This window comes from Cupressus sempervirens, chromosome 9 (genome assembly GCF_028749045.1).
Source record: "Cupressus sempervirens isolate cs-2001-9-10 chromosome 9, ASM2874904v1, whole genome shotgun sequence".
Lineage (NCBI taxonomy): Eukaryota > Viridiplantae > Streptophyta > Pinopsida > Cupressales > Cupressaceae > Cupressus > Cupressus sempervirens.
The window spans coordinates 327,535,314-327,823,671 of NC_143126.1; the positions used below are offsets into that span (position 1 = coordinate 327,535,314).

General features: G+C 34.8%; 1 protein-coding gene and 1 pseudogene across 1 annotated transcript; both read left to right on the forward strand.

The window, feature by feature from the left end:
* The first annotated feature begins 26,513 nt into the window (after positions 1-26,513).
* On the forward strand, positions 26,514-27,826 carry LOC149538681 (protein CLP1 homolog pseudogene; annotated as a pseudogene).
* An 11,266-nt stretch (positions 27,827-39,092) lies between these two features.
* On the forward strand, positions 39,093-220,179 carry EMB1789 (CCCH-type zinc finger family protein). The gene is made up of 7 exons (XM_089800015.1): positions 39,093-40,103; positions 90,780-90,869; positions 92,586-92,654; positions 128,196-128,324; positions 163,049-163,099; positions 218,902-219,042; positions 219,301-220,179. Exons 1-7 carry the CDS (start codon positions 39,288-39,290, stop codon positions 220,093-220,095), a joined length of 2,091 nt encoding a protein of 696 aa, XP_089656141.1. The 5' UTR covers positions 39,093-39,287; the 3' UTR covers positions 220,096-220,179.
* The last annotated feature ends 68,179 nt before the right edge of the window (positions 220,180-288,358 follow it).

Consider the following 288,358-nt stretch of genomic DNA (forward strand, 5'->3'; position numbering starts at 1 on the left):
GCTCACATGGTTTTCCATTTCTTCTAGAGTATGTTCCATGTGCTTTATGTTATTTCATTTCTCAGAGATAGTTTGTTTATGCTCATGTATGTTATTGCAATGTTATTTTTTCACATTGTTACTAGATGTTATTGATTGGGTGATTAGAAGGTAGATTCATCACTTATAGCATGCTAAGTTTTTTTACATTCATTTAAGTGTTTGAGCCTTGATTCTCATTGATCTGGTACTCCCCAATGCAGAGGAAATTATCCCATTTTGTACTCTACATGTTGTTTTTACTTGTTTTTCTACCTAACCTCATGCCAAAGAGGACATTCCTCACATGAGAAATGTATTCTCTCGCACGATAAAACCTTCTCTCACGCAAAGTGTGTTGAAAGCTTGCATGACAGGGTATTTCCTCTCGCACGGCTAGCAAATGCTTGTGCAAGCATCTTCCTTACTAGCAAGGTTTTTGATGACCCTTCTTTGTGTTCTCTCATGTGAGAGGGCATTCTCTCACACATAGTGGGGTACCTCCTCTCGCGAGGAGGTATTTCCTCATGCAGGACTATAGGCTAGTGTTTTCTCACATGGGAAATAGGGGGTGTTTTTGCCTATATCTGAAAAGCATGATTGGGTGTTTTGAGTACCCTTTGGGATTCCACGCCTTCCTAGACTTTGACAGATAAGATATTTTAGGTTTTGTAACTTTCCTACTTTTTATAGTTGATTAATCGTGTTGGTAAGTAGTGATGCTTGGAGATTGCTAGATTTATGGATCATTTGGTTAAGTCTTCTATTATGATCTATTGATCAATTGCATGTTGATGTGTTTGATTCCATGCTTATTCTTTTTAAAAATAATTATAGGATTTTATTTATCCTTGTTCCAAGGATCTCCAAGTGGGCCATTACATGTATCATGTGTTTTTTATAGTGTATTGTGTGGATTGAATTAGAGAAATAATATCATATAGATGGGCCATGTTTCAAAAGAAGAACCAACACTGGAGAATACACATGCATATAACATGATGTCCCATATAGCCTCACATTTTATATTCTATGAAGCAACTAAAATAGTAAGTAAGTTGATGAGAGATGTGTAGAAAAGGGTGGATAAGTTGGACAACAAGGTCATAGGAATTGAGAACACTTCAAAAAATATTGTTGAACAGAGTTGCTCAATTTTGAAGGCTACTGTTGAAAATCTTAAGATCATTTTAGAGAACCTGGAACAGGGGAGAAAGGACCATGGCAATAAGGAGTTAAGGGATGATCAAGGACCTAGTAAATAGACTAGGGCAAGTTCAAAGAAACCTAAGGCCATGGATGATGAAGAGATTGATGAGCTAAGGGCTTTTATAGTTAAAATGAACATTCTAGCTTATCAAGCAGTGGACTTGTTGATGACTTTCTAGTTGTTCCTCTACTATCTTTTTTGTGTGTTTTTATTGTCTCTGTTGTATGACCCTTTTTTGGGGGGTTCTCTATTTCTGATTGCTTTTATTTCTAGTTGATGTTGCATAGTTTCATTCACACTTTTTTTGCTTATTTGCTCTGCTCTTTGTAAAAGGTTTTGGGTTCTATCAAAACCTATTTTTACTTAATCAAAATAGTAAGTAAACCAAGTTTATATAAAATAGAGGGGGACAATTATTCATAGGTGCAAGGAGCATTTTTCTAAAGTGAATGATCAAATCAATCTTATGAACAACAAACAAAGATCTCAAAGAGGAGTACATGAAAAGGATTTTGAGGGGTTAATATAAAGAGAAAAAAGAAAAAGTGATGATTTCAATTGATGCAAGAGTGCTTGCATGCTAAAAATGTAGGTATGTAAGCATTCAACAACAAATAGCATGGCCAAAATAATGAAACTACAATCTAGGGAAAAATAGTGTAGCCAACAAATAAAGAGGGTAAAAAGAAATAACAACTGCAAAACAATACCAACATATAAAGAGAGTCATGTCTTATGGACTTGTAAAAGACATGTCAATATGATGAATAAATTTGAAGACTCTAATAATAAACAAAACCATTTGACTTTAATAAGGTAGAGCACGATTTCGACAAAGTGTAAGTACAGGAATGGCAACATTTTTAAATAGTGAAGTTCTTATAAAATATCCTTAGAACTTAACATTTTTAAAGGAATTGAACTCTCCTCTACTAGTATAATCTGATCAGAGACCATAAGTGAATTAAGCATTCACAATCTCAACTACTATAACTAAGAGTAAACAACAAATAGTCAAAATTGTTTACCATCATCAAGCTCTTTATCTAACAACATATATAACTAAAGTTGTATTATATTTGTAGATAATTCACAAGGATACAAAGGAATTAGAGGCATACATAGGGTATAAAAAGATAACAACTTTTTTCCCCTTCCATATTTCATGGAGCGATGGAAGTACAAATGTGGACAAAGGAACTTATAGCTGAATAAGTGGGTAATGCAAATCTAAAGCATGGCCAAAAAAGAAACCCCAAAAAGTGGATATTGTCACTTTTCACTTGTAAATCATGTAGATTTTAATTATAGGTTAAAAATTTTTTGGGCCTACTTTTCATTAGGCAAACATGAGAGCAATTTGTAATCTAATATTGCAAAATTGGAACTCATCAATCATTAATAGAAGTAAAGATGATGGAATTCTATTAGGTGGATAGGTGGTTGTCATTTCATATTGTCAGCTCATCTTTTTTCTTTACCATGGACCATAAAATAATCACAAATTCCTTAAGTACTAATACGCCCTTTAGTTAAGTAATTTTTCATTAGAAACCTTCATGGACTTCTAAGGAGAATTTGATGACTAAACTTGAATTACAAAAGTTTTAAAAAAAAGATGCACTCCAGTTGCATAATTTCTACCAACATACCAATTAATGATTCCTAAAGACTTAGAGGCAATGGAGAGGATTTCCAACACTAAGACAACATGCCACCTAATGTAATTGCAAACAAACAAAAACAAAAACCTCAATTCAAGTTCTTATGCATTAGTTACTAGTCTCAAAAGTTGAAAGCAAAAAAAAAAACAAAAAGTGGTGGTTGTAGAAGTACCCCTTCTAAAAAGCAATAAATTCATCTCAATAGAAAAATATGGGAGTTTCCATGCTTCTCTTATGCCTAATATAGAGTTTATCACTCATAAAGATGGAGATGGGGATGGGAAAGATGTGTAGCCTCTCACTGCTAGGACCTAACTAAATCTCCAACTAATCTTATAGTACGTAATATGAGCCAACTAAGATATATAGGGTCATCCCTATCTATATAAGAAAGCAGTACGAGTGAGTGTTTTGCAGTTTCTAGTTGATTGTATCAAGGATTCAAAAAGTAAAATATGCAAAGGCCCCTATATTGAATCGGGGCATCTCCAATTTTTGCTCTTCCATGTGATTCTTCTCCACCTCCAACTACTAGTGATGGATTGACTCTCTATTTGTAGTTGTTAGAAGATGAGGAATAAAGTCAAGTCCCTTTTCTAGATGGTTTCATAGACCCCAACTATCATCCAAACTAGGGGAAAAGTTAGATTTATTGGGGTAAAGAATTGGGTTAGAGATAGGAGACATAGACTTAGCTCTAGACTAGGGTGGAAATGAGAAGTGGCAGAAAATATACACTCTTGATGAAATAAAAGATACTAAAAGATAGGTCTAAAGCATAAGGTTATTTGAGTGGATCTTGAGAGTGATCTAATTTGAGAAGTTCCAAGAGTATTATTACAAAATAAATGGTGGAAAGAAGTGTCTCTTACGGATTTCACTTTGGGTCCACTACCACTCAGCATCACTTACTACCTTGTTGACAATATAATCTCAAAGAATAGTTAAAAAATAATAATCCATGAAATAAAAATGCACTAGTAAATGTAATTTCTTTCATTAAATATACTAATATAAAAGAAATGTATATTTCTTATGATTTATTGATACATTGATGCTCATCATTTTTCATAGTTCGTATTTATGTGGTGAAACCAGGTTTGTTCTTTTAATACAAGCTGAAATTATTCTTGAGCTCGATGAGTCACTTGCTCCAATTTCATCTTCCCAAGTAAATACAAGGGACATAAAATATTAGCTTTTACCAGATGGTGAAAAATTTGATGTCTAGACCAATTTTATGAGCAATGAAGAAAACTTCAAAACATAATTTTTATGGATAATATCTCATGTTGTAACCTTATAATGCAAATGAATAGTAACTGAAAGGTAGGATAGGGTACAAGAAGCAATTTTTTTTTTTTTTTTTAATTACAATAAGAATAGACAAGGTTTAAGATTTGAATATATATATATATATATATATATATATATATATATATATATATATATATATATATATATATATATATATATATATATATATATATAATTTATTTATTTATATATTTATATATTTATTTATTTATTTATTTATATTTATTTATTTATTTATTTATTTATTTATTTATTTATTTATTTATTTATTTATTTATTTATTTATATTTATTTATTTATTTATTTATTTATTTTTGTTTCCATATTATATACCTGTCCCTTTGAAAATATTGGTTATTAAAATTCATGAAGTTATGTACACCTTAAGATGATACATTTATACAAACCATTAAACAATATTGCATTGTCCTCCATAGTTTAAAGTAAAATCTATCTTTTTAGTACTTGAAAGGTTGTTGCAATCTCCAGTGCCACCTTAGGAATGACAAACTTCTCCTTTTTTAGGAATTGTGAACATCGTTCAAAGCTTGTCATCCAAATCTAAGAACAATAGAATTGAAATGAAGTAATTGTGAACCAAAAAGGTCAAGTCTTGATAACATTAAAATATAAAGATAGTAAAGAAAGAAATGGTATATAATATATATCTAAGAAAACTTGCAAAAGAAACAACATTTCCAACCATTTCTAGGTCTTTGCATTTTCAAAATCTTAGGCATGTGTGGATGACTTATATCTTTGTCAATAATAATGCCTGAACTAGCTCTATACCCTCCAACCTTTGACCAACTTTTCCTTTAACTTTAATCAAATCCAAGTTAATATCTTTTCTTTCCAAATCTCCAACAAAAAGAATTGCTTTGACAACAATCTTTTCTAACATGTCTTTGCGTCTATTAACATTGCATCAAAGGGAGAGAGAAAAATTAAATACCAAAAAATTATCACTCAGAAGAATCGGTTGTTAACATGGTTGTAGGTAGGATATAAATTATTCCTTGTGAAATGAGCATATAAATGATAAGACATCAATATCTCCAAATGCCAAAATAATTATATTTAAAATCAGAATCACATCCAATGTGTAGTTAAAGTTTCTCCAGGCTTTGATAAAAGCAAATTTGCAAACAACATTTGTGTAATTAAAATATTTACAATTGACTTGTACCATTTTTTTCCCCTTCAAATTAACACTTCTCTAAGCTATTGCAAACTACTATAGAAATAGGAGATAGGCTATTCTTCTTAAAAGGGTGTATGTACTCAATTATTGTCAAAACTAGATTGTTTTTTATAGTCTTACTTATTAAGTGTATCACTATATAGGTTGTATATCACATAAGGTCACCCTATATGTTCATTTGTGCAACTGCTATTAATTATTTGAAACTAATGTTAAAAAAGGTGGATCCCTATCTTGTTATCTTTAGGATTTCATTTAACTTGCTTAATTAGATGGGTGTGAAAAGGCCTAAGATGGAAAATCTAGAAAGGAGCAGTTAGAGTCAAGAAGATGAAATAGAAGAGTCAAAAAAATCCCAACACACTTTAACTAGATGTTAATAGGGGCAACTGGAATCCTTCAATGACTGGTGATCAACAATGATTTACATTATGATTGCAAAGAGTTAAATATTTGGGCAAACTAAAATTATCACTATCCTTTGACTACTATCACTTTCACAAACTAAACAGAAAAAAGGGTAACACCCACAATGCAAATAGACAAGTTCCAAGAGGCCCATATTTGTACAATTCAAACAAACTTACATCTTTGAAGAAAGTGTGGTCATGCATGTCTTCACAAGAGGCTCCACGTTGTTCAAACTAAACTCAAAATGTTGAGCAATATGATCTAAATGTTCCACTACAATCTTTGAGGCCATTTCATAGCCCTTAGCAATTCTTATGGGATGAATTCCCCGTTCTAAAAGTTGATATTCCTTCTCTAATAGTGTCTGTAACAACCACACCTATTGTTCCATTGCCAATTTCATAGTCATGACTCTGAGATAGTTCTACCATAAATTTTCCAATTTGATTTTCTACATCCATCTACTCCAAAATTCTTGCACCATGATTTGTTGTAATGGAGATATACACATTAGTTATAATATATAGAGAACAACAAGAGCATTATCGCACATACATCTAATAAATGAATAGCCCTATCTCTCCAAATCAAAGGAGCACCACTTAAAATACATCTTAATACAGTTTAAAGCTAGCTAAATGTTCCATAATAACAAATAATTAATAGGAAAAAAAAGTGATGAAACAAGGATAATCATAGAAGAAAGAAAAAGATGGAGTACCCTACTATTCATTTTCCCTTTAACTCAATATCAACAAAAATACCAATGATAATAATTGAGAACTTTCTTAACATGTTGACATGAACAAGTTACAAGTTCATCCATCTTGTTGAGAAAAGGAATAGGAACGCCAAGAGGTAGGACTGGGAGATCAATGAGTTTTCTATGGCATTTTATTGTTTGTGTATATTTCATTATAGCATTATTTGGTTCAAATCTCGCTAAAGATCCATATGAGTTCTTTACATGGATAGTTACATGTGGTACCATTGGCCTCTTGGTGTTCCTCAATACGTGATTTTTCTTTTCTTAAGTAAAAAATCAAATCTACTTGTAATCCATTCCATATGAAAATCAATTTTTTACATGTCTATGAGATCTCTATTGTTGTTCTTGTAGGGTATTCTTATAAATGGCCACTTTCTTGGACCTCAAATTGACAATGTGAAAAATGATAACATTATTGTTAATGTATTCAAATAGTTAAATCAATATTTCCTTTAATCATGGTGAGTTAAATCTCCCTTTTTTGTATATTGGTATGCTACATCTTATATTTTCAAGTCACTTTTGTTGGAGTATGCATTGTGTTATCATAAATGCTCATATAATAGGAATGGGATAAAATATAGAAGAACCTATTGACAAGATGGAGTTTTTGGAACTAATTGACCATTCCTCCTTGAAATAACTTTAAATACAAGTTCAGGGTCAAGGATCAGATAGGTTGTTATTTCTATTTCCCATCTTTCTACTTCCACAAGGCAGGAGGAGAGTTTAGAGGCCTTAATGTTATTAGTAGGCCTAGAGTTCCTATTCCACTCCCTTCCCTAATGATGACATCACTTTGTAGGTAGATGACTGGTACAGAGCCAACCATGATGTATGCTATCAAAGTTGAGAAACAAATTTTAAGATAAAATCATGAAATTTTTATAGCTCATAATGATTTGTTTGTATTCTTTTGGATTTGATTGTGTATATTTTATTGTTATTAAATGGGATCAAAATCCATGATCCTTAATTTTCTTTTGTTGTTGTCACTCTTGCTCTCATGTCCATGGGATCAAACTTCATGATCCTATCTTTTCTTCTCTTAATGTCACTCTTGCTCTCATGCCCTGATGATTGCTCATGGCATTTATTGATGATCAAATCTTGAAGAATAGAAATGAATTTTAAGTTTTTATAATTACATGAACTCTTGTTGAATTGTTGAGGAGATAACTCTTTTGATTGTACTCTTCCTGAGAAGCCAACTCTTTTAAATGTTATTAAGAACTTCTTAAGTTGCAACTTCAAGTTGTGCATATTGTTTTGGTTATTATTCTTATAGTACCATTATATCTAAACATTTGAAACCTATTTGTAGACCCTTGGGAGAATGCTTGACCATGGTAGAGCTCTTAAATTTTATTGATAGTTAATCAAGGTACAATCTTCTTGTTATTATTGAATATAATTGTATATCACTATATCACAACTCTTAAATTTGTGAGAAATCCGGTTACTTTGCATCCAATCTCTTATGAGGCATGTCTAACAAAGATGGTTACATCAAGAACAAATATAAAATGGGTGGGTTTTCACAATTTTCATTGCTTCATTGACTTGTAATGTAAAATTTTGGCTTCCAAGTAGACAATTGATAGGCAGGCATGCTAATGTACCATGTACCTTGCTAGTGTGGTCTGACATGGTGTGATATAGAATAAAGGTCCAATGTGAAAGTCATATGGATAATGTTAGAGTTCTTTCTCCAACTCTCTTGTGATGTGCTACATAGTTGTAATTTGCTTAGAAGATGGTGCTGAGGTGAGAAGTCACTGGGAATAGCACAATGCCCATTAGTGCATTTAGCACATGGAATGTTGAACAATGCCAAAGTAAGGACATGACTTGGCATTACTTATAATATCTTGGGCAACCCTAAACAAGTATTTATAGATTTCTTTGATGTATTTCTTGTCTACAAGTTTTTATTTCACTGTGTCTACAATTAAATTAGAATTGCTTTCTTTAGTTGAATTTAGCTATGCCAGGGTTCATCACATTTAAGTGTAGTTTGAGCACCTTACCATAGTAATTGTGATTTATATGACTGTGTTGATTCTAGCAAACAATTGCAATTCTATTTTAGAATCAGTTATGGGCCTCTTCTTTAAAATTAGTCTGTATGATTCTCTGTAAATTGTTGAAACACATAAACAAATTATTAGTATAGAAACTTGGAGTTGAAATTCCCAATTCAAAGAAATTGTGTGTTTTTTCACATCTTTTTACGAAGAATATATGAACTTTTTTGGTTCCTACTATATTCTTGTTAATTCTTTTTGCTTGTGGAATAACTTTTTTCCTCACTTTCTAGCAATTTAGTCTTTTAGTTCCCCAATGCTTTTGAATAAACACTATAGAAAGTATTTTATGTTATTTTCATATGTCAATCTGTTTAAGAATTTCAATTAGTTTTCACTGAAGGATTTATCTTTAAAGAAATGAAACTGGTGTACATAAGTTATTTTTAATCTTTGGCTTACAAATGGCATATTGTTATTCCCTTTACAGTTTATTTGTTGTTGTCATTGTGCTTATGCATCTTAATTTTAAAAAACAATTTATCTTTGGTAGTTCTCTAACTTCCATCTATATTTCAATTTCTTTTCTTTTACTTGATAGCATTTCCTTCTATTCACAGTTGAATATAATGGAGGAGTAAAGGATGAAAACTCAAACATGGAGCAAGTTGATCTAGATATGACATCTACAGTTGTTGTGGAGCTTCAAATCTAAGAAAAGTGTACATAACTAGGAAATGGTGGGAATTCTAGTCATTTGACAATATGATAGGTTATCAAACTAAGAGAGTCCACAAGGAAGTTAAAGCTGTAAACTAGGTGTCAGCTTGAAATTCTACGAGGTGAATGTGTTGCCATTGTAATAAGGGCTTTTTGGTTTACTTGGATTTTTTATTTTTATTTTTTTAAAATAAAATGCCTACAACAATCTTGATTTTTGATGGTAAACTAATAGAAAATATGTAGAAAATTGGCATGTTTCAATTTCCCTTTAAAGGCAAGAGTAATTTCTCTTTAAGGTTTATTTTCTTCGGAACGTGCAAAATCAAAAACTCTTTTACTATTTCTTATCAAGGAGACCTTAGGCATGGTAGATATTTCTTATAAATTTCTATGATTTTCAAAGAAACTAGTTAATGTTGTATTTTAAACTGAACTAGTCAATTCTGTTACTTTTATTGTTTATTCTGTAACCTAGATATTTGGTCGTAATTGGAAAACTAAAACATTCAAGCATTGACTACTGATTCCAATGCTTACTGACTTGTGGAATCCTCTAGTAGTTTTTAAGGTTAATGCTTAAGATTTTGTGTTTTCCAAGCATGTTAAGAAAGATGCTAGGTCACTAGTTATTAATGTTTCTTAAGGATTAGTATATACCACAAGCAGGAGATCTTGGGATATGGCTATCAATTTATTGTAAGTTGAATATATTGTGTACTTAGTGGCATTCAATATTGTATATTTATCTTACTACTATGATGAAAATATAATGTATGGATGTAATGGATATGGGTGTATAAATTTATTTGGTATCACCTAAGTTACCAAATTCACCCCAGACACCTTTAAGTTGGGTTTGACTCTGCACAATTTTGGTGACCTATCAAATTCATTACTCTTTCTGCCATAGTCACCAAAATTCATTGCACATTCTGATAAAAACTTGGGAGGAATTTGGAAGGATTTGCAAACCAGAATAGTCAAAAGAATAAGAATGGCTTGTGGGTGTATGTTTTACAAACTAGAGGCTAGCCAAAACCAATGGATAGTGATAATGTGTCTGAAACTAGTTGCAGACATTAAATTTGAGATGTTACATTGAAAGGATTGAATTTATATCAAAATTCTACATTAAATATAGGATAATCAATTTGTACTATGGAGTTGTTCCAAGCATCGAGAGGGTTCTATTTGACATTTTTTTTTAACATATTCCACTTATGTGTCAAATACTCAAGGAAAATTCATTTGAGACAGTGCTTGAGGGAATTGATTGTTAAGAATGAAAAGGCTAAAGAGTTTTTGAAATATCCCAAACTGGATATTTGCTCAATTTTTCCCCAAAATATATTCAGAAGTAAACATATGTAGAAGCATTATAAAATACAATAAAAACTAGCATAATCTCCAACATATATTAAACTATTCTTTCTCAAAATGATACTCACAATTCAAGCATATAAAAATGCATTACAGACCCATAATATAAAACCAAAAAATTATCATAAAACTCCTTAAAACAATGTTATTGCATTATACAACAACAATACAATAACCAGTACTTGAAATCCAATCTTAAACACAAAATTTACAGTCATATTAGAACACTTAGAGAAGAACTTATAAGTGCATATGAGACACTTAAAATGACATCTCTACAGACAATGGGTTTGCATCCACTATTAGCAGCATAAGGGGCTACATCCTCACACTAGTTGAAAGCTAAAGCCTTTTTATTAATCTCCCTAGAAAGAAACTAAAATCTAAATAATAAATCAAGCATCTCCAGGATATTATCCAAACTCTATATTTTCCCAAATTACCAAAATGGATACTCTTTCAAAATTTAGGAAACTGATGCACAAATATTTCTATCAATGTTGCTCAAACTATTGCACACATAGCTCAATCCATTTATTTGTGGTTGTGTGATCAAAAAGTTCTTCTAATTAGTACCCAACTTCCACCAATAATTTTTAGGAATGCCTCACTGTCTAGAGTACAAATGAAGAATTTATTCTGCAGCTTCCAGCATATCATTCAAGTATAATGTGGAATTTTTTATTTTTTTTAAATTGTGTTATCTATATTGCTTCCAAATAATCCCTTCAATGTTGTGTCATTGCTCCACCCCTCTATGTTATAATGACCACTCATTCAGTTACACTCCTTCCCTATGCTGCTCCAACTTTGGATGAAAGAATATGGAGTATTAAAAAATGCATTACATATGTTGTTGTTGTTTGTTCCTATTATTTTATAATGATGAGTAACATTTCATGCACTCAAGAGCTTTGTTAATCCTCTAAACACAATGATATTTTCTTGGTGTAATAATTATGGTCCAAATTAGCCTAAACCTTTCGACATCCAAATTAATTCAAATGTTGCAATACAAGTACTGACATGCATTTAATCAAATATTTGAGTGAATTTACCATTCAATGCATGCTACTCTTTTTCCCATGGTAATTCTGTCAAACACTTTGCATAGATCCAAGAAATCATTTAGACTTCATTCACCATGAATAACATACATAAATCTTATTGCCTAGAAAGGTTGTAAAGCTAATGTGCATAACCATTCACCATGAAGTCCTTTTTCGAGCACAATAAGTCAACTTCAACCCATGATAACACCCATCATGGAATATAATGGAGAGGAAACCAAAGATACACCAAGCCTCTATTGACATTGAGGAAAATATTTTCTTTAGCCTTGCTTTGGAAACCTTGATGTGTCATTTCACAGTCTACACTCCCTCTGTAAAGGAAAGAATATAAGGGCTTGTTCTGCTGCCTAACACTCAACTATCAAAATCCCATGTTTTTACACCACCTTCTACTTCCTCAAAGAAGATTTCTCTAGTTGAATCTTAGGATATATAGAAATCAAACCTATTGGATAAAGCAAATTCAAGTGGACTATCTGAAAGTTTCTTAATTATTTCACGGGAACTACTTACAATCTCTTATTTATCAAACACTTGCTAAGGAGTATCATGTTTGGTTGGAACCATGATGGCAAAAAAATTATCGCTTAACTTACTTAGACAAACTTTCTCAACTATCGACAAAGTTATAAGATGTTTAAGATTACCCCCTATGCCTCCAAAAGGTAAGTAGTAACATCAATTACCAATATGACTTGCCGCTCAATCTTACTAGACCCAATACCCTTCAAAAATTATCTACAAACCTATAAAAATTATTAATGTCAATAACTATATTCCTATTATCCACTCCTAACAATGGCCATAATTGGTTTCTATATTTACCTTTGATGTGTTAGATCCATAGACTTACATCCAATTTTGGAAGGTTGCAGAATTTTGACACTGTGTAGAAGTCAGATATAATGCTAACAACGTTCCAATAGCAACCTTTCAAGTTTCAATTTCCCATAGCACTGCTTCCACCAGTGTATTTATGACCACAAATCAAACTAGGAGGTTCACTTGCAACACGAACCCAAACTCTACCCCATGGACTTGCATAAAATGGGTTATTTTCCAACACCTGGAATATGCATTCACTTCAAGAAAAACCTATAACCTTCCTTCTATTAAATCTTACAATGAACTCAATTCCTTCCAAGTTCAACTATACACTCAAACTAGTAACTATCTTCTAGCACCCCTCCATCTATTGTTCGAAGCTACTCAAAGTAATTGCAACATGTGGTAGTTCATAATTATGGAAAAATGAAGAGATGTGGTTCCAAAAAATTGATTAGATTCTTGACCCTCACCACAATTTGGTAACTAATAGAATGCTACATTACTTTAGGATATTTTGTCACCTCTGTCATCCCTTTGCATAGACTATATTCATAGCAAAAAAAAATGCCACTCCTTAACTAGTTAATCCCTGATAAAAATCATCCTTATATATTGTTATTCAATTCATATGTGTGTATGAAACATTCAACCTGATAACATTATTTGCAAGAAATATATATAATAATCCTCCCACGGCCAGTACTCCTTATGCCAAGGTACAATATAATAAATTACTGTAGCTTTTGAAGTATTATAGAATGAAGAGAAGAGTCACTCCTACAATGACTTACTTTGTAACTACTCTGAGATTCTTGGATGCTCACTATTTTAATAAAATTCCACAAAGCTGTAAATCTTCCTTCATATGCGGTATTTTGAGTTGTTGTACAACTAGTATTTTTCTATTTCAACTATAACTAGAATATGAGATTTTTGTCATGTGAAGCTCAAAAAAATATTCATACATTTATGTTTCAATACAATATTTGGTTATCTTTCAATTCACATTCAACAGTCTGCTTTTGCTAGCCACTTTCCAAAAAATTAAAAGTAACTTCAAAATAAAAATGCACCCAAGAAAAAACCAATTTCTGTGTCCTTCCTCTAAGCCAATACACCATACATGAGGCTATTTATACAATATTTATCGACCATAAAATATCAAAATTTGATGGTTCTTCAAGTGCAATTAGAATTCCACCATTTATATGCACTACAATAATATATGATGTCTCCAGTATTAATAAGGCCTATGATAATAATAGTTGAGATAAATTATAATTTTTTGTATTTCCCCAACTAGTTTTGGAACAATCCTTCAAAACTATTTTCAAAATTATAATTTTTTCACTAATAAAGCCCTCCTGATTAAATCTTTTGCGAAAATGTTTAGGAAAAGCTTCACAAGCTAGTAGGAGAAAATAGCTTTGATACCACTGAAATATCCCAAACTAGATATTTGCTCAATTTTTTCCCCAAAATATATTCAAAACTAAACATATGTAGAAGCATTACAAAATACAATAAAAACTAGTGAAATCTCCAACAAATATTAAACCATTCTTTCTCAAAATGATACTTAGGATTCAAGCATATAAAAATGCATTATAGACCCATAATATAAAACCAAAAAACTCTCACAAAACTCACTAAACCAATGTTATTGCATTATACAACAATAATATAATAACCAATACTCAAAATCAAATCTTAAACATAGAATTTACAATCAGATTAGAACACTTAGAGAAGAACCTGTAAGTGCATACAAGACACCTAAAATGATGTCCCCATAGACAATGGGTTTGCATCCACTGTCTGCTGGCATGAGGGACTACGTCCTCACACTAGCTGAAAGTTGAAGCTTTCTAATTACTCTCCCAAGAGAGAAATTGAAATCTGAATAATAAATCAAACATCTTTAGGAATGAGCCTCTTTCCCTTTTTAATACATAAACTGAGACTCTTCGACTCCCCTCTGGCTTTCATATTATTCCCTTGTGACTCTTCAACTTCCCTCTGGCTTTTCATCTTATTCCTCCTTAACCTTTAGCCCCCTCCCCCATAATATTAAATTGCTCCATTTTATTCCAGCTCTCATAGATAAATTTTAATATTATAAGGGTATATCTGAAAATCCTCTAATGTCCCAAAAAGGGACATTATAGTTTTTCACTTTGCACAAATCATTTCAAACAGTGATCATTTTAGATAATTTCTAGCATCAAAAGTACTAATGCAAGCTCATAAGGCTTAGTTGGAATCTTAGTTGCATTAATGAATGGGATAAAGGGATTTATACTAAATCATATTCCACCTAGCTTAGTTGGTGATCTTTTTATAAGTAAGATACAAAAATATAGCATGTATAAGTGATCTTCCCATGGATGACTATGAATGTAAAATTTGTTCCTAGAGGAATGGCTTTTGCATGTGACTTGTTTGATTGAAGTTTGATTTTGCTAACAAAAACAACCTAGATGGTCTTCTTAGTTAGCAACTAGGCAATTCATACTCTATGGTGCAAGGGTTTCCAACATGTTTGAATTATGATATTAACAAGACCTATGGAGAATCTTATAGGAAATTCAAGAGGCTGTTGATTTCAAGAATAGAACCTTAATGTACCCATCTTCCTAATCGAGTACATTTGAATTTAATAGTGGATGCAAAAATAAATCATTACAAAAGAAATTTGGGCATAAGTATTTGATACATACCTGCCAATATGATCTTCCCTTTTCTTGCGACACTCATCTAATATCCTTGCAAAATCAATTTCCCATTCTTCTCGTTCTTCCTTTTTGGAAGTCTAGCTAGGCATCACTTCTCTGGAAACATTGAAAAAACAATTTTATTCTATTCACCATGAAACATAGCACTTCATCCTAATTATCAATTCATACCTAATTAACACCTTTAAAATGATCATAATTCATACTCTATTGTGTAAGGGTTTCTAATATGTTTGAATGCTTATATTCACAAGCCCTATCAAGTATCTTAAAAGAAAGTCAAGAGACAAATAGGGTATTGATTTCAAGAATAAATCCTTAATGTAGTGAATTTTTTTATTAAATCCATCTTCCCAAGTACAATTTGATTTAATAGTGGATGCAAGAAGTAAAACATTGCAAAAGCAATGTTAGGCATAAGTATTCAATAGATACCTGCTAATATGAGTCTTTCTTGCAATACTCATCCAATTCTCATAAGTAGTTATGATGCTCATTCCCACCATTTTATGTAGCTTATTTAGATTGTTTCCCATACCTTGTGATGTTATTCTAACAATAAAACTTGAAGAACATACCAGATTTTGGGGGGTTGGTCCTGCAATATAAAGGTGAAAAAGTAGCATTGTTAATAGTTACTGCAAAGGCTAAAACCCCATGGAAAGTAGAGAGAAGAAAGAGTATGATGACATTAATGAGATAGAGGAGGCCTATTCAAGGATGAAATCCCACATTTATGGACTCAACTAGAGAAAAATGTTGAATATGTCACCATTGATGTAAAAAGTTGATAACCACGGTCATATAAATTTAAAAGGTTTTCTCAAAGTATTTAAGACTTGGATTTTGTTGCTTGAGTGACCTTCTTGATTTTTTTTACCCACTTGTATTTCTTACTTGTGTCTCATGTCATATTTTATGTCATATCATCAAGTATTTTCATAATTGAAGAAAATGATTCTTGATTTGTCCGGGCTACATACTAGGGATCTTCATTTTCAATACTACATTTATTATGAAGTAGATATAGTTATATTTTGTCATAGGGTACTTGACCACATTCAACATATATTCTACTTGATTATATAAGTAAGGCTTCAGAATTTTGTTTTTTCATTACTTGCATTTGACAACATGTACTCAGGAAAGAAGACTTAGTCTCTTAGTTTGAAATTGAAACAAATAGAATGAGCTAGGCATGCATATCCCTATTCTTTTGGAAGACTGAAAATAATAGAATCAAAGATGATAATGTCGATTTGAAACTTCAAAAAAGTGATATCTCTCTCTCTCTCTCTCTCTCTCTCTCTCTCTCTCTCTCTCTCTCTCTCTCTCTCTCTCTCTCTCTCACGCACATTTTATTAAAACCAGTGGCAATTCCATTTACTCTTAATATTATTCAACTGGCAATGACTTATTTTCTTCACACAATAACTTCTTTCTTTCTAGAAATATACATTTCTAATTGTTGCAGCATATTTTCCCTCTTTCCTTCCACTATTTTTAGTAGCTTGAAACTTCTGATTCCTCCAATCTTTAGCAGCTTGTTATCTTGCAGAAAAAATTTAAAAATACTACTACATCTTTGTCTTATATAAAGTTTTGGATCTGCATACAAGACTGTGAACTAGCCATTTTTAAATAGACAATCGATAACTTCTTTCTGCAACTATCTTGACTTTTCAATAATTGACACCTCATATCTCCTTGAACTATCATGCTCTAGCACCTAGTTGAATAAGTATGATGAGGATCAAGATAAAACAAAATAAGGATTAGATAAATCTCATGTAATAGTTATCCATAATAGGATAAGATAAACTCATATCAGAGGTGGTTGTCTAGCTAGTGGAGAATGTTGGCGAATAGAGACAACTTAGTGAGTTGGTGCAGGTCATTTTCATGGTTCTTGGAAGAAGTTAATTCTAACAGAATATTATTTAAAATCATGCCTTGAATCAATTGACAGTCACTGAAAAAGGTACACTATTTTGGTAAAAAAAAAATATAGGCCTCTATAATGATGATGGATCATGGGGTGTGATCTGAAATGTTGATACAAAACCTCAAACACAATCTAATCTAGGAACAAAATCTATTTAAGTTAAGGCTAGTGGATGTATTAGTGAGGGATTGCATAAATGTCTTTATGATGGGGTGAGCTTCTAACCAATCATTGCTTCTCCAGGCCAACTAGGCATAAGAGGGTGTTATCCTCAATGGATGCATGACTAATTTTCACATTGTCAATAGTGCTCATCCAAATACCCTAGAGGGCACAATCTAAATGAACATCTCCAATATAACTTAACACTTCCAATTTAGGCCTAGACTAAGCCTACACCTTCACTTACAATCAACAAGTAACAAAAAGGTATGAACATACACCATTGATCACCATTCTCAAGAAATTTATATCCTTGTAGTGGTGCAATGAATAATATAAGAAATTGTTGGAAATGATTGAAAAGCTCATGAATGAAGAGTAATGGAACTGGTAAAGAATGTTTTCAATCATTGTTTTGTCATTGATGTCAAACTTGCTACTTGCAGGAATGACAATTGCTTTAGTGATCCAAATACTATCAATTAGTTGATTGACAAGGAGGTGGCAATCAAAAAGATGTAACTAGAGTACCTAGAGAAAGGTTGAAGTTATGATGTTGTAATGAAGAATAAGGAACAAATAAGCCATTGATGAAATAGTGTATTGATGACATACTCTAAGACACAGAGGATGGACACACCAAGACATATCAAAGATACAAGAGCCGAGCAAGCTAGTTAGTGCCAAATAGATTCTCAGTTGAAGCCGAGAAAAGTTCAACTTAGTGTATGCCGAGTGATCTTTAGGTGCCAAGCAATCTTCAAGTGTGGAGTGAAGATCAGGTGCTGAGTAGCAGAAAAGAAATAGGTGTTGATTAAGTTTTCAAGTGTCGAGCAAGATATAAGTGCCGAGTGATATTGAAGTGCCGAGTGAATTTCAAGAGTCGAGTTTCACAGAATTTCTTCAGGTGTCGAGCATCAGTAAATCAATAATGCCAAGTTGCTGCATTATTTTGAAAATTGAAGATTTGCCAGATCTGAGCCAACATGGTTGTTATATAAAATTCTATGAATTAGATAGAAGATAAGAATGATGAGCTGGTGGCACAGAACACTATGTAAAACATCTTTGGGGAATACAATTGGATTCTAGATGAAGTTTCTAGATAAGAGCAAAATATGGGATAGATACATTGTATCTTACCTAACCTATTGAAACCCTAAAATTGGAGAGGGAGAATTGAGTGAATAAAGGTATTCCAAATTTCTATTTAAGGAGTCATAAGGTCACGAAGCAAAGTGAGGTGGTCGAGCATGAAATCTTGAAGTGTTGAAGAAGGTGCTAAGGTGGAAGAGAGCACTGATACTCTGCTTCGATAGGTGACCATAGATATGATTGCATTAGTATGATGAGTAAGAAGACTCAAGGTGACGAAGCTTGAGATGACAAGCTTACAGAGTTGCAGTGATTAAAGCCAAGCAAAGGATTGAACTAAAGTGTGATCTGTAATCTGCAAGATACATTGTAAGTTGTATCAAATCAAAAGTCATTATTATTACTCTCTAGCAATTGTAACAGTTAAAATAAATCCTATGGACTTAGGTTGGTTTAATAGCCATGTTGTAAATCCTTTAATAGGGTGACATTCCAAGTGAATGTTCCAAAGTCCTTTAACTAGGCCCATTCTTAACAGTATGGTGAAATCCTCTAATAAGGTCACATTTAACAATGTGTTGTAGCCTTTAATAGGGTAGACCATCAGAAATGGTTGAGATCAATTACATAGTTATTTTGTGGGTATCATCCCCACTCTAGTTTTACCTTCTTATTCTTGGAGGGTTTCTGGGTTATCAAATTCTTAGTGTTATGGTGTGATGCATGTTTATTTTTCATAGTTGTTTAAATGTTCAAATTGCATGCATGATAGTTTCAGTTATGTGCTATTAAGGATTTGGAGAAGAAGTGGCATTAGACCTTAGATAACTGATTCACCCCCACCCCCCCCCCCCCCCTCTCAGTTATTCTAAAGAATTATAACAATTGGTATCAAAGCATAGTTGCTGCTGACTTAGTTTAAAGGGACTAGAAGCAGAAAAGATCAAAATGCCCAAGAGAGAAGTTCCCAAGCTCAACAAAGACAACTTTGTTGCATGGAAAAATTTGATGAAGTTACATCTTGGATCCATAGGAGATAATTCCCAAAATTCAATTGTTACTGAACATGTTGATCCAACTGGTACTCTTACTGCAGAAGATTTGAAAAACAAACAGGAACACAATTAGACAATGCTGGAAATTGCTTCTGCACTCAACTATGTTGAATTCGATGATATCAAAGGATGTGACACTGCATTCAAGATGTTGAAAGCCCTATCAGACATTTATGGAGGAGATCAGAATGTCCAAAGAGAAAAAAGAGAAAGCCTTAGAGGAAAGTTCGATGATATGAAAATGGAAGAAAGTGAAAATGTTGCTTAGTATGTTGCTAGAATAAAAGAAGTGGTTAGTGCAATAAGATGTTTGAGTGGTCAATTAGATGATGATACTGTTAATAGTAAGTTCTTAAGAACCTTACTCCCTATCTATGCTATTATACTATCAGCTATACAAGAGCTAAGATGTGTGCCAGGAAACAATCTCAGTTTTGAAGGTATAGTGGGTAGACTCACTGTATTTGAGTTATCTAACATTGACAACTACAGACCAGAGAATGTTGAAGCTGCTTTCAAGGCCAAGCTATCACTAAAAGATGTTGATCAGGTGAAATCAAAGAAGGGAAGAAAGATGAAATATGTATCCAGTGACAATAGCATTGATGAGGAAGATGTGGAACAATTGGAAGCTTTACTAGCTAGAAGATTTCACAAAGGCAAAGGAAAATTCAAAGGTAAGCTGCCTATCATTTGTTTTAATTGTAATGCAGTAGGACATATTGCTACAAGGTGTACATATAAAAAGGAATACAAGGAAGGCAACAAGTACAAAAATAGAAGAGAAGATGATAAGAGAGATTACAAAGACAAAGGCAAGAAGTGCTATATTGTTGAAGAAGATTTTGATGATAATGATGATGAAGTTGTTTATGTGGCCATGAAGGACCAATCTGATGAAGAAGAACCTACAGAACTAGTAACATGTATGAACAAGAATGACAAATAGATCATAGACAACGAATGCTCACATCACATGATAGGAGACAAAAGTAAGTTTGTTAACTTTACTCAGTATGATGGAAATAGTGTTAGATTTGGTAATGATGCTCCATGTCAAATCAAAGGAAAAGGTTCCATTAAGCTTACAGAGCAAATCTCATGTGATAATGCATACTATGTTGAAGGACTAAACTACAATTTGCTAAGTGTCTCACAATTAGGCAATGTACATTGCAAAGTAGAAATTGGAAATAAAATTGCAAAAATCTATGATACTGATGGTAAATTGATAGGAAAAGGAGATCAAACAAGAAGTAATCTATTTTATCTTGATATGGAAAATACTTTTTGTCTTGTTGCAAAATTTGATGATGTGTGGTTATGGCATAAAAGGCTATGTCATGTCAACTTTGATAATCTGGTCAATATCGGTAAAATGAAGAAAGTCAAAGGTTTACCTAAACTGAAGAAGCCTGACAATATCATGTGCAAACAATGTCAGCTAGGAAAGATGACCAAGTCAAGTTTCAAGGGTAAAAACTATACATCTAAAGAAGTACTTGAGTTAGTCCATACTAACTTATGTGGTCCAATAGAAGTACAGAGCTACAAAGGAGATAAATATATAATGTTGTTTGTTGATGACTATTCCAGGATGATGACTGCTATGTTCTTAAAGAAAAAATCTAATGCTTTTCAAATGTTTAAGTGGTATGTGGCTAGAGTTGAAAAAGAAATAGGAAAGAGTTTGAAATGCCTGAGATCAGACAGAGGTGGTGAATTCACATCAAATGAATTTGAGATATTTTGCAAAGACAAAGGAATCAAGAGACAAACATCAGCTCCACAAAATGGAATTGCTGAGAGAAGAAATAGATCTGTGATTGACTGCGCTAGAACATTAATGATGGAAAAGACTGTTGCTCTAAAATATTGGAGAGAAGCTATAAGTGTGGTTGTTCATACACTGAACTGAGTACAAGTCAAAAAAGGTACTAGTGCAACACCTTTTGAATTATGGTATGGTCACTCACCCAATGTAAAGCATTTCAAAGTATTTGGTTGCAATTTTTTTATCCTTAAAGATGCGATAAATGGAAAATTTGATGCAAAAAGTGATGAGGGCATATTCCTTGGTTACTCCACTAGAAGTAAAGCATATAAGTGTTTAAATACTAACACTGACAAAATTGTGGAAAGTGCAAATGTAAACTTTGATGAGCATGCAGATGTCCAAGTTGAAAAACAAAAGAGAATGGATGACTACAGAACCTTTGTGTATTATTATGAAGGAATGCCTGTTGATGAGGATACTATCAATTAAATTGGGATTCAACAGCAAGTTTCAATCTCAGCCAAGTCACAACCAATGAATGTCGAGCTACATTCAAAAGCTGAGTTGCAGAATGAAGGAAATGCTCATTCTGACTTTGAAGTTAGTACACATGACAAAGATGTAGAACTACCTGACAACGAAGTGCATAGTGATCCTGAATCTGGAAGATCAAACATGGAAACAAGGGCAAAACCAAGATTGTCCAAATATGTGAAGAGGCATCACCCTGCTGAACAGATAATTGGTGACAAAGATGCAAAGCCAATGACAAGGAATAGACTAAGAAATGAATCATGTCAGTTAAGAAAATTTGAACCTAAAATAGTGTATGATGCATTACAAGATGGTGATTGGTATAAAGCTATGGAAGAAGAGATTGATCAAATAAAGAAGAACAAAACCTAGAGTTTGGTTCCCAGACCAGTTCACAAGAATGTGATTGGCACCAAGTGGGTATTTAGAAACAAGCTAGATGAGGATGGTGAGATTACTAGAAACAAAGCCAGACTAGTATGTAAGGGATATGCTCAAGAAGAAGGATTAGACTATGGGGAAACATTTGCCCCTGTTGGAAGAATGGAAGGACTAAGAACTTTACTTGCATATGCTGCATATAAAGGTTTTAAAGTCTATCAGATGGATGTAAAGTCTACTTTTCTGAATGGTATATTGGAAGATGAAGTCTATATTAAACAACCAGAGGGATTTGTTGATGAAAACAATAAGGATATGGTTTGTAAACTACATAAAGCACTCTATGGTTTGAAACAAGCACCTAGAGCATGGTATGAGAGACTTCACAAGTATCTAGTACAAATAGGATTTGAAAGAACTGATGATAACAACAACATGTAAATCAAATCAGAAGAAGGTAAGGATATTATTGTATCTAAAATATTTGTGGATGACATAGTGTTTAGAGGAAAGGAAGTGCTTTGCAAAAGTTTTTCTGACAAAATGAAACATAAGTTTGAAATGTCTATGTTTGGAGAAATCAATTTTTTTGTTGGTTTGCAAGTGCATCAACAAAAACATGGTATATTTATGACACAATCAAAGTACATCAAAGAGATACTTAAAATGTTTGGATTAGAAGACTCCAAACCAATTAGCATACCAATGGCAACAGGACATAAGCTATCCAAAAATGATGTATCAGCTAAAGTTAATCAAAAAATATATAGATCCATGATTGGAAAACTACAATATGTTGTACATAGCAGACCAGACATAGCATTAGCAGTTGGAATAGTGGCTAAATTCTCTGTTAATCCTAAAGAGAATCATCTCATAGCAGTAAAAAGAATAATGAGGTATGTCAAAGGAACTGATGACTTTGGCCTATATTATAAAAAGAATGAAAAGTTTGAGCTCCATGCATACACAGATGCAGATTAGGGAGGCAACATTGATGACAAGAAAAGCACAAGTGGAGGAGCATTATTTTTAGGTAAAAGACTAGTTACTTGGACTAGCAAGAAGCAAACATGCACATCTCAGTCCACTGCAGAATTAGAATATGTAGCAGCAGTAGTCAATTGCACAAACATTGTGTGGCTCACACATCTATTGAAAGGAATGAAAGAAGAGGTAACCAAACTTGTGATATTGTATTGTGATAATACAAGTGCTATAAACGTATCCAAGAATCTAGTAATGCATGCAAAAACCAAGCATATTGCAATCAAGTATCACTATGTCAGAGAATTAGTAGAAGATAAACAAGTGAAGATGGAGTACATTCACACAAAGGAACAAACTACAGATATCTTCACCAAACCATTGCCCAAGGATGCTTATGAATATCTTAGAGGCAAGTTGGGGGTAATGCCCCTAACTCAAGCAGTTTAAAAGCAAAGAAGCTGCCCTGCATCAACAGGAACAAATCAATGAAATATCAGAAGAATGATGTAGAGGATGACAGCAGGAGAAAAAACTCCAAAATAGTCACTAGCATGGTGACAGAGGGAGAAAACACGAGATGCAAAGCTTATATTTTGCATGTTAAAGATGTTACATCTTTGGCATTTATGCCAAAGAGGGAGATATATGCAGAAAACTAATCAGTACAAAGTAAGAGGGCGATATATATGAAAGAGGGAGATTTATGCGAAACTGAAAGGTAAAGATATGGAGATAAATGAGATCAGTAGTAAAGGATGCAGTAGTGAAGAAGGATACAGAATGTAGCAGAAAATTTTGGTGGTAACTAAGTTGATCAAGTGATTAGTTTGGTTTGCCATCAATGCCAAAGAGGGAGATTGTTGGAAATGATTGAAAAGCTCATGAATGAAGAGTAATGGAACTGGCAAAGAATGTTTTCAATCATTGTTTTGTCATTGATGTCAAACTTGCTACTTGTAGGAATGACAATTGCTTTAGTGATCCAAATACTATCAATTAGTTGATTGACAAGGTGGCAATCAAAAAGATGTAACTAGAGTACCTAGAGAGAGGTTGAAGTTATGATGTTGTAATGAAGAATAAGGAAGATCTGAGCTGACATGGTTGTTATCTAGAATTCTGTGAATCAGATAGAAGATAAGAATGATGAGCTGGTGGCACAGAACACTATGTAAAACATTTTTGGGGAATACAATTGAATTCTAGACGAAGTTTCTAGATAAGAGCAAAATATGGGATAGATACATTGTATCTTATCTAACCTATTGAAACCCTAAAGTTGGAGAGGGAGAATCGAGTGGGAAAGGTATTCCAAATTTCTATTTAAGGAGTCATAAGGTCATGAAGCAAAGTGAGGTGGTCGAGCATGAAATCTTGAAGTGCTGAAGAAGGTGCTAAGGTGGAAGAGAGCACAGATACTCTGCTTCGATAGGTGACCATATATATGATTGCATTAGTATGATGAGTAAGAAGACTCAAGGTGAAAAAGCTTGAGATGACAAGCTTACAGAGCTACAGTGATTAAAGCCAAGCAAAGGATTGAACTAAAGTGTGATCTGTAATCTGCAAGATATGTTGTAAGTTGTATCAGATCAAAAGTCATTATTGTTACTCTCTAGCAATTGTAACAGTTAAAATAAATACTATGGACTTAGGTTGGTTTAATAGCCATGTTGTAAATCCTTTAACATGGTGATATTCCAAGTGAATGTTCCAAAGTCCTTTAACTAGGCCCATTCCTAACAGTATGGTGAAATCCTCTAACAAGGTCACATTTAACAATATGTTGTAGCCTTTAACAGGGCAGGCCTTTAATAAGGCAGACCATCAGAAGTGGTTGAGATTAATTGTGCAGTTATTTTGTGGGTATCATCCCCACTCCAGTTTTACCTTCTTATTCTTGGAGGGTTTCTGGGTTATCAAATTCTTAGTGTTATGGTGTGATGCATGTTTACTTTTCATAGTTGTTTAAATGTTCAAATTGCATGCATGATAGTTTCAGTTATGTGCTATTAAGGATTTGGAGAAGAAGTGGCATTGGACCTTGGATAACTGATTCACAACACCCCCCCCTCCTCTCAATTATTCTAAAGAATTATGACATTCTCCCAAAACTAATTCCTAGGTAAACTTTTTATTGCCATGTAAGCAAAATAGCCCCAAAATACTGATGTATGGATCTTTTAAGACATTGTATGATTAAGCTCAAGAAACGTGCTATTTTTGTCTGTTAGGGCTTCCAAGTACTAATTTTAGATAAACCCATTCATTTAAAAAGAAATTACATATTAAATCCCATTGAATCTATTAACAAATTGAAAAAATAAAATAAAAATTCAACAGTTAAAACTCAAGATTTTACCATTGTGTTTGTCTCTATTACTAAGAGTTTAAAGATAAGTTTTATGAAAAATTATTCATTTTTTCTTCTAAGTCCATAGGTAAACCTCACGGTTGGCTTAAAATAAAGCTAACTCAATATACAACATGCTCCAATCAATTTAGCCAATTATTCCATCTAATTGCCAACAAAGAAATGCTTAGAAATAATAAAAGCTCATACTATTACACAACACAATCAATGAAAATGAACATAATATGAATGTTTACTTACTAACTATTCTATTTCTTGATGCATTACATTACCCAAAACATCATCTGTGCTCTTAAAAATATCATTTTTCTGCCTTAACTAGAATTATCATATCACCTGTACAAAATTAAACAAAAAAAAATTATGGTCCTATGCAAATTACTCTTGAGAATCATCTTCCAAGTGATCTATATCCCCTCAAATATGAGTAGAAATTGATTATTGTACAAATTTTAGGACAGGGGAGAAATACTTTTGGTCTAATAAAAAGGATGGGACATTTTGGAATAGAGATCAATCCAACACGGAATTCTCAATTTAAGGGTCATTGGTATCCTTGATAGTTATTATGTAAAATTACATTGAAGAAATATTGTAAAAAATTTATTCTAGTACTTAATTATATAAAAAATAAATTGTAAAGATCCTTGCTTCACTTTGTTGTCCCTATCTTTCTTTCTATTGGTGGAACTTTGTACTTAAAGTAACCTTGGCCCACTATCAGAACATGGATCTCATCAATGGCATAATTGTACACATTCCATATTCTTATCAATCCCAACTTTGAAGTCAGTAGTCACCATATAAGCACATGCATAAACTTAAATCATAGGTAGAAAGCATGTCAACTTTGTTAGGTCCTCCCACCATTATAACATTTTCTCTATCCAAAGAAAGTGAGCTAAGGATTGAAGCAAGATTTGATTAACCCTTGTGCCTATAGTTTACTACTAATACAACTGAAATATTCAACACTAATAATCCCCCATAGAATTGGGTCACTTTTCCTCCTACACACAAACTTGTAATAATTACATGGAATGGTGCTACTCTATAAGAAATATATGGTACTACAAAAGTCGCATATATTGCAAATGAGAGACCTAAGGTGGGCTATATTAATGTTCATGATGTGTTGGACTATACTAGAGCTCAAGTTATAGAAAAAATGATGTCTAATTCTTCAGACTCGCAGGGACCAAGAGTTATTTGTGGTTGGTCCCACTGGTTCTGGAAAAAGCTCTTTGTTAAAGATGTTAATTAGTTGGGCAATAAGGTTGGGTTGGAAAAGTACATTTGTTGATCTTAATATTGGGCAAGGATCAATTACCATTCCCAAAACCTTTTCTACAACCCCCATTGAAATGCCAATTGATCTAGTGGAAGGAATACCTTTGGAGATGCATATTGTCTACTTTTATGGGCATAATCAACTAGGTGTGAACCCATCATTATTCAAAGTACTAGTGAAGGAACTTGCTTGAAATTTGGATTTATGGTTTTCTACTAATATAGCTACTAGAGCGACAAGTATGGTGATGAATACGATGGGTTGGGTGGAAGGCCTTGGTTATAAGTTGGTTGTGCATGCTATTGATACACTTAAAGCAGATGTAGTACTAGTTCTTGAACAAGCAAAAAATTATAGCATGTTGAAAGATATGATGAATGGAAAACCCAATACAGACATTGTAAATCTCTACCAATTAGGGGGTAGTTTCAAGGAGTCCTAAGTATCATAGTCAAATGCAGGAGTTTAGGATACTAGAGTACTTATATTGACCCAATAAGGATTTTTTCCCTCATTCCAGTGTTGCAAGTTTTAGTGATTTACATATATATCAAAGTGTTGGAGGTCCTTAAACATCACAGTTCTCCTTCCTAATTGATGCATAACCATTAGCAAACCCTAATTATTACTTAGATTATAATAAATAGTGATCTTCTACATGTTTTAATTTTTATTTCTTATGCCATGGAGCCTGATACGCTACTCACTCAAAATTTTGTTGAGTTTATCCATATTACAAATGTTGATGTACAGAGTATGAAGATTACTTAAATTGCTCCTTGTCTTGGGATCTTCTTAGGAGACTGCTTTTGATAGAGTCACTAACTTAGATGGATGAAGTTGCATATCATGTTGGGTCATAGATTGTTTGGATTGATGTTTTTACATCATATATCTTTCAAGGGGAAATATCTCTAAATATATCTTCAAATTAACATGGTATGCACAACAAACGTCATTTGATTATTTTCCATTTCTGAGGTGCATAATATTTAGTGGATATTAATTTTTGTGGAAACTACTTTGAGCAAGGATATGCTAAAAATGACATGGATGGTGACTTAATAGTTTACTAACTCTAAAGAACACCTTAGATGAAAATTTGTATTTTTAGGAATAATTAAAGTGATAATATTTCATAATAGAAACCATTAACTCAATGCTTACAATCAATGGATCAACACAACTAAATAGAATGTTCCAATACTCCATACCAAAAAGTATGCCCTACAAATCTATGTAATATTGGAGTGTAAGGTTGGTACGAGGATACATGTGTCTTCTCTACGTAGCTAGGCACTCACAAAAAAGATTGTAACTGCAACATGAAAAGAGATGAAGAATTCAAATTAAATGTGTTGGGCACTCTCAAAGAAGATTGTTGCTACAACATAAGAAGAGCTAGAGATTTCAAATAACATGTAGAGTACCAAAAGAAACTAAAATTTTCTCTGTAAGGGATAAGATAAAAAATACTTACCAATGAGTACATATATCCTATAATAAATCTCAAGCATAGTGAATAGTATCAAAACTAGAGTCTCCGAACCCTAGCTTGTTGGCCATGGAGAGAAGGAAAAATAGAAAATAATTTTGGTGTTGATTTTGTTATTGGAGTTTTTCTGGACGCAAAAGATTGTAGCTTTAACATGACATGCCCACCAAAGGAGAATGCTTCTACCTTCATTATTTTTATTTTATTTTAATGTATTTAATTAATTAATTAATATATTTTAACAAACTAATATATTTATATTTATTATAATTTATGTATTAAAATAATAAAACTAAATTTTATTAAAATATAATAAATAATATTTTTATTTAAAAAAAGTATAATGATATTTTTTTATATCACATAAATATTGGTTGCTAAGAGGGAGAGGATATGTTTCATGTGCATTTCTTAAGTTTGTACTATTTTTATTGTTAATTTTTGTAATAATAATAAATAACTTAAAATATTTTTTATGTAAGTTGTCTTAGGAAGATATTTGCATAATTTCTAAATATAAAATGGTTATTAAATATTCAATTGTGAAACACTAAATATGTGTGAAATAATGAACTAGCTTTATTTTGAACCTATATTGGGCATAGACTGTGAGATCACTTAGGTATTGAATAAATTTCTTTTAAACCCTCATTGACATAAATCTTTGTAAGGGTTTGATGATAACTTGTTTTGTAATAGTTGGAAAATTATAAACATTTGGGATTTGATAGAGCATTGGAGTTTCTTTAATATGTAAATGGTTTCATGTCAAAAGGTTTAGTCATTTGAAAACTAAATGATACCCTAACAAATATATTCAGTTATTTCCTTTTATTTTGACATTACAACATATTTGTTCTATTTGAAATGAATGTTTGAAGGGTCAATGATGGAAATGAATGGTGGACTAAGCATAAGAAAAATCCATAACTCCCCTAACATGAGAAGGAAATAGATTTGCACAAAGTTGGAAATATGATTTATAGTACACAGTAAATATTGTTAATGACATATCACAATCAAAGGGAACTCACTTTCGATTTGATCTTTGGAAAAGGGTTACAAATGAAAAGGTAGATGAAGCTTGATTGAACATCACCTCTTCAATAAAAACTACAAACAAACTTGATGGAAGTTTAACATCTAATAAAATAACCTAATCCATTAATAAATAAACCTTAGAGAAAGTGAAGAGAGGAAGTATAAATGACTAATTATTACTAACTAATTATCTAGTCACTTATTTAGTCATTTATTTGGTAGTTTATTTAGTTGTTTGTGTTTAGGTGACTAATTATTAGTGACTACTTATCCAGTCACTTGTCTAGTCATTTATTTAATAGTCTATTTAGTCATTTATATTTGATTGATCTTGTGATTTTACATGGTGACCAAATCAGTCACTTATTTAGTAACCTATAGTTGAAAATTGAAAAGAAATAGTGAAATGTGATCAATCTCAGTCACATGACTAAACCTTTTAGTGGTGTGACTAAAAGTTTTAGTCACATATTTGCCAAAATGTACTAGTGGACCATGACCTTGTGGTCATCTTGCACCCAAGCAATGTGGTATGGACACGGGTGTTTTTGCCTCTTGAACTTTAACTTTGTGACCATATCTTCTTACACCAATTTATCTAAGCTTTTACCATCAATAATTACAACAAAACACTTATCTTCACACTTGCACCAGGTGCAAAACAAGGTCCTCCTATGATCAGGTTCATTCTCACCACTCAACATGACTCTTCTATTATCCAAGACTTCTCTTTCAACATCTTTAGAATGTGATCATTTGGCATCTTTATCCACATGTATAACTCAGTTCTCCTATCCATCCTTCCTTGGAACTGAGGACATCCAAATGCTTTATGACCGTCTTGTCCATAGTGAAAACATGTTCGATGAAAGCCTCCTTTTCCTGATTCTTTCCTTCTACCTCTTCCTTTGAGATCTCTATTATTTTGATCATGGAAATGATTGAAATTAGTTCCTCTCTAATTTTGAGTACCTCCCTCCTTCTGATCTTCATTTCAGCATCCATAAGACCATCTGTTCAATCTTTCAACATGACCTCTTCCAATCTGTTTGTTCTCAAACTTCTTGTTTAGCTTTTCCTCAACTTTTAGGGAAAACTAGTATGCCTCTTTAATACCATTCATTCGAACTAGACTCAATTTCTTCTAAATGCTTGGCCTCAACCCATTAAGGTGAAAGACAACTTTCTCCTTGTCAGCTTTTGCATGACCTATTTTGATGAAAACTTAGTAGAATTCTTTGGTATACTCATAATAAGATCTTCTTGCTTGCTTCAACCCTTGCATTTTCTTCAATAGATCAAGTTCATAATCAATGAGAATAAATTATCACTTCAATTTAGCTATCATTTGCTCTCATCTCATGATTTTCTCCTTCCATCTTCTATTTCACTCTAATTGAATCTCCTACTACCAAATCTTCACATGACACTTTAGTTTGGCATTCAAAAACTTGACCCTATTATGATCCTCAATATCCTCATACTCAAAATATTCTTCTAATTCATTGATCCAATCGATCAATTCCTCTAGGTTAAGATTTCCTAAAAAATATGGGAACCTCAAACTTAGGTCTTTTTCCAATCTTGGAGATGACCCTAGAAAGCCTTTCTTTTTCTAGTTTGAGAATTCCCTCTTCTTCTTCCTAATCAACATTTCCTCTTCTTCTCTTTCATCCTTACTTTCATATGTTATGACAAGATTCATCCCTCTGTGCACTTGTTCTTGCAATGCTTGTAGTTGTTTCTAGAGGACTTTAAAACCCTCAAGTGTAACACCTTTGACTCTTCTACTACATTCCCTTTATGGAGGCATTTTTCATGCTTTTGTTGATATCCTAGTGTAAACTACCTCACGATTGATAATCTGTCTACACGCTCAACCCAAACCACAATCCTAGTGCAACCTACCTCACAGTCAGTGATCTATCTGCACACTTAGGAACTCCTACTTTGATACCACTTAATGGAGGATGCTCCCCTTAATACCACAAACACATAGCATAATACATAAACAAAAACAATTTATAAGAATGAAATATGGGCTTCTTTGTATCTCCATAACTGCATAATTACATAAATCTAAAGTACAATAATCTACAAGGTAGAGTTGCAAACTATCACCCTAAATTGTCAAGAAAACCTACGAGCCTTCCTTATATAGACAATTTTTCACTACCTAGGAAGGTTGTAGATGTTAGGATTAACCTTAAACAGAAATAAAAATTACATGCAAATATAAACAATATCATAAAATAATATATCACACAGAAGAGAACACAAGACACCAAGATTTAATGTGGTTCACCCAAACCCTGGGCTATGTCCACCTAACAGTAAGTCCAATATTATTATGATCAAGTGATTACAACCTGATTACAATTCGTAATACCTTACAGCTCAATACCCCCACAAGAAGCAATTTTTGCATCACACATTATGAAAATCCCTAACCTTAAGCTCTTTTATACTAGTATTTTTACTGCTTTAGGGTTATAACTAATTGTTACATGTTGGCCCACAATTCTAATAAAATAGGGCCCAAATTCTTTTTTTTTTGGGGGGGGGGGGAGGGGGGGGGGGCAATGCCCTGAGCCCCAAAGGATTATGAAGTATGTATAGTACTTCCCTAATCAATCACCACAAACTAACAATATCCCACTTGGGGATTGATCATGCTCCACACTAGACAACAATCTCCCACTTGGAGACTGATCCTGTAGCAAGACCGCTACCATATAGGGCTCCCACTGGATCAAACCACCCTGGAATTTGTTGTTCTTTTATTCTATTAAGTCTAGAAGACCAACTGAAGCTGAAGAGGAGTTCAACTTCTCCCTTTTCACTACCTTTGTAAACATATCCATTGGATTGCCATCTGTATGTATCTTGTCCAAATTTAATTGTCCATCATCTAAAATTGACTAAATGAAATGGTACCGCAACTGAATGTGTTTTTTCTTTCAATGTAGAGTTGAATTCTTTGCAAGATGAATGACAGTCGAACTATTTGTAAACAAATAATTATCCTTCTGAGGGTGTCCCAATTCTTCCAAGAAGAATTAAAGTCATATCATCTCCTTGGTTACCTTTGTGGCAGCAACATACTCCGCCTTTGTAGTGGATAGCACATTAATCTTTTGTAACCTAGAAACGCAGCTCACTGTTGCCCCAACAATACTAAATGCATAACCTGTAGTACTCCACCTAGTATTAATATCCCCTACCAAATCTGAGCCAACATATCCCTGTAAATCAGTAGTAAACCAACCAAAATGTAAACACTTACTGGATGTTCCTCTAAAATATTTGAGAATCCATTTAATCACATTCCAATGCTCAATTCCTAGATGATTCATATACCTACTAATGACTCCCACTGCATGTACAATATCTAGCCTTCTACATACCATAGCATACATCAAGCTCCTACAACCAAAGCATAAGGTACCTTAGACATGTTATCCTCCTCTTCTTGTGTCTTGGAACACATCTCCTTAGTCAACTTCAAATGACTAGGTAAAGGTGTGCTGACAACTTTAGCATTCTCCATAGAGAAATGTTGCAACTCCTTCGTAATATAATCAACCTAAGATAATGTCAATTTCTTGTTTCTTTTATCTCTATAAATCTTCATACCAAGGATTTGTTCTGCTCCCAAATCTTTCATAGCAAATGCATGTGCTAACTGGCCTTTCAGCCCCTTAATGTGATCTATGTTAGACCTAGCTACAAGCATACCATCAACATATAAACATAAAATAATGTAGTTTTCATCATCTAACCTCTTAAAATAAACACAATGATCTGAATGACACCTATTATATTTATGCTCATGTATAAAGTTGTCAAATTTTAGATACCATTGCTAAGGTGCTTGCTTCAAGCCATACACACTTTTCTTCAATTTGCACACTAAGTTCTCCTTACCTTTGACCTAAAATCCATGTGGTTGATCTATATATATCTCTTCATTCAAATCACCATGAAGGAAGGTTGTTTTAATATCAAGCTACTCCAACTGCAAATCTTTAGTAGCCACAATGCTTAAAACAATACAAATAGAAGTCATTTTAACAAAGGAGAGAATATCTCATCAAAATCAATGCCATTTTCTGTGCAAATCCTTTTACAACTAACCTAGCTTTAAATATTTTCTTGCCTCCATCCTCTTCTTTCAACTTAAAAACCCATTTATTTTGTAAAGCCCTTTCACCTACAGGTAACTTGCATAAATTCCATGTCTTATTTTTCAGCAAAGAGTCCATTTCATCTTTCATTGTAGATTCTCCTAAATCTTAGTATCCATCTAAACCACTTCATCATAACATTCAGGTTCACCAACATCAGTAAGTAAAATAGAATACAAAGAAGGAGAAAATCTTTCTGGAGGTCTACTTAGCCTTGTTGACCGTCTAACATTCATTGGTGTGTGGTATTTGTTGTTGTGGTTGTTGCACATCATGAGGAATTTTTGGAACATCATCTTTTGGAGTATCATCTAACACTACATAATCATCTTCTTTCTTCTCATGTTGCTGCAACAAATTTTTGTACAACACTTTCTCATTGAATATGACATCCTTTTTTCTTACAATTTTATGATTTTCAAAATCCCAAAGCCTATAACCAAATTCATCAATGCCATATCCAACAAATACACATTTCTTTGACTTAACTTCTAGCTTGGTTCTATTTTCAGAATCTATATGAGCAAATGCTTCACAATCGAAGGTCTTGAGAAAAGAATAACTCACCTTCTTACAAGTCCATGCTTCCTTTGGAATACCACAACCCAAAGGAGTAGAGGGACCTCTATTAATCAAATATAAAATAGTATTGACAGTCTCTGCCCATATGTTTAGGGGCAACCCAACATGTAACCTCATGCTCCTTGTATGCTCCATTCTTGTCCTGTTCATGCATTCAACCACTCCATTTTCCTATGGAGTCCTTGCAATAGTTTTCTATCTATGAATACCATTAGTGGAGCAATAATCTTCAAATTCATAACTGTAATATTCATCACCATTAACAAATTTGAGACATTTTAATTTCTTACTAGTCTCATTTTCAACCAAGCATTTCCATTTCTTAAAAGTTTGAAATACATTAGATTTCTTTCTAAGGAAATAAACCCATACTTTTCTAGTTGCATCATCAATAAATGTGACATAATAACGAGAGCCACCAAGGGAAGATACCTGAGCTGGTCCCCACACATCTGTATGCACAAGCTCTAATCTCTCACTTTTTTTTTCCTTCTCAATTTTCACAAAACTCACTCTTTTGTTTTCCATACATACAACTTTCATAGAAATCCATATTGACACATTTCAGACCTGGTAAAACTTTCTTTGAATGAAGTACTTTCATACCCTTCACACTCATGTGCCCAAGTCTGTTGTGCCACAACACTGCATCAAAATCTATAACAGTTATTTGTTCTCCCTACTCAACTACAACAACTGTTCCTAAACATTCATTTTTCTCTGAAATAACCAAAGTAGAAGGAACAATATGACCTATATAAAGATATAAGGTTCCTACTTTCACACCTTTTGCTACTACAAAGGAACCTTTTGAAACCTTCCAATTTTTATCATTAAAAGTAATTATACAACCCTCATCACTGAGTTGCTCTACTGAAATTAAATTTCTACTCAGCCTTGGAACGTGTCTTACCTCATGTAGTAGCCAATGATTCTCATTCTGTAACTTAATCTTAACTTTTTCCTTTCCAACAATCTGACAAGGTTCATTATCCCCCCAACAAACAAGTCCAAAATCCCCTTGGACATAATTAATGAAATAACCTCTATGAGGTGTAGCATGAAATGAAGCACTAGAATTTAAAACTCGTGAATCATCAACACTTTCTAAAGATAGAAGCAAATCATCCTCTTCGGATTTGTTACTTACCACATTTTCCTCCTTGTTATCTTCTGGTTTATCTCCTTCATTTTTCTTTTGAGTCCATCAATCTTTATTCTTATGCCCTAGTTTCCCACAATACCAACAATCTCTAGGTCCTCTAGATTGAGACCTCTTCCCCTTTGACTTTCCTCTTGATTTCCCACAATTTTTGAAATTATTTCCTCTCTCAATTGTTCTACCTCTACTTTGTATGTTCAAAGCACTTCCTGATGTAGATCCACCTAAGGTTTTCCTTCGATTTTCCTCACTCAAAATAACACCAATCACATCATCATATTTTAGGGTATTAGATCCAAAAATAGAATTACTCACAACCATTACCAAGCCATTCCAACTTTCAAGAAAATAACACAAAATCAAGAGAGCCCTAATTTCTTTGAATCAAAATTAATACCCATAGAAGATAACTGACTAGTAATAGTATTAAACTCATTTAAACGATTTGCAACAAATCTACCTTTTGCCATTTTCATGTTAAATAAATGCTTCATGAGAAATACCTTATTTGAAGCAAAGGGCTTTTCATACAATTTCGCTAAGGTTTCCATTAACTCTTCCATCATTTTTTCTTTTGTAATGTTAAATGTCATTGATGGTGCCAAATATAGTTGAATGTTTCCAAGTGCCTTTTTGTCTAGAATATCCTACTCCTCATTTGTCATAGTTCCCTAGTTCTTAGTTTTTCCTTCCAACAACTTCCATAAATCCTTCTGATAGAGATAGTCCTCCATTTGTATCTTTCATAACTAAAAATTTTGCCCATTAAACTTGTCAACCCTCAGCTTACCCTTGTCTGCCATTGCTCCCACTCAACCATGAGACTTTCCTATAAACGATAACTAAAAAAAAACCTCACTTTAATACCACTTGTTAGGATTAACCTCAAATAGAAATAACAATTACATGCAAATATAAACAATATCAAAAAATAATAAGTCACATAGAAGAGAACACAAGATACCAAGATTTAACGTGGTTCACCCAAACCCTAGGCTATGTCCACCTAACAACAAGTCCAATATTATTATGATCCAATGATTACAATCTGTAAGCCCTTATAGCTCAATACTGCTACAAGAAGCAATTTTTGCATCACACATTATGAAAATCCCTAACCCTAAGCTCTTTTATGCTAATATTTTTACCACTTTAGGGTTATAATTAATTATTACATGTCAACCCAAAATCCCAATAAAATAGGGCCCAATTTTTTTTTTGGGTAATGCCCGAGCCCCAAAGAATTATGAAGTATGTATAGTACTTCCCTGATCAGTTACCACAAACTAACAATAGACACTTAACTCTAAAGCTTGAGAGTGACCAACCCTAAAATTATGTATAGAGTTAGCTCAAACCAATTATGAGTTTTATTTTGGGATTTTCAAGTGGCCCAACTTCAAAAGACTACAACTTGTGAACTGTTGAGTTGATTAGCTATTATGACCCCATTTTGGAATCCTTAGCTCCTTATCTACAATGCCCAACTTGCTAATGCTCTAGTCAGTTGAGTTCTAGACACCATTCGTAGCCTCTAAGGCCTTCAAAACTAAGCCTAAAGTTTTTATACCAAAATTTCACACCAAAAATCCGCAATAACTTCACAAATACTCATGATATGTCAATTAACCTCAACCGACAGGTTTACATATCCAAGAAGAACCTTCAACCCTAAAATTAGAACATTTCGAGCTCGTATGACTAACTTACTAAATAGCAAGCTTCTATAACTAGCAAATCTGCACTAAAACAACCCTTATTCAAGAGACATAAATGAAATATTTTTGGGTGATGTGTGCAAGATTGTTCTTACACCTAAGATGTTTATGCATCACAAGAGCCTCTTAATTTTTCAAGGGAAAGTTGTTGTCTATTCTTGGTCCTATGTTTAGGACGAGGAGTTTGGGTTTCAAGACCAAAGTTGAGGGAAGCGATATTTGGTAGGTCATGCATTACGAGAAGGTGATCATTATTATGGAATACAAGGGTTTCTACTTTCTTAGAGAAGGCATTCTTAAGCTAGTCCAATTTTTCCCATGTATCTTTTGGAATAGGGGGAGAGAGGGATAAAAAGGTGGTAAGAGTAGAACAAAAGGTTCACTAGTAAGGTGTTTGGATTGAGATGGGCTCTGCCTATTATTATCACTAATACTCAACTTAATAAGTTTAGGGTTTGCTTGAGGCTTCTTCTTGAGAAAGGGGCATGAGTTTCTCATATGTCCTCTTTCCTACATAAGAAACACACATGAATGCCACCTAGGAAGGTGATAGGACAACCAACAAGGTGGTCTTCAACCTCAAAGAAAATCTCCTTTGATATATCAAGGCTAGGATTCAAAGAGATAAGGACTTTGGTATTAGTATGAGGGAGCAGGTGGTCTTTTTTTATCCACCCTCAATACATTCCAATGGGTTCAAGGGCATGAGGAACCATGTTATAGAGATATGGGGGAAGATTGTTAGTGGCAAGCTACCAAGGGCTAGAAAGGGCTAGAATCTAATCTTGGATGGCTTCAAACAACTGAGAAATCACTCTAAAATTACAAGATCCAACCCTTCAAATTTGCTATTTGATTATCTCCTTCTACCTATTGAGGTTAGATAGAAAAACAGAAAAAAACCTTTTTGAAGCAATCAATTATAAGTAAAATGAAACCTAAATCTACGAGCCCAAACAAAGTGCAACCACTCGTTTAAAAAATTTTGAGATGGAAGTTTTGATATGTCCTAGGTTGCAATAAATATTGCATAGTTATTCAACCTATTTTTCTTTGTGTCTATTGCTAAAACCATTTGCGAATTGGGTTTAAGAATGAGAGCATTAATCGAGGGTTCGTTACCTCTATGTTGTCCTTTGGTTGCTTGGTTGGAGCATGCAAATGTTTGGTAAAACCATTCTCTATTTGGAATCATCTGCAAAATTTTGAGGGCTTCTTAATGATTTGGGTTTTGCTTTTGCTTTTATTGGTCTAGGGTTATGTTTTTGCATATCGAGGGGCTTTTGCTAGGAGATAAGGAGTCCATTTAATACCAAATGTTGTATTAAATGCCAAAAGGATGACTTTTCGCTAGGGAAGACCTCCTCGATTTTTGTATCGAGAGTTGTAGAACTCAATAAAAAGTTTTTCTTCCCCTCTCTTGCCCTTTAAGTTGACCTTGATTAATCCCACATTAACAAATATAATTTTAAAAGATAAAAGAACGATATCAAAAAAAGAAAGTAATGCTACTTTTAACATTATAATACTAAAGAAAAATAAAATAAACATAAAAATATCTCAACACTATTTAGAAAAATCAAATTTGAACTATTTTTAATAGATAACTATTGTATTGATTAAATATATCACTATTTTTTAATAGATAATTCGAGTAGACTTGAACTCAAGACCTTTCAAATAAAAGACACTATTATATTGTAGACTCTTATCTATATACCACCACTTTTTATAATTATTTTATTTTATTTATATTTTAAAATAAATTTAAAGAACTATTTAATTTAAAAAAAAAATCCTTTTACAATTTTTACATAAAATAATAATAATTTTAAAAAAGAAATTCTCAAAAATAAAAATCTCTCTCACTTTATAAAAATAATAGTTTTGAATTTAGATAAATATTAACTGTATTTAAAATTCTCTCATAACAATAATAGTTTTGAATTTTAGATATATATTGACTGTATTTAAAATTCTATATTCAGAAACTATGCCTTCATCCCCAGCTCCCACTGCACAACGCCTCTGACGAGCGAATGGAAACAGTTGCAGTAGACTTGTAGGTTAAGCGAAATCCCAAATACAACATGTGGAATAGTATAAGATGGTTCGAACGCAAGATTGACATTGGGAAGTATGGTGGCTTTCGAACCTGCAATTGCCATGGATGCTTATGGCCCCTCATTAACCGCCAGCAAAACCAACGGTAGTACTTCTTCTTCCTGGCATGCTCAACCTAAATTTCATTTCAACACCCTTCTCGCGCTCCTCAACAACCCTAAATCGGATGATTTCCTTGATAAAAACAATGATAATTGGAACTGGAACTGGAAAGCAATCGACTTCAAAACATCATTCGTAAAGTGCCCGAAGACCCTTAACATATTGCTTGGTAGAAAATTTAGTGCCTGCAATTCTTCTGCCTTTTGCCCCGCTTGCAACGCCTCTGCTTCTGCTGCTTCCTCCTCCCATGAATGCTCTTGTAATGGCGACAAGGATGCCTTGCCAGTGGAAATCGAGCATAATAAAGATAGGAATTCAAGGGAAAATGCCATTGAAGATGACGAGCTTGAAGAGGGCCAAATATCCGGGGAAATGGAAATACCCCTCGAGCAGGAGGAAGAAGATATAAATAGTGGCTGTAAACAGGCGGCGACCGCATCTCAAGTTGAGAGTCATTGCATTGTGCCGCACAATTCAGCATTTTTCTTAAACGAAGCATCGGTCCAGAGGATTCCAGAAACAAAAAGAAGGAAGAAGGCGAATAATCAGCGAAGGAAGAAGCAAAGGCAAAACAAAGCAAAGCGCTCTCCTCAGCCCCAGGAAAAGAAAAAGGAAAGGGAGGAAGACTTTGTAGCAGAATTCAAAGCCTTGGAATTTGCAGATAAAAAAGCAGCACATCAACATCCCAATCAAGAGCAACTGCATGAAGAAAAAGATACACCTAAAAAGGTAATATTTCTCTACTGTTTGGCTGGTTTGTAATAATTTATTTTTCTGCTTCGGCCAATAGTTGTTTGGATTTCATGGGAGACTTTTAGGTTTTAAGATTATCTATTCTGAGAAGATTTAGTATTTTACATTGTCTCACGTAAAATATGCTCAGTTTATGCAATACGACTAATTTTGCAATTTAGGATTGTCTAGTGCATTTAGTTTTAACCTCAACCACAGATGATTAAAAGGTCCCTCTTGTTCATGCTTTTTGAGAAGTATTAAGTTGTGCAATACTTCAAGTTTTCAATGAAGGCATTAATGGACAAAACCGGATGAATAATTTCTTTGGCATTGAAAATGTTATACCTACACACTTGCACGAGATTCTGAGACATAAGACAAATGTATTGGCACTTGAGACATGCAACCATTGAGCACTATATAAGGTGACACCAATGGAACCCTTAATTATGGTGAATGAAAAACATTTTTCATACCCAAACAGTCTGATATGGCAGTCCTGAGTAATGCACAGTGAGTTTGGATGTCTACAGTCAAGATTCTACATCATCATTCGACCCTATTGGGCAGTGTACTTCAGTTTCTAAAGTCCATATAAATCTTCCAACTTCAACCTATGATTTTACGGACTAACTAATGTATATGCAATAGTGTGGTTGATATTTTGAAGAACATTATCAACATGTGCAGGTAGCATTATTGATATCATACTGAATTGTACTTGGTGCATTCCATGCTCATATTACTGTAGCTTTGGATGGCGGTACCACAAAAGAGTCGTGCATTTCATGTTCAAGACATTGTAAAACTGGATTGTGGACTGATCTTCTATGCATTTATTATTGAAGGTCTTGGTTGGTTCATTGCTAGACCCCTCTGCATTTCAAACCCGTTTTGGCATTGATTGGATCTGCATGTAATAAGCCATTTGACTTGGTTAGATTTTGGTGTAATATGCCAGTGGTTTTGCATTCTCTATGTATGCTGCCCTCAAAAAAGTGTTGATTTGGGTTGGCTCTGCCGCTTGTCCCTAATGGTAACAAGAAACTTAAGTGTAAGTCCTAACATAATTGGCTAGTGCAAAGAGGCTCATTGAAGGATTAATATTTTTTTAAAGATAAGATTAACAATCAAATGGAGTAAATGTTACTAGGAGTAAGAAAATTATAACTATTGAAGATTTACAAATTGTTAAGAATGCAATGGAAACAATGGTTTTAGAATATGTACATATGATTAAGGAAAAAGATGTGGCTATCAACTTGGCAGATGAGGCCTTAACTGTGTCCTAAGGAAATGAAGGTAAAGTTTGATGAGCTCACTTTTGAGCTTAAAACGAACCCAAATGGCAATCCTGGAGGTAGACGATCATCTTGATGTTGCAGATTACTTCAGGGAGTGAGACAATGAATCAAGGACTAAGGAAATTAAATAGGTAACTGGGGCCTCACCAAAGTGTTTCTAAATGCTCATATTTCCTATTCTTGCAAGGAGGTTTCAGTTTTGTGGCTACTACTATTCCATTTTCAAGTTCCTGGTCTGATAAAATCAAACTAGAAGTCGTATTTTCCAGACTTGAACAGCTACAAGATTGATTATTTTGAGGTCACTGAATCAGTGGAAAATGTTGATAAAGGATTTCAATTTAAGTGAATGAATTATTCTTCCAACATAGCTCTGATTCAGGAGAATATCAGGTGAGTCATTATTGCCATAACTAATTGGCTGATCTGTGTTTTTTACTTGAAAGAAAGAGATAACAACATTGTTGACGGAGATCATCTTGGGAAGGTATATGTCGTGGATTACACACACGCAATGATCAAATTATGTTCTAATCAGTTAGGGGTCATTGTTGTCAATGAAGTTGAAAGATAAGCTTGTTGGGCCAAATTGTTTAACCTGTCGAACACGAATACTAGACTTGATAGTTGCATGGCATTTTGTAAATCTTAGGAAGACGTCAAACTATCAAAAATGTTTTCTTATGTGGCTAGTTTCAAGTTGGGGAAAGCTCTCACTTGTGGTATGGTGAGATATGCACACTTATTTGCTGTTACCCTATATGAGGACAAATTGTCTTTCCAAAAGGTGAAGAAATTTCAAAGGGTACAAAAGAATACTGCGGATAGAATTCTTCCTAGGATTATTTAGCAAGAGTGATTTCACTTGATAGGAGAAGGATCTTGACTCTATGAGCCTCACATAATGGTTCATCGCTTTGGTACTTAAAAATTGCAGCCTCGAAGCTTGCTCTTGCTTGCGAATTCAAAATGCAGTTTGCAGAAAAGGTTGCTATCTTTGGATCTCTGATGTTTGCAAAGTGAATCAATCAGTTCAAATTGATGAGTTAAAGCAACATTCTAGGAGCTCTCCACACTTCTTGGATAAACCTTCTATTTTTGGAAGGAACCTTATTTCATAAAGTTCTATATTCGAAGAGATTAAGAATATTTTGTTGAGGTTAGAATTCATATTTGGTCTATTTTAATGCTTTTTGTAACTTTTTTAATTATCAATAAATGGCAATTGCCAGCTTTATTTAATATTTTATAAAATTTACATATTGTTTTTTCCCTGTTCATGTTGAAGTTTGTAGCTGCAATAGAGATCTTTATATCTGTCTTGTAAAATATAATTATGTTTGTTATGACCGTTACGGTTACCTTCAGCCGAAAGAGATATTAATGAAGAATATTTAAGTCTATATTATATAAAATTACGTGTCATATGTCATGCGAAGAGGCATGCGTATGACAATATTAAGTGTTGTATATTTGGATTTGAATTGTCTCACACTTTGGATTTGAAGAGGCCATTGTGTGTAATATGAAGAGTCAAATGTAATCTATTTATGTGATTGCTCAGTGTATTGTAATCAATCAAGTGTGGAGAGCCATGTACTTGAATATTTATATTCAATAAAAGTCATATTTTGCTGGTGTGGTTCTGAGGGTTTTCCCAAGGTAAATGATCTGAGTGTTTTGTGTATGGTTTATGCTCTTTTATTGCTATTTATCTCTATTTCTGGGTTAAAACATTAACATGGTATCAGAGTCAGGTTAGATAATAGCAAATAAAAGAGTTTCACTTGTTCGTTATGTTGAGATGGATTTGACTGGAGGGCTGGACAGAAACCACTTGGTTAATCTTCAAGTGGTAGATTTGTGACAAAATCTCAATGGTGCTAAATCTGTAAGTATTCAAAGTTAGGTTTGAAAAGTTAAGTGTTACATTTCTCTTTGGAATTTACGTTAGCTAGTTCTGAATTTTATAAGTTTGGCAGTAGGAATGTATGAGACAAAGATTCAATATCCAGCTGTCCAAGTTTTGACTCTTCATATTTGTGATTGTTTGACATTATTATTCTAATCAAGGATTCAAATATTGGTAGAGGTTATCTCAAATTTAAGTTTCTTACTTGATAAAATAAAATATTCATTGTAAAAATTGAAATTCCTAGGACAGTAAAGATATGTGATTGCCACATGTAAAGATCTGTGTCATGAGTCATTTTATGTGAAGTGCTACCCTGAATATTTATATATTTATTTATATATTTCTTGTCCTCCTTTCGGTGTTGTTACCTTGCATTATTAACTTTCTTCTTCATTACTGCTCTTTTGGAATGAGGTATTTTCGGGGCTTTGTGTAGTTGCAAATTCATCCTTAACCATATTTTGGTGGTATCGTGTATAGCTTGTTCAAGCCGGTCCATTCATTGTATAAGTTGTGGCTTGATCTCACCACTGGCTATCTTTTCGGCTGGATATCAATTTGTTGTGGGAGCTCAATGTTTGTGTTGGTGATATCGTGCAGTTACCTTTGAACGTTTTCAGATTGTTAATTTTATCGTCAGTCTTTGGCATTTCAATTTGTGTATTCCAGATTGTTTGGAGATGTCTATTGGCATTCATTATATGATCGTGTTTTGCTTCCTTTGTTGTTGAATATGTTCTAGATTTGTCTTCTGATTGCATATTCAAGTTATTTGTTTTATTCCTTTTTGGCTCGCTTTCATGGTGTCGTGGCCGTAGGTTTTTATTTTTATTTTCTTTAAAACTTTTGTATTTCTCACAGGCTGCAATATCTGTCGAATCTCTTCACATTTCTTGGAGGCTATGAATTCTAAGTACTGTTTTGATGACCTCCTCTTGGCAGAAGAGATTATGCTTTATTATGTGTCATCTCCATGCAGTTTGTCGGGATTTTTTTCTGGGATGATTATTTTTAATACCTGTGGTGTTTGTATTCAGTCTCAGAATTGTTGTTGCAGAGTCATATATGTTATATGCTATTTAGCTTAGGGTGTGCGATTCTCATGCTATTTTGAGTTTTATGTTTTGTTTGTGTGATTGGCAGAGAGAGAATCATTCTCTTTTATGTTTCACTTGCTGAGGAAGACTTATTTGCTTTTGGTGTTGCTCTTTCTTTCAATCTGTACCCTCTGTGTTGTTCTGCTGTGTGATTTCAAAGGGCAAAATTTTGATCCTCCCATCATGAAAATCAATTTCGTGATCTAGGAAGGAACTTAAGAGTTACACTATCAGTTGTCATCAATATTAGTATCAATTTTAAGGGGGCATGTTTGTCATTGTCTTATGCAGGTGTAAACAATAATGCAAACATTAGAGTTGTAGCTTTAAGGATTGTACGATTGCTGACAAGATTTCTATTGTGATTATGTACTTTGTAAAGAAACAAAGAGTCCCTCTAATAAAATTTCTGTTATACAGAGGTGTTGTGTATAAGCCAACAGGTGAATTTTGAGGAAGATTAAATGATGAGGAGATAAGTATTATTATTTTATATGGCTTGAACATTGGATGTAGAGGCACATGACATAAGACCACAAAGATATAAGTATCAATGATTATATCTCTTGAATATTGATTTATAAATATTGCTTTTGACATTGATAGTCATGAGTTATTAATATCTCTCATGGTGGCAGGATGCAATGGGACAGTGAGAGATTATGCAACGTTGTTTGCAGTTTTGATACTAAACTGATGGCTTCAGTGAGCTTCAGAGGGAGGTTACGTAACAAAGGGAGATGTCCAACCCTTATGCAAATTTATGCAATAGTCAGCCATATTATTGTGTTATTAAAGCTGCGCCTGTTAAGAGGGAGGCTTTGTTATTAAAGCTGTCCCTGCTGAGAGGGAGACTCTATTATTAAAGATGTCCCTGCTGAGAGAGATAATATTATTAAAGCTGTCCCTGTTGGGAGGGAGTTTCTGCTAAGAATCTCAGTTATTAAAGCTATCCCTGCTGAGAGGGAGACTCTGTTATTAAAGATGTCCCTCTTGAGAGGGAGACTCTATTATTAAAGATGTCCCCGCTCAGGGGGAGTTTCTTCTAAGAATCTCGGTTCTTAAAACTGTCCATGCTGAGAGGCAGACTATTATTAAAGATGTCCTTGCTGAGAGGGAGACTCTGTTATTAAAGGAAGTTTCTGCTAATTGTCTTAGTTATTAAAGTTGTCCCTACTGAGAGGGAGGCTTTGTTAAGAGAAAATCTCAGTTATTCACGCACTCTTGTTTGGGAGAAGTTTGAGGTGAAAGCCCTCGTTCCACCCTTTGCAAGTAGGTACGATGGATCACCCTCTGCGAGTAGGCATGGTGGAAATGCAGTCTTCTCTAGGAGAAGTCTGAAGTGAAAGTCCTCATTCCACTCTCTGTGAGTAGGTATGGTGGACCACCCTCTGCGAGTAGGCATGGTGGGAATGTATCCTTCTTTGGGAGAAGTTTTGAGATTGGAGTCTTCATTCTACCCTTTGCAAGTAGGCATGGTAAAATTTATGTGTTGGACCCCATTTTTTTGTGCTTATGAAGTTATCTATGGTGAATCATGTTATGATGAGATAACATGTGTTATGTGATGTGAATTTATAATCTTTGGTTGTGGCTACGAGTGACCACCTTATTAAAGATCTTTACTCTTGCTAAGAGGGAGTGTTAAAGTTTGTAGCTGGGATAGAAATCTTTATCTCTGTTCTTGTAAAATGGAACTATGTTTGTTATGACCGTTATGGTTACCTTCAGCTGAAAGAGATATTTGTGAAGAATAATTAAGTCAATATTATATAAAAAGACATGTGCCATATGTCATGTGAAGAGGCATGCGTATGAAAATATAAGTGTTGTATATTTGGAAATTTGAATTGTCTCACACTTTGGATTTAAGAGGCCATTGTGTGTAAGATGAAGAGTCAAATGCAATCTATTTATGTGGTTGCTCAGTGTATTGTAATCAATCAAGTGTGGAGAGCCATGTACCTAAATATTTATGTTCAATAAAAGTCATATTTTGCTGGTGTGGCTGGGTTTTTCCCTTCCGTGGAAGGGTTCTCTTAGGATAAATGATCTGAGTGTTTTGTGTATGGTTTATGCTCTTTTATTGCTGTTTATCTCTACCTCTAGGTTAAACATTAACAGTTCAAAGTGTGGGCACCGAGGGAAAAAGAATGGAGAAGAAAATCCCCATTGCCGCCTGGAGCACAGACACCCTATATACAATTGGTACATATGCCTCTATTCTATACCAGAGGACTTTGGGAAGGCATTCCTCCCCTTACAATTAGTGATGGATATCATTGATTCTTCTACATTTGCCTCTTATTATTCAGATGACTTTGGAAGGCATACCTTCCTTTACAACAGATTAATACACTCTTGCCCTCATTTGAATAGGATTGGGAAGAGATATCAACTCTTAAAATATCTAACATAAATAGTTTGTATTCTCCTCGCTGTATATTGACAGAATGCAAATACTGTGTATGCCTCCACATTGCCTAAGTTAAGATCACTGTTAGTACTGAATATCTGTAACAATTGGTATCATAAAAGAGAATTTTTGTGCTTTGCATACCTTTGTATCGATGGCTATATTTTTGCTGTTATGAGTGATAGGTAATATCTGAGGAGTACTGTCATATATTACAAATTGAAAAATACTACCTATATTACTAAAGAAAAGAATTTAATGGATCCACAAGACGAAATGTGGAGGTATGCACTTATAAAATATTGGAACTGCACTGGGTAAAAGATTGTGCTCAATTGTCTGCCAAAATAAGCTAAAAATATCTTATTATCCACCAGTCCATCACATATAAGATAACAAATACATATTTTTCATAAAATACCGAACCTAAATATTTAGAAATGAGACTAAAGAATCCATCAGAAAAAAATATGCACGCTGGTTGAGTCCCTCACTATCGGGGAATATTGAAATTCAATATCACAACAATTGTCCTCAAGACAAGAAAGATAAGATAGTATCTATTAACTACAATCCTGAGCAATTAGAGTTTGGTCAAAAATAGAAATAAGCATTATATTTATGATAAATCTTAAGTATACAGAACAAAAATGAACTAAAAATCGCCTTCCTCATCTACCATTACAAACAAGAAGCTAATGAGAAGGAGGATATGTTATGCTTCTACCACATTATTAGCATCACCAGTAAAAATTAATTTCCAAGGGAGGACCGCCATAAATCTCAGAAGCCCATGGGAGATGATAATTATTATTCAAGAAAGTAAAGATAAAAAGATCCATCAGTGAATTCTGTTTAGATTAGGCCGACCTACAAAAGGATCCTCTGGTCAGCAAAGTGAAGCATATCTTCTTACTTGCCACTGATACCATAGATGATCCATATATCAAAGGAGAAGGAAAGAACATGATTGAAGGAACCAATCACTTAGACCAGATATAGCAGGAAACACATTATTAGTTCCAAAGATAAGTCATGCCTGCCAGCTTTGAGAAGCCAATTGAAACCTCACATTCAATTTGAGTAGAATGAGATAATATTCCAACCAAAAAATAATTCCACGGATATCTATGTAATAAATAAGAGATGACTATGATATAATCACCGAAGAAGCAGCAATATAACTCATCTAGACAGTAGGAACATAGAGTCAAACAAGATTAATAACTGTATAAAACTATATATATCTCCTGAAACATGGATACATAGTGATAAAAAGATAATGAAGTGAATAAACAATAGATCAGATAAAAGTCTATCAGAAACAAGAGAATGCAAAGGATATGTGTGTGTATGTGTATATATATATTTATGTATTGATTTTATATATAAAAATAAATAAATAAATAAATATATATATATATATATATATATATATATATATATATATATATATATATATATATATATATATATATATATATATATATATATATATATATATATATATAACACATAAACATACCGATAAAAGAGGCAAACAAATAGGAAGCTGTAAAGTTTATTATCAGATTTAATTGATTGCAGAATTTTGTTGTAGGTACAAACAATAACACCAATGTTTTGAATCGCTTCTAGAATCTGTAAATGTTAGTGCAGCAAGAACAGAAATGAAGTATTATCAAACTCATAATTATCTTCCATCCTTTTAGAGTGCTTGCATTAATAGATTTCAATGCCAAGATTACATCGGGCAGATTGGATAAATACCAATGGAAGGGGTGTGGGGATGAATGGCCATGTCTCCAATTTGAGACATGGACATTCATTCTCACACCCGTTCATTGTTAACTAATACTCATGATTAGTTAATGTCATAAACACAGTGATTAAATGCATAACCAATCATTACATCTACGGCCCAATATAAAGGATAGATCGATCATGATCTAACCATCAAAAGAATCAAAAATAATCTTGATCATGCCTTAATGATCTCGGAACAAATATATATCTCATTGGTTGCAAACTGTGGAAGGTACAACAACATGTACATATGCATATATGCATAACAACATGTGCATCATGCTGTTGTGCGTATATACATACGTATGTGCTTATCACAGTAATGTCAGACCGAAGCTACATGCATTCACACTCCCTCTTAGCTAGGGAAGACAAAGTGCACATATATAAGTTTTTCTTTATATGAAAAGTAATATCCTCAAGATATATATAAGAAAATCAAGTCTCATGATATTCTTTCTAGTTATGGTGTGTATACAGATATCAAGTCACATGATATCCACTATAAAAGATCATGGTACATCCATAGATATTAAGTCACATAATATCCACCATGAATTTGAACATATTGATCTTCAACAGATATCAAATCACATGATATCCATCAACATGCTCTTTTAACTATCATGATTTTTCCTTGAATATCAAGTCACATGATATTCATCATGATAGTAATCTAATAATAGTAAAGTCGTCACCTTATATTATTAGAATCAATATTTCATTATAAAAGATTATCACCTTAAATAATGAACATAGGGTAGGCCCATGAGTCATAGAGTCACACATATGACAAAAGAGTTTACACTCTAAACATCTTTATTTAAATAATACAAATTTACAAAGTTGAGACTCAATCTCATAAACTTACATTTCAATCAAGCCAAGTTTCTTTCTGAAATGATCAACTTTCATTTTAGGGAGAGCCTTGGTGAGAATGTCAGCTATTTGATCACTTGTATTAATATATTCTAATTGAATAGCTCTTCTTTCCACCATGTCTCTTACATAGTGGTAAGGAATTTCTATATGCTTAGATCTATCGTGAAATATCGGGTTCACCGATAACTTGATGCAACTTTGGTTATCACAATGAATAGTGGTAGGTTTCATAGGTTCACCAAACAAGTTAGAAAGCAACTTCCGAATCCACACTGCTTCTCTAGCTCCCATAGTTGCTGCAATAAACTCTGCCTCAGTATAACTTTGAGCAACAAATGTTGGCTTTCTGCAAAAATCATGGCTGGTCCTAAACTGAAGCAGCATCTGGATGTGCTTTTTCGGTCTTTTACACTTTTGACCCAATCGGAATCAGTATATCCATGTAACTCCAAACTGATATTCTCATATTTAAGTTCATAGCCAATAGTACCTTGAAGATACCTCAATATATGCTTCAAAGCAACAAGATGAATCTCACGAGGTTCACACATGAATTGACTTAATGCATTCACTGCATAGTAGATATTACGTCAAGTATTTACAAGATACATCAAGGACTCGATTATCTGTCTGTATAAGGTGGGATCCACTAGTCTGGATTCAACACTTGCTTCCTTTAGCTTGTGAAGGTTGGTTTCCATAGGTGTAGACATAGGTCGATAATCCCACATTCCAAATATTTTCAAAATATCAATTGTAGACTTCTTTTGATGTAGAAAGATATTACCAGACTTTTGACGTACTTCCAAACCAAGAAAGTAATGAAGAATTCCTAAATCCTTCATTTCAAATTCAGAAGCCAAATCTTTCTTACATTGATTAATGAGATGTTCTTCCCGTGTAATAAAAATATCATCAACATAAAGAATTAGATTTAGCATATCACCTTTAGTTACCTTGAAGTAGAGATTTGGATCCGCCACATTCTTGGTGAATCCAAGACTTAAAAGGTATTTGTCAATCCTTTCATACCAGGCCTAGGGAGCCTGTTTAAGTCCATATGGAGCCCTCTTCAATTTACAAACATGAGAAGCAACATCATGAGTTACAAATCCTTCTGGTTGTTCCAGGTATACTTCTTCCTCTATTTTTCCATTAAGAAAAGCAATTTTTACATCCATTTGATGGATTTTCCAACCATTGGCTACTGTGATGGCTATTACAGCTCTACCAGAAGTGTACCTGGCAACTGGTGCAAAGGTTTCTTCAAAGTCAATTCCTTCCTTTTGAGAAAAATCTCTAGCCACAAAACGAGTTTTATGTTTTTCAACGCTGCCATCTGCAACATACTTAACTTTGAAGAGCCATTTTGAAGACACAACATATTTTTCCTTAGGTCTCGGAGTTATGTCCCAAACATCATTTTTTAGTATAGACTGGTATTCTTCCACTATGACGTCTTTCCGAGCTTGACGTTTAAGTGCTTCAAAAGCACTAGAAGGTTTAGGATTTGAGCTCTCACACAGGAAAGCATTATATGTCAATTTTCTAGGTCTCTTGCTTTCTTGGAAGGTTCTTGAAGGGGTTGCGAATCCATCTCCTTCCTATATTATTTTTCTTGCCCAAAGTGGCCTTTTAGAGTGATCAAGACTCTCTTCTTGAGTCTTTAGAAGGATTTCAGTTTCAGTTGAAGTCTCTTCAGGGAACTCCCTTTGAATCTTAGGAGCAGGAGTCTCTTCTGGAGATACATCAAATGTATCCAGTTCATCGGAGATTTTGGCTCTTCTGAAAGCAATGTCTTCCTCAAAGATGACATCTCTGCTTAGTTCTATTTGTTTTTGTCTAGGTATGTAGACTCTGTATCCTTTTACTGTTTCACTAAAACCAATGAGAATACCCTTTCTTCTAGATTGTTCTACATGAACATAGACATGACATTCCAATATCCTGAGGTGACTGATGTCAAGTTTCTTTCCAGAGAATGCTTCTTCAGGAGTCTTATTGTCCAAATGTGAGTGAGGACATCTATTTCGAATATAGATTGCAGTGTTGGATGCTCCAGCCCAGAAGGACATACTCAAATTTTGATCAAAAATCATAGCCCGAGCAGCTTCTACAATAGTTCTATTCTTACTTTCAGCAACCCCATTTTGTTGAGGATTGTAAGGGATTGTGAACTCCCTCTTAATCCCAGCGAGTTTGCAAAATTCTTTAAATATTTCAAAAGTATACTCCTTCCCATTATCTGTTCTCAAAACTTTAATGTTCTTATCGGAGGAGTTCTTAGTAATAGTTTTGAATTTTTTAAATTTAGAGAGAATCTCTTCAGACTCTTTGCATTTAAGGAAGTATCCATTTCTTCCTTGAAAAATCATCAACAAATATCAAATAGTACAAGAATCCTCCTTTAGAAGGTACAGACATGGGCCCACATAGATCATAATGTACTAGTTCCAACCTTTCTTTAGTTTTGCTCAAACTATGAGGAAATGGCTTTTTAGTGTTTTTCCCTAAGGCACAACCTTTATATGATTCATTGTGAATATGGTTTAACTTGGGCATTCCGGTTACTATCTTCTCCATTGATGTTAGAGCATGGAAGTTGATATGACCTAGTCTTCTATGCCATATTTTATTTGAATCTGAGGTGTCATGTACAAGTGCAAGGTTTGTCTTAGCACATAGCTCATATCCTTGTCTTACTCCTATTGTTAGAGCCCTTTTAATGGTTGAATGTTTAGACCATGCTAGTGCTTTCCCTCCCGTGAATGCGATTCTAAAACTATCATCTTCAAGTGCAGATATAGATATTAAATTCCTCTTAATGCTTGGTACATAAAGAACTCTAGAAAGTTGAATAGAATTCCCAGATTTCAATTTTATGGTGCAGGTCCCAATTCCTTTTACGGAGTGTGCAGAATCATCACCAATTGTAACTTCTTCATATGTTTCTATTTGCATGCTTTCTAGGTTATCCTGATATCCAGTGATGTGTCTAGAAGACCCGTTGTCAACTATCCATGTATTCCTTTTGGTTGATATCTGGCTGGATAATGCTGAATAGAAGACATATTTCTCATATTCATTGCCTTCATTTGACTTCTCAGATTTTGCAAAAGATGCTTGAGGTTTAGATCCATGGGACATGTTGGCGCTAAAAAATTGCATGGCAAATTTTGAGCACCATTGAGAAATTTGAGCCCTATAAACGCTTTTTGATGCGTATGTACCCAGTTGTCAGTATGAGGCCTAAAAGGTGTTCAATGTTTCTAAAACCTTCCAGTCAGCCCATCTACCTGTTCTGTGAAGTTAAATCATCGATCCGAGTCATTTGCGAAGTCCCATTTTGAGCTAGTGTCAAAATTTACAATTCTGCCTAAGTGTCAAACAGCGACAGGAGTCTGTGTTTGCATCTGAATATCTTGCACCTAGAAATGTTTTGTGACTTACCACTTTGGGAGTATCTAGTGTCCATACCCGAGAACCTATGTTTGAGATTTTGAGTCAATTTGAGTTCGTTTGATTAGGTTTTGAATCCCTCAAAGTTGGTCAGTTACTGTTTTCATGCTTTTGCAAATTGCACATAATTCTGGGAAGCCCTGTTTGACGAGTAATAACTTTTGACTAGTTGATCCAAATGTCGAAATTCATGTTGCATTACATTGTAGGCATCACAGACTTGTTATGTTTCAAGTTTCATGTCATGATGAATCCATATGCACGCTTTTCCAAGCCATTTCTATTCGCAAAAAATGCTTTCGGTCAGTGTTTCCAGTTTGCAAAATCCAAGTAGCCTACTTTGACCGCTCGCCATTTGCGCCCTGTTATTCGTCATGAATCCAAATCGTAGATCCATAATGTCCTCGTGACAGAGAACCAATGCCCCAGTTTTTGTTTTCCCATGCGCCCGTTTACCTAGTTTTTCGAGCCAAATCCAAACCCAGTTTATGGTTTTCTGACGTGTTTATCTGCAGGTGATTCTGAGAAGGTGACTTTGACGGCAAATATCTTTTGACCCCAATGTCGTCATGTGACGAGATCTGACAGGGCTGTTGAACGTGTCAGAGAGATGATATATCTTGAGTTTCAGAGTTATGTCAGATGTTGGAATTAGTTTTGAAGACCAACCTACAGGCCCTGTCATAAGAAAGTCACAGTTTTCAAAGAGCAAAATAAATGTGTTTTCAACGACCAATTTGTGATCAAATTTGATCCCAATCAATTCGAGAGGGTCCGTGGATTAGTCTACAGATCAGTTGTTTGTAAAAATTTTTTTTTTAGCCGGACCCACTTTGGGGTCCGACTGATTCCATCAGACTGATAGGGATTGTGTGTGACTTGAAGATTTGAGGAAGCATTTGATAATGATCTTAATTAACCATAATATTTCATCCTATGGATTGGCATTATTCAAAGTTCAAGTAAACATGCTGGGTTGAACACTTTGTGAATTGTAAAGCAGTCCAACGGGTGCAAGGGGCCTTTGCGTGAGTGTTCAGTGTTCAAAATGAATGATAGGGTGGATATGAATGGATTTGTTCTGACTTCAGAGGTTAGAGAATGTCAAATATTTTATATACATGAATCCTTCACTGTGGAGACGTATAATGATGTTGACATAAAAATAAATAAAATGCACCCACGTTTTAGAGAAAATGCCCATGTTCTTTTTGAAGACAATGCTAGATCATGCTATTGATAGGGAAGGGGTTGCGACAGTTTAAACAAGTATTAAATAAATGATCAAGCATGAAGGGATAATTCATGCAACGTTAGAGCAGAGGCAGTCTAATGCACGAGGAAGAGTGAAATAAGAAGGAAGTTTTGCGCATTTTACTAGCGCCTATGCCATTAGAAAGAACAATCATGCCAAAACAGGATAGTTTTGAGAGAAGATCCAACATTCATGCGAATAAAGTGAAGTTGCCTGTGACTGGTTTGGAACAGCAGCTAAATAAAAGAAAACGCACAAAGTAGAAGAAGTCACGCCATGAAAAGAACACCCTCCAGCGCATCAAAGACATAGAACCCTTTGGCAATCAAAGGGACATCCATGTCTCACGCAAAAGGAAAGAGGGAAGCCGTCTCAGGGACACCCACGTGAAGCAGCCAACAAAGATGAAAGGAGGAAGAGTAAATCGCAGGTAAAGAAGAAACTGCCAGCCATAGACCAAAGAGCCACAGCTTTTGTTTCAAGAAAGCTGCTAGTCTGCATCTGTAATCAATGCCAAACTAAGAGAAGGAAATGCTAACCAAAGCGCAACATTGAAAGAAAATGCAGCAACTAGAGATCAGATACGTTGGAAAAAATGGCAATGCAAACAATGAATTGCCCAAATCGAAGGAGATGACGCCAAAAAGGACTCCCGTGTAAAGTAGGGGCAGATTTTCAAGTTTGCAGGAGGCTTCATAGTAAATGAAATGATGTTTCAAACAATGAAAGAAAGAAGCTACGGTCGGCGTCACATTGAAAGAGATTTATCCCACATTGTCCGCGATAGGTACTTTTCAAATTTTTAAATACAATACAACACAAGGTTTAGTATGAAGTTGAGATTGGGGTTTTCATAGGCCGCTCCAGCATGTAAGGTAGGCCCGTGGTCCATTAGCTAGCGGGTATGTTGTAAAAACTTTTGAATGAATGCACGCAGAACAAGAGAATGACATCAGCGAGTTGCAGGCGACCGGAAAACTAAGAATCCGACACCTCGCAACCTCGCTAGCCGGAAATGTCAAAAAAATCCGGCTAGCGACATAGCGAGGTCGCCAGAAAATTTCGAAAAATCCGGCAAGGGTCAGAATGCAACGTGGGTCCCATGTGCAATTCCACCAGCAAATCAGTAAGTGACACGTGTCACTCGGTCAAATTTCAGGTTGACCCGGATGGAATGAGATGGAGAAATATGAGATGTTTGAAAAATAATATTTTTACTATTTTTCCCAAAAGGAAGTGACGTGCACATTCTTTTAAATCTGAAGGGGCTTATAAGCTAAAGTTAAAACTTTAGCTTATTTTAAATTTTGAAATTTAAAATCAAAGAGGTGCAGACTTATTTTTTCTGCAAGAAGGGGACTGTTTTTCAAATGAAGATTCTGGGCGATTCCTAAAGGCGAACATATCAGTATTATATATCACCGGAATCGTGGGAATTCAAATTTTCCGATTCTGGGATCAGATTTTGCACAGAATGCCACCTGTTCGAGCTATAGGAGGATTTGTTCCAGGTAACCAAATTATAACTGAATTCAGAAATGGGAATTCAGATCTAATTTCTAACGAAGTAGTGACCTAAACATGGTTAAAAGGTAGTAAAGAATCAGTTTGGGTCGAGTTTGGTTGTGTTCACTCAATAAAAATTGAGATTTCACTCTGGCTTTTCATGGGGCAAATCAGATATGTGAATGACTCAAACAGTTTTCATCATTACTCAGAGAATATTTTCAAATTAGTAATAGGAAATGATGAAATGAGTCAGATCAGGGATAAGGAAAGAAAGAAGTTTTTCAGTTGCCAGAAGATTGATTTTCAAGTGGACACTTGTCATTTTTAGAACAGATCCGGGATTTCTTTCTTGTCTATATCTTCTTTCTCTGATACTTTGTAAGGGTTCCAGTCTTTGGAGAAAAACCAGTCACTACTGAGATACCAAATTTTTGGATCCAGTTTTGATATGTTCCCATACTGTGATACCACATATTTCTTCAGCAATTTCTCTCATGTGAACAGCAGTAGAAATAAGAATATAGATAGTCTGATCTGTTAGGTAGCTTTGCATTTAAATTTCATGCATCTTATTGTAATTTGTTTCAAGGAAATGAATGATAAGGCAGCAGCAAGTCAATCTTCATTCTGATATCTTGTCTCTCATTCATGCTGTTTGTGATCTTTTGTGTTTTGTAAACAAAAAATATGAAACTTAGTTGCAACTTATTGGTTGTATATGTTGATTTATTTTGCTTATGACTCAAAGAGTTATGTAAATGCTTGATTCCTCATCATAGGATTGCAGATTTCATGAAGGGATAAGTCGAGTATGAGGTTCAAAAGGATGCAGATGTCTAGTTCACAAAGTGGTTAGATAGATCAGGAAGTCCTAATGTATGGCACATATCAGTGATTTTCAGGGATGTGTGTTAGGTTTTTGTATGAATTGCCCAATAGATAAGGCACTGGTCACTTATAGGATCACCTTTTATACTGCTGCATATTTGAGGTTTGCTGAGATCAACATCAATAATCAAATGCTTTTCCCCTTTCATGTTGAAGAGCTATAATAGAATGCCCTCATTCAGCTCATGAGATTCCTAGATCTGCATTTAGCTATTGTAGATGGATGTCATTTCATGAGTTATCAGGAGAAATAAGGGTTTTATCTGCTTCATATTAGATTTAGTGTATGCTTTGACAACTGGTACCATATAAAGAATCTGTAGGTCCACCTGCCTAGGTTTTGCAGAGCCTGAAGAAGAAGAAGGGTCATGCCTTATAGTTGGCCTGGTGTCTGAATGGATGTGTTGATAATGGGAGTTAGCTACCCCTAGATGTGTCATATTCTCATCAGGGTAATTGGAAATGGGTAACGTTTTCAAACACCAACAGGACAATTTATTGCATAATGTCCATACAGATCACATCTGAAGCATTAGATTTTGGACAAGTCTTTCTTCTATTTGGATTGTCCTTTTCCATAAACATTTCTTTTCCTTTTGTTGTTTTTCTTCTTTCCTTTCTTATGAGCATTTGTATTAAGAACTTGAACATCTTCATCTAGAGTTTTGTGTTTTCCCTTAAGCATTAATCTCGATTCTTCTTGAAGACACTCTGATCTTAAACGATCTAGTTTAGGGATTTTAGACCTAGTACGTATACCTTGTACAAAGGATTCCCAGGAGTTTGGAAGTCCTCTTAATGCTATTAAGGATAATTCTTGATTTTCAATTTCATAACCAAGTGCAAATAATTGATTTCTCAAATCTATGATTCTCATAAAGAAAGCATTTATAGTTTCTCCTTTATTCATGCTTACATTATTCATCTACCTTTTAAGAGCAAGTTTTCTGCCTGTATTATTGATTATAAATGCATTTTCAAAAGCACGAAATATATGATATGCTGTGGTATGTTTTGCCACAATAGGTACTATGTGGTCTCGAACAACATCCACAATTATTTTTATAGCCTTTTCATTTTTCTCGATCCATTCTGATTTTTCAGGATCATCTTTAGGTTCCTGTTTGTCCACTCTTACAAATGATTCCAATTTGTTTTCTTTTAACAACATCATTAATCGAAGTTTCTAGGATTCAAAGTTATCAGCACTTCCAAGGTGATGTTCGAATCTCATTGTGTTTGTCATCTTTGTAGAGAGCGGGAGGACTGTTATTTGAAGTAAAATTTGATCCTTATAAACTTAGTGTGATCTTTCCTTAGCCAAGCTCTGATACCATGTAAAGTTTATAACCAGATTTAATTGATTCTAGAATTTTGTTGCAGGTATAAACAATAACACCAATGTTTTGAATCGCTTCCAGGATCTGCAAACGTTAGTGCAGCAATAACAGAAATGAAGTATTATCAAACTTAGAATTATCTTTGATCCTTTTAGAGTGCTTGCATTAATAGATTTCGATGCCAAGATTACATCGGGCGGATTAGATAAATACCAACGGAAGGGGTGTGGGGATGAATAGCCATGTCTCCAATTGGAGACATGGACATTCATTCTCACACCCGTTCATTGTTAACTAATACTCATGATTAGTTAATGTCATAAACACAATGATTAAATGTATAATCAATCATTACATCTGCAGCCCAATATAAAGGATAGATCAATCATTGATCTAAACATCAAAGGAACCAAAAATAATCTCGATCATGCCTTAATGATCTCGGGACAAATATATATCTCATTGATTGCAGACTGTGGAAGGTACAACAACATGTATGTATGCATACATGCATAACAGCATGTGCATCATGCTGTTGTGCATATATACATATGTATGTGCTTATCACAGTAATGCCAACCGAAGCTACATGCATTAAGAGAAGCTAACCAACTAATAACCAAAAACATATCCAATAAACCAGACCATAGAAGTAAATATATTAACACCAATCACAGCCTGTCAAAGAGTTGATCTAGACATAAGAGTATCATAGTTATCCATAGCCGAAGCATTACCAAAAAAACCAGTATAACAAAAGTTCAACAAAAACTATAATATCCAAGTTTTCCTGTGAAAACAGAGGACAATGTTAACCTTGATGACGCAAAACTATGAGGTCATCATCGGATTCACTTTCATCTGCAGAATCCACCACCACTATTGGATCTCTTGCTTTCTTTTCTTTAGATCAGCAAGAAGGATCACTCTGTACCGCTCTATGTCTATGCTTTTTATTTCTTTTGGCACCCCATAGCCTTCCACTGTTAGATAGTGAAAGAGCCTCATTGTATCTTGAGAACGAACCAACTTCATCCACCTTAGCGAAAAGTGAATGTTTCACTTCATTTCTCCCTAGTGGAGGTCAAAAACCATCTTATCCTTGAAAGTAATAATGGGTTTCTTGGTTAAGCGCTCCAGTCCTTCCAACATTCCCACATCCGCAACCATGTAGAGTTCCAGTTTGGGAATTTCTTTCTAATGGTTGATTCTATAAACTGCATTCTCCAGACCCCCTAATATGTCTTCTTTGAAAATCATTGTACATAAGCTAATGACCCAATCCTTCCTAAAATCCCCATGGATCATGCAAGCCACAAAATAGCCTATAATATCGCCATTCCAACGCTAAGTATAGCTGTAATAAAAATGGGTTCCGAAATCAGCAATGTTACAAACCTCCTAGTCAAATCATCCACAGGTTTGAGGATGTGATTCCAATGCTCCGGGAGAACTTTCCCTTGAAACCCATTTGCTTATGTTTGAAAGAATGGAAGACACAAACGTTAGTTTCCATAACTAAAACCAGATAGAAAAAGATGAACAGAGAAAGAGGAGCTTGTCTATTTGAAAGTGTCCTAACTTTCTTGAGAGCATTTAATAATGAAAGAAGATGACACATAAGCATAGCACGGAAAATTAGCTCTTGAATTGTAATTATGATAAAACACAGCTGTATAGATTTAGCTCATGTGAAGAAAATTGAGGCATGTATGAACTGCTAGTAATATAAGTAATCATTATTAATACCCTATTGAGTACGATGATATTAATCTCGGTTAAACATTAAATTAAGGGTAGAGTGTCAAAGGGAATTCTAAAACATTAATCCTATCCGCCCCTTTATTAGCTAAAGAATCTGCTAAAGAGTTCCCTTCTCTATATATGCGGGTTACTAAATAATTTTGAAAAATATTTAAGAAATAATAAACTGAAGCAATTTTAGAATTAAGGATCCAATTGGGTGTTTGGCCTTTTCTAACTACAGTAATAATAACTTGTGAGTTTCCTTCTATTACTAAATTCTGAATACCAAGATTGACACATCTCCTTTTAAGCCTTCCAATAAAGCCTCTAACTTTGCTATATTATTAGATGTATTTCCTATTGGTTTTGCAAAACGAAGGACAACCTTAGTATTATGATCATGTAGTATCCCTCCAATTCCTGCTACTCTTGGATTTGCTCTAGAGGCTCCTTTAAAATGAAATTTATTTCCTTGTTTTTGGAGGAGACCATTTACAATATTTTCTTACCTCTTGGCTAGCTTTCCTGCCGTTGCCATAGTAATTTGGGACTACAAGACCATTAAGTTTTTTCCTAACTTCTTCATCCCATAGGCTGAAAGAACCTTCACATTGTTTCTTTTTCTAATACAGTTATTTGCTACCTCAGAAATACTGCCTTCAATTTTGTTTATAATATTTTCTACGCTCATTTTCTTGTCCTAAAAATTCTCCTATTTCTTTCCTTACATATTTCCTAGGCTACAATTGACTAGGAGATATTCCATAATATCCCAAATTATTATTATAGTGGAAAATAGGCTAAGATTTGAGATGGTCTATAAATTTCTTAGCAGAGGCTGATTGCCAACCTAGCGTTCGTGAAAGCCATTTCCAACATTCTTTAGCGAAATGACACTTCCAGAGAAGATGGTTTACATTTTCCTCACTATGTTCACATGATGGGCATCTAGAAGGTCCTTCAAATTCTTCAAATCCTAATCTTTGAAACCAGCTAGTTGTTAAAATCCTTTCTTGCATGGCTGCCCATAGAAACATACCTTCTTTTGGAAGACAATTCTTGTCCCAACTAAGATGTAAGGGGAGATCAAAGCGGGGGACTACAACGGTTTTATCAATAACTTTGTATCCTTCCTTGACAATGTGTTCCCTTGTGTTTTGACTTATTCCAAATTAGTCTATCAAGTATATTCTTGGGATTGAGTACTCTTGCCTCTAGAATTTCTACTATTTCTTATTTTGATACATCCTTGAGTGGTGTATTATTCAAAAAATTTCCATTTCCAACCCAAACCTGGGTTTTCATGTGGGAAACATATATAGTCTTGAAGCTTATCACTCAAAATATTTTTCAAAATTTCTATACTTCTATGGATTAATGATTTTTCAATATTCGGGTATCTACCCCAAGAATCTTCCCAAAAAAGAGTAGAATCCACCAATCCTATATCCCACGTTAGATGGTTTGCTATGGAATCTCTACATTTCAAAATAAAGTTGCAAACTTTAGATCCCTTTGGAGGATTCCTTGTTCAAAAAATACTAGTATTATCATATGTTTTCAAATATTTGTTGAATAAAATCGTAGCCCATTTCCTATCAATTTCCTTGTGTAATCTCCACACAAGTTTGGCTCCAATTGCCAAAATTTGATTAAGCATATTCTTAATACTTACTCCCTCTTGTTCAAATGGCTGACAAATTTGATCCCATTTAATTAGTGTAAACTTCCTCTTGTCAGTTGTACCCTAACAGAAGTCGTCTTTGAGTTTTTTCTCTAAAATCCATTTAGCACCAATGGATAGGGGTAAACATGACATTTGATAAGTAGGTAAAGCTGAGAGGACTGATTTATCATAGTTGATCTGCAAGCATTCATAAGCCATTTTACTTTCCAATTATCCATTTTTCGATCTATCATATCTATGATACGGGTCAAAGATTTAGACACATTTATTCCTTTCTCAATTGGAATGCCTAAATATCGACATGGAAAGTACCCAATCTTGAAGCCTAAAACTTGGCTAATTCTAGATGCTATGTTATTATGGGTATTTAGAATTTTTTTTCTTGATTTTTTAACATTGCCTTTTTGGCTTGAGGCTTTTTGATATTCCGCTAAGATATGGCTGTACCTTTTGGCTTCCCGAATACTACTTTTGCTTGGGAGGATTGTGTCATCTGCAAATTTTTGATATTCTACTCATTCAGTTACTTTATGTTACATCCCAAATTTTGACCCAATTTAAAATGTTCATATAGCTGTTGAGGTGTCATATGAAGTCAATTGACAGTTGAAATTTGTTATAATCATGTGAAATGGTAAGATGGTTAATTGTTATAATTTCATATGAAGATGACATGCTAGTTAATCGTTATGATGCTATTATATTATTATCTTGAAATTTTAGAAAATTGGTTATTCATCATGGGAAGTGGGATGGTGGTTTGTCATTATGGTGGTTTATGAATAATAATTTGTTATGGTAAATTGTTATTATATTGAGGAAAATAATATAATTGTGGAGAATTCCCTTACAGGAGCACGTCAAAGTGGGGAAGCATTGCCAAAAAGGAATTGGGCATGGAGGGGTACTACCATCACTGAGCAAATAGGTACAAGCCCTGAACCACCAGGGCTAAGGATAACGACTAGGCAGGCAAGATTGTATGTTGGACGACCATGAGCTAACTTGTTAAATCACATATCATTTAATATTAAAAGAGATTATTAAGCATGAATGGAAATTGAACAAGTTTATACCTTTGTAATTGTGTTGTTGGTTGGAGCCTTCTAATGTATAATCATGTCTTATCATATCGACATCATGATACCTACATTTCTATACATGTACATACATGTATATGTGTAAATACATAAACCAACTTTATATATATAAGGACATATATGCATACTTAATATATGGTGTATACGTAAGAAATATATGGTTGGGGTTTACACATATACACGTATATGTATACATATATACATAGTTATCTATAGATACCATGATGCTAAATACTAAGACAATATTATTCTTTCACCTTGGTTGTTGCCTAATATTTTATTTCATGTGTGACAACCTTTCATATTCTATTTTATTTTTCTATTGGGCCTTATAATTTGAGATGGCCATTCTAAATATTGGAGCCGATGACTTCTTGTTTTGTAACTCTCACCACCACCATCTTCTTGTAATTAACGTGCATATGACTTTTCTTTATCATTCTCCCCGTTGTCTGGGAAGCGGGTCTATTCCTCTTAAAATTCTCTGAGTTACATTTGTTCTGCAAAGCACAAACCCTCGACATTATGGATTACCTTCTTTTTTTGCATCGTAAATTCTCAGAACTATAGTCGGAGTTCTTACATTTGCTAGATACAAATTCTTCCTACGTTCTGAGTTCATATAGACCCTGAGTTGAGTCATTGGAAAGTGATGCTTGTCGTGCACCTTGGATTGATAGAACACGACAACAAAATTGTATGAATAGACTCCAGGTGGAGCATAGTCCAAGCAGCCACTCGATGGGAGGGTACATCCAAAAGTTTGAATAATGGATTACAATTGTTACTGGAGATTCCCATTTAGAAAATTAATTGCATATTGATATATGATTTTGCTTAGTCAAATTTGTGAAATACACTCAAAATAAGAACATCTACTCTTTAGTCTGTGAGTTGAGGACGACAAGCAAAAGAAGATGCAAGTATAGTATACTTCATAATTCTGTGATAAGTTCGGAAAGGACATAAGAAATTGACTGTGATTATAATTCACAAAAAACACTTTAGCATACACTCAGAAATTCATCCAGGAGGGCCATCTTGGCTGAGATGAAGGGTGAGTTGAAAATCATTGTAACATAAAATTATTTCTTGCATGAAAAGAAATGAACCATTATTAATAATAATTGTAAGCTCAAAAGAAAATAGATATTAATTAACAAGGGTCGGCTCATGGTAGTCCAATATTCAAATCCTTATGCTTAGTTGAGTGCTGGTTAAGTTGTTCCATGTCTACTTCTGGGTAGGGAGGGCCTTTCTCATTAGAGATTGTGTGGGGATAAGTTATGGTCTAAGGTTGGGTGGTTAAGCCCCTGACAATGTTTTCCCTCTCCACAAGATGTTAGGATGTGCATCAGGTAAAGATAAGATGAGCATTCAAACATTTATTTGTAATTGGTATTTTTACTTTTTATGATATTTATACAAGTAGAAAATATGATGGATTAATTTATATCGTTGAATTCAATTATTTCCTTTGATGTAAGCAACTTTTCTCGTCAATGTAATTGGTAACCAATTAGATTGGATGATCTTCCAATTGAATATGGAATATATCTATAGGATTGCTATTTTAGTTTTTCATTTATAAGAATAATGATTATGAGCATATCTTCTAATCTTATGTTATTGCACAGTTAGCAATAGGAAGAAGAGGAATGAAACTGAGATAATCAGCAACTTAAATGATACAGTGGTATCTGATGTTCTAAATGATACAATGGTAATTGATGCCCTAAATGATACAGTGGTATCTGATGCCCCAAATGATACAGGGGTATCTGATGTCCTAAATGATACAGTGGTATTTGAAGCCCTAAATGATATAGTGGTATTGACATCCTAAAAGATACATTGGTATTTGAAGCCCTAGATGATTCAATGGTAATTGATGTCCTAATTAATACAGCGGTATGTGATGCCCTAATTGACATGGTGGTATTTGATGGTAATTGTCATTTGATTTTGATATAGTGGTATTGGATGGTAATCGTCATTTGATCCTTAAATGGTATTTGTGGACTAACTAGGGTGTTTGCAGAAGCATCCCTAGATTGATTTTGGTTTCGAATTCCATGGTATGTAGATTTTAATTTTTATAGTAAATTCATTGATGATATTTTCAATTGTTAGTTATCAAATTTCATTTAACTAATTATAACCGTTAATCTCATTCACATGAACATAACTGGAATGAGAACATAACTGATATAACATTCTTCCTATGAAAATGAAGTAATAACTGTATTTCTTTGATATGTTAGTTGTTCGTTAAGACTCGAGAAAAGTGGATATTACACTTTAACTCTTGTAACTTGCCCTTCCAAATGTGCCTTCTTGATGCTTCTCCCAAATGATTCTACCATTATCACAAACAAGAAAGGGGGCAAGGGATCCCCTTGCCTTAAACCTCTTAAAATTTTGAAGAAACCTTCTGGGGAACCATTAATGAGGACTGAAATCTTGGGTGTTGAAATGCAATTGTAATTAGGTAAATCAATCTTTTTGAGAATCGAAATGCTTTTAAACATTTGCAAAGGAATCTCCAATCAACCTATCATATGCTTTTTGTATATCTAACTTGATGATTAACATACTAGGATCTTTTATTTGTTGGACTGAATGTACTAATTCTTGAATAATTATAATTCCATAAAAAATAGATCTTCTTGGAACAAAATTTGTTTGCTCTTCTGAGATTATTTTACACAACACATATTTCAATTTGTTGGCCAAAGCCTTGGATAAAACTTTGAAGATTGTATTGCATAATTATATGGTTTATAAATTTTCTTGGATCTTTTGATTTGTTCTTCCTTGGAACAAGAGCTAAAAAAGTATTATTGATCTTTGTTAAGAAATGACCTGCCCTTCTAGAGTTTTCAATAGCTTCCCATAGTTCATAGCTAAGAAAATGCCAACATATTTGAAAGAAAATTTATTGAAAACTATCCGATTCTAGGGTTTTATCAGGGTGGACCTCAAAAAGGGCTTTCTTAACCCCTTCTATGGATAAACTTTGATCGAGGAGTCTATTGTCCACATCAATTATAATGTTGGGGATATTGCTAAGCGACCTAGCTTGAGCTAGCAAATCTAATTTGTTAGCTTGGTTGTATGAGGAGTTATAAAAGTCCACGATTTTCCTAATTTCTATAGGGTCCTTTGAAGTCGTACCATTATTATTTTTAATCTTCATGATTCTATCTATGCTTCTTCTAACTTTGGTGCTGGTATGAAAGAATTTTGAATTTCCATCTCCCTCTGAAAGCCAGACTATAGATTTTTATTTTCAAAAGACTTATTCTTTTGATAAAAGGTCTTCATGTTTTTTATTAGTAGTTTTTCTCTGAAATAATTTTCATTTTTTATATAGATAAACGGCCTCAGCCTTGATACAATCATACAAGACATAGATACATCCAAATAATCAACTTTTCAGCCCAAGTTACATTCCTTGTCCTTCCTGTAACATCCACTTTTTTCAAGTCTTAACTACAACTAACATATCTTAGAAAATATAGTTACTAATTTATATTTATGAGAAGGCAGCTATAACAATTATGTTCATGTGAAAAAGATCAACGATTATTACCAAATTAAATGCATATCATAACTAACTATTGAAGACATCATCAATGAATTTAACAAGGAATTTAAAATTACATACTGTAAAACTCAAAACCGAAATCTGTCTAGGGATGCTTTTGCAAAACCCAAGTGAATCCATATATCTACCGCTTAGGGAACAAATAGCTATACCACTTTATCATAGTGACAAATACCATCAAATACCAATATATCATCTAGGGCATCAAATACCACTATATCATTTAGGGCATTAAATACCACTGTATCATCCCTTTTCTTTCTTTTGCTAACTATGACAATAACATACAGTTAGAAGATATGCTCATATAAACCATCCACATAAATGAAAGAATGAAATAACAATCCATCAGATAAACCTATCTCTTGCATATGGATATATTTCATGTTCAGTTGGAAGATCAACCAATCTAACTGGTTACCAATTACATTGACGAGAAAGTTGCTTTTCTTAAAAGAAATAACTGAATCAATGATATAAATCAATTCATCATATCTTCTACATGTAAAAACGTCATAAAAGTCAAATGCCCATTACCAACAAATGTTTGAATACATAACTTATCTTTGTTTAGTGCATGTCCTAGGAATCTGGTGGAGAGGGAAAACATTGTCAAGGGCTTAGCCTCCCAACCGCGGACCCTTAAAAATATCTCCACATAATCTCATCCGAGAAAGGCCCTCCCTACCCAAAATAGACATGGAATACCTTGTCCAGCCACTAAGCATACTGGTACTTAATTCCACCTCTCCACTTGACAACTGAGTATACTTGGACAATTATGAGCTGACTTGGATTTTAACAATTTTTTTTTAAGATGTTCATGTAGTTGAGAATCTGATCATAGTTTGTTTTTCCCTTGTAGGATCCTCTCCTCTTCACCCATTCACATGGCTTCATTAGCCTTGGGTGCATCCCAGGAGACTGTTGTTAATAATGAGACCTTAAACATATGGTTTCTGAATACCTTACTGATTCTTACCACAACTAGTATATAACAAATACTAGTAAGTTAGAATATCATAGAAATGGAATCTGTTTTTATACATAGAATATTTCATGCATAATACATCAATGAACATGTTTAGGAGGACTATGTTTCGTCCCTATGGTTATGAAATCAGTATGCAGAGAGTAGAGAATTGGATATAATCAAAACAATTGAGCTTGGTACTTATCATAGTCATTATTATGCTAAATCATGGTTGCGGTTTATTTGTGTTGTAGAGTACAACATGGCTATCCTCTACTTGATAGCAATAGTTACTTATTTGCATTGTGATGGAACCCTGATTTATAAAATCAGGACTTCCATTTTGAGTATCACTTTTTCATTTTGTTGTTGATCTATGTTGATAAATTTTTGTTGGATAGGGGTTTTCATTTGCACAGGATAATGATCAAATACTACAGTCTGATCAATCAGAATCAGATCTGTATTAATTGAATATGGAAGCCTAGAATACAAGTGGTTTTGGGGAGTTACATTCATATGTAGGATTTGATGGGGCAAAAGAGAATATGATAGTGATTATAAATGGGATCATACAGATGCAATTGTAAGTCCCTATAGTGAAGAGAAGTCATCAGAGGACATATATAGTAGGTTCCAAATCATTGGGACTATGCAATAGGTTAGAAGCAACACTGTCCCCAAATAGGTTTCAGAGGAAAATATTGATTTAAACAAAAATCTTGCACTATGCCAGATTTTGTTGCTCCTTTTCCAAAAGCTCACACACTCAGCCATATATGAATCTCGATTATTGCTCAGAAATATGCCGTCTTGAAACATGAATTTGTGATTTGATTTGCTTTTATGATTGTACATTCAAGGAGAGTGAATGGGATAAACATTTGAGATGCTCCATGATTGTTTCTATATATGGTACTATTGGAAGCAAGTTTCAGTTGGGACATGTAGTCCAGACCAAGTTATTCATGTAATTTTGACATCAATATATATTGAAGCAGCAATGGAGGAGTATGCAAAGCGGTATGGTAGAATGGTACAAAGATTGCTCACTGAGTCAACTATTATGTATCATCACAATATATAAAGCAAGAGAATTCTCCCGTGATGATCGCACAGTCAACAAAAACAAGATTGAGAGTTTGCATCACCATTTTCACCCATGGAAAGTTTTATAGTTGGAAGATGTGAACAGTTATTGGAAAAGCCCGATACAATATCCATGATTATGTCTGGAGCATGTACATAGAAGATGGACCTGATATTACATTGCAAAATTCCTATACATGACCACGTGATTGGGTTTTTATGTTGTGGACAATTACAGTGATCAGGCTCGGGCTGGGTTTGATATAACCATGGACATTATTTTCTTCCTCGGTGATTTTATTGGCATCATTCTAAATCAATCGAGCGATACTAATTGTTCATTTGTGTTTGTTGTAGGCTCTCAAGTAGAAGAAGAAGCGATCGAGAAGAGAGCATATTGAACTCACAAACTGAGTAGAGGAAAAACCCAACATGATAATGGGGCCTGAAGAAATACGTAAGGAAGATTGCGTAATTTCGGAGGAGATCTAGAAGGCATATCGAGAATGATAGCTGGGCTATATATCCATCAATATAAAGGATCAAATACATTTCTATCCATAATCTTCCACCGCTAGAATTGGTAGTACCAACTACCAAGTAATATGCGCTTACCTCAAACCAATGATTGTTGAATAGTCGATGCCTTAGGTTTGTTTTTGAAGCCTAAATAGTGAGCGGTTAGTTTCTTGTTATCAAAAGTCGCGATGGTTGAAAGTGTCTACTCATTGGTTATAAATATGATATGTAAAATCAAACAAGGAGAGAGATACGTATTCATATATAATTTCCAAAAATTTCATACTATACACTTGCCCATTTGATGTATTATATTCTTTCATTGGCGGATAAATGAACTTTTGAACTAAGCCTATGGATTATGGATTATTGAATAAATTCTTATGTGATTCTAGAGTCAGACTATATTGGATAGATCATCCGTAAGTAGTGTCTCCATTGCAATTTCATTTCCGACATGATTAGTAAGAACTATTTATTTTATTTTGCATGAAGCTTTAGAGTTAAAATATTATATAGTTTCGTCCTTTATAATTATTATTTTAATTTTATAAATAATTTATATGATAGATAAGTGGACAAGATCAATTATAGCATTTTAAAATTGAACATCATAGATATTTGAGAAATATTTAATTGTTTTCGAATCTATGTTTGGTTTGTCTCCAAACCACAGGAGTTAAAGTACATTCCAAACTATTTTAAAATTGCGTCTATTTATTTGATCTGTCGCATCTTGATTACTAAATTATTTATAATTAATGTGCATAGAATTTTATAAAGTTGTATGTTTTAAACTTATAATATTGACTCTATCGCCCTTCAACACTGGTCTTTATATTACTCTTGATTCATAATCCATATGTTGGCAACTGTTTCATTTCTTTCCTTTGAGGAATTAATATATTCATTTGTTGCAATCATCTACAATATTTACTTTTATTTAAAACACTCATATTTATATTCTTAATTCATAATTTGCAATATCCAAGCTTTCTATAATTCTTGCCATTTTGAAAGTTTTCATTATATTCACATTCTAATCAATCTGCTATAAGCATCCTAGGCTTAAGTGTTTTGTTTAGGATCAGGTACACCCACCTTGGTTTTGCAAAGCCAGAAGTGCAGGGGATTTGGATCGCATTGATTAATCCTGTCAAGTTGGCCTTAACCGGTTGGATATCCCAGCATCGAGCAGGCAAGGCTCGTAGGATTCCAATCTGCGGTTTTGGGAACCAACAGATTGGGGACTCTGCTTGGGAGAGTTGCAAAACAAACCCTAAGAGTTTCTAATTGTAGACTAGTAAGAGTTAGATTCTATTTGTTAAAACAATTTGATATATTTAAAATTCTAAATTGATAAGTTTTTTACAATTCATTTAATTTCCTTGAAGATTTTGATATCGCGTAATTATTTTATAAATTTTAAATTTCTTTATCAAGATTTGTTCTTTTAGAAGCATCATATGCTTTTCTTTAAGCTTTTCCTGCAGATTCAATCTTTGGTAAAATATACTCTGTTGGAAGGAAGAACTCAGATTCTTGAAGGTTATTCATTTCCTCCATTTGGAGGTGGCGACTCTATTCTATTCTGATTGGTACTTTAACAAAAGAAGTCCCTGAATCATTAGTGACTCTATTGAGGGAGAAGACTCAAAAGGAAGTGCTATACAATTTTTTCAAATGCATTGATCATTTTAGAGAAAGCCTTTTATTCCAAATGGCATCAAGCCATTGGATTTCAGCAAGTTTGATCATGAACCTAGCAAGTTATCTCCAAAGCTTTCACAATTGGTACCAAAGTTCCATGGAGAATGGGATAAATCGGCAATTTGACATTTCGATGCATTCTATACATTTATAGAAGATTATGAGATTTGTGAGGAAGATCAAGTGATGAAGTTGTTTGTCGGAACATTAAAGGACAATGCAAGACAAGTGTATGAATCATTACCCACAAAATGTATCTCATTTTGGAAAGAATTTGAAAGATGGTTCCTATCTGAATTTGATGATGCAAGCCAAGAAGAAGAGACGTGTTATGAACAATATGAAGATCAGAATTGCAGCATAGAAGATCTCAACATGTCCCCACTCGATACTTTTTTTAGTTTGGAAAGATATGGAGGCGAGAATTCAGCACATTTGTTTTTTGAGAATGATGAACATTTATCATGAGATTCCATCAAGCTTTAAGCCTCCTTACAAGGAACTTCTAAATAAAATTCTTGAATTGAGAATCTCGCCAAAGGATCCTCATGTAAAGCTTCTTTTTCCAGATATGGGATCAAGCTATTAAAGATGAAGCAAAAGATACTAAAGGAACGCAAGAATATAATTATGTTTCAAATTCAAATGTAGAAGAAATCGAAGAAGAATCCGATCGTGATGATACCGGTAAGGAATTAGACTGTGAAGATCATGAAAATGATGAAAAGGATTCTCTTAGTGTGGATGAGATTTTAATCTTGTTAGACATGGAATATCAAAAGTATGTTGAAAAAGGTGGTCTGATTTTTCTTCCCATACACAAAGAAAAGAAAATTAATGAAACAATAAATGTGTCCTATGAAAGATTCAATGAACAAGAAAATTCATTCATCTTGTCAAATCCATATTACTTTCATGAGGAGGAAAACAATGAATCAAAAAGGGCATACATTTCTCAGAAGGATGACATATTTGTTGAAGATATGCATTATGGTTTTAATATAGAAAGAGATCTCTTTGGATACAATTTCAAAGAATTTTCAGATCCTATATATGATGGACTGGCAAAAGGGAGTGAAGAATGTAGCTCTTATACATTTCTTGAGGAGAATGTGAACATTTAGGAAGAGAAAGAAAGCGCATCTGAGATAACATATGAATATGAAGAGGTTTCAGATGAAAGTTCTCATAAAGATATTCCTGAGATTTCTATATTCTTAAATTCATTTCTTGGAGAGGATCTTTTATGCAATCAAGCCTATCAGCCCTATGATGAAGCTAGCATACCTAATGACGATTTTGAAGTTGACACAACTTATGACAAGCAATCAGAAGGTGAGATACTTTTCAGCCCATCCTATGATCAGGAATTATACCAGATATATGAAGATGATATGAAATCAGACAAGTACAAAGAGGAGAAAAATCAGCATTTGGAGTATAAAGATCAAGAAGATTGTGTGCAAAAGGAAATCCAAACAAAGGTGACTCGTTCTGATGCAAGTATGACTGATTACATAAAGACGAAGTTTCCATTCAGCAAAGATCACAATACACTTAATGACTCCTTAACAGCAAAACGAAAGTCATATGCTGAGGATTGATTGAGGAAGCACAATCAATAAGTATTCTTCATAAAAAAGATGCATGTGATACAAGTAAGAAGTATGAGCAGCATACTGAGGGAAGTACCCATGAAGACTCTATGATAACATTTGTTAATAATATGCTTGAGGAATTTCTTTCAAATTTTCATCATCCTTCTTTTGAGGATTTTTCTTTTATGTATACTAATCAAATCAATTAAGTAAGAAATCACATGCTTGAATTAAATAATCAAATTTTTTTTTTTTAAAAGATCCTATTGATAAGGCAAACATAAATTCTACTCCTGAACGGGAGATGAAAGGCAAGCACATGTCATGTGATGATTGTTTTATATGTACTAATGGATCAGATTTTAGTAATGGGCTGTCATATTCAAGAAATCCAAAGTTTTTAATGATTAGAATAGGGTCTTCGATAGAGGAAAGAAGTGATGATCATTTTTTGGGGGGCCTGGGGCCACCCAATTTCAGCATGCACCATGTTAAGTATGAATGTTCAGTCTGCTCCTCTAGAGATAGATGGAATTCTCACTATGCCCACAAGGGGCATATGTCCCTATAAGAGCCACTGATGGAACCCTGATTTATAAAATCAGGACTTCCATTTTGAGTATCACTTTTTCATTTTGTTGTTGATCTTTGTTGATAAATTTTTGTTGGATAGGGATTTTCATTTGCACAGGATAATGACCAAATACTACGGTCTGATCAATCATAACCAGATTTGTATTAATTGAAAATGGAAGCCTAGAATACAAGTGGTTTTGGGGAGTTACATTCATATGCAAGATTTGATGGGGCAAAAGAGAATATGATACTGATTATAAATGAGATTATATAGATGCAACTGTAAGTTCCTATAGTGAAGAGAAGTCATCAGAGGACATATATAGCAAGTTCGAAATCATTGGGACTACGCAACAGATTAGAAGCAACATTGTCTCCAGACAAGTTTCAGAGGAAAATATTGATTTAAACAAAAGTCTTGCTTCATGCCAGATTTTGTTGCTCCTTTTCCAAAAGCTCACACACTCAGCCATATATGAATCTTGGTTATTGTGCAGAAATATGCCGTCTTGAAACATGAATTTGTGATTTCATTTGTTTTTATGATTGTACATTCAAGGAGAGTGAATGAGATAAACTTTTGAGATGCTCCATGATTGCTTCTATATATGGTATTATTGGAAGCAAGTTTCAGTTGGGACATGTATTACAGATCAAGTTATTCATGTAATTGTGACATCAATATATATTGAAGTAGCAATGGAGGAGTATGCAGAGTAGTATGGTAGAATGGTGCAAAGATTGCTTATTGAGTCAACTATTATGTATCGTCACAATATATAAAGCGAGATAATTCTCTCGTGATGATCACATACTCAGCAAAAACAAGATTGAGAGTTTGCATCACCATTTTCACCCCTGGAAAGTTTTACCGCCAGAAGATATGAACAATTATTGGAAAAGCTCGATACAATATCCACGATTATGTTTGGAGCATGTACACGGAAGATGGACCTGATATTACATTGCAAAATTCCTATACATGACCATGTGATTGGGTTTTTATGTTGTGGACAATTCCAGTGATCAGGCTCGGGCTGGGTTTGATATAACCATGGAGGTTATTTTCTTCCCCGGTGATTTTATTGGCATTATTCTGAATTAATTGAGCGATACTAATTGTTCATTTGTGTTTGTTGCAGGCTCTCAAGCGGAAGGAGAAGCGATCAAGAAGAGAGCATATTGAATTCACAAACCGAGTAGAGGAAAAACCCAACATGATAAAGGGGCCCGAAGAAATATGTAAGGAGGATCGCATAACTTCAGAGAAGATCCAGAAGGCATATCGAGAATGATGCCTGGGCAATATATCCGTCAATATAAAGGATCGAATACGTTTCTATCCATAATCTTCCACTGCCAGAATTGGTAGTACCAAGTAATATGTGGTGACCTAAAAACGATGACTATTGAATAATCGATGCCTTAGGTTTATTTTTGAAGCCTAAGTAGTGAGCGATTAGTTTCTTGTTATCAAAAGGCACGATGGTTGAAAGTGTCTACTCATTGGTTATAAATATGATATGTAAAATCAAACAAGGAGAGAGATACATTTTAATATATACTTTCCAAAAATTTCATACCATACACTTACCCATTTGATGTATTGTATTCTTTCATTGGCGGATAAATGAACTTTTGAACCAAGCTCATGGATTATGGATTATTGAATAAATTCTTATGTGATTCTGGAGTCAGACTATAGTGGATAGATCATCTGTAAGGAGTGTCTCCACTGCAATTTCATTTCCAGCATGATCAGTAAGAACCATTTATTTTATTTTGCATGAAGCTTTAGAGTTAAAATATTATATAGTTTTGTCCTTTATAATTATTATTTCAATTTTATAAATAATTTATATGATAGATAACTGGACAGGATCAATTATAACATTTTAAAATTGAACATCATAGATATTTGAGAAATATTTAGTTGTTTCCGAATCCATGTTTGGTTTGTCTCCGAACCACAGGAGTTAAAGTACATTCCAGACTATTTTAAAATTGCATCTATTTATTTGATCTGTCGCATCTTGATTACTAAATTGTTTATAATTAATGTGCGTAGAATTTTATAAAGTTGTATGTTTTAAACTTATAATATTGACTCTATCGCCCTCAACACTGGTCTTTATATTACTCTTGATTCATAATCCATATGCTGGCAACTGTTTCATTTCTTTCCTTTGAGGACATCTATAATATTTACTTTTATTTAAAACACTCATATATTTATATTCTTAATTCATAATTTGCAATCTTAAAGCTTTTTATAATTCTTGCCGTTTTGAAAGTTTTCATTATATTCGCATTCTAATCAATTTGCTATAAGCATCCTAGGCTTAAGTGTTTTGTTCAGGATCAAGTATACCCGCCTTGGTTTTTCAGAGCCAGAAGTGCAGGGGGATTTGGATTGCATCGATCAATCCTGTCAAGTTGGCTTTAACCGGTTGGATATCCCAGCATTGAGCAGGCAAGGCTCGTAGGATTCCAATCTGCGGTTTTGGGAACCAACACATTGAAAAGAAACATGGTGTGGAAAAATAAATGAACGTGAATGATCCATGACCTGCAAACAATATCAATCTACTTGAGTAAATAGTTTCTTGAGGTACGCCTTCACCCATGTAGCTTGATACTCAGTCCAAAACGTTGATAAAGAGAAAGATATAAAGGAAATTAGTAAACTCTTGTTCAAGAGATATCGCTCATTATCAAGGTGATTGTGCTATCACATATCTTCAAGGTGAGTGGTGTTTTGCATCCCTCCTATAACTGCGAGGAATATCTCGTGCTCAGTTGCAAAGGAAGACATTGATTACAAGAACAGCTTCATAAACTCAAAATTAAAAGATGGATGCCGATATGGAGGTAGCCACCGCTCATCGATATGAAGTTATAATTAAACATAAAGATTATATTTCTCCATGGTTCAAAAGAAATGTATATATATATATATATATATATATGTATATATGTATATATACATATTATGTCATCATGCTATTTAATTCTACCTATAACTGTACTTATATATACATATATCTATATGTGTGTGTAATTTTGAGAGTACTTATAATTTATTTCTATCATTATATTCTCTCTAGATACGCACACAAATATATATATATATATCTATATATATACATATAAGTACAATGCATTGATATCATTAGAGTATCATGGTGGCATCATATATATATATATTTATATATATGTATATATATGTGAAGTTTCTAATGTTGATCACTTCCATGGTCTCAAAATAAGAGAGGTAATAGTTCTTCATATGATATTAAATGTTCAATATTGTCTCTTGTTATAAAAATTGACCAGGTAGCTCATGGTATTGTCCAACGTACACTCTTGCTTGCCTACTCGTTTACCCTTAGCCATGGTGGTTCAAGATTCATACCTATTTGCTCAATGATGGTGGTGTCCCTGTGCCCAGTTCTTTTCGAACAATGCTTCCACCCCTTGACACACTCCTACAAGGAATTTCTCCACAATTATATCATATTCCTCAATATAATAACAATTACCATAACAAGTTATTAATCATAAGCTATCATAACGGCTAACCGCCTTTTCACTTCCCATGAATTCGTGATGAATAATCAACTTTCCAAAATAACATTAAAATATCATCATAATGGTTAATTAGCATGCCAACTTTATATGAAATTATAACGATTAACCATCTTACTATTCACATGATTGTAACTAATTTTACCTGTCAACTAACTTCACTTGAAACCTCAACGACTATATGAACATTTCAAATGGCTCCAAAATTGGGATGTAACATACCCTCCCCCTTGTGATTCATCATCCTCGATGAGTTTTTGAAATTTTTACGAACACTATAAAGGAGCATTTAAAATTGGGATGTAACACTTCCCTTCTACCTCAAATATGGATCTGTATATAATCTTAGCATTACATCTTGGACTTTTGTTAAGGATAAAGCTCTGAAAAGTCATGAAACATGAATACAAAAATGACATAGAAACAAAATGTAAAGTGATAAAAGCATTTTCTTCAACAAAAATAAAATATACATCTAAATTAGTAGGAAATACATCTAATAGAGTGAAGTAGTCATTCCTAAGCTGAGAAAACATATCTTAAGCAACGCAATTATCAATTTGTTACACTGAAGGGTGTTTTGCTATTTCTAGTTACATAAAAAAACAACAGTAATAAACCTATGTTACTCCATTGGCATAAAATGGGGGGAAAGATGCTCCCTGTCATTTTGAATGTCCATCGAGTTCAAATTGGATGATTCCAGAACCTCCAAATTCACCTCAAACTTATTTTCCCAAGCTCCAACAACATCTTCGACAACGAATCTATATATCCAATCATATTGTCTTGGGACACGAGACGTAGGCAGTTGATAAAAGCTAATGAAAGACCCCTGAATCTTCCTCGGGATAATGAGATGTAAACTATTGTTGAAATTCAAAAATCTAAACCATCCCTAATTCAGATGGAGTCCTTATATTGAAATTCCGAATTCTTATGTCTGACCTTCTTCAATACCAATATAAGCTAATTCATCTGCTCTTTGATTGCCCTCCCAATAAATATGATTGATTGTGATCTTGTCAAAGGTTTGAGACAGTGAGAGGGCTCTAGATAAAATTGAGTCCAGTGTCCAATTAATGAGGGATACTTTCCTTAGGGCATTTATTATAATTGTAGAATCTCCTTTAATCTCTAAATTCTTGCAACCATGAGTTTTACATAGTTCTAGTCGTTCAACTACAACCATTAATTTTGCCCAATTATTAGTTTCTATTCCAGGTATTCCTATATATCTTGCTAACTTTGCTATCTCCATGCCATTTGAGATATGGATACTACAACCAATGCCTACTCAGTCCAGAATCCCTCTTGAAGCTTTGTCAAAATTGAGTTTAAACCATCCCTCCTTGGGTGGTTGCCATGGGCACATCTCTTGTTTTCTTTTTGAAGTTTCTCCTCCTGCTCCTATAAAGGGGGGTAATTTAAGACCTAAAATAATTTTCGTTATTCATTCCTTCATTATTTTTTCTTCTAATTCGTCTTAGTCCATTTCCACTTCTACTTTTTCTTCGATAATGTTTTTGAAGTGAGTTCTATTCCATTCCAATACTTTTTGTTTGACATCCTTAGCTTTGAAACAAAGCAAAGTAGTTTTGAACCTTCAATAGTGTTATCCTTCTGCCACTTTCCAAGGGATGCCATTAACTTTTTGTCTAGAAACCACATCCTTTCAAACTTAAATAGGCACTATACTAGTTTGCTATCATCTGTAATCTTTAATCTTATAGGCAAATGATCTGATCCCCTAAATTTATAATAGAAGCAAAAACAATATAATTAAAGGAGCTTATATCTCCTCTAAAGAGGAACTTGTTCCGCTATTAAATGGGCACCATCCCTCTTATTATTCCAAGTAAAATTGCCATTCTGCAACTATATATCTAATATGTTATTGCTGTTAACTCAATTTTTGAAGTCTTTGAGAGGTTGTGGTTCATATGAGACACCTTCCCTTTTTTTTGATCTATAAAGGTGAGATTAAATCCCCACCTATTACAATATTACAATTGTTCATCTGCTCAAATAAAGGACCAATTTCATTCATGACTAACTTTTTCCCGTTAGTAGATATTGGACCATAGAGATTGATTAAAAAGAATTTAAGTTTACTGGCTATACTTTTAAGCTTAGTTACCCAATTCTTCCTCCAACCCTTCGAACCAGGCAAATTTTGAACTGGTCCTTGGTTCAGGTCCCGGTTCCCTTTTGGTTCCACTTGGGTTCGAACTAAGGCAAGCTGGTTCCTCTAGGCCGAACCTAGGTAAAACCATGGTCGAGTCAGGGCAGACATGGGCAGACCGATTGCGAACCAAGAACAATTCCACTGAGATACGTTCTATAATTTAGTGCAGAAAATGATTTCTACAAAATTTGAAGAAAGATCTTTAACATTACATCAAATTAAACTAGCACTCAATATATATTCTAGTGAATTTTTTATATCCAATTGCTGATAATGACCCCTGTCCGATTAATTTGAAGCTTTGTATATTGATAAATGATATTTTAAACATTAAGCAACATCTTCAATAGGTGAAGGGAGTTGCAAGCTACTTATATAACATTTTTCAAGTAGGATGTTAATTACAAAATAACAAGCTCTCTGCACAATGAAAAAGTAATAAGGATTTGACAACTTAGAAAGCGTAAAGTTATTAGTGCAGCTGATCCCATCGACATTGGTACTATTTTTGAATCAACTAATGCCTTTGGTGATGAGAAGAAGAAGATGAAGATTTAGATAATCCATTAGATGATTCAAACTTAGTATTAAGTTCTAATTGTTGAATTTCAAAACAATGATACTTGGACTCGATACTATTTTAATATTTTTGTGTTGATAAAAGATATGATGTTATGATTACAAGTTTATAGTGTTTTTGTTGTTATTATGATACTCTGTGGCATTCTAATCTTAATTCATTCTTCTTGGCTGCATACATATGTGTATGTATGTATGTATGTTTATGTGTCTGTCTGTCTATAAATATGATTTTTTCATGTTTTTGAAGGAATGAACCCAGACCACATTTCAAAATTTTGTCGTACCAGTGAACCGGTTCTTTGAACCCAAACTTGAACCCGAACTCGAACTGGTAATGTAGCTTTTAAGCCAACCACCCAACCAATTGCTCCTAATATGGATTTCGAAGCTTACTTTCCTAGGATCCCAAAGAGTTAACAAACTGCCCGAAGCTCCTTGTGCCTATATGAATTCTCCTTGCCATAGACCTATTTTGTTTTTAAATTTTTCCACTAATGCTGATGATAGCTTATTTTCCTGAATTAGAACAATCTTTGAGTCCATTGTTTTTAGGTAGCATCTTAGCAAAAATTGTTTGTTAGGGGCATTTAGGCCCCTAACAGTCCTTGATGTTAACTTCATGACTCAGAGGCAAGACACTTCCCCTACCCATTGTTAAAGATTCAAGTGAGCTTTGCCTGATTTTTCAGCCCGCCCATCTTGAAATTTTAATTCAGCTAAAGATTTCGTGCCTCTTTTTTTTAAGGTTTTACCATAATTTGGGCATTCCTTTCCTTCATAAATTTTGGCAATCCCTAAGTTTTCTTCTTGATCTCTCTTTTCCTACTCTTCATCCTCTTTTGGCACTTTTATGATTTCTATTTCTTCCTGTGTGAGAATGTTTTCCGCTATCTGTGTTTGCTTGGCTTGACTGGATTCCACCATTCCTTCTATTATTAACTCTTTGCTAATAGGATTATCAATGTTAAGAACACTGTAAATGGCTTCTAACTCCATTGGAATATTATTAGTTTCTCTATTTGGAGAAGTCTCTGTTACTGTTTTGACCCCTTGGGGCAATTTTCCATTGTATCAAGGATGAGCATTTTCACAGTGTGATTGCTCTTTGTTCTTTTCAGCCCGTTGTTCCTCAATTCTCATTGAATGCCATTTCTTTAAGTCTGTGCTCACTTCCTCTTGTACTTATATCACTTCTTTTATGAGATTGGATAACATACCCATGTTGGCTTCTAATTTCTTCCTTATTTTCTGTGTTAATTACCTCTACTTCTCTGACTATCTGTATTTATTTTTCAATTGCTATTTGCTCAGTCTCCTTGGGAAGCTCTAAATCCCTGCTGGCAGGTAAAGGAAGATCAATCTCTGTCTCTTGAATCTGTAATAATTTCAAAACCTCCTCCTCTATCTGCTAGTTTGATAATAGTGTAATTATTATCCTTCCGTATAGTATTTGGACAGACAAAACCACTCATTTTCAAGATCTTAGATTGTTTAACAAAAGCCTCAGACTGTTTGACTCTGTCATTTTCTTTAGGTCCTAGGTAGGATCTTGGATGGATCTCATAATCACAAAAGCTGGTGGAGAAATTGATCCCATTGTTTTTGCAAAGGGGATTCAAATCTGCTAAAATTTTAACCTCTCCTGTATCATAGCTAGGTCATTCGAAACGTGAGGAAGTTTTTGAATGATTTCTGGAAAACCCATGAAAACCCAAAGGGCTATGCTTGCGACATGATCGCCTCTTTTTAGCAGATTCCTGGTTTAGATGCATGAGGGCCGAAGCTTGGCGTTGCTTCCTCCATTTCTTTTTATTTACAACCAGATTCCAACCTTCCTCAGAAAGATATTGATGATACAAATGCACAGGATTAGGGTCTGTAGCAGGTTTATAAATTCACTTTTTTGTTTGCTTTTATTTCTTAATTTTTTGAAACTTCCTATATTATTCGTTAGTTTCCCCACCATAGTTCATACAAATAATGCTTTTTGTAACTTAGGGTGGATGTGTGGAAAATAATTAAATATATAAAAGTTAAATGTTAAGTTGTTGAAAAAGTGGAAATTGAAATGGAACTTATATATAAATATTTAAAAGGAGTCTAAAGTCACTTTACGGAGGGAAAATAAGAGGACACAAATAATAATATTTTATTATTCCAAAAGGTGCTGACAAATGGGGATATGAAGAAATGAAACTCATTCTACATATTTTATCAAACCTCTTGATTATTTGAGAGATTAAAATTGGATTTATTCTTCAATCAAAGGATGAAAACCCTTTTGGCATTAGTTTTGTGGATGAAATCCACACCAAGTTGATGATCCATATGGAGTTCATCGTTATTTTGATTGTCTGTGCTATTTGATTTCCTAGTGTTTGGTTATGAGATTTGTGGAGTTTAGTGCTAAATATTTAAATAGCATTGAAGATAAATGACTGATTTGGAGTTGATTTTTGGGTTTTTTCTTGGTTCATATTAGCTGGTTGCCCTTGTGTTGCATATCATTGTTGTGTATTTGCTATGGGAAAGAGGTGTGGAAGGAATATTAAAGGTTTTTTAATGACAAATTCTTCTGATTAGCATTGACCTTGCTTCTGATTACAAGGTATGAGGACTGTTTTGGATGAGTTGCTTCATGTTCAAAAGTTGTTTCGCTCTCTAGAACCCCGCTGCTCCATATGGAAGATATTCTATTGCTTGCAAGGTGGAAAGTAGTTGTAGCTGCTAAAGGGGTTTTATAGTGCATGCTTAGCTCAGAACTAAAAACTTGTAGATTTTAGCATTAGACATGATTATTTTCGTATGATCTTTAGTTGCCTAGGTGAAGGAATACATGTTGAAGGTGTGCAAGGTACTGCAGCCTTGAAGACATAACAATATTGGTCATAAATTCAGTGACACAAAGTCAGATTCACAAAATTTCTAGCTCTATTGTAATGAAAATTAATGACAATGGTATGATAATTTCAACAGCAAAATCTGAGTTTATTATTTCAGTTTTTGGTTACAACAACAGTGTCTATCATTGTGCCCACCATGCTTTGACATTCTAACACTGGAAACTTACTTGATGATTGATTGGAAAGAAGTATAACATTGGGCCTTATCAAGTTTCCCTATTTTGGGAGCATTTGAATTGTACATTGTGGAGAATTATGCAAGTCTCTGCTGTTCCCCCTACTGTTTGGTAAAATGTGAATGGATTGTTCAATGTATGGCATCTGTTTGTGAACATGCCTATGATTATCAATATTAGTTGGGGTTGTTCTTCATCATTAAACTCAAAGATATCGAGTGGTCAATGTACCACCAAACTGTTTGACAAAATGTCACTGAGCTAACATTGAGAGATGTGCAATTTATTATTTTTTTTGGTAGGAGTATCATATAAGAAAAACAATTTTGGGAGGGGGGACTGGTAATGTCTCCTTTTCTAATCCATTTCAGGAACCTTGTAAAATCATTTTGGTCGTGGCAAGCTCTTAGACTAAGATGAATACAATATAATGACCCCTTTTTTAGGTTTTCAAGTAGTGCAATTCGCACTGACCTTTTGGTTGCTTGATAGTCTAATGGCTAACATCTCCAACATTTATGAGCCTCAAACATAGTCATAGGCTAAAGGCCTTCCAAAGTGGGATAAGGCTATGTAGGTAGAATATCACACCTTTTTGATGATTAACACTTGGGTCCTTTCCGATCTTCCTCATGGGAAGAAACCTATCAATTGCAAATAGGTTTAATATCATGTAGATGGTACTTAGGATAAATATAAAGCCAAATTAGTAGCTCAAGGATTCACATAGCGGGAGGGCATTGGTTATGAGGATACCTACTGCCAAGATGAGCACAATTTGTCTTCTCAATATTGTAGCCCAGTTTGGGTGGAAACTCCATTAGATAGATGTTAAGAGTGCCTTCCTCAACAATGAGCTGCAAGAAAAAGTCCACAGGACATAAGCCTCTTGGTTTCACAGTTGTTGACAAAGAACATCAAGTATGGAGACTTGTGAAAACACTCTATGGACTGAAATAGGCTCCTCAAGCATGGTACATCAAGATTGATCAATACTTGGTTGATCATGGATTTCAATGCATCCCTTCTGACAATAATCTATATGTCAAATACTTTGGCGATGATGATGTTTTTCTTGTTGTCTATGTTTCATGACTTGATCATTATTGGCAGTTCAACACACTTGATTTCATCAATCAAATAGGATTTAGACCAGGCTTTTGACATGACAAATTTGGGGCTTTTCTATCATTGCTTGGGTATTGAGGTTTGGTAGACAGTTTTTAGTATTTTTTATCTCCCAATCTGACTGTGCTAGACATTTGCCCAACATGTTTCGGATGCAGGATTGCAAACCTACCTCCACACCTATGAAAAAGAGGCTGAATTTGTCAGCCAAATCTGATTCACTTGAAGTGAATGAAACAACATTAGGTAACTAGTGAGTAGCCTCATCTACCTTATTGCTGTTACATCCCAATTTTTGACCTAATTTGAAATATAGCCATTGAGGTTCGCATGAAGTTAGTGGATAGTTAAATTGGTTATAATCTTGTGAAATGATAAAATGGTTAGTCTTTATAATTTCATGTGAAGATAACATGCTAGTTGATATCACGGATTCATGGAATTGAAAAGGCAGCTAGCTGTTATGATTATTTATAACTTGTTATGATTTAATTTTGGAGAATTTCCTTGTAGGAAACACGTCGAAGGCGTGGAAGTATTGTCAAAAAAGAATTAGGCACAGGAGCATCACCATCACTGGGCAGATGGGTTTAGGATCTAGCGACTTGAAACATGATAAATCTGTGGGGCCTGCATGAGCTATTTAAATAAATAATTTGAGAAACATAAAATAATTGAGTTAAAATATAAATCGTGTCTCAAAGGATTTTAATTGATCTTTGAGTAAAATATTATAATAAATATTTATATATGTACATAGAGATATAAAAATGAAATGGCATCATTGTATTATTATAATTTAATAAATTGATGTCACCTCATTAAAATATTTACTTGTACTTATATAAATATAAAATAATAATAATAATATTCGAACTATAATCTTCCAACTCTATTCTTTCCATTTTAATATTCTTTCTTTTAATCGATTAACACTTGGCATGATAAATTGATTTAATACTTGGAAATTCAAATTGATAATAATCTTTCCAATTTTATCTTCCAACCATTTGATTTTTCTTTTCCCCTTCTTTGTTTAATCGAATTAAACATTTTAAAATCGAATGGTTTATAATCTTTTTAACCGATAGAAGCCGAGGAGTCTCGGCTAGCCTTTAAGAAGCCGTGAATCGACCGAGGTAGGATCACCCTCTTCCATGTCTGATACGTTTTCCATTCAAGCCTTGTGAATCATTTCAAGCTGCGAGTTTCATTCCTAGTCGAATCATTCTTCTGTTTGCTCAACTAGTAATTTACTGTTCTCTTGCTTACTCCGCTAGCGTTTGCATTCCACAAACCAAGTCTCAAAGCTAGCAGGTGAAATAAATTGCCAAATAGGAGTTCCGGCCAAGGATGGGAGAAGCCACGCCCAGACAAACTTCAAGTTCAATCTCAGGTCATGATTAAATGCATTCGTATTTCCTTCTTTTCTGATTAGAATATCCAACTATAGTCGGCTATGCATTGATAGATTGAGATTAATTTACAAAACCATGCTGTTGGTCTCTTGCATTACATAGAGTTCATTGAGGATCTTCATAGGATATCTTTGCGATTAAACATCATTTATGAATTCGAATGGTAGCTGTAGAAACTTAAATGATTATATGAACCAACATCAATAACCATGCTGTCATAATTTCCGAACAAAGATCAGAATACTTATAGATTCTCTAACACCTAGGATTCACCGGCAAAGATGCTATGAAATGGTGAAGAGGTGTAAATAATAACAGAATGCTCATAATCTTACAAACACTGAGGAATTCACTGGCAATGAAGCCATGAAATGGTGAAGAGGTGTAAATAAGACAAAATGATCATAATCTTTCAGGCACCTAGGATTCACCGGCAAAGAAGCCATGAAATGGTGAAGAGGTGGAATGAATCCACAAGAATGTAGAAGAGAAATCAAATATGATTAAATTAATTAATAAAACAATAAATTCTACAATCTTTAAGAATATCCTTTTCAAACCACAAATTGTGATAAGGTAGAACATATATGTTATTCATGTATTTGTTAAGAATCATCAGACAGAGCCGATTGCACTGAGATCTGAGCACCTACGATTCACCGACTGTATAGCCATGGAAAGGGTGAAGAGGTGAGATGGAGTTTACAATGACTTAGAAAAATAAGAGTCAGATTTGATACATTAAATCTAGAATAATATCAGGCATAATCCTGTTATTGTAATTCCTGTTGTCAAGTCAAATTGTGTGTTTAAATACCAGGATGCTTAGTAGATGATAGATGTTCCAAGTCCAATTCTGGGTAGGGAGGGTCTTTTTCGTTAGAGATTGTGTGGGGAATAAGTTAAGGTCCGAGGTTGGGTGGTTAAGCCCTTGACAATGTTTCACCTCTCCTCAATTTGTCGGACGTACAATAGACAAGGATAAGCTATACATTCAATTGTTGTCAGAAAATAGTTATTATCACTTTTATGATGTATCTGCAAGACTAAGGTAAGATTAATTGAGTTATCATTATTACAGTTACTTTACACCTAATTGTGAGAGATAGATTTATGGTTTGTTTTACATTTATATGAATATCGAACATGAGCATAGCTTCTAATCTTGAGTTACTGCCACAGTTAAGCAATCGGAAGGAAATGAATGATACAATGGTATTTGAAGCCCTAAATGATACAGTAGTATCTGAAGTCCTAATTGAATTAGTGGTATCTGAAGCCCTAATTGATACAGTGGTATTTGATGCCCTAGATGATCCAGTGGTAATTGAAGCCCTAAGTGATATAGTGGTAATTGAAGCCCTAAATGATACAGTGGTAATTGATGCCCTAATTGATACAGTGGTATTTGATGCCCTAGCTAATCCAGTGGTAATTGAAGCCCTAAGTGATATAGTGGTAATTGAGGCCCTAAATGATCCAATTGTAATCGATGCCCTAATTGATACAGTGATATGTGATGCCTTAATTTAATTTAGTGGTATTTAATAATAATCGACATTTGATTTTGATATAGCAGTTTTGGATGTTAGTTGTCATATGATATTGTTGGACTAACCTAGGTGGTTGCGGAAGGATCCCTAGTTTGATTTTGATCTCAAATTCCATGGTATGTGGATTTTAATTTGCATAGTAAATTCATTGATGGTTTTTTAAGTTCTTAGTTAAGAAATTTTGATTAACTGATTTTAACTGTCAGTATCTTTCATATGAACAAAACTGATTAACTATCTTCCCATGAAAATGAAGTAATAGCTATATTTCTTCCAATATGTTAGTTATTAATTTAGACTTGGGAAAAGTGGTTGTTACAATTGCCACTAGACTTGATTCAGTTCTGCCATGAGTTATATTACTTGGTTTATGACAACCCCGAAAGCTGATCATTGGGTTGTGCCAAAGCGAGTGTTGAGATATGTGAGAGACACTACAGATTATGGCATTCTGTATAGGAGTTGCAAGGATCCAAATCTGATTGATTATATAGAATTAGATTGGACAGGTTCAATGGATGACAAAAATCCACTTTTGGGTATGAATTCAGTTTGAGCACAAGTGCTGTAAAATGGAGCAGCAAGAAGCAACAGGTAGTGGCTATTTTGCTGAATATCAAGGAAAAATCAAGGCGGCATGTGAGGCAGTTTTGCTTCGAAGGATGCTTTTTGACATGCAGATGTCACAAGCAAAACCTCCTTTTACATTGATAACCAAGGGGTCCTCAATTTGGCCAAAAATCCGGCCTTTCATGAATGTACCAAGCACGTTGAGTTTTATTGTCATTACATCCACAATCTGGGAGAAGACAAAACAATTTAGCTATAGTATGTTCTGATAGAGGATTAGACTACAGACATCCTCGCCAAGTCTCTAATCCCGAATAAGTTTGTCAAATTCAGGGGGCAACTTGTTGTAGTTGAAAAATTGATCATTAAGGGAAGGTGTTAGAATAATTATTTAATCTTAATGGTCAACTATGTAATAAACTAGATTACGTCAGTTTGGTTGGTTAGTTTCTATTTATTTTGTTTTCAGTCAGTTTCTGTTAAGGTAGGAGGATCGCTGCAAATGTAACAGCCCAGCCTGTAACTTGTGTTTTCCAAAGGCAGTGGTCTCTCTTGATTTATATTGTGCATGAGACAAGAAGAGACATGTCCCTTCATGGGACATTTCTATTCATTAACACACTGTTTCATTATTTATGAATTTAATATAATAACAATTATTTATATAACTATGTATATAAATATAAATCAATGTGTGTGTGTGTGTGTGTGTATTTGTATATTTGTATATATACATAGTATCTTTTGAATCATTATTATATTAATCTCTCCAAAATTTTATATATATATATATATTCAATAGTTTTTGTCTCATAAGATTTATCCGACTGAAACTACAAAAACATCAACAGTTTCTTATAGAAACTTATTCATTGTAATTTGTTAATATGAGCTTAAACTCATGTTTTTAAATAATTTAATTTACCAATTCTTTTTCAACAAATCAAAGACACACCCTTGGATGAATGCAGTGCATGTGAAGACAATTAATCAGGGTTGATTACAAGCTGTAGACTTGTTTGATAGAGGTTACAATAGTTTCATTACAAATTTGAATGAACCTAGATCATTACGATGCTAACATATCATTACCCAGAGTTGGAAGTTGAAATCTGGGAGTTTGCTGCAATTTCTTCTTCCCACCCCCTTTCCTCATTGAAAACGTGCAAATATGTATTCCAACATCATTAGAACATTTCAGAGTAAGACCATGGTTGTTTGTGTTTTCATATGCAACCCATGTGTGTTTGTAGCACCTTCACATGACCATACCCTTGAAATCATGACCTTTATATCAGCAGCCAAATGCCTTTGTACATCAAGGGGCCCATAGTTTGTAAAGGGCATTTGAGACTCAAGACTCTTCATTTGTCAAATTGTGTTCATTTTGAGACCATTAATGGCATCTTGGGTTGTGCAGGAAATAGGTAGATTTTTTTTGTTTGAATGATAGAGTTTTGATACTTCACATGCCTAAGGGGGAAGAAGGTTAAAACACATCTTTCCTGCACAGTTCAAGATTCCATCATTGAAGGGAAAAGGATGGTTTGGAGGAAAGGCATGTAATAACACCCTGTTTTCTTTCCCAATTTCTTACTTCTTTTGCTCAGGTAATTTCGGCAAACAGTTTGCTTGGTAGTAAAATGTAATTGTTTCAGATTTGCATATAATGGTGCATTGTTTGACAGGAGTTTAACCAGATATCCTTCACTCAGAAATGATGAGAGAAATATATTAATTGAAACATAAGGATGTATGTTTCCAAACCACTGAAAAGAAAAACTCTTATTATTCAATAGCCCAACTTAATGTTATTCTTTAGTGCCTTTTGGTGGACTGTACCGGAAGATCCTTCACCAATACAAATGATTTGTAACCAACATAGTCAGCCATTATGATGATACTCTACACCTCAGAGGTGTAAAGGCTACCACAAACTGTAGGGAAAAGCTCATGCCAAACCAAGCAACATGACTTGACTAAAGAAGCTCACCCTTGGTAATATTGCCCAACAAGGTCCCACACCATTCAGCATCAAGTCATCCAACACAATTGTTATTTTATTTGATCCAATGTAAATCAGTATGTTACTGTTCAAGCTATCTAATGTTACCACAACTTGCTTTAAAAGACAGCGCCTAGTTAACAGGGGTCATCTCTGAAGAATCAAAACCAAAATGGAGTTCACTCCCATATAATATCAGACAGTCAGTAAAAAGCAATATCTCATCCCTTATTTAACAACAGCTCCTGCAAAATAAAAGAAATCGCCTAAACTGATTCCAGCCTGCTCTCACCTTAGCAGGAAGAAAGACCACAATTGTTAACAAAACAACTCCAATAGAAGATTAAATTGATTCTTATTTGCCTCCTCACAATGCCTATTGTCTTTGAACCGGAGATGACAATCTTTGCCCCTTTAAAATTCTTCTTATTTGCATAAATCACCCAATAGTTTCTGCCACACACAACTTCAGATCTAATGAGATACAACTCACCAAATATAAAAACTCCATGGCCCATTTTTCCTTTCTAGTCTTGCACTAAAATGCAAACAAATTTTTGTATTCTTTCTGCACCCTCATATCACCTCTACCAAAATAATTAGATTCAATGCCAAACAAATTAAATATTGCTTTGATATGATATGGCATGGCTTCAATAATAAACCCAGCAGCTTTTGCTCAGACTTTCAATGATCTTCGCAAACAAAACAAATTCACTCACCTGAAATGACTTCCAGTCATGAATATGAAAATACTCAAAAAAGTTCTATTGATTAAAACCAAATTGTAAATCTGAAAACTTCTTATACACCAACGAACAACGAATATTCCTCCCTAAATGCCTTTTCAATCCCTCTGTGGAACCGCTACAGTGAAGCACAGGGGTTTACATTCTCAGCTCCATAGACATAAACCTTTGTTGCTTTTTTTCCACAGGCAAACTTTGGCTCTAAGGTACAAATTTTAGAATCTGTGTAGAGAGAAAAACAAGCTGTCCAATTTCTGTATCTTCCAAATGCAAACATTAACCTTCGTTTACAATGCTCCTAAAAAACTTCCAGAAATAATAAATTTTAATTAATTATCTATATTGCTCCCAAAATGACCAAACATGTTGGCACTTAGTCACTCAAGCTTAATATAAATAAAATTAGTGAATTTTTCTTTTAATGTTTTGTCTCGTACAACTTCAATTTTTATTTATTTTCCTACACAAGCAGTGAGATTATGGAACTAAAATATGATAAAGCTGACATACTCGGGTCCAACAGGAAAACAAATATGGGGACATTACAAGGTGTGTTCAGATGGTGGAATGAGTAAGTCCGAAACCTTGAAATTGAAGGAAAAGTGAGGTCTGGAGGAAAGACATGTTGGGATGATCAAGTCTAAAATCCCAAACTTGATGAGGTTTTGGAGGAAAGCCACGTTGGCATGAGCAAGTCTGAAATTTGAAAATGTTCCCTTATGACATAGCAAAGGGTCATATTAGAAGAAATTGACCATAAGGTACCCCCGAACAAAATTTAGTAAGGATTTTAAGAATAAAATGCTTTAAATGAGCATCCTTGGACGATATAATCACATGGGATGATACTACAGATTTCTCAGATTGATTAAAATTGTGAATAGCGTCAAATACACAAATTGGGAACAAAACAGTGAAAAGAGACATAGAAATGAGGAACCAACACCATCCATTCCAGTCATCTTAAAAATGCATCTCCGGCTGCCTTGCCATCTCTCTGTCTTGTTATTGTGCTTTGTATCAAATTATTCCTTCTGTTGCATTTTGACATATATAGCATAAACCACCAAACAAACAGTTGTGTAGGGATAAACTAGGCAACCCAGGTGTTTCTTTTGCAGCTGTGTACTTCTTTTGTCTAGGATCTATTATATTATCTAATTTGTCCATCATTGCAGAATGGCAAGATTACACCTCTGTTGCACATTGGCTTTATTTTCTAAATTAAAATTCATGACCCAAGTGGTGTTGGCAATCAGTTTGTTTCTTTTGCAGTAATGTATTCTTTTTTTCCAGGACCCATTATCTTATCTAACTTATTCATTTTGCAGAATGGTAATTTTACTCTATCCTCATTTCTTGAAGGTGAAATTGGACTTTGGACAACTCAGACAGTGGATGATGTACTTCGTGATACAAAGGTACTGAACATTTTACGCTTTGAGTAATTTATAATAAATTTTTCTAACATTCTGTGTAACATTTGACACTTTTGCCTTTTGGTGCTAAAATGGGCAAGATTAGAAGTAAATACATCCTATGTAATTTCCTGGAGGCAAATCTATATTCTTTTATGTAAAAGAGGAGTTATTTTCTTATCATATGTTGCTGGTTTAATATTTTCATCTTTAGATAACTTAATAATAATTATTTAACAACTCAATAAATTGAGCAAGTTGTTACAATCATCAAGATAACATAAAAACGGAATTTTGATTATGGTAATATGTCATTGAAGATTTAGGATGATGAAATGAAGCAACTGAACAATTGTCTGAAAACAGTATACTTCTCGAAACTGTTTGGCGAGCTCCCAAAAGGCCAGAAGTCAATTCTGAAAGCGTCAAGAGGCTCTACAAGACCAAGTGAACTTAATACCATGAATAACCTCCGGTAGACTAATCCTATGTTCTCCAAGAATTTTGGAGTTCTCCTTTGATCACCAATTAGCCTATAGGAAAACTCAGAAAACAGGCTAGTTGTCCATGAACTGATCATGCTCCAGTGTACACTACATATATATGCAAAAAAAATACACTATCCATAATTGAAACTACATAAATATTACATCTTAAAATATACACCATAAAGAATTGAAAAGACATTTCGGATATCAAACCCTTGATGAAGCAACTCTTTTTTAATTTGCCAAATCTAGATGTCATATTAATTTTTTGAGTATGTGACTAGTGTTTTCCATGCCTAGTGTTTTCTTTGAGCATGGAACACTCTAATGTGTTACTTGCCTAGTGCTGTATATTTCACTAGCAATTTCATTGTCATCCCAAAGTAGTTTAAATTCTTTCTAGAAAATAAGTTATCCCATGAACATCTGTCCATTGGTAGTATGTTTGTGAGCCTATCAATTACCACTTCCCTATGTGTGTGTGGGAATCATATCAGCCGATGATGGTTATCAGTCTATCGGCGTCCATTAGGTTATTAAATGGTTACACATGTTTTGCAATGACACTGGATCCTCATATCCATTATAGTGAATCTCAACAACTAAAAAGGATTCCTGGAACAGTATAACATAAGAAAGATTTTAGAGTGATTGAATAGATCAGATGCTTTTAAAATATAAAGATAAAACTCAAATGCATCACAAAAACTGATTGAAATGATTATTGTTGAAGATACAAAATCTGTCCATGTAGAAATAAAAACAGCAAGCTGAAAAGCTCTATGCTATATTGCTAGTACTTGCATTCTTAGCACTTCAATATGTTTCACTTGATGATGCAATTATTCTAACTAAATATTTTGTCAAAATTCTTGAGGACTAGTATTGCATTTCTATATTTGTTTTTTTAGCGTAGATGTTCATCTGAAAGCTGAATTATGTGAATTAGTGTGGCTTTTGGAATGGATAACGTAGTACTTTGGACATTTGATATTGTTATTTTTAACTGTGGATATGGACTTACTAATCTAACATGAATAAGTGCTTTATAAATATAATAACAAGCAGCCACCTTTTAGGTATGCTCAGTTTTGCCATGCTTTATTTCCTTTGTAGAATACAATCATTGAGAAAAATCCAGTTCTTGAATTTTTTGATCTTTTCTCTATCCTTGATTAGATACTGCAAGACATTGGGACTAATATTCAGTTATATATCTTTTTATGCCCAGGCAGAGGAAGGTGGCAGTAAGAAGGCTAAGCGAGGTCCTTTGACAGCAGAAAGAAAATTGAAAAAAAAAGTGGGTTGTTTGTTAGAAATATTTGAATTGTCTTTGCAAAACATTACATGTTTGCTTTATACTGGGTGAATATGGATGAGAGATACAAAACTGCCATGGCTTAGATACTTCTTTTCTTGATACTGTTTTTAGTAACCATAGTCTCGTTGATGAGAGTTTTGTGACCACTCCACCACAGAGAATAAAATATTGATATTCTACCCTTTTTGGAACAAGGAAACCTTTTATGCTAAACAATATGATTGTGATCTTTAATGCCCACTTCCGAGATTAGGATTTACTAATAGAATAAAAATAAGTTAATAATAATAAATTATAAAATAATTTATTATTAAATTAACAATTAAAATAATAGTAAAAGTGTTGATGTTTAGTGTCAGGAGAAGCAAAATCTGAATCTTCTATGATGTTATTATTTGCAGTTACATTTCAGAGATATAAGCAATTTGTGTTCTGATCTACATCACAAAGATATAACTATGCACCACTGTCTGATATACATTACAGAGACATATATATATATATATATATATATATATATATATATATATATATATATATACATGTATTCATACTGATTTATGCATACATGTATGTGTACATACATCTCTGTTATGTATATGAAGTTTTGACAGAATAAGTGCATGATGATGGACCAACTTAATTGGTCGTATTACTTGTAATTGATATCATTGCCATTATTAGGTTTCATATTACCCATGTTTGATGCCATTGCCGGGTTTCATAAATCCACAGACTGATGCTATTGTCGGGTTTCATATTTCCACCGACTGATGTTATTGTCGGGTGTTATACTGCTCACAACTGGTGATATTAATATCACCCGAGTCAAGGTTACTTTACTCAAGTCGAGTATTCAACACCCGTGCCTTGGCATTGATTTAATATTGTGTTGTTATCGGGCAGTTTACAAACTCTGTTGGAACCGTTACTTGTTAACTAAACATGCCTCCGAAGAGGCATGTCCCTACGTGGCCTTTAGGCCATGTAGAGACATGACTCTTCGGAGTCATGCCTCTTCCTTTTATATATATATGAGTATATCCGATTGCAGTGAAAGTATCATTACAAGCATACAAGTACCTGTAGAATCAGATCGACATTATATCATTGCTATTGCTATTTACAATATCTATCTTACAGTGATCTAGTAAAGTGTTCATTGCTGAAGAAGGAAGAGTTCAAGAACGTGCTACAAATACAAAGAAGATAAGTAAAGTTATTCTGCTTATTTGATTCTGAATTTATAAGACACATATTTGTAATTGTTTATCTATCAGAGATCCTTTACTTTTAAGATGGTATCAGAGCTGCACTGATAAGAAAACCATTGCAAATATTAAATTCTGAGTCTAATTTAAAAGGAAAATAATTTTTTTAAAAGGCATCAAGATGGTGAATCATGTAAGAATTGAAGATAGATTAGATGGAGCTTCAAATTTTTCATCTTGGAAAACCCGGCTTTTAATAATTCTAAGAGAGATGGAATTAGAAAATCACATTGAAACTAATTTACCTATGCCTGAAAATGAATCTGAGAAAGCAACATGGAAAAGGCACAATAATAAGGCAATGAAAATAATCATAGATTCAGTTAAAGATCATATACTTTCTTCTATAGCAAATATCAAAACTGCATTCGATATGTTCTCTACAATTCAAAGTACATTTGGAATTAATAATACAAGTAGATTGCTCACTTTGAAACAAGATCTACTTTACATAAAAATGAAAAATGGAGAATCCATTACATCTTACTTCCTTAGAATTACTGAATTAAAGGATCAACTGGCTACTATGCAAAATCAAATAGATGATAAGGAATTAAGTATGATTTCCCTTACAGGACTTCCACTATCATGGGAAACTTTCATAAGAGGTTTAAGCTCTCGTCCTGAACTTCTAAAATTTGATCAACTAAAGAATGAATGCACTCAAGAGGAGTCCAGATTAGCATCCAAAGGTTTAATTTCAAATCAAGATAATGACATCCAAGCTTTGTATTCCAAATCAAATAAGAAAAGAAAGTTCAAACACAACAAGAAGGAAAACAATAAAAATCATAAATCTCACAAACATAGAGATTGGTCCAAAGTAAGATGTTTTAAATGCGATAAGCTTGGTCATTCCTACTATGTGTGTCCTGAAAAATAGAAAATTCAAGCAGCGTTGGCAGAAGTTAAAAAAGAGAATAATGAGAATACAGACAAAGAGAATTATGCATTTATAGTAGCTCTCTCAAGTGAGTTAAGCTCTAATCACAACACCTGGATCATAGACAGTGGAGCTTTTCGTCATATTTTCGGATTTAAAGATAAGTTTGAGACTCTCTCAAATCATGAATCAGAAGAAGTTACTATTGGAGACAACTCCTCTAATCCAATTAAAGGCATTGGTACTTGTTCTATTCAACTAAATTCTGATATCACTCTTTAATTAAAGAACGTCCTTTATGTGCCAGGAATCAAAAGAAATCTTGTCTCCATCTTTGCACTTGCTGATCAAGGGTACCACATTGCATTTCAAGGAGATAAAGCTCTATCCTGGACTAAGAACTCATCTATCAAGAAAGCCATAACCATAGGGGTTAGAGATGGAAGCCTTTATAAACTATGTAATTATCAAAACCCAAAGATAAACTTAACTCTTAGTAAAGATAAAACAAACTCCATTGAAATTTGGCATAGAAGATTAGGTCACCTTAATTTTCAAGCCTTAGCATCTATAAGTAAATTTGTAAAAGGTCTTCCAAATCTTAAATCAGATCACTCAAGTATCTGTAAAGGGTGTGCCTTAGGGAAAAACACTAAACACTCTTTTCCCAATAGTGTTCATAAATCTAAAAACATACTTGAGTTGATTCATACAGATCTTTGTGGTCCTATGTCAGTTCCCTCTCTAAATGGATGTCAATTCTATGTAATTTTCATTGATGACTACTCTAGGAGAACTTGGATTTATTTTCTAAAACAAAAGGAGTCTTCTGAAGTCTTATCCAAGTTTAAAGATTTTAAAGCCCTAGTTGAAAATCAATCAGAACATAAGATCAAAATCCTTAGGTCTGATAATGGGGGTGAATTCACTTCTGATATTTTAAAAAACTTTTGTATTTCTGTTGGGATTAAGAGGGAGTATTCTGTACCTTATAATCCTCAATAGAATGGAATAGCTGAAAAAAAAAAAAATCCATTGTTGAGTCAATCAGGGCCATGCTACATGATCAAAACCTTCATTACTCTTTTTGGGCTGAAGCAATACAACTGTCTACATTCAAAATCGTTGTCCTCACTCTATATTGGAAAAAACTACTCCTAAAGAAGCATTTACCAGAGTTAAACCAGATTTAAGTCATCTAAGAATATTTAGATGTCCAGTCTACATTCACATCCCAAAAGAAAAGAGAACCAAATTAGAGCCTTCTGGGAAAAAGGGGATTTTCATTGGTTATGGTGAAACTTCAAAAGGGTACAAAATCTACATTCCTGGACAAAGAACAATTGAGATCAGTAGAGATGTCATATTTGAAGAAGACACTGCCTTCAACATTTTTAGTAATAGTGATGAATCCATCTCAGAAGAAGATCAAGCTACTGAAATTGAGAGGGTGGAAAATTCTAACATCTCTTCCATGTCAAATCATACTGAATCTGAAAACATCAACCATACCAATAAGAAGAGACCTCTTTGGGCCAGAAAGATGTTAGCCAAAAATCAAGTTGAACCAGATGATGTAATTCAGGAAAGCAAAAGAACTAGAAATCAATTCTGTTATGTTGCTCTATTATCTGAACTCATTAAATCTGAACCTAACAATGTTAAGGAAGCACTCTCACATCAATCTTGGAAGGAAGCCATGATTGAGGAATATAATTCAATATTGAAAAATGATGTGTGAGACATTGTACCAAGACCTAAAAACAAATTTGTTGTTTTTTCTAAATGGTTGTTCAAAATTAAACATGCTGTAGATGGAAGTATTGAAAAATACAAAGCAAGATTCGTAGCCCGAGGTTTCTCTCAAAAGGAAGGCATCGATTATGATGAGACTTTTGCCCTTGTTGCCAGATATACTTCAATCAGAACAATCCTAGTTATTGATGCATCTAAAGGATGGAAAATACATCAAATGGATGTCAAAACAATGTTTCTCAGTGGAAATATTGAAGAAGTTTATGTTGAACAGCCAAAAGGGTTCAATATCTTTGATCGCCAAACTCATTTTTGTAAACTAAAGAAGGCACTTTATGGCCTTAAATAGGCTCCTAGAGCATAGTATGAAAGAATAGATAATTATTTACTAAAATTAGGATTTGCCAAGAATGAAGCCGATCCTAATCTATACTTCAAAACAGAAGGTGATGATATGGTTATCTTTGTATTATATGTTGACGATTTACTAATCACAGGTGATGAACACATGATAGAAAAATGTAAACAAGATTTCTCTGCTGAATTTGTAATGAAGGATCTAGGGTTACTTCACTTTTTTTTGGGATTAGAAATCTGGCAGCTAGACAACTGTATTATACTAAATCAAGGAAAATACACAATTGACATATTAACCAAGTTTGGTATGATGGAATGCAAACTAGCTGCTACACCTATGGAGATAAACTTACACAAATTAAAAGATGATATGAATGAATCTGAAAATGTGGATCCTACTTATTACAGACAGATTATTGAATCCTTATTGTACCTGGTTAATACTCGTCCTGACATTTGTTATGCAACTCGAGTCAGTTCATGTGCACACCTAAGAAGATACATTTGCAAGCAGCTAAATACATAATGAGGTATCTAAAAGGTACTATTGGAATAGGAATCAAATATGACAAAGTTAATCTTGAGCTCTCTGGATACTCAGATTCTGATTGGGCTGGAAGTTCTATTGAGCGCAAGAGTACTTCAGGATACTGTTTCAGTCTTGGATCTGGAATGATCTCTTGGACTAGTCGGAAACAAACTTCTGTGGCCTTGAGTTCTACTGAAGCCAAGTACATTACATCTTCCCTATGTGCCAGAGAAGTGGTATGGCTCCAAAGTTGCTCTCTGATCTCTTCAAAAGACCTTTGAAGCCCACCGTGATCTATTGTGATAATCAAAGTTGTATCAAACTTTCTTCTAACCTTGTGTTTCACAATCGCTCTAAACACATTGAAATTCCATTTCATTACATTAGAGATATGGTCAATCGAGGAGTCATTCAATTGGAATATATATGTACAAATGATCAAACGGCTGATATCCTTACCAAACCTCTTGCTAAAGTAAAATTGAAATATTTCAAGGAAAGACTTGGTATGATTATTTGTAATGAAATTTTTTTGAAATAAAAGAGTTGTTCATTTACTTCCTGTAGTTATTATTTCATATGTAATGAAAGGTGACGATCTTTCATGTACATATTCAGTGATGAAAAATTATTTACAAGGTGACGATCTTGTAAATAGTTGATTATTTTTGGGCTTCTCTAGACATTGCTTAAGTGCAAGTAGAGATTTTTTTGGGCTTCTCTAGATATTGCTTAAGTGCAAGTAGAGATTATTTTTGGGCTTCTCTAGACATTGCTTAAGTGCAAGTAGAGATTATTTTTTGGGGCTTCTCTAGACATTGCTTAAGTGCAAGTAGAGATTATTCTTAGCCTTTTTCTCTAGACATTGCTTAAGTGCAAGTAGAGATTATATGTGTTATCTCTAGACATTGCTTAAGTGCAAGTAGAGATCATTTACTGTTCATGCAGTATTGCTTATTAGATGGCTCTGACTAATGTTTTTTCTTCTCCCAGCTAAAGAGGGAGTGTTGATGTTTAGTGTCAGGAGAAGCAAAATCTGAATCTTCTATGATGTTATTATTTGTAGTTACATTTCAGAGATATAAGCAATTTGTGTTCTGATAGCTACATCACAAAGATATAACTATGCACCACTGTCTGATATACATTACAGAGACATATATACACGTACATGTATTCATACTGATTTATGCATACATGTACGTGTACATACATCTCTGTTATGTATATGAAGTTTTGACAGAATAAGTGCATGATGATGGACCAACTTAATTGGTCATATTACTTGTAATTGATATCATTGCCATTATCGGGTTTCATATTACCTGTGTTTGATGCCATTGGCAGGTTTCACAATTCCACCAACTGATGTTATTGTCAGGTGTTATACTGCTCACAACTGGTGATATTAATATCACCCGAGTCAAGGTTACTTTACTTAAGTTGGGTATTCAACACCCGTGCCTTGGCATTGATTTAATATTGTGTTGTTATCGGGCAGTTTACAAACTCTGTTGGAACCGTTTCTTGTTAACTAAACATGCCTCCGAAGAGGCATATCCTTACGTGGCCTTTAGACCACATAGAGACATGACTCTTCAGAGTCATGCCTCTTCCTTTTATATATATATATGAGTATATCCAACTGCAGTGAAAGTATCATTACAAGCATACAAGTACCTGCAGAATCAGATCGACATTATATATTAATAAAATATATACTATACTATACACTAAACATTTAAATATAAATACGAATGGGGCCATCTATATGTTTACATGGCCGAAAAGGTGTGACTTATTCATGTCCAAAGGCTGCCATCTCCTTTAGAAATATTCGTATAAATACTAAATTCAACCAGGATCGAACATCAAAAAGGAAAAAGATCTTTAATAATAGAGAAGTGTGATGTACCCAGTCAACACTTGCACATCTTCAAATCAGCAGATCACAAAGGATGAATGTACACACGGTCAACAGTCAAAAGAGAATAGAAAAATATCAGCATCGAACAATCTGAACGAAAGAAAAGAAGATATAAAGGTATTACAATCTGAATGACACCACATAAAAGAAATAAATAGTAAAGGAGTCGGCTGGTAAGAAAGCCTATGCACATTGAGTACAACTGTGGTAACAGAAAAATAGCAGTGTCCAGGTATGTATAACATATGCTGATTAAGTTAAAGTTCTACTTCTAACAAATTATATACGATTAAAATATATACATTCAGATGAGATAGATGTCTTTGTTAATGTTTTGCCTCGAAAGAAAGATAAACAACAATAAACAAAATGAAGTCTTGTCAGGCACATAGAGACACAACAATGTATCCTAGGAAAACCCTCCAACTTGAGAGAAAAAACCCAGCCACACTCAAAAAAATCTTTTATTAAATAATAGAGATTTTTTGACATGATATAGACATCTTAACATGAAAATCACCATGGCTACTTCCAAAGGGTGAATAAATTGAAAAAGTAAGTCATGGAGTCTCATACATAACCTACTTGCAGAGGGTGGAATGAGAGCTTTCACCTCAGAATTATTCTAGAGAAGAATGCATATTCACCATGCCTACATGTAGAAGGTGGATCCACCATACCTACTCGCAGAGGGTGGAACGAGGGTTTTCATCTCAATCCTCTCTTGTTGAGAAAAACTCATTAACAAGGGATTTCACCTCGAACTTCTCACAAACTCATGTACAAGAGAGCTTACCTCAAACTTCTCTTGCATAGAAGAGCTTATTAATAAGGGATTTCACCTCAAACTTCTCTTGAAGAGAAGAACTCATTAACAACATGTATAAGAATGGCTAAGATTCTCTCTCAACAAAGACTCCCTCTCAGTGGGAGCAACATTCTCACTGCTTTGATTATCACAATAAGAGAGCTGTTTCAAAGTTGACCAAACAAGGAACTTTAGCAATTACCCTGCCACACAAGCATGCAAAGAATTAGGCATTCTCCCTCTGAATCTGATTTCTGCACCTGAATAGTCCCCCCTTGAATATCATTTGTATATAGTCTTTCTCTTTAATGAAAATATGTATCATCAATTCAGTCCCACGAATGCAAGCAGCATTCCCATGTTTATTTCTACAATCTGCATGTAATTTCACATCATCCCATTGCTTTGCTATGCGTCTTGCAATCAAGAGAGATTAATAATTATTCATAGAATCAACTTATCATGAAGAGAAATGTAGAGATCAATGCTAAAAGCATACACTATTCCCTAGTGATATAACAAAAATTTATGATCAATATTCATGAATCATAGAATACTTATCCCTTTGTAATCTAATTTTCCTCGAAAAGAATCTCAACACACATGCAATAATCTTTATTAACAAAATTGAACAATAAACGTAGACCAACCATCATTTATACAATGATCATAGCACTATAGAGAGATGGATATTTTGGATTCGATTGTGTGCCATATCTTTGCATCAACGTTTTGAAGCACACTAAATGATCCATCATTAGAATGTGAACAGCTAGAGGAGATAAATGATAAGTTGCAGACCAGTTAGAGAATATATGTGAGAATGCCAAGGTATGAGAAGAAGAGGGTCACAAAGATCAAGGCAACATAAGGTCAACAAAGATAGTAATGTCAACACAAAGAAAAAGAAAAAGAAAGTCAAAAGTAGGTGGGATCACCATAAATAATAAATCAATAGCAATAAAGATAAAAATAAAAAATAACCATAAAGATGATAATAATGCTAAACAAAAAAATGAAGGTAAAGATGATAGTAGCAATAATAATAATAATAAAGAAGAAGATAACAAAGAATAAAATAAAATAAGAATAATCATAATGATAATAATGATAATAATGGTAATAATTAAAAACTATATATATATATGTATGTATCATCTATATATATATATATATATATATATAAAAGTGTATACGCACATATATATGTCATAGGTGGAGACATAAATAAACATATATGCACATAGATATATATATGTCCACCTTTGTTAATTTTCCTTTTTCATTTTTTGTACAGTATTTTTCGTACTTATCTGGATTCATATATATGTATATATGTATACTCATATATATACTTTTATATACAAATATATGCGTATATATACACACATACATATATATATATATATATATATATATAGATATATATATACATACATACATATATATATATATATATATATATATATATATATATATACTGGTATATATACTATATATAGATGATACATATACTATATATATATATATATATATATATATATATATATATAGATACATATATATGTATATTTATACATACTGGTATATATACTATATATAGATGATACATATACTATATATATATGTATATATTTATTATTATTTTTATTATTACCAATATCATCATTATTATCATTATGATTATGATTATTCTTATTTTATTTTATTCTTTATTATCTTCATTATTATTATTGCTACTACCATCTTTACCTTAATTTTTTCCTCTACCATTATTATTATCTTTATGGTTATTTTAAATTTTTATCTTTATTGCTTTTGATTTATTATTTATGGTGATCCCACCTACTTTTGACATTCTTTTTCTTTTTCTTTTTGTTGACATTTCTCTCTTGGTTGACCTTGTGTTGCCTTGATCTTTGTGACCCTCTTCTTCTCATACCTTGGTATTCTCACATATATTCACTAATTGGTCTACACCTAATCATTTATCTCCTCTAACTCTTCACATCCTGATGATGGATCACTGATTGTGATTCGAAACGTTGATGCAAAAATATGGCACACAATCGAATCTAGAATATGCATCTCTCTACTACGACTGATTGTGGAAATCTGTTCATGTCAATCATAGCACTTGCCAAATTGAATGTGGCCATAACAACCAAATCCCAGGTCCAATCTTACCATAGTCATTGTAGCCATCTGGGTACACTTCTAGATAAGACACCTCCTTAGCTAGGTATATAAATAGCATCCTTGAATAAATGAATAAATTTTTATTTTGACTTTGTTTGCTTCTTGATGTTATTGATGATGTTTCCAAATTTGCTTCTTTTGACTTGAGAAACAAAACTGAGCTTTGACTAAGATCCATTGTTGGTATGTTCGATGAAAAGTAACAATTTTAATGATTTCAATTCTTTCTCAAATCTATTAATAATTCTTTTGTGAGATAAAATATTCGAATCATCTTCTATTTGAAAGAGGAGAACTTAAACTAATGTTATAATGGATAAATAACAAACAAACCTACATTTAGTCCTTTTGAGGATGAATAAGTAGATAGCATGAATGTTTTAACAAATTTCTCAAGCATGTTATATTAATTTCATTAGTAAATTTCCATATCAATCCTAATTCTACAACAAAGAGAATATATTTTCTAAATAATGAATAGATAAACACGTAATCCTTCAATCTATCATTTTCTATGATTTAGTCCTTGAGGTAGGTTGACATGAAAACTTTTCTAACTAATTCTTGTTAAGAGATCTTTCAGACTCTTGTCTACAAATTAATCAATTATAAAATATAGAGAAACATAGGATGCCAATCCTACCTATCCAGACAAAGAAGACAATGTATAACAAATAGCAGCTGAATAGAGGAGAGTAAGGACCTATAAGCGACCAAATCTAATTGGTCTTGGGGCTGGATGAATCCCCTGAGTTATTACATCCTTAATCTTAAAAGTCTCAGGATATAATAACAAAAGGATAATGCATCCATAACCCAAGAAGGACCGGAGGAAAATTGAGAATATACACTGTTTAGAATATGACAAGGTTCAAATTTATAAACTAACCAATTCATATAGCAAGGGGACCATTACAAAAAACACAATTATAACTAGAGGAGAAGCAGGCGGGAGGGGGAAAGGGGGTTGTGGGAAGGAACCTGAGAAAGAGCAGAAAGCACTAAGAGGAAAAGAACAAAATAGAAAATAGGGAGACTATTCTAAACTAGTAAACCACATTCAATGCCAGCCTAAACAAGGAAGAAGCAAAGAACAAGGAAGGGCAAATAAGACAAAAGAATACAAATAGACAGGGTAAGGAGGGTAAGGACCAACAGGGGAGGAGACGAGGAAAGATCGACCTGCAAAGCCTATGAGTGGGTGTCAAGATAATCTCAAATTATATGATTTTAGATTATCCAAAACACACAATCATAGACTAGGGAAGAATAACAAAGCGAAGATGACCAAACATGGCCATCAATAAGAACTGATGCATTAGATAAGAACAATTGGAAACAACATCTAGAGGAAAAGAAAGGGAAATGCAAGATAGAGAATAAGGGGATCTTGTTATGTTTGAGATCATTTATTGCTTCTCAAACATACAACATCTTCTAATTCTACTATCAAACTATAACCTAATGCAAAAAGGAGGATAGTAGGGGAGAATATAAAGATCATGCCCAACTAAGACCAAGGAGGGCTTAGCTATTATACGTCGAAATATGCTTGCTAGGTTGGTGGGAGAGGAGAATATTATAATACTAGGCATTGGCTGCACATGCTTAAGAAATAAATGAAACAACTAAATGCAATAGGCTTAACAAGGACACTAGGGGTAGCATAAACAATAAGATTATGACACTTGAACTTATAAGTTACATTAGGCAATGCTTTATAGTTTACTTAATAGTTTAAAGCTTCTATGAGAATGAAAACTATAATGTTCTACGTCTATATATGCACTGTTTGTGTGTGTTGATGTATAGCATCTGTAGAAGTAATTAGTCATATGCAAATTGGTATCATATTTATCTGATAATTATTATTCGTGTTTCTCTCATACATCTCTCTCTCTCTAAATAAATAAATAAATAAATATATATATATATATATATATATATATATGAGTTGTTAATGATTACCATATACATGCGATTGATATTCTTATCGGCAGATTATATAATCAACAGACTGCTTTATATTGGCATTGTGTTATTGCCGATTGCTAAACAGTATTGGTTTACACTAACTAATGTTTGTTAGTCATGCCACCATAGAGGCATGACTCTTCGTGGCCACAGGACAGGTAGAGTCATGACTCTACGGGGATCATGACCCTTCACCATTGTATATATAGATAGGCAAATTGTTGTGGATATATCAATACACGGCATAATAAGTCCCAACAATCTGCACTATCATTTCAAGATTATTATAAACTCTCTCCTTCACACTTCTTGCTGAAAGGTAAATATCACAAGCACTCTACAATACAAATTATTAGCAGACATCATTGAAGGTCATTGTCATATCAGCAGTCACAGAACAATCACCATTTGAGAATCAAATCAATTCTGCAGTTATAAAAGTAAGAGTATTCATCTATATTTTTGTAATAGTTTTATCTATTAGAGATCTATAAAACTAACATGGTATCAGAGCCATTCTTATAAGAAAAGCTATTTCTCAGAATTAAAATCTAAAAATCTTAGATTTTTCAAAAGCTAAATTATGTTATTAAAATGGTGAATCATGTGAGACCAGAAGATAGGGTTGAGGGTGCATCTAATTTCTCATCATGGAAAATTAGAGGAATATATTGAAACAAACATATCCATACCTGGAACTGTACTAGAGAAAGTAACATGGAAAAGACATAATAATAAAGCAATGAAAATTATAATAGATTTTGTAAAAGATCATATTCTTCCATCCATATCCAGTCTCAAGACTGCATTTGAGATGTTCTCCACTGTTCAAAATACATTTGAAATCAACAATACTAGTAGATTATTAACCCTAAAACAAGATCTACTATATATAAAGATGAAAAATGGAGAATCTATTACTTCATACTTTCTAAGGATTTCTGAATTAAAAGATCAACTTGCAACAATGGAAAATCGGGTTGATGACAAAGAACTCAGCATGATAGGACTAAGAGGTCTTCCTCTATCATGGGAAACATTCATTCAAGGTTTAAGCTCTTGACCTGAACTCCCTAAATTTGATTTATTAAAGAATGAATGCACACAAGAAGAATCTAGATTAGTCTAAAGAGGACTAAGTACAAATCAAGAGGGAGAAATTCAAGCACTTCATGTAAAATCAAACAAGAAAAGAAAATTCAAAAACAACAAAAGGAAATCTAACAAATCATATAAGCAACGTGATTGGTCCAAAGTTAGATGTTTTAAATGTGATAAAATTGGTCACTCCCATAACTTCTGCCCTGAAAAAAAGAAAATTCAAGAATTAAATTCAAACCACAACACTTGGATCATAGACAATGGAGCATCTCGGCACATCACGGTTTTAGAGACAAATTTAAAGCTTTCTCTGAACAAGCCTTAGAAGAAGTTACCATTGGAGATAACTCTACTCATCCTATCAAAGGAATTGGTTCCTGTTCAGTTTATCTAAATTCAAGAATTACTCGACAACTCAAAAATGTTTTATATGTACCAGGAATAAAGATAAACCTAGTCTCTATTTCTGGTCTTGCTGATCAAGGATTCAAAATCACATTCCAAGAGGACAAAGTTCTATCTTGGCCAAAGAACTCTAATATCAAGAAAGCCATTTCCATCGGATTTAGAGATGAAAGTCTATATAAACTTTGTAATAATCAAAACCTATCTCTTAGTCATGAAACTTCAAATTCCATCGAAATTTGGCATAGGAGGCTAGGTCACCTTCACTATCATGCATTATCATCCATAGGAAAAATTGTAAAAGGTTTACCTAGTCTCAAAACTGATCACTTAAGTATTTGCAAAGGATGTGCTTTAGGTAAAAATACTAAACACTCATTTCCTAAAAGTGTTCACAAATCTAAATCTATTCTTGAACTGATCCACACTGACCTTTGCGGTCCTATGTCTGTACCTTATCTTAATGGGTGCTTCTTCTATGTAATTTTTATTGATGATTACTCTAGAAGAACTTGGATATGTTTTCTGCAACAGAAAGAATCAGCTGAAGTTTGATCAAAATTCAAAGAGTTCAAAGCCTTAGTTGAAAATCAGTCAAGATAGAAAATATAAATTCTAAGGTCAGACAATGAAGGTGAATACATCTTTGATATTTTAAAGAATTTTTGCATTGCTATTTGGATTAAAAGGGATTTTTTTTATACCGTATAATCCTCAATAGAATGGAGTTGCTGAATGTAAAAATAGATCAATTGTTGAATCCACTAGAGTAATGATGCACGATCAAAACCTTCATACAACCTTCTGGGCGGAAGCTTCTAACACTGTAGTCTACATTCAAAACATATGTCCACACTCAGTATTAGAGAACAACACTTCGAAAGATTAAACCTGATCTAAGTCATCTAAGAATATTTGGATGTCCTATCTATATACACATTCCTAAAGAGAAAAGAACGAAACTAGAACCTTCCAGAAAGAAAGGGATACTTATTGGATATAGTGAAACAATAAAAGGATATAGGGCCTTCATTCTAGGTCAAAGAACAATTGAGATTGGTAAAGATGTGAAATTTGAAGAAGATATTGCCTTTAATATCTCTAGAAATAGTGATGAATCCAATACTGAATCTAATCCTGAAGTAGATGAAAATGAACAAGCAAAATTGAGAGGGAGAATGATATTGAACCATCCTCTTCCACTATGTCTAATCATGAAGATTTTGAAAATGTCAACAATAAAAAGAGGCCACTTTGGACAAGGATAATGATAGAAGAAAATCAGGTTGAACCTAATGAAGTGATTCAAGAAAGAAAAAGAACAAGAAATCAATCATGTTATGTTGCATTATTAACTGAACTTATAAAAACTGAACCTTTTAATGTTAAAGAAACACTTTCAAATTAGTCTTGGAAAGAAGCAATGACTGAAGAATATAACTCTATACTAAAAAATAATGTATGGGATGTTGTACCAAGACCTAAAAACAAATTAGTTGTTTCTTCCAAATGGCTGTTTAAAATTAAGCATGCATTTGATGACAACCTTTGTAGCACAGGGTTTCTCACAGAAAGAAGGCACTGATTATGAAGAAACATTTGCACTAGTTGCTAGATATAGTTCAGTCAGAACCATCTTGGCTATTGTAGCATCCAAGGGATGGAAGGTTCATCAAATGGATGTCAAAACAAGATTCCTGAATGGCAAAATTGAAGAAGTTTATATCAAGCAACCAAAAGGATTCAACACTCATGATAGCAAAACTCACGTTTGTAAATTAAAGAAAGCTCTTTATGGTCTCAAATAGGCTCCCAGAGCATGTTATGAAAGGATAGACAAGTATCTAATGAAGTTAGGATATTCTAAAAATGAAGCTGATCCTAACTTATACTTCAAGATAGATGGTGATGATATGATTATTTTTGTGTTATATGTTGATGATTTGTTGATAACAGGTGAGGAACATCTCATAAAGAAATGCAAACAAGAACTCACTGCAGAGTTTGAAATAAAAGACTTAGGTCTACTTCACTACTTTCTTGGATTAGAAGTCTGGCAACAGGATAACTACATCCTTCTGAATCAAGGGAAATATACAGTTGACATTTTAACAAAATTTGGAATGACGGAATGTAAACCAGCTGCTGCTCCTATGAAAGTAAATCTACACAAGTTGAAGGATGATATGATCAAATCAGAACGTACAGATTCTACTTAGTACAGGCATATTATTGGATCTTTAATGTGTTTGGTGAATACTTGTCTGAGATATGTTATGCTACTAACACCTTGAGTCAGTTTATGTGTGCATCAAAGAAGATACGTCTACATGCAACTAATTGCATTTTGAGATATCTAAAGGGTACTATTGGAATGGGAATCAAATATGATAAAATCAACATCGAACTTCATGGATATTCTGATTTTGATTGGGCGGGCAGTCCTACTGAATGTAAGACTACTTCTGGATATTGCTTCAGTCTAAGATCTGGTATGGTTTCTTGGTCCAGCAGAAAACAAACTTCAGTTGCATTAAATTCCACCGAAGTAGAATACATTGCATCTTCTTTGGGTGCTAGAGAAGCGGTATGGCTGCGGAAGTTGTTACCAGATTTGTTCAAAAGATCTTTGAAGTCCACTGTGATTCATTGTGATAATCAAAGTTGCATCAAGCTTTCAACCAATTCAATTTTCCACAATCGCTCCAAAAATATTGAAATTCCTTACCACTATATTCGAGATATGGTGAATCAAGGAATCATTTCACTGGAGTACATCAACATTAATGAGCAAACAATTGATATTTTTACCAAGCCTCTTGCTAAAGTGAAGTTGAAATACTTCAGAGAAAAACTTGGTATGATTAATTTGTAATATGGAATATTGAATTAAAAAAAAATTCAATTCATGTGAGTTTATGCTTCTATTGTTGTTTAGTCGCATTAGATATGTAATGAAAGGTGACGATCTTTCATGGACATATTTATTTAGAAGGTAATTGTTTGTAAGGTGACGATCTTGCAAATGATAGGCCTGTTATCATGGACATATCTAGATATTGCTTCGGGCAATTAGAGATCATAGATAACAAACTCATTTGTTACCATCGACATCTCTAGATATTGTTTCGGACAATTAGAGATCATGAGTAACGAATTTTTATGTTATTACTGTGGACATCTCTAGATATTGCTTCGGGCAATTAGAGATCATAGATAACATATTCATTATGATTACTCTAGATATTGTTTCGGACAATTAGAGATCATCATGTATGTTATGATAGTGTTCATAGCTTGGTGATTTTTATTATCTAACTAGTCACTGTTTCAAAGTGTTAAGATCAGATAAAGTAATTAGATATTCTATTATGAAATCTAAGGTATATTACTTCTCCTTTGCTAAGAGGGAGTGTTGATGTATAGCGTCTGTAGAAGTAATCAGTCGTATGCAAACCGGTATCATATTTATCGTATAACTATTATTGGTGTTTCTCTCATAAACATGCAATTGATATTCTTACGGAAGATTATATAATCGACAGACTGCTTTACATTGGCATTGTGTTATTGCCGATGGCAGTTATGTAATATCGATGGCATTGTGTTATTGATGACTGCTAAGCAGTATTGGTTTACACTAACTAATGTTTGTTAGTCATGCCACTGTAGAGGCATGACTCTTCGTGGCCAAAGGCCATGTAGAGTCATGACTCTGTGGGGGTCATGACCCTTCACCATTGTATATATAGATAGGCAGATCACTGTGGATACATATCAACACACGGCATAATAAGTCCCAGCGATCTGCACTATCATTTCAAGATTATTATAAACTCTCTCCTTCACTCTTCTTGCTGAAAGGTAAATATCACAAGCACTCTACAGTACAGATTATTAGCAGACATCATTGAAGATCATTGTCATATCAGCAGCCACAGAACAGTCACCATTTGAGAATCAAATCGATTCTGCAGTTATACAAGTAATAGTATTCATTTATATTTTTGTAATAGTTTTATCTATTAGAGATCTATACAACTAACAGTGTTGTCGCACCATAATTCACGTTCAATTTCGCTTATACTAAAATAAATATGTTTCCCAGAGTATGCAATTCAAGAATTTAAGGGTTCCTTTCCAAATAATGCTCAGACATTGAGTTTCCAGATTGCTATGATATTATTTCTATATTTAACCTTAACATTCCTTGAATACACTAAATATATTAAACCAGCCTTGTTTTGATAGAGTAAAGCAAGGAACATCTACATCATTATAAATAAGCAATTATGGATTACTTAACCCACATATACTAGATTATGAGAATTATAAAGAGAATAAAATTGGTATTTGAAAACAAAATGATCCTCAATTGCACAATCTATGATATTCAGAAATTCATATTGATGGGGATATTTCCCTTTCCTCAAATTCATATTTGTTCAGAGCATCTTCGAACATTTCTAAGCTAACAGAGCTTTTGTTTTCCCAAGCACCCAGTCTGTCTGCCAATATATATCTGTCAATCCAATCAAGAAAAGGGGAGATTCTTCCATGTGAAAATCGAAATAGAAAATCTAGATTTCTTTGCACAATTGGAAGCCATCCAATGAGTCTTTTAGAATTCAGGGTAGACAGAATGGAATAGAGAGGAACGGATTGTCTATTATTTAAAATGGCATCATAATGACAAGACCGAGTTATAGTAAGGTCCTCAGTAATAGTTGCTATTACTTTCTCTAGGTCTTCAGATACTTTAGTTTGAATAATCTTCTGCATGAGTTACTTATGCTAAATTTGTCAGACTTAACCAAAATTGCCATGGCTATAAACATGGACAGGATATCTGTTTACTAGATACTTATCTGAAAAGATTTTGAATTCTTTCTTGAGAAATCTGAGCACAACTCTCACCACCAGAAAGTGGGTGGATAAAAGTACCTCTTTCAATCTTTCTCTCGATATGGGACCCTCAAAAGCAGTTTGGCGAAGGTCCTCTTTGTTTGATTATTTTATCCATTCTGGGGACCTTGTAGTTTAAGCCCTGAAACTAGTAGTGTATATATAAGGGATCAACTGGGAGATGAGGGGTCAACTTTACAATTTATACTATTTAGGGGAATTGAACCGTCAAACTTAAATTCAAAAATGAGGAAAAATGCAACCTATAACTGATGCTGCATCTTGAGGATAAAAAGAGTTTTAAGGAACCTATTTTCCTATTACTAAATAATGTGGTTTCATCCGTGAATATAATTTTCAATGCTTGAAGAAACCTTAATTTGCAATAAGCTAAATACTTATTCTTACTTTAATCCTATAAAATCTCATTCCGACAAATTTAAAAGGAAAGGCAAAAGATGCTGATACACACTAGAAATATATAAACCAGTTTTCAAATATATCCTATATATATATATATATATCACGATTTGTCCATATTCAAATTCTTCTGAATATACATATAATTTGAGAATGTTTAAAACCAAGTTTCCAAAATTCAATCTTTGATAAAAACTCATGAAATTATCTATACTTGTAAACTATATCATTCTTTAATGTCAGTCAGATTAAAGCCTTCGAAATGACTTCTAAATTTATTACTTCAGCTTTAAAGGTGTTGACATAAGAGAGCTTTAAATGAAAATCTGCTTAATGTTGAAACAACTGGGATAAGAAAGCTATAATGGAAAGTGATCTTTAAATTTTTTTTTAAAGAGTATTTAAATGCATAGAAAACTAATTACTTAAGTTATTTGTATTGTCTAAAATTAGTGATCTGCAGAATTCTTAAGAGGAGAATATTTGGCTCACGTGCTACTGCCAATTCAAAAGGTTTGTCTCTACTCATAATTTTATCATACTAGCGAAAGTCAATGACAACATTTAAAGAATTTCCTCAAAGTATTAGGAGAATCCTTCTTGTCTTACCCTTTTTAAAAAAAAAACAGAGATCTAATGGTATAAGTTATAAAATAAAGCAGAACAGCTGAAACCATTATTGAGAAATATATAGCCATCATTCCATGTATTCCTAAATAAGGCAACAGATGTTTCTAATATTCAGCAGGGTTTATCATAAACCCATATTCTGGGCATGAACTATATAGTTGGGCAACTCACTAAGACAATTTCAAGATTAAGAAAGTTCACAGCTAATTTACTCACAGACTTACAACCAGAACCTAACTGGTAACTTCTGGGAGGGACATCTTAAGAAGTATAAACAACCACTTTCTCATTGACATATCCCTTTGTGTCCTTAAAAAGTTTCAAAAGCTTTTTGGATTACCATCTGCAGAAATTGCAAACAACAAAAATTAATCTTAACTTATTCAAAAAGAATAGGAGAGAATCTCCCTGGGATTTCAAGGAAGGACTGGTTAATAACAACATCTTGATGGAGGATTCAATGATCTCATACTAATCGGATTGCATTCATGGCTATAATGTAAAGATCATTCTAAACAAAATTTAACTTATAGAGAACGGACTACAATATCTAGATTATCCTAAAAGAACATAATCCAACTGAGAGATGCTAAAATATATCCAAACCAGATTCCTGTATTCCTATAACAACCATAGTTCTTCAAAATATTTAACCATAATATGATTCTTCAGTACATAGTTCTAAAGGATTTAAACAAAACTTGTTACAAACATCTGATTTTAGACCTATATGTACCTAAGGCTCTATATTACTGATAAAAGAACTTAAGCTGCTATAGACTGTACCAAAAAATGGTTAAACCCTTCGTATGACTATAATCTTGTCGTCAAAGTCATTCGAGCCAATCCTACTGGAACTTTGGACTTGCCTTTATTATCATTCTGCCTTACCAGTTTCTTCATCCTGCTACACTTCAGCAATTTTGGTAGAATGAACCTTATTTGGATCAGATCCTTTAGATCCAAGGTTGGTTGAATGTTTTACCCATATGAGCTGAAGTACTCTTCTAAACATTTGGAGTAGTCTTCTTTTATAATTCCACACCAACGTATTAAGAAATATATATTTTTCTCCATGTCGGACCAATTTGATTCAAAGGCCACAGGATCCCTGATAACCAAGATAGGTCATCTAGGGACATCAATAGTAACCAAACTGCCAATTGGAGCTGTCATGTACTCTTCCAGGAAGGGAATTTCTTCCTTCTTATTGATACTAAAGATAGCATTGTTCAGTCCTTTCAGCCAGGCTTTATCAAAAATTACTTGACATAAGTTCAGAAAGCCCCATTGTTTATCTTAGCTCGAACCAGATAGGCAATAAACGTACCTACTATGTTGTTGTTGGTTCTCCAGGTCTTGAAGTAATTGAAGTGTCTTTCTCCTAGCATTCTTTCCACTGCACATCTTGCAAGGTCATCTAGGTCATTAAAATTTTGATTCCACATTTCAGGTTTAATTTCTTCTAAGAAGGCCATTGTTCTGTTCTTGGATTTGTGATACAAAACAATGTTTGTCTATTTTCAGACTCTACTGATTTATTGCCTGAAATAAAGAAAGCCTACTACACAACTGTGTTTGGTTTTAAATAAGCTGATGGTAGTTATGAATTTAAAGATTAACACCTGTGAATTTCCAGCTCATTAGTTAATGGATATGATTCATTCTAGATGTTGGACAGATTTTTGGTGATTAAGCAATTTTGATTCTTCCTTCTTGTGATTAACCTTATTAAATGTTATATTGTGCTATATCATTGCTCAGAATGAAGATGTCCTGAGCAATTATCAAAAATTACTTGACATATGTTCAGAATGTCCCATTTGTTTATCTTAGCTCGAACCAGACGGGCAATAAATGTACCAAGTTGTTGTTGGTTCTCCAGGTCTTGGAGTAATTGAAGTGTCTTTCTCCTAGCATTCTTTCCACTGCACATCTTGTAAGGTCATCTAGGTCATTTAAAATGTGATTCGATATTTCAGGTTTAATTTCTCTTAAGAAGGCCATTTTCTGTTCTCGGATTTGTGATACAATGCATTGTTTGTCTCCATTTTCAGACTCTACTGATTTATTGCCTGAAATAAAGACAGCCTACTACACAACTGTGTTTGGTTTTAAATAAGCTGACGGTAGTTATGAATTTAAGGATTAACACCTGTGAATTTCCAGCTCATTACTTAATGGATATGATTGATTCAAAATTTTGGACAGATTTTCGGCGATTGAGCAATTATGATTCTTCCTTCCTGTGATTAACCTTATTAAATGATTATATTGTGCTATATCATTGCTCAGAATGAAGATTTTCCGAGCAATTATCTCTATTTCTGTAATTTGAAATTGGGAATTACTCCAATCTTTGATGACTTGATTACCGGATTGGCCGTGAGTACTAATTAGGAGCTGGCCCAATGTTTAATGATTAACTTTCCTTTGGAGTTAGGAATGATTATGATTAGAGTAATCTGGTGACCTTGGATTGTATGTCAGAGTAAATATATCGTATTAATCAGGGAAACTAACATAATGTGTTGTTCTATCTTGATCTTCGCATACTAAATTTTAGGGGTGAATACTTCTTCTAATTGTCCTCTTATATGCCTGGTTTAAAAAGCCTAGTTGAGTCTAGAGCTAATCATAATACTTATGAAACTTGATTTCATATCGTAATCTGTAAAAACTTATTGATTATTAGTAATATTTAGATTGGTTTTAAGCTAAGTTGCCGGTTGGGGTTCGGTTCCAAGTTCGACGTTCAAGAACCGGTTCACAAGTTCGACAAAATTTTGGAAAGGGGTTTGGGTTCATTAGTATAAAAACATGTAAAAATTATTTTTAAAAAAGTATATATATGTATATGTATATGTATACATTTTTATGAAGCATGAGTTAAAATTAGAATGTAGCATAGCAGCATAAGCACATTTAAACAACAAAAACTTAAAAACACCATAAAAGTTAAACTTGTAATCATAGTGATCATACCATCATATAGTAACATAGTTCAATCAACTTCAACATCAAAGATTCAAAACATTTAAATTTTAAAATATCAAATTCAAGTCTCATTGTTTAACTAATGGAATGAAAATCTATTAATATTCAGATTCTTAGTTCTAAGTTCTTCAATCTTCATATTCATCTTCTTCTTCTTCATCTTCTTCTCCGACATTACTGAAATGTCGTTGCTGGATTTGATAAGAAATATTACACTTGAACTAACAGGGATTTTGTCAAATAGTTGTCCAGTAATCAAAACTCTTATGCAAAATCACCACTGTCATGCCACTGTGCTGATTGCTCACATAAATGATATTAAATAGCTATTTTAAACTTATAAAAATCATGTCTTCAATAAGTTTCAAGATGGTTGTTCGGAATCACAATGTTGCAATAATGAATGATAACCAGACTAATAAACCAACAGCAAATATACAATGTGCAATTGACAATTTCTGAATTCATATAAAAAGGGAACATACAGTGATTAGACTGTAGACTGGGTACTTATCATACAGACCTGTTAGCAGTGTGAGTACCAATATGGAGGTCCAAGTGTGTTCTGAATGTTCTCCCAATGCCCGCATCCAGATATCTGTCATTAAATGCCATTTGCCACCCAAAATATGCCAAACCTGACTGCACTTACTCACCTCCGCTCTCACTCCAGGACTCACTGCGGCTTCAGTATCACTGGTATATGATCAGGCAGAATGGTGAGGGTGCCTCTCTATACCAAGTACTGTCCCCGACTCACTGCCTATCTATATTGACGTCCCTGCAGATTTCTCAGGCTTTGTAAGTTATTGATTATCGTCCAGTTCCTCTTATCTGCTAGTTATCCAGTCCTATAATCTGTATGTATTACTTTCTTGAAGGTGTTCAAACACCTGTATCCTCTCTACTGCTGAACCCCCACTTCTTAAAAATCTTCAAAGCATCAATGTGGAAACATAGTTCTGAAGTGCAAATGTGAGATGCTAGGTTTGCATCTAGTCTCACTCTTTTCCTCAAGGGGTTTCATCCTTGGGAAATATCCAGTCACATTTAAGCAACCTTTAGGATTTGTAAAATAACATATATCCGTTCATGACAATCCCAATGTAAAAGCTTTCTTTTATAATCTCGAAGTGTGGGGAGAAACAAGCCTCTTAGCAATGTGGGATAAAAGACTATTTCGTCTTTTAAGCACTTAAGTCATTTGTCTTGAAGTGACTTTAAACAATAAAGACTTTATACTTCAACTCAATAAAATAAAGTGACTTTAACTTTAGGATTTCCCATTTAAAAATCTCCTCAACTAAAACCAATACTCCTGTGATTGGCTGGCATCCTAAATCACATGCAGTTAACCTATCCGAATGGAAAGATAGGCCAACTAGGCACCATTAATGCTAGCGCGGAGAAGGGGACATTACAATTACTTGCGCTTAGGCCAATGGGATTAGCAGCAGAATCAACAATGGTATTGACATCAAAGTCATCAAAATCATCAACTGTAATCTGAGCAGTGGAAGCATCCAAATCTACAATCTCTGCACCTACATCGCACTTCTTTGTTTCCCTTTCTTTGTATTTTGTATTCTTGACTCTTGTGCAAAAGAAGGCACAAGTTGTTATGCACAAATATCAGGTTCCCTTCTTTTTTTGATTGCAACCTATTGTGCTTTGCCAAGTGGATGAAAGAATAGGTGCTCCAATTTCTTTCTGATGTAGAAGAACTAGCAACCTATAAAGACAACATAGGGTAAGCAATTAAAAAGAATTAATTCTATCTTATAAAAAATTTAAAATCATTTTCTACTCATGTTTCTTTTGACAATAAAGTAAGCTAATTTAAAAAAAATAAAACTTACTTGTGATATAACTTTGATTGCAAGGGGCTGCAATGTTTGGAATTTTTGGCCATCGAGGTACCACTAACCATGAGCATCCTTCTTGAACTGATGATGAAGAGCATCATTACTTAGATCTCTAACATTGACAAACTCTATGAACTCATCCATGATTACATCTCGCATATTATCATCAGGAAATATTCTTCTAAATGCTACCTGGTACTTGTCAGACACTTCCATATCTCTATATGGTGGTTACCTTCTTGGTAGATCACAATATTGTGAGCTATAGTAATTGGGGGTCAAGGCATAGGCAAGCAAATGTAATGGAGTGGTCATTTTGTTCCATTTTTCATTAATAATTTTTTGCACTTGTTTGAAAAAGGTCTCTTGCGGATCTTACTTCTCATTTATAACTTGCTTGTTCTTCTCAATCATCGAGTCTATTCCATCATAGATCTCTCCAAGGCAACGCCTATCCACGTTAGTGTACCTCAACATGCTCATAATAGGCTTGGTGATCTTAAGGAGACAATCCACACGTTCCCACCATGACAACCAATAGCCTATCCTTTATTTTGTTTGCCCTTTCAATGTTCTTTTGCTTCCATACACCCCAATTGTGGCTGATTACCATACATTGAAGTGCATCTTTCACTTGCACAAATCGTCTTAAGATGATTAAATGTGATGCAAAACGGGTCTCAACAACCTGTGACATAAATTAGAGCAAAAAACAAAACTAGTAGATACATATTTTAGAAAAGTATACACATTGCACAAGTAAAATATGAAAAATCAGAAATTGTCAAATATTAAAAATTAAATTACTAACTTGAGTTCAAGTTCATTTACCTTCAATAGCTCCAATTTTGAGTAGTTCATTAAAAGAGATTGAGTCATGTGGTGGTTTGTAACAAATATTTGTATGCCCTTAGCCTCTTCATACATTGTTTTGATCCACTCAATTTGGTTCCCAATCTTTTGTAGCATAAGATTGAGTGAATGGACTGCACAAGGTGTCCAAAAGATATGTTGATATCGTGATTCAACCAACAAACCTGCTGCTTTACAATTCTTTGCATTGTCTGTTATGACTTGGACAACGTTTCTTGCACCCACTTGTTCAATGGCCCCAATTAGGATATAAGCAATAAATGACCCATCTTTTAGTTTGCCCTCACAATCCACCACTTTCAGAAACAATACCCCTTTAGGGGACACCACAAGGACATTAATCAATGGAATCCTTCCAGCCATCTAAAACAATTGTCACCCCTGTCTCAACCCATGAGTCCCTTATGGGCTTCAATTGATTTTCAATCCGTTGGACCTCATCATCCAACGAGGTGGTGTGCACTTTCTCATACCCGGGGCCACAATACCCTTTTGGAGCTTCATTGTCACCCCTCAACATGTCCTTCCAAAATGGAGAGTAGACAACATTAAAGGACAACCCATTTGCATACAGGCACTTTCCCACCTTAATGTCAGCGATTTCCCGACCCTTATTTTGAAAAGCAGTTTCTAGTGGCCCCTTTCTTTTATGTACAACGGGGATAGATTCAATGTCAATGTCCACTGCGGTACTAAAGAAGGGGTGGTCTTGTACTATAACATCTGGTGGGGGGGGGCTGCATTTCCTTTGCTCTTTTACTTTTATTGGTATTGCTACCGTGTTCTGCTGCCTTGCGTCCTCTCTCTTCTACTGCCTCATGCTCTTAAATATATTTTAACACAGTTTGATTTGGTATAGGGGCACCTTTTTTGCCAGGGCATTTCTTGACTCCTCTTCCCGTGTAACCACATAAATGACCTACCACACGATAATAAGAACTATTTCTTTCTACATCACATCCCCGACATCTCCAACAAAATGCACCACCTCCTGGAAGGGGTTTTAAAATGTCTACATACTTCCATAGAGCAGAATCAGAGTTGGGTTCCATTCTTTGTTTGATGTTACCTATTGATGAAGAGGTAGATGACATTCCTTTCCCTATGGCAAGAAATTAGATACATGTTCATAATTTATATGCAAGAAAATGACAAATTTTGGAATAATGGAAAAAATTCAAAAGAACATATGAAGATTAAAAGAGAAATGGAAAAATGAAAAAAGTTAAAAACTAGAACAAAAAAAATAGCAAATGGAATAAGATCTTACCTTTTCCAGCATTGCAAGCTTGCAAATGTGTATGAATGATGCACAAACACTTGAAGAACACCAACAAATCAATCTTCAAACTCCTTGCACAATTGGATGCTTGCTCAAAAACTTATGTGCTCTTCCTTAAGACAAAATAACCTCTTTAGAAACATAAAATGATAATGAGAGGGCACAAAACCAATTAATAACACCTTTTAGGTTTTATGAACGCCAAAATAATATTAAGAATTGCTAATGAAACACTTTTCCAGCTGTTTGTCTCTGCGGGTTCAAAAATTTTAAGGTGGTTCGAACCAAATCAAACCAGGAGTGCAAAAATCGCACCCTTGTCGAACCAAGTTCGAACTGGACCTGAACTTCGAACTAGTTCAAACTTTCCTTGGTTAGGGGTGGGGGAGAAGGTACCTGTGCAACTTAGGTTTTAAGTAATAAAATCTATACATTCCAACCCATTTGTTCCTCTATTTACCAATTCATTTGTCGTTTTGTTGCCTTCACGATATATATGTTCAAATTCAGTCTTGAAAGGATTTTAAAAGTTCTAAAGATAACTCAAGAAAGGATTGGAGCTTCCAATTAGGTGTCTTGCCTATTCGTAGTGCATTGATGACAACTTGAGAGTCTCCTTCAATTCCTCATAACTTTATACCCATATTTTTACATAGCTTTAGCCTTTTTGTAAGGGCCATTATTTCTGCTGTATTATTGGTGGATTCACTTAAAGGCTTTGCTAATTTTTCTATCACTTTTCCTTCATGATTATGGACGACACAGCCTATGCCTGCTTTACTTGGATTTCCCCTAGAGGCACCATCGAAGTTGAGTTTGTGCCAACCTAGCTTAGGGGGTTGCCTTTTATAGTTCTTTCATTCGAATATGATTTTCTAAGGACAAATTGGACAAGTCTGAGGACTGGCTATGGATTCAGTCCTAATAACTTGTTAAACTTACCATACATCATGTCCATGGATAGATGTGAACTTACGAGTTGAACTCATTTCATTAAGCACCAAGATTTCATTGTCAGGTCTGAAGACCAACTGCACTTTTGGGTGAATTTAAGATGCAAATTTAGTGATTTAGACGCCAAGGGAACCCATACGGACTCAACAATATCAGACTCATGAATTGGTGGTCTGGAAATTATGGGGAATTCATTAAAAATCACCCTTGCAGCAGCTGTTTGCAGACCTGGGTCTGCAACTTAGGATTTTCATACCTTTAATGGCCCAAGATAAGCCTCAAAACAATGCCAAAAAGGTCTGCAACACATTCATGATCAGATTGCATTTAAAGAACAAACCCAGGTTTAAGTTAAAAACATCAATTTCCAGAGGTAGTCTTCAGGCTTTCATTCATAACCCATTTACCTCAGCCCCCAATGTCTGAAATTGGTTGCAATAACTTGCAAATGATGAGCATTTGACCAAGGAAGACTCAGAAAAACAAGATTCGGTGGATTTGGGCAGCAAATTATTTTTATATGCCTTTTTCCAAAAATCACCCCTGTTTAGGAAGTCTGCAGATTTGGGTCTGCAACACCTTCGTTTCAGTCTTGGGATGCATGCAAAAGGATGGGAACTGGTCTTGAAACAAGCCTTGAAAGCTTAGAGCACCAAACTATTTTCGGTGAATTTTCAAAAAAATTGCTAGGCTGGAAATGTTCAGACTTGGACTTGCATACCTCAGATATGTTAGTGTTATAGCTTCAGCCGGATTGATTAGATCAGAAATAAATTGTGTTTAATCAGTCACCTTGATTACTAATTAACAGTGTTACCCGTTTGCGCACACCCAGGTCAAAAATTCAGCGCAATTGAGTACCCCCACCAAGCAAAAAGCACGGCCGCACTGCAGCCACACCCAGGTGGGACGTGGGGACATGGGTGCATCCGGGGTGTGGGGGTGTGCGCTCGGCGGCTCGGGTGTGCGTGGGGTGCAGCCAACATGTTGGCTAAAAAGTCAAGAAAAAAAAAAAACAAAAACAAACATTTTTTGCAATTTTTTTTTATTGTTTCTTTTAGCAAGTGAACCCTAATTTGGTGTGTGTCCCATGAGGTCTATTTCTTTGTTGATATTCATATTTGAACAATGAATTTTGAATCTTTCATCTTTGTCATTTGATAAACTGATAGTCAATGGTTGACTTATAGGGTACTATGTGTGGTTTATATTTTTCATTTATCATTATCATTATTATCATTATGTTTAAAAGTTTTAGCATTTTACTAAGTTCAATGGTCATTGGTAATGGTTATGAAGTTTCAATTTTCAAGTATATTTGGTTATGAAGTTCAATGGTCATTGGTAATAGTTATGAAAATTGAATCGCATTTCAATTTTCCTTGTCCAACTATATTTGGTATGTTATATTGAAGTATCATTTCAACTAATTTTTTAACAAAGCTCCCTATTGGAGTATTTCTTTGCTTTGGGTGTCCCTACTGGGTACACCCCATGCTTTGTTCTTCGCCCTTACTATCTGTGATGGGCTCTTCCTAGTCAGGGAAGTCTAAGTGTATTAATCAAAATCTTGGCCGCGGGGTAGTAGCACCAGTACTTGTCATGGCAATCTAAGTCGAACCATCTTGTTTTATTTCTGTAGTGAGTGTTTGGGTTGGACCGACTTGCTGGTTTGTGCTGGATCAAGTTTGCCTTTTGCAAGTAATGTAGTCTTGACCTTTGCTCTCACTTGAGGAGTCCACTTGTGTCTCTAATGCCTAATCCTCCTGAGGGCACTAGCTAAGGTTTCATGTTCAGATAAGGGCTCTACTTGTGAGTAGTCAAAATCCCTATTGAAGGCATCAGCTATCTGCACTTTGCTTAGATCATGTGGTCTCTTCCGTTTTGTATGGATTATGATGGGCATCTTGGAAAACATCTCGAAAATGCCCATGTCAACATTTTACTAATTGTTGGGTGAGCCCAAGTCCAGTGTTGAACCTGGCGCTTTGATACCATATGTAACATGCTAAAAGTTTAGAACAAAAGTTTACTAGGTTTACATGTTTAAAATAAAATGAACTTGTTCACACTAAATCTATACTTAATAAGAATAAATATTTGAAACTGACTAACGTTTACCAAATTTACTTCTTTTAAAAGGAAAAGAGTTACTTGATCTATATGTAAGAACGAAATACAACTTTTCAATTAAATACCTTTTCTCTTAACAATCTAGGAAGTAACTTGTAGCAAACTAAATAGAGTACTCACATAATGTGCAAAGAGGCTGAGTTTGATAAAGAGGATTTTTGTATGATCAATTTACCCAAAATCTCTACCTTGTGTCTCATTCTGGGGGAAAACATATCACTAGGGTGTTTAACCACCCAACCATGGATTGTATTCAATCCCCCTAAGTTGCTTCTAGATCCAAAGCAAATCCCACCCTCCATGAGGGATGGTGGATGATCAAGTCAAGTCTCCTGAGAATACAATGTAGAGTCACCTATAGTGTGATTGGTCGTACCTCGTAGCATTCTGCTACTTTGGTTTGACACCCGTCATGAATGTATCCAACGACTTCATCATGACTTCCAATAACTTGTACCTTGGCCAAGGATTTTCTTTAATATTTGGGAGTCATCATCTCACCTTCCCACTTGATCTTAGGATTGAAGTGTTACCTCCTGAATTACTTAGCTGTGGGTTTTATGGAGAGGTTTTAAGATGATCTAATCTCTCACCAGAACATTTAACTCTGATTGGTTACCCTATGTGAAGTGGTTACCTTTCTAAAATCTGTTTGAAAGGATAATAATGTTTGGAGGTTATTAAATCAGATTCCTCTAATTTCATGTGTCAATGTCATTTTCTTTTACCAACAGAAACAAAGGTGTAAGCTGGACTCTAGTTCGAATTCATTTGCTTATTTGTATTCCCATTGGCTGTTTTCTCCGAGTCTTACTGTTTTAAATCATTGGATTAGAGTCTTGGTGAAAAAAGTCTAGATCGTGGCTGAACTAGAGCACGATAACACTATTATTGTACAGGAATGCGTAGGATAACTGTTTATTTGTTCTAGTTGGGTTTGCTATTGAAGCGATGATTAAAGATTGTCAATAGTAGCTGTATGATCAACACAATAATCAGATTTCTAGTTGTAAGAAGTCAAGGTGTTATTTATTTCATATTAGAGTCTTGGAAATGTGTTATTGCATACTATAGACGACATTCAACTTTATGTCTTTGTTTTCTACAGACTAAGAAGAAATCGATTCATGCAACAAGAATCTTAGACACCTGAATATGATTCATCTTTGGTTCTGATTACACAAGAACGAGTTTATTCAACTTTCTAAAAAGTTAGTATTTTCTTTCCTAGACAAGAAGAATAGTTCGCTCAACAAGAGAATAAATAGCATGAATGAAAATGAATAGCATGAATTGTCGATTTTAGGGATTGGATTTATTTTAAATTAATAAATTAAAACCCTCAAGTTTCCTTCTATATATCTTGATACTTTAGGGGGCAAGTGATAAATATTAATGGAAAATAATTTGAATGATTAAGTTAATGCATATCCACTTAGGAATATGTTGATGTATGTTAATGGCTCCACCAACTGATTTCAAGGAGACTGAATATTTGCAGAACAAAGCATGTGCCAGACAGAAGAAAACTAAAATTGTATTATTTTGGAGAAATGTACGTATCACCCTTTATACATAGGGAAGGGGCTTGATCCTTCTCATACATCTATCCAAGACACTCTCCAAATGATGTGACAAGTATGATGACACAACTCATGGCAGAGACAAGTCACGTGACATGAAATGTTGACCACGAAAAAGTTGCTGGGTAAAAGGGTGTGGGTCCAATATGTATGTGCAATGCCAATGTGTGACCACCTCCACATAAAGTCCACTTAACGATAATACAAGAGCAAACATGACTTATTTCAGAATGGGGTCCGCCAAGTATAAGGTGATTTATTAATAAATATGATCAAAAGATAAAACATACCCTATTGGGCTAATGGAAAGATTTGACTATATATATATATATAAGAAACTTTGAATTCTAATAGTTGTTATTATAATGTTATAAATAATAAGATATTAAGAATAATAATAGTAATATTTAATCAGGGAGATGTCTTATGGTAAATCGATGTTGTTGTAGTTGTATTAAACAAAGGAGATGAAAGCTCCTTATATATATTTACAAGGACAATGTTTCTAAAAGAAACAATCATGAAGCAAAGACAGAAATAAAACTATTTAATAAACTAAAGGCTTAACTAAGATGACCATTAAAGAAACATTATAATATTCTAATACCCTCCCTTAATGGTCATTGTCTAACTGATGTCTTTTGGTTACAATTTCTTCAAAAACATGTTGCTGTTGCTGAGACCCTCCCTTGATTTACAAATGTTAATGACCAAGAAGCCAAAATTCCCCCATAAAAGAATAGAGAAGGGTGCCCCCTTATTTAGAATGCTTTGCAACAAGAGACAATAGCCAACCACTGACTCTGCCATTGAGATGAGTTTGTCACTAACCCTACCAGAATCAACAAAACATTTGACCATAACTCATAAAATATTCAACCTTATTGATGTTGGATAATGAAGCTTCTCTTCCCTGAGACAGAGACAAATACTGAGAATAGCTAGTGCGATGTTTAGGAAAAATCGACAAACCTTCCAAACTTTGCAGATGAGCACAATACCAAAAATACACTGCAAAAAGCCATGATTTTTTAAAGAGGAAATCAAAAAAGCCCAACACAATTTTTTTGGTGAAAAATCAGTCAAAACTAGACAAAAAAAAGGTTTGTTTTTTAGAAAAAATGGGAAACCCCAACAAATAAATTTTGAGGAAAAAATTATAAATCCACCAAGGAATCCCACACAACTTGGTGAATTACATCAGAGATTTTGAAGGAAAAATTTATAGAAATTCATTAGAATTTTTTTTAAGGGAAAAAATAATGAAAACCCATTAGAAATTTGTAAAGGCGGCAAAACACAAAACTTCGCATGGTAAACTAGCACATGCAACCTTAAAAAAATCAGAGTCTTTTGCTGCAACCAAGAAATTGCGGTATCAAAACCCTTAACCAGGCTTCCGATTTCCAGCAAAAATCCTTGAAGACGAACCACAAAAGTTTTATAAAATACTTCTAACGATATTTATTTCTAAAAATCGAAAAGCAAATTTCTACAAAAAATTCTAGACCAAAAGAGGCTTGAATTTTTCTTAAAAAATCTGCCAAATTTTATGAAATCCCCTCGACCTACTTTGATACCATGTCATGGCAAATCGATGTTGTTGTAGTTGTATTAAACAAAGGAGATGAAAGCTCCTTATATAGATTTACAAAGATGATGTTTCTAAAAGAAACAATCGTGAATTAAAGACAAAAACAAAAACTACTTAATAAACTGAAGACTTAACTAAGATGACCATTAAAAAAACATTATAATATTCTAATAAGATGTGCTTTAGGTTTACATTTTATGTTCTATCAAAATGAAGCTATAAAACATTAACATGAATGAGATTTATTTCTTTGTTCCAATACTGGAAGAAGGAAAGAACTCCATTAAAATCTCTAGATAGTATGCTGCTGGTTAATGTTTACTTGCTTGGAGTTGGAATGCAAATCTTTTAACTGATAGATTGTTTTGCAGTTGTTGTCTCTTGTTTCCAAGCCGCCTATGCTAGAACATCTCTGATAGCTCATATCCTATACAGTTTACGCCATTCCAAGAACCTGTGCAACTACCCATTTCTATCCATGTGAGGTGGTGAGTATTAAATCTCTGTTTTGGTTTATTCTTTTTCAAATATCACTCTCCATGAACATTAAGGGATCCCTAATAGTCTTGGTCGCCCAATCATTTACGTGTCTCATTTCTCTACCAACTTCCATCGTGCAAGTTTTCCAACCAATTGAGAGTTATTACTTGCCGTTTCCTAATGTTGGTGAGTTGAAATATTTTCCTTCCCTTCAATTGGAAACATAGTATATAAATGTATTATATGAGTGGTGAAACAATTAGTGGGTGAACATGACTATTGGGAAAATTGAATCCAATGTTAGAGTTGGCATCAAATATTTAAATTATTAAATGGCTCATGCTAAGAGAGGACATATCCATTGAAGGATAATTTACATGATACCAATAATGATAGTAAAGGGTCCTAGCCAAGTTGGAGTGGACTTAATATAATTTAACACTCTAATGTTTTAACTATACTTAGATTCATCAAAATTTAATAACAGCTTAATTAGGTGAGAAAACCTTCATGATTAAAGGAGTTGAGATGAATAAAATAGGATAGGCCACTTGTCGGTCTCCATGACTTTAAATTGATCAGGATATATTTTAAGTTAATAATCTTTAAATGGTTAGGAGTAAGTGAAATGTGAGTCCCTTAAGTTTAGTCACCTTGTCCACCTAGGTACAATTTCGATAGATCTCATCACTTCCAGGTTGTTTGGAACTTGATCATCCCACATCCCCTTTCCCAGTTATGCCTCCTCCCTCGTTGGGTTTGATTCACATTCTTCTTGCATCCAATCAGAATGAGTGGTTAAACCTTGATATTAAATTTAAGTAAACAAGATCTTCATCAAGTGATTACATTACCATGTTAGTGAACATCTTGATATGAACATTAAGTTAAATCCATAAACTGACCAATAGTTTTGACTATGGTTAAGTATAGCCAATTAATCAAAATTAAGAGTTTTAAGTTAGAAAAACACCATTAATTCCGAAACTGAAATCTGCCTAGGGCAAAGTCTGCAAAACCATGGTAGTTCACATATATATTGGCTAGGGCACAAAGTTATACCATTGTACAGTAATATTTAGAACCATTTAGGGCAACAAAACCACTATTTAGATTAGATCTTTTCCCGCTTAGGGCACATGTACAAAACCATTATAGAAATAGCAAATTTCATCTAGGGCATCAATTAATAAAGAAGTGAGCATAAAAGTATAAAACAAAAAGGGGTGTGAGAATTTTAAGTCCCTTATGCATGGAATATGCCTTTATATGGAATCTTGGACAAATAGACTAGCCAAAATTCAATACACTTAGGATTTTATTTTCAACCCATTATAACATGACTTTGACAAACATCAATTTTAATGTTCCCACTCTAAAATCACAGCTTGGCAATTGATTTGTCAAACACCCCTCGGTTTTTTAAAGCTCTGAATTACTCCATGTAATGCCAAAATTTGTATGAGCAAAGGAGGGGGTCCCCATTTGTAATGGGGCGATGGTGTGAAAACCTAACAACACGTCCTTGGGCATGTTAGTCTTTGTGTAAGCTGAACTTGGGCTTTCCATAATGAGAAACTGCAATTTCTCCCAAACAAGATGCTCCCAAAATGCATCATTCCCTCTCTTTTTAACATTCTCCGTCCCCCACATTCAACGCCAAACACTTCCAGTCTACTTGCACGCTTAACTCCAAAATTGCACCGACCACAACCTTACTATAGTTTTGGGCTTGAATTAAAATCTGTGCTCTCTCTTTTTTCAATAATTAAATTTATCAATGGCCAACAAAATCTTTATTTTTTTCTTTTAAAAATTGGTCCTCAAGACCCTTTGTTTAATGTTAATTGGCCCTTTTATTTTAATATAACTTATTTAATGAAGTGAATATATGATTCAGTTTCACTTGTTTATTTATTAAAGTGAATTCATAATATTCACTCATAATAATTTGTTTAAAGTTCACTTAGGAAATTTTATTCATTGCCCTTATTAAAAATTAAATAATACCCAAGACTCCAAATGGACCCCACAAGACTTTGTAAACACTCCATGGATCCTTGGTTACTCCCCTAAACATCCTATTCGATTACGGGAACCTAGTAATAAGCCAACCTCTTGAAGATTGCTCCTATCACCTAGAAAGGGGAGATTACATAATGAACCTTACCTTTATCAAACCACTGTGACTTGGTTCCCATGACTCCTTACATGACAAACATAGTTTCTTTATTAAGATATATAATTACTTGGTGCTTCAATTAAATGTGGTTAGATTTCAATATGCTAGTTAAGAGGTAGAACATGTTAATTTTTTGGTCTTTTTATTTATTTTCTAGGAAGAAGGTAGTTAACCAAGTTATGTGACGTGTTGTGCTTTGGTAATGAAACTATAATTAGCAAAAGAAAACAGTAACCTAGGGTAATTGTTGAATATTTTTGCAGGGCTGCACTCATATTGTATCTTGTAAAATATTATGGAATTCTGCATGGCTTTGGTTTTCTCCTGGTTGAAGTTGGGTTACATGGAAATTAAATATAAATTCAGCATAAATAGCCGCACACCTTAACTGATGGCTCTTGGGGTTTTGGCAGATTGTGAAAAAGAGGAAAAAGGCACTTAAAGATAAACAGCTTGGAATTAAAAGGTTGAAGTTGGCGCCAGTTACTAAACCAAAGCCAGTAATCTTGTGCAAGTTTTACATGAAAGGACGATGTTCTCAGGTTTTCTTTCTATTTCAACAATCAACTGATGTATTCATATTTTCCAAAGCAAAAGAAATTAGTATTCTATGTTTTAAATTTAGTGAACATTTTTGTCAAGGGAAAATGTTCTTTTGGTCAAAATTTTCTATAAAGACAGATGTGATTATGCCTTTAATAAAATATATTTTATTGATCTCAACTGATTTATTGATTTTCCCTCTTGTGTTCATGGTTATCAGGCTACTCTGAAGCAGGTTATCGTTATTTTGTTCCAAACAGTTCCATTATCCTGACCAGACTTGGTCATTCAGCAGTTTATGTGTCAATCGTCTCTTTGTTATAGTATCTAATTGTTTTTAATCATTATACTGCTCAGTTGTTTTTATCTGATTTCCATTTGTTTTTTCTGTTTTCTTTCAGTAAAGTTTCAATGAATTCTCCTGATCTGCCTTAGATTATGATTCCTTTTATATTCTGGCCAGAAAACTCTTCTCCACTTTCCACTATCGTGTTGTATCTATCTCATGAATTTAAATTCTTGTTTATGTCAATTTCCTGAAGATTTGTGAATAAACAAACACCTTGACGAGAAAACTATTAATTTCACCAATTTCATAGCTTAAATTCACCATTATAATATTCTAAGAAATTTTGTGAACTCAACTTATCTTAAGCAATGCAAATCTTAAAGTGGTAGCTTCCATTTTCTACTGTGTTTCCAGAATGGGGATGGCAGGAAATGCTGGAGTACATTTTTGGGACAGCAGGGGAAGGCATGCCTTTTTCTGGGGGCCGATAGTAGATGGCAATTATTAAAGGGGGAAGTTAAGAATATAAAAAATTTAAACAGTTTGTATTATAATTTACAATGCATTCATTAGAGAAACATATTTTATAGCACGCGAGTTGAATTGATACTTTATATGAGAGTTGATGCACAAGTTAAGGAAATGCCATTGTTTTCTTTGTTAGTATACATACATAACAGGTGCAACAAATTCATAAATGCTATAAGTCTACAAGTACAAAATGTAGGAAAATAGCATAGTAACTACCTCTGTGGGCCTTGATCTTCATCTGGAAATTCGGTATAAAAAATAAACAACTTACAAAGGCCTCAGGACAGGTGGAATTAATCTCAATTACTCAGGAGATTTAATGACAAGAAAATAAGGTTGTCGTTACTTGGCCAGTAGGAAGGGAATTGATGCAGTCATGGACAAAGGGCTCAATTAAGAACCATCCAACTAGGAAACCTACGAGTCTCACACAAGAATCATAAAATGGAATTCTTGTTTTCACATTATATCTTTGTCATTGAATAAATGAAACATAATTATATCACATCAATAATTTTGCTAAAAGGGATTACATTTTGAATGGGATCATAATTTTGACTTACAATGAAATGAAAGCACAAATAGAGTGTGGTTCCTCAAAACACAACCTATTGAGCTGATCTTAAATATTATGCTCTGTAATATTCTAAATTATTGGTCTACTACCGAACTTGGATACTGCTAATTGTCCACCTCATTTGTAATGTGGAATGAATGATCTTTTATAGACAAGAAGTGCAGTGCTTTGGTGCCAACTAGAAATATGTTACATTGACTTATGCACTTGCAATAAGGATTATGGGTCTAACATTGATTGCAAAGTTGAAAAACTTGGACTCGAGAATATCTTGGTCAGCCCAAATTTTTTGAAAATCTTGTAATCACCAAAAACTTGGCAATAAATCGGCACTTTTATCAAATATATAAAAATATACAATTCCTTCAAATATTCTTAAAAACACACACATGCACACCAAATTTGTAGAACATATACATTTGAGATATCCATCATATATTAATCAAAGTTTTGAGTTAAATATATAGAAATTAAAACTTAGTAGATTAACATAGAATCATATACTAATCAACAAGTACGACATCCGAATAAAATAAGTTCAATACATATAGGAGTCAAACTCCATGAAACTACAACTTCTGTAAATATATTAAGTTCAAGTTTTAATATCAATGAAAACTAGAATTAGATATCATAAATTGCATCCATGACTAGAGCTCAAAAGAGATTGCTGCTACTGCATGGGTGGTGTTGAAGTAGTCACAACATCCTCAATAGGTGCCTTAACAAAAGCCTCCGATGAATGACCATGCTCATGTTCCTCCTCACATGCTGCCACTTTTGCATCCCAGTCATCTCCCTCCATCTCAAACTCAGCTAGCTGCTCATCAGTCAATAAAGGATCTACATGCACATCTACGTCATCACTATCAAGAGGTGTAATCCAATCTGCTGAGTATGGATCAATCTCATCCAAGTCAAGTGTTTCATATGAAGCTTGTCCTTGCACCTCCTTTTCATGTAACCAAAGGTTGCACTACACATATACCAAGTCATTTAAGCGCTTCTCAGTCAACCTATTGCACTTCTTTGTGTGTATATTCTAAAAAATACTCCAGTTTGTCTCACAACTAGAAGCATTATTTGGTTGCAATAATATTCAAATGGAAAACTTTTGAAGATTAGGTGTTATGGCACCATAATCTTCCCACCATAGATCTACAAGGATAAAATAAAGCCATTTGTAATGCGTGAAGACTCCAATAAACTTAATGAGCAAATTAATGGTGCAATAAAATTGAACAAATATTGCATTTTACCTGGCTGCAAGGTGGGTCTCCTCACATTTGCAATCAGAAAAAGAAAACAATGATCCCTCTTCCCTCTTGTAGCTCTATAACTCATCAAGTACAAGGTATCAAAGGTCACAATTTTGAGGACATTCTTGCTCCCACTTCTCACTCAACATGTTGCACAAAGTATCCACATTTTTCTCTTGAACAAAGATATCGCCTGATTTTAGAAATACTAATTGTCCCCCTGAAGCAACTAGAAAGTTGATGAATGTCATATTCCTACCATTTGTCCAACCGTCTGATATAATAGTGCAACCTCTCTTTTGCTCTTCCACAAGTTGACAAATTCTTTGTACCTAATCCTTTAACAATAGTCTGCTCACCTCATAATGAGTTGGGGGCTTGGATCCCTTACTAGACACGGAAATTGCTGTAATCAAATAAACCCAATATGGACTACATAAAAACCAAAATCTTGCAAGTGCCACCCTTGTCTTTACATGCATGTCTTTTTTCCATGCAGTGCCTAGCAATTCGGCTTGAGCACTAGGAGTGTTACATGGAACCCAAAAGTTTGATAGATACCCGCCAACATTTCTTGATTCTCATATTGGTGGCCCAATGGAAGAAGAAGCCTTTGCAACTGTTTGTGACCTTGTAGAACTAAAACCCTCCATTGGGGATGTCATGGTCTCTAATGTCCTCTTTTTTGCTTCTTTCTTTTGTGACCATACTTCGAGGCTTTCCAAAGCCTCTCTTGTAGCCTCTTCGGAACATTTTTTACAGGGTGTAATATCATTGCATGAAATCTTTGCAAATGATATTTCAACCCACTTATGCTCAAAGTCATCTGCTTAAGGGAATGGATACATTTGACATCTACTTGATGGTCTTGGGATCCCATTTTTCTGTAAAGGGTCCCTTTTTCTTTTACCAACCATCTTCTAAAGAAATTGGTAGACTTAGAGAACCTAGTGAAAAATGGACAATTAATAAGTAGAAAGTATATAATAAATAACACATAAATTTGCAATAATTTAATGTATTTTAATAATATGTAAGTTTACAATTTCAATGTATTATTTACAATTTACAAATATATAGTAAACAACACAAATTCACAATATTTTAATATATATTTGCATAAAAATAATTAAATTGTTCAAAAGCTCAAACATTCTGCCAAAAATGAATTGAAAAAACTTCTACCTTTAACACAAATGGTGATTACAGTTTTGCTTCCACTCAGTGAGATGGACGACAATATGCCTTTACACTATTTGCTAAGATAGACAGCAACATTTTCCTTCAATATTGTTTGCCGAGATTTTAGTTTGCCGTTTCCCTTAAATGCTTCAAGATATTACTATAAGAATAAACTCCATGGGAATAACCAGTTGTTTGATCTTCCAAATAGAGCTTTGCCAATGCAAACTGTACTCCGAACGCAGTCGTTCCCCTAATACACTAGTACCCCAATATTCAAGATGTTATGTCGAGTCAACAAACTGTAACCAAATAGAGGTTCTTAAGTTACTTTTGACATGGTTATAACATTCTACTCACACTTAATTGCTCTGAGTTCTTGGTGTTTTGAAGTGAAATTGGACTTAGTAAAATCATACACCTGCTTTAGCGCCACTGTGGTCTTCCAAACCCTCTGGGGGCTTCATTGCCTGCAAGCCAAACAAAAGATTAAGAAAAAAAGGAAATATCATGAGAAAAGAAACAAGAGAATTTATGCGAAAGGAAAGGCAGTATCAAAGTGAAAATAAAGGTGAAATTTGGTCCAAGGGTGTGCAATCATCTCTATTGGTGCTATAAAAATAATCACTCAAGGTAGAACTATGATTATGGTGCCACAACAATAACTCCGTTGGGGCTATAGACGCCTGACTGGTAGCGGGGCTCTATCCAGGTTGCTTTTGAAGTAAGGATATTATAATAATTAAGTTTAATGGATCTGAGAGATTATCAAGTTCTTGTCGAGTGGGGAATAAATCATTTGCACACACGTAACTTATGGTTGGGTGCTTAGGTTCAACTTGAGAGTTTTTTTCCCTTGTTGAGTGCCTGTCCTTAAGTAGATTTTCGGATAGGCCATCTTGAGACTTTTGTTCCAAGTTGTTTTATTCTTGAAATGTTCAGGAACATTTCACCAGTGGAGTCGCCAAATGTTGTGAGGTTTTCACACCATCGCCCCAAAACTTTTGGGGACCCCCTTTTTTCAGTTGCCTTGGCGAATTTTTTTCGGAGTTGTCCAAAGGTTTTCGATTTGAAAATTTTGCACCTTGGACGCCTTCAGGCCCAGGAGGGATTTTGTGTGATTTTTTTTTTCATCCGGTGTTAACTTGATTTTCCAAAGCATGTAATTTTATCCTTTGGCCAAACAAGTTTCAAAGACAACATTTTTTCGATGATTGAAACAGATACTTGGCAGTATAAAATTGCAAATTTTTGAACTTAGATTATTTTTTTTGAAAATTTGATATAATTGTATAAGCTTGGACATTTTCAGAATGAATTTTAGATTTAGCCGTTTTGGAAAATCTTGATTTTTTTATGGTGAAAAGAGAAATTTTTGACAATGAAATTAAAATTGGGAAATCGATTTTAACTGCTAGATAAATGATTTATTTTGGTTAAAAATTGAAATGGTATTGCAAGGTTAGAATTTGATTAAATTGCAAAATTGCATTAATTTGGTTGAAATATTGCCTAGAAGATTTTATAAAATGTTAAAGGAAATTGGTAAATTGAAATTGGAAATCAATTTTAGCTTGCTAAATTCAATTTTAATGACATTTTAATTGCTAAAATGTGGTTAAATGAAAATTTTGACTTCTCCTAGGCTAACCTTGTTTCTATTTTGCAATTTTTGATCAAAATTAGCAATTAAATGAGCTAATTTCACTTTGAGCTAAGTAATTTTAACATGGCATTTAAATTTGGGCCATTAACAAAGGATGCTAATTTAATTTTGTTTTCCTCCAGGGCAAGTTGGCCCCACTTGGAGAGGCAAGAAAATTTGGTATAAGAGGGGGCTTCTCCCCCTCTTCTTTCCTCATTCCTTCTTCCTCCTCCTTGGGTGAGCAATTTTCTTCTAAAGAAGCAACTTGTAGATTTGGGCGATTTTTGGAGCAGATCTGAATTTCCTCTAGCTTAGGTGATTTTTTTGGAGGTCTGATTTTCTTTCCAAAGGCTGCAATTTCTACTTCCAAATTTAGGCGATTTTGCTTGGTGAGGAGGCTATGTGATCCAAGGTTCGATTTTTTGGCAAATATGGGCAATTTTAAGGAAGTCAAAATTCTGATTTTTGCTAGGGCATCATTATTTGCAGGGAGACTTGAACTTTCCAAGATCTAACCCGAATTTGATAAAGGCCCGATTATTGGTAAAGGCAGATTTAAGGTAAAATTCTATTCATTTTTAGAGGTGAAGATTGGTTTTAAAAGCGGATTCTATTTCTTGTTCTTGTTTGGTTTGTTTCCCTTATTTTCTTCTTAGACTCATCATCCACCACTTGATCATTCTATTGATAGGTTGAAGTTTGGAGAGATAAGTGTAGATTTCATGATAGGACACTTAGAGAAGCAAAAATAAAGCTAGACCACCTTAGGATTGAAGTTGGGAGATAAAAGTGTAGTCCATCCTAAGGTAACAAAGAGGCAGAAATAAGTGGTAGTCTCACCCCTAGGTTGAAGGTTGGAGATTGATAAATGTAGAGATAGGACTTGGAGAGGCAAAAATAAGCTAGATTCTATCAACAGAAAGAAGGTTGGAGATTGATAAGTGTAGTCCATATCATTTAGAACGTAGGGGCAGAAATAAGTGTTTAGGATGGTAGATGTTAGTGCAAGCAAGAACCCAAAGGGAGCAAATACTAAAAAAGACAAAGAAGACATGATGCCTAAGACTACCTTCTTCTCGAAAGTGAGGCGAATAAGTGATACCAATATCGACACGGTAAACATGGTATAGTTGAAGGACAGATTGAATGAAGGACAATCCCCCATGGCAAAGAAGATCTACAAGAGCGAAATTGTACATGCGGCGGCTTTCCCTCCTACCTTGCTTTGTCCGGAATTGGTAATGGAGTGTGCATCCCGGTTTGATATTGTTAGTAAGTCCATCATTTTTGATGAAGGGAAGAGAGCGTTAGCCAACATCGGCAAACAAGTGGTTGAAGAAGTATTTAATATTCCCTGGTATAAAAGCATGATAGTGGTAATGATGGATCAGGCGGTTAATTTATTTTAGGATAATCAAGAGGCTTATTTCATTCATTTAAAGCAAATTTGGTTACACGAAGGCAAGAAAGGAGTTACCGGGTCATCAAAGCTCACTAGGTCAAATTTCAAATCAGAATACACCCAATCTCATTGTACTTCTCAACCGGATCATGGGCTTAGCTCAAGGTATGCAATTCGAGAATTGGATGTACTTCTTTATTGATGAAATTGATAATGGAAAGAGAAGATTTGATTGGACTAGGATTATAAGCGAAAATTTAGAGTTGCAAATCAGGACCATGCAAAATCAAAAGCAATTCTATATGGGATCCTATCTTTTCTATTTGATTGCGAGATTATATGAAAATCTTGGACTTAAGGCCTTAGGAGTAATTGGTAATGGGCCGGGGCAATGTTTGGTCCATGAGTGCTATCCACAGCTTCATTTGCACAACACCAAAGATTATAAGATGTTTTATAATGCCTTTCCCATGAAGACGGTAAGGATATTGCAAGGGACACCTACTAAGAGGTTCTCATCAGAAGCAAAGAGCAAAGGTTAAGAAGTATGGAAGTTGGTTCATCCAATTTCCACAATTTACTTATGTTAGAGTAGCAGGAAGTACAGTTTGTCCCAAAAGGCTTCCAAGGTACCCACTCGACAAAGTAGTTTTGATGGATTTGCCTAGGCAACTTGAGCATTATGACAAAATGATGAAACTTAAAGGTGAGATAGGGATTACCTTCTCATTTGGAATAGGGAATGATACTTGCCCCAATCTTGTTGCCTTTGCAGCTGTAGAGAAAGTGCTAGAATGGTATCATCTAGGATGGTATAGAGCAAGACAAGGATTCGATCCTAATGGTCTTATCAAGGCATCTCACGGAAATACATTCAAACATATTCCTACTATAGAAGATTTTTGGGCCAATGCAAAAGATGACTTTCATGTGAGGAAGCTAGCTTTCTCAAGGTTGTCAGTGGGCATGATGAGGGCAATTGAATGGAGAAGTCTTAATATTCTTGATCAATTGGAAGATGATGAAAATGTGCTAAGAGGAGATTATGATACAGTGGATGGAATGGAGTTGAGTCCAGTGGATTGGAATGATCATCAAGATCCTTCCTTAGAGGTAGTTACAAGGACAGTTGATCTACACACCGAGTCATGGTACAATGATAAGTTAAGGCAATTACAAAGTCAGAAGGTATGCCTTACTTATGAGAAGATGAAACCAAAGGAGGAAGGTCCAGCGGAGTTAATCGGACAAAAAGGTGTAGGCATTAGCCAACAACAAAGAATAGTTAAGAGCAAGAAAAGAGGTTTGGAGGTTGAGAAAAGTAAAGAACATCAGGAGCCTCTAGCAAAAAAACATAATGCAACACCGTCAAGGGAGAGCATAATTTAGGCTAGAAGCCAAGAAGATAATACAAGGTGATGCTTTGCTAGTTGAATTGAATCTAGATTTGGGGAGATGCACTACACCACTATGATTAAGGAAAATGCTTATGCCAAGAGGCGAGGTGGTGACTGTCTGTACAGTTGAAGGTATCCAAGGGTTAGTGGAAAAGGGTGATAGCGAGAAACATAAACAAATTGCAAAAACGGTGGCAAAGGTAATCAGGAGCGACAATGATGGTCACCGAAAAGTTTAGATTGCTGTACCAATGGTCAGCAAGGCAGTTGATGAGATTGTAGCTCAGGAGTATGAGATAGTAGAATATGACTTGGGAAGAATCATGGATGGCATGAAATGTGTAGAGATCCAGGAAGGCAAACAAAAGGATTGTGAAGTTGGAGGCCGAAAACAGGTATTGGAGAGATTGCCAGCCTATCCAATAGTTGCACTAAGCAACCCTTCCTCAAGACAGTGGGAGCAACACAAAAGAGATAGCTGCTTAGTTGCACGAAGTCAAGGATTGGATCCATGATACAATCCAAGATGGGCGAACTTTCTTACCTTCCTTTGTCTCGACATTCAGGTCATTAGTGGCTATTAGAGATAAATTCAGAACATTTGAAGGTGAGTGGAAGGATTTCCTTCCAGTCAAGGACTTAGCCGTTCCCAGGCTAGAGGCATTTATTTAGCTACCAAAGAAATATTTGGAAAGGGCCAAGCTGATAGATGAAGGAGGAATGAGTATGGTGGAGTCTTGATTTATCGCTTTGACCATCAGATTAAGGATACTTGAAGAGATACAGAGCGAGATTGTACAACATAGCCCAGGCATTGACACTTCCATTTCAACCATGATGAGCGATGTTGGGGCAACACTTGATTTTGACAATATCAAGGAGGAGAACATCAATGAGACAGAATTTGGATTGAGATTGGATGAGTTGGGGAAGGTTGCCTTTCAAGAAGAAACATTTGGGCACCCTTGCCTCTCTCAATGCCTTTGTTGGATATGCGAAAGAATATGAGAAGGATCATGAGAAAACATTGCAAGCAACAAGAAACATGATGAATTCATCTGAGCTCAAGATGAAGCATACACTTTGCCCTCTCATGAAGGAAGTCAACGACATGCTAGCCAAGTTCATTGCCTTGGCTAAAAAGATGACAGAAAAGGGTAGAACTATATTGGAAGATCATTTGATGTAAGCCCAAGTGGTAATTTCTCCTTCTTCTTGGGTAGCATAGGTGTCTGATTTTGGTTGGCTACCATTTTGGTGCCTTCTCATTGGTTGCCACTTTTCCTTTTTTCATTGGTCCATTGATAAGGTGGCACTTTCTCATTGGCTGATGGGGTGGCAACCCTAATTAGGGTTTCTAGGATCCAATCTAGATCGTTGATTTTGCATCTTAATCTCTACCATTGGTTGTAATTTTGGCCTCTATATAAGGCCATTTGCTCTCATTTGTAAAAGGTGGAAGAAAATTGGTTCTAAGATAATACCAAAATTGCCTCTCTTTATCATTGTTGTGACTTGTATGATGATTAAGAACATTTGGTGTTATTGCATGGTTTCTACTTCCAATAGTTAGAATTAGATTTCCTTTGAAGCTTTTAAAGTAGATATCATTTCAAGACAGTTGTTAAGTAAGAGTAAGAGTAGATGGATAGTTGCATGGTGAAATTAGTGGATTTTTGATAAGGATTTATAAACTAGGCCACTAGCATCCCAACGGCTTGTTAGGAAGCCTTGTGTGGTAATCTAGTCTTTTCCGTTTGAATCATTGCATCTATGGAGGTAGACCCGCTGGTAGACTTTCATCAGATTCGATCCCCATCCATTTGCTAATCTTTCCATTCATAGGAGTAGGATTAGAATAGCAAGTAGTTGAGTAGTTGATTTCATTCTAAGAAAGTTAGGAAGGTAAAAGTCATTGGAGCATTATTGCCCCCATTGTCGCGACCCTCAACATTATCGAGCGCTACACACACTCCATCATCACCACCATCAACATCATCTGGCGCTTATACAATATCATCACCATCACATCAGAAGTCCAAGTTGTCCTTGAATGAACAACGTAAGGCTACCTACGTGATTACTAGCAAATCACACCGATATAACTAAGTTAGTATCCATAGGTGTAAGAAACATTGGAGTTTTTTCTCATGTCCCCATGAGTATTAACTTTTCAAGAGAGGAATTGAGTGTTTGATATTTCATATGAAGTATTCAATTGTTATATGTTATGTAGTGGTACAAAACCGAACATCAACAAAATTTCGCCCTAGTGTGGCATAATTCCAAGCTCCTTAAAACGCTGCCAGGAAAATGCAATCTTCAGAAATCAATAACGTCCTCCACCATTCAAAAATTTACAAATCACCACAATTGAAGACGCTCACAACCAAACTCTCCTTAGACACAGGAATACAATAGGAGAAATATGAAAAATCCACTATACTTTAGTAGTGGAATAAAACACTTCTCAGATACAATGATGAACAATAGAGAATTTAGGCAATCTTAGCTATACTTCAGTAGCTAAATTGCAAGTGCAATTCTCAAAATTTCCAACCCTTATACATCAATAAGGGCATACAATTAAGAACCCAGGAAAAAGCCACAAAGGCGCAAAATCAAATATATAATCACCGTGCCTTTTCTCGATGAAAAGAGCTCTCATTTATAAGCTTTTCATTGGAAAAGTTTCCATAAAATTCCACTTTAGAAAACGTGGAAGCTTCCCAAAACAATTCAACACTAGAAACTTTTCAACTTGTTTTTTTAGAAATATCTCTTTAAGTCATTATTTATAATAATATAAACATAATCATAATATTGCAATTCAATAAATAAATAAGAGCTTATGTAATTATTAACCCGATCAACCACAAGTGACGACCAACTGTCAAGCCATCCACTGTGCTGCTAAAAATATTAACTGCCCATAATAGACGTACTAAAAATAGTAAGTAATCAACTGAGACCCCCCAAAACACCTTGTCATCTCATGAGGGTCGCTATGATGAGCTAACTCAATCAACTGCACAAACTGGCAAAAAACAGGGACATCACATTATCCAAAGCATCTTTAACTATTCTAGGTTCAAATTCAGTAAGCAAATATGTACCTTTCAATTTGTTCCTTGTCATTGTACAATCTGATTTGTCTCCAATGATTTGCTCAGGTTCGTGGTGCCTTCTGACATATCTTGCAAGTACAAGTACTTTGGATTTAGAGCTTGTTCCACTTGCCTCGTCATGATCTTTTGCATCATGCTCGGGTCCCACTGTCTATGACTTGGGTTCTTCAAACTTAGACTCAGGTTGCACAGGCTGCAACTCAGGTGCTTTTGGAGATTTTGGGGACTTGGGAGGTGAAGTCTGCTGACTTTCACTTGGATTAGGCAATGTATTAGGTTCAAAGTAAATGAACTTTTTGTAATCTTCAAGTTTTTTGTTGTTCTCTTCTTCACTCTTTTCTGCAAACTCATCAATCTTCACATGTGCACTTTCTATGATCTTATGAGTAGTTAGATTCAAACATTTGTATGCTTTACTTCTGCTGTAGTATCCTAGAAATATGTCTTCATCACTTTTGACATCAAATTTACCTTTCTTAGTCTCCTTCAAAAATAACATTTGCTACCAATACTTTCAAGCAACTTACATTAGGTTTGTAGCCATACCATAGTTGATAAGGAGTCTGATTTGAGTCTTTTTTCAGTTGTACTCTGTTTAAAGTATGAACTGTTGTACTGATTGCTTCCTTCCAGTATTTGATTGCAATATTCTTTTCTATCATCAAGGTTCTTGCACAATCCATGATTGATTTGTTCCTTCTTTCTGCTATATTATTTTGTTGAGGTGTACCAAGGACTGAAACTTGTCTTTTGATTCCCCTTTTACTGCAAAATTGATTGAATTCATTAGAAATGAATTCACCTTCTCTATTTGATCTCAAACATTTCAGCTTCTTTCCTGTTTTCTTCTCTACTCTAGCCAAATACCACTTGAACTTTTGAACAGCTTCAGTTTTATCTTTCAGATACATTACTGTCATCATCCTAAAATAATCATCAACAAATAAAATAGAATACTTATCTCCAGCGTAGCTCTCTATGCCAATAGGTCCACAAAGGTCTGTATGAACCAGCTCCAAGTCTTCTTCAGAATGATAGTTCTTTCTCTTGAAACTTGTCTTGCCCATCTTACCAATTTTACAATTCTTGCATAGGCCCATATCAGGTTTCCTCAAACATGGAATACCTCTCACTCTTTTGTTTTTGCTCATCTTGATCACGGTATCAAAGTTCACATGACACAACCTTTTATGCCATAACTAGCCATTTGGTGCTCCTGTTGTTGTGAGCTTTCTTGTTGTAATCCAAGGTCTTTTGTTGGACATTAATATCATTATCTTATCTTATCTACTTGAGCAATGAAACATGGACTTTCACTGAGCTCTAGGTAGAATAAGTTACCTTTTGTTTGATTACCGGACCCAACTAAATTTCCTTTTCCATCTAGTATCTTGGCCTTCCCATTCATGAATTCTACCTTGAATCCAATGTTATTCAATTGTGCCACACTTAGTAGATTATGTTTCAATCCTTCAACCCAATAAGTATTATCACATCTGAGTTCATTGGTTAGAGAAATACAACCTTTTCTTTTTATGCAACATGGTTCATTGTTTCCAAATCTTACACTTACACCATCATAGTGTTTGATATGTTCAAACTTTGTTTTATCAACAGTCATATAATGAGAACAAACACTATCAATAATCTGTGTATCATTTTTGCTAACATGAGAGATAAGTGTCATTTTATCATCTTCATTATCCAATTCATCTTTTACAACAATATAAACCATTTCATCATCATCACTACTATCTAAATCTTTAGCCATGAAACAAGACTTCTTACCTTTATCCTTGTAGTTATTGTAGTTCTTGAAATCCTTCTTGCCTTTATACTTGTTATTCATCTTTTTTTCTTTGTCTTTTCTATTTGAACACCTTGCAACAATGTGACCAACTTCTTCACAAGAAAAACAGATTAGTGGAATTTTACCTTTGTATTTTCCTTTACCTTTTGGATATCTTCTTGCAAACAATGCTTCAATGACTTCAAGATCACTGTCAGAATTGTCTTCCTCTTCACTTTCAGATTGTTTGCCTTTAGACTTTGTAGCTTTCTTCTTGAGTGACAACTTGGCTTCAGTTCAGACTCAAGATTGCTAGAACTAGGAACATAATTATCATAGTTATCTAGCTCAAATGCTGCCAACCTTCCCACTAGAACATCTAAGGTTATCTTATTATTTGGATCAGATCTCATCTCTTGAATAGATGACACTCTAATTTCATAGATAGGAAGAAGGGTTTTGAGTACCTTGCTTACCACTGTAACATCCTCAATTTTCCCTCTAGAGGCTTTGATTGCACTGACACTAGCTTTGATTCTGTCAACATATTTTGCAATGTTTTCATTCTCTCTCATCTTCATCTGATCGAACTGACCTCTCAAACTTTCTGCCTTGGCTCTTTTCACATTATCATCACTTCCATAGATATCTTTTAGTTTGGTCCACATCTCATGAGCAGTAGCACACCCTTTGACTTCATCAAATTCAACATAGTTAAGATTGGATGCAATGTCAGTCATCATAATGTTATGATTCTTCTTTTCAACAATCTCTTCCACAATCAATGTTCAAGTAGGAGCTTTATACTCAGCATTCAAATATTTCAGACCTGAATCACTGATGATTGCCAGATGTAGCTTCATAAGTTCCTACAATGCCTCGAAGTTATCTTTGTTCAACTTGGGAATCTCTATTCTGTAAGACATCTTGATCTTTAGCTTGGGTCCTTGAAACCTTCTCTACAAGCACCAAAAGCTCTGATACCAATTGTTGGAAATATAAGAGGAGTAGCTGAGAGGGGAGAGGTGAATTAGTTACCACAAAAATAAATCCCAGATCCTTTAGATGTCAATACAAAACATAAACTCTGCTGAAATTGTTGTTACGTGGCACAGGCACTCGGTTAACACGAACAATATGTTGTGACTTGGCAAGCACTATAATATCAACTGTTACTCGGCAAATACTAAACATGCAGATCTTAAGATATTAACTGTGATTAATCTTAATTAACTTAGTTAGATACACGTAAAAGAAATAGCATGAACATAAGTGACACCAAGATTTAACATGGAAACCCAATTTGGGAAAAACCACTAATTGCAACTAGTTATTGTTTTTCACTCTTCTGAAGTGAGCCCTGTTAGGAGCCAACCCTGTTAAATGTTACAAAGCACACTATTAGGTGTGACCCTATTAGAAGATTTAATCACCCTGTCAAGAGTGGCCTTGTTAAAGGTCTTTAGACACTTCGATCTAGAAATGCCACCTTGTTAGAGGATTTGGCAAATAGCTATTAGGCTAACTCTATTAAGAGGTTTGATACACTCCTACGATGGTTAGATAGTAACAATGATATGACCTCATTACTGATGCAATTGTATTGCTGATTTCAGATCTCAATTCTAGCTCGAATACTTGATCCTTTCTGATCAGATTAATCTTTGTAGCCCAACAAGGATATTCCACTTATCCTTCCAATTTGCTTTCTCTAAGCATCTTCTTATCTTACACACATTCTCACACTCTTTCAATCCTCAACTTGACCTTATATCATAAACATTGTCAAGTTGGCTTGAATACAACTTATAACAATAATACTTCATCTCTTCAGTCGGTTAGGCAACGAACAAATCCATTAAACTCAATATGCCAAAACAAGAAAATCCTTTGTTAGTTGACCTTGCTTGGTAGACACTAATACTGAAATGATTTTCTTGTGTTAACCAAGTGAATTCGGTTAGCACTACATCTTCGCAAACTTCCTTTGGTAACCGAGTGAGCTTGATTAACATTGGTTCCATCCGACTTTTTCTTTGTTAACCGAGTGAGCTTGGTTAACACTCGACTTCTGTAAACTTCTCTTCGACGCTCGAGTGAACTCGGTAGACATTGTCTTTTGAACTTGGCAAACACAAGAAACTATCTTCATTGCCCGAGTGAGCTCGGCATACATTGACTAGTAAAGATATGACATTTTGTGTAACATCAAAGACAATATACATATGATCAATTGTTTTCAATAGCTATCATGCCTTTCTTCCCAATCCCTACAAGGGTTGATTGTGGGAAGTGAAACTATAGCCTAGAAACATTCATGTACGAGTTAGAAAGGAGATAGGATGGGTAGAGGCAAACAACCAGTTCCCACAATGTATTTTTCCACCTCATGTTGGATGGACACGAGTTCCTATGAGTTGTGGGCCAAGGGATCGATCAGTCTTCATTGAATGCTCTGTCCTCTTGGGCTTTTCTTTCCAATCCCTACAATGGTTGGTTTTTGAGGATTAACTATATATTTGACCCAAGTAGTGAGACTATTCATCATTCCATAAAATGCTAATTGTTAATTTACTCTCAAGTTGAACAACTAATAGATGCATTAGTTATAGAATAATAAATATTAGTTGTAAGAAAATTATGTTGTTAGAATTGTAACTTAAGAAATTAGGGCTAGGCTAGGGGGCAAGTACCAAATTATGCTTGAAATTTAAGGCCGTGGCTTAAGAATAGGTAATCGGGCGTAGCAAGTCAATGACAAAACAGAGCACAAGGTTCCATTCAATGACAAAATAGAACAAAATAGAATGGAAAAATTGCAAGGTGCTCCATCACTTGGAGTAACTCTGAATCTTTGGCTATAGAATATGATTCATACACATATGTACCTCACTCTAAAAGCTTGAAGGGGGGCATTTACCCTTTCAAAACAAGCTAAAAACTTGTAGAGATGGTGACACAAATTATGCAAAAACTAGTTTCCCATCTAAAGAACTTAGACTGTTGTTTTTGTTTTATGAAGAAAATATCATTTCTTTCAATAGGAATGGTATTCATGCTCATTGTTCAAAACTTTTTCAAATTATCCAAGTAAAAAGCTAGGCTGGATCAAAGAGGGGACTGCTTTGCCCTTTGGATTTATTTGAGGATATTTTTATTGACTCTTCCCTTTCGTAAAAGACCACCGATAGTTCTGCTTTGCTGGGATAAAATAAATATTAACTCATGTTTGACATTGTTGCCTCTATTTCACTGAGGAAGGAAATGCATGTATAATTGCCTTGAAGTTTTGACTTTTTCTTATACATATTCACATCATTGCATATGATATTGAAATATATGGTCCTGAATGTAGGGTACACAACTTGTGGAATAAGCGAGGGAGTACAACCTCTCAGTGTTCACATGATTGTAGTTTCATTAAGTCCAAATCCAAATGTGATTGCTTTTACATCAATGAATTGAAAAATTCATTAATTATAGAAATATAAAAAGATTAGCAAATTCATTTGTATCATGATCGAGGACATATAAAAGAGTTTATGTATGTATAAGTTCATTCATCGGTGTTGCTTCCTTGCTGGATTACCAGTTTGCTGATAACTGATTGCAGATCTGTATATCTGATCTACTCTCTTTGATTTGCATATTCTCCCTTTCAAATCTTCTCAATGACATATTCATATGTCTTCTGTAATTATATATATTCATATGTCTTCTGTAATTATATATATTCATATGTCTGCTGCAATAAGCCTGCTCTAATTTGTATGATGTAGAGAAGGGAACATCATACAAATCGGAGACATGCTTATTGCAGAAGACATGAATATATCATTGTAGTGTACATCTGAAAATATATTATTACAGCAGGCATATCAATATGTCATTCAGAAGATTTGTAAGGGAAAATATGTAAATCGAAGAGAGTAGATCAGATATACAAATCTGCAATCAATAATCAGCAGATTGGTAATCCAGCAAGGAAGTGGTATGCAATATGGATGAATGGATACACAAACACTGAGATATCTATATGTGTGTGTGTGTGTGTGTATGTGTTCCTTTATATGTCCTTGATCAAGATACTAATGAATTGGGTAATCTATTTATATTTCTATAATTAATGAATTTTTCAATTCCTTGACCTATAAGAAATCATATGTGGAATTGGAGGAAATATGTTTAGGGAAAGGCAGCAGATCTGTTCCCACAACCTAAGCACACCACTCCTTGTTAGATGAACGAGAGTTTCTAGCAGTTGTGGACCAGGAGGTTGAATTGACTTGGTTGGATGTTCTGCATTCTTTGGCTTAGTTATGATAAACCGGCTCTGGGTGTGCTATCATGCATTTCCTCCCAATCCCCGCAAGGTTTGACTCTGGGAAGTTAAACTATAGCTTAAAAGCATTTATTTATGAGTTAGAAAGGAGACACGATAGGGAGAGGCAGTGGACCAGTTCCCACTATGTAAATTCTCCACCTTATCTTGGGCTTCATTGTGATGCACTCTTTGGGTGCCCTATTGTGCTTTTACTTCCAATTCCTGCTATGGTTGGTTTTTGGGAATTAACTATATATTTGATCTGCCATGCCATTTAAGTTAATTGTTAATTTACTCGTAAATAACTATTTTGATGATTTAATTTTAGAGTATTTGTTGTAAGCAAATTATGGTGTTGGAATCATTATTTTGGGCTAAAATCAGGTATAACAAATAAGGGACATTATAGTGTAGCTTCCATTTGTTTTCATTATGTGATCTTGGTCAAAGGGTTAAGGCATTAGGAAACTTTAAAGCTTAACGAGACTAATTGAGTACTAGGCAAGGGGGCTACTACCAATTTATGTTTGAAACTTAAGGCCCTCGCTTAAATCTAGGTAACCGGACACAGCAAGTGAATGGCAGAATAGAGCACAAGGTGTTATTTGATGACACAATAGAACTGAATAGAATAGAAATTGGCAAGGGGTTCCACCACTTGTAGTAACTTTGAATCTTTTGGCTATAGAATATGATTCATACACCTATGTACCTCACTCTGAAAGCATGAAGTGGAGCATTTTATCCTTTTAAAAAAATGTATGAATTATCTCAAGCTAAAAACTTGTAGAGACGTTGACACGAATTATCTAAAAACCATTTTCCCATCTGAAGAACTAAGATTATTGTTTTTATTCTATGAAGATAATATCATTTATTGCAATAGGAATGTCATTCATGCTCATTGTTTAATTTTTTTTGAAATTATCCAAGAAAAAAGAAAGGCAAGGTCAAAGAACGCAAGGCTTTATCCTGTGGATTTATTTGAGGACATTTTTATTGACTCTTTCCCTGGAATAGGCCACTGACAATTTTTCTTTCGTTGAATTAAATAAATATTAAGTTATATATGACATTGTTGCCTCTATTTCACCAAGAGAGAAAATGTGTATATACTTGCCTTCATGCTTTAACTTTTTCTTTTACACGTTCACATGATTGCAATAAAGTAATATGATATTGACATATATGGTTCAGGATGTAGGGTACAAAACTTGTGGAATACACAAGGGAGTACAACCTCTCAATAGATTCTAAGTAGACATTGGTTAGCTTGCAAGGTCAAGGGAGTGACCTTGATTATGACATCACTGAAAAATGCATTGGTGACATGTGAGGAAAATATGAAAAGTATATTCTATGGAAAAAAAGTGTTATAATGAAGAAATTAACAACATACACATGACTTCAATTTTTGATAGGTTGGTTGGACCAATTGGATGAAATTAATGCTCTTAAGCTCATTACATCCAATAAATTAGTTTGGATCAATCAAAGTACAAGGAATAATTGGTAATATTAAATAAGTAACATGAAAATGAATTATCAAAATTTCAAGCAATAATAATTAATTGCTCCTTCTCAATAGGCCAAATAAATTATTCATTTTTTCTTCTTGATATTTACCTTAAATAGGTTGTACACCTTTCCTATAGAAGTCTACTATATTTTTTCATCTACAGAAATGTTTAATGACAAATAAATGTAGTGTTCCATGAGGATTTTTGGGAACGGTGATAGCCTTGTTCCCCTTGGTATGGAAACTCCAGGAAGTCCTCAAGACATTCTAGAGACTTTGTGCAGGTTTCCAATAGTTCCAAGAAGTTCTTATAATGCAAAACATGCTATAAAATCTGTGAAAATGACATTAATCATGAAAGTTTGTGAGGTTTTATAGACCTTAATTTGTGCATGGTGACCAAGGCTTTGCTCCTCATCTCCACCCTAAATCACATGGAACATACTAGGGGTATTGTCCACGGACCTTGCAAGGGGTGTTGCCCCTCAATGTTGTTATTGGTTCGGCTCCTAGAACCCTGCTAGGAAAAATACCCATTAAGTTTTAATATATGTTACCAGAAATAAATGATAAAGAACAATGAGAAAAACATAATAGATACACCATAAATACCAGAAATTACCCTAGGAAAACCCTTCTAGAATTAAAGGGAAAATCTCAGCCACACAACAAAAAATCACTTTATTGATAATAAAATACTCAAGTGTACAATGACTTTCACTTGATGTGATATAGAGAGACTCTTCACATTACAACTGAAGGTCTCTTCGAATTCCCAAAACATGACTCTTTATTTTCAAATACAACTCTTCATATCTCCATGCCTCAATGCATGTTGTAAGACACATGTCTTTATATTTAATATTACAATTATTATCATAAATGTCCTCTTTAGCTGAAGGTAACCATAATGGTATTAATGTCTAGAGATAAAGATCTCTACCGTAGCTACAATCTCCAACATTCCCTCTTAGTGAGAAAGAGATCTCTAGTTGAACTGTCACACAAGTCTGTAACCAAAATGTAAATGATAAAATCTAATCACATAGATCCTATAAAATTCATGGGATCACTCAAGATGAAACACAACCAAATTTCATCACAGACTCTCTCAACATGACACTAAGAGAACAATTTACTCATTGTTAATAATCCGGATCACTTAATATGATAGACATGTAACAATTACTCATAGTCATGGAATCACCCAACATGAAAAACCTGCAAAAAATCACATTCAAATTCCATCACAGACTCATTCAACATGATGCTGTCATAGAATCTCTCAACATGACAAACTTGCAAAAATTACAATCACCTTTCATCACGGACTCACTCAATGTGATGTGCTTATGGAATCTCTCAACATGACAAGTTAGTAAGGTTTACAACCAACATTTTATCATAGAATCTCTCAACCTAATAGAGTCATGGACTCTCTTAGCATGACTTCCAACTCCAATCACGGAACCTCTCAACGTGATGACATCATGGACTCTCTCTACATGATGCTCACTATGAATATCTCATAAGTGAAAGAGTTATCAGATTCTCCTTACATTTTTTATTTAATTTGACATAATTTATTTAAATAAGTCCATGAAAATGGATTATCAAAATTTCAAGCAATAAAATATTTAGTGTTCCTTCCCAACTAGACAAATAAATTACTCAATTTTTCTTCTTGATATTTACCCTCAATAGGTTGTACACCTTTCCTATAGAAGTCTACTATGTTCTCATCTATAAAAGTGTTTAATGACATATAAATGTAGTGTTCCATGAGGATTTTTGGGAATGATGACAGTCCTAGTCCCCTTAGTATGGAAACTCCAGGATGTCCTCGAGACATTCTAGAGACTTTGTGGTGTTTTCCAACAGTTCCAAGAACTTCTTGGTAATGCAAAACATGCTATGAAATCTGGGAAAATGACATTCATCGTGAAGGTTTGTGAGGTTTTGGAGGCCTTAATTTGTGCATGTTGGCTAAGGTTTTGCTCCTAATCTCCACCCTAAATCACAACATGGAACATGTTAGGGGCATTGTCCACAGACCTTGTAAGGGAAAATACCCATTAAGTTTTGAATATATTTGCCCAGAAGTAAATGATTAACAGCAATGAGGAAAACATAATAGATACAACATAAACACTAGAAATTACCCTGGGAAAACCCTTCCAGAATTGAAGGGAAAAACCCAGCCACACAACAAAAGATCACTTTATTGATAATAAAATATTCAAGTGTACAATGACTTTCGCTTGATCCATTTTATAACACATAGAGAGACTCTTCACATTATAATCGAAGGTGCCTTCAAATTCCCAAAACATGACTCTTTATTTTCAAATACAACTCTTCGTATTTCCATGCCTCAATGCATGTTGTAAGATACGTCTTTATATTTAATATTACAATAATTACCATAAATGTCCTCTTTAGCTAAAGGTGACCATAACCGTATTAATGTCCAGAGATAAAGATTTCGATCTCTGCTACGATCTCCAATACTCCCTCATAGAGAGAGAGAGAGAGAGAGAGAGAGAGAGAGAGAGAGAGAGAGAGAGATCTTTAGCTGAACATGAAAAGTTTGCAAGAAACACAAGCAAATTTCGTCATAGATTCTCTCAACATGATGTTGTCATGGTACAGAATGAAGGCTTTACATAAATTGTTGCCTCTCATTGATGTCTTCAGCCACAGAGCAGTCAACAAGTAAAGATAAACAAATGAATAACTGAGATTGCTCAAATGATCGCACAATGATCAGGAGAACAAGAGAATGCAGTTGATACACAGGTATGAGCTATCTCATGTTAAACACACACACACACACAGAACAGTCACCATCATACTGCTCAAAGACAGAGAGTACGACATGTATATTCAGCACAGCTAAATGCACTCATAATGCTCCTTAAGAATTAAAAAAAACTGAGAAAGCGTTCTACCATCTCAGAGCATAGAAAAACAACACATCCACCATTACTAAAAATCACGACACCATCAAAATATCACTGCCAACATAAATTAATTCCTCAACATATCAAAAAAAATTCAACAGACAGAAGTAGAGTCCAATCACATAGATAGGCCACATTTGCAACAAAAATCTCCCATATCTAAGGCTTCCTTTTTGTAAATCATATAGAGTAACCGAAGGAGCCCAAACAAATGTTACAAAGATGAACCGACAAATATCAAAGGATGCTAGGAGTCACAGAGAGTCCAAGAAGAAAAAATAACAAATATACGATAGACTAAATAAATAACACACACACGCACAAAGTAGCGCATGAAGCCCACCAAGATAGTTGATAACTGCTGGGAGCACATATGATAATTTTCTTTTATTAAAATACAATAAGTTATAATGCCACAATACTGCTTTTCCTTCCATGTCATCAATGTCATGACAACAGTGAAAGTTGCTTCAGACGTTGCGTTAATCCTTTTAGACGAAAGACCTTTGCATGGTAGCTGGAAAAAAATCCAGCAGTTAGCCGTGACGAAACTCTAAACTTTGGCAAAATTTAGAGTCCTAAACACCATGGCAAAGAGAAAATCTTTAGATCTTACCCACTACGAACATGTGCTTCAAAACTCTAAAAGTCATGATCAGGAGAGTGTGGAAAAGGAGGTTGGTTCATACATGCATACATTTCAGCACTATACAGAAGTATCTGATATCGGACATATCATGGGAGTGTTGTAAATCATTGTCCAGGATGTACTCACAGAAATCACAAAGTCTATTGCAGATGATGAAGACTGAATTTACACTACAGAAAATGCATCCTATGGATTTGCAGTGCATTGGAAAATTCTTGAGATCCTTGGTACTCGTGAATGTTTCCCTGTTCAGATGAAAAATGTTGTAACTTTAGTGTTCTGCAAGTGGGTGTGAATCCTGTACACCTAATGTATGCCAGTCATGTTTAAAGAATCCTTCACATGACCAAAGCAATTCTGCAGCGATCATCCAATTTGTAGGAGAGTAGAAGTTGTTATGTTTCTTCTGGAGCATCCTCATTTTCCTGAGTTGCTGGAATCAGATGATGGCCATTCTCAGCACATCACTCTAGTACTTTATATAATTTGTCGACAGTGTTATGAAGTTGACCAGGATGTACTAAGGAGGCATTGAATCTTATTGTCACAGGGTATATGCAGATTGTTTCAGATAACAAGGATTCAAAGATCTCCATGCATATGCAAAGATATTTGTGACTCTTTCCAAATGCTCATACAGCCATGGGGTTCCCCTTATTGTGATGAAAGCCCAGAGGCTTTATTAAAGAGTGCTGCTAAGACCTTTAGAAGTACTCCTTCCATATTTAAGGAAACAACAATGTGAATGTTCAAATCTGTTACAGGAAAACCAGAATGACAAAAGAGTGGCAAGTGAAATAGACTTTGGATCTCTTCTTTTTCCATGTTTATCAGATTAAAAAGAAAGTGTATGGCTGGATGCTTGTACTGCTGACTTTCAAATATGCTCTGCAGAAGACGATACTTTGCTCTCCATCCACCGTATTCTTTAAAACAAAAAATACACACAAGCTGCATCGAGTGTGGTGTTAGACAGTTCATACTGGCATGATTGACTGGAATATGCTAGCCCAATAAGTACATGAAGACACAAATAATTTCGTAATCCCTTAAGTGGTGTTGTCTAGTAATTTCTCTCCAATAATGCAGATGAATGGAGGAAAATTTATTAGTATAAATGTGCAGGACAGGAATCTCCAGCAGTTTCAAGTTCTCGAGTATAAACACGATGATGGATGCCTGGGCTTCGCATTAGAATTTCACACGTCTTGCAACTGACTCATGATAGGATGAGCACGATCCTGCCACAATGCCGACACTTCATCCATTCATCACTCGATATCTGCAGGAATTGAAATATAAAGACGGCAATGAAAAAATATATCCCCGATGAGAGAGAAGGCCCAACACCGAAAGGAGGAAGATGTTGTTTGAGACACTTAGGAAGAAGGAAGGTCTTTTGCGAATGATATGGTGCTATCCGTAAACTCCAGCTTGAATCAAAACCAGTGAGCATATGAAAGGTCAATTTGGCATACGAAAAGATTATATTACAAGTTCATAAGAACCTGTGCGTGCGTGACCAGATATTTAAGCAGTAACAATAGTCCCTCAAAACATTCCTTCGTCCATCCATTTGCTATTCAAAGACAAAATAATAAGCAGCGATGATATATACCAGTATGCAGGAAAGACCGATAAATTGAAAATAGGTATAACGCCTGATGAAATTACTAAGGCAGGGATACTATGGGATGGGCTTGGGCTCTATTTTTGTGGAGCGGGGGGCTCCATGATAATTTTTTAGGGGGGCTAAAGGTTTAATTGGAACCTTTTCCTACAAAATAGGAGCCCCGAATTTTTAGCCCTCTCAATTTGAGCGAGTGAAAAAGGGGTGGGGTTGGATTTAGCCCCACCAGCTTAGGGAAGAATTCTGCCATTTGTCAACAACTTACACTTCATTTTGCCACCAAAATGAAATCCCACCAAACAAATTTATGAATTAATTTTATTTTTATTATTAAAATTCATGAGACAAACAACTTCCTTGAATTTAGGAGCTAATTTTTTTAAACGGATTCACATACAAATCCATAGAACCGCTTCCCTTTTTAAATCTTCCTAAAATATCTCAGCGGCACCCACTCTATTTTTAAGGAAACAGGTGCCCATGGAACCCCAGCCTACGAGGATTAATGAGCCAGCAATCTCAAAACTAAGGCGCACAAATAATTAAAAGTTATTGAATGCTACAGTTTATTGTTAAAGGAAATTACTTTGAACAGGTGCAATTATTAAGCGGGCATTAGTTTAAAATATTAAACACATGAAGTGGTGTGTCTAGAGGTTGTGACTTCTTAATGTTGAAATGTCACCATAGATATGGTATAAATAATAATAAAATGTTTTACAAAAGAAAAAAAAAAAAGACATCCGACATTCAATTTTTTTTTTTACAAAGAAGTATTATATATTTTGTACAGAGGGATAAGTGTTGAATTTCATGGATCGTTGCAAATGTACTAACAATTGTCATTGTATTGATTGTGTTCCAAATGCAAATGAAGGCTTCTAAATAAGAAAGGAAGAGGCATGTCTCTACGGTTAATCATCACTAGTTAACATATTAATATATTAGTAATATAAATAACCATAAATATAATATATTATTATATAATATGTATATTATATACAATAATATATATTATTTAACATGGATAAGTATATACAGGGAATGATGATTTACCAATAACAATAATGTATATCAGATTAAACCAATCTGACTGAAGCTACAACTTTAACACTCCCTCTTAGCTCAAGAGGATTTGTAGAATACATTATGCTCTCAAGTATATGAAGAGATATCATCTTAGTATGATATTCAATTCACTATGAGGTTACATTTCTCACCTTTCATAACACACAATTGAAACAATTTCCATAACTTTAATATAAGCTTAAACATCACTTTAAGTGTAGTGTATAATAGTAACTATGTCATGGTGTCCGGCAAGATCCGGCCCAAAGAACCATAACAAGTTATCACGGTGTCCAGCAAAATCCGACCCAAAGAACCATGATGAGTTGGTTATCATGGTTTTTGGCAAAATCCGGATCAAAGAACTATGATTACATTTGCTCCTAGACATCCAACACATTTAGGTGCTACAAGTTAATGTAGCATATCTAGGAGATAGGTCAAACTATTGATAAGGTCGTCACCTTTCATTACATATCATATGCAAAATAGTAACCACCATGAACCAAGTCAAAGAGTGGTACAAAGGCTTTCACCTTAATTTTCTCTCATCGAAAAGAATGCATTACAAGGAATTTCACTTAGAACTTCTCCTCATAGAGAAGATATCATTCACAAAGGATTGCACTTCAAAATTCTCCCTTAGAATAAAGATGCTGGGAAGTTAGGTCTAGTAGTTACTCCCTTAGAGGCTCTCTTCCCCCAAGGATTCTTGTCAAACTTAGTGTGAATTTGATATCAATCTTCCGATTTTCTAGTGATGAGTCAATACTTCCTCATGATGAACTCAATAGTAGGCCCATCAAAATCATGCAGTTACATACATGTATTTCTAGACTCCCTTTGAGTATCAATCTTCTAAGCTCTTGCATTGCCTTCGAAGAAGTGTCATATTGCCTCTTAATGTAGAAGGATACTCATAATCTCAATTATCAAGGATATTTGCTTCAAGAGCCTCACTTTATCCAGCCTGATCACAACTTCTTTTAAGCTACTTTCATAAGCTCCCTAATGTGCCATTCTTCTTTTCCTACAAGATCAAATTCAAATACAAAGGAAAAGATCAAGGCAAAATAACTCTTATAGTATGTGTAGAATTACAAATAAGAGAGTGAATACGATGAGAAGATAAATGTAATAGTCAAGGCTGATGAATACTTATATGTACATCCTTCATGAAAGTTTCTCAATGAAGGTCCATATGCATCAAAAACTATTTCCATATAGGCATTTGTCAAATAATGGGAATAAAACATTGGTTATTCTTTCCCCCTTCAATGTAAAATTCCTACTTATTCCATTTTATAGAGTTTTCAGTCTTTATCAACCTCTATATCATTGTCTCAAAGGAAAAGAGCAAGGCACATAATTCTTATAGTATAATAAATAAGAGAGAAACTACAATGAATAGACAATTGTAATGTTCAATGAAAATAAATACTTGTTAGCATCCTTAATTGTCCTCGTCATCGTTAGTGTGGTAATTATACATATAACATTGAATTTCTTTCTCCCTTCTTGTAAGATATCATAAAATATCAATGATTTCTTAAATAAACATTATTTATATAAATTATCTTTTTTTTTTTTTGAAATTCACAATGTTCTACACATGTACATTCATACATACATATATATATATATATAGAGTTACCAAATGTACTACCCATTATAATATTTGTATTATATTAGAAATTGATTATCAATAAGACATACCTTAAAATCACCTTTACCCTTCTTTACACGGTAGTTTGCTATGCATCCAATACCTTATAACAATAAAGTCATCCACTTCTTATTCATATTTAATATCTGTCTCGATGTTTCTCTGTGTCCCACCTTTATGCTACGCAAGTTACCTTCTTTTAAGTTGATTTGACATGGTGGACATCATTAATGATGACTCTGTTAGAAAAGACAGGGTTGTCGTTGCACCAAAAGATCGACCTGTTAATCCCCAAAATAACCAATAGTCTTATAGAACCACAGGAGGCGGTTAAGCCATGTCACGAATCTTGCAAGGGACGTTGGCCCACTACCAACAATCCCCCTCCCAGCGTCACTCGCCATGTTCAGCCGGATTCGAACCTTTGACCAAGCTTTGATACCAATTGTTAAGAAGAACAAGGTTGTCGTTGCACCAGAAGATCGACCTGTTAATGCTTAATACAACCAATAGTCTTATAGAACCACAGGAGGTGGTTAAGCCATGTCGCGAATCCTGCGAGGGATGTTGGCCCACTGCCAACAGACTCCCTTCTTGCTTGCCCACTAGTTTTGTTCTGTTTGAGCATGAGAACGAGTCACACTCTCGAGTAGTGCAACTTGCACATTGTATCCACCCCAACCTGTCTCCATCAACAATTCACTTTGACCCTGCCATATTTGCTAGTGTAGCCTGGTCAGCACCCCATTGTGACATTGGAACTGGCATCTGACTTGGAAATGACGACCTATTGGTCCATAAGCATGTGATCCATCGATCACATCCACATTGAGTCAAGTCCAATCTGGATTCTCGGCAGTCATCCGAGCTCGCATTGGAGACAATTGATCAACATTCTAATTTGACTAGTGGTGAGATCATTACTATCACGCTTCCTAAACTCAGCGAGACCCCCAAACATTGGATTTTCTCCCCATCTAAACAAATCTCACTCCACAAGAAGAGTCAGTCAATATCTCAAGTCTTCTAATCTCATGCAGGTTACAATCTTCAAATCAATATGTCGATATTGTTCCCAAACTTATTATCACCAAGACCTTTTTCTAATGAATCGATGACATTGTTTGATAATATCAGCGAATCGATCATGATAAGGAGCAGAATCCACAGAGAATGGCTCACAGGTGGAATAAAGGAGCTGAGTCAAAGTTTCTACTGATCAACGTATATACGTGTGGAGGGTGAACATTTATCCATCGTGTGGATTCCTCAATGGATGGGAAATATTTTTATCCTCTCAACACTTCGCATACAACACCCAATAAAAGACTCCTTCAAAAATACTGTCGCCAAACGAATGTCTTGGAATATTGCCATTGCGAAGAGAGTATGAATGCTCAACTCAAGAATAAGAATAGACAATGAGTGAAACAAAGGATGGTAATATGTGAGATAACACTATTCCTCTCCACGCTTAGAATTTCGGTAGGCCTAAGGATAAATCCTTGTAGACATAAGAATCCCACTCAGACCCAACACAAACTTTGTTATCCTAAAAAGAGAAGTTCGATTATATATTCACTATTTTGCTAGCAATTTTTGTGCATGCACAAGCATTTGACATTTGCAGTAAAAGCACCAAGCAAGCACAAGCATTTCATTCCTTTCTGATTTGTGTCTGAGCAGTCTGTTGGTTATCAAAATCATCTGTTAGAAACCTACAAGCCTTGCCTACTCGATGCTAGGTATCTAACTGATTTTGGCCAACTTGACAGGATTAAATCCAATCCTCTACGCCTTTGGTTCCGCTGGACCAAGGCCTGTTTACCTGAATCCTGGATGGCAAAACTCAATTTCCAAGACAATTTATAGCGGATTACAGTAATCAAATAAACTCCTCAATTGGCAAGCATCAAGGAAAAGTTCTGAATTGTAGTTAATGTTTATTTATCTTCAAACTTAGATTATTATTTTTTAACTTTTGTCTGTTTGCTGAAAAAAAAAAGTTTAAAACAAATTACTATTATGAATATGATTCAATCTCCTTCAAAGAAAAAGTTAAAAGATTGCCAGCATATAAGTTCAAGAATTCACGAACAGATTAATGATCAGTGCCGAATCTCAATGGGTGATAGAGTCAAATTTATATTCTTTACATACAACTTGATGATAATAATGATATTGTATATGTTAATAACTTAATTATTACGATGCCACGAGTTGATTCACCTTTGCATATTCAGATTAGTCTGCAATAATTTAACCTTAATTTGGATAAAATCATAAAACAGATACAAATAGAGGAAAGATAATATATTCCTACAATATTTGCATTAATCAATTCTGAATAGCTGAACAATTCAATGCGCTAATCGGAATATCAAATTATAAACATATAATCATCAGAATCATAAAGGACAAGACATATACCCTCCAACTCTAAAACAAAATAAGTTTCTTACTGATTTTATTGCTGCAGTAGTTCGTATTGAAGATTCTCAGAATGTGCTGGAGCTCTATCCAATACAAATCAGCCACAGGCAACTTAAAAAATTAAGTTCAATAATCCTCAAACTTTATCTGCTTTGTTCAATATTTCAACAACTTCTTCTCAAAGAGATCTAATAATGTGCATATTCAGAATAATATGAAGGAATTTCTCAATAATATATGCTGTCTCTCAAAAAAAATTTGTCCCTTTGCTATCTCTCATGCCTACTATTTATAGAGAGTGAGAGGTTGCCTAATGGAACAACACACCTCTTCATAGCAACTAATTACAATCTTAACAAAAAAAACTTGAATAATAACTATATCTCACTAACAATCGACAGGTGCATACGCTTTGTTAAAAAGTGTAATCCTTTTATTATGCTGCCCTTTAGATCGACTTGATTGATCATTCCTTCCTATTTGGCACCGACATGTCAATACCATTTCCTTTCTTCTGGATCAAATGCTTTAATACATCATATGACTGTATCTCATGACTGTGATTCGCTCCTCTTTTATTATGCATCCTGCGCCCTTCTCCTGCATGAACCCCCAACGGTTAAACTTTAATCTCTGCATCAGGAATCTGTATGCTTTGATGCATTTAGAGAATAATGAAGGAATCGAAAAAACGTCCGATGAATGCATAACATCTGAACTCGAGATCATCATGTCCGTTGGCTCGCGTATTCACCTGCAACACAAAAAAAATGAACAAACATGAGATACGTGCCACAAATATTCCACTTTCCATGGAAAGGAACAGATTGCAGTATCCTAGTCTTCACGATGCATTTTAGTTTGCAGATAACTGGTGATAATAACAGGATAACCATCGGCTGCTCTTAACAATTTTATTATTTGCATATATGTGTAACTGCACACTAAGCAATATTTTCGGGCTCGCATCAGGAATTCTCCATTTCCACGCTTCTCTCACCTGCCCTTCAATATATATGCATGCTTATTTAACACCATTATTTATTTCCATAGTATTACACACAGGCACTTAATGCTGGCAAACTTTGTTTTCTAATCGACTGCCAAATATGCTTTCTCCGATTCCATGATGATGCATCTATCTAAGCGCATTTTCATTGATCAGTGACACCGGCCCATTCCTTGCATTTTACATAGAATATTAAGAGAGAAGGCAATATGGTCAGATCACCATGATATAAACAAATCAAAAGATGCTCGTGCCATGTGCAAGCATATCTCATGCAGCATGCAACCCATACTACAGGGATTTATTGAATCCTGAATATCGATTGCTGAAAAACTTCTGTATGTATACTCACTGTCTTAATAAATTATTTGTGAAATCAGACTGGTTATTATCCTAAATGCATATTCACCATTGAGATCACTGAAAGCTAAGAAATCGATTGTAATATTGCTTAAATGAGCACAATAATTCCTCTCAAGAATTCTGAAAAAACCATTAAATTCCTTCCTTGTAGGTGTTGAAATTAAACCAAGATGATTTGAAAGTGTTAATGCGTCCATAGCATGAACGTTGCCCTCGAACCTGGTAGAAAATAAATTAGGCAGTTTTACATGTGAGCCTTTGCCATCTGCAAAGCTAGTACCAAAACCTGTGAGCTTGAGCCATAGATCTGCACTAAAACCCAGAAAAGATCCAATCCAAGATGCCATAGAAATTCTGGTTGATTACATAATGGTTGCTCCTGAGAAGATACCTCTGAATACTTTTATTTTATCTTCCTGCTTTGTACAGATTTCTTACAAGATTCTGCCTCTTTGAATTACCTTCGAACATCTGTTGTTCATCAATCAGCCTTATTTTTTCCCTCATGCAAATCTCATTAATCTTATGAGCCCAATCCTTATTATCTTTGGCCTACATGACCTCTTTGCTAATCACATTTAACATAAAATATCCTCCATTGCACGATGCTTAATTTGTTCAAATTTGATGATCATTTGTAAGGCTTTGATGTGGATTGTTAGCTTCTAATCATGGTGTTCAGGATTCCAAATTCACCAAAATTGAATGTTCCATCACAGTCTACATGCACAGGCCCATCATGATGATCTCTGTCAAACCGAGAGTCTTAGACATTTCCCCTCCACTAGCTTAGAATTTCGATCTGGCATCTCAAACAGTGCACACGCCAAGACCATCCATTCCTTGAGCTATGGCATATAGAAACCAATAATTCTTGCGGAGTTATAGTTATTTTGATAGCCCCTTTCAGATACTCCTTTATACTCTTATCTTCCATTTGCAATCTAGCTCTGATACCATGTTGAGTTTCATGGATCGTTGCAAATGTACTAACAATTGTCGTTGTATTGGTTGTGTTCCAAAAGAAAATGAAGGCTTATAAATAAGAGAGGAGACATATTTTATGAAGAGACATGTCTCTACGGTTAATCATCACTAGTTAACATATTAGTAATATAAATAACCATATATATAATATATATTATTTAACATGGATAAGTATATATAGGAAATGATGATTTACCAATAACAATAATGTATATCAGATTGAACCAATCTGACTAAAGCTACAACTTTAACAACAAAGAGCTTAAATATGATTTTGTAATATATTTTATTATTATATTTCAATGATTTATAAAAGCTTGATGGTTTTTTATTATTTAAACGCATGGAGAATTAAATTGCAATTGATTCGTTCTTTATAATCATTTTTTAGTTTTGGAAACAATTTTGGTCAGATAAGTGGACGAAGTCATCTATGACATTTTAAACTTGATCATCACAGATATTGTGAAATATTTAATTGTTTCCGAATTTGTGTCTAGTCTGTCTCGCCGACTTTAGGAGTTAAAACACAATCTGGACTAGTTTAGAATTGCATATATATATTAGATGTGTCACATCTTGATCATTAAACTGTTTATAGTTTATGTGCGTAGAACATTATAAAGTTGTACTTATAATCTTCATTGTAGTTGACTCTGTTGCCTGAATAAGCTAAAGCACTGGTCTTTTGTCATTGAAGCATTGGATTTATATTTGAAGTCAGAAAATCTATAATTTCCTTACAAGCATAAAATCCATTGTTAAAAAACCATATACAAAACATTCAATTCAAACATTCAACATTCAGCTTTATTTTGATCGAGTTTAAGGACTTTGTCAATGGAAGAACTCTCCAAAGCTTAAATTCGTTGTAGAAAAGCTTTGAACCAAGTGATCAGGTTTGAGGAGAAGGTCTACCCACTTAGGTGTAGGGGAATCAAGGTGATTCTCGTTCGTTGACCAAAATTGATTGTGGAAACCTATTGGAGAAGTGGCAGGCTCTTGGATTTCCAATTTGTGGTTTTGGGAACCAACAAACTGATTGCAGTAGATCAAACAAGAGTTAATCGAAGGTTGCCTCTGGATATAGCATAAGACCCTCATCAAAGTACTATTGACAAGCATTATTGAGCAGATACTCATTTGCTTTCAATAGAGTCTTGGCTTCTATTAAGTGCAGAAGCTCATGAAGTCATTAAAATGTATAAAGAATCATAAATTGAAGATTTGTACTCTATCACGTAGAGTAGCGACATAAATGTTTGTTTCCTACTCAAGACGATAATGACCGACTTGAGAGAAAAAACCAAAGCTAGCACACAAAGTCATCTTCCAAAACAGTAGATACGACCCGATAATATGAGGCGCAATTAATAGATATCTCCTGATAAAGGTAAGAGATGAAAAATGCAGAAGATCTCAAACAAATTGCAAACTAAGAAAAGTTCTAAGCAATTTGAAACAATAACGGAGAGTCCTTTATCGCTGATTTCTAATCTGGTTTTGATACCATGTTGAATATAGATAGATAGATAGATAAAAATTTTAACGTCCACGAGGCCAAAAAATAGCCTATGGGACAGAAGTAAAATGGACTATTTCTCAATGCTATTGATATCTCGACTTTTAAAGTGTATAGGATGCCATTGTATTTTTTTTTCCTGATGTTCAGATGTACTCAACAAGGCTTGATCTCTGGTGAAGTCATTTAGAACCATTCAACTTCACCAGTACACCAATGACCTATATATGCCCAAAAATAAATGGTAAACAACAATGAGGAAAACGTAATAGATACAACATAAACACGAAAAATTACTATGGGAAACCCTTCCACAGTTTAAGGGAAAAACCTAACCACACAATAAAAGATCACTTTATTGATAATAAAATATTCAAATGTAGAATGGCTTTCACTTGATGTGATATATATAGCACATAGAGAGACTCTTCATATAACAATCGAAGGTCCCTTCAAATTCCCAAAATATGAATCTTGTTTTTCAAATACAACTCTTCGTATTTCCATGCCTCAATGCATGTTTCAAGACATCTCTTTATATTTAATATTACAATTATTATCATAAATGTCCTCTTCAGCCGAAGGTGACCATAATGGTATTAATGCCCAGAGAGAAAGATCTCTATCGTGGCTATAGTTTTCAACATTAAGCCCATTAGGACCTCTTCCCCCAAATTCTCACAAAGGACATTGACCGTTGACCTCATTGGGGAGTCTTGCAAGGGGCACTACCCATTACCCAAGCCTCCACCCCCCATTACTAATGTTCTATGCAATCATTGCCATGTTTTTAGTAATTAATAGGTTAAATTTTACTTACTATGCCAAAGTTTCATTTTCAATTCTTACACCTCCTAATTTGCTCTCAAATGTCTACCGACCATTGTTAATATTCAATGCAATCATTGCCATCTATTTAATGTTTATAAGTTTAAGCTTCACTTGGTATGCTAAAGCTCCACTTTCAATTCTTAAGCAATTTTTTGTAGCTATTTTTTCAAGAAATATGAATAAGTGTGTTATTCATGTTTATAGATTCACAATATATGTTAAAAAACTAGGTGAAGTTGCAATTTAATTAATTAGCTTGATGTGAACATTTGAATTTTACGTTTGTATTTATAGCTTTATTCTTTTGTGAAGCTTTTGCATGTGATTTATTTGTTGCAAATATCTGGCACAATAGCCATATATTGTACATTATGTTTGCCTTTCAATTACTGTTATGTAATGATATCTCCCTTTACCCTGTTTTTCTTTAGAATCTATGTATACAATGAACTCCTCGGCATTTTCTTTTTGTGTGCCAAATGGTTTTCATTCTCTCTTTATAACTATTGATTTTATTTTAACATTAAATATTAATTTAATAAGAGTTGTTTTGATTGCAGGGTAAGGAATGCCCTTTCTCTCACGATGCAGTCCCCATTACTAAATCTGAGGTATGGCAGAATAAAAATTGTTTGTATTGCATCTTCGTATGATATGAATGATCCAAGAAATCTATGCATTAAAATATCCCTCCATGGTTTTCTGTTCCTTCACTATGTAAAGTGATGTTGTTTCGAGTATTGATTGTGACATGAAAAAATGAGCTTATAATCTTTTACTATTCTTGTGACACTGTATGCAATGAACTTGCAAAAAGAATACAAAAGTCCGTGCAAAATTATACAAATTTGAGAGAAACTTAATATCCTTATTCTCTTCATAGTGCCGCTTTTGAGGAGAAACCTCCCAATAGAGCTTGAAATCTAATTGTAAACATCCATGGTACCTTCTTCCAAAGAAGTCATTACTATGTAGAGTCTTGCTAAAGAAAAGTACTGCCATCCAATGCATGTAGGTAACTACTTTTTTCTGACTATCAGGATTACCTACAAATGATAAATATCCATAGTTACACTGCCTGCAAGATGGGGGGATGGCGGGACAAGTTTTCGAGACGGGGGAACAATGGGGCCTTGATTTGGGGACGATGGCAAGGGACGGGGGGGAAGCAAGGGTGTATAAACTATACATATTGTACATAAAATGCTAGTTATGAAAAGATGTACTACAATTATACAATATAGATGTTAAAAAAATTAAATATTGCACATTGCATTAAGTTTTGAACTGGAACATCATGATTCATGATCAAATGACAAACAATGAACATTGAACATCAGCAAATGAAAATGTCAAATTATATAATTTTAAATTTATAATATATATCAGTCTTCAGATATAGAAATGCAAATGTGAATAAAAATGAAGAATGAAAGGTTTTTGAACAAAGGAGGAAGGAATGGGCCCCACATCCCATTATAACAAAAATAGAACCAAAAAAATTATAATAGTGCCTTTTCAAAAAAAAAAATTTAATGTCTCCCGTCTTGTTGTCTCAAGTGCATCCACGTCTCAAGTGCGCATCTCGGATGCGGCCCGATTTTGGTGGGGGGACGTGTCCCCGTGTTACATTGTAAATATCCAATAGAGATTACTCTCCAATCATAAATATCCATGGTGCCTAAATGGAGCTCAAATTTTTGGCGTCCATTTGAGAAATGATGTTGGAGATTCATGATTTTATGACCATTAATGTCCTAGAAACAAGCATGTCATAAAGAGGGATGTTCTACTGAAGATAGAAGAAGAATACATTGAAAAGATATGTTTTCAAATATGAGGCTTCAAGCCAAAAGGGCCTTAGTAATCTTCGGCTCATCATAGCAAAGCGGGAATGTTTGCAATTCGAAGTTTGAGGAAAACATATAACAATAGAACTACCAAAGCAATATATCCATCTTACTATGGCCTGCCGAAAATGGTCAAGCAACTAATTTTGAATCAAGACAAAAGGATATTGGATGGTTTCAATTTATCAGCTCCTGTACTTCAAGATCTCTAGATAGCATGTAAGCCACGAATTAATAAAGATAAGCAACCATAGGCATGTGATAAAGACAAAACATTGAAGGCATACAAAATTGCATGTATGACAGAATTGAAAAAACCTATATCATTATTTTGAAAGCCCGCTAGCAACCTACTTTGTAGCAGTGAGTTTTCTTTCAAAGCTATGAATGTGTATGCAGCAGAATCATGACATATTCTTGGGATATCCCAATGGGATAAAAATTTATCATCAGAAGCCTCTATATCTCAAAAATGATTGTGTAAGGATATCAAGACATCTTCCTTCGTTGTCCACTAGTGTTTCAAGAACTAGTTGAGCAATTGGTGAACGAAAAATGCTTTTTGAACAAGATCAAATATATATCTGATGATCATTGTCAAGATGTGAAAGATCCAAAATGATAACCAAGAATCCTCCGTCAAAGAAGTAAGGGTGTCAAACAGATTACAAATCCCCTCTCCATTTGTATCCAACACATGGCACATCCTATACCTTCAATGTGGTGATGACATTACTATTGAGAGATGCGTTATGAAGCAGAATAGGAAAACATCGCAGAAATCAAAGGGAGCAAACATACTTGTATCTCAAGCCAAAATTGTGGAGGATCCAGTATAGCATAGATTGGAGGAGCCATACGGATATAAAACATAGAGTTTTGAAGAAAATTGGTAATGTTGCACCATAATACGAAAGACAGATATCCACTTGGATGTTTTGCTGCCTCTAGAGAGACTAGGGATGAAGAATAATTCATGAATCAGATGAAAACAAATCTAGTGCCACCAAGGATATCAAGATGTAAATATGTCACAATGGAGTTTACTGTTTCTACATTGAAGAAAACAACACAATTTTTAGTATGAATGGAGCCGCACGAGCAACAAGGGAACTTTTGACTTGAACGCACACACATATATGAGGAGTTATGATGTTCAAGGAGATGGCAATATACTGCATATATTTATAAATCAAGCAAAAACTGATGAAGAAATTCGACAATTGGTGGATTTCCTATATGTTGAATATCAGCTTCGAGATCATGACAGAGACAAAGCCCGACAAGTAAATTGAGATAAATATTGGTAGCCGCCCGTCCTTGGTGAATCCACGAGTGTATGCATTTAGAAGATTAAAGTGACGGCAAAGTATTATCACCAAAGTCTATCTCGCACGATTCAGTGGACAATGCCACATAATGTGTTTACCATAGTTTATAAATAAATAATTTACAAACATTTAGTTCATTTAAAAAGTGGCGCGACTCTCTAAAAAGTCACAATATCAGGTATATAAGTAAGAGATTTCATTTGTAAAAAGGGAGGAAGTCAAGAAGACACATTCGACATTCACATTCAAAAAAAAGCATTTTATATATACTTGTATGGAGGAATAAGGGCTCAATATGGCTTTGTAATATAAATTTCTATTATTTTATTTTTATAATAAAATAAAATGTTCGGCGTGGAGATTTAAAATGCAGATGAATCGTCTTTTGTAATTATTCTTTGGAATTTTGTATACAATTTAAATGTCGGAGAAGTAGACATGGTCATTTAGCATTTTAAATTTGATCATCACAGATATTGTGAAATATTAAATTGTTTCCGTATTTGTGTCTAGTTTGTCTCCCTACCAAAGGAGTTAAAATTCAATCTAGACTAATTTAAGATTGTGTAATATTTGGTTTGTCGCATCTTGATTATTTAATTGTTGGTAGTTCAAGTGCTTAAGAACTTTATAAATTTGTACATGAAAATTCACTGAAGTTGACTCTATTGCTCGGTGAGCAGAGGTACTAGTCTTTCCATTATTGAAGTCACAAAATCTATATCTTCCTTCCTACAAGCATCAAATCCATTATTTACAAATATATTACAAAACATTCAATTTAAACATTCAACATTCAGTTTCATTTTAATTGAGTTCAAGGACCTTGTCAATCGGAGAACTCCAAAGCTTAAATTTGCTTTAGAAAAGCTCTGAACCAAGTGATCAGCTTCGAGGAGAAGGTCTACATGCCTAGGTGTAGCGGAGCCTAAAGTGTAGGGGAATCAAGGTGATTCTCATTCGTTAGCTAGAATTGATTGCGGAATCCTATTGGAGAAGTGGCTGGCTCTTGGATTTCCAATTTGCGGTTTGGGAACCAATAGATTGGCGACTCTTCTGTGGAACTATCCATTAGATATTTTGGAAGTTTACCTACTTTGATGTAAAAATGATCTTGATAACTTTTACTCACCCCATTCGAGTCCACCAACAGATTGGCGATTTGCTGGGGAGTCTCTCGTAATAGGCATTGTGCAGTTACCCAGAGTTTCGGATTTCGTAAGACTGGAATTAGAAAGGAGTTATATCAGTTTGTTCAGAGGTGTATTTTGTTGGAGGTAAGAACCCAAAAGATCAACAAATCAATACATTCTTCGAAGGAGGTGGCGATACTATTCAATAAAGTTTTCAGTTGGTAGCTTTGCTGAGGGAGAAGACTCAAAAGGAAATAATTTGATCACCTAACATGGAAAATATGTACTATGATCAAGAAGCGGATCTGTGTTAGACCATGGAGCAAGTAGACATATAGCAACTTGATGCCTTTTTAAATCTAGAAAGATATGAAGGCGAGACATCGGCACATTTGTTTATAAGGATGTTGAATATTTTTCAGGAGATGCATTCAGACATTATGCCTTTACACAAGGAATTGATAAGAAAATTTCGTGAGTTGGGAATCTCACCTGGTGACCCAGATTTGAAGCTTCTCTTTCAAATATTGGATGAAAGTTCAAGTTATGTATCTCCTTTGGATGCATTTTTGAACTTAGAAAAGCAAGAAGAGGAATCTGCAATACAATTCTTCATGAGAATGTTTAATGCTTATCAAGAAATACCTTCAGAATGCAGACCTCCATCATCCGATCTTCTCAACAGGATGCAGGAATTAGGCCTCTTATATGATCATCAGTTTCTTAACTTTCTCAAACTTACGGATAATGTACTAGTTCCAGAGGAGAATGAATTCAAGACTGAAATAATATATGAGTCTAATGATATTTCAAACTTAAATGGAGAAGAAATTTGTGGACAATCTGAGAAGGAATCCAATTATGATGATACTTATATGCCTTCAACTGACAGTGAATGTGAAAACGAGGAAGAGGATTCTCTAAGTGTGGAAGGAATTTCAGCTTTATTAGATCTGGAATATCAAAAACACTGAAAGAAATGGTCCAAATTTTTTCTCAAGCCACCATGGTGAGCAAGGTGATGGATCGGTGCATTCTAAAGGGATACTAAATGAAGGAGATGGTAATTCACAGGAATCATATAGTGAGCATGAAGTAGAACTACATACAATGTATGAACATGGAGAAGTTTCAAAAGATAATGTTGATGAAGACATTAGTCTTGTTGATGACACACTTGATGATCCAAACGAAAGCTCTCATGAAGGCATACCGGAATATTCTATGTTCCTAAATCCGTTGTTTGAAGAGCACACAGAAAGGGATATGTCTGAGTTCACTATGTTGTTGAATCCATTATTTGAAGAGGATTTTTCATACAATCAAGTCAATCAAGTCAATCAGCATCATAGTAGCAGGCCCAATGATAATTTTGAAAGAGATAAAGCTCAGGAAATGTGTTCCAAAGATGAGACATACATTAATGAGAAGGAGTTGAATCAAACATGTGAAGATGATATTAAATCAGCCGAGCGTAATGAGGAGAGTATGTTGGAGAATAGTTCTGAAAATTGTTCCAGCATCCTACCTGATCAAGTTCTTGATAAGAAGGAAGTTCTTGAATGCAAGTTATCTTCGAATTCTTTTTGTGAAAATGGGTCAGATTGTATGCATAAAGATCTTCCACCTAACAAAGACGATAGTGTACTTGATGACTTCTCAGAGGCTAAACATAAATCAGATCCTAAATACTACATTGAAGAAGTAGAGCCAATAATGATCATTTGTGAGGACGGTGCATCTAATACAGGTTTGATGTATGAGCAGCAGACTGAAATGATGAAAGGAAAGCATATCATGATCAGAAGAAAGAAAGTGTTGCATGATCAGAACTATGTGTTTGATAGAGGAAAGAAGTAATGTTCACTTTTGGGGGGCCTTGGGCCACCCAATTTCACCGTGTATCGTGTTAAGCATGGGTGCATGGTCTGCTCCTCCAAAGAAAGTTGGAATCTCATTATGCCCACAAGGGGCATATGTCCCCAATGAGAGCCACTGATGGAGCTCAAATTTTTGGCCTCCATTTGAGAGATGATGCTGGAGATTCATGATGGAAATATGACCATTAATGTCCTAGAAACAAGCATGTCATAAAGAGGGATGTTCTACTGAAGATAGTAAGAAGAATACATTGAAAAGATATGTTTTGAAATATTAGGATTCAAGCCAAAAGGGCCTTGGTAATCTTACGGCTCATTATAGCAAAGTGGGAATGTTTGCAATTCGAAGTTTGAGGAAAACATATAACAATAGAACTGCCAAAGCAATATATCCATCTTAGTAGGGCCTGCCCAAAATGGTCAAGCAACTTATTTTGAATGAAGACAAAAGGATATTGGATGGTTTCACTTTATCAGCTCCTATACTTGGTATACCTTCAAGATCACTAGATAGCATGTAAGCCATGAATTAAAAAAGATAAGCAATCATAGGCATGTGATAAAGAAAAACATTGAAGGCATACGAAATAGCAAGTATGACAAAATTGAAAAAACCTATATCATCATTTTGAAAGCCCGCCAGCAACCTGATCTATAGCAGTGAGTTTCCTTTCAAAGTTGCGAATGTATGCAGCAGAATCATGACATATTCTTGGGATTTCTCAATGGGATAAAAATTTATCATTAGAAGCCTCTATATCTCAAAAATGATTGTGTAAGGATATCAAGACATCTTTCTTTATTGTCCACTAGTGTTTCAAGAACCAATTGAGCAATTGGTGAACGAAAAATGCCTTTTGAACAAGATCAAATATATATCTCATGATCACTGTCAAGACGTGAAAGATACAAAATGTGTAATGTCCCCATCTTTTTAGCACCTAAGTGGAGTTCTTAGCCTTCACGTTCTCCAAAGGCCAAGTGGAGAAATAAGGGGAAATTGATTAAATTAATTTCTTATAAAGTCATTAAATAAATTAAAATTAAATGGTGACTATATTTAATTAATTTAATTAATTATTGTATTACAAGGGAGAAGCTTCTAGAGAATGCATTAATTATTGAGGGAGAAGCCTCTAGTAATTTAATTTTTTAGAAGCACAATTAATTATTGTATTGCAAAGGAGGAGTTTCTAGAAGAGTGCATTAATTATTGGAAGGGGGAAGCTTCTAGTAAATGCAATTAATTAATATTTCATTTCCTTCTAGAAGGGTGTAGGGAAAGTATAAATAGAGGTGGGAGCTTCATTGTTTAGCATCAGATTATTGTGAATTGCATTTGATAAGAGCTTGGAGGTGTGAGTTATAGATTTGTTCTTGGCATTAGAGGACGTCTATCCTCTCTTGTGTCATTCTAGATGTCATTCCCTTGGGGTTTGTCCTTTGAAATTCATTGCTATTTGTTCAGTTATTGGGCATTTCTAGGGTGCCCATTACAGTGGTATCAGAGCTATAAGTCTTGCCATTTTGTGGAGGTCTTATAGGGAATTAAAAACAACATTTATGTTTGAGCATGCGATAGGGGTTTTATAATTTCCGCAATACTAGAGCAAGACAAAGTAGGAGTTTAGACTTGCAGAGCTTACAATCTAGTTCATTCGTGCAAGGGGACATACAATCCAGTCATATAGACATAGAAGAGATATTCTTTGAACAAGACAATAGTATGGGTGACCGAGATGACAGGAATACAGGATTAGATGGAGGCAGAAATACCGGTCTAGATCAGGAAAATGTAATGTTCAGGTTACTAGGTACATTAGAGGAGGGGCAACATATGCAACAGGAGCAGAATAGGCGAATGGATATGATGTTGCAGCTCACGGCTAGATAGATGGGCATCCATATTACTCCAAGTGATGCCAACAATGGAAACAATAACAATGGGGGAAATGACAAGAATAGGGGCAATGATAATGGAGGCAGAGGCAACAACAATGGTCTTGAGAATAACATTAATAATGGACATGGCAACAATGGGAATGAGGCTGATAACTTTAGACATATTGCATGCCCAGCTCGAACAACAAGCTCAAAACCTTTTCTATCCACCTTCCCACCCAGAGATCTAGTTCAACCAGTTAATGAACCGCAAATTACAGAGTTACATGATCAGTTCAGGAGGGATTGGGAGGCTAGTGGACCAGAGTTTCAGGCGGATATTCCTTCAAAGATTATATGGACTTGAGGATGAGACACATGACTAGATCAGGAGGAAAAAGTCAAAACCTTGAGCTAAGAAAGAAAGTTGGGAAACTTTCTTTACCTTATTATGATGCTTCAGGGAAGATGAGTGCACGAGCTTGGGTACAGAAGGTAGATACATACTTGCAGCTGAATCCTATGCCTGAGGAGGAGGCTATAAAGTATGCAGCTAGTCACTTGGATGGACCGGTGCATGAGTGGTGGCACCATGGCATGGTAACCTTTACAAGGAGTTCATTGAGAAGCTCATAGAGAGATTTGATACCAAGGATCCCGAATTACAGTTTAAGGAGTTGGCACAACTCAAGTAGTGGGGATCAGTTGAGACGTATATCAATGAATTTCAGAGGTTAGCTGTATTGGTCACAGATATTTCAGAGAGGAGGTTAGTAGTGTTGTTTATGGATGGACTCTCAGATCCCTTGCGAGGTTGGGTCAAGGGGCATGACCCAACTACATTACAGGAGGATACTAAAAAGGCTTGTGACTTAGCACCTTTTTCATTTAGGAGCAGATTTCAGCACAAAGATTCTTATATGAAAAAGGACAAGGAGAAGGACAAAAAAGCTTTTCACAAGGATGCTCAGCCAAAAAGAGATAAGTTGGATAATGACACTCTGAATGATTTGAGAAAGAAGAAGCTATGCTTTCATTGCAGAGAATCTTGGGATTTATCTCATAAGTGTTCTCTCAAGGCTAAGGCAAATCAATTGGAGTATTTCTCAGCAGAGGAGTCACAGTCAGAGAAGGAGGATCAACACTCTAATTCAGATGAGGATAGCACTACAGAGGAGAGCAGCATTCCTGAGAATGAGAAGTCATTGGCATGATTAATGGGGGCTCAGAAGGCAATCACATTTAAGGTCAGGGGTACTATCCAGGGGTAGAAAGTGATCTCACTCATTGACATTGGGGCCACACATAATTTTATAGATGCACAATTGGTAGCCAAGAGAGGTTTACAGACTGAGGAGCATGTTGGGTTTAGAGTCATGGTAGCTAATGGTGACAAAACTATTATGCACTCGGAAGATATCTAATCTTCACATCAGGTTTGGAGATGGCTATGAGTTGGAGGATGAGTTTTATGTAGTAGACATGGGAGACAATGATGTCATCCTCAACATGACATGGATGGCCTCACTAGTTGAGTTCACACTCAACCTAGCAAAATTGGAGATGAGGTTTCAGCATGAGGGGAGAAATGTTGCACTTAGAGGACTTTCAGATGGGACATTGCAGAGTAGTTTCCCTAACGAGAATGTAGAGACTTTTTCGGCATAATGACATAGAGTGGACAACAAAATGTTTGACTATGCCAGATTCACGGGAGCCATAGGTGAAGAGTCATCCACTAGATAACTAGGAGATACTTGGTAGGCACACTAAGGTATTTGGCGAGATTCCGCATGGGGTTCCTCCTGATAGGGGGATAGAGCATGTTATTGAGCTCGAGGAGGGAGCCAAACCAGTTATGATTACTCCCTATCATCATTCTAAGAAACACAAGGATGAGATAGAGAAGGCAATTAAGGAGTTGTTGGAGATGGGGCATATCAGGCCTAGTAAGAGCCCCTTTGCTTCAGCAATAGTGTTGGTAAAGAAGAAGGATGGAACAATGCGCATGTGCATTGATTACAGGGCATTAAATAAGAAGACCATTAAGAACATATATCTCATTCCACAAATAGATGAGTTGATTGATGAGTTACACGGTGCAAACTTTTTTACAAAGATTGATCTACGGTTAGGGTATCATTAGATCAGGATGAGGGAGGAGGACATTGAGAAGACAGCTTTTCGGTGTGACTATGGCCACTTTGAGTTTTTGGTTATGCCATTTGGGCTAACCAATGCCCCTGCTACTTTCCAGAGTTGCATGAATTAGGTATTCAGGGAGCAGCTTAGTAGATTTGTCTTGATTTTCTTTGATGACATTTTAATCTTCAATGAGACTTGGGAGGAGCATTTACAACATCTAGAGATGGTGTTGTCCACTTTGGAGAAAGAGTCACTATATGCCAAGGAATCTAAGTGCGAGTTTGGGATGACTGAGCTACTATATCTTGGGCATATCATCAATGCAGATGGAGTTTGGGTAGGTCCCAAAAAGATTAGGGCTATTGTTGATTGGCCTACTCCTATGAATCTTACACAGCTTGAGGGGTTCCTTGATCTTTGTGAGTTTTATAGGAGATTTGTTAAGGGATTTTCACAGATCGCTACACCCTTGACAGAACTTACTAGGAAAGGGGCCTTTGCATGGACAGAGGCAGCTCAGAGAAGCTTCGATCATTTCAAGAAGGTGATGTCATCATGTCCAATATTGGCTCTACCAGACTTCACGAAGCCATTTGAGCTTCATTATGATGCACCAGGTGATGGGATTGGGACAGTCTTGATGCAAGAGAAGCATCCCATTGTTTTTGAGAGCAGGAAGCTCCGTGGAGTGGAGAGGAGCTATTCCATCTATGATCGGGAGATGTTGGTTATTGTGCATGCATTGGCCAGGTTTTGGCCCTACCTAGTTGGGGGGAAGTTTGTTATCAAATACTTCATGAGCCAACGTGATTTGAATGATAGACAATAGAAGTGGATTACAAAGTTGTAGGCCTATGACTTTGACATTGAGTTTGTCAAAGGTAAAAAGAATGTGGTGGCAGATGCTTTGTCCAGGAGACCCCATATTTGTGCTCTAGCTGAGATTACCAGAGATTGGAGAAATAAGATTATGGCAGAGTATGCGAGGGACACTTGGGCCTTTGGAGTGATTGCAGGCACCATATAGGATGATCGTTATGTGGTGATCGACAGCGTGATCAAGTTTTAGGATAGGATATATTTGATTCCTTCATCACAGTTTAGGGAGGTAATACTAAAGGCATTTCACGATGAACCTACAGCTCGACATCTAGGGGTCTTTAAGACCTACAGGCAGATCCGTGAGCGATTCACATGGAAAGGGCTCAAGGATGATGTTCAGAAGCATGTCAGGGAGTGTGCAGTTTGTCAACAGAATAACGGAGAACACACATATCTTGCAGGGTTGTTACAACTGTAATGTCCCTGTCATAAAATAAATGTACTCATTTAATCTTTGTAATGGGCCGATTGATTTATTTTATCTCGGACCCATTTTGATTTAGTTTTCATAGTTTGTCACCGTTAGCTGACTTTTTACACCATTGGGAAGTTTTTTCCCGATGGATATTTAAGCACGGCTTGTAGAAAGTTGTAGGCATGCTTTGGATGATATCTCTCTGTATTACGGATTCCTGTTGGAGTTCGGCATTGTTCGCCATTTCGGAAGTGAAAGACCTTTATTTGGCTTGCACGGTTTCGGTGGGATTCAACTCTCACCCTATTCTGTCAGTGTTCAACTAGTCTGTATCTGGCAAATTGGAGTGCTATCATTATTTGCAATTCTCATCAATTTGGTGAATGTTCTTCCATATTTGTTTAGATATTATCTGGTGCTTCAAATCTTCAATGTTTGCCATTGATTTCATAATATTTCGTATTGTGTGTGCAAGCAATTATTGTGTTTCCAACGGTGTGATTCCACGCTGCACCCCTTTCATCCATCCGTATGGCCTTTCATTGTAATGTACGGCTCTAAAGTCTTCAAATACCTCACCATACGGCCCTCTAATTTCCCGTACAACTTGTTCCAAGAGACGTACGACCAACTTCCTAACATTCCGTACGGTATCCTCACCTTCCCGTATGTTGCCCATAGTCCGTACGGCTTCCTAGCCCACTGTATGACATCTTAATACTCTCATATGGTCAACCTCCCACCCGTACGGATTTCCTGTTTTGTTCATAGGTCATCCAATTTGAAGTACGGTTTGTATCTAGGTCTCAACGTGGCATACAACATCCATAGTATCCATTGCAATAAGTCGTCCTCCCAGGTTCAATCTACCCTACGGCCATTTTGCAGGGCGTGGGACATTTCAGTGGTATTAGAGCTCTTCGATCTTTGCCAGCCTGTGGACGCTGAATGAGGGTTTATTGCCGGAAGAGGACACATTCCGTTGATCGAATGGCTGATGAACGAGAACCAAGTGGTGCCGAACTCGTTGCACTTCTAAGGGATCTTGCACGAAACCAGGCACAGATCACTGATACGCAGCGGCTCATGGAAGAAACTCTCAAGAAGTTGGCAGAAAACAAAATATTTGGAGAACAGAATGGGCATAGCGCGGACTTGGTGGCGGGTAGATCACACCCTCACCCAACACACTCTCGACCTACCATGCCGACTTTCCCACCATGGACAGAGACACATCATGGAGAAAGACTTCCAACCTTCGAAGAAATAAGGGAGGACTGGAGGAATGCAAACTTGAAAGAAGACATTTCCTACAATGATTACGCAGATCTAAGGATGAGATATGCAGGAGGCAGTAACAAAGGAGGATACTTTAACGATGATCTGAGGAAAAAATTGAGAAAGGTGAACCTATCTCCATTTGATGGTTCGGGCTTCATTTCAACATAAGCGTGGGTGATGAAAGCCGACACCTACTTCCAGCTAAATCCTATGCCTGAAGAAAAAGCGATCAAATTTGCCGACGATCAAATTTGCCGCGTTGCACTTGGAGGGCGTTGCACATGAATGGTGGCACCATGGCACGATCACACTAGGGCATGATCAAATTAAGACCTATGCGGAGTTTACGAAGAGATTAATAGAACGATTTGATGGTAAAGACCTCGAGCTCAATTTCAAAGACCTAGTGCAACTGAGGCAAACTGGATCAGTAGATTAGTTCATTGCACAATTTTAGACTTTCTGTGTTGGTCACGGTCATCTCCGAGAGAAGGCGGGTCATGCTCTTTATGGACAGGTTGGCAGAACCACTGAAGGGTTGGGTGAAGGGATTCTATCCATCAACCCTGTCGGAAGCAATTAGTAACGCACGAAGCATGGCATCGTTGTCGACATCATCCTCATCCTCCTGGAGTCACTCACATCCGAAATTGCCGACATTTCCGAGAGACAAACCTCTACCCAAGTAGCCATCATTGGATGACACATCCCGACGAGAACTCCAAAGGAAGAATTTGTGTTTCAATTGCAAGGGGCCTTGGGAGCATGGCCATCGATGCCTTGGGAAGGGGAAGATCCATTACATCAAGGTAATGTCCGATGAAGAGGACGAACAGGAACAAGAGGAAATGCCAGTGGAAGATATCCAATCTAGCGGTGACACCAACATGGCCAACTTAAACCGTACGGAGAGGATTGCCGCCTTGGTACGGCGCTGAGGATCCATTGCTTTGGTTGGCAGTTCAAGGTGCACAGTTTTCTGTGTGTAGGGTATCCTTCAGGGACAAAGAGTCATGGTGATGTTGGATAGCGGAGCTACTTTGAATTTCATAAACTCCTCCTTGCTAAAGCAAAGAAATCTCCTGACGGAAGCACATGCAAGCTTTCAGGTCAAGGTTGCCGAAGGGACTTTCCTGCCTTGCACGCACCTTGTTCCTCAGTTGAGCATCACGATGGCAAATCACACAGTGACGGAGGACTTTTTCATAGTGGACCTCGCTGACATGGAAATCATTCTTGGCATAAAGTGGATGGAGACGCTTGATGAGTACACGCAGAGTTCCAAGGGGATGGACTTCGCTTTTGTGGTTGACGAGAAGAAGGTGGTCCTCCGAGGGATGGAAAATGATGGTCCGAAGGAAGTTTCTGCACATCAAATGGAGGCAGTCTTGTGGCACGATGACGTGGTGTGGGCTGCACATTGTTTTATCTCTGCAGAACCGATAAAGGGGCACTGAACACCTCCAAAAGACAAAGAACTTCAGGATATTTTAAGCAGGCATGAAAAGGTTTTCATGGATATTCCTTCTGGCATACCACCACATCGGGGATTTGAACACACATTAGAGTTGGAATCACGGGAAAAACCCGTCATAACCACACCGTACAGCTACCCCAAGAAGTTCAAGGATGAGATCGAACTAACAATTCAAGAGTTGCTTGAGAAGGGATGGATCCGACCTAGTTCTAGCCTGTTCACATCATCTGTGGTGTTGGTCAAAAAAAAGGATGGAACGATGCGCATGTGTGTGGACTATCGTGCTCTAAACAAAAGGACAATAAAGAACAGGTACCCCATCCCCAGGATAGATGAGTTGTTGGATGAACTACATGGTGCGGTCTATTTTTCAAAAATAGATCTCCGTTCCGGATACCATCAAATCCAAATGAGGGAAGATGTGGAGAAAATGGCTTTCCACTACCACTACGGACACTATGAGTTCCTGGTCATACTGTTCGGTTTGACCAATGCACCTGCTACATTCCAATCATGCATGAACCGCATCTTCAACAAATAGCTACGTAAGCATCTATTGGTATTTTTTGATGATCTAATTTATAGCAGGACATGGGAGGAGCAGCTGAAGCATCTAAACGAGGTTTTGAGTATCATGGAGGAGTAGTCCCTGTTCGCCAAATAGTCTAAATGTGAGTTTGGGATGACAGAGATATTGTACTTGGGGCATGTCGTCAATCAATACAGGGTCCAACTGCATGAGGAGAAGATTCAAGCTATCCTCGACTGGCCTCCCCCAAAATCACTCACGGATTTGCGAGGGTTCTTTAGATTGTGCAGTTACTACAGAAGATTTGTCAAATGTTTTTCTCAGCTCAGTGCGCCTTTAACGGATCTGATGAAGAAAGGGGCTTTCCAGTGGAACGAAGAAGCACAACTCACATTTGATAAGCTAAAAGAGGCCATGAGCACTTGTCTGGTTCTAGCACTGCCTGACTTCACTCGATCGCTCATTTTGGAATGCGATGCGTCAGAGGAGGGCATTGGAGCAGTTCTGATGTAGGACAGACACCCCATTGCCTATGAGAGCAGGAAGCTTACACTAGCAAAACACCTGTATTCTATTTATGATAAAGAAATGTTGGCCATTGTACATGCACTGACAAAGTTCCAGTAGTATCTGGTTGGTGCCAAGTTTGTTGTCCGTATGGATCACAACAGTCTGAGATATTTCCTGGAGCAGTGGGATTTGAATGAATGGCAACAAAAATGGGTAAGCAAAGCTCAGTCTTTTGATTTCGACATTGAATATATAAAAGGGAAAAACAATGTTGTTGCAGATACCTTGTCCCAAAAACCCACCATCTGCTCACTAGAATAGATCTCAGTTGACTGGAAGGCACAACTGTTGGTAGAATATTCCAAGAATATGTTTGCATGTGAGATAATGGATTGTCACATCCATGATGATCAGTACAGGGTGGTGAATGATATCATCTATTATAAGGATCAGATCTACCTAGTGCCGGAATCCAAGTTGAAGCAAAAGATCCTGAAGGAAGTGCACGACTCCCCTCTGGCTGGACATCTCAGCTTCCTTAAAACCTACAGAAGTATTCGAGAGAGATTTTCATGGAAGGGATTGAAAGGGGACGTGTTGCAACATGTTAGAGAATGTATGGTTTGCCAACAAAACAAGTCCGAACACACTCTTCCTGCCAGACTGTTACAGCCTCTGCCTATTCCTGAACATAAGTGGGAAAGTATATCAATGGACTTCATAACAGGTTTTCCCAAGGTGAACGGAAAGGATTGCATCTTCGTGGTAGTTGACAGATTGACAAAGTATGCTCACTTCTTCGCCATCCCCTCGAACCTTTAGGCTACACAGGGCGTCGCTTTGTTTTTCAGAGAAGTCTTTTGCCTGCACGGGTTACCCCGAAACATCATCAGCGATCGGGATGGACGATTCGTTAGTAACTTCTGGACAGAACTGTTTTGGATGGCAGGGATTGAATTATCACCGAGCACGAGCTACCACCCGCAGACGAATGGCCAAATTGAAATTGTGAACAAATGACTCGAAGGCTACCTACGAAACTACGTCTCAGCACAACAACATGCGTGGGTGAAATGGATCCATCTCAGGGAGTACTGCTACAATACCACGTATCACATGTCGATTGGGATGGCCTCGTTCAAATCTCTGTACGGGCATGAACCACTCTCCTTCATCAATATAGTTCTGGGCGACTACCGCGCTCCAAGAGTGAGGATTGGCTTCAGGAGGGACAGGACATTCTGAGGAGCTTGAAAGAAAACTTGTAGCAGGCACAAAACCAATAGAAGGTGTACGCCAACAGACATCGGATAGAGAGGAGTTTTGAAGTGGGGGATCTGGTCTATCTCTGGCTTCAGCCATACCGACAGTCCTCATTAAAGGGAATAGGGAAGGAGAAACTGAAGCCACAGTTTTATGGTCCATACCACATGATCCATCGCATTGGTGAGGTAGCGTACAAACTGGAGCTTTCAGAGGGTAGCCGCATTCACAATGTCTTCCATGTTTCCTGTCTGAAGAAGGCTATCGCCAAAACATTACCATCACTATCGATCTTCCACCACTCAATGAGGAAGGAAAACTCCTTTTGGAACTTGCTGAGATTCTCGAAGTGCGTGAAAAGGTCCTGCAGGACCGAACCGTCAAGGAATACTTGGTATGTTGGCAACACCTACCGCTGGACAATGCAACGTGGGAAGGCGAACACATTGTCCAGCATCCGGCACTGCACTTGCTTGAGGACAAGCAAATTTTGGGACGGGAGGACTGTAATGTCCCTATCATAAAATAAATGTACTCATTTAATCTTTGTAATGGGCCGATTGATTTATTTTATCTCGGACCCATTTTTATTTAGTTTTCGTAGTTTGTGTCACCGTCGGCTAACTTTGTACACCCTCGGAAAGTTTTTTTCCGATGGATATTTAAGCGCAACTTGTAAAAAGTTGTAGACATGCTTTGGATGATATCTCTCTGTACTACGGATTCCTGTTGGAGTTCGACATTGTTCGCCATTTCAGAAGTGAAAGACCTTCCCTATTTGGCTTGCAAGGTTTCGGTGGGATTCAACCCTAACCCTATTCCGTCGATGTTCAACTGGTTTGTATCCAGCAACTTGGAGTGCTCTCATTATTTGCAATTCTTATCAATCTGGTGAATGTTCTTCCATATTTGTTCGGATATTATCTAGTGCTTCAAATCTTCAGTGTTTGCCATTGATTTCATAATCTTTTGTATTGTGTGTGCAAGCAATTATTGTGTTTCCAACAGTGTGATTCCACGTTGCAGCGCTTTCATCCATTCGTATGGCCTTTCATTGTAACGTACGGCTCTAAAATCTCCAAATACCTCACCGTACGACCTCTAATTTTTCGTACGACCTATTCCAATAGACGTACGACCAACTTCCTGACATTTCGTACGGTATCCTCACCTTCCCGTACGTTGCCCATAGTCCATATGGCTTCCTAGCCCACCGTACGGCATCTTAATACTTCCGTACGGTCAACCTCCCACCCGTACGGATTTCCTATTCTGTTCATAGGTCATCCAAGCTGAAGTACGGTTTGTATCTGGGTCTCAACGTGGCGTACAGCCTCCAAAATCCATAGTATCCATTGCAGTAAGTCGTCCTCCTAGGCTCAATCTACCCTACTGCCATTTTACAGGGCGTGGGACATTTCAACAACTTTTGTCCATTCCGAATAGGAAATGGGAAAGTATTTCTATGGACTTCATCACCGGTTACCATGAGTACAGGGGAAAGATTGCATCTATGTGATAGTTGACCGGTTGATGAAGTTTGCTCACTTCTTTGCTATTCCATCCACTTACACAGCAGCACATGTGGCTGATCTTTTCTTTAGAGAGATATTTAGGTTACATGGGCTACCTAGTTTTATTGTCAGTGATCGGGATGGTAAATTTATGTGTACATTTTGGTAGCAATTGTTTAGGTTGTGTGGTATAGATCTTACACCTAGCACTAGTTATCATCAAACAGAGATTGTGAATAAATGGGTGGAAGGATATCTGAGGAACTATGTGACTGCACAACAGAGGGCTTGGGTCAAATTGCTACATATGGGAGAGTACTGTTATAACACCACTTATCATATGTCCATCAAGATGACTCCATTCATGGCACTGTATGGTTATGAAGCACCTAGTTTCATGGATCTGGTTTTGGGTGATAGTAGAGTGCCCAAAGCAAAACACTTCTTGTAGGATGGTCAGGATATTTGGAGGGTGCTCAAGGAGAATATAGAAGCCCAAAATCAGCAGAAATTGTCGAATAGAGCACAACTTTGAGGTTGGGGATATGGTTTACCTGAGGCTACAACCATACAGACAATCATCACTCAAGAAGAGCAAAGTAGAGAAGTTGAAGCCTAGGTTTTATGGCCCCTACAGAGTGATTTGCAAGGTGGGTGAAGTTGCTTACAAGATTGAGCTTCCAGAGGGCAGCCGGGTGCATAATGTGTTTCATGTGTCGAGGCTTAAGAAAGCCATTGGTCAGAGAGTTGTGCCTTCTGTAAAATTGCCACCATTAGATGAGGAGGGAATGCTTGTATTGATTCCTGAGGCTATTCTGGATACTAGGGAAAAGACTTTGTGAAATAGGTTGATTAAAGAATATTTAGTCATATGGAGATACTTGCCAGAGGAAGATGCTACTTGGGAGAGTGAGCAGGTGCTACAGCAAACAGGACTGAGATTGCTTGAGGACAAGCAATTTCAAGAAGGGTGGACTGTAATGTCCCCATCTTTTTAGCAACTAAGTGGAGTTCTTAGCCTTCACGTTCTCCAAAGCCTAAGTGGAGAAATAAGGGGAAATTGATTAAATTAATTTCTTATAAAGTCATTAAATAAATTTAAATTAAAAGGTGACTTTATATTTAATTAATTAAATTAATTATTGTATTACAAGGAAGAAGCTTCTAGAGAATCCATTAATTATTGAGGGGGAAGCCTCTAGTAATTTAATTTTCTCGAAGCACAATTAATTATTGTATTGCAAGGGAGGAGTTTCTAGAAGAGTGCATTAATTATTGGAAGGGGGAAGCTTCTAGTAAATGCAATTTATTAATATTTTATTTCCTTCTAGAAGGGTGTAGAGAAAGTATAAATAGAGGTGGGAGCTTCATTGTTTAACATCGGATTATTGTGAATTGCATTTGATAAGAGCTTGGAGGTGTGAGTTATAGATTTGTTCTTGGCATTAGAGGACATTTATCTTGTCTCGTATCATTTTAGACGTCATTCCCTTGGGGTTTGGCCTTTGGAATTCATTGTTATTTGTTCAGTTCTTCGGCATTTCCAAGGTGCCCATTACAAAATGATAACCAGGAATCCTTCGTCAAAGAAGTAAGGGTGTTAAACAGATTACAAATCCCCTTTCCATCTGTACGTAACACACAGCACATCCTATACCTTCAGTGTGGTGATGACATTACTATTGAGAGATGTATTATGAAGCAGAATAGGAAAATATCGTAGAAATCAAAGGGAGCAAACATACTTGTATCTCAAGCCAAAATTGTGAAGGATCCGGTATAGCATAGATTGAAGGAACCATACGGATATAAAACGTAGAGTTCTAAAGAAAATTGATAACATTGCACCATAATACGAATGACAAATATCTGCCTGGATGTGTTGTTGCCTCTAGAGAGACTAGCGATGAAGAACAATTCATGAATTAAATGAAAACAAATCTAGTGCCACCAAGGATATCAATATGTATGCAAAAATGTAAATATGTCACAATGGAGTTTACTGTTTCTACATTGAAGAAAACAACACATTTTTTAGTATGAATGGAACCGCACAAGCAACAAGGGAACTTCTAACTTGAACGCACACACAGACGAGGATTTATAATGTTCAAGGAGACGGCAATTTACTGCATATGTTTATTAATCGAGAAAAAACCGATGAAGAAATTCGGCAACTGGTAGATTTCCTATATGTTGAGTATCAGCTTCGAGATCATGATAGAGATAAAGCCCGACAAGTAAATTGAGATAAATATCGGTAGTCGTCCGTCCTTGGTGAATCTATGAGTATATGCATTTAAAAGATTAAAGTGAAGGCAAAGTATTATCACCAAAGTCTATCTCGCACGATTCAATGGACAATGCCGCATAATGTGTTTACCATAGTTCATAAATAAATAATTTACAAACATTTAGTTCATTTAAAACGTGACGTGACTCTTTAAAAAGTCACAATATCATGTATATAAGTAAGACATTTCATTTGTAAAAATCGAGAAGGAAGTCAAGAAGACACATTTGACATTCACATTAAAAAAAAAGCATTTTATATATACTTGTATGGAGGAATAAGGGCTCAATATGGATTTGCAATATAAATTTGTATTATTTTATTTTTATAATAAAATAAAATAGTCGGCATGGAGATTTAAACTGCAGATGAATCGCCCTTTGTAATTATTTTTTAAAATTTTGTATACAATTTAAATGTCAGATAAGTGGACATAGTCATTTAGCATTTTAAATTTGATCATCATAGATATTGTGAAATATTAAATTGTTTCCATATTTGTGTCCAGTTTGTCTCCCTACCAGAGGAGTTAAAATTCAATTTGGAGTAATTTTAGATTGCATAATATTTGGTTTGTCGCATCTTGATTATTTAATTGTTGGCAGTTCAAGTGCATAAGAACTTTATAAAGTTGTACGTGAAAATTCATTGAAGTTGACTCTATTGCCCGGATGAGCAGAGGCACTAGTCTTTCTATTATTGAAGTCAGAAAATCTATATCTTCCTTTCTACAAGCATCAAATCCATTATTTACAAATATTTTACAAAACAGTCAATTTTAAACACTCAGCATTCAGTTTCGTTTTGATTGAATTCAAGGACCTTGCTAGTCAGAGAACTCCAAAGCTTAAATTCGCTTTAGAAAAGCTCTGAACCAAGTGATCAGGTTCAAGGAGAAGGTCTACCCGCCTAGGTGTAGCGGAGCCTGAACTCCAGGGGAATTAAAGCAATTCTCGTTCGTTGGCCATAACTGATTGCAGAATCCTATCGGAGAAGTGGCGAGCTTTTGGATTTCCAATCTGCGGTTTTAGGAACCAACATTGCCTTCTACTTAAAAAGTCATAATGATATATTCTTGCTAAAGATAACTATTTCCATTCTTGCTAAAGAGAATTGCTTCCATATTAAAATAATGTTTTATTATTTATTTAATGTTAATGCTTAATAATGTACTTTATTGTAATTATATGTGATAAGATAGTCTCTAATCTTATCTACAGTTTCTTTTTAGAAACTTACTCATTTTGTAAATACTGTAAACTTATTTGTTGAGTGTCTTTGCTTAATATACTAGTTCCTTGTGTAATATGGTATCAAAGCCTTCTAAAAATTTGTTTGTTTAAAAAAATATCAAATGAAAATTTTGCCGTCTTTTGAAAAACGTTGTTTTCGGTGAATCGTTTTTGGGCTGTGATTTTTTTCTTCAAACCTGAGTAGGGTTTCTTAGCAGCATTTTTCATCGTTGCAAATCACGGTCGTGGTTGTCGTTTTTGGTATATTTGCAGATTTTGTGGCTAAAACCCCAGTAGGGGTTTTCTCTGAGAATTCTATGGTTGGTCTACAAATCGCATCTATGTTTGGGTTTTGTTTTTTAAAGAATAAATACTGCAACCTGTGTTTTGTTTTCCTATTGTTGGTATCCGCCATGTTTTGCAAAGAACCAACGCTAAAAACAAGTTTTCTTGCATTGGTCTTTTTTTTTTTCTCAGCCCATTTTTTGGTTGTTTTTCATGAAGGTCACAGCCATTATTGGAGGGCAGTTCAACCTTCTTTTACTACTTGTCTACTGATTTTGATGTCTAGGATTTTTCTATAACCCTTTGTCTTTGAGTTGTGGCTAACAGTTTTGTTTCCACCATTTTTTCACATATATCTCTGCAACTTTTTGGGTTTATCCAAAACGGCTAGGGTTTCTTTCAAAATTCTCAAGTGCTTTGTCATTTTGAAAGGCTAACTGCAGATTCTTGGTGGGGTTTCTCAAGATCTCACATCGGTCGTTGTTAGAATTTTTCGAGTAACTCATTTTTCGTGCCTCAATTTTTATGTCATCAAAATTTCATTCTGATTTTAGATTCTTTCTGGGTTTTCTGCGATCTCCTTTGAGTTTTCATCGGATTTTTCAAGGTCTTCAAAATTTTTGTCTCGAAATTCGTGCCTCAATTTTGTGCCATTAGTATTGAAATTGGTGCCTATCTCAATGCATTGAAATTTGTGCATAAAATTTTGTGCAGTCAGATGTCATGTGGTGATCATCTATCATTATTTTCAGAATTTATTGAATCTTGCTAAGCGTTAGGAGTATTATGATAACTGTGTGGCTTTTATGACAATGTAATGCCTAATGGCAAGAGAATCTGTGGTTGACTCATGATGCGGTGTCGAGTTGTGTCTTGAGTTTCAAATAAGTGCATGTGGCAACATTGCGAGTGCCCTAGTGTAGAGGGAGATGATGCTCGAGGTTTTCTTGGTCAAAGCTGAAGTTGTCAAGGACAGCTTTGTGCTCTCTAATCCTTAAGAGGACTAGTCCAAATTTCAAGTATCGCCTAGAGGGCATTATTCTTTGACTACAATTAGGAGATAAGTATTGTTATGTGTAAGTAGAAGGACAAGAGGATGGGTATAATATGCTTCAAATGCAGAGAAGAATGGGAAATAGGGCATGTATACTGGGAATAAAGACAAGCTCATAAAATGGATGCAATAGCCAAAAAAGATGGAGAGATCCCAAACAAGAAAGAAAAGCATAGTGAAGGTCTTATGATTGTCTAGTCAAAAGATGAAAAGGTAGTAAACTAGTGGAGCTTTGAGAAGGTGCATCTCTAGCAATTATAACATAAAACAAACCAATTCCCAAAAATTTAAAAAATGTGATATTAAGATGTCTTGTACGTACTTTGTGTTTTCATTGTGTATGTTTCGTATGTGGTTTTATTTCTTGTTGATCTAGAAGAAGACAAATAACTCGAGTGAACCTAAAATATATGAATTTATTTTGAATCATGCAAACATTGGTATTAGCAAATACAATTAGTACCATTATATCGCCTTTATCATAAAATATGAGAGAAAACTTGTGTTAAGTTTTGTCAAACTTTACTACCAATCATAATTGCATTGGCATTCAAATGAGGTAGACAACATATATAAGTAGCACAATGGAAGGTGGACTTTGAATAGATCCCAATGCTCATCCAATAATTGCTTGAGGACAAGAAATTTTAGGAGGGGAGGATTCTCATGTTCCCGACATGAAATGCCTTAAGGATATGTGACTAATTTTTCATTAAAAACTTAAACTTATTATTGTGAGTCAAAAATCATCAAGATATTAATAATAAAAACTGATGAAATTTATACACCGAAATATGCTTTTCCATGCAAAGTGATCCTACTGGTTTACAACGATTATTAGCTTACTGAGGACAAATCAATAGTAGTCATAGTAAGTGGCAAGGATGGCTATATGATATTGATTACCGACAATGACTTGTATGGGAGTTAATTGATGGCCATAAGATAATAATACAATGCAATGAAACATTAGATTATTGTTATGCACTTACCATTCTATTTTAGGTATGCAATGATTAATGTACTAGAATGCAATACCAGCATAATTGGTTCTCATTTCAGCAATAACAATGATTGACCAAGGTATGGTAAACATAAGAAAAAAGAATTCAGTCTACAATCTACCTTTTCTTTGTCCCCATAATCAATTCATCCCAAAGATTATGTCATAGGACCCGAAAGGTTCCATTCACAAGTTAATCTTTGTAGATAACTTAAAAAGCTCAACCTTGGATTCAAACAAACATTGCTCTACCCTAGGCCTCGATTGGTCAACATAGTCAACTAACCAAGAATTAGATAAAATTCTAGTTCGCTTAGGAAATTTTCCTAACATTATAGTAGAAATAAAACATTTTGTAGCTCTAGTATCAATTAGAATAGAAATGGAATTTGCATAGAGGATACTTGTGGTTTTAATCGGAGTAATCTAGATCAGCTTGTTCATTGTCAACCGCACTATGAATCCTTTTCTGAAAAGTTGTTTATCAGTGTGGAAGAGGATTTCTCTGAGGTTGGGCCCCAAGCATCTCTGCAAGACATAATGGTCTCCAACACAAGTAAACCATACACTTGTTGGTCCTCTCTTGTCAAGGTTTCTATTGGTTCCATAACCTGCCTTTTTATAATCATTATATCCTCTCTTGTCTTTCTTGAAATAGGAGTTATTTCCCTTGAACCCCTTCTTCTTGAAGGTCTAAGAGCTTTGCTTCCAACCGAATTTCTTCTTTCCCATGTCCCTAGTGACATCATCATCTCTGACCTTTTGCTTTTTCCAAAATGCTCTTTTATAAGCTTCATCAACAGTGTGAGGTACTATGACATCATCAAGTCCTTTGATATGATGGTTAAGTCCCATGAGTTGTCATACTTTGAAATTCTCATTTGCCTAATAGCGAGGATCGTACTTGAGAAGTCTTGTGAAATTTTCCTAATGCTTGTGAACTGACTTGCTTCCTTGTCTTAAACATTGAAATTCTCTTAGCTTCTAATCATAGAAGAGCTAGAGAAACCACCTTTGCTTGAAAATTTTGACAAATTGCTCCCAGGTAACCTTGGTTATCATCAACCTAAGCTCCATCCTTTTGTTTTCTGACCATATAGTTGTTTCTCCGACCAATTGGAAAGCTCCCCTATGAGCCTTGGATTTTTTTGGACTATTGACAGATGTTAGAATGTTTTTCCATCTTTGTTAGCCATTACTCTGCGACTTATCCTTACCTAGATCTAGAGAACTTAGGGGGTTTTTCTTTTCTCATATCTAACGAAAGCTCCTTGGCTAGTTGGAGATGTTCTTCATGAGCATCTAGGCCTTCAGATGACCCTCCTTGATGTTAGTTCTGACATGAGTGCTTAGAATTGTGGGTCCTGAGGCTACATTGTGACTCTTGTTCATTCTTAGTGGTTTTAGGTGGTCCATCTAGCTTCCTTTCGAGATTGAGGATTTGAGCTTGGATCTCACCCACCATCTAAAGGGGTTGATCAAGCTTCACTAAAGGGTTATTGGTGTTATCGGATCCCTCATGGTGGTTCAAAGAATTGTCCATTCCTCCAATTTAATCATCTAATTATTTAATGAAGAGGAGTTTTATTAATTTCACATTTATACATCTACTCGTTTGACACAACATTAAGATTATAGACCAAAAATAAGAAAGAAAAGTTTCTCTCTTTAATAGGTTACAAAATTGCTTAAGAGTGCTCGCTTCACGATTCAGTATAATTTGTGATCCTCTAGGTCTTTAGATGACTCTCCTTGTTGTTTGCCTTGACAAGAATGCTCATAGTTGTGGGTCTTGAGTAACAAGGAAAATATGCAATGGTTAATACATCAATGCAAAGAAACCTCTTCTTTATTAGCCACAATACTTCTTTCCTATAGCATTTTTTGCCTTAAATTAGGTTGATGATCAGTTGAATGAAGCTTGTACTTAATTCCTTGCCATGTTTGTTTGTAGGCATTGAGTAAAGTTTGTTTTACATGTCTTTCTAGTAATTAAATGATATTCAAATGGTATTTCAAGTTCCTATATTAATTCTTGGCCAAAGATGAAAGACTCAATAGGTACTCCCAAGTCCAAATGCCATTCGAGTTATTCGCCTAAAATCTCAGCAACGAGCTTATAAAAACTTAACAATGAGATTTTTCTTATTCTATATTAAAGTAGTGTCTAAATGGTATACATAATCATCAAGTTTGCTTCATAGTAATAGCATCGAAAAGCTATACTCAAGACAGCTCTACATATTATAACTACATATTCCTATGCACCCTTCCATCACTTTACAAAATAATTGTCCATCAGAGGATATACATAGCAAGTTTTATATAGATATTTAAAAAAGAGATAGAAAATATGGGAAAACTATTCCTTCATTAATCCCATTGGCTAATGATGTTGATGTTGCATTCCGCCACATCATGTTGGAAGGAACCAATAGGAGGATCTAATGCTGGGGGTATGTTTGCAACATCTTCTCAACTTGGTCCATTGTTTTCCTACATCTCCTTAATTTGAACATTTTTTTTTTGTTTAGGTCAATCTTTCTATCTTTGGTGAATTACTTTAGGTTCTCTAGTTCTTCCTGGTTCATGGTACCTTCACGTATAAGTATCTTGAATTGGTCTTTGGGGTCCTCCAAGGCAATAGAAATCTAAGACATGACATAAAAATGAGTGAGTTTATTTTTAAACTTAGTAAGATCTCTCTTCCTATTTAAAAAAACCTTATCATTCCTTTGCTTTCATAGGAACCACAACAATTTTTCTGGAAAAAACACACCAAAATTTATTCAATTTGGGGTCAAAAGCATCAACAAAACCAGCTAACATCTCATGCCATTACAATCCAAGTTTGCTATTCCACAAAATCAGATGACCATATAAAAGAGAACAAACTTTACTAACAAATTTACACTTGAAAAGATTCTCAAAAGTTTCAGGGCAATTACAAACTGAACAATGCCATGGTTCAATGCCGATATAGGAGAGAACAAACCCAACAAGAAGATTTTTCAACAAAATATCGATCAAAAACAAGCTTTCTTAGGTTCAAGAGGGGAGTGCTAAAACCATTCAAAAACAAGAGATGCAATGCGTCATAATTCCTGCCGAATGCATAATGGTTGTAGAGGTGTAGATGAGTGAGAATAAGGTTAAATAGTTCTAAATTAACATCGTGAATGCATCAATTTTTGCCTAGAAATGCACTTGTGATCTGATAGGATGGCTCATATTTTGTTAAGTTCTCGTGTTATATTATTATATATTTGGGCATTTAAGCCCAAGAATAAGAGGCCAAAGTCCCCAATATGGCACTAAGTACCTAATATCATACTACGATCAATACATATGCTTTAGACAAATTTGCACCTTTTACATTGACAACTTAAAATATGTGCAATGAGGAAAGTTATTCATACCAATATTTGAATTATAGAAATTGAAGAAGCGATGAAACATTTGGAGTATGACATTATATGTTTAAGCATGTTATGCATGCTACTAGAGAACCATAAGTAGTTGGAAAAACTCCCCCAACGATCAATAAATATAAATTTGATGTTGATGAATAAATATGATGTAATAAATAAGAAATAGAATATAACTATTTAATTTTAATACATAGTTTATAAAAACTTAATAATAATTTACATATCTTTTAGAATTGAATTGTTTCTTTCTTGTGGTTATTTCCTTTAGTATGTTTTTTATGTAAAATATAATTATTAATTTAATATTAAAATATGTATTTATGTTTTAAATATATTTAAACTAAATGATAAATTGTTTAAATATTAATAATAATAAATGATATAATTTACAAATTGTAACACTTGTCAATTATACATATTACAAACACTATCATAAAATATAATTAAAAATAATATTGTTTAATTTATTTGTACAAAAGTAAAATAATAGTAATAATTTAACTACTTCTATTAAAAAATCAAATTTTAAAAAAAATTAGAAATTCAAATAGAAAGATATAACATATTGAAATTATATTGTTATTGAGAATTAATATTGATTAGACATGTGTGAGGTGGGAGATAAAATGATTGAAAAAAATAAATCTTATCAACTTGTCACAAATGTGGAAAGGATAAAGTTGTAATTAATGCATTCATTAATGTAAATCTTATCAACTTGTCACAAATGTGGAAAGGATAAAGTCGTAATTAATGCATTCATTAATGTGAGATGAAGTTGTTAGAAAATATTTGTATTTTTGTAAAGGAAAATTAATTTTCTCCCCCACCAAAAATAGTATGGACCAATAGAATGAATGAAAAATGTGATTTATAAAATAATGAAAAATTAGAAAAATATATAAACATTTGAAATTTCATATAATGTTTTAAGTTCTTTGATTTGATTGGTCAGTGTTAATGTCATATTAGCACTGACATGAATGCATAAGTATTCCTGCCTGTGGCAGGAACTAATAAAGTGCCAACTAGATTCCAGCCAATAGAGGCCCCAACATTGTTTAATCCATTTGAATATAGAAGAATCATCTTTTAGCATGTTATAAATCTGCTTTGTGGATATATCAAACAATATAATGCCATTAGACCATTTCAACTGCAATAGAAGTTGATTATTGTCATAAATTTTACTAGGAAAAATGTTACCATAGCTTTAACTATTAAAGTATGCCTTTTTCTTAGAAATAGGTAGACCAAAATTTTCGCCGATCTCTTCCCAGGTCCCCATTCAGTTATCACTTTTTGAATGTCTCTGACAAGTGTAATGCCCTTAACATTCCATATTGTAGTAGGACAACTTTTAGTTAATGCTAGTGGGTTATTATCAAGGTAGATTTCCCACAAAATGGATCCATTAGTAACAACATATGTTGAAGATCCTCCAACAACACTCTTAGAATAGAGCAGCTTTGTCACCTGAAACCAAGCTCACCTTAAAGATGCAAACACATTAAACCCAGAAATATTCACATCAAATTCTCCAAATATGATATTACAAAGAGGAACATATGTTCACTGTCTGCCTTTCTTAATGTAGATATATAGATATTGTTTCTAACCAAGATTTTCCAAGGTCCATTGCCATACAGGGCTTGGAAAATCCATTTTGACATTTTAGGTCCCTAAAACCCAACCTCCTCCATTTTCCTTGGTCTGCAACACTGGTCCCGTTTGACACAATGTCTCTTATTACTGCCCATACCATCTGACCAAAGGAATTCCCTCAAAATTTTATCGAGCTTATTTGTTTAGTATTTGGCAAAGAGCCAAGATGAAGCATAATAGATAGCACAGGATGTCAACACCTTTTGAACAACTTGAAATCTTCCCGCCAAGGATAACATATGCATGTTCTGTTTGTTGTGTTTACTCTCAATCTTGGAATAAACCTTTTGCCACATTTCTTTTATTAAGGAATTAATTGCAAATGTTATTCCAACGTACCTAATAATGGTATTAGGACTAGCCCACCCTCATCTCCTAAGTGAGAGCCAAGGGGGAACTTCAGACCAACTAAGAACAATAGATCTTTGTGGGGCCACTTTTGCACGTGAAGCCAAGTAGGAAAAATTCAAACTATCCATGACATTATCAAAATTCACATCAGAGAGCTCTAAGAATAAAGCAGTGTCATTTGCAACTGAGCATTTATCAATTCATTTTTATTAAGAAAGGAAATGTCTTTAACAAGAGGACCTAACTCTGTAGCCCTTACAATGAAAAAAGAACATCTGCAACAATGGCAAACAACAATGTGGCAGCCCTATCTAATAAACCTTTTAAGGGGGATGGGATAGGGAATTTCACTATTTACATCAATAATTGTAGAAGAATCTTTGAAGAGTACCGAAACATTTGCAAAAGTAGGAAGGGAAATCAAAGGCTTGAAGCTGTTGATTTTCTTGAGAATCGCTGCAAATGTATTTGTACTGCTTGTTAAGGTATGTACTTTCCAAATTGCAGCCATCTCTCTTATATTGCATGAAATATGGATAAACGTGTCCCTTTATGGGACACGTCTATTTATTAATATTTAATTAATATAATAGTTTGTTATTTAACTACACACACACTCACGCGCACGCACACACACATACACACACACATATATGAATATGTATAAAATATCACATTTAATATATAATGTATATGTAGCTTCAATTTAGTCTGATGAGGTTTTTCAACCGAAGCTACCAAACATTAACACTCCCTCTTAGCTAGGGAGGATAAACACATGACCATATATTACCTCAATGTAATATAAGAATATCTTTGATTAGAAGATATTTAATATTTTGATATCACATTTGATATCATGAGTATTGGCCTCTAGAATATCAACATATGATATTCACCAAATACTCTAAGTAAAGATATTGGGAGTAATGGCCTCCTAAATGTCAACTCATATGACATTCACCAAATACTCTTTGAGCAATGACCTCCTGACTATTGAGTTGCAAGATATTCACCAATTACTATGAGTAATGGCCTTTTGAATGTCAACTCATTTGACATTCACTAAGTACGTGTAATGATCTCTTGAACATCAATTTGCATAACATTCACCATGTACTCAAAATGTTTATAAAGTATGTACACACTTATTCTCATAATGCATACCATATAAACATCCACCATGCAAAATATAATCTATCATGATCTGCATAGACATCGTAAGATATCCATCATAATAGAAAATTAAGTTATTGTAAGATTGTCACTTTTCAATAACTTCTGCAATTACAAGTGTAATCATTTGGAAGTCGTCACTTCCTCATGACTTACACAGGGGGTAGACCCATTAAATTGTATAGTCACACACAAGGACTTTCGAACTCCCTATGAATATCAATCATCTAAGCTCCTTATCCAAATTTTCCTTTGAAGAAGTGTCAGACTCCCTCTGAATCTGATATCAATCTCCCTTTTCCATGCAGGACATGTCATAGTTATCCTTAGTCTTTAAATCTTATGTCTTGTGCCTTAGTATTCCAAGCCACACAACCTATATTATGGTGTGTGTTGTATGACAACTCAGTCTTAAGGCTTATGCCCGTAAGTCAATGTATTCAATTTCTTCTTATTTCTAAATTGTTTTATTATTAGTTCCCTATGTATTCATAGTCACTTCCCTAATTCAAAATGCCGCTGCCATATTCTTCTATCTTCTCGCGGTTTGGTTTATGTTCACTAGCCACCTTTAGAGGTTATCGTTGCTATCCTCTCCACCTTGATTATTGAAGAACTCATGTAATATACGTTGATGGGGCAATCGCTCCTTTTAACATTTCTGACTTTTCTTTTGACATGCATTTCCTGTCCACACTGCAACCATGTTGCTAATTTTTTTATGTGTTTGTCGCACAATTCACTTACCTTGTTTGCCCATCACATCCAATTATGGTGCCATCCCTTTTTTGTATAATTGGTAAAAAAATGGTGCTCAGCTATAATTCCAATAATCACTCTGGCTGTAATTTAATATTTGTATGTAATCAGCCATTTCAACCATCTCTGATCATTTGAAGTTGTATTGCATTGAGATTCACATCAGAACTAAAACAAGATTTATCCTTTCCCCATCAGATTGAAACCTGCAATTATGGAAAACTCCGACTTCAACTCCCGTGCACAAATAGAGAAGGTGAAAGAAAATATTGGTGACACCTAGATTCACACCACCATTGCATCATATGAAATAGGGTACTCGGTTGGTCATGGCTTATGCATGCTCTGGCTTTGATCAATGGTTTTCCATTAGAACTCATTACTGTTATCCACAGTTATTTGAGAGACCCTGACAGCAGCCTCTTTAGAATCTCCACTTGCTAACAATTGTCTTGTTTAATGGAAACTCTTGCTAGTGTTTCAACAACACAAATTACATTCGCAACCTGGCTCTGATACCATGTTGATTTTCTTGAGGACTGCTGCAAATGTATTAGCACTGCCTGTTAAGGTATGTACATTCCAAATGGCAGCCATCTATTTTATATTGAATGAAATATTGATAGACATGTCCTGTCATATATAAATAGTTTAAATAATATATTCATTAATATTTAAATAATATAATAGTTTGTTATTTAACTACACACACATATATATAAATATCACATATTTAATATATGATAAATATGTAACTTCAGTTTAGTCTCACGAGTTAATCCAACTAAAGCTACCAAACCTTAACAAAAGCATGCTTATAACAAATGGCCATTCCACTCTATCATAGGCCTTCTTAAAATCCAATAGAATCATAGTCATGCTTTTTTTCATCAATTGTAGACAAGTTCATGGTTTCCCAACTAGTAATTAAATTTTCCAATATGTATCTACCTTTCATAAAGCTAATTTGAGTCTCATAAATGATCTTATGAAGAATCTTTGCAATTCTTCTAGCTAGAAGTTGAGCAATTATCTTATATGATAGGTTAAGAAGAGTAATAGGCCTCTAGGATTTTACCAGCGTCTTATAATGCCCCTATTAATATTCTCGCCCAATGATCCCCTATCAAAAGCATCTTCATAGTGTTAGAAGTTTCATACTAACCCATTCACAATTCTGCTTATAGAACTCAATAGGGAACACATGTAAACATGGACACTTCCCATTAGCCATTGATTTGATTCAATTTCTTTTAAATCAATATTTTACTCCAACAACTTGGCATCTTCCTCAAGACTTTTTTGGTGATCAGATTTAAACATCTTCCTAAGGCTTTTTTATTCTTAACCCCTTGTTCTGATGTAAACAAGTCTTTATAGAAGTTATAGAATGTTGACAAGATCTCTTTGTTATCTTTGGTCAGACCACTGTCTATTTGAATTTCCTCAATTAGTTCTCATTTTTTCTTGGCTACGATGTGATTGAAATAGTATATGGCTCCTTTGCCCCCCTCTCTGAGCCAATTCATCCTAGCTCTAACTCTTCGTCCCTGAATCTCAAAATTTTGAATCAAAGTGGTGGCGCGAGTGTGGTCAACTACATTCTTGCGCCTACTTCTGTTATCCCTTCCATCACTAGCTTCACAATCCCCCCCCCCATCCAATCACTCCATCCTTAGCCTTTGTGTTTGCTTCACCCCCCACCCCTACCCCTGCTCCACCCCCACCCTTACCCCAGTGCCCTCATACCACCTTCCGCTTCTCTGATGGCAACGACTACCTCTTCACCCTCCACCTCACACTACTGCTCCCCCCAAACCGCTTTACTAATCCCTCCCAGATCTCATCCTTATCTGATCTAGTTGTTGATGTTATCTAGGAGTCGGCCCTCCTCTCCATCCCCCACTGCACCTACTCCCTCCTCAGCCACGCTAGTCATAAATCTTGTCTTATGAGTTGTTGGTTCAACGTTGAGTGCAAATCTTTCCATCGTTCCTTGCATGCATCCTTTGCTGCCCACTCCCCCTCGTACACTCAATTGCGTTCCTCGTATCACCGCCTTATTCGTAACAAGAAGCATGTATTTGTGGCTTCACAATGTAGATCCCTCTGCGACACATTCCCCTGTGACCCGAAATCCTTTTAGCACACTTTGTTCCCCCACCATCCTCCCCTACCTTCCACCCTTGATTGGCACTCCTTGGTTTTGCATGCCTTCGTTCTCTATGATATCCCTGGCTAGTGACCTACCGACCCCACCTCCCCCACCAACTGCCATCTTTTCACTCCCTCCGCAGTTGGTGAGGCCATCAAACTCATGAGATGTAGCAGAGCTGCCGACGAGGATAGTTTTGAAGCTCAATATTCTGATTCTGTGTCCCATCCTCCCAATGCTCTTCAACATGGCAGTGTGTATTGGTTTCCCTGCTTCTTGGTCGAGGCATGTGATTTACCTGATTCACAAATCTGAGTTGGCATAGGACCCTGACAACTACAAGACCATCATGATCGAGCACACTTTTGCCAAGCTCTATGCCACGGTTCTGAACATTATTCTTACCAGACAGCTTGATAGGAGACAATGTTGTGCTAGAGGGCAGGCTGGATTTCATGTAGATTATCAGACTATGGATCACATCTTGACCTTGCGAGCTGTCATTGAGGAGGCCCGACACCGTTCTGTGAAAGTCTAATGTTGTTTCGTAGACTTCCATAAGGCGTTTGACTTGGTGCCTCGAGGGGCTCTCTTTCAAAGACTCGGAGATATTAGTAGCAATTATGAGACTCTATGAGACAGTGGTTGGTTGATTCAGGACTCCGGAGGGATTGTCATATCCGATCCACAACACCATCAAGGTGAAGCAGGGCTGTCCACTCTCCCCTACATTATTCGACATCTATATTGGTGAGCTCTAGGCCTTCCTCCGCGAGACCTCGCTCCTCGAGGATGGTTGTTACTTGCACCAAGTTTTGATCTCCATTCTCTTGTTTGCAGATGATGTGGTCCTTCTGGCCTCCTCTCAGGAGGGGTTCCAGAGGCTTTTTGATGGAATGGCCTCATTTTGTGACCAGAGCCAGCTGACAATGAACTTGAGCAAGACTCGGGTTATGGTCTTCAATTTCTAAAGACTTCACATCTCCACTTCAGCTTCCAGGGTTAGCAAATTGAGATTGTCTCCTCATACACTTATCTCGGGGTCATGTTCTCCAGTCCTTGTTTTAGCATGAGACTGACCCACCTTTTAGAGTGCCAAGGGCATGGGCTCCCTCGCCCTCCTAGAGAGAATGCTTCTGACACCACTTCTAGGACACTAAGTCCAAGCTATTTCTCTTGGACTCTCTGGTTAGACCCATAGTTCTTTATGGTGCAGTGGTTTGGGGACTATCTTTTCTTGACTGAGATTGGGCCTCAATCGAGCTGGTGCAGACCCTTCTCCTCCACCAGATTATCTGTTGCCACCGTTACACTCCACACAGTATTGTCTTGGCCGAGTTCAGAGTCCACCCTTTCCAACTAAGTGCCATTTTTTACTTGATTTGGTTCATTCACCATCTAAGAGGCTTTGCGGACTTGACTGAGGGTCGGCATAGATACTCGTACCTTTCTTATTGTTCCTCTAGGGACATTGCCAGCTCAGCGGGGATGACTAGGGCTCATTTTTGGTATACCCAGGCCACTATCTTACTGAGCTTGATCGAGATTGACATTAATCATCTTTCGCTATACTAGTTCTCCTTGGATGCTCCTATCCACCTCCTCCCCTCACGATAGGAGTTGACTGGACACGTAAAACTCGACATTTATAGGCAGTACATTTCCACAACTTGGATCAGCCCTCCTGGCGGTTTACGCCCTCGGATGGCCTTCTACTCGGAGCACTTTCTTGAGACTCATGATGATATTATTGTTTGTCCCTCTTACTTGAGTTGCTGCCAGAGTCATGCCCTCCGCATCGCCTTGGGATCTTTTAGAGTTGGATCCCACCGACTTTGTTGCCAGACTGATCACTATTGACCAGAGAGGAACATGTGTGCCGCCTTTGCACCATATCTGAGACGAAGATGGAGACCCATTTTATCTTTAGGTGCCCCATCTACTATGAGATCAAAGGAAAATTAATGTCTATTCAGAGATTGCAAATCCCTCTCGACCATTTTTAGTTACTCAGACCAGCGGTGTTCAACGCTCTACCTCCGAGAGACCTCCCAACTCAAAGATCATACTTTACAGCTCTTGTTCCCTTAGAACTAGACCTTGGATCAGCTCATCACTATCTTCTTTCCATCCATGCCCACTTTTGGGGGTGGAATCTTCGGACACACTAGATCGGTCAGACCTTGACATGGCTTCCTCGGATAGCAACACCCTTCCCCCATTGCTACATAGAGATAGCGACGAAGCTAGGCCCTGACCCTTGCTCCTTCTAGGCATTATCCCTCTATGTGAGATTTCTTTGTACCAAGAAAGGACTAAGGGTCCTTCTCTCTTTCTTCTTGTTGTTTCCCTTTTTCTTGCTTTCATGTTACTAATTTTTTCCTCAGATGCCGTTTGGCGCTCCTGTTGATTTATTTTTCTTCTTTGTACTATTGTATCTTTCAATCCTATAGGCCCTTGTTGGTCTCTTGTTGGACATTAATATCATTATCTTATCTTATCTTAATTCCATCTTAGTACTGACCAATTCCTCTTCTAGCTATTTATCATTGCCCTTTTCCTAAGGAAGTTTTTCAATGTCATTACCTCTCCTGAAAGTATACTTCATCACTCTTCATCTCTTTAGCTTTCTTTTACCAATAATTTGAGACATCTTTCTCCACTTCTTTGTATGGTGATCCCATTGCTCTCTAGGTGAGCTTCTAGAATTGCAAAATTTGGACAGGCAAGTAGCTGTTTTGATGACTTTCATGGAGTCTTCATCTTGAAGAAGGGAAAACATTTAGTTTAAACAAGCTATTCTTCTGGTGTGTATTGATGGCGGAGTATTGTTCATCCATGCAAATACCTGTGGAAATTGGTGAATGGCCAAAAATTCTAGTCAGGAAGACCTTAACAGGGTAGCTTCTAGGAGAGTGAGAGAAACAAAAGGTAGTGGCATTAGCATACATTCTGTCCAAATTGACCCTTTGTTTCCCAGATTGGTTGTTATACCATGCGAACCAAATTCCATCTTCATCATTCTTCCTTTTCTCCATCGGGTGAACAAGTTTAAACATCCTTTTGAAATTGGCCCAGAAAAAAGATTCATTTCCTTCCTATATTACCCCACTGATGTTTTTCCCCAAATTTTGTCACAAGCAAATTTCAGAATATAGATGATTTTATACAATAAATTATAAAATACTAACAATTAACCGGTAAAATACTCACATTAAATACTTCTCTTGTTACATTATAAATCAACAATACAATAACATGCACAGAAATTCCAATCTTAGAAACAACAACAACAGTCATATTGGAAACACGTAGAAAAGAATCTAACAAATGTGAACTCGTATGTAAATTCACCCCCAATGCTGAATACGGTTGGTGTCCGATCTGACGAGTCAAGCCTAAAGATTTCTTTCTTCAGATTTAGAACATGAAGCTGAACAGTTCACAAATTCAAGACAAAATCAATATCCAAGCATGTCCAAAATGAATTCCTTTTAAGGACCCAACCTACGACTCTTCAGCTTCCCCATTCCTATCCTTGTCTTCTTGCCAATTCGTCTGTTATAAGCCCTTTTTATAATATCAATTTGACTTTAATAATTCTACACCAGGTCCTCCGATAGTCTATATATATATATATATATATATATATATATTTGGGTTGACCTATCAATGCTCTAAAAAAAGAGACATTACAAACCCCCGTCCTTGAGATTGATTGTTCTTAAGAAATCATGAGTTTGTAGACCAATACCAGGATCCCAAATCAATCTACAGGTAGCTCTATATCCTAATTTGATGTCACATCCTGCCACATTGTGAAGGAAGGTGTCCAAGAACAACACCTCTATCAATAAGATCCACGGATCTCAAGTTAACCTGAGAAATACCGCTGCCCCTGTTTCCTGCATTTCTTTGAACATAAGTGTGTCAAGTCTCAGATAGTGAAGTAACTCACCATAACCCACATAATACAAAACGTCCATCTTGTTAACTCCTAGATCCCAAATCCGACTAGCGACACGATCTTGGGTGTAGAAATAGATGTTTGATGGGTCACCAAACTACGGAATCAGCCAACGGAACAAGTAGATGTCAAACACACATGCTACATGCATGGAAACCAACTCATCATGTCTCAAGATGTTGCTGGAATAACTCTGATCGGCATCAGGAATGTCAACAATGTCACCCTTGGGCCATTGAGCTGGAAATGTAAACATCTCATACATAATATCCCTCAAGTAGAAATGACTCTACAGATCTGTATACAACTCAGTACTTTTGTAGACCATGCTAATTCTGAAAATATAATGATAGACCAAGTAGGGTAACCACTGATAATTGAAGAAGGCATACAGATAAATTAGCACTTGGTAAATAAATAGCTGCCATCTCATGAAGACTCGGTGATAAATCCCTAGATAATCTGTAGAAACCTGATATCAGTATACATTAAGGACAATTATGAATTTCCAGCATCGCCATAAGTATCATCACTGAAATTAACATCCCCATCAGAGAAATGATCATTATCACTCATAGTCTCAGAAGTAGAATCTCTCGGTTCATCTTTATCCATATGATAATGTGAAGGTGTATAACTGCTGATATAAAAATCAGAATTCTCATAGTTGACTTCTTGCTGGTCCTTAAGGTCTTCTTTGCCATAATGTGTCTCTTTTGGACGAGGTGAAGTGGAAATACTATTTTCAAACTCATTCTCAGCAAGGGTATGAATCCCTTCTACCATTTGTATGATTTCCTTGAATTTAGACTTATGACCATCTTCCAAGGGAGTAGCTGTCATAGAAATGTAATATTCAGCTTGATATAAGGAGTCATACTCAATTGTAAACAAAGCTCATCTACCTCCTCTTTTTCGTCTGTATGTTTGATAGCTATATCCGTGTCTTTGATCAACTTCTAGTTGTCTGATTTCATTCTTTCCAATGCTCCCTTAGGAGTGTGAAGGTACGCACTATTGATTCCATTCGTTATCCCCTTCTCCTTTTCAACACTATTAACTTCCCACAAGGTTTTTTCAATTTTTTTATGGGTGTTGTCAAAATGTACCAAGGCTTCAATGACCATATTAGCTGATACTTTCAGCTTATCCTCCAAATTATATGCTTCACAATCATCAACTGGAAATTGAATTTCTGACTGGTCCTTCAAATCAGCCCCTACGGTAACATCATCTTGCTCTACTTCTTGAATACTAGATCATGTTCAGCTGCACCATTTTTAGAATTGTTCTCCATCTCAAGATGCATTGACTTATCAACTATGATATTATGGTTTTTAAATTGTCCATTCTCATGGAGAGTTTAATTTTTATTTTTGGAAACTTCTTGTAGATAGGCATCCTCATGAAAAGACTTGTCAATAACAACTTCTCATTCACCAAATAAGAATCTGGTATAATCCTTACATTCATCCATAGCTACTTCCCTCTCATGGTATCCATTAAGTTGAAGCTGTACTATGGAGTTCTCTGCTCTTGCAATACTGATCTGCACTTCGTGGGTTGACTCATCATTCTTGTTGACCTTACAACTATAACCAAGTGACCAAGTGTGCTAGTAGGTGAAGCAAAGCTGCTATTTCGTTATTTGATTCTTGCTCCTTTTTTGGTGATCCTGCAACCTGTATGCCCATAGAAATTAGCTCACTGTCTATGATGTGATTCTGAAACTCTTCTATTTTATGTTCAATCAAGTCCTCAGTGAACAGATAAGCCATAGGTGAGATCTTCTATTCATCTCTCTGAATGGCCAATGAATTTGATTGTTACTGCTTGTAGACTTCATCGTCCTCATCATCAGTTAGAGACATGATTGTTTTAATGCAAATGTTCACGTGGTTTGGACTCAGTTACCGGGTACTGGTACAATTTTGGTACTGATTCTTCCAGGGTACTTCATGGGTTCTCTGTGGGTCCTTCATAGAAGGACACGCAACAAACGTGGGCACCCAAGAAGTACCCCAAGGCAGTAGGTTAGTTTATGTATCTATTTCTGGTTTGTTCATCAGCATGCTCTTGGCATCAGCTATAGATAGTGTCTTGCAACAGCTTGCTAATATTATTCAAGTTAAAATTGGTCTACGTAATGCCCTTAGTTTATGATAGTAGTGAACAACAACCTAATTTGATTCATTTGATGGCCAAGGATTGATTTTTTTATATTTGAAGATCTGAGTATATTACTGTTGATAAATTTGTATAACCCAGCCAATAGTTATCTTTGTTGATCATGTTTGAATTGATGTCAATTTGTAATGCATGTAATCTGAAATTATGTTAGTAATACAATTATTTATTTATAATTTTATTGGCCAATATGGATTTATGAGCATCACTCTTCTTTTTGTATTTGTAACATTGATGTTTGAAAATAAATACATACATATATGGACAGACGAATCTGCAAGGGGGGGAAAACTGTCGTACCCACATACCCGAACCAGAACCGGAATCGGCAACTTAGGGTTTGGATGATGCCTTCTAAATTCTCTTAAGAAAAGTTTAAACAATTGTAGAATCATTTTGTCACAGCCAAGATCCAAGATGAGAATAAAATATCTAGTTTTTGCCATTAGTTCCCTGAGTTTATCCCTCGAACCAAAGGTAGGATGTTTGACATCATGTAGTCCCTCTAGGCTGACCACAATCAATTGCATGACCTTCTTGAAGATGCTATCATTATATAGTGTACTAGGAGTTGTTATCTTGATAATTCACAGAGTTAAGAGGCAACCGCTAGTCTTATCCTTTCATTTGCAAGTAGACTCTTTACTATCTTTAGTCCAATTTAACTTTGAATGTTGAAATCTCCCATAATGAGTCCACGTGACAACTAAACAGATTGTCACTGTCTTCAGTTAACAATACTATTCAAAATGGTTTCTGAATTGGAAAACTCACAAGTTTTGTCTTTACTCAAAACAGACTCAAGGAAAGTCCATGCAGTATTCCTGTCCTCAAGAGTTACACTCTGAAGAGTCTTCTACAAATAAAAGCGCTGCCAAGGAGCTCCATCCGCAAGCAACTCCTGCTCACATACTATCGTTTATATCAAATCACTATACACAATTCTCTGACCAGATTTGTAACAGTAAAATATTGTTCACTTGCTCTGCAATAGATGTTAGTTTTTGGCAAGGCAGCTCCCTAATTATTTCTTCAACTTCTAATTTTCAAATACTCTTGTACCTCCAATCACGTACGCATCCAAAAATAAAAAATTTGATATTCAGTCTGTCTTTACTCCACTAAGGAAGAATCATTTTCCAATAATGAAGGTGAGCTCACGATTTTCTCCCATATCACTGCACCAATTTCTTAGTGACGTTTTGAGTCCCATAATTCACACACAGAAAAATTGTGTCTTGCCCGCTGCTAGTGCATCTGCAACAACAAACAATTCCTTCCAGTGTGTAAACTTAATATTGGCAAATCAACACAAAACCGTTAACCCAACATGGCATACATGGGCTTCTCAAGTATAAGTTAAACCATACAATATCTTTCAGGACTGCAAGCACCAATAGCACATGAATTATTGTAAATATCAAATACCGTCAAAGTATAGAGCTTCCCTCATGGCACAACACATTATTTCCATTTAAAAAATTTGTTGACAACATTTTCAACAACAAATATTCTCTTCATGCTAGTGTTTGTTACCCCCACGGTGCTCCCTTGACAACAATCTACTAATGTGCTCCACTTAAAGTTCACAGAATGAGTGCTTCTGCAATTTACTTTGTGACTTGAACTCTGCCATTGTAAACTCTCCCAAAACTAAGGACCAACTGAACTTTCAAAGCTCTCCTTAACTCCGCAAATGTAGAACACGATGAGTATGATTTGCTCTGAACTTCACCACAATGAGGCATTCATGACAATAACAGAGAGATGAACTCTGGTCTTGTTCGCCTTCAATCGTAGAGGAAACATAATGATATCGAAGCCAATGCAGAAAAAGAGTCTCCCTGGATGTTTGTAATTCTTGTTGTCGAGAAACATAAATATATGTGTCAAACTTTAATAAAGCCGATACAATAATCAGTTCTTTAACTATGTCCACAGTTATATATGTGCACTTAGATGATAGAAGCCGCACGATATACATGAACCTTTATTTCCTTACAAGATAAATATTGGGACCTGTACATGGTAATGCATAAATATGTCAATACTGAGGTCATGTGTAATATTTATTCATGACTCTAATAAAATTATGACGAAGTCACTGTTATTTGCCTTTACAATTGACTGTTAAACAAATTCCTCAACTATGACCACCAAACACTGATTTGAAAACTCTACCAAAGATTCAAATTGTAGTTATTTCTGAATCTCACAGGCGGGTAGGTTCAATGCTCTGATACCACTGTATTATCCCACTGGATGTTTTTCCCTATTTTTTCTCACAAACAAATTTCAGAATACAGCAGATAATTTTATGCAATAAAATACCAGCAAATAACCAATAAAAAACTCCTAAAATAGTTCAGAGTTCATCATTGAATTATAAACCAACAATACAGTAACATGCATAGAAAATCCAATCTTAGAAACAACAATAACATCCAGATTGGAAACAGGTAAAAAGAACTTGTAACTCCAAATGTGAACTTTGATGTGAATTCACCTCCAATGTTGAGCCTGGTTGACATTCGATCCAGTGAGTTTAGCTTCAAGATTTCCATCCTCAGCTTCTGAACATTAAGCTGAACACCTTACAGATTTCTCCAAGAGAAACTCAAGACCAAATCAATATCCAAGCATGTCCAAAATGAACTCTTCCTTGTTTTAAGGACCCAACCTATAGCTCTTCAGCTTCCCCAATCCTGTCCTTGTCTTCTTACCAATTCATCTTTTATTAACCTCTTTTTACGATATCAAATTGACTTTAATGATTCTGCACTAAGTCCTCCAATGGTCAATATTAATATATATTTGGGTTGGCCTATTAATTCCCTAATGTCCAGAAAAAGGGACATTACACTTTCCAAGAGTGACTCGTTCCTCCACATTTGCCTTCCTTATTTTCGATCATATTAAAGTGTCTCACAACAATCCACTATGTAGTAGGAAGATTGTTATACAACCACTCCTAGAAACAAGCTTTGTCTCTATAACCAATAGCAACACACACACACACACACACACACACACACACACATATATATATATATATATATATTTATTTATTTTTTATTTATTTATTTTTTTTTTGTTGTAGACTAACACCATTTTGTCCTTGTAATTGAATAAAATCCACTAGGCCTTTTGACATGGAGAGACCCCCTTTGCCTCAATCTTCTAAGCCCATTGGGGACTAATATGGAAAGTAGTTCCCCATTTCCCCTCAGCATGATTAGTATAGAGACATGTACCTTTATCCCACAATTTTTTTAATGTGTTATAAGCATGATACCCATAACTTTGATCTCTTGCAGACATAAGATGTCTTTCTTCAGAAAACTATTACACCATTTCTTGACAACATATTTCCTATTTGGCATTTCAAGACCACGTACATTCCAGCTCTGTAGATTCATCATCATGGATTTTTTTGGGGGTTTTTGGTTCTTGTAAAGTTTGTTAAAACATTGAGGCACTATTGAGTGAAATTGTTTATTTCGACCTCCTATAGTGTTAGAGATCAATTGTCTTTCTATGTGTTGGTAATCAAAATCGCCGGTTAGAAACCTACGAGCCTTGCCTGCTCGATGCTGGGTATCTAACTAATTTTGGCCAACTTAACAGGATTAATCTAATTGATTCAAATCCTCTGCGCTTTTGGCTCCGCCAGACCAAGGCCTGTTCACCCAAATCCTGGATAGAAAACACTCAGATCCAAGATGATTTATAGCGGATTATAACATAAAAACAAACTCCTCAATTGGCAAGTGTCAAGGAAACTTTCTGGATTGTGATTAATAACTATTTATCTTTAAACTTTGATTATTTTATTAGATTTGTGTGTTGCTGAAAGAAAAAATTAAAACGAATTACTATTAAGAATAAGATTCAAACTTTTCAAAAGAAAAAGCTAAAGAATTGCCAGCATATGGGTTGAAAATCATGAACAGATTAATGATCGGTGCCAAATTTTAATGGGTAATAGAGTCAAACATATATTTCTTATATACAACTTAATGATATTGATGATATTATATTGGTTGGTAATTCAATTATTACGATGCCACAAATTGTTACACTTTTGCATATTTAGACTAGTCTGCCATGATTTAACCTTTACATGGACACAATAGATACAAATAGAGAAAAGATTATATCCTGCAATATTTGTATTTATCAAATCTAAAAAGCAATGAACAATTCAATGTACCTATCAAAATAGTAAATTATAAACGAATAATCACCAAAATCATAAAAGACGAGTTATACACATTCTAACTCTAAAACAAATAAAATTCTTACTGATTTTATTGCTGGATGGTTTGTATTGAAGACATTCAGATTTGTTGATGCTTTATTCAATGCAGCTTGATCACAGACAATTCTAATATTTTTGCTCAACAATTTTCAATCTCCAATTGCTTTGCTCAATGCTTCAACAATTTCCCTTTGAAAAAATTCAATAATATGTATGCTTCAAAATATGCAGGGAGTTTCAAAATAACATGGGCTGTATATTTTGTAAATTTTACATTTTTCCTATTTATACAAGACGAAAAGGCACTATGCCTTTCCCAAAACAAGGCGTCTTTTCATAACAAGTAACTGGTCGGTGAGTTCTTGGAATTACTTGTAACATAACCCGATATTGGGAATGAAAACCAACAATTAATAATTTCCTTAGCAAGTTTAGAGTAACTGTATTATACGGGACATGCCATCGCATAGTATGAGTAAAGTCTGAACTATGAATTCCTCCTCCTTGTGATACACACAACACGATAGAGGAAGAAATAACTGCCACACATAAATGATTACATGAATGTATTCAAAATCTGCCATTTCCCATCGTATCTCAACTTCCTAATCTTGATAAAGCGTGTACAGGGAATCTAGACCCGATTATTAACAGTGAGCATGCAATCGTCATCTCCATTTACGCACAGGAAGATTTCTTCATCATCCACTTATAAGCTTGACGTGCTTACTGAACTAGGAATGAGCAAGATATGAAACAGATAACATTGCCGTAGGATGATCTCTACGTTCTCTCACGAACTCAGCCCATCGGGTTGATTTCATTGCAATACATAGGTATGATTAATAAAGTCTTCTCCATTCAACTTCCAGCATGCATAATGTCTTCCAATGGTTCCTCCTACGTGTTGATCTTCAGGCGGAAGTTCTTTTTACCCGAAATATGTCGCATATGTATCTGCAAAAAAAAACATAAACACTTGTTAGATTCAAAGCATTAAATAAATTGTAAACTCGTGCTGGAAAATATTCATCGTAATTCCTAGGATGTCTCTTGGCGACATCATCATCATCCTGTATCATCTCCACACTTGTTATGAAACTCCATTGTACATGTCCATTTCATAGGTTCCTTGCAAAAAGTTCAAAGAAAAGGATGCAAACTTTCGAAGGTATAGAAACCACAAAAAACAAAACCTTTCAATGAACAAGTGACAGTTATGTAACATGTCTTTTCAAAACATAAAGGCTATGCGGATACAAAAAGGATCAACCAACTAGAAAAACATAACGAATGCTGTTGAAAGATGAATACACACTCAACACTAAGCACTTTCCAGAAAGCATGATAAAAACAAAATGCTTTACACTGAATGATGCTTACATTTCAAACATCATAATGAATGACGGTGACAATTACAGAGATGCGCTGATTTTAGAATATCAAATGCGAATGAGCCCTGCTTGGGAACGAAATGACATGGGCAAAACTGCTAGTAATGGCAATATAACAATTTAATGCACATTGCCTCAAAGGCATGGATAAGGATGACAATTATGAAGAAAGACGGAAACAAGCACCAATGCAAATGACACCCCAAGAAGCTATGAAGCAAATGTGACAAGATTGAAGGTCCATAGACCATGTTTTGCAGAGAAGCACAAACAACAATGGAAATCCATTACTAAGAGAAAGCAATCTGTTGCGCATTACAACTGATTAGATTGAGAGGTGTTATGCTGGTGTGAGACCACAATTGAGAACCACACACATATGCTTCAAACAACCGCCCATACACAGAGAAAACAACATAGGAAATGAATAACTGACGCTGAAGGCAGATCATCACTATCACACAACAATATGAACGAGTAAGAAGCGAACACAATAACAAAAGCATGGGTCACAAAAGCCAGTGCAAAGAAAATAATACGAGCCAAAATCAATAGAAACGATCACAACTATAACTTGAATGTCATAAAGGCAATTGTAAAAATAAAATAAAATAAATAGCAACATAGACATCTGATGAAGACCAAAAACTGACGGAGACACAACCTGTCAACAGCAAGTAGAAGAATGCCTACATCTGATTTGGGAATCTCATCCCTTGCAAACCTAGAAAGCACCATCTCATATAAAGCATCAGCAACTAATTGATTCTAAAGTTTTGGGTTCCATCACTATGAGTTGTCTCTTTTTCCAAGAATTTTTACTTGGATACTCTATGAGTTGTTCACCTTCTTCCATCAACATTTTTCTTGACTCCTCATCGGAAATAATCTGTTTGTCATCTTTTTACTTGAGGATGGAGGTATTGGGTTCATGAGGGGAGAGTACTTTGTTCTAGAGTGATTGTTTGAGACTCGTAATTTTATCTGCCTTTTGCTTTATGCTTTCAAGCGCAATTTGTTTTGCATTTTTCCTAGCGGGGACATCTATCATAACATTCTCACTAGGGGGAGGATTGGGTTGATTGATAACCGAATGAGCCATTATGACTCATGAATGATCTTTTTACTTGCATTAGTAGGGATAACATCAAAATCTTCTTCAAACAAGGGATTAGCCAAAGACATAAGTTTTCCTACTAGCTTATCGTGCTCAAGGATTTCAGTTGTTTCCAATACCTTACTTTCATTATTAGGGTTTACATTAATCTCATCCCCATTTGCATGATTGATCTTATTTGGAAACTTTTCTTCATTTCTTTCACTACTCAAATTAGGGTTGCCATCATTGCTTTTTTTAATCTTATTTGGACACTTCTCTTTATTTCTCTCACTACTCAAATTAGGGTTTCCACCATTGCTTTTTACCGAGACATGAAAAGTTTCCTGATCGTTCTTCAAAGATGAGCAATCCCTCTTTTTGTGTCCGTTAAGCTTGCAATGAAAGCAAGCTCCCAACCTTTCTAGAAGGGCTATTTCCCATGAATAGGAATCACCATCAATATTCAATGAGATGACCTCTAGAAAGTCAATTTCAAGTTCTAGGGCAATAAAACTTTGGTATTAAGGTGTGCACGAGTTATTTTTGACTCTTTAACTTGAAGGGCCGACCCTAAAGACTTCAAAATTTGAGGGATAAAAGGCCATAATTCAGGTTGAACCACTTTTAATTCTACGTAGTGGGGGGAGGATTGAGCCACAACTTAAGATGTAATATCGTGGTTAGATATTTATCCCAATTTCTCACAAAAATTCTCAGAAAATACCAACAAGTAAAATCATGCAAAACTTTCAGTTTTAACCAACAAAAGTACTATAAATTCTAGATTTATATGGACCCAAATATGTTATTGCATTTCAATTTTCAGCAGTACAAATAAATAACCAACAATAATATGATTATCATAGTCACATTCTTCAATAGAATAACAATCAACTCCAATCATACATATAAAAAATAACAAGTATATTGGAGAATAACAAATAGAGTTTAAGCACAAGCAAGACACATGATATGACATCTCTTTGTGTCTCCACGGACAATGGGTTTTCATCCACTGTCTTTAGGTTAGAGAGTTTTCGTCCTCAAGTTGGCTGAAGCTAAGCTTCCAATTCTGTAAGAGAAGAAATCTGAAAACCCAATCCAATATTCAAGCATGCTGAAATGAGCTAATTCTTCTTCTTTTAAACACATTCTGGTGACTCTTCATATTGCCTTGCTTGTCTCTTCATTTTTATTCGCTTTTTCTTTTAGATTGTCCTTTTTCCACTTGAGAGAATAATATAGCCTTATAAGAAATAAATGAATTATGCATTTTAATTAAAAGTCACTTTATTAAAACTCTGTAATCTTTAGGCATTAAAATAAATAACCAATCAAACTTTGAAACCTATGTATGATAGCTCATCAGAAAGATCTTCGCAAGACGTTCCAAATCCCACATTGAAAAGCCTAAAATATGGAACCCTACTAACTTTAAATAGTATGTATTTGGAAACCCTTGCTATATCAACTTAGTTTGACCCAGTGTATCATAGGTACTCACATCCCCCTTCCAAACCTCGAAATATGCATCCCTGAGACATCCCCGCATCAAGTACTTCAGTACTTACTACTTATATACCCCCACCTCCACCATGCCTCCGCTGGGATGGGTACTTGAATTTCTATTTGAATTTTGATTTTTGAATGTTACTATTGGGTATGTAATATGTTTACTATGTTGAATGTTCAATGGTTCTAGTTCATGTTGTGATTTTTTCTGTTTTCAAGAATTTTAATTTGGTATGTTCTACTGAAATATCATTTCATAACTAACATTTCAAGTTCTATATGTATCCTATACAACATCCGCCCTTGCCCCCACCTCCCCTTGTCGCCATCCTCTAGTTGTCCCCCCATCGTCCCAAAAATGAGGTCCATTTCCCCTCCCATCCCGTAAACTCATCTTGACATACCTTAGTACTAAGCCAAAATTTGCACTGATCCCTGTAAAGTCCTAGTTAGCCTACGGGACCATTGTGAAAAGGGCTAATGATGCATCAAGAAATAAAAGCTAAAAAATGGGGACTACAGTCCTCCTCCCTTCCCAAATATTGCTTGTCCTCTAGCAGTTTGTATCTGCGTGTAGTGACCTAAATGCCTAGATCCCGTATCAATCTCAAAGAAGCCACTCCACCAAATTGTTGTGCTACTTAGTCACAAACATGTATAGAATTGTGAAGCCGCTCATCAATCCCCCACAATAGCAATGCACCAATCATACTTATACCAAGATTCCAAATCATACCATTTGCATGATCTGTCGAATCAGCCTACCAATGTTGCTATCATAAACGGGAAGATCCTCAATCCAATTGAGAACCTCACTCCTACTGAAATCACAAGCACCACTAAGGTCAAATGAAGGTGGGAGCTCAATATTATGCCAACGAGCTACCTGAAACATTACTAACCGTGTGAATGTTCCTCTCGGGTCCTACATGCAAAAAGGCCATCCACCTTTCCAGTTGTTTGTAATATCATGTCTGTCCATATCGCTATTATGTGGAATAACCAGGATGTCCAACTGCCACAACGTTGTCCTCTAATAAGTATCCCAAGTTGGTGACTATACTGAAGAAGCAAACTAGTAACACTGTTGGACATGACTTCCTCCTTCCTAAAGGGAAGCGTACCAAACCAATCACCCATCCCACACCTATGTAGGTAAGTCCTTTGTAGGTGAGTTGGATAGAAAACAAAATGCATCCCTTACAATGTGGCCATAATGTGATGCACTAATTAATTCCCTTAGGAATCCTAAATCAGCACTAGGATTCCATATCTTTCTCTCTATACCAGGAGTAATACATTGCAGATCCTTGAATGAAAAGATCACACGATCAAATACAATCAGCATACCAAACTCCACAATCCCATACTGAATAGACTCTACCCAAGTGTCATCATCACGCTCAACTTTTGTGATGGTAGAGTTACCATAGGCAATGGATGATTTGTTATGGTAATGTGGTTGAGTTCTAGCTGTGTGAAAAGGAGAGCCAATTGGGAAATACTCATCAACTTTGTCCTTTCTTTGTATATGCTCCTTGGCCATACTAATAGCCAAGTCTCTATCTAAGGCTGATTTGTGATCAACATTTTGTCCCTCTATCAAATTTGACAAGGCAGCCACCTTCTGGCCACAATCAACATCAATCTGGAATGTACTTTCCTTAGATATCAAGATTTGGGACTCCGGATCAATCAAAGAGTTGTTCCATCATTCAACTCAAATATCCAATGAACACTCATCTCAAAGAGTAAGTTATCGTTCAACTTAAGTTCTGCATTTTATTATGTTTCATCCAATCAACACTATGCTGGATCAAAGGATTAACATCATAAGAGTGAATATCCTCATGCCTTTCCTCAGTTGTTGCTACTTAAATAGTTGATCCTAAAGATGATTCATCAACCCTAGAGTCATTAATCGAAGGACGTGATGTCATAATGCATGGAGACTCCTTTGAATTAAAAAGGGGACATTACACAAGTTTCCTTTTGGGCGACCAAGGAAAAGTCCTAAATAGAGCTTGTCCAACATTCCAGAAAACTTTCTTAACAATTCTCACTTGCATATTATGATTTATTTAAAACACACCAAACAACCCATTTTGGATCATTGCACTGAAATTCACAAGAATGCCAAGTTTTTATCCCCATACATTATTAAACTAATCATCTATGAACTTCCTCACAGGTAAGAATTTAATATCTATACAAACAAAGAAAAATGCAACATTCCGCAATTGAGATTTTTCAGATTCAACTGCCCTTACCATGTCCTCATTCAAAGACAATGATAATGTTTTCAATCCTGGAAGAGGGACCTTAACCTTTTCTCCTCTGAGATTTGAAGTTTGGATGAAGCCTCCATCTCCCATTCTATGTCCGTCAGTGCTGACATCCATTCATCCGTCTGCACCCATGGATGGAATTCTAAGGAATTTGCCATCAAAACTTGTTGTTTCTAGACACTTTGTGACTCATTGTTCTGCCAGAATTGACTTGTAGGACAATTTAATTGTTTCTTCCCTGGGCTGCAATTTATCCTAATCGTTAGCTTTTGCATTAATGATCCTCTCACTTCCGTCATTACCAAGTACATTTCTATCCACTTTCATACAAAATATCAAGCTAGAAAACCTTCTGTGAACTGGACCCTATATGGCACAATATTTTTGAAAAGAAAGCACACATGCACAGACAGGGGAAAACGTTAATACATCAAACACGCAAGATAAAGCAAACATAAGCAGATACCCAATTAAGAATTAATGTGACGCATGCCCTACAAGTCAGGCACACTCAATGAGGAGACACTTGTTCTCTTTGTCTTGCCAATGAGATTTTGAAAACTTGCCAGCATGTCTTTGAAAAATCACCATGCTTTTCCCTATAAAGTTCACTAGTAAATGTAAAAAATTGTGAGTTTTTTATAAAAATATGGTGCAAACTCATAATTTCTATTTTCTAACTCACAATTGAAAGAATGTAAGTTCCATTGGTGGTAGAGTTTAAAGGTTGCTCCTAGACCCTGTGAGAGTTTATCCATCTTGATCCTTTTGGGGGCATTGTCCCTAGACCTTGGTGACGGATTCTACCCCTCAACTTTATTGGATTCTCCACTCTTAAATTCCCATTAGTTATTGGAATTTGTTTTTATATAAAAGCTTGATTACAATGAGGGGGTGATAGAGAATTGAGCTATAACTCTTGAGTGTGCCTACTAGGACATTATTATTGCACAAGTTGCCAAAAATCTCTTTACATGAGGCAACTTATACATATTGCATGTGTCATGGTTAGAGGAAGTGGCATTATAACTCATTAGAGTTGAACTTGTTTTTTGGTCTATGGTTGTATTAAATTCTAATTTTGGTTTACATATGATGGAAATTAGTACTATGCTGAACAAATTCCAGTAATATGTGTATTAGTGAAGAATATTTTTGAACATCGGTGTATAAAGCATTTGACAAAATTCCGAAGTTGGGGTCACTACATTTGTTAAAATGGCCTAAACTTCTAATGCCCACCAAAAGTAACTAACTGTTACAATTAGAAATTATGAATTCTGAAACTCAAACAAATGATTTGCTAGACTCCTATAACTTGGACCTTGGTCTTATTATGACCTTATTACATTGTTTAAGACTCCTAACATCCCCTTGGAGTCATTTGCCCCCCTTAGTGCCATTTCAGACTTTTGATCACATGGTCCTTGCAGGACCATTAGGACATTTAACCTTTACAACATGATTGTTACATCCAATGGCCATTATAGTCCTTAGTACATCATAGTTGATCCCTAAGGACCCTGGTGCATCACTGGATTTCATGAATGTTTTGAAGTCCCTCCTTGGCTCATGAGGTGCCCCTGCACCATACCTCCACCCCCCCACAACAAAAGAACTCGTCCCAAGAGTAAAGGGATTTGGTCTTCGTGCCTCCAATTCTTCCTGATGGACCTCTAACATGTGTCTTCCCACAAGACCTCTTTGATGATAACAACTCATCCAAACAGTTGGATCTTTTCTTTGAACCTGCATCAAACTCATAACACATATTAGAACCTAAAAGCATATTTTAAATGCCCTGATTTGGACAGTCCTTTCTTGACTGTGTTTTCTCTATTCCTGTGACTTGTTTGGGGCCCAACTAATCTGTCCAACCTGAGAAATATAAAGGTTGATCAGTACTCCCAAACTGCACACTGATAGGGCATGCAATAGTCCATATGTTCACAGAAAATGGATCATTATTAACTGCCTTCTCAAACTGATATATGTGATCAGGCCTGCAAACTGACCACTCTCCACCCCTCACTCCATTCACTTCATCCCTCTAATCAATGGTGTCCCCTGCTGCATATCAACATTCTGTTTTGCTTCAAAACACATAATGCTGGAATCATTGCCCCCACCATCTTGCAAAGGGGTGTGCATGTACTTCTTGTTGTACTTATGCACAACATAGCAGTTGGTATACCCATCATGCAATGTCTTCCTTGGGTATTGCCAAGGCCTTCCTAGAATGATGTGACAACATGTCATGGGGACAATATCACAAAGAACCCTGTCATGATAGCTCCCAATGGAAAAATCTACACAAGCCTGCCCTTGGATTAGAATATTTTGTTCACTACTAACCCATGTGGCCCTATATGGATTCTCATGAGGAAATCTTTGCAAATTTAACTTATTCACCATTTCATATAAAATAATGTTATCATGTGACCCTGAGTCAATTATTAACTTACAGATCTTACCTTGGCTCTTGCAACAAGTTCTGAAAATGGATACCTTTGGCTTGGTCTGCTACTGCAATGGTCCTTTCCTGATCATTAGATACTCTCTCACTTCACTAGGACAATCCACCATGGGGTTTTCTTCCCCCTCTCCCTCTTGCTCTAAGTTCACTCTCCTTTCATTATTCTTGTTTTGTTGTTCCAACTTAGGACATTTGAAAGATGGATGCCCTATTTCACTACAATTGAAACATCTGTCAGTAAACTCTCCTCTCCCTGCTCCAAATTTGCCTCGACTTCTCAAACTCCATTTCTGATCAGATGTGAATTCTTTGCGCTTATCTCTGTCATTATAATTATCTCCCTCCTCTACCCCTGTTTGCTCCTCTACTACCTTCTTCCTCTTCACCCTTGCTTCAGCCCTTATTGCTAGTTGAAAACGCTAGTTGAAAACATTCTCCCAAGTTTATTGGCATTTGCAAACCAATATCTTCCTGAACCCTCAATCCATTAAGGTATCTTGCTACTTTCTCATCTTTATCCTTTAATCATCCTCGGATACTAAGCTTGTGAAATTGCTCAGTATAGGACATAACATCCATGTCCCTTTGCTTCAAACTCTGCCTCATCCTCTTCACATGTATGTTAAAATCTGAAGGAAGAAATTACTCCCTTATCATGGTCTTCATTCTTCCCCAAGTAGTGATCTTGTTCATACCTCTTGCCTAAGTCACAAGGTTCGAATTCGAATTCGAGTTCGTCGATCATAAAATTCAAATGAAATCCGGCAAGGTTAAAAGTTCGGAAAAAAAATTCGACATTAAAATTTAGTTATATATATTTATATATTTTTAAATATTACTAATATATCCACAAAATTGTTAAAATAGTTTAACATTGTTAAATAGTTTAACTAAATAACTCAATATCAGTTTAAAATTAAATAATATTATATTAAATTACAGTATTATGTTAAAATTCATAAAATTCGGATGACACTCGGAAAGAGTTAAAATTCGCTGAAATTCGAATCAAAAGGATGAAATTCGGCAAATCCTGTGACTTAGCCTCTTGCCACTCTTTCACTCTGAATACTAGACCACCATGTCAATGCAGTCCCTCTTAACTTGGTTTTTGCGAACTTGACTTTCTTTTCCTCTTCCATATCTTCAAATTCAAAGTAATTATTAAGGGCAGCTAACCACTGCAAGACCTCTTCACTATCCATATTGCCTTGATAGATGGGTATATCAATATGTCCCTTGCATCCTCCATTTCCTTTTACTGCTTTCAATAACTTTTTTAATCTCATTTCCTCAGGATCATCTGCTTCATCTCTGTCGCCCTCCTGCTGGTCAACATCAACCCCTTCTACCTCTTGTTCATCATGTTCTTCTTGCTCTCTCCTAGCCCCTTCTCTCCAAGGCTTCCAGTCTTGCCATTAATGCAACATTTAACATTATCCCTTCTCATTTGTCTCATCTCTCTTTCCCTTATAGCCTCCTGCTCTCTTATTTCTCTTCTTTCAGACTCCAAGGTTTCTCAAGTTCTTGGTTCTCCCTAGCCCATTGTTTTGGTGGCATCTTGACCAACCTACAACTACACCCACACAAACATTCTTCTCCCTTACTCCCTCAAGAACCTACTAGTGACTCTGATACCAATATCACCGGGAGCTAAATAGATTATACTTCAAATCCAATTTGGATCCACCAAAACTAGAATGAATACCCCAAGATGCCAAGTCTTCCAATGCTTTCAAGTGCCCTTAAAGGCTCAAATCATGAACTTAACTTCCCCTACTTGTCCCAACTCCTTTAAATGTCTTATCTGACTCAAAATGACAGGAATAAACTGGTTTTGAAATCCCACAAACAGATATTGTGCACTAACCCAACTTCTTGCCTTTTCTAGGCCTAGTTCTCAATTAGGTCTCCTAGAACTGTTTTCTCACTTTTCACCCAATCACTTCAAAATACCAGACAAATAATTGACTGATCTAGATACCCTTTTTGAAGTCCTCTGACATATTTCAAACTCAAGTATGGTTTCTTTGGGCCAATTGTACAGACTGGTGCTGATCGTATCAAATTTAGGCCTAATTAGGCCACTTTTACAAAGCAAGTGTATTATATTTTGAAGATCTGACCTTGCCACTTTCTACAGTCTCCTAATATGTCCCGAAACCAAAGATTTTCAAACCCACTTCCCCAAATGACCACTTACATGCTTTTCACCAAACCTTCTCTTAAATAGGCCCAAAACTAGGGCTTTCTAAAAACCTAGCAAAAACTTGCTTCCAGATCCAAACAAAAGTTGTTTCACCTTTAGTTGGACACGCCAAATATAATGTGTAAAGACAGCACCCCGCTGTTAATGTAGATTTCCTGCTGCTATACCTATGCCACCATTTTCATGCCTTCTACAAACAAACTAGTGAGTTTCCTTTAGTGTACACTTACCAATTCTTCAGTGCATATGGATTGTTAGTAGAACATGTAAATGCATAATAGGAGACCCATTCTACAAGTTACAGAGGTAGAACATAAAGTAGAATGGTCCCAACAACATTTATGCCTTCAAAATGATGTCTTTTCAGCATACATAGTAAGTGCAGTCACAAAACTTATTCAAATATACCTCTTACTGCCTCAGTGGGATTGGTACATGTGAGAACAATGTTTATGAACAATCTTGGTGCATTTCCCAATGATAAAACGCTCACACTTTGATTGAAATGCAAGCAAATAGACTTAAAAACAAAAGAAAAGTGGAAAAACAACCAGTGCTTCTATTCAATGCAGAAACTTCTCCATACAAACTCTGCCTTCATTGATGCCTCTCAAGGCTTATATAGGCTTTTGTAATCAATTCTAACAGATTCTCAATCAGTTGGGGTCATTACATTTGTTAAAATTGCCTAAACTTCTAATGCCTGCCAAAAGTAACTAACCATTACAATTTGAAATTATGAATTTGAAACTTAAACAAGTGATTTGCTAGACCCCTATAACTTGGACCTTGGTCTTTTTATGACCTTATTACATTGTTTAAGACTCCTCACATCCCTTTTTGAACTCATTTGGCCTCCTTAGTGCCATTTCACACTTTTGGTCTTATGGTCCTTATCAGGACTCTGGACATTTGACCTTTACAACATGATTGTTATATCCAGTGGCCATTATAGGCCTTAGTACATCATAGTTGATCCCTAAGGACCCTGGTACATCACTGGATTTCATGAATGTCTTGAAGCCGCTCCTTGGTTCATGAGGTGCCCCTGCACCAAATAACTATATTTAATTTAAAGTCAACTTTGACCTTTATTTTGCTTTTAATTTGGTTTTGTTTAATGTATTTTTAAAGAAGAAAATTCATAATTAAAAGAAATGGAAATCAAGTAGATAAAATGGCATTTCACTGTTTTGTATTCAAAACGAACCATAGTCCTTGCTTTGGTTCCTTTTGTTGGTTTTAAGGTTGAAATTCAAATAATACTTTCTATGCTGGGTAGGAATTTATTTTTGTACTGATCATTGCTTTGAGAACTTGCAATGAGTTGTTTATTCTTGTCTTTGGCACTAATCGATTTCATAGAAATTTTCTCTCTTAATGTTTTAACTTTCAAAATGAAAATCTTTGGAGTATTTCATGTTTCCTACAAACTTAGCATGTTCTCATTCAGTTTTTGGATCCATTTAATGGTTGGTCGATCACAAATGCTTCATTCTTATTTGCCTTATTTTCCTCTACACAGATATGCAAGTATTATGTCAATAATTGTTGTTTGAAAGGGGATGAATGCCCATTTTCACATGATCTTTCAACATTCCCATGCAAATTTTACCATACCGAGGGTGGTTGTTTGGATCAGGATGCATGCCGCTTCTCTCACAAGGTATATTTCTGTTAAGTTGCAGACATCTCATGGTTTACTAACTATTCTAATAGAAGAAATGATAACTATGTTTAGGACCTTTGTACTTTGTTTCAGGGAGCATATATCTGATTTCAATTATATTAATGATTCTTATTGAGACTAGCTATCCAGCATATTCTCTCTCTTTAACAATTTTAATTAGGGTCTATTTATATTTAGACCACTTTTTGATGGATTCACGAGTGGTTAATTGTAATTAGCGGTGTATTTTTTCAGAATATTACAGCAAATGAGTTGGAGAAGATCTTGAAGCGAAGTGAACTAGGAAAACAAGATTCATGTGAGTTGGAAAGTATTCAAAGTACTACCCAACAGATTACTTCAAATAGCATGCAGAAGTCTGACATTCACAGCACAATTTCTGTTGGAATTAAGTCTGTCAGTTCAAATCCTCTGACACCTTCCAATCCGTCCATGGAAAACAATCAACAAGTATATGAAGAAAAAGTAGCCGATGTAGCAATTTTAAATTCTGGAAAAGCTACTTATAATGAATGCATTGAGACTTCAATTACAAAGGAGCAGCATATGCCAAGGAAGAATGAAACTAGTTCATGGGTTTCTAGCAATTCCTCATTCCTAGAGTACAATAGATTTGATGACCTCCTGAAAGATGAGCATGGAAATGAAGGTTTCCTTTCTGCCCACAGGGCTGCCTTGAATGCATTGGCCCCAGTAGCTGACCATGAAGCTAGTTTGATTACACGTGGATTGGTCAGGGTACCCACATTTATTTCAACTGCATTTGCTGCAGCAGAGAGGGTTTTAGATGCTAATTATTCTGGCACTTGTACTCCCACAGACCATAAAGAGGCACAAGAAATGTGCTGTAGTGAGTATTTGATGGATGAAAACAAGAAAACGCCTCCTGCAGGTCTTCTGAACAATTCAAAGAGCGCAATGGAAATTTTGGAAAATATGCTACTTGGTGACAAAAATCCTGACAAACAGGAAGTGTATAGTCAATTTTCAACTTGTAAAACAAATAGAGATACAGATATAAATAAATAGTGCAGGGTGTGATTTAATCCTGATCAACGTTTCTTTGATGTGATATTATTTTTGTACTTTTTAATGATCAACATTCTTCCTTTATGGCTGTATGGTAAAATACCATGTTTCGGAGATTGAGATGAGTTATTTGTTATCTTGATAGAATTTTAATTCTCCTTTTGATAAAATAACTTTGAACCTAAATTCTGGCCATTAAATTCACTGTGCAGAAAAATTAAAATTAAAATTATGCATGATCTTTGTTTCAGATATTAAAATGTGACCTTTACTGACATTTTGATTCTGATTGTCAAAGACTAGTTATTATTTTGCAGCACTAAATATCAAGCAACAAGATGTATAAATATTTTAAGTTGAAGCCTGTGGGTAAACAAATTTGTCACTATAAAATTATCTTTAAAACTGACCTGTTTCGCTCTGTGAACAATGACAACTGTGCCAACAGTTGAAGAGATTGAATCCGATTACTATCAGATTTCAATCTTCCTCTGCTTTGAGAGGGGCAGCTCCCTCGTATGATGGGTGTATTTGTGATTTTTGTGTACTTTTCACCTGAAAGTACGAAAGGAGAAAGCATAAAACTGAACAAGATAAATAGCAGAAACCTCACTAATAAACATATGCATACTGAATGGGACTCCACTATGGATAACTGATTACAAAGGGATTTTAAGTAGACAAAAGTAATGACAAAACACGAACAACAGACCCCAACATACAAAAAGATATGTTATTTAAATGTATTCATAACAAGATACCAGGAAACGAATGTGTTGTCAAATTTAATACATAGAATAGGAAGACTATCAGATTGCACCATTACACAAGATCACTGACTCAACATACAAGAAGCAAGCATTTAGTAAATGATGAACACATTCAAGAAATATGATTGAAAGAGTTCAATAATTTCTTGAAAATATACGAGTTCAAGAACACCCCGTCTTTCCCCTTCATAAAGTCCCCCTGCTGCCCCTCTACATTAAAATTGCCTTGTATTTATAGGCATCATTTGTATAACTAATCATTTTTTAGTTAGTAACTACTTTTTGCACAATTTCAACAAGTTTATTAACCTTACAAACTTCGTGCAAAAAGAGTCAACTTTCCTAACCTGGACAAAAAGTGACAAAAGTCACAATTTACAGAAGAAAAATTAAAGCCTGTTATATCATAGAAAGAACATAGTTGATCTTTTCAAAATGGCAATGTTTATTCTCATTGCAACGAACAACTTGATCTTCAAGGAAACCAATTCCAATTGCATCAAATGACAATCTTTTCCATCCAATTGGAACTATGTCTTCATGTTTGGAATTGAATCCCATATTCTGATTGTGTAGATGTGCATGAGCCAGTTTCAGCATTCATGCATACTTGGCATCCCCTATGTTTACAGCCCTTCACATCATTGAAGCATCTGTGTCGCAGGTCATATGCTTGACTTTTATATAACCATTCTTCAAGCAGTGTAATTTATCTGCAATAATCTTCTTCAATCCGTTGTCCATAAGAGCTTCCTATGGTTTTAATACGAGAGCCCTAGGTAGCATGTTGAACAAACAATCAAGTTGAGTCCATCTTCTCTGGATGAGTACAGAACATTGGAACAATCTCCAATAACTCCAGCCCAACGAGAAGTCTTTTCCAATCACATTCATTATGTGCATGCACAACCAGCTTTTAGATTTAACACGAGTACTGAGATTGAATTTTCACTTTCAGTATGCATGGTGATAATTCCGACCTATACACAACACTGCAGTTTCAGTGACAACTCATAATCCATTATATAGCCCCACGAGGAAGGAGGATATCACTGCTATAGTTTGTCAAGAATCGGATATGATCCAACATCCTACTATTGATAAGATTTTTGGTCGTCGTTATCATGAACATTATCCACTGAAGGCATCTTTCTTGGTCTCTTCCTTTCAGAGCGCTTTGTTGAGAATTTCGTTGTGATCTTGTGTTGTCATGATCACTTATACCTCGCCAATTCTCAATTTAGAATATCGTAGCTCCTTTGAAAACCTTCAAAGCATCCTCCTTATACATCATGTGCGAGACCATATTTTTGTGAAGCCTTTGTTGACCAGCTCGATGAGCTCATTGCCAGACAATGTGAAGTCAAGTTTTAATACAAATGGAGATTTTGTCAAATAGCTTGCGTGTGATGCCTTGATTTTCATCGAGGCCTGCGGCTTCTCAAAGCACATACATAGGAAACCTTTCCCATTGTTGAAGCTTCCAAAGTCTAGCATTCATTGTGCATTTTACTAAGCGCATATTGTATCTGTGAATACTTCTGTGATTTGCACATATAGTTCCCTTAATCCTGTCACATGAGAAACTCCTCTAAATTTATTTTTGAGCTCTTTACCTATACGACCAGAGAAGATTGTGGTTTTCAAAAAGTGCACTCAGTGTGCTTAGATGATTGGTCATGGGTGTGACTTTGAAGCTCAAGTAATTTCTAAAGACAATACAACTCTTTCTGCAAATCCCACATAGATTAGAGACATTCTGTCACATATTCTATCATGCCTCTCCACGCTTTTTAATGCCTTGCCTCTATGTCTTGAAGGCGCACTATTATATCTTGTCATGTCTTTGTCTTAACCAAGATTCACAACTAAGGTGGCGGCTAGCTTTGAATTCTATGAGGCATGTCTTTACTTCTGCAATCGCATCTAAGAAGTTTCGATACCTTCTTAGACATTTGCATATCACACGGTTGTAGCGATCTGATAACCTCTATTATTGGGGCATTTTGTTATACATTTTCCATGCAGACATTGGACACCTTCATTCCATTGGCATGTGTGCGGTTTAAGCTTGGAGAGAAATCAGGGGGTCCGTAGGTAGGGAGATTTCAAGCCGCTATGAGCATGCTTGTTTGCTCCAAGGCCAACGGGTTATCTCAGCTCCATTTCCGCGCTAGGCATTCCACGCGACAGTGGTGTGTGAATGCATTTGGATTAGTAATGGATATGTACAAAGTTTTTAACTCCCGTGAAATCTTGGGATGGCTGAAATTTGATGCTTGGTTTAGCCAGAGGCTTTGTGCTGAAGTTTATAATATAGGGTGATAATGCTCGGCAAACACCTTACTCTGCTTCTCACTTCACAATTTTGAAAATGACTTCAATGGTTTATGTTTATGCACCTATGCACATTTACAACAACACTTCGAAGAATTACGACTCACATTTAACCAATAGGTGCTAATAATTGTTTCTAGAATGCCCAATTCGAAATGTTTGGGATGGAAGCATTCAACACTGATTTTTTGTTATGCCCGCTCCATTTTGGAGCATACACAATCTATTGGAGGTTTTCACTTTAACTATTTCAAGCATTTTTTATTAAAACCGGTTGTAAATGCTCATGTTTTAAGCATTAAAAACCTCCAAAGGTTATGAGTTTGACCATTTCAAGCATCCATGGTTGTGTTTATGAGTTTGACCATTTCAAGCATTCATGGTTGTGTTTGACTTTTTTGAGTGATTTAGAAAAGTGAGTTAGAAATGCTCAGCTCTGAAGCATTTTAAACCATCAAGTTTTGTTTTCTCAATTTTTTGAGCACAAACAACCTTTCATTATTTTTAACTTTGACTTTTATGAGCATTTTGGTTACCAATTTGACTTTTTCAAGCAAGTTGGAAAAGTGTGTTAGGAATGCTCATTTTTCGAGCAGTGAGAACCATTGAGTTATGAATGCTCAACTTTTGAGCATTTTTAACTTTGAAAGTTACAATTTTTAATCTTCTAAGCATTTTTGTGTATATTGGAAGCTCTTTGGTTAGGAATTATAACTTTTCAAGCATCAAGGCATAACTTTGACAAATTAAGTTTGTTTTTATGTGAGTGAGCTCGTTTCAAAGTTAGGAATGAGGAGAATAATAAAATAATTAAAATTATTCCGAAAAACAATTTTAACTATTTATTTTGATCAAAACTTGAGCCACATGACTTGATTGTGCATTTGACAAGGAAACATTAAAAATTGGCTATTCAGGGGATTGGGCAACAGTTGGTTCTAATTGGGGACAAGAACTGTGAGAGATGCAGAATGAACCCAGAGGTAGGAGAAGGCAATGCTTTACCCAAGAGGGCATAGAGTCAAAGGAAAATCAACAAAGAAGGTAGCTTAGGGTTTAGCTGGAGAAACTTGAAGCAAGACAAAAATGGGGCTAACACATGATAAGCGTGAAAGCATAGGGATGTTGATACAATCAATGCTAGGATTTACATGGAAAACCTAAATGGGAAAATTGTGGAAAAGATAATTCTCATAAAATAAAAAAACACATGTTAAGGTGACATTGGTTAAGGTGATTTCGTACAACAAGGCTAATTTCTTGAAATGTGCATTGCAATAAGAAGAGGTATTGTTAGTAGAATTCACTACTAGAGTGGCTACACCTCTGAAATATAATGAGTCGCTACCAATAAGAAAAGGCTCATTGTTGATAGGCTTATAGCCAGTATGTGATAGATGTAGTAGAAATTGGCACAAAATATAGTTTTCAAGCATTTTTAATTATAGTTTGTTAATGTCTCTACCTCCTCGAATCAACTAATTGAGTAAGTTAGCACTTGCATCACATATAACTTGCATATAAGAAAACAAGACCATATAGATTTGCATAAACAAACCTGTATACATTCTGCTTGAAATGATACTTTATTTATACTAGATGCATGCTACAAATTAGTAGGCTAAAATAAATTTGAGATAGGCCCATACCTCCTTGAGAAACAGAATGATCCTTGAGAATTTCAACATTCTACAATGATCTCTGATGCCTATAGTTGTGATGAACATGCTAGAAAAAGTTGTTGGGGCCAAAGTCAAAACCACACACTTCACAAAGGATCGATCCAAAATACAATCCACCAAAATGTTGCCTGTCACTATTGAGACACAAAATGGTAAAACAATTAATGCTTGGCCAAAAGTAATGCACAATACCTAATTATATAGGCTATCAGTGAAAGATAATCAATATGCAACCAACTAATAAACCAAAAGTCCCAGTACACAACTATCGATAAACTAGAGGTTGAGAGAAATATGTTGACATCAATGACAACAATAAACCTCATATTATAACATGGTGAATTATTAGGAGTAATTCAAGATGAGTTTGTAAAGGATATTCACAAATAGAAGTGAATAATTTTGAGATTTGTTTTCCTATGGCAAGGATTAAAGTTGTGAGGTTTTCTTGTTTATGTTACTTACAAGGATCTCTACTAGATGGATGTCATGTCTGCATTCTTGAATGATGAGTTAGAATACATGTAGATGGATTTTTCTTAATCAGTCAAAGTAATATGGTTTGCTAGTTAAAGAAACCTACATGGACTAAAGCATGCTCCAAGGGCATGGTATGCAAGATTGGATAAATATATACTAAAATTTGGATTTTAAAAAAAATACTTCAATAATAATTTGTACTTGAAAATTGATCAATAAAATATTTTGATTGTTGATGTTTTTGTTGATGATATTATCTTGATGGAAAAATAAGTTGAGAAAAGAACTTTTTCATTAAATGCACAATGAATTTGAGATGTCTACAAATGGATAGATGAAATTCTTCTTATGTTTATAGATCACACAGTCATATGATGAATTTCTTATATCTTCGTCCAAGTATGTGAAAGAGTTGTTGAAGAAATTTGGAATGGATGATTAGCTAGTTAGTACTCCTATGGTGATCATATGTAAGTTGACAAAAGATGATGATTCACCTAAGGTAAATCAAAGCTAGATATAGATCTATGAAAGGTGGACTGTTATATTTGACAAAGACCAAACCTGATATTGTGAGTGTAGTTTGCATTGTTGCTAGCTTTCAAATAAATCCTAAGGAATATTATTTTGTAGCTATTAAAAAGAGTATTCAATTTTTTGAAAGAGACGGTCGATTATGGATTATGGTATCCTAAAGACGATAATTTTACCTAAGGTGCCTTTATTGATGTTGATCGATTAACAAATGTTGATGACAAGAAGAGTACTAATGCTGGTGCATTTTTCTTGGACACGAGATTAGTTTCATGGTTGAGAAAAAAGTAGGATTGTGTTGCATAATCTACTATAGGGGTAGAGTACATTGGTGTTGCAGTCAATTGTACTCAAGTGGTATGGATAAAGCAGTTGTTGAAGGATATCAAAGTAATGTATGTAGGTCCTTTTTCTGTCTACTATGATAATTCAAGTGCAATTAATGTTTCTAAGAATATAGCACAGATTAAAAATATATCTATCAAGTTTCACTTCTTAAGAGAGAAGGTAAATGAGAAGGAAGATAGAGCAAATTATGTGCCTACTAAGGAACATATTGTAGATATTTTCATGAAAACTTTACCTAAAGATACTCTTGAATATCTCTAAGGAAATCTTTGGATCTTACCCTTGATTATCAAAACTAAGGTGCATGGACCATATGAACTAGTCCAATGCATTTTATAGACCATCTTGTGATTTGGACTTAGGTAGAGTACTCAATCTTGTGATTTGTTAGTAAAATGTCTAGATTTATGGTTATTGTTGAATTTTATGGTTAAATGTATATTTGTTCCTTTATAATTGATGCCAAAGGGAGATAGGTTTGTGTGAAATCTAGTGATGTAATTTTGGAGAGAAAGTCATGAAGAGTTGTGCACAACTCAAAAAGGGAGTTGCTAATTTATTTAAAATTGATTATTTCTCACATGACATGTTGTGATCAATGCCAAAAGGGGGATATTATTGGGATATTGTGCAAATGTGTACTTGAGATATGTTTGAGGTGTTTTTTCTTTAATATCAACATGATACTCTATTTGGGATAGTGTTGCAACATAGTTTAGCGAGTTTATTGGTTCAGTGATGTTGGTGTATTGAAGATAAAAGTTTTCATATATATGTGTGGTAGAGGATTGTTTGTATTTGATTCAATTCAAGTTACAAAGGTTTGCATGAATAGTTATTTGATTTATGGGTATTTGTGTTGAGAATGGTATTTTGGTTATTCAAAGGTGACAAAATTACAAAAAACTAATTTGCATTGATCTACATTGTAGTATATTGCTTCGCAAATCTAGTAAGCATGTTTGGAACATTGGTATGTGTCCTCAACTCAATTGGTTCATGATTTTGTGATTTGCAAGTTATTTTTTCATGATCGGTGGTCGCTTTTGTTGATGTTCCTATGGTTTAGTATGAAGTTGATGTTGATTTTAGAATTTTAGTTAATGTGGATGTTCATGTGGTAATTCATAATTCTTGTGGATAGTTATAGACCTTTTCTTCTTACATTTTTGGTTCATATTGATCGATGTGCTCACAATTGGTGATTTTCAATTGATATATTGGTGTTCCTCATGTTCTTCGTTGACTTGATGGTGTAGCATGTTGCAAATTTTCAAGGCATGATTATTAGAAGTGTTCAAGAAAAATAATTTTAGTAAGTGGTATATCTTGGCCAACATTTCTTGGTCCATATATTTATGTATATTTGTAATTAGGTGGTGAGTGTCGAGATGAAAATAAAAGATAGGGTGATGAATTGTGTAAATTATTGTAATGACATTGTATTTTTGTGTGGTACGCATGAGAGAGATGCAAATACCAATGTGAGATGAATGCTTATATCTTTTAGAGGAAAATATCTTATGTGGAAAAGAGAGTTGTATTATGTACTTCAATGGAATTGATCTAAGCACATTGAAGAAGCTATTATATAGTTAAGCATTCATGGATGTAATCCAACTTTGATGTATGGTAGTGAACCTTCTCTTGAAGTGAGCCTTTTGTATTTGAGTAGTGAAATCTAGGTGGTGTGCTTGAATGTATGTGCATTCCCAATGAAAAAATCCTAACAATATTTAATGATCATAACAAGGTATATTCTATGAGTTCATCCCTGCTATGGTTTTTTCCCTAACTAGGTTTTCAAGTTAAAAAACTTTGTTTTTAATGTTCTTGATATGTTGTGGAATTGTGCTTTTTACAAGCTCAGGTTGTTGTTGCACCAAAATATTGACCTACCAATGCCTAATTCAACCACTAGACTTATAGAACATAGGAGGTAGTTAAGTCGTGCCACAAATCCCGAAGAGGAACGTTGCCAATTAGTCCAACAGTGCTTGCATTTTTTCATATTTTTGGTTTAAATTTTAAGTTGGGCAAGTTTGTGTGACAATTTATTCAACCCCCTAGTTATCTATTGTTATATTTTCATCATGAAAAACACATATCCTTCATTAAAGTATCTATTGTTTTCACTGTGCATTTCATTTTCCTTTGATACATATTCTCCTTCCAACCTCACAATATTTTCAATAGTTCAAAAATCAGTAATTTTCTCTAAAATAATTATCTTCATACTTATCTACATAAGCTTTAAGAGGAAATGGTCCATCTTGAGTTAAGACAAACTGCCAATCCCAAGAATTTATTTTTCTTTATAGTGTTTAGTTGTACAAATTAATGATAATTACTATAATTCTCGAGTGGATAACCAAATTTATGGTCTACTACTAGTACCTAAAGGAGAAGATAGACAATTCCAATTAATTTTCAAATGACATTTCTCTTTTGCATGGTAGATAACTAGGCAGTCTAGAATTTAAAATTCATTCTTACAACTTTTTAGTAGTCTTTAGTATAAATAATGAACAAGTACTAGTCTTTTATACTCCACCAAACAGTGAAGTAAAAAATGTATAAGTTTCCTCCAAACTTGACCTTCCCACTCAAGATCCAACCTTCATAAGCATAAAGATGGGATTTAGTCACTCATGTTAAGATCAAGTTCATGCACATATGGCCAAATGGATGATGTGTGTAGACTTGACATGATTAATCAAAGTTGTGTGTGAAGTATTCCCATTTTTATCACTTACACGTACTTTTTTTGAAGTTGGTACAAGTAGATCTAATCAACATCTTACAAAATTCATATTGTGTCAAAGAAGAGAAATCTAGATGCTCCATCATATCATGGAAGAAAATTGCTAGATCAATATTAGTAGAAAGATATCAATGTTAAAGATCTCATAATGCTAAATTGAGAATTGGCAATGGAATCATCATGGATATCTTATGTGAAGTAGTTGAAGTTCAATAATCTAAAAGAAACACATTGTTGGCTTTCTAGAAACGAACATCTTTATGAACAAGGACAAATTAAAGGTCCTCCACATGGCAACCTGATTTCTTCAATAACAATTTAGATGGGCACTTTAATATCAATTAATCAATCATAGAATTTTTTTAAATAGGATTATGCTTTTGTGATTGATAGTCAATTAAACAATTGTTAACAATGCAAACTAGAGTAAAGACAAAAAATAATACAATTTCAACATTCAATCCTGGAAACTCCAATTTCATAAGATGAACTTGCCAAAAATAATAATAATTGTTCCATCTCAATTAAGACACTGCAAACATGGCCTACTAGGTGTTCTTAAAATTTGGACATTTATCTAATCACCCATAGTTTGAACTTAGTAGCAAGCTTGCTCACTTCCTCTCTAGAATGCATCCAACTAGAGGAGGAATCCTTCTTAATAACTTCTAGTTCACTTTTCTAATACTATCTATATAAATAAGTCATAACATAATTAAGTATCTAATGTCTTCAATTAACACATCATATTACTCAAGACATTATTTTGAATCTAATATGTGAGCCTCTTGAAGCTAACTTCAACATTCTCTCTTTATCTAGAGAGGCTTTATATTATGCTGAAATATATTAAACTATACAATATGCACTATGGTAAATGTAGGAATTATCTATATGGAATATTGTTTGATATCACTGTATGTGTTATCCATGGTAAATAATTATGATCTCTACCATTATGACATGTCGTAGGAAACTACTACAAGAATATCACATCTTAATGGATTTAAAAGACTACCTTTATGACATGTCATCAGATATCACCATATGTGTTATCCACCATAAAGGATTTAGAGATACTTACCATTATAGCATGTCATTAGATATCACCATATGTGCTATCCACAATAATGGATTAGGGTAACTACTATTATGGCATGTCATCAGGTATCACCACGTGTTACCCACCATAATATATTTAAATAATTACTTTAATGGCATGTCATCGGATATCACAACATTTGTTATCCACCATAAAGGATTTAGAAATTTCTACCGCTATGGCATGTTGTTAGGCATTGTGACATCTATTACCCACCATAATGATTTAAGATGTTTACCACTATGGCATGTTGTTAAGTATCACCATATATGTTACCCACCATAATTGATATAAACTATCAACCAAAAATTGCAAAGTTATCATCTCACAATGAAGGTAATAGTGTATAAGTGTCTTAGCATTGTGGGATTGTCAATTCACAAGAATATTCATATCAAAGTGTAGAATAAGGGCATTCACGTTACAAAATTCATGGATTTACACACATGATGTAGCGACTCTCTCATTTGTATTCTACATGTCATCCTGATGGATGTGATTATGTGACTTTGATGATTAAAGCTTATTGTGTGATCATTTGAGTCAATCTTGAGATGTGGTGATTATCCCTATGTTATGTTTTTATGTGAACTTGTGAGATACACCCTTTATAGTTGGTTCTCGTGTCCTTTCTAAGATAATTGTTGTGGTTTTTATTGGTATTTGGCTTATGATATTTATGACATGTTTAGTTGATATCATTGATGTATGTGCCAATGGTTAACTAGTCTAGATGGTATCACGATTTTATTTCGTGAGTACGCTTTTGATGTGATTAGTGGTTTCTCCAAATGATCATTTGATTGATGCACCTTATTCTAGTTTCTATAGTTGTGTTGATTTATATGTTAGATTATGTTGTTAATGGTATTTTGATCATATTTTTATAATGATTCTTTATGATGTTATCTGACATATTTCTCATTCAAAATGATGGATGTTATATCAAGATGATTTTATGGGATTTCATTATATAGTGTGTCATATATGCTATTGGGTATTTCAATTATTTACTTCTATTGATATATGCTTAGAATACTTTCAAAGTGATTAATTAAATGATTTATCATATGATTATATGTTTTTATGTTGTATTGCATCACTCGTATGCATGGAATGCACGTGGTTGCTCATACAAATTGGGAATGGAGACGTTGTCACTTGCGTGTAAGATCTACATGGTGTCTCATTATCCTTCACATGAATTTTGTCTTCTTGTGCTTTGGTTTATATATTGAGCATATACACTTGATGTTTGTATATGTATTGAACATGTACTAGGTACATTCATCCTGAATTGCAGGAATTGAGTATGCAACAATTTTTTTGATAATGACACCAAGAGATAGTAGCTTTGACCCATACTAAGACAATGCCATCCATGTATGGACGACATATCCAATTGTGTGTGTGTGTGTGTGTGTGTGTGTGTGTGTGTGTGTGTGTGTGTGTGTGTGTGTGTGTGTGTGTGTGTGCGTGCATGAATATGTATATGTATGTGTGTGTATATGTGTGTGTGTGTGTGTATACACACACATATCTATATTATCCCCTTGAGTACATGATTGGTAAATCCATATTCATATTGTATTTGTGATAGATTAGTGAATGTGTATGCATTAGAGTTCCCATAGTTGTTGTGAAAGGATTTTGTTCAAATGATGATTTAATGTATTTTGGGGATTTTAATTGTTGACTTATTTTCTGTATTGGAATCCATCTAATTGAAATTGATTTATTTTATTTGGGAAAATATAAAATAAATTATTTAACTATTTAAATAATCTATTTTGAAGTTCATGTTTGGGAAAGGTGCTTTATAATGCCAAAAAGAGAGTTTTATTCTCACTTCTCATTTTTATGTTATGGGTATTTGGTGATTTTGCTCCAAACCTTCTTCCAAAAAATTAAAATTTTAATTGTTGGGTAAAACTTGGGTGTGGATTTTTGTGTGGAGAAACTCATTGGATTCATGCCAGAATTACTCCACTTCCTCCCATGCTTCGTCTAATTCAATGGAGTCTTTAGTTTATTCTCCCTTTACTCATTTTTTACAATTCATGTGAGGTAGGGCTCTTCATATCTTGTGATTCACTCCATATTTTTGAATGAAGTAAACTTATATTAGTTAGTGGGTTGAGAACTAGTGTTCTCTCATATTTTCATTACTTTCCTCCGCTTGGTTGGATGGGTATGAGTATTTATTGTTTGCCCATGTGAGGTTGGATCTTTTTACAATGAACTATGTTGTCATATTTTCATGAAGTGCCCAAGTCAAAGATTTTATTTGAAAACTATGATTTTTGGTGGATTTAGACCAATGGGTTTTAATTTTGTTCATTTATCGATGTTTTAATTTTGGGCTTTTTAATTGTCACATCATTTTGAGTGTCGCCAAAAATTTGTCTGTTGTTATGTTTTGGTTTGATTGAGATATGAACTTAGTAGCCTCTGGTACAAGGAGTAGGATCATGGGGTTCAAATGACATATACGAAATTACGATTATATTATATTTTAATCTGAAAGTTCTTCCTCAATGTTAAAATCTAATTTTTTTCCTTTTGATGGATTTTGTCAGAAATTGGGTATTTGGTTACTTTTGGGCATTTAGTGCCTTCCTCATGCTCTAACAAGATGATTCTGGATTCCATGGGAATCCATACTCTTGGAATAATGGTTGATTGAGTTATGTTTTCTTATTCATTTCTTTGGTTTTCACTCAATTGTTTGCTTTGAGTGATTTGGAGTTGAGATATCCTCCTTGTTGTTTTTTCCTATGTGTTGGCACCTACCATGCTTGAGATTGATCTTGCATGTGATTTGTGGATGTATGGTGTATGAGACCACATCTATACAAGTATTTGATCTATGCTCCTATGTCATGGTCCAAGTGACTCAAACTCTTGGTGTTGATGCCAATTGAGTTTAAGATGTTTTGTGGTTTATGACTTTTGCATTGTCATATTGATTTATTCAATGTCTTGTTGTAATGAGATGAGCTTCTTTAGTTTTTAAGTAGTGGAGTGGAGTGTCTTTCCAAGTTGGATTGGGACACAAAGGCGTCCGAAGGCATCCCTTGGCGGAGTCCCTAATAAGTGATGACTATATGAGTGAATGTGTCTTAAAATGTTAACAAGAGATTAAAGATATTTATGTGACTAACTACCTTGCCATCATTTGAAGGCATATATATGGTATGTCTTACATTTTAATTTTTGAGGACATTAATATGGCACAGTAACTTGTTTTCATTTAAGGATGTTGATATGGTATATTTTAGCCTTACCATCTATGAAGGTTGATATGGCTCTACTAAGCATCATTAATGAGATAAGGGTGGTTTAATGTCGCACAGGTTTTGTGAACTATGTGATGTCATTCTCATGTCTCCACACTAAACCTTTGTTAGTACTAAATAATATCCTTAGTGTACTATGAACATTGGTGTCCTTGATTATATTTGGATAGTGTATCTCATGTTGAGTACTCTCCATATATGATTGCATTATGTTCTGATATACTATATTGGACAATGTGATGTCCTATGAGGTTATGTATATGTTTGATGTATGCATTAGTCACTCTCTTCTGGTGTGTATGTCTTTTTTTGTGGCCTAGTCACTATCTCCACAAACACAAGTGTTCACGCCTACAAGTCTTATATGGTTGGGAGGCATTTCTAACTATACTATTGTTGGAGATCAGTAAATAAGGATAAACTTCCTCCAACTATAGGATTTGGAGCTTGTAAGGTCACTCTTTTAATTATAGAGTCAATTGACTGCATTCATGTATATTTGATGTTGCAAGTATTGATATTGATCTATTCTTATATATTTATACTTTATATTTATGTTTTGATGCAATCAGGTGATTATTGCCTCAATATGCATGTATCTGGTACTCCCTAGTGTAGAGGTTGTTGCATTTAAATTGTGCATTGATCATTTTAGTTTTGGATATTTTCCCTATGCATTTTCATTCAAAATCGCTATAATATCATCTCTACCTAGAGTCTGGCATCTACATTCTCTCAAATCTATGATTTTATCCATCTTTCAATAAAATGACATTTGCATTTTGGTGTCTAGGCAATTTGGTGTTTGTATTTTTGTGTCTAGTTAATTTAGTGTCTATGTCTAAGGTTTTTCTTTTGTGACCTTACTAGACTGTATCTCTTTTCTTTAGACTTCACTAGTTTCTTTGGCATCTTCGTGCTTTGGTGTCTACATTGCTAGATTGGCATCTCTGCATAGCTTTTAGCATTTGTGTTGGTGAAATGAAATCTCTGCCTAGCTTTTGACATTTGTGTTGGTGAATTGGAATCTCTTCCTGGATTTTTCATCTCTGCCATAATTGGGTTGTGATAAAATAGCAGTAAATTGATATGTATAATGCAACTTACTTTTTCAATCAAATCTATCCTCTACACAAATATTTATCAACTCTTGTGACTGATCTTCAATTCCTCTCAACACTTCTTGAATCTTTGATCTTTGATATACTTGTCACTTTACTCTTCTGCCTAAAAAAAACTTATCAATAGTAACAATACCCTCTTTCTCACTTCAAAAACAACAACAAAATGTTTCCTTATAGGTCCTTTTATAGTTTACTTTTCCCCTATGATTTAGGAACTCTCCAAAATGTATCACTAATCAAAATCATCAATGATATAGAATAGTATGTGTTTTCATTGTCCTTCTCTTCCCCTAAAATCATACAACAATCAATACACTCTTACCAATATATTTTTTCACATCTTTTCCTCGGTCTATGGGAATATTTTTTCCTACTCAATATGACCATTACACATAGTATTTAGTGTCAATTCAAACATTTAAGTATCTATTATTCCACTTAATAAATATATTGTTCCTTCCTGGTAGAAATGTTGTCTCTTAGTGATGTCTCTGCTTGATTATATTTTTCTTTCTTTGTGAGGTCTCTGCTTAGTGAATATAGAATTACTTGGTAAGTACTTGTATGCACCCTAAAATGGTCGCCTAGACTATAGGCCACCATTCTTCAATTTATCAATTTCCTAAATCAATCCATTGCAATATTTTATTGAATCAATTCAAACCATTTTCCTTGATATTCAAATTGTAATTAATTTAATTATTTCAATATTTCCTAAAGTTTGATCGTCTTATTCTAAATCTTATTTAATTAAAAGAAAACTTATCTTTCAATTAAATAAAATAGCTCCTATTTAATTAAAAAGAACTTGCTCCCTTTTAATAAAATAAAATCCCCACTTAAATCTCTCTTTATGGTGAAAAAAAGGATATAAATTAAATAAAAATAAATAAATCCTTTTTCTCTACACTTAAATGCACATATTTCTAAGTGGGATTCCTTTATTTCCTCTTTCCACTTTCTTGTCATACACTCCTCTTTTCTCATTGGTGGAATTTCATCTCACACGGATCAAGCCTTATTATCCCATATTGGTTGTGAGAAGCCTCCCACCTCCACACTTTCCTATATAAGGAGCCCTCTCCTTCTCATTTCATAATAAGAAGAATAATAGATGTTAGTTGCTATAGAGGAAGATTTTATTGTTATGCTACAGGTTTGGAGAGCGATTTTGGAGGAGTTTGAGCATTAGGATTTGAACCTTAGGGTTTGGACATTGGAACTTCATTGCAACTTCTCTCTTCTTGTCTTCTTCTCTCATGCATCCATGGATTCTATCATCATGCTTCATCCTTGCACTTTCATATCAACTTAGAGTCATATTTTCTTTTATAGATTAATCTTGCATTGTTTTTTCCTTTCAAAGATTAGATTTCCTTTCTTGGATTGCTTGGCATTGTTATCATTTAGATTAGCTTGCATCTTCATTTGCATGCATATTTGATGATCATGGAGACTAGCACTATTTTTTTTCCTCTTTGAATCTCTCATTTTATGATGTACTTGCATAGGCACAAATTAGGTCAAAGTAAGGGCATCCATTACAAACCCTTGCACTCCATGAATAGAGAGCTATGGATTTCCATTTGAGATCTCATTCTTGAGAAATCTTGGATATAATGATTCATAGAAATGTGTCAACATTTTAGCACACAATACTTAGCTCGGGTATAACTATAAACTCATACATCTCCTCCTTCATTTCTTGGGCAATATACTAACACTCAGTAATAGGGTTCACCAAACAACTCATTCTCTTCTCCACTAATATTTTTGACACTACTTGACAGCACGAATGTTTATGGGAGTAACAGTTATTTTCCATTTTATTTTTCAACTCTTACCTTATACCACTTGAACATTTGAAAAGCATCAGATTTCAACTTCAAAAACATAATTGTCATTATTCTAGAACAATCATCAACAAACATTATGAAATATCTATCACCATAGTAGCTCTTAACTTTCATCAAACCACACAAAGTAGTATGTACTAACTCTACAATATTGTTAGATGTATGTGACTTACTAGAAAAACTAGACTTATTCATATTACTTAGTTGAAACTGCTTGAACATGAAATTATTAGGTTTATGCAAGTTTGGTAAGCCTCTCACTTTCTTCTTTCTACTTACTTTGACCAAATTCTCAAAATTTACATGAGACAATCTTGTATGCTACAACCATACATCTTCAATGCTAGAAAATAAACATGTACTGATAGTAGGATCTAGGTAAAACAAATTACCTCTTGTTTTCTCTCTGGTACCAAACTAGTTTCCATCACCATCATAGATCTTTACCCTCTTGTTCTAAAACTTCAATTTGTAACCTATATTATTCAATTATGAAACAGAAAATTGTATTTTAGTCCTTGAACCTAGTACGCATCATTACATCTGATTTTATCATTTAGCATCAATGATCCTCTAACTTTCACATGACATGGAACATCATTTCCAAGATTAAGAATTCCACCATCATACTCCTCTATCTTATCAATCTTACTAATATCACCAGTGATGTGATGCGAACATCCACCTATCATTTTTACTAACATGAAAAATAATAGCTTTTCCTTCCTCATACCTTTCCTCATATGGGTCTTCATTAACAAAAATATATACCACTTCCTCATCTTCATTCTAATCATCAGAATCTAACTCAGTGTGCTCCTCAGTAATATAACATGTCTTCTTTCCTTTCTCCTTGTAGTCCTTATAATCCTTGTTCTTTTTGTATGTGTTCTCCTTCTTGTCACTCATATTCTTTTTTGGACATATAACAACAATATTTATAACTTCATTGCATTTAAAACATATCAAAGTTAGTTTACCTTTAAGTCTTCCTTTACCACTCAATAGCATTCTTGCCAACAGTGTTTCAATCTCATCCATCTCTTTATTGTTTGAATCTGAATTACTATCGTCCTTTCTACTCTTCTCTTTCTTTTAACTTACAATGGTTAGTGATATCTTAAAAGAATTTTCAACCCTAGGCATACTATTATCAAAGTTTCTTAATGCAAATCCAATCAATATACTAACCAAACTGTCAAGAGTAAAGATCATACCAAGCATAGTTCTAAATTCTTGAATAGTAGATACTCTTATAGCATAGATAGGTACTAAAATTTTGGGAAATTTACTTATGACTTCTTCATTACACATGACTCCTCCAACAAATTTTATGGAACTCGCAACTTCTTTGATTCAGTTAACATATTTAATAATGTTTTCTCCTCCTTTCATCCTCGTGTCATAATACTTTCCTCTTAGACTTTCAACTTTGGATCTCAATACATTCTGATCTCCAACATGCACAAGTATCATCTTGTCCCACATTTCTTTAGCAGTAGCACATTTCTTGACATTATCAAACTTGGCATCATTCAATGCAAAGGAAATCTCAATCATCGAGCTACTGTGTTCTTTCTTCTAGTTTATCTCATCAACTATCATAGGAGGGTTTGGAGGGGTATGGTGGTTGTCTAGATAATATAATGCATTTTCTCCAATCCTTGATAGACACATCCTCATCTTGTTTTTCCATGAAGAGTAGTTGTCCTAGTTCAACTTTGGTACCTCTCTCTTATATGCCTTTGGTTCTTTTTCTTAAGTCCCTTCAAACTTTTCCTTCAAGCACTCAACTATGATATCAATTGTTAGATAACTAAAAGGGGATTAGTTATAACTAATTGTCCTATAGTCCTAAAAAATACTTTTCGTTAACTCAAACTCTTTAATCTTTCAGATCATTAGCTCAATTACCAAATCTAACATGATAATATAAATTGATATAAACTTTTCATTAAAATTTTAACTTAATATATCGAGTATCAGATTAAACTTACAACTTATATTGAGTTGCATCAATAAATAGTAACCATGAAATAAAATTGCAAAATAATAAGCATTCATACAATTTTGACACAAGTATATAACGTAGAAACCCTATAGAGGGAAAACCCACCAAGGAATTGGCAACTGAAAATATTTTTTCTCTTTTGAAGTGAGCTCTATTAGGAGCCAACCTTGTTAAAGGGTTCATACAAATTATTAATGTGACCTTGTTAGAGGATTTTCACCAAAGATAATCTAGACCTTATTCACTCCGTGAAACTTCTATAAAATGACCTGCTCTAAAGAACTTACAAACATTCAACATAATGTCACCATATAGGATTTAAATAAAACTTTTAGGTTCACTCGGTTAAGATATTTTATGCTAAAATGGGTAGAGAGTAAAGTGAAATGATTTGTTAGGTTTTAGCACTATCTTTCTTGTTTAGATCTTTGCATTGCCCAATCTCTTCCCTCTTTTAGCTTTTGGTTGATTCACATACTTCATGCATCAACTTATCACTTGTCTGGCTTGATCTTCACAATACAGTTTTGCTCAGTTATCGTTATGTTTATCACTTCTTCTTCAACTTCTTTAGCATTAGAAACATTAGCACAACCAACAACAAACGATAATAATGAATCAAAATATTTGTCCTATAAATAGAAAACTTTTTCCATTCCTCTAGAATCTTCTAGTTTTTGTCATTTAATCACAATCATCAAATCTTCATCAAGTTTAGATCCAACGAATCTAGATGCTTGGGAAATATTCTTCCACCTTGAATTTTGTGCTCTAATTCAAATTGTTAAATCTCCTTCATCAGGTCTTCTTTGAATTTCTCCAGTCATTGATTTTATAACTAACTTCATCCTTATATTCAGAACTTCTTGAACAATCTGTATGCCTTAGATTAAATATTTTCCTAAATTTTTCTTCCTTTTTATGCTTGGTTAACAGTGTATCTTGCTCAGTCAACACTAGACTCAACACTATATTTTCTCGGTTGACACTACACTTCCTTCATTTCTTCATTAGGTGCTCGTTGATAATTGTAATAGCTTGGTTAATGCTATGGTTATTCATTCATTGACCAAACTGTCTTACTTATATATGATCTCAACACTTAATCAAATCATGTAAAATAATCAAACCAACATTATACTATCAAAGTCTAACTCATTAAAGTTCCCATTAAATACAATACACTTATCAACATTTACATCATCATGATACTTTCTTTAAATCCTCTTCATCAATCAAATGATATGGCACTCTACTGAATCAGTATAATGTCTAACCAACTAAGGTTTGACATCAACGATAATATAACAATTGATATGACTCTTTCACTTACAGTAACAAGATTATTAGTTGGGTATAATAGATTGTGTGGACAATGTCACTCTCATACTTTAATACCTCGAATCTACCATCTTTGAGATCATTTTAATATTTTTTCTTCCTCAATTCACATATTTATCTATGCATGCTTTTCTACACTTACTAGAATCATAGAATACATTTATTTCCCCACCTTGGAACCAAACATGGGGTCTTGAACAATGTTAGCATTAGAACTATCACATCTTGACTAGTTTAGGACGCCCTGACTAAGGCTTTAAAATTTTAAGAGAGACACTTAGATCTCTATACTACCAATGGTTTTGAGTGTTACAAAAGGCAATGACAATAAAGATTCAATACCATGTATGTTATTAGAACTTCAAAAGTAGGGGAAACATATATGTACTTTACCCCATTACATCTTAAATGATTATTCAATGTCCTAAGGAACATATCTTATTTTCAACCCTTAGTTTACGCAATCAACTCACTATTAGCCTTGACTAGGCCATATTACCCAACCTTGTCAACTTTGATTACATAGACACAGCTGTGAACAAAATATAATAGAAATCCTTACTTTGTATTGCTAAAAATGTAACAACAACATTTGCATGAATTTTTGGATCGTTTCCAACATGTATATGGCCATACAACATTGTCTTAACTAACCAAAGCTTTCCCAATAGCCCAAAAATTTGACTGCAAAAAGTTGTCAAGCAACCTGTTATTCAATTTTACAATTTTTAGCATGTTTTCTCTTATGACTGGTTTATTTCCTATAATGGGCTATAAATGTTGTCATGTAGTGTTTATGTGAAAATGTGACATAGAGAGTTGGGTAATTGCATATGTGGAGTAAGGTGGATTTGAGGGTCGAGTGAACATAGAGGGTCTTGTGACTACATGAATTAGAAGGAGTGATTGAGGGAAACATAGTATTATCCCCTATTCAAAGAAGCTATTTAGTTCTTTGAGTAAGCCTATTTGATGTGAGAAGTTGTATCTCACAGTTACCTTTGAAGATTGATTTTCCTAATTGACAGCATTTGGAATGTGGCCCACTAAGCTCTTCATTATTGTGCACCTTAATTTTCTCCAATCATTGTTATATAATTGAGCTTCACTTTATTTTAAGAATAGTTTAATATTCTCTAATTAATAGGAAAAACCACGTGAAGGTGAAAGCTCAGTTGTCCCCACCCCGCCCCCCCCCCCCCCGCTCTCCAACGTAACTCTAAATTTTCCATTAACATCTAACATTCATTCATTATTCCATCCATTAAATAAATATAACATTTATTCATTATCACATGATATTTTATCAACACATAACATTCATCAACGCACAACATTCATCAATATTCATTAAAACATATCAATCATGAATATTTATTAGCACATTGAAAAATCATTCATTATCAAATAAAGTTCATTACAATTGTTATTTTTGGGCCTTTTTTCCTTAGACTGTGAGTTAAAAGATTAAGTGGAGTATCTATTTCTTCATCATATCCCTCTGCTTGTGTTCTCATTTTATGTCTAGTCTGAGGACGAGGTCACTCTTGCAAAGGGGGGTTTTCTGCATTAACAAAGAAATGGGTTAGATTCATAACAATTTATTATTATTGTTACAAGTTTTTGATTAATTTAAGGAATATAACTTTGGAGATCTTTACCTAATGAGGTGACATCATCTTCCATATCATTTTGTCTCACCTTGACCTTAGCTTGTTGAACACCCTCTAGAGTTGAAATACAAAAGGAAAAAAAATTGCAATTATTTTTTTTTTAAAGAATAATAATGGTCCTCTTTACTTGATGGAGGAACGTCACTATAAGAATTTGGTATAGCTCTAATACCATGTAAGAATTTGGTATAGCTCTAATACCGTATAAGAATTTTCCTAAGGGAAAAATGAAACCAAGATCAAGAAGCTCAACAGATAGCACAAGAGAGACTAATGATGATCAAATGAGAATGGATATTAGATGATTGGATATTAGATAATTGGATATGAGATGAATACACACTAGAAGCGTATGTATATAAAGGCTAGTCAACAAAGAGATAAACATCACAATTAAGCACATGTCCACCAAGAGTAGATTATCCTCCATTAAGCATAGGAGTTTGTGCAATGATGAGAGGATAAGTTTACATAGGTGTATCTTGTAAAGAGATGTTGTAGACACCATGTTCTTTAATAAGTTGCTAACTACTGTGTTCTCAACAAAACAACTCATATGACTATGCATATTCCTAAGCATCTACATGACAACTAATATGCTAAAGCATTAACCTAAGTAAACTTAAGTAAAGTGTAATAATAATTAATTATTTACACTAATAGTCACATTCCTTATTTTGTGTAGCTCGGTCATGCTCCACTTGGTCAACATTGATTACATGTTGTAAAATATTAACAAAAAAGGTTACATTAATTACTATACTAATTTAAATTAAAGATGTTTAATTGTGTGTGTGTGTGTGTCTATATATATATATATCAAATGATTACCTGGACTTTGGAAATGCACATCTGAACCTTAATCATTTGCAAGTTGTGCTACAGAATGCGCATTTTGCAATCTAATTTCATGTGCATTGTTATCATTAATCACTTGTTTAAAACAATTATAGTCACTTTATGTTGGAACATAACATCAAATAAACTATTGGTAAAGTATTTGATTCAAAATAATTTTTATTTAGCTTATTAACTTGTGTAAAGGATCCAAAAAAACCTTTCCCACTCAATTCTCAAAGTCATTCAACCACGAATGAATATCCTTGTTGGAAGGAAATTCTCTTGACATCATCTGTGAGTTGCTTATTGAACTCAAAGCTCTGCATTTTTTCTTGGTATCATATTTTTTTCTTGGATTACTTCATCAAAAAAACATTACAATTTGTGAATATTTTTATATGACATTTCATTAATTGATACTTACAACTTGTGCAACAAGTTTGAAATAACCTCTAAAGTCAAGCTTGTGTTTCCTATGATTTTCTTATCTTTCCTTGGTTACCTTTGATGTGTCACTCAGTCTATGAAAATTTTAAGATATGTTATAGTATATAAATATTAATATTAATTAGTAATTAGTAAATAATTACATTTTTAATAGTATCACATACTTTCTTTTTTTCATCTAGTGGTGTATTTCTTTTTTTCCTATCAATTTTATCCTTTGCATCCAAAACTAGGTTCTTCCACTCATTATCCAGAATCCATAGGGGTGCTTGTAGTTCAAGTTCTTCTCTAAATCTGGCTTGTATTGGTCCCTTAGATACTTTAGACATAGCCCATCTTTGTCAATGAGCTTGTCTTCGTCAAATGTATGAGCTCCAAAAAACTTATTCATACGCTCTATGAGATCATCTTTTGATTTTTTATTGTGTTCATTCCACCTCTTAACAACAAAAAAAACCTGTTAGAATCATAAATAAAGTGAAGATACCTTTAATATAGTTCAATAAATGGATCTAAGGAAAACTATTTTGACAATGATATGAAATCAAAATAGTGGTTTAGGATTAGTTCACATATGATGTTCCATTTTTGACATATGGTGGGCTTGAATATTTGCAATGAATTTTCTTTAAGATATTTATAAAAAAAAGATAATTCCATGCAAAAAAACATGTGATTATCAATCAAAAAAAGAGTGATCAATAAGTAAATTACAATTAGATTATATATAATAAGAACTTTAAAGTACATGAAACCTTTTATATCTTTAAGGGAATCATTTCTATGTTACAAGAAATGTGCAATCCTTCATCATTCTTGTACTAGTAATAAAGAAACAACTAGGAAAAGGCTATGCATCCTCGTGTGTTGCATCTCCTACTATAGAAAATGAATGCATTATGAAATTTCCCCAAGAAAGAACACTTCAAGGGAATAAACACATAACAAAAGAGAGAGAGAAAGAGGGATCAACATGCTAATATGTTGTGTAGTAGAGAATGTTTGCACACTATGTGTTCCTAACATTATAGTGGGTAGTTCACATGTGGGTAACTTCATCTGAGGTGATATTTGCACATGATCATCAACATGGTCTAGGAGTAATTGATAAAAAAACATGATGATATTATGAAGGAAAGGTTTCAAGTTACCTAAAGGGTCATAAAATGATGTAATATGGTTCATTTGAACCCTTAAACATGATAAATTTCATAAATGATGCAATATTGTAATAGATAATTTGTATGTTAAATATGGCCTAAATGGGATAAATACAAGGTTTTGTGGGTTTTATATGTTAAATGGGGTAGAAAGGTCATTATAAGATCCCTAAATGATGTTTTTGAGCAATAAAAGTGAAGAAAGATGTGAAGTTCTCGAAGTTGACAACTTGTTGTCAACTTTACTTCATTTGTAGTTGTAATTAAGAAAAATCTGTCAACACAATCGGTTCATAGGAGTTATGGTCAATTAGAATGGGAATTTGGTTATTTTTTAACTCTTATGATTCTATATGTAAATTTAAGTGTTGATATGCAAATGTGACATAGAAAGTTGGTGAATTGCATATGTGGAGTAAGACAGGTATTGGTGCAAGAACGCCACAAGGTTAAGGAATACTACCAAGGTCCAATGAAGGAGTGGTTAATTGAAGGTTATAAAGGTCCTAAAGGGGCTAAAAATATTGTAATCAAGGTTGTTAGTACTTAAAAATGTATTGTTAGTCATGACGAGTCAATATATTCAAGTTACCCATATGATACCTATTAGTGTCACCATGTAACAAAGGTAGTGGTTTGTGGTCTTCAAGATTTTCAGTGAAGTAAAAACATATAATATGACCATTCTTGGTCATAATATATTGTAATGAGAGCCATCATGATGTAAGAGGCTCAAATAGTCATTAGGTCCTATAAGTGCTAGTATAGGATGATAGATGTGTCATGGATTATAAAACATTAGAGGTAGTAAAACATAAAAATTATGTTCAAGTGATGTGTGGTTGAGTTGATGGCTAATTGTTAACTTGAAAAAATTCCCTATCTCATATAATTAGTCATTCAGTTTGTCAACAAATTAACCCCCTAGCAATTAGTTTTTAGGAAGTTTGGAGGTAGTTGGTCAGTCTGTAATTGTTGGGGAAGACTATATAATTGGTGTCATGATGAATACCGGAGATCATGGTGAGTATTGGTTGATGTAAAGAGTTTTTAAAATAATAAAATTTTGTATGTTATATTATCCTTATGCACTAATAGTTTTTATATTAACTTACAAACTCGACTTGGTTGTTGAATGTTTTATTCTTTTAATCTCGCTTGTTGAGCATGTTAATAATTTGAATCATTTACCATCAAGGCTTTAAGGCATTTTATTTGATTAAGTATCAAAGGAGATATCTATTTTTGTAATAAAACGTATTGAACTCTTATCTAGGGCATACCAAGCTCTTCAGAATGTAGATTCTCTCTATTTCAACATATAATAATTCCCTTCATGGAAAGGGATGGTGGAGCACAATGATACCTGTCATTTTCATTGAAAGCGGATCATACAATGATTGGGCATGTGATCCAATGAAGAAAGAGTGATTGTGATAGTCATAGAAGGTGTTAGGGTTTGACGAATCTAGAACAATATAAGAATAAATAGTTATATGCAAAAATAAAATAAGAATACCGAATGAACACAAATAACACAGAGATTTAACATGGTTTACCCAAAACCTGGGATACATCCACCTATATAGCCTTCAACATTTCTATTATCCAGCAAAAATATACACCAACATTATAATACATTATGCATCTTAGCCACTTATAATAGCATTTTAGGGCAACCTCTAAAATTAACCATTTTAGGGTTTTGGCAACATCAATCACCACATCATCAACCCCCACTACATGATTAGTCGCCATAATAGAAATAGAAGGGGTTTGGTGTCATAGAGATTATGATAGAGGCTTTGTTCAATGTGTATCAGTAATATTGGTATTGAGACAATGTAAGGGAGGTGAAAGTAGTTTGAACACTAGTATATTTTGACTCATTTTTCAACAAAAATTGGTCTAATTTTTTACTCATGTTGGTCTAATTTTTGACCAATTGGTTTGTGGCTATTTTTTTCATCAAAAATTTGACCAAATCTTGTAGGTGTCATAATTGTGATGATTTATTTGGTCAAAATTAACCTCTCTTGTTAATAGGACCATTGGTCAAAATATCAACCAAAGCATCGACCAAGATGCCAAACCCAAGATGGCATCTTGGTCGATGCATTGGTCAAAATTTCCACCAAGATTGGTCAAAAGTTCCACCAATGTTGGTCAATGCATTGGTCAAAATGTCGATAAATCTTTGGTGAAAATGTCAACAAGATTGGTTGAGAGTTCCACAAATGTTGGTCGATGCATTAGTCAAAATGTCACCAAATATTTGGTGAAAATGTCAACCAATATTGGTTGAGAGTTCCACCAATGTTGGTTGATGCATCAGTGGAAATTTTGACCAACATGTTTTGTTTTAAAAAAAATTATTGGAAGATAAATATCTAAAGTAATCACCAACGACAACCTGGTCAGTGATTAGTTTGGATATTTATCTTTAGGTCTTTTGTGGGTCTGCCACCACCTTGAGATGATATTTCATAGACCTATATTGATGGCACTACAATTGGATACAAATGGATGAGGTTCCCATCTATCAGGGTGTCTTATTTCCTGCATCTAGACCATGGAGAGGGAGAGAATATATGTTGGGGTCGTAGCATGATGGCCCTACTATACCATGACTAGGCATGTAAGTTAACCTTATCCTATTGATGCTTAGCCCCCTCACACCCACATTTTTCAAAGGAAAACTAGAACAAATATGAATGAATCCACACACAAAATAGAGGGTACCCACCACGCTAAATATCATATTCATAAAATGATCAAAGCTCCTAGGAACACAAGGCCTCCACTAAATAATTAATGATTAAGGCACCAAGATTAAGCTGGCCCATGCATTCATCTAATTATAGATGGCTTCTAGGAAAAAAAATTTGAGCATGTAGTATAATTTCTAATCAATTCATTTTCAACATAACAGTTATTCCACAAAAACAATTTAACAAAAAAAATTGCTTAGTTAAATGAATCTAACTACAAGAGAATTGCATTGCCTCAAGTAGTCATTTCTTGAGGAGTTGTAACCTCAGACTCATGAGTAACCTTAACATGTCTTCAATTGATTCACTTTATTCCTCTAAAATAGTACATAGTAGACAATTGTAGTAACAACTTAGCAAAACAAAAATCAGGGCAGAATTTAATAATATCACATGTGCATTGGTTGATCCACCAACTATTGGAAAAACTAGACTTTATACATAGTCCGAGAGAGTGGTCTTAGTTACATCTTAAATTCTACTAGGGAGACATGTCAGACCTCCCCAACATTGAGGGTGACTTATTCCTTTATGAAACTAAAAGACCTCAACTAACTAACAGGTGTCTCAGTCATATTTGAACTCTTAATCAATGGACAAGAATATAGGAACATGCAAGAATCATCACTACACAAGTTAATGAAACATGATATTATCATCCTGCAAACTCTTCCAAATCCTCTCAATGTTAATTCCTTCCAAGACAGAGTCCGCAAATTTTTCTAGCAATTGCATTTGGTCGGTTTCCTCTAACTTCTTCCAAATGTGTTGCAAGGGCCCTTTTAACAAACACACATCCATTCACATTATACCATTAATAACAATATGATAGTATAATAACCATGGATAATCAAATACCATAATCATTTATTATATATAACATATATATCATAATTAAGTGAAAACATTTTTGAAACATTAGAGTTTGATGGAAGTAATGAATAGGATAAAGAAGCTAAAATAGTACCAAATGCAAGACTTGTAACTTCCCCCATTACACTTTTAGTTGTCCTTACACAAAAAAGGGCCTAAGATTAAAATATACCACATCACATCTATAACCTATGAATTTTTACTTAGTACCTTTTTTTATTGATTTTAATTATTTTGTTATTTTGGTTTGAGTAGAAATTTTTTTTTTAAGAGTTTCAATGTCTTCCATCTCATCATCAGCATCTTTTGCCTCCTCCCTTGCATCATCATTCTCATAGTCCTTCCAATACACAACTTAACTAAAAACATTTTAAACTTCATATCAAGCACTACTATTATTTCAATCTTACATGGAAAAAATGAAAATCAATCATTACCTCGTGTTGATGTCCATAAAATAAGCAGGCATTTAGTATTTTCTAGTTTATCTAAAACAAAACTTATAAAAGTTGAATTAGACTTACACTAAGTGGCATATCATTGTTAGACAAGTCATATTCTAAAGAAATATCCTAAAGTCCTCTTCCTATCACCTGTATCTCTTGCCCAGTCAAAATCCACAATTCCCTATAGCATCAATTCATCATTCCATAAATATCTCATACCAAAATCTATTGTGCCCTTCAATTGCAATATCTCATTGTATCTACCTTGACTATTTCTAAGACTATTTCTAACATGACTAATAGATGTGTGTTGTATGTCAAAATAAAAAATAGTATGGCATGTTCTCTTGAACAAAACATATTGTGGTTGTTTCGGGGAAGAAACCATTAAAATGAGTGCTCTTTTTTGTAAAAACCACTCATTTGGAAGTTATCAATTTAGGAACTAGCATGGTAATGGGTTCTGAAAGACCATCTGGCTATAATGAATTCCCTTTCTTTGGCAATAAAGATGTAAGTTAACTTGTATTGGCACCTCCAACCTTCACCTCAGAGATTTGACTACTTCTAAAACTAAACCAAATAATGGATATATGGTGACATGATGGAGTTTGGTGCTAAGATAGAAATGTTGGCTCCAATTTCCTACACAGTAAAATAAAATGAGTACACACATTATTTAGCATAGTAATATAGGATATCATTTACAAAAAAATCTTTCCATTATAAAATAATCAAGAAGCAGAGAAAGGTCAAATCAGCTAATGAATTGAAAAATAATGATTCAAAAAAGCTACAAAAATTAGATGGTGTAACATGCAGTAGGATACAATTAATATTGATAAACATCTTACTTGGTATCTTGAGTTATGTGGTGCAACACAAATAATGACTTCACAGTCTCAGGTCATAGAAAGTTATGGTGGTTTGCATATCTAATTATTATGTCATCTAGGAACTTAGAACTTTTATTCCCTCCCTGTAGTCCATCTTCATAAAATTCTTGTTTCAAAAGTTTCAAATTCATAATTATACCCTCAAAAAAACCTAAAAAAAACATTAGTATGACCTAAGATGGAACGGGTATATGGAGCTTTGTAAGACCCAGATTGGAACTCTTGTGGCAAATTATTGGAAAGAGAATGGATGGATGGACCTCTATAGAGTGGACCCTAATTTGGATGAACTAAGGAAATGCATGAATGTGTTCTTTTTAAACCAAAATGAGAATGAGTTGATTTGGAGAAATGATCCTAGAGGTGTTTTTTCAGTTGTCTCATCCTATACTAATTCCTTTGATGATTTTGAAGAACCATGCTGGGAAAAAGCTTGGATGAAGGGGTTGACACCCAAAGTCAATATTTTCTTTTGGATCCTTTTTCAGAATAAATTCTCACTCTAGATAATCTTAATAAGAGAGGGATTATCATTATTAATAGATGAGTTGTTTGCAAGAATGATGGGGAATCAATTGATCACATGACCTTGCATTTCCCTTTTTCTAAAAAGATTTGGGATAAAATATTTTGTTTATTGAATGTTGATTGGGTGTTCTCTTCCACTATTAAGTTGTTCTTTTCTAGTTGGAAGGCTCCTTCAAAGAACACTTTGATTAGTAAATTGTGGGACTTCATTTTGTCATAAGTTTGATGGGGTATTTGGAAGGAGCATAATGACAGAATCTTCAAAGATGTGGAATCTAGCTCGACTCAAGTCTTTCATAAGATAAAGACTATTTTGATAGAGAACATTAACACATTGGGATTCGAACAGCAATTGTGTAATGAATGGCAAACCAGTATTCTTCTTAATTAGAATTTGAAAGGTAGGACTATGGATTATCAAAGACCTAATCCTAGTGAACATGCTAGATGGGAATGTCCTCCTGACAATCGGTTTAAAATAAACTTTGATGGGGCCTCAAAAGGAAACTTGAGTAATGCAGGATGTGGTATTGTGATTAGAAATTCTAACAGAGATAATATGGAAATTTTGGCTATACCAATTAGAAATCAATCTAATCACATTGTTGAAGCCTCTATTGCTCTTCATGGTCTTATCTTTGCAAAAAAATTAAACTTGAATAATATTTGGTTAGAAGGGGACTCACTCAATATTATTAATTGTCTTAACAAAAAAACTATACCCTCTTGGACAATTAGTAATATAATTAATGAGGCAATCAAAATTATAAATTCCTTTGATAATTGTGTTATTTTCGATAATTTTAAAGAGGCTAATGGGATGGCTGACTGGGCAGCAAATGTGGCATGTGGGAATGATCACACTATCATTTGGGAAATTCATGACCCCTTACCTCTGGAAGCTCCACAACTTTTTCATTATGATAAATAGAGGTCTTAGAAAAAGTTTTTTTAATTATGACAGTGTTAGTACAGAGGCATGATGTGGAGTTAAGAGATTGTGGGTTTTGTGCTTTAACTCCCAATGATTTGTGCCTAGCTTCACATGGATTCTGGGTCTTTTGGGCCTTTGTTATTGTTGTTTTATGTGAGATTTCTTTCATTTGGAGATTTTAGTTGAAGAAGCTTTGGATTTTTGATGTGAGGAAAATGGGAGGAAAGAGGAAGTGAGTTGAACCAATTAGTTGTATGGAGTGGATGAAGAAGGAGGAAGTTTGGGACATTCTGAGGAGGGGTAATTTTACCGAGTTCATGGAGAGGCTTAATGGCAATAACTTGGCCATTACACAACAGTTCATTAAAACCTGGAAGGAGGGCTCGATGATGGTGGGCAATCAGCATATGGAGATTTTGGAGGAGGTGATTTTTGAGGCTACGAGATTGGAGCTCGAGGGTATCAATTTCTATAGGGAGCAAAAATTGTTAGACAGAGCTATTGAAGAATTTGTTGAATCCAAGCTTGAGAAGAGTCATCTAGTCAAAATTCATAAGTCTTATATCAATCTAGCTTCTATCTCTCAGCCTTGGTGCTTCAGTTTGTTTGTTATTATGGAGTATTTAACCTTGGATGGGAGATTCATGAAATGCTAAGGATATCATTTTATGCTTGCCAACCACTTTAGGCATAGTGTCAAAATCAATTTTCCCTACTATCTGACACAGTCGCTTAGGGTTTCTATTCAAGCTATCTAGAAAGAATTGAATGGTGAACATGTCTGTCATGAGGGTCTCATGGTTCTTATTATGAATGTTCTCAAATCTAAGAGGATAGTGAGGAACAGAGGTCGCATTAAGGATGTTGATTATGATACAAAGGGGAGTGTTCAGGAGAAGGGTTATCATTCTAAAACCCAAGATGAAGCCAAAGGGGGTGAGGTGAATTTGAATAAGGGCTCTAGGAGTAGGTCTAAGAAGAAGAAAAGAGTGGCTGGTCACTCTCATTCTGAGAAGGAGAGTGATTTGTGGAGGATTTGGTGAGGGATTATAAGAAGAAAAGTAAGGTTAAGGGAAAGAGGATTAAGGACAGTCTGGTGGTGAGGGTTTCTTCTCCCTCAGATGATGAAACCCTTGCCCATAGAATGGAAAGGAAAAGATATCCTTCAAGACACCTGGAGAAGCAATTTGGGTATAAAGGTGAATCGAGCGATGAGGGGTCTTAAGAACAAGGGATTCAACCGAATTATAATGAGAAGTATGATGGTACTCCAAGGTTTCTTAAAGGACTACATGGAAACCTTGGAACTATTCTAAAGGAAATTGGGGTTATGAAAAGTCAAATCCCTACATTGGGTAGGGATATGCAAGTCTTAAAGATGGAAGTTGGGCATGCCAGTCAAATTTCCCGTGGTGAGCGCAACCTTGGACAACATGTTGATAGATTAATGGAGGTGGTGTGGAGTGTTGAAGATGTCAAATACTTAATGTAGAAGATCCCACAATTAGAGGCTAAGAACAAGGCAATGGATAGAGATTTCAATACTAACTAGGGCAAGATCATGATGATGGAAACAAAGATAAACAACCCGGAGAAATTGATCAAAAAATGGTTGAGAATGTGAGTACTCTGATGAAGAAACTAGAAATGGATAAAGGCCAGGATTCCCCTCGAGTTCTTGATAGCCAAGGCCCCAACAAACACACTAGAGCTCATTCGAAGAAGAGGGAAGACACGGGCAAGAAGGATGAGGTGAAGGCAATGTCTAAAAACATGCAAATTTTGGTAGATCAGGCGCTAGACATGATCAAGACTACCTATCAGGTTCTTTGTTGTCTCTTTTGTTGTCTTTTTGTTGTCTTTGTGTTGACTTTTTGTTGTCTCTATCAGCCGTTCTCTCTTTGGCCTCATCTTTGTTCTTTTTGGAGGTTTATTTCGTGTTTACTTTTATTTGCTTTATCTGTTTCTTGAATTATTGATTGTAAAAAGGTTTCGGGTCCTTTAAAACCTGCTTTTACTTAATCAAAACAAAATGTATTTGATGCAACTTATTAATTCCTCCAAAGTAGCTCACATGTGTATGAAAATGTACAATTTTTGGTGCTAGGCTAGCTAGTAGTTGTTACAAAATGCATCTCATAACAAGCCTTCATGAAGCTATTGATGAAGACAAAGAGGAAGCAAAACTTGATGAAGAAAGAATGATGCTAGCTAGTACCATTTTTATTTCCCTTGAATATTGGGCAAAAAAATTTCACAAGGAAAGTCAAGGCTAAGAATAACAAGGTAGACACCAAGGGAATGGTAAAAGGCCAAAAAAGATGGCACAATGATGATGAGAAGTTTTTGATAGGGGTAGGGGTATCTAGGCTTGAGGAATCTAAAGATGAGGACAACATAAGAATGAAGAGTCATGTGAAAACTACTCCAAGCATGTGTATAGGGATAGCCTATACTAGTATGAAGGTATTGATTTGGTTTTTGATACTAAGTATGAATTTTTTGTAGGTGTATCCTCATGTGGTACAAATTTCTATCATGGTATACTTCACAAGGTTGTGTTGAAGTCACATAGTGGTAGGGTTGTGTTACTTCTTTTCCTTTATTATGATTTGGTCATTAGATCCAAAGCACAAGAGGAAGAAATGAAGGTTTAGAAGAAAGGTATAGGGTATACACTACCATAAGGTATCTAATAACATGATTAATTAGTGTGGATAGAAAGATGTAAGCATGGATAAGCATGACAAAGAAGAAGGTACATTCACAAGGACTTCAATAAGACAAGCAAGCCTGGAGCATCACGAGGAAAAGTACAAATGTTCTTGATTATTATTTAGTATGGTGAACCTCAACACGTGTTGGTTCCAATTTCAAAGTTCAACTAGATATGTTTTAAATCAAATAGCTCATAATAGGGTAATAGAAAATGCTTCTAAAACAGTATCTTACATATAAAAAATAATTTAAAATGCTTTTAAAATTAGTATTTTATATCTCAAAAGATCATAAGTGATACTAAAATGTTCTCATTGATAACCATTTTAGTAGATGTGTAAAACAATTAAGGGAGTATTGATAGTTTTTTATTAGAATATAAAGACATGCCAGTATAAAAGAAGAGAGCAATTATTTGAGCCACATTTTAGGTACTGATTTTCAAGTAGATTTTTCTTATTATTGCATATAAGTGGATGATAGAGTTAAAAACATCAACAGACTTTTAGTTGAGAATTTGCAAGATTATAGGTATAAGATACAATGGAAATTTAAAGCATGAGAAGCATTCCCTTTCAATGGGAAAATTGCTACAAAAATCTATCTAGATGTTTAAAGAGAAAATATATTAGACATGCTTTAGGAGAGTTTAAGATAAATAAGTACACAAGACTAGCTCGTGACTTCTACCAAGGAATTTGTTAAAGTTCCTAATACCTATATTAACATGCATAATAGTTTTACTATATGTCTAAAGTAATCATCTCTATAGTGATTAAAGACAAACACTGATCTTTTGTATAACACTGATGTTTCACCTATATGAAAACTATCTAGATGCAATAAATATTTGGTAAATTTTTAAGCTTCTAAAATCTAATTTCTTAAGAAATTTTATAAAAAATATAACTGAATACTGAGAAAACATAACAAATGCATAAGTCAAAAACCTCAATTAATAACAAGAAGTCATAGTCACATAATTAATAATAATAAGATTAGGTATCACAGCAATCGCATAAAATTTATCTACAACAAATTCCAAAATGTGTATATGATATTAATTAATAGTGTGCAAGACATCTTCAAGGATTCAATTTTTGCAAATGCTTGAGCTCAGCATCTTTTCTTGCAATGATATCCTTCAATTTGGAAATTTGTTCCTTGAGATCTCTAACATCCTTGCTTTACTTGTTGCTATGTGCAGTACCCAGTTCCAAGTTGGGCACTCTCTTTGCAAATTTCAAAGTGTTGATTTTCTCTGAGTAATAGTCAATATCTAGATTGAGATGTACTAATATGAATGTCTATTCTTGGCCACCCAAGGAATCCTAAAGAATTTGGGTTAGTTTGTTGTTACGATATGGGACATGTGCACTCTTATTAGCTAAAGCAAATATAACATCCCCAAGAGCAAAGAGAGATTTTTTTATGTGTGTTTCTTCTTTAAGTCTTTCTCCAGTGACCTCTAACTTGTCAATCCTCTCACTCCCTGCAAGATCAATCAAATGAAGGCATCCTCTTACACTTTCTCCACAAGATAAGTTTATCCCTTATGGTAGAACTTAATATTTTGCAAATATTTGTTCACCTTTTACCTACTTTCATTTCTTACCTTTGTATGTCCTAGATAGATTTTGTGATCAAAATAAGGAATTATTTATTGCATCTCTCTATGTTTTGATAGAAAATAGCTATTTATCACTAAAGTCAAAGAATCTCATTGCAAAATTGCACTCCTAGGGCTTACTCATCACATGGAAATATCTATTAATTGATCTAAGCCTTGGTAATGTTTGAATTCATGAAGATATTCTCATTTTTTAGATTACCACTATAGTTATAGTGATGAGGCATCAAATATCAAGGTATCTTTCAGCGATTACAGTTGGGTAGCTTGAAGTAGGGTATGATATCACTATAGCATATATCGATTGGATTCATTGTTGTTCGGATAAGACTCATTATTAATATGGCAAGGAGCGATGGAATGTAATTATCACTATAACTTATAGCGATATATCTCATTGACGAGTACAAGGTATGGAATTTTAGTATAGCGATGAGCGATAAGTATTCATATATCATTTTATGTTATAGGGACCATGATCTATCGCTGAGTGGTGAGAGCACAAAAAAGATATAGTGATTAGTGATGAAACTTGGAGATCATTGTAACTTATAGTGATGGATGGTTGTATTATTAAAAGGGCATCACTATGAGCTACAACGATAAGGTGAATGTGCCAATATTGAAGGCTGAAGTTTTTATATCACCATACCTAATAACGAGAAGGTTTATTGGAGATCCCAGATGAAGGGTTTCTAGTATAATTATATATCTCATTGGTGAGTGGAGGATATGGAATTTTAGTATAGTGATGAATGATAAGTCTTCATATATCATTGTTTTTAATAGCGATCACGATCTATTGTTGAGTGGTGAGAGCACAAAAAGGATACAGTGATTAGCGATTAAACTTGGAGATTGTTGTAACTTATAGAAATGGATGGTTGTATTATTAAAAGGGCATCATTGTGAGTTACGACAATAAGTTGAATGTGATCACTGAGGATATCGCTAGATGTTATAGTGACATTTCAAGTGCCAATATTGAAGGTTGAATTTTTGATATCGCCATACCTAATAGCGAGAAGGTGTATCGTAGATCATAGATGAAGGGCTTCTAGTATAGTGATAAGTGATGGTGATATCACCATTCCTATAGTGATAGACATGAAGTTAAAAGCAATTTTCTATTTGTGAGAACATGCTATAGCGATCATAATTTCATATATTTATATTGCTAAAAGTTGTAGCAATCAAAAGTTTTAATATACTTCATCAAGCACAGAAATAAGTGCACAAAATGACTTTTGATAGCTAGTTTATTTGCTATAATGATTTTTAAAATGGCTCTATGTTTCAATTCTTTTGGAAAGTAAATGCACAAATGTAGCCTATTTGGTAATAAAAGACAATCATTACTAGTTTTAGTTCATGAATTCTTAAAGGAAAATTGTGAGATTGTTATTTGTATTCAATTTTTATAGAGAGTTGTACTCAGAGAAAGTTTCAAAAGGTGTAATGGAGATTTCTGATTCTACACAGAAGAGGAAAGTTGAGAAAGTCAAAAAGGGTAAATCTAATAAGAAGAGATGATGAAGTGTTGCCAAGGAAATTGAATGAAGGCCTCATTGAACATATGGCTTTTGTAAGTCCTAACTCAAGAAGAAGCAAATTTGCATACCCAGAAAAAATTGAAGATAAGTATAGTAATATTGGAGATATATGGACTAGGACTAGGGGTTATGAGCTCTGTTTATATCATTATGTGAGGAGAAATCACAAGGAACCTATTTTTCATCCTTAAGAGATGAATTTAGGAAAATTGAGACTGCCAAATGTGTTTGTGAATGTGGAGTTACTCAAGGTCATTACAAGCAAATATAATGTTGAAGACAAATGCATATAAGACAAAGATGGCGAAAAATTCATGGAGATATCTATTGAACCTCTAAATGAAGCTTTTAGACTTAATGATGGTCTAACTAAAAGGTTGTCATTCACAAAATTGAAAAATGAGTATAAGAGGTTAGATATTTCATATATGCAATGGAAATTGATGTTGGAAAAAATTGAAAAGGAGCCTCTAATTGCAATAGATGGACCTCCATTTAGCATCAAATTGTTTAAGACATACTTAGACATGACATACCAATCATGTGGACAAGTAGGAGGGATGGAAGCACGTATTTTGATGGAAATTGGGCCCATGGTGTTAGCATCAGACATTCAAATGTTGTAACCTAGACCCTATGATTACGCAGAGTATGTTGTTGATAACATTCATACTTCTTTTATTAATTTTGAAGATGTTGAGTACCCTACTTTTAAACATTATTCCTTGCTTATACATATAGTTTTTTATTTTGGGCAAATGAGAGGATTGTGGGTTGAGGGTTTGAAATTGAATTGAGGAAGTCTAATGGGGAAATGAAGCTTGTTCAAATGTGGACACTGGTATAGGATTATAGGTTCAGTATTTTTTGTTACCTTAAATTTGAAGACCATTTTGTTCAACCTTTGTATGCTTTGTTTGGACACCGGTCTTTTCCCTCAATTAGCCCTAATATTAAAAGATTTTTAAGACCTAGAGACAATGGATTGGGAGAGAAAATCAAACACAATTGGGGAGACCGGTATGCATATGATTACTTTACTTGTATCAGAGTATTTGGGTTTGAAGGAAGGCCATACAAATTACCAACATCAATGCCTGATAGAATTGCATATCTAGGAATTGTACGGTAGATGTATGAATCTAGCAAACAACATTTTGGAGGTAAAGAAAGAAAGCAGACTTTCCTTCTAGTAACTTTATCTTTTGGAGACTCTATTATTTTTGCAACTAGGTCATATGACAAGATTGGAGAGAAATTTTAGAATGAATATCACATGTACACCATGGACTCTTGGATTCATTATGATCCAAAAGGATACATTCATACCTATAGGAAATCATAGAAATTGGGTGATTATATTCACCAAGGCATTGAATATGAGGAAGATTTCAAGAATTTGGAGTAGGAAAAATTACTACAAAAGATTCAAGAACAAAATAGGGAACTAGAAGAACAAAGGGAAAAATCTAGATAACAATTTAAAGAAGACATTTAGAAGATTCCAAATTCCCCTACTCCAATTTCAAGAACTATAGACAAACCAGTACTTCAGCCCTTGGAGTATGATGTGCAGATCCTTGATAGGATAAATGTTGATAAGGATGAAAGACTTTTGGAGTCAAGAAAATTTGTAAATGATGATGCTTTTATAAAATCCAAGGAGTTCATGGTTGTTTTGTATAAACACAGAGGCAAATTATTGAGATAGAATATCTAAAATATCTCTCCTGAGAATAAACAAGAACTAATCACAAATTTAAAGGAAGATATCAAAAGGGAAGTTGAGCATATGACTCTAGCAAGAGGAAGGCAACTGTTGATTGAAGCAAGGATGATGGTTCTACCTGGTTGGGATTTGAGTGCATCACATATTTTTGATAGTTTAATTAAATCTGGTAAAAAAGATATGAAACTTAATGTACAAGGAATCAAAGATGTCATTATTGGTTCAAGATTTGTGGAAGATGAAAATTAATGTTTTGTGGATCTTATACCACCCCCCCCCCCCACACACACACACTCACAAAAGGCCACAAATTATTGATGTTGATTAGGTTTTTGGTGATTTGATGACACTAAAAGTAGGAGTGACAAACCCGAACAAGGTTGCAGGTATGCAAGTGGACTTGACATTGTTTAATCAAGAAAGTATGAAGCAAGTAACATTTGAGAGGGATAATTGGAAGACATTGTATGAAAATATGTTAAAGTTAGGGCAACCTCAAGTGCAACCAATGATGATATTCTGATGCTCTAAGAATTGAATTAAAGAAATTGCGAGAAGAGAAAGAAAATTTAAAAGATGTTTCAATGATCGAAAGAGAAGTCTTTGGCACTCTGATCAAAAATCATTTTAAGAAGTTGTTAGACAAATTAGGTCAGGTTTGGGATATTTATAGTACTTATAAACCCCTAGCTTTGAGACATAATGAGATATATAACAACTTGATCCAAGAAAATAATACCCTCAAAGAAGATGAAGATATTCAAGAAGCAGAAAGGTTGATTGAGGATCATATTGCATATTCATAGGAATTTAAGTTTTCTTTAAGGTTAATGGAGGAATTAGTTACAAAACACAAAGTTATATCTTGGCATGATAAAAATGGAGACACCATTGACTGAGAGGGATGGATGGATATGTTTTATGTGATATAGGAATGAGCCCTAGAAGCTACACAAAATGACAACCTAGAGATGTCAAAGGCCAGCATGTAGATGGAGTAGATGTTCAAAATTAAGATCAAGGCAAGAGAAGTAATCAGTGATGCAGATTTATTGGGAGATATCAAATATGTAGAATACATTAGGCAATGCAATGATCTTATTGAATGATCATCATTAGGATCAACAGCATGTCTTTGTTCTATAAACTTGTTTTATGTGGATACAGTTAATTGCTAATGAGTCAGTTAGTTGTAAATTTTGTAAACAAAGGGACATACCCTTTCACTATGTAACCAATCTGATGCCTATTGTGTTGCATAAAAATGTAACTAAGGAAATAAAACTAAGCAACTAATGCACATTCCTACATTATCATGCAAAACCTCAAAATATGAAAGAAAGACATGTAAATGAACAACAAAATAGCACTATGCAAACCTCATGAAACCATCAAGTGATTGATGATTTCACATTGTTGTGGGATGTGGTTGCTCACAAGTCCAGTAGCATAACAATAAGGTAGATAATGCTTCTTGAAAATGAGGAGAGGGCTCTCCTTTTATAGAAAAATGGATGCAATGGACGGCTAAGATCAAATGCAAGATGGATGGCTAGGATCTCTCAAGATCAATGAGGTGTCAATGAGGTGGAGGACAAGTAGACTCCACATGGATTAGGGTTTTGACCATTCAAAGGGGGTAATATTCTCACACATGTGTGAGCAACCTTTGATGGTGACATGTCCATGACAGGTGTAAGAGGTGTGTAAGATCATGTTTCCTCACACATGTGTGAGACACCTTGATTTTCATGCAAGAGGACAAGTGTGCAAGAGGCATGCAAGATATGAGGGATGAGGAAAGTGTGAACATCTCTCACACATGTGTGAGAACACACTTAGGATCAAGAGGTGATTAGCTAGGATGATTAGGAAAATAAAGCATGATTAGGAAGTGGGTAGGTTTAGCAAGATGGGTTAGGTAGGCTAGTGAGGTTAGGTGAGGGTTAAATGTAGGAGCCATGTCCTCAAATAGGATTAAATGCAATATTTAATTCTTAGTGGGATTAGGAGGGAATTAATTAAGTAAATGACATACTTAATTAAAGTGAAATGGGTTAGAATGCAAGGGGAATAGGTTAAGATTTAAATAAACCTTACTTTATTTAAATCAAGGAAAGGGGAATATAATTAAATAAATGTAAATTTATTTAATTAAATGAAAAGGTAATTAAATAAATAATAAATATTTATCTAATTGGTCAGAAAATGGGTTTTGGACAAATTTAGGTGTCTACACCTATAATTATAAGGGCCTAATTTAGAATAGGGTATAATATCATAGAGAATTACTATCAAGACATTATTCTTATATTTATAAAAGAGAAGTTGATTCTATTATCTACTCTAGATTTTGGCTAGAACTGTTTGCACATTTATGATAGCAATTTGCATGTTTATGATAGTAACAATACTATGAAAAAATAGAGTGATTCATTATGAGTAAATTAAAGAAAAAAATTAGATAATTTCCATTTGTATGCTCACAATAATCTAATTAAAATTTTATATCAATTTATCTTGTATAGAGAAAGCAACAAACCATATTTCAAGTTGAATTTTCAAAATTAAAGTATCAAATATAAAATTAGCAGTATAGTGGTATTAGATAATTATGATCCTTATGAATAGTTTAAGATCTTCAATAACCAATATGTTATATCATTGCCCTTAGAAAACTTCCACAACAAAGGAAGATGATCTTGTAAATTCTATGGAGACAAGACAACTTGTTATTAGACAAGTGAATTTTATTAATGGTGTGTCAAGTTATCTGCATAGTTTCTCTACAAGACCATATACACCTTCATCAAGCATCATGTACATACTACTATAAACTTTAATAAATAGATAACATTCAAGAACTTATTGTATTGGACATTGTTTCCTTCTTCCAGAACTTACTATATTGGACATTGTTTCCTTCTTCCAACTCTACCACCATTCGCTAGCTTGCAATCTTTTGCATCATTCTTCTCATTAGAACTCTCTCTTTTGTTACGACCCCTACCAATACCTCTTACCTCAAATTGGGGAACTTTTTCATCTCCGTTCTCATTTGAGCCCTACTTTTCCATGATAGAATTAGAAGACTAGTATGTAGCAACTACGACAATTCTTCTAAAATAAGAAAACAAAATAAAAATGACAAAATCTTCACCTCATCTTCCAATATAGATATTGGTGAATTAGCATCTCCCTCAACCTTGGAAGCCATAGCATTAACCATTTTCAAAATCTACATGACAAAATGGAAATTAAACCCAAAACAATCAAAATAATGCAAAATTACAACCATCAAAATATGGGGTTTCTACTTTGGTTATGGAATAAACCAACAAAATGAATGCACATGTAGCCTTTTAGCTATGATTAATTATGAAAGACTAAAAAAGAGGTATCACCTCTGAGGAAATATTGGCAATTCAACCTTATCAAATGGAAGAGATATAGGTGTAGAACAATTCAGGTTTCCACAAATTGAATTGGAGTCCCTTGAAGATGCTACATCCAAGTTTAGGTACATGGAACTCAAAAAATGAAGCTACATACTTTAACATTTATGATAACCACATTCAAATAGATCTACTACTTCAAGTTATTCATCATTAGCAAGCAACTAAACAAAAGCTATCAATTAAGAATAGCTCAAGTAAAAAAGAGTTCATTATTTTCAAAGATTCATACCTATACCATAGAGTATCATCCCATCATTCTAGACCTACAATGAATTAAATTGATTAATTAATGAAAGTATGTTAGTTTGAGCTTCACTTGGTTTCGAGAATACTTTAATATTCTCTACTTAATGAGGCCAACCATGAGAAGTTGGAAGATCATCTAGCCTCACTTCTCTTCCCCCTATCATCAATCTAAATTCCCCATTATCATCTAATTAAATACTTCATTCATTCATTCATCCATTTATGAACTATAACATTCAATCAATACAATCACATAACATTGATTAATATGATATAAAATTCATTAATATGCAATACTAACCAAGACTTCATTAACACATAAAAATATTCATTAACATAACATAAAAATAAATATTAATATGCAACATTCATAGATAATTACTTAAAACAACATTCTTTCATTATCCAACAAAGTTTATCAAACAAGTTTTATCAAAGAGCATTTTTTTAAAATCATGTCTTCTTCTTTTTTTTCTTATCTTTCTTAAGGAAAAGGCTGATAGGAGCATCAATATCTTCCTCACTCTCCTCTTCTTGTGGCACATGTAATGTCAAATTATGATGCCCCCTCCTATTTTGAGGAGCACGAGGTTGTTGCACTAAAGAGGGCTTTGTTGAAATAACAAGTAAATGGGTTGAATTGGCATACTCTTTTTCTTTTTTTTTACTGTTACAAGCATTTCATTAACTAGTAGAAAAAAATATGCATTCTTCTTACCTAAAAATGCCACATCATGTACAATAACATTTTGATCCACTGCCACCTTCTCTCGAACACTTCTAACATGTTCCACTTGTTCACCATGATGTTCAACATGTTCTAAAGTATCCAGAAAAATGTTACATGTAAAATTGCAATTGAAGATGTTAAATTCTATTCATAATTGCATAGTTAATTTCCAATAGAAAATTAATACCACCACTACTATGATGCACATCATGCCCTTCATCATGCGCAAAATCTGTGATAGGATTTGAAGACTACAGTGAAATGTTATACACATTGTTATGCAATCAATTTATGTTAGAAACTAACACCAAAAAAGAAATTTCTCAACTATTCAATTTTACATACCTATGTCTCATTTGGTGCACCAAATTCTTGGATATGCCTTTTAGATTCTTGGTGTAGGCATGCAGCCATGACTTTATAGCCTTCTATCAAGGAACGTTTTTATCTTCATGCATGGGCTCTACATTGAATTCTTTGCCTTGTATTTTTTATTTAATGTTGTTTGTTTTACATGTATGATTTGATTAAAGAAAATTGTTTGCAACATTATGTGAAATTCCATTGCTTCTACTTACAAGTCAAGAGTGAAGATTCATATAGCCACCAGAGCCAAGTTTGTATTGGCCAACCTTTTGTAATCTCACTTCTATAGCTTCTAATGTATCCTTTAGTCTATGAAAAGTTTGAAACATATTAGATTATATATTTTAAAAAATTATTAATTAGTGCATGATTACATTCTACTTAATACTATCACGACATACCTTCTTTTGTCCTTTTCTAATTCATTTCCTTTACCACGTAGCCTTTTCTCTTTTGCATCTTCTATTATTTCATTCCACTCTATTGGTGGAATCATAGGAGGATGCTCGTGCTTTTGGTTATCCTTTAGATCCCCTCTATATTGGCCACTCATATTCATTATATGTTTGGATTCTCTTTTGAGAAGTAGGGCACTGTCAAAAAAAAATTCCAAAATGGTCCTAAAAATATGTAATGAACAATTTTTCTTTCAGGACCCTATTCATTCTACCTTTTTAAAAAATAAAAATAAAAAATTATTAGATCAATAACTTTAGTAAAGTACAATAAATGGAAGAAAAGAAAAATATTGTAGAATTGATATAAAACTAAATACCTTTTACGTATGGTGGGTCCAAATAGCTTCAATGTCATTTCAAAAAGATGATCATAGAAAACATCATTTCCTACATAAACATAATGGGATTATCAGTCCAAAACAAGTTATGTATAAGTAAACTACAATTACATTGTAAATAATAACAATTTTAAAGCACCCATAAGCTTTGGTAATTTTAATGGAAACGTAGCTTTCTTGTCCAGTAACAATATCCCCACAAATTAAATATTACTAGTCACATGAGCTACTCCAAGAAATGGTTCAGCTTTAGTAGTACTTGTCTATGTTGTTCTATCAACTGATGGTGTATCTATTAGTGCACAAAATAAGTCCATGAGTATAAAATCCACCCAACAAAAAAAATAATGCATGATTATCACATTACAAAATATAGAAAAACAAGGTTTTACCAAATGTACTCGGCATAGTCGAAGATGTATGCAAGCTCCTTGTTGCTAAAAATGTAGTTGGCAATATCGAAGCAACAACTAAAGAAGGCATCTGCACTTCATCATGATTTGAAGAATACATTGTTCACAAAGATATTTCCAATGGATAAAGATAAAATGGGATACTATCTAGAAGCATTTGAAAATTAGAGTTAAGTGTTATAATTTTGTGTTGACATTAAGTCAAGTTTGTTATTAGTGACAACACTTATTCACATTTTGTATGGTTATCGAGCTCATTGAATAGACTATAGTGTTTTTCATATAATTTAGTAGCCACTAAGCATTACAGTTCCTACCAAGCATCCCAGTGTTTACCAAGTGAATTTAGTTAGTGTAAAGTGCAACAATTCAAACCAAGCAGAATCAAGCAATGCAAAGTCCAACCCAAGCAGTTCAATGGTTACCAAGCTTTGCAGTTCAAACTAAGCTAGCAGTTCATGTGAAGTGAAGTTAGTGTTAACCGACCTATGTGGTGATTAGTTTTTACCAAGTACAGTCATGGTAAATGATTAATTCAGTTTCTACCAAGTTACACAGTATCTACCGAGTGACCAGTGTAGACCGAGTTCAAGACTACTCTGAGATGATTAGTATGGACTAAGCTTCTACTTCTACTGAATGCATGATGATGCTAAGTAGTGATAGTGGATGTTGTGTATCAAAACTTCACCAAGTCAGTCTTCAGAACTCAAGTGTCTTCAGTTGAGCTGACTTTTTAATATTGGTGTTAACTTGTATATTGACTAACTTTGTAATTTTGTAAATTGGATGGATAAATATATGTAATGTATTATATCATATCCATGCATATAAAAAATGTATGAAAGTATGTAAGAGAAAAAGAAAGGAAGCATGAAATGATAAAAGGCATGTGAATGTGAGTTAGCAGCAAAGTATAATGTAAGGCCACATCAAAAAAGGAGTAGAAAATTCATATCTATCACATAAAGGTTATCAGTACTTCAAAGAATCTCTATCAGAAAATCAAGTTGTAAGTCAAAGATCCATTGTTTTATTCTAACAGGCGAACCAGTTCAAATCCTCTAACAAGGTAGACTTAACAGTCTTTTGTAAAATCTCTTTACCAAGTGCATACTTCATTATATGTTTGTAAAACCTCTAACAAGTGGACCTAGCAGTCCTAATTGCTACTAACAGGGAAAATCATCAGAAATGATCATTGTAAGTCTTTACAGGCCAACTTTATGTTGTAATATTGAAGATTTGTGAGTATCATCCCCACCCCAATTTTACTTTCTATTTGGAAGGTTTCTGGCTCACCAAATTATTGTGTTCAAGTGTCATGAATGTTTTATGTTTTTAGTTTCTCATACATGTAGTTAGATCTAATTTAATGAATTAAATGGTTATTGGATTATTGCAATTAAGATCTGAATTTGGTAAAGTTTTTGAGGTTACTAATTCACCCCTTCCCTCTTAGTAACCTAGCATAGTCTTGAATATTTCCAGCAATTGGTATCAGAGCATTGTGGTTCTCATGATAAAGCTTGACAACTTGAGAAAAGATCAAGGACAATGGAGATATTTAGACTTGATAAGGTACTTGACAATGAAAAGCTAGATCTAGAAATGGCCATTGCACAACTCAAGAAAGCTAAGGAGCAACCTTCTAAATCCCTAAAAAGAAGGAAGGAACTTGCAAATCAAATGGATGATCATCAGTACATTGAAGAAAAAATTGAAGACCTTTTCCCTTCAAGCAGTTCAGATGAAGCAAATGATGCAATCAAAGAAGTCTTAGAGAAGAATGGTTCCCTGCAAGAAGAAATAAGAAAGCTCAAAAGAGAACAAGAAATTTAGTCAGTAAGGCTTTGTGAAATCTTGGAACAAAGGAAAAAAATGAAAGAAGAAATGGATGGAAGAGACAATGAGATCTGGAACCAATCCCTTCAGCACGCAGATCTTATAGATCAAATCTCCAATGCAAATGAAGAAATATTGAGCCAAAGACATATCAATGAAAGATTAAGAAATGATCTAAATTTAGAAAGACAAATCAATGAAAGAATAAGAAGTGAGTTGAGATCTGAAAAGAAAATCAATGAAAGATTGAAAAATGACCTAAACAATGAAAACCAAATCAATGAGAGAATGATGAAATCCCAAGCAGACATGAATCAATTTAATCAACTAAATGAGTAAAATATCTATAGAAAAAAAGGTAATGTAGGAATTGGATACAAAGAAGAAGGTGAATCCTCCAAACAAGGTGCTCAAAAGAATCAAAGACCTACTTGCAATCACTTTGGTAAGATAGGTCATACATCAAACAAATGTTGGAGTAATGGTAAAAGAAAATTCAATGGTAAATGTTACAATTGCAATCAGCATGATCAAAAAGCTAATGAATGTAAAGAGAAACCAAAAATTGAAGGCAAGTGCCACAAATGCAAGAAAAAAGGTCACAAGGTATCAGACTGTAGAACCAAGTCATTCAATCCAGCAAAGAAAATTGTGAAAGCAATATTTGGTTGGGACTATAACACCTGGTGTAGATGTCATTATTGTAGAGAGTATGGATACATTAGCATTAAATGTGTTAAACATCACACAAGGAAGAGAGATACTACCATAAGATGTTTCACTTGTACAGAACTTGGTCATCTAGCCAAGAATTGCATGAATACAAGAAGAATTAAAGATGAAAAGAAAGCAAAAGCAGACAACATTAGAAAGAAAATGAGGCAGCAATGGATTCCTAATTCCTCTAATGAAGCTAGTCCAAGAAATTATGGTCATGTCACTCAAGAAGTGGGTGACTCAACCATTTCCAACTAAATTCTTAAGTAAAAACTAGAACTGCGTTATCATGATCACATCCAAACAATTCCAAAATTGAAAGGAAGCAAAGATCCAAATCAGTATTCAAGATATAAAGGGATCATAGAGATTAGTATTATTTATCACTGAGTTACTTTCTCTACCGAGTAAGGTTGGGTCATGGACTCTATCGAGCAAGGTCAAAGGTAACTAGTCTCACATGTTTGGTTACCGAGTTATGAAGCATTCACCGAATGATCTGAATAGATAGTGGATGATAGCCTATCACAAATAATGATGTCATCATTGCTACCTTTGTATCAAGCATTAATGGTGAAGTGTTATCAAAAGGAAGGAAATTGAATTCATTTTTACCAAGAATTTTAAGTGTATTGCAATCAAGCGAACTGTAGAGCAATTAAGTGATTTCAAATAGAATTTGTAGTAAAGTCTTTCAAAGTTTTCCATGACCTACTGAGTAGCCATGGCAGCATCAAGTAGTAGCAGAAAGGCAAAGAAAGGGTCAAAAATTTTGGTCCAAGGAGTCAAATGGAAATCACCAGATTTCAAACTTGTGCCAGCAATTGCTAAAACCCTCGATCCAAAGGGAGCACAATCGGAGATCCCTCTTAAGATACTACTCATTAATGATATCCAAACTCATTTTAAGTGTGTAATTCAATAAATTGGAACCCTAGAGATGGATGATGTCGTAGGTGAATTGTGTGTGAATGGTGTTCTTAAACCTGAACATAAGCACTTGGAAGATAAGGATTTAACCCACATGCCCCACGTGCCTCAAAATTTCCAAATCAAATGGATCAAATACATCCTAAGCTGAGTTCACAAAGGTCAATTATGGCTTGAGGAACTATTTTTGATCACTAAGAAGATGATTTATCATATGAAGACCAAGCTTGAAGACAATTGAGACTATTATTAACTTAAAAAATACTGAATTGATAGCATAATTTGTATATTGTATGAATCTCAAGCTTGGTAAGCCTTTTAGAGTATTTTTAAATTTTGGTAGTGCAAAGACAAAACTACTAAAACCCTAGGTTGGGTGGAGTTAGAGAAGAAAAACCTAGCTGAGTGGGATAGTAGAGGTATGAAGATCAGTAGTGTAATTGATGTAAAACTAAAATTTGGCATACATGTGATAGCTCACAAGATCTATAGTTTTAGTCATCTAAATAGTGTGTTGTGTGAAGCAATAGACTTGGCATTCAAGGTTGTGAAGAACAATCTGTCATATGATCTTCCAAACTTATTGTTAAATCAGTTTAACAAAAACATGGAAAGTATAAGGACATCCAAGAACAACCCTTGCAAATTTGGTTCATTGTTGACATGTATATTTTTCTATGTTCAAATTTTTTTCCCTTCTAAAGGTATAGTCATATGAAGAAAGGATGTGCCAATTTTGTATCACATTAAGGAGTATATTGTAGAATTGGGTGAGAATTTTGTTAGCATAATGGATAATTACTTTGATGTCTTCAAGGAGAAGATGAATAATAGATTTAGGATTCCCAAGAAATTGGTTAAAGATTACAAAGACGATGTTCGTTTCATGGTAGACAGTGACAAAGTCTACATTCAAGCAGTAAAATCTAGAGTTGTATGGGTAAAACCCTTTCCCTATGAGGTGAACATTGATGAAGCAAAGGACATAATTGAGGCCTTGATAAATAAACTTATTGATCCAAAGGCACCACACTTTGGAACATATGATGAGGCTAAGGTGAGAATAGAGCTTTAAATCAAGCTTCCACAAGCATTTAACAAAGGCAAGAGGAGAATAGCAAAACTCAAAACTAGCACATCTCTTATGTTGACTAAAGGTAAAGGAGATGATGATGATGAAGCAGAGGATGAAGAAGAGTCAAAAAAGGAACAAGAGCCAGTGAAGAAGAAAGGAAAGGTGATCATCACCAAGCCACCCAAGCCATCCACTATAGTGTTTACCAAGAGATCTAGGAAGAAAAGCAGTGAAGTTGTGTTTAGCAAGCCTCTTCCCACCTTCCAAGAAAAACTGAGACAATTGGAAGAAGGTGCAGGCATAACCAATTTCAAATCATTAAAGTATGAGACTAGGACAGAGGCTGAGAAGAAACAAGTTGAAGAATTGGTGCTAACCAAGATGGGCAAATGGAAGTATTCCCTTGATTAGATAGCCTCTCAAATCTCTACTGAACTATTAGAGAAGTTAAAGCCAAGATGGGACTCAGCTATGTAGATAGAAAGAGATATCTATGAACAAAACCTAAGGTAGCTGTTACTGAACATCACATATGCTAAGGTAAAAGAGTCTATGAAGAAAAATGAAGACAAGATGACTATTAGATTTAATACTTTTTTAATTTTGTTAAAGGATATAGAGCATGTAGTCAAGAATGCCATAGGTATGTGGAAGAATGTTTATCACTTGCATAAACAAAGTGACTTCTTAGTAGAAGTCAAGGATGACGATAGTGATGATGAGGAAGAAGAAACATACTTTGAGCCAATATAGTTTGACAATGAAGAAGTTGAAGAAGATAAAGAGGAAGAAGCTACCAAGGAAGACAGAGAAGATGATGAGGAGACTAATCCTATGTAGATAGCAGCCACAGTCATTGCCTTACTTCCTCATTCTCGAAGAAAATCAGTAGCTACATCAAGTTTAGAGACACCTTCAGTAAGTTTGATTGTGACCACAGCAGATACATCAAATGTCCAATCACTCTTCACTCCCTCATAGCTTAGCACATCACTAATAGAAGTGTCTACCACCTCATCTACCAAGCTACAACCTCCTTTTCCTTTAGCTCCCAATTCAACATCATCAACACTGAGTATAGTATGTTCTACAATTTTGGATTCTATAGTGTTGTCTTCTACAGCTTTGGATACTTCTATAAGTACTTCAATTTGGATTTAGTAAGCATACTAGTCAGTATTCCTTCTATTGGTACTATATCAGTTTTCATAGCTAGTCCTACTATCTCTACTATTGTTTCCATTCTGGATTCTAGGGCGTTAAGTACAAAGGCAGTTAAACCTAAGGCTCAACCAAGTACAAGACTTTTGAGTCGAAAGGAGATAGAGGAAGACATTGACCTAGATGAAGAGATTGAGATTCCAAAGTGGGATTTTGATAATTCCATTGCAAATCAAATGCAAATAGCTAGTCAACTCCTCCAAAAGAAAGCAAAACAGAAGAAATTAAGAGAGGAAAGAGACAGATAATATAAAATCATAGAAGATGCTAAGAATATTTTGGCTGAAGTGAGGTGTTGAAGTTGATATTTCTCAACACATTTTGTTTCAATTGGAAGAGGCAATCTAGAAGTTTAATGAGGACTCAAGTGGTCAAGACAAATTGATTGAGAAAGTAGAGAAGAAATTTGATAACAAAGTGCTTGAGCACATTGCTCAGCAAATTGTCATTTAGCAAGTAGGGATTTCATCAATTTTGACCAATCTTGAAAACTCTTGCACAAATGTAACATCACTTTTTGGAAAATTATGTAATGTTACCAAGTTCACAGAAGAAATAAAGAGCAAACTGACAAAGATTGATGAATATCTAAAGGCTAGTGCACATCAATTGCAACTTGACCCTAGTTCAAGCTCTGCACATCATATGAAAATCATATTCTTGTCAGATATGTAGGCAAATTTGTTGAGAGAAGAAGCAAAGATCTGGTCTTCACTAATAGATATTCAAAATATGATCCTTCCCATCATGGATACAATGCATAAGCACATTGTTTACTCAAAAACATTAATCCATGACAACAAATTCTCCATTGTAGATCACATGATAGAATTCTCTACAAAAGTGCAAATTTCTCTACATACGTGCAAAGTTTTGCAAGAAAATTGGGATAAGACTTTAGCACTCATACTTAAGGTACATTCTAATTTTCTTTCTTATATTGGTGTCTCTGTGTAAATAAGTTTTGAATAAATCTTTGGCATTATTGTCAAAAAGGGGGAGAAATAGAATATATATATATATATGAGAGAGAGTATGTATATATGGGGGGAGATAGGAAAGACACTTAGTATGTATATTGTATGGGGGAGAATCATACAAAGGAAAGGAAAGTATAGAATTTGTAGATATAGTATACTATATATACTTACAAAGACAAATTTTAAAAAATCTCAAAAATAGTTTACCACACCAAGCCAATATCACACTGTGATGAACATAAGTTTTGGCTGATAAGTTTTTTTGTCACTAATTCCAAAGGGGGAGATTGTTGACATTAAGTCAAGTTTGTAGTTAGTACAAAACTTATTCAAATTCTATATGGTTATCGAGCTCATTGAATAGTTACATTGTTTGCCATGTAATTCAGTAGCCATCAAGCATTATAGTTCCTACCAAGCATCCCAGTGGTTACCAAGTGAATTCAGTTAGTGTGAAGTGTAACAGTTCAAACTGAGCAGAATCGTGCAGTGTAAAGTCCAAGCCAAGAAGTTTAGTGGTTACCAAGCTTTGCAGTTCAAACCGAGCTAGCGGTTCATGTGAAGTGAAGTTAGTGTTAACCAAGCTATGTGATGATTAGTGTTTACCAAGTACAGTCATGATAAATGAGTAATTCGGTTTCTACCAAGTTACATAGTATTTACCGAGTCACCAATGCAGACCAAGTTTGAGACTACTCTGAGATGATTAGTATGGATTCAGCTTCTACTTTTACCAAATGCATGACAATGTCGAGTAGTGACAGTAGACGCCATGTATTAGAACTTCACCAAGTCAGTCTTTAGAACTCGAGTGTCTTCATTCGAGCTGACTTTGTAATATTGGTGTTAACTTGTATATTGGTTGACTTTGTAATTTTATAAATTGGATTGATGTGTGTGCGTGTGTGTGTGTGTGTGTGTGTGTGTGCGCGCGCGCGCAATGTATTGTATCATATCCATGCATAAAAAAAATGTATGAAAGTATGTAAGAGAAAAAGAACAAAAGCATGAAATGATAAAAGGCATGTGAATGTGAATCAGCAACAAAGTATATTGCAAGGCCACATCAACAAAGGAGTAGTAGAGTCATATCTATCACATAAAGGTGATCAGTACTTCAAAGAATCTCTATCAACAAATCAAGTTGTAAGTGAAAGATCTATTGTTTCATTCTAACAGGTGAACCAGTCCAAATCCTCTAACAGGGTAGACTTAACAATATTTTGTAAAATCTCTTTACTGAGTGCATACTTCATTGTATGTTTGTAAAGCCTCTAACAAGGTGGACCTAGCAGTCCTAATTGCTCCTAATAGGGAAGATCATTATAATTGATCATTATAAGCCTTAACAGGCCAAATTTATGCTGCAATATTGAAGTTTTGTGGGTATCATCCCCACCCCATTTTTACTTTCTATTTGGAAGGTTTTTGGGTCACCAAATTATTGTGTTCGAGTGCCATGAATGTTTTATGTTTTCAATTTCTCATGCATGCAATTAGATCTGATTTAATAAATTAAATGGTTATTGGATTATTGCAATTAAGATCTAAATTTGGTAAAGTTTTTGAGGTTATTGATTCACCCTTCCCCTCTCAGTAACCTGGCATAGTGTTGAATATTTCTAACATGTTGATGAAAACAAAAAATGTTGCACTAGTAGGGCGACAATCTTTTGTTATTGCTCATATTGTTTTACATGTAGCCAGTGAACTTTATCTATCAATTCTTTCATTTGGAGGAACAGATCCAAATCTCTCATTGTATCAGTATGGAATGATTACCTTCTATGGGAGAAATGGATAGCTTCTTGTTGTGGTTGCATATACAGATGATATGTATGGAATGATGGCAATTGCAATTGTGATTGGTTTCTATGTCTGGAAAGATATAATTCTCACATTGCATTTTTCAGTGAACTAGAGTTAATTTTCATATGCATACTAGGGTTATGTTTGTATAACTGCAATAGTACAAAAATTTGATGTAGGAATGTGGTGTACAAATATTGCATTCTTTCTTCTCATAGGAGTTGTTTTATGGATATTGGAGCATAAATCAAATTGTGATTTTCAAGGACGTCCAAAGGAGCAAACCACATTGTTAGCAAAGACATTTGCAACATTGTTTATTTTCATTTGCAATGGATAAAGATAAAAGTTAAGTGTTATAATGTTGTAAAGAAAAAGTGTTACTTACATGAAGGTTGTGCACTATAACCCTCACCATATCGACCACGCAATCTTGTAGGTGTCACAAAATCCTATAAGAAAAAAACATAATATTTTAGATCATGATCCATAAGATACTATAAAATATAAGCATCTATTGAACTTTTATTATTGCTTCAAATTAATTATTATGTACCTTCAAAGAATTGACTCTACATTCAATTCTTCTTTCAGTGCCTATGTCTCCTCAATTATGTTTCTCTCAAGGACAAGGTTAAGAATTTTTCTCACTATATTTTTTTATGAGTTTATCGACCATGAATATGGGGTCAACTCTACATGCAATGTCATCTCCAAATGACACTTGTGTTTTCAATTGCATTTGATTTGCTGTCATTTTCACTTTTCCCTATCAATAAGTATCAAGTTGTGACATCAGTATCTATAAAATTCCATCAAAATAACTCCAAATCCATAAAGAAAAGAACATAATGATATGATTTTTTTTCTATATAATTTGTATAATTACACTAATTAGGGTTTACCTTTGTTGAAGAAGGCGTGTGAGCTGGTACATCCCCGCATGTGTCTTGTGGTGTATCCATGTCGCCTTGTGAAAAAGATTAGTAATACTTAGCAATCAGTAGCAAAATAAAAGAAATAGGCTTACCAAAAAAAATATTAATAAAATAGTAGATTTTATATTGGAGTCAATATTCCTGCATTTTCATCACTCAAGGAAGACAGGTCAGACAAATACCTATTTGGTGATACCTGCAATCCATAAAATAAGAGACATACTAGGACTAAAGTTAATGTTGATGGTAAAGAGAAGATATAAAAATTAAAAATTATATCTACAGGGTCTATTGACTTATACCTATCGATCCATGTGACTGTGCAAGATCTTGGTCAAAGCTGTTAAATAGCTTGCATATGTAAATCATTCATCTTAAGTTAGGCAAAAATTACAAGATATATATGCTAAAAATATGTAGAAGACAAAAATTACATGATGCATTCATCAAAATCATTGTAAATTTTTGAATTCCTTACCTCTACTTTATGTGTGGCAGTTATGCAATATCATTGTATATACTCCATGAAAGTAGAGTTCAACACATAATAAAAACATACAAGTCAAAAAAATTTCTATAAATAAATCATGACCCCATCATACTTGGAATCGATCATAAGTCAACATACATTTCATTGATCATCATCTTCATCCATTTCATCATCATCATCATCGTCATCATATTTGTCACTTTGATCATCACCACCATCTTTGTAGGCATCATCATCATCTTCATCACCATCATCATATGACCATCATTGCCTTGATCATCACCATCTTCATCAACATGATCATCATCATCATAATCATCGTTAGCATCACCAGAATCATCTTCTTCTTCTTCATCATCATCATTGTGTAACAGTCATTCATGATCATCATTTACTTCATCTTTTGATTCTTTAGTATCTTCTTCTTCCATCACATTATACTTTATCGGCCTTTCTCTTGGATCATTTCTAACAACAAATGGCCAACCTGGTTTATGTGGAACACTAAAGTAAAACACTTTCTCACATTAGCTTGGAAGGACATAGGGCTCATCTCTAACTAGTTCAAATGACCTTGTATTAATTATTGTAAATCCACTATCATGTTCATTAACAGTCCTATCAAAATCATTTTCATTCAGTCATAACCTGTAACATTTGATGACAAATAAAATTAATTTGAATGAATTAAAGTCACACTCACATATATCATCCAAAATGTCATAGCATCAAATTTCAAATTTTTGAAGATGTATGTCATTTCTAGAAAAAATATTGGTGACCTCAAAGATTGTAGTTATCTTAGAATCACAAATTTTCTTCATTTTGTCTAACTTTTTTTATGCAAAATTTATGGCCATGGCAGTACATAGCTTTGTGGTGTTTGATCTACAATAATTCAAATATGTCAAGATTATTTGCATCGATCTGTGAGTTGATATTAAACTTATGGGTCATGATTAGTAATTTTTTACGTATATATCTATCTCTTAAGTCATATGCTAGATCAATTACCATTGGCATAACATTGGGATCTCCACTATGATGAACTTCTTTAACCAATGATGCAACACTACCCCATGTTAATGAGTGATCATTTTTTTGATATTTTTGAATCCATACTATCATCCAATCAAGATTTTTTGCAATATAAAAATGTACTGCATCCCACTCATGACTAGTTATAAAGAAAACAACTAGACCACTTAGAAACAACTTATATTGATGATGGATCAGAATTAATTAACTACAATAATATCTTATAATTACCTCTCACTTTCCTCAACCTATCTTTCCTCATCAAGTACTCCCCTTCGAATCTAGTAATAAAGTTGGGATCCCAAATGTGATCTACATGGATCTTTGATACAAACTTGGGAAGATATTCACTAGTGTACACCATGGTCTGGTATACCATATATCCCTCTACCATAGAACCCTTAGGATATCCTCTTTGTCAAATCAATTCCTTCATAAATTTCAAATGCCTCTCAACCATCCACATTGACCTATTTTGTACAGGTCTACACAATTCAATCTCCTCAACTTGATGTATGAGGTAATGTTCTTGAGCATGGAAAAAAGTTGAAAGTGGACACTTTTGCATTTCACACATAAGCTATGGAATTTTTCTCTTCCAATATTTTATATCTTGTTTTATCAATTTCTTTAGATGATAACTATTTTCATAGAGGTTTGCACCCTTGTCCAAAGTCTTACATAAGGACAACCTTGTGAAACATGGAAACAACCTCCAAGCTGTAGGACTTGAACTGTGAGGTTGAATCTCCGGAGAAGGCTAGCTTCCTCTTACTATTAGAGAACACCTAACCATTCTTGGAGAGGAAAAGGGAGAAGGAATGCATGAAAAGAAAATCTACCTATTCTAACCTAAGGGGGTGATGCACCAAAATAGAGTGTTCAAACCAATCTCTGCCCATACATGCACTATTGAAGCATCACGACACCAAAAAGATATACACATTCAGACTTGTTTCAATCTAACAACCACATGCAAATCAAAAAACTAGAATGAATGACACAAGGAAAGAGAGATTCACTTATATATCATTCATAGTTCAAAGAGATATAGTCATGCAAATCATAGATCTCTACAAAACATCAATGAGAGGCAAAGGATTCTTGCACTTTCACACCAATGGCTAAAGGAGATAAGTAGGATGTCATTCAGTTTAGAGGCAAAGGGAATTTTACACTGAATATTTGTAGAGAAATATCAAAGAAATCAGAGAAGGGTCAACCTTTTCAAAATTTACCAAATCTACCTTTATAGTTCAAGCATAACTGGGATGTCCTCTAACTGAAGTTACTTCACAACTACCTACCATTAAGTCTTGCAGAGAATAATCATGGGGATCCTGATGTAATGATATAAAATCTTGGTTGGAACAGGGGCTTGAGAAGATAGAAACAATGCCATTAAATCATTTGACCAAGTAGATGGATCAGATCAGAGGTGGTGGAGTGTTCTCCTGGGGGTAGCATTCATTCGAGGGTGGTTGGAATTCATCGCAAGGATCAAACCGCATGGGAAAACTTGACTTCCCCTATTTATAGCCTATGAATTAGCATGATAAGTAGGTTAACTAAACTATGTTACCAGGATGAGCCACATGGGCCAATAGTCTCTTTTCATTTCGCCACCCTGCAAAGTCTTCTCGAGTTTGACCATGTCTTCTTTACTAATTGCGCCAATTCCTCAAACTCTAATCGCAACAGTCACAAGAAACTACGACCTTAACTGCCAACCTCTAATTGTTGCTACCGCCACTGGGCCTATTGGGACATGTGTCATTTAGGTGCTTCCCTGCAATGTTTAACTTCCTTGCACTTCCATATTGCGGGAAAGACCTAATCGTTGATCTCTGTGAGATCAACGATCGTGAAAGATCTCATATACTATGTTTGCCCCTCTGAAATTATTGGGCCCACAAGACACTCGACATCCGACTCAGCAACCTATACAACAACTCAACGTGATGCAACACCACCTGGCATCACCTGATGACTCACAAAGAGATAGGCCCCACAAGGACACGCGACAGTAAAATGCTTCGCCACAATATTTAAAATCTTCGCCTCTTGATAATGCGAAGAAACCTCGGTCGCAGATCTGTCTGCATCAGACAGTGAGAATTCTTTGTGCATCTCCCTATGAGAAGGGAAAGCCTGTGACATCATTTGGGATAGGTGTCACGAGGAGGCATGCCCATAATAATTAAAACCCTCGCATCTTGATAAAGCAAGAAAGCCTTGGTCATTGATCTCTGTGAGATCAACGATCATGAAAGATCTCCATTTTGTGCCTGCCCTTTGAGCTTTCAGAGCCCATGAAACACTTCAAAATTTGACTAGCACCACAAGGACATGTGGCAACAAGATGCTTGTCTGCATTATTTAACTACCATGTATCTTCATCTTACGGGCATGCGCCAGCCATTGATTAGATTTGCATCTACGGTACTCAGAACACGTGCAAAACTACAAGCCAAGTCAGCTGGACCGACCAATGAGATGCCCCTATTGTACCCTGACTCACCTGACAGATGCCACAAAGGATGAGCTATCAATACCTCTTTCAGAAGGGTGGGCCCATGATGTCACACCAGCCACACGTTGCAAGGGTGCATACCCACAATACTTAAAATCCTTGCATCTTCATCTTTCAGGCATGAGCCAGCTGTGGATCAGATCACATCGAACGGTAGAAGGAAAAACTAAGAATAGGGGATTCCATGGGACACGTGTCACAAAGGGGCATGCCCTCATTATTTAATCCCATTGTAGCTTCATCTTACGAGTGTGTGCCAGCTGTTGATCTCGAAAGATCTGACAGTGCTCAAAATTTGTAACTTCTAAACCTCTGCAACCATCTGTCGTGATGTCATCTAGATACATGTCACCAAAGTGCTTCCTTGAATTGTCAAAAAGTCTTATGAGCTCAGAATGTAGGGAAGCAGGCACCAAATGATCTACCAGCTCAACCTACCACCTTGCGGCCCACAAGAAGGACATGGACCCACTTGCCACATGTCATTAAGGGGCTTTCCTACAATGTGTAAAGGTCGTGCATTTGGAGAATGCGAGAAAGCACCCACCGTAGATCTAAACCAGATTTGACAGCACAAAAAGTTGCAGGCTGATGGAAACAAAAAGGGAAATACACTAAGGTTTTTTAAATGTTTTATTTTTCATATTTCTAGGAATTTAAATAATGTTAAATCTAGGACCTAGCCGTTGGGTGGGGCAAGCATTTAAAGTTCAAATTTTTGGCGGGGAGGGAAAAATGGGTAACATTTCTAGCAACTCAGAGGGGATGTGAGCCTGCTACGCATATGACCAGTGGCCTTATGCATCCATTGGGCTACAAAATCATAAAAACTATGGATCTTGTGCACAATGAAACCCTAACACTACTTCTGTGAGAAAAAAATCCTGAAAGCTCTGTCTCTGCAACTGGAACTAGAGGCCAAAACTTTTGCAACCTTCAAAACTTTGAAGAAACTGGCTGCCTCATAGAGAGATAGCCTGTGCTCATGCACTTCTTAGAAAGCAGGAAACCAATAGAAAGAAAACTACTCTAATATGTACAAATATTTACAAAGAGAGGGGTCAAACAAACCCATTGACTGGTTTGCTGAGATAGCTGCCCTTCCTTATCAACTGGTTTCTCCCTTCATACAAAAGGGTAGCCAAATGGATCAGCAGGTATGACAAGCACACTTCTGCATGAAACACGTCCTTCCTAATGTTGAAAACAATGAAGCTTTCCAACACTAGGGGGTTTCCTTATGGAGCAAAACATACCTGCTCCTCCTTGTGATAATCTTCCTCATGCTCTGGAGTGAGCATGACTAGGGGCAACTTGTAGATTTTTTGTAGAGCTAGATACCTTATGGGGCATCCTCTTGATGGTGTAGGGCCAGAGGAATCATCTTTGACCACTTGACTATGCTCTGCAATGGTGTTCTTCAACTGGTTTGGAAGTGCCTCCTCCTCTTGTTTTTTTTCCACATCTTGTTCATGCTGCTCATGAACCACTTTTTTTGGATCTACTAGTATGGTGTGAACTTCCACTTGTTGCTATTGTGGAACATGCTCCTCATATATAGGAGATACTAATTCAATATCCACAGAAGAGCAAAGAGCATCCAACTCATCCAAAAGATCATCCTCATCATTGATCTCCTCCATTGCAGTTTCAAGGATATGCATAGGTTGGGGGGAAACCTCATGTAGGTTAGCATATTCCTCCTCAAGGAAAAAACTATCCTTGAGGCCTTCTTGTCCATCCTCCACATCATAGAGGGTTATTTGTTGCAACAAATGATCCTCTTCCTTCTCTAGTAGCAGATCCTCATTCACTGGCAAGGGCTCAAAAGCCATGACTTGTTCCTCAAGAGGAGGAACAAATTTATTGTCTTATTCTTCTTCTTTAACAAAAGAGAGAAGCTTTTTAGATAAGAGGATTGGGTCCTCTTCCTTTGGCTCAGCAATCTCCTTTTGGTTCTCCTCAGCAGACTGCAGCTCCTCACATGGAATCTTTGTGAGTTTGGACTCACTCTCTTGAAACTCCATATTTCGACCATTAGGAGTCCATACAACTGACCCACCTATTAATAGGGAAATATTAATAGTTTTGGGGGGTTCATGACTAGTCCAACTCTCTCTTATAGGGGGTGGAGGGGCTACAATGCAAGCTCTTGTGAGGGAGGGGGCTTCTTAAAGCTTGGGATGACATATTTTGGAGAGGGGGGGGTATCTGCCTCCTTGGCTTGAAAATGAGCTAACTGGAGCCTCATTTCCTACTCTCTTGCTACAGCAACTTGCCTTGCAAGGTTCTCCTCAAAATGTCTCTGTCTCCCCCCCTCTCTTTCTTCTTGTTGGAGATAGGCCTAGTAGGCCATCTCCTCCTATTGTCTCTCAAGTTCTTGTTGCCTTGCAACCTCATCAAGCTGCCTATCAAGGTCTAGCAACAGCTCATCTTGTTCACACAGCCTCTAGTCCATTCTCATACTCCTCTCTTGGAGTTTGCAGTCAATCTACCTTTGTAACTCCAACATCATATCTTTAAGCTTCTCATATGGGGATGTTGGTACTGGTGGAGTAGATATAGGAGGAGAGTAATAGCTTTGAGTGGCTTGGCTATAAGCAACTTGGGGTTGAGATTGAAATTGGCAAATATGAAGACTAAGGAATAAAATTTTCATGATATGGGGGGAATAATAACTATTTCTATGAATTGTATCCATGGACAAAGCTTCATAAAACATTGCAATCTCATAGAAAACTTGAAAATCACAAAAAGATCAAAGATGATCCTTACATACCAGCACTGTTTCTACTTGAAACTAGTAGATTTGCACTAGAGTCACCATGGTTTTTGATTGGATGCCTCCAAAGGATAATGGCACTAAGAATAACACCCAAATTCTTAGTGTACTAGGGTCAACTAGCTAACCAGCGGACTTATATAGTTGAGACTTCTTTGTCCCACCGGGCTTGCCAAAAACTATTGGTATGATCGGTGGAGGTTCTAAAACTGATTAGACTTCTTTGTCCCATTGGGCATGCCAAAAACTATTGTCATAGAGGTTTGCACCCTTGTCCAAAGCCTTACCTAAGGAAAACCTTGTAAAACATGGAAACAACCTCCAAGCTATGGGACTTGAACTATGAGGTTGAATCTCTAGAGAAGGCCGAATTCCTCTTACTATCAGGGCACACCTAACTATTCTTGGAGAGGAAAAGGGAGAAGGAATCCATGAAAATAAAATCTACCTATTCTAACCTAAGGGGGTGATGCACCAAAATAGAGTTTTCAAACCAATCTCTGCCCATACATGCACTATTGAAGCATCATGACACCAAAAGATATACACATTCAGACTTGTTTCAATCTAACAACCACATGCAGATCAAAAAACCAAAATGAATGACACAAGGAAAGAGAGATTCACTTATATATCATTCATAGGTCAAAGAGATATAGTCATGCAGATCATAGATCTCTAGAAAACATCAATGAGAGGCAAAGGATTCTTTCACTTTCACATCAATGGTTGAAGGAGATAAGCAGGATGTCATTCAGTTTAGAGGCAAAGGGAATTTTACACTGAAGATTTGCAAAGAAATATTAGAGAAATCAAAGAAGGGTCAACCTTTTCAAAATTTACCAAATCTACCTTTATAGTTCAGGTATAACTGGGATGTCCTCTAACTAAAGTTACTTCGCAACTACCTACCATTAAGTTCTACAGAGAAAAATCATGGGGATCCTGATGCAATGATATCCAATCTTGGTTGGAATAGGGGCCCGAGAAGACAAAAATAGCACCATTAAATCATTTGACCAAGTAGATGGATCGAACCAGAGGTGGTGGAGTGTTCTCCTGGGGGTAGCATTCATTTGAGGGTGGTTGGAATTCATCGCAGGGATCAAATCGCACGAGAAAACTTTACTTCCCCTATTTCTAGCTTGTGAATCAACATGATCAATAGGTCAACTAAACTCTATTACCAGGATGAGCCACGTGGGCCAATAGTCTCTTTTCATTTTGCCACCCTACAAATTCTTCCCAAGTTTGACCATGTCTTCTTTACTAACTCCACCAACTCCTCAAACTCTAACTGCAATGGTCACAGGAAACCACGACCTTAACTGCCAACCTCTAACTGTTACTGCCTCCATCTGGCCCACTGGGACATGTGTCATTTAGGAACTTCCCCATAATTTTTAACTTCCTTCCACTTCCATATTGCAGGAAATCCCTGATCTTTGATCTCTGTCAAACCAACGATCCTGAAAGATCTCATATATTGTGTTTGCCCCCCCAAAATTCTTGGACCCACAAGACACTCGACATCTGACTCAGCAACCTGCTCAACAACTCAACATGATGTGGCACCACCTGGCATCACCTGACAACTCACGAAGAGATAGGCCCCACAAGGACACACAATAGTAAAGTGCTTCCCCGCAATATTTAAAATCTTCGCATCTTGATAATGCGGGGAAGCCTTGACCACAAATCTATTCACATCAGACAATGAGAATTCTTTGTGCATCTCCCTGCAAGAAGGGTGGGCCTATGACATTGTTTGAGACAGGTGTCACTAGGAGGCATGCCCACAATAATTAAAACCCTCGCATCTTGATAAAGTGGGAAAGCCCTAGTCGTTGATCTCTATGAGATCAACAATTGTGAAAGAACTCCATTTTGCACCTATCCTTCAAGATTTTGAGTCCCATGAAACACTTCAACATCTGACTGGCCACACAAGGACACATGGCAACAAGGTGCTTGCCCACATTATTTAACTACCTCGTATCTTCATCTTGCGGGTATGTGTCAGCCATTGATCAAATTTGCATTTATGATACTCAGAACACGTGTAGAACTGCAAGCCAAGTCAGCTGGACTGACCAATAAGATGCCCCTATTGTACCCTGACTCACCTGATAGATGCCACAGAGGATGAGCTATCATACCTCTTTTAGAAGGGTGGGCCCATGACATCACACTAGCCACATGTCGAAAGGGCGCATACCCGCAATACTTAAAATCCTTGCATCTTCATCTTGCGGGCATGCACTAGTCATGGATCAGATCACATTGAATGATGGAAGGCACAATTGAGAACAGGGGATGCCATGGGACACGTGTCACAAAGGGGCATGCCTGCATTGTTTTATCCCACTACAACTTCATCTTGCAGGCGTGCGCTAGCTGTTGATCTCAGAAGATCTGACAATGCTCAAAATCCTTAACTTCTAAACCTCTACAACCATCCACCATGATGTCACCTGGATGCATGTCACCAAAGGCTTCCTCGCATTTTCAAAAAGTCTGATGAGCTCAAAATGCAGGGAAGTGGGCATCAACCGATCCGCCAGCTCAACCTTCCACCCTGTCCACCCTACAACCCATAAGAAGGACATGGACCCACCTACCACACATCATTAAGGAGATTTCTTGCAATGTGTAAAGGTCATGCATTTGGAGAATGTGGGAAAGCACCCACCATAGATCTAAACCAGATCTGACGGTGTAGAAAGTTGCAGGCCGACAGAAACAAAAAGGGAAATACACTAAGGTTTTTTAAATGTTTTATTTTTGTATTTTCGAGGCATTTAAATAATGTTAAATCTAGGACCTAGCTGTTGGGTGGGGCAAGTATTTAAAGTTTGAATTTTTGGCAGGGAGGGAAGAATGGGTAACAATAACCACCTAAAAGAGATTTAACATGCAAGAACATATAAATGAGATTTTAGATAAAAATATATAATAAATTACATAAAAAGTAAAGCAAGTCATAAATATAATATATGTACAATAAATTTAAGAAATAACACTTCTAACCTCATGTGTTTTTCAAGATTATATATAACTTGTTTAATATTGTTGTCAAAGTGGTGTAGAAGGGATTGAGATAGGACATAGTGCAATCATTAAAAAATGATCTTTTTAATATATTATGAAATAATACAATAGGTATTATATGTAATTTTATATATATATTGTAAATAGAGAACATGACTTACCTTGACAAAGGTATGTCAGTTATGTGTTTTCGACCCTATCCCAAAATCACCTTTCTTCAATACAAGACTACTTATATTTGCAATAAATCCTATGGGAAATTTTTTTTTTATGACTTCTTTTAATGCATCACTTTTCTTCTCTATTAATAATCAAGGAAGGGCTCTCATATTTATGTGGTTTCCATTGCTATTTGATTCAATGAATTTTTTTAGTGCATGATTGGATTCATATATGTCATTACAAATTTTAGTAATTTTTATCTAGCATGCTTTCCATCCAATATTTTTCGTAGTGTCTCTGTCACATTCTTTCCAATATACAAATTATCAAACAAAAGCATGATTGGGAGATCCTTGTAGTATGGTAACCTACTAAATTGAGTAGGATAAATTTTTATTCCTCTAAGAAGTTGGTCATTGATGCCTCAAAAACCTTCACAAGCATCAATTACATCATTACTAAATAAAAGACAATATCAAAATATAAATTTTAAACTTCAGACCACAAACTAGAAATTACCTTGGCAATTTAGTCAATCGTATTCCAACTTCCATAGATGAGATGTCATTCTTTGTGACCTTAATGTTGTCTCTTATTTCTAATTAAAAATATGTTTTTCAATAATTTCATACTTATGATTATTATGGAGAAAGTGCCTAAACTCATCGAATACCTACTTTCCTAAACTTCTTAAATGACAAGATTTCATCTTTGGACCACAAACTAGACATAAAGGTTTTTCCTTTGTCTGAAGACCTAAAAAATTATGTACAACTTAAACATATAACAATAATGTGTAAGCACTATAATAGACCAAAAATATATGACCTTAACAATATAACATACCACAAATATGAGTAAGCCCAAAGGCATCATGTATTGTCCATACAAGAATTACATGGAATTGAAATTATATTTGTCCTATTGGTCTAGAGATGTCATACATAGTGACCTCATTCCATAACTTAAATAACTCGTCAATAAGGGGCTCAATATAAACATCCATATATTTAACTTGATAGTGAACTAGTAATTGAATGAACAGAAATATTACATAGTCATTATGACCATTTTGATGTACTATTTATAAATTAATTTAGATAACTATTAAATGAAAAAATACTTGATACAATCATTGACATCATTATGTGCTCCCTCTTTATGAACATCCAAGGAGGAATGTTATTGTTAATAACAAAAATAAGCCACACTCAATAAACAAATCACATATCTCCAAATGGATTGACATCATCCGCTGCCAATGCAAGCTTGAGATTATGAGGTTCTTCTTTAAAATGTGTCCATGTGTTTTATATCTCTTTAAATGTATAACCATCCGCAAGCATTTTTGTAATGGCATCTTGACTTCTATTGTGTGCATGGTAATCCATAGAATGTGCCAAACTACTGCACCTGAGTAATCGTTCAAGACATAAAATAATGGGAATATATCGAAGAACCTTGTGAGGTACCTTTTTTGTTATTTGATCTCACTGATATCTACTAATATGACAATTAGGGCATTCTATTGCAAATTAATATTGTTTATGTTATAGAATGTGATCGTTGGGACATAAATGTATTTTCTGATACTTCATTCCAATTTAATTCATAATAGTAGATAATTCTTGGTATGAATGAGGTAGAATGTTTGATGGTGGAAAGAAAAACTCACCTATCAACCTGCAACTAAAAATATAAATTTTTAATAGAATAAATAGTAATGGTATGCTAACATTGAAGATGACAAAAAAGGCATACCTTAGCATATGTGACATTACTACAATGGATAAACCAGTCATAACCTTCAAGTTCACCAACAATACTATAGTAGAGAGAAGAGTTGTTGGGAGCCTTGGTATAGGGGCTCATATGCCTTCTCAAGTATAGGTATATCAAGACCATCTTCATCATCATTATCAGATGTGCTAGTACCATCATCGTGAGAATCTTCATCAGATATGCCAATACCATATTCTTCAATCATGTCCTCTGGCAAATTATCATCTTCTTCCATGGGAGTGTTATTCTCAGCTTCGATATTCACTCCTCCATGTTCCTCCAATTGAAAATCCACATTCACCAATTGATGAAAATCGTGACCCCCTTCAACGTGACCATGTTGCCTACAATGACGCTAGGCTATTGTGATTAGAATTCTTTGATTATTTAAGCCCTTACACTTTTTGCAAGGATAATTACATTTATCAACTTTTCTTCATAACTAAGACTAGAATCTAGCAATTGTTTCATTATTTTGTTCTGGGTCCATATTGCTAGGCATGGTCTCTCTTCACAAGAAAATATATATGCAAAATTATTGAATATGTTGTACTTAATGTTTATATCTACACATATGGTTTTGAAAGAAAAATTTGGTGTAATTAATCTGTATATCTACAAAAATATTGGACATGTTTTACTTAATGTTTATATCTACACATATGGTTTTGAAAGAAGAATTTTCTCTAGTTAATGTTTATATCTACAAATATATTGGATATGTTGTACTTAATGTTTATATCTGTACATATGGTTTTGAAAGAAAAATTTGGTCACCTCGTTCAAATTCACCCATATTATAATCAATGAAAATTTTTCCACTTAGAATACTCTTTGTTAATATCCTCCTTTGTGTCACTTGATTCTTAATTCTTCTTGAAGATGTAAATTCTTAAATGTGTTTTATTTCACTGATTTCTGAACTTCATCACTAAAACACCTAATTCTTGGTTTTTGAGTGTTTAGGTGTTCAATAATGGAAAAAATGTTTGTTTCACCTTATACATATATTTCATACCATTCCTAAAGGTTTGGGATTAGTTGGTGTCCATTAGGATAAAAAATGCAAAAAGTTGTCATATTTTACAAGAAATTGCAAATATGCAAAAATGTAATTTTGGGAAAGTTGTCAAAAATGTCTTTTTGGCCTTCCAACATTCATAACCATCAAATTTTGGTTTGAACTGATTGGATGAAGGTATTTAAGCCTCATTATATCCATTTGATAACTAACCATCAAGTTGTACAGAATAATCAGCATTTTATGATGGGGAAAAAACTTGTTTTCTGGATAAAATTTGTTTTGTACGGATTGGTACAAATAGATGATGCACATTTGAAGTTGGATGCCTATATTACCTTTCATTTACAATTTATTTGGTTGAATTTTATTGAGTTTCAAGGTAGTTATAGAAAATTTTCTGACTACGAGTCTGAAAGCCTCATTTCAAAGGTTTGAAGCCAAGAAATGGCCATAACTTGCAATTTCACCATTAGCAATTGATGGCCTTCAATGAAATGCAAGTATTTAGGATTCATTTTGAGACTTCAAAGTCTCAGGATAGGAAAATTCTATTAGCCACTTCAAACTTGATGCCCTAGGCTAAATATGACACTGTATTTAGCCTTAGAATGCGTTGTTTGAGCAAGTAATTAGCAAGGGAAGATGGTGGGTCAAGTTTTTTGGATGGAACAGTTCATTCTTGGTTTGTAGGAGGTCACCAAACCAATAGATCATTTTTATGCACCCAATGGAGCTAGTTCTAGCAAGCTCTAGCCTAATTTCTAACCTATAAAATAAAATCCAGAAAATCCTATAACTGGAAGTAATTATAGTTTGGACTGTAGTAAGAGTTGTCAAAACAACTCATATTTGGAGAGTTGTTCCCTATAAAATAGGATCCAAAAAATCTTATAAATGTGTTCAACAAAATGTGTGTGTGTGTGTGTGTGTGTGTGTGTGTGTGTGTGTGTGTTTTGAAAATTTATGTTTGGTTCTTTATAAATTTCTATTAAAAATATGAGCCTTAGAGATTATTTTCTATTAGCAAGATTGGTTTTTTGGCTTGCTCTTAAAGTAGTTGTATTTGATCCCAAGCTCTCTTTTTCCAAAACTATTCAACAACCTCAAAGCAGTTGTATTTGATCCCAAGCTCTATTTTTCTAAAACCATTTAGAAACCTCAAAGTGAATATTTAGGGCAGTGAAGTAGGAGATATGATGTCTATGTATGCTATGTATCAAAAAAGAATCTAATCTATTGATCAATACTACTTTGATTCGAGAGTGCAAGGGCTTGTTGCATAGTACAAAGGATACTTCTCACCTTAAAATGCATATCTTGAACAAGAATTGGCATAAAATGATAAGATAGGGTGAGAATAAAATAGGACATGACACTCTAAGCCAACCTTATTGGAAAGCAAACTAAGAAGTAAAATTGAATAGAGTATCTCATGCTCCAAGTAACAAGTGTTGCTTTTGATCTAAGCTAAGTACTTGAATTGAAACCTTAGCTAAATTATTCAAAGAATATAATAATAATGGAAAAGAGGAGCAACATTTAAAGCCTCAAACAGAAGCACAACCCTACAAAATAAGCATAGTATGCCACAATTATTTCACTATTGAAATGAGAACCAAGCAATAAGATACTATACAAATTACAATATTTACATAATTTCTTGTGTTTATCCATAAATGATTATAAGATAATGCAAATACTCTCCCATACTTCTCATTCATCTCTCTACTTCTAGCAGCATCACTACAAATATGATATAATTCTAAGTATTCAACTATTCTTCAATTGAAAGAGTCTCAAACACAATTCAATTTAAGAAGCTTCACAAGTAGAATTATAAGAGTTAGAGTCATGACAACATTAACTACTCGCTTGACATAGATTCTTCATATAATCATGATGAGCTTAATATTAGAAAATCTTTGAATCAAGCATGATTAAGTGTTAAATCGATACAAACTTCACAAAAAATTAAAGTTTGGTCCAATCATAATCTTAACATAATATTGGAAATAGCATATCAACAGCCAT

Coding starts and splice junctions, on each gene's coding strand:
- EMB1789 (XM_089800015.1), top strand. CDS start 39,288: ATGGTGGCTTTCGAACCTGCAATTGCCATGGATGCTTATGGCCCCTCA. Junction 92,655..128,195: donor AAAGAAAATTGAAAAAAAAA/GTGGGTTGTTTG, acceptor GGGTTTTGGCAG/ATTGTGAAAAAGAGGAAAAA. Junction 219,043..219,300: donor CATGCCGCTTCTCTCACAAG/GTATATTTCTGT, acceptor GTATTTTTTCAG/AATATTACAGCAAATGAGTT.